We start from the raw sequence: 234,534 nt of genomic DNA, 5'->3' as shown, positions 1-234,534 counted from the left end.
TGTGGGTGGACCTCAATGATGGCTTGGAACCAGCTTTACATATCCAGGGAACTCACCCCTTATCATTTTGAGAGTTTCACCCTCTACCCCAGGCCTAAGGGAACCTTACTGCCCTGAGTCCTTCATGCCAGGTGAGGGCTCCCAATTTGATGCAGGTTTCGACGGGCATCCCAAGCAGCCATGCAGCCATTTGGTGAGAGCTGTTGTGCCCCTTGCATCTCTAGGTACACCTGCTACTCTGAAGGTCCCATGGACCCCAAGAGTCCATGGCAAGGGGAGTGGATTGGATGTCACCTTGGTACGGAGTAAAAGAACTGGTTGAGGACAGGGCTTGAGGGGCAGATGTTCATCCAGACTGGCTGAGTCTTGCTGTGGAACCTGCCTCTTCCTTAGGGGAGGTGGGCAGGGGTCTGTGTGTCTGGTTGTCTGTCAGCCCCTTGGGGACTCCCCCCATCAGGAGACATCCTCTCCTGGGCCCTGACTGACACAGTGGCCAGACTGTTGTCCTCAGCTTGAGTGGCTACAATATCTGCACAAGTGTCAAAGATTTGTCTTTATACCACTTTCACGAACAAATCTTTAATAATCTGTCTCTTCAGAAATAGAATTTCAGCAGCTAGTAATCACACACAGTTACCTGGTATTCTCTAACGGTGAGATCAAACCCTGCAGGCTGTGGCTGGGGTCTTACAACAGGGTTTCTGTCCCATTGGGCTGCCTCCTTTGTTCTTCAAACTCTGAAGTAAAACATGGTTCAATTGTTGGCAAATAGGGGCGTTAAAGAACAGGGTCACTGAGTAGAAAAATGAGGCCTGGGTTTGATAGTTCATTCATTCAGTAAACACTGCCAGAATACCTACCGTGTGCCAGGCACTGTGGCAGAGACCTGCCTTCAAGCACACTCAGAATGCCACTGAGGTGTAAGTGGTGTGGAAGAGAAAGGTGCCAGGGGCTACGGGAGTCCAGAGAAAGGGCATCTAACCCAGTGCTGGAAGAGGTTGAGTGCCCAGGACAGCTTTCTCCGAGAAGTGATGCTTGAGCCAGGGCTCAAAGGACAAAGCCAATCAGCTAGCCTGATAGGGAGAGCGAAAACTTACATGTTGAGGTCTGAGTGAGCTGAAGTCTTTCCAAAAACTCCAGCAGATCTGAAAGGCTGAACAGGTATATTTGGGGTATGGTAGAAGGCCAGATTCCTGACCAAAATCCCAGGCAGGACTCAGGCCCAAGTCTCAGACGCTGAGCTCCAAGGCCAGCCACAGGCCAGGAGCCAGCTCCTGGAACAGGGCAAAGATCAGAGCCACCCGGCTGATGCAGAGTAGAACTTTCCAGCTCAATGACATGAGCAAGTGTGCCTCACCCACCGCGATGTATCTATCCTGTGCTTGTCTCTCTGGCCTGAGGCTTGTTGACTATCATGCCTCAGAACAGACCCAAGCTGGTGCCTGGGGGTTCAGTGGGAAAACCTGGGGAACCGGGGGACTTCAGGGCCAGGAGCTAGCCAGGTCATTGTGGAACAACCTTCCTCTAGAACTCCCTGCCCAAAGTAGTCCCTGAGGGTAAAAGCAGATCTGAGGTCCTGAGAACTCAAGGTGTGTCAGACATGGGCATAGTGATGGGACTGCACACCTCCCCAAACCTGCAAAAGTCTTACCCATCCTGTTTTAGAACTAAGGAGACCCCCACGCCAAACCCCACGCAGCCAGTAGCCTGAGATACAGGGTATTCTGACCACGGAGTCTATACTCTTTTCCCTATGTTTGTTGGCCTCAATGGGCAGCTCAGTGATGTGTGTATGTGTGTGTGTGTGTGTGTGTGTGTGTGTGTTGGGAAAGTAGGGAGAAGGTGAAGAGCACTCATTCCAGTCAGTCTTTTCAGGCCCGTGGATGGAATTAGATCTTTTGCTGACCCTAAAGCACCAATCATGGGTTAGCAGAAGAGCCCGTTTATCCCCTCAGCTAAACTTTCTTCTTGCCAAATACAAGGCCTTTCTTCCCTGGGCTGCCCATTACATGGCATCAAGAACTACATAGTCTTCTCTCAGGGTTTTCATGGCCTTTACCAATCCAGGTTCAGCTATTTCTCATCTTTAGCTCTTTCTGGAACCCCCACTCCACCCCACTCCCCAAACACACACAACTGCATGAGTTCCATTAGGAGCTGGGCCTCCCAAGATTTTCTTCCCTGATTCTTATGGTTCATCCCTCACATCAGCTCCCTCTTGTTCTCTGAAGCCAGAAGAGCAGCTTTCAATCAATCTACTTCCCACTAATGGCCAAACTTCTCCAAAAAGTTGTCCATACTCCACTGTTTGTTTCTGATGATTTGTTTGTTTCCCCCTTGGCTTTTCTTCTGTTTAAAGTCCAGTGACTTTTAAACCCATAGGAACAAATAGATTTTACATTACAAACCAGAATACACACATACACACTCAAGTGAGACAAAACTTTCCTGAAACAATACTTATCTTTACTATGTGTGATGCACTTCTATTCTATTCTATTCTATTCTATTCTATTCTATTCTATTCTATTCTATTCTATTCTATTCCACTATAAAATACTGGCAAGATCTACTAAATTGATATCATGCCTCATTAATGGGTTGTGACATACCGTCTGAAAAATATTGATTCATATTTTGACACTCAGAGCCTCCAAGTAGTGACATTACAGCAGAAATCTGTCAAGAGAGAAAAGTCAACTCTAAGATTTTCAAATAGGCTAGAGACAATAGTTTGCAAAGAAAAGACTTTTGATTTTCAAAAGCCTAGGAAATTTCCCCTCCTAGGCAGGATACAATAGGTTGTGGCAGGCCAGTGCTCCTATTGCAATGAAATGAATGAAGCTCTCCAGCTGTTCCCTCTCCCGCCCCCCCAGGACATTTGCCAATATGGCTAATGCCACTGGCTAATGATCAAGCTTTGCCCAAAGGAAGACCTCTAATGGAGGAAAGAGAAACAGCAAAGCTTTTAGTAGCCACATGGTACTGGAATGCCAAATTAAAACACAGGTGGCCTTAAAAACACAACCAATTTTCTCCACATGACATGACATTTGCTGAGTTTTGGGCCCGAGAATGTATTTAATAAGCAGAGTGAAATCTTCCACAGTCCCACCGTGCTTAAAAACAAAGGCTCCCCAAGAAGAAAGGGCCTGCCTCAAACACAAGGCCAGCTCCCGCCTCGTTACATTTGCCAGAGTTTGAAACTCCATGGGGACAAAGTCTGGAAAGATGGATTGGGGAACCTCTGCAGGGCAAAGCTGAATCTGCAGTTTTTCATGGCTGAAGATACAGAGACCTGCAAGATTCTTAATCAAAATCCACATGTGAGGAATGGGGATAAACCAGAGATAGATTAAGTCTTGCAAAAATTGAAATTCAGCCCAAATCCTCACTTCTTCACTGGATTGAGATGATCACTCCTCATCCCCATCTGCTTAAGAGAAGAAAGAAGGAACGCTTTATCAGAATACATCACCTGAAGTCTCTATACCTCCTATGCACAATATCTGCATATAGTAAAAAAAAAAGAAAGAAAGAAAGAAAGAAAAAGAAAGAAAAGAAAAAAATTAGTCAGGTGAAGAGGCACAAAATACTGGGGGTGCCAAAAAAATGTGTACAAGTGGACACCACTTTGGTCATTGTTGCTCAAGCAGTGTTCGCCGTCATCAGAAGTGTCTGGACACTGATGGCAACCACTTTGAGACCTCTTGCAATTGCAGAAGACAAACGTGACTTGTATTCATCTTTTGTTATCGGTATATATTGAGTATTACAATTTTAATACAGTTTTCTTTTCTTAAAGTGTGTATACATTTTTTTTGGCACCTGCTGTATAATTTATAAGCAAGAGAAAAAGTAGACAGTAGAAGCAGATACACAGATCATTCAGATGTTGGAGTTAGTAAACAAGACTTTGAAACAAACTGATGGTAGAGGAACTGGAACTCTCACACATTGCTGGTAGAAGGGTAAACGGTATATCCACATATCAGCCAAAGTTCACTCAGGATACGGAAACCACACAGTAATTTGGACAAGCAAATTTTAATATAAAGATTTAAGTATAAGAAGGGACCACCTGCCTACTAAGGGGAAAAGCGAACTCTAAAGAATATAGTTAAAGCAAATATAGAGAACAGCCTCTAGGGCTGAGGCAGAGCACCCAAGGAAGGAACAAACTTGTATGAGGTCCTGACCCTCACCTTCTACCAACAGGCTGAGATCCGTACCTTGTTGGAGCCAGTGCAGCCATGACCACTGAATGATGAAGAAGTTCATGCAAGTTCCATGCAGATGGAATTTACTGGAAAGCATTCCTCTTGGGTGCTGAGGGAAGCCATCCATAGAAAGGTGCCATACTGTGAAAGTTGCTGGAAAACCTGCCACAAGAGTGATGCACTGGAAAGTCAACCTCTGGTGTATTGGAGGAAGCTGCTTGTGGAGATGTGCTGTGTGTTTCTAGTCGCCACATTTGCAGGAACCATGTGCTACAGGATCCTGCCAAGTGAGCATATCAGAACCAGGAAGAGAAGCTCCTTTCTCCTGCAGTGGCTGTTAGTGCTCTCTACTGACAAAGCTTAACATTGTGCCAGATGGCAAAGGAGACATGTTTGCAGGGTCCAGACCCATACCAGAGAGCAGGTAATTAAGGCTCGATTTGGAGCTGAGAGGCTATAAATTGATAACTGGCACAACTGGCTTTGAAAACTGTTAGTGGAGCCTACACCTGACTTCTGCTTCAACCTTTCTACTTCTAGGTACATACCTAAGAGAAATTAGTAATATGCTCAACCAAAAAACATGTACAAGAATATTTATAGCAGCTTTAGTCATAAAAGCCAAAAACTGGAGACAACCCAAATGTTTATTAATTGAAGAATGAATAAATAAATTGTGGTTTATTCATATAACAGAACCACTATATGGCAATAAATAACAATGAAGTACTGATACATAAGCACACAAATTAATCTCACAGACATTATATTAAGTGAAAGAAGCCAGATGCAAAGGCAACCTATGTGAAGTCCAGTAAAAAGTAAAACTAACTGATGGTGATAGAAGTCAGAATAGTGGTTATCTCTTGGGCGGGGGAGAGTGGTAACAGAGTGGGAAAGGAGTGCTTGGAAATGTTATGTATCTTGATGTGGGGGTGGGGGGATGGTTACATGGATATATACAGATGTGAATATTCACTAATGCATTAATGATTAGCCCCATTTTACACATTTCACTGCAAAGTCAAATCATCCCCACCTAGATTAGTGTGTTGAATAAAACAAAGGTAGATAAAAGGAGAGAAAATGTCGCTAGATAAGTGGAATCTACAATAAAATAAAATAAACATTCTAGAACTTAAAAAGTATAATAGCTGAAATTAAGAACTAATTGGATAAGTTTAACATCAGATTGAACACAGGATTAAAGAACTAGAAGACAAATCAGAATACACTGAAACTAAAAAAAGATCAAGAGAAAAGGAGATAATAGTATAAAACACAGGCGGATATATTCAAATGCCTAACATTTCTACCACTGGAGTCCCAAAAGGACAGGAGAGAGAGAATACTATAGAAATGGTCTTCGAAGAGAAAATGGCAGAAAATTTTCCAGAACTGGTGAAAAACATAAATCCGCAGATTCAAAGAGCTTGGTGAATTCCCAAAAAGGTAAGCACAAAGAAAACGACACGCAGGCACATCATCTTAAACTGCTAAAAACAGGGTGAAAAATAATTTTAAGAATCAGACATCTTTTTTTCATTGAAAAAAATCCTTTTGATCAACATTGCATGGAGCTGAGAAGCAGCAGAGCTTGGCCAAAAGCCATTCCCTGCCACGTGAACAGTGTGGCCTGGCCTCTCCACAGGAGACACCCTCGATGACATTCTGCAACTTGGAGCCTGAGACCAGCATCCCGGGCATTTCTTCTCAATAATCATCTAGCTCCAGCTTGCAAAACAGTGGAAAGATGATTGCCATTCATAGCCAGATGTTTCATGAGTCTTAGTATTTGAAATACTGTCATAACAAGTCAGAGAAAGAAAAATTGCCTGGATTTTGGACCTGAACTACAGGGTTTGCTGATTTAAATTTAGCCCAGTTTTCTGAAATCCAGGAGCAGCATCCCATTGACAAACAAGACAGGAAACCATTTTTAAATCCCTGATGATTCAAGTTTTCAAACATTATCTTTACATTAAAACAAATATGGGCATGGTACATAATATTCCAAAATGTGCATAAATCTTGTGAGAAATATTAGCAAAGTTTAGAGAATTCAGAAGGCCATTTAGCATTCAGCCCTTAGTCTTTGGGGCAGTCATTCAGGACGCTTCAGGGGACACAGGGAAGGAACAGTTTTCCTTAATGAGGTCCTTGGGAGTTGACGTACTCAAAAGCTTCTGTTGTTGGACCAAATAGATGGGCAAGGAGTTCTGTTCTAACGGGAAGTTACAAGGGAAACAAGTCCTGCTCTGCAATCCCCCAGAGGAGCCTAAACAACCAAGGGGCAAAGCTCATTACATCTCCAAGAGGTATCAGGAGCCATGAAGATCAGAGATTTCATCCTACTTGAAGCTAACAAGGTATCCTCACATACTTGGATGGGTAACGGCAGACGATGTGAAACTCTTGGGTTGGAGATGAAGGATAGGTTTTACTCACAACAACAGTATGAGCCAGGTTATTAGCATTTTTGCACAGATTTCCTGAACCTTCATTCCCATAGGACAATACAGAGGGCCAGGTACACCTGTGCATGCCGTGGGTTGTGTTATAGGAGAAGAACCCTGAGCTTCGGGAAACCAAGCTTTTACACTGAGAGTGAATATGCTTTCTGTAGAGGAAGACATCACCTCTATCTTCCAAGGCTGGAAGCAAATCTGCCCTTTGTTTTTAGAAGAAGATACTATATTATCTTTAGGGTCTGTTCACTGTATAAACATACCTGAAAAGACAGTTAGGAATAAAAGCAGTGAGTGCCTCTGCTTGTAAATGTGCAGAAACACGAGAGACCCATGGAGAAATGTCTGCCATCAGGAGAACCTGTGATCAGACTACTCTACAATGTGCAGAATGTCTCCTTGCCGTCTCCTCACGTCTCAATAAGCCTGCGTGGTGGGTGCACAGGCTTGTTAGTCCCACTCATGATGGGAACCTGAAGCCGCATGATAAAAGAGTCACTAGAATGTAGCTGGGACAACTTGTCCTTCAGGGACTCGCAATACAGATCAGCAGTTTGATGGAAGCCTCAATGGCTTCTACAACATGAGGAAAACGCAACACAACCTGGTTGTGTGGTAGCCTCACAGAAACAGGCTGCTTCCAGTTTGCAGCTCACTAGCTTAGGTTTGCAAAGTCAGCCTCACAATCAACGAAAAACTGCTAGAACTAATAGGTGAGTTTAGCAAGGATCTCAGAATACAAAGTCAACATACAAAAAATCTCTTTTTTATATACTGGCAGCACATAATTGGAAAAAAAGTAAAAAACATAACAGCAATTTCATTAATAATAGCATTAATAAATAAAATACAAATGACTTGCAACAATTATAAAACATTCCTGAACGAAAGAGTGAATAAATGGGAAGATATGCCATATTTGCAAATTGGAACACTAAATATTATTATGCTAATTCTCCCAGAGTTAATCTTTAAATTCAATGCAATCCTAATCAAACTTCCAACAGGAGTAAAGAAGCATTAACAGGTTAATTCTGAAACTTATAGGAAAAGCAAAAGACTTAGAATAGTTAAAGAATTCTGAAAAAAACAAAACACAACAAAGATGACCAAAAGGTGACATACTGTATGACATGATTTATATATCATTTTTAAATGACAAAATTTTAGAAATGAAGGACAGAATAATGGTTGCAATAAGTTAGGGATTGGGGTGGGAGCACCACAAAGATTCCTGTGTTTAGAATCTTGACTATAGTGGTGGATACACAAACCTACACAGGTGATAGGAATTTTATAGACCCTTACACACACACACACACACACACACACACACACACACACACACACACACGAGTACAACTAAAAACTGGGGAAATCTGACTAAGATGGGTAAATTGTATCAATGTCAATATACTGATTGTGACATTATACTACAGTTTTGCAAAATGTTACTATTGGGTGAAACTGAGAATAGTGCACAAAGAATTTCTCTGTTAGTTTTACAACTATATGAATCTACAATTATATGAATAAAAATTTCAATTAAAGAATGAATTTGAGATGAATCATAAGCCTAAATGTAAATTTTAAATAATTCTTTTCATTATCTTTTTTTTTTTTAAATAATTTTTACTGGGGGAATATTGGGGAACAGTGTGTTTCTCCAGGGCCCATCAGCTCCAAGTCGTTGTCCTTCAATCTAGTTGTGGAGGGCGCAGCTCAGCCCCAAGTCTAGTCACGTTTTCGATCTTAGTTGCAGGGGCCACAGCCCACCATCCCATGCGGGAATTGAACCAGCACCCTTGTTGTTGAGAGCCCACGCACTAACCAACTGAGCCATCTGGCCGCCCTCATTATCATTTTTAATAATTCCTAGTATTATAACTTTTTCGTAACTCCTGGAAGAAAATAAGGGAGTATCTTCATGACCAGGGGTGGGCAAAGAATCTTTAGGAAAAGATGTCTTAGGGCAAAGAAAAAAATAAACATAGAGTTTTTAAAATCCATTAAATTTCATCAAAATTTTAAAATTTCTGGTCATGAAAGCCATCCTGGTAACATTAAGCTGGCAGATGGGGACAGAATGTGCAGCATTCCACATCTGATACTTCACCTCTTGGGCCCAGAAGTAAAACTCATCCCTGCCACCCTCCCTGAGGAAAACCAGTCAAATGGTTCCATCTGGCTGTAAAGAAAGTGGTGGCCACGGCGACCCTTGGCTGGGGAAGCTGCCTCCCAGCAGTGATCCTACACTCTGAAAAGAGAGCATGATACCTTAACAAGAACAACAATAGCTTTACTGTCAAGACGCTTTAAAGACATCGTCTCTCTCCACAACATTTCTGAAAGGTAGGTATTACAATAGTCCCCGTTTTAAAGACAAGGAAAGGAAACTAAGGCCGAGGAACCTTTAGTAACTTACCCAAACTCACAGAGATAGGAGATGGTAGGTCCAGCATCCAACCCAAGCCTGTTTGACTCTAAAGTTCCCAGTTCTGCTACTCCCAGCTGCCTTCCTCACAGTAGGGACATGTTGTTAACTCATGGAAAAAGAAAACATAATACGTGGAAACAAAGAGGTATCAGCCTGGACAAAGACGTAGATATACAGTCTTATCGTCTAAGATGAAAAACTGAAAGTTATCTGGGCAAATATGTGGACGGTGTTGGTTTTGCTCTTAAACTGAGGAGGTTCACTCTTGTTTACAGTCACATCACAGTTCTGAGGTGTTTTAGTCAAGAAAATGTTCCCGGTGTCCAATTTGGATCACTGAAGGGTTTCCCTTGAGTAAATCACCACCTTGTGGCAATGAACATGACTTGCAAGAGAAAGAATAAAGGATTTTTTTTTTTTTTGGTTTTTTTTTTTCCGATCTTTCAGACTCCAAAGCACAGTAGTGACCCTTAAGTTCGAAGTTTTTGCATGAAACAAAGCAAAACAAACAAACAGAAGACTTCCCTTAGGGCAGGTCTAATTAAAACAGATGTCTTTAAAAAGACATCTGACTTTTGAGCAAAGAAATCAAATCACTGACCCATATCATAAAATATGTAAAAAGCGGAAATTTCATTAAATCAAGATGTACAAAGCTGGGGTGACCCAAGGTGATCCATTTGGGGAAAATTGAAGAGGCTCCATATTGTCCAACTGTACATTTTTTAAAGTAAAAAGGATTACATTAATAATTGCATGGGACAACCCATGTAAAATTGGGGGTGCCCCAGGCAAATTGGGGACACGTGGTTCCCTTAGTTTCCTTCTGTGGTTTAGCCTGGCAAGATGTGACTACGTTTTGTAGTACAAACCACGTGGTGAGAAATCTAACCCTTTCAAAAAGAATAAAAAGTTTCTTTCAGTGTGCTGGCAGGAGGAATTTAGTGTCTGGTTTGAATTTTATTTTGGGAACTAAGTTCTAAGGGAGATTTCAAACCATTCAAGAGCTTAAGTAACCACCACCCTGTGGCAACAAACACCACTTGCATGTAGTGGACCTACTTTGCAATGCTGTGTTTTACAGACACCATCGTCTGGATGTGCCACAGTTTGATTATTCATTCACCTACTGAAGGACACCTTGACGGCATCCAATTTTGGGTGACTGTGAATAAAGCTGCTATTAACATTTATGTGCAGGTTTATGTGTACACATAAGTTTTCAAATCAACTGGGTAAATATGTAGGAGCCCTACAGCTGGATCGTATGGTAGTGCTGTTTAGCTTTGTAAAACACTGCCAAACTGTCTCCCAAAGTGGCTGTACCACTTTGCATTCCCATCAGCAATGAATGAGAGTGTCCGCTGCTCTGTATCCTCACCAGCATTTAACATTGTCAGTGTTTTGGATATTAGCCATTCAAATAGGTGGGTAGAAGTATCTCCTTATTGTTTTAATTTGTAATTCCTTGACAACAAATGAGGTTGAGCATTTCTATTTGCTTACTTGCCATCCGTGTATCTTCTTCGGTGAAGTATCTGTTCAGATTTTTGCCTATTTTTAAATTGGGTTATTTTCTTATTGTTGAGTTGTGTATATTTTGGATAAAGGTCCTTTATCAAATCAGTGTTTTGCAGATATTTTTTTCCAGTCTATGGCTTGTCTTTTTATTCTTTTTACAGTCTTCTGCAGGGCACAAGTTTTTAATAGAGTACAACTTAAAACCTCCAGAGCTATAAGAAGTAACTTTCTGTCTTTTATAAGCCACCTAGTCTCTGGTATTTTTGTTATCGCAGCCAGAATAGACTAAGGCAATATGATTCATGAAACACTGAACTGTACATTTTTATTTTTATTATTATTACTATTTTTAAAGATTTTATTGGGGAAGAGGAACAGGACTTTTATTGGGGAACAGTGTGTACCTCCAGGCCTTTTTTCCAAGTCAAGTTGTTGTCCTTTCAATCTTAGTTGTGGAGGGTGCCATTCAGCTTCAAGTTATTGACCTTTCAGTCTTAGTTGTGGAGGGCGCAGCTCAGCTCCAGGTTCAGTTGCCATTTTCTAGTTGTAGCGGACACAGCCCACCATCCCTTGCGGGAGTCAAGGAATCTAACTGGCAACCTTGTGGTTGAGAGGACGCACTCCAACCAACTGAGCCATCTGGGAGCTCAGTGGCAGCTCAGCTCAAGGTGCCATGTTCAATCTTGCAGGGGGTGGGGTCCACCATCCCTTGCGGGACTTGAGGAATTGAACTGGCAACCTTGTGGTTGAGCCCACTGGCCCATGTGGGAATCGAACCGGCAGCCTTCGGAGTTAGGAGCATGGAGCTCTAACCGCCTGAGCGACCAGGCTGGCCCCTGAACTGTACATTTTTAAAAGGGCGCAATTTATTGTACATAAGTTGAACTTCAATAAATGTGACTTAGCATACATTTCTAATAGCATCAAAATATAAAATATTGGGAATAAATTTAACCAATTGCATGCAAGAATTCAACACTGAAAACAATATAATACAGCAGATACAAAATAATGAAAACCAGAAAATAGGGAACTATACGATGTTTATGGATTAGAAAACAGTATTATTAAGATGCTAATTCTCATTAAATTGCTAGATCGATGCAAACCATTCCATGTCAAAATCCCTCAGCATTCCCAAAGCAATTCAATAAAGAAAAGGATATCATTTTTAAAAACTGATGCTGGAAACAATGAGATTTGTGCATAAAAATAAACCATATATAAGCAAAAATGAATTCAGAACAAATCATAGGTCTAAATTAAAATGCTAAAGCATTAATGCTTCCAGAAAAAGATATAAAGTATATGTTGCCACCTCTGGGTTGGTGAAGTTCTTAGGAGAGATTCTCAATCATCATTAATTTATTGAAATTAATGTCTTACTAGATAAGGGTTATTCAAGAACTTGCTCTCTTACCTTTGCAATTTTTATTTAAAGATGAAATTATTTGTAAATATGTTTATCAAAAAATAAATCTAAAGTCAGCATGAAAAAAAATCAATGTATTTTACCTAATCAACAGAGATCGTTATAAAAACAAGGTACTGCAGGAGGGGAAAAAAAAAAGTGGTGTGAAGTCTTCAATTTTAAGTTGGTCTATTTTTCCTTGCAGTTCTATCAGTTTTTGCCTCATGTATTTTGATGCTCTGTGAAGTGCATACACATTAAATATTACTATGTCTTCTGAAGAATTGACCCCTTTAACGGGCTGTAATGCCTTCTCTTCATCCCTGATACATTTTCTTGTTCCAAAGTCTCCTTTGCCTGAATTAATATAATGATTCCAGCTTTCTTTTGGTTAGTGTTAGCATGGATAGCTTTCTCTACCCCTTATTTGTGTCTATATATTTAAGGTGGATTTCTTGCAGACAACACATAGTTGGGCCTTGTTTTTTTATCCACTGACACGCTCTCTTTGAATTGGTGTAGACAGTTCACACCATTTTGTAACTGTTTTCTTTTTGTTCCACTTGACTTTCATACCTACTTTTGAGTTTGTAATTTTGTATTCTCTGTCTTACAGCGAACTCCTCCAGATCCCTCAAAAACTGGAGCGACCCTGCCTGGCATGCATTAAGTAACAGTAAAAGGGCTGCACACCAGCTCTGGTGGAGCACGAGGGATGCAGGGATTAGGACGCAACTGTGCAACACCTGAAAGCACGAGGTCTCTTTCTCCTTGGCAGGGTCCAAACTCCCCAGATATTGACAAACACTTCAGCCAATGAGAGCATTCCTTCAGACCAATTCTGAAGACAGTGGGCGGGACTCCCTCCTGCCCTCCTGCTGGGCTCAGAGTAGGCGTGACTTACATGTTTGTTACCCAGCTGACTTGGCATCCGGCTGTGTTGCCACGACGACAGTGGCTGGGTCCGCCACAGACTGGGTTGGAAACTCTCGCTGCGCGTTGAAGACCGTGTACCCGTGCAGGGATCGTTCGCGGTGGTTCAGTTTCCCAGGAATACATTTAACCGTAGGAATAACCGTGTTCTGTAGCCTTTTTACGCCCGAATTCATCCATGTCTCGGTGTGCGCCCCTCCGCAGGCTCCGCGACTAGGAAGGGGTTTCACAAATTCGCAGGAAACTCTGCGGCAAGCCACGAGCTCGCGGGCTGCAGGCTCCGCTTCCCCTGTGGGATGTCCATTGCATCGGTGCATTTATTTGCTGCCACTTATATTTACCTTAAAGGGGCTAGGGGGTGGGGGGCTTTGTTTGAAGGAAGCTTCCTGATCCACGCAGCTGTTTGTCACGAGGCTGTGGCCGGGGCAGGTCCCAGCCAGCCGTAACAGGGCTTTTGTCTTCTTTGCAGAGCTATGGGCAGCAAGAAGAAGGAAATTGCTCTGCAGGTAAGCTTCAACAGGCTCTTGCTTCCAGCACTTGGTTGGGATTGGGAGGCAAGGAAGACGGTGGGGAGCGAAAAGTGCAATAGAAGTGATCTCCAGTTTGCTAGCAGTATCTAGAATATAGACCGGGGACCCCTAGCGATGACAAATTTTTTCGTGCACTTAAATATGAACAAACATAACATCGCGTTAATTAAGTTCTTTATGCTCGTAGTGCTTATGCAGCCTTAAAACCCTAATATGAGTTAAAATAAAACTACAAAAGCAAGAAAATATGGATCAACATAATTCAATGGGATATATGTTTTGTTTAACTATTACTTGCAACTTACTGCAAGAATATGATACAGGTTCTTGAGTTTTGGCACGCATCTGTAACTGTGCTCTCCGGAGACCCAGTTCTCTCATGACTGCTCTCTGCAATCATTCGCTTATTTGACAAGTATGTTTTGATATTTATGTGCTATGCATTCGTTATATAAAGTGCCTTACTTCATTTGTGTCTCAGACAAGTCAATGATTCTAAAGTGATGGTAAAAACATGCAGGCATGGGCCCTGGAATTGGGAGGGAGGGCTTTGTCTTGGAGAGATCATTGGGATGATCTGTAATATGGGTACATTTTAAAGTACACTTTACAATGTCTCATAGTCAGCTCTGCCCTTCAGGATAAATGTTCAGGCTACCAGCACCCCCTGGAGAGTAGAGCAGCAGTGGTCTTGAGACACATGATTTCTCTTTCATTGTCCTCAGTGGTACCAGCACTTTGCATGTGAATTTCGAATGCCTAGTGATTTAAAATGGGAGAAGGCAATGTCAGTCTAAGGATACCACAGGGAGGGTGGGAAGAGCTTTGCACCGGAAGCCCAAAGATTTGATGTAGTTCTTGATTCTTCTCTTAGCCAACTCTGGGACTTTGGATAAATCACATCACCTCCCTCAGCTATGTAAGTTCGCCCACCTATAGAATGAAGATGTTTTGGGTGAATCATCCCTTAGGGCCTTCCAGCCTGATGTTCTGGTAGTCTCGAGTTACAAAACTTTCCATCCGTCTGTATTCTGTCTGTAAATAAATTCTAAGCACCTGGTCCTAGCACTTGTTGCGGCTTGAACGATTTCCTCAACCTCTCTGAGCCTCTATATGTTTTATGTAAACGGGAGCGATAATACGTAATCAGCAGAGTTAAATGAATTATCAGCAGATTCATTTAGACACTTCCAGGCTGGTCTGAATGCTGTCTGTGGCGGCTCTAAGATTTTTGCCTCAAACGATTATCTTGTGTCTATACCCTATATCCCCTTTGAGGCTAATAACATTTTTTAGCATTTTTTTCCATGTGTATTCCCAGAGCTGTGAGTTTAATGTGATACTCAAAATGCTCCCATCTGCTAAGGTAGGTGCAGGCAGGGTGTGCACTGAGGCATCTATGTAAGCGTGTCTCTCTACCAGGTCAACTCCTTGAAAGCAATGCTCTAGGGTCTGCCAACTGAGGAACGCTTTCCTCTCTCTGGGTAAAACTACTGAGGGTCCCTTTGTGACTGAGACACAAATTGCAAGACATACAGAGACAGTGTGGTCGAAAGGTGCCACAAAATGCCCATCCATTCCCTAGCAAAGGTAGGGCTTAGTGGAGTCCAAATGTTCCCCATACTGTTCTGTTCCTGCCCTGCTCCTAGAAGGGAGATTCTTCCTTTGTCCAAAGGGTCTTGGACCCACTGCTGGTATGGCGTGGCTCACTCCCACACAGGCGTGCTTCACAGAGATTTGCCACTGGCTGATGGTTGAGCCTCTGACAGTGATGCCTGTGAGAGAGAGGGTGGTTTCCTCAGGACTATGGTTGTGAACCTGGAATGACATCAGTTCAACTCTCTTACCTCAATTAAGGCATCAAGAAGACTTTTCTGCTTTTTCTTTTTTAAAAAAAAAATCAAAACAAAAAAGTATGGAAGCATGATTTCTTCAGAAAGATGGAGCTTTCACAGAGGATTTGCAGCTGTTACATGTTTTCCAGCCCATTTAAAGGGACAAAGACCTTAGCATATCTGTATTTAGAACAAGTGGTAATTATCATGTTCTTTTAATTTATGGAGTTGCAAAGTAGCTCCCCACAAACACTTACTAATTACAAAGGGAAAGAGAATAATGTCACAGTGGAAGGGCCTGACAGACCACCCTAATCAAGTGATCACAGTGAGCCTCAGCAGTGATGAGGCAGACGGAAATGGTGTGTCACCTGACAGGATGCAATGAGAAGAACACTCTTCTGCTTCTCTGACACTCCAACCAGTTCCACCCAGCTCCAACGGATCCAATTCATTCCAACAAATCCAACCAACTTCAACCAGTTCCCACCAAGCCACCCAGCTCCGACCAATTCCAGCCAGTTCCAACCAATCGAAAGATGCATGGCCTGACTATAATCAGGAGGAAACATCAGACACACCCAAACCGAGGGACATCGTATAAAATAACCAGCATGTAGTCTTCAAAAGTGTCAAGGTCATGAAAATAAAAGAAAGACTGGAGAACTATTCCAGACTGAAGACTAAAAAGAGACTTGACAAATCTAGCCCATGATTCTGATTAGAGCCTTTGCATTCAGGATTTTACTGGGACAATTGGAAAACTTGAATGGGGTCTGAGGATTAGATAGTAATAATGTATCAGTGTTATTTCCTGATTTTTATGGTTGTATTGTGGTTATGTGGGATAATGTATTCAGGAATAGAGATATCAGGTTGGTAATTTACTTTCAAATAATCCAAGGAAAAAATGTTCTTTATACTGTGCTTGCAAATTTTTGTAAATTTGAAATTGTTTCAAAATAAAACCATTATACGAAAAATAAACTACTTATAAAGAGGGATAATATGTATTTCTCCTTGAATTTAATTTTTGATGTAAACCAGAATACTTTGTAGATAAGAGAAGAACGTGAAGAAACGGCAATAAATATTACTTAAGTATTTCTCATGTGGATGTTTGGATATATTTAACAAAAGATGTGCAAAATGTGTGTACAGGGGCGGCCCGGTGGCTCAGTTGGTTAGAGCGCAAGCTCTTATCAACAAGGTTACCGGTTCAATTCCCCGATGGGATGGTGGGCTGCACCTCCTGCAACTAAAGATTGAAAATGGCAACTGGACTTGGAGCTGAGCTGCGCCCTCCACAGCTAGATTGAAGGACAATTACCTGGAGCTGATGGGCCCTGGAGAAACACACTGTTCCCCAATATTCCCCCAATAAAAAATTTTTTTAAAAAAGTATATACGAAACATTGCTGAGAAAATTAAGGAAGATTTAATAAATGATAAGAAACATCACGTTCATGAACTGGAAGACTCAAGCTTGTTAATATTTCAATTTTTTCCTAAATTGACCCATAGAATCAATGCAATCCCAATTTTGCAGCAATTGTCAAGCTGGTTCTAAAATGTATATGGAAATGCAAAGGACCTAGAATAGCCAAACAGTCTTGAAAAAGAACAAATATGGAGGCCTTGCACTGCCTGATTCCAAGACTTATTGTAAAGCTACAGAAATCAAAATTGTGTAGTACCGGCATAAAATAGATAAATAGATCAATGAAACAGAATAGAATCCAAAATAAATCCATACTTACTCAATCGATTGGTTTTAACATAGGTGCCAAAGTAATTTAATGGGGAAATAAATCTTTTCAACAAATTTTGCAGAAACAACTGTACATCTACATGGGAAAAAAAATAACCACAATCCTTCCTTTCCAACATACACAGAAATTAATTTCAGATGGATCAGCGACTTAAATGTGAAAGCTTAAATTATAAAGCTTTTTTAAATATTACTTTCAGGACTACAAAACAGCATAATGATTAGACATTTACACCCCTCACAGTGATAACCCCACCAAGTCTACTACCCCTCTGATACTCTACATAGCTATTACAGTGCCATTGACTGTAAAGCTTTAAAAAGAAAATAGGAGAGTATCTTTGTGACTTTGAGGAAAGATTTTTTAGAAGGACATAGGAAACACTAACCATAAAACTAAACTTTCAATAATTAGACTTCCTCAACATTAAAAATTTCTGTTCAACAAAAGACACTGTTAAAGAAAGGAAGAGGCAAGCCATAGACTTAGAGAGAATATTTACAATACATATACCTGAGAAAGAACCTGTACCCAAAGTATATGAAGAAACCCTCTATAATCTAATACAAAGGCCAACAATCCCATAAAGAAAATGAACAGACCAACGGGCACTTCTCAAAGAAGATATACAAATGGCTAAGAAGCATGTTAAATAGTGTTCCACACTATTAGTCACCAGGGAAATGAACTTAAGCCACAATGAGATACCACTACATTACCATGAGTGTGGCTAAAATTAAAAAGACTGACATCAGCAAATGTTGGTGTGGATGTGGAGCAACCAGAACTCCTGTACTTTGCTGATGGAAGTTTAAAATGGTACAACTGGTTGAGGAAAAATGCTGGCAGTTTTATATTAAATTGAACATACATTTACCCTATGTCCCAGCAATTCCACTCCTAGATATTTACTGACCAAAGAGAAAGGAAAACAGAAACACAATAAAATTTAATCAGAATGTCCATAAGTCTGTATTCATAGTAACCCCCAACTGGAAGTGACCCAACTATCTATCAAGCAAATTATGATATAGTCACACAATATGATATGCTCAGGAATTTTTTAAAAAATGGACTAATGACATTACATGGATGAATCCCAAAGATACGCTGATGAAAGAAGCCAGCACAAAATAATATGTTGTATTATTTCATTTATATGAAGTTTTAGAATAGGCAGAATGAATGTATTGTGACAAAAAGCAGGTCAGTGTTTACCTGGGACAGGGAATGGGGAATGACTGGAAGAATACATGAGGGAACTTTCTGAGGTGATGCAAATGTCCTGTATTGTGACAGGGGTGTGGTTACAGAGGTGTATGCATTTGCCAAAACTCACTGAACTTAGTTCACTCTATAGAATTTATATCTTAATAAAATGTATAAGAAAAGAAAAAAATGAAAAAGTACCTCTCTGAGCATAAATACAAACGTCAAAACTTAATGTTGAGTGAAAACACAAATTATAAAAGGACGTCTACAGTATGTTACGATGTATGTACATTTACAAGCACAAAACAATTTTGCATATTGTTTTTGGACAAGTAACAAGCAAATATTATTTTCTTTAAAATGCTTGCGATTTCCTTAGGATAGTGGTTATTCCTGGGGAAGGAGACAGGAAGAGAGGAAAGGAGAAAAGAAGAGTTGGGAAAAAGGACAGCTTGAGTTGTACTTGTAACTATTTTATTGAGAGAGAGAGAGAGAGAGAGAGAGAGAGAGAGAGAGAGAGAGAGAGAGAGAGAGAGAGAGAGATAGCTGGAGCAAGCAAATATATCTAATTTTCTCCTCATCATGCCCTCAGTTAACACAGTGTTTGTTCCTCTTTGATGTTAGGTCAACATCAGCACCCAGGAGCTTTGGGAGGAAATGCTCACTTCCAAAGGACTAACAGGTAATTTAAGATACGTTTTTAGATCCATTCTTTTCAAAATTGCTAACTGACAGATTGAACGGTGAAGAGAAAAAAGCTGCAGTGACCACCATTTTCCTATAACCTTGAGTTTCATGAATCAAGGACCAGGTGATTTCTTTGTACATATAGATCTGGCTTGAACATCTGTTGGTAAGTTCAGTCCAGGAAGCCAGTCCATACTCGCGGATAACAGGTTCCCTTGTTTTAGAGCCGATTGTCATACTCAGGGGTTGTTTGGTGGTAAGGAACAGAACTCTCTTCTAATGACCTGAGGCACAACAGGGGAAGACATTGGAAGGAATATGGGGAGCTCGTGGAACTCAAGGGCTGGAAAGAGAGCCAGGCGTCCCGAGGCACTGGAACCAGGGACTGCACTGTCCTTTGGGAAACAGCACAGCTATTATCGCTGGGCCTCCTCGTCCTCTGTCCTCCATGTATCAGTTATCTATTGCTGTGCAACAAGTTAGCCCAAACCTTTAAAACAACAAACAGTTATTGTCCCCCAGTTTCTGTGGGCCCAGACTCCAGGTGTTGCTGAGCTGGGTGCATCTGACTTGTAGTCCCTCACCAGGCTGCATTTAAGGAGTAAGACAGGGAATATCAAGGCTCCACTAAGGTCAAATTTCTTTCCAAGCTTGGTCCTGTGGCTTTGGCAGATCTTACAAGGTCATTTCCAAGTTCATTCATGTGACTATTGGCAGGATTCACTCCTTGCTGGCTGTTGGTCAGAAACATCAATTTCTCCATAAGGTTACTCACAATATGGTAACTTGTTTCTTCCCCCAGAGCAGGGCTCAGAGAGAGAGAGATGAAAAGCATAGTGTTTTTGTAACCTAATCTCAAATGACATCCCATTACTTTCGCCATATTCTATTTGTTAGGAGCCAGTCCCCAGGTCCCGCCCGCACTCCAGGGCAGGGCCGTACACAAGGGCATAAATCCCAGGTGACGGGAATCACTGGAAGAATCTTAGAGGCTGCCAACCACACCCCACTCCCCCAGTACTGCTCTCTCTTTTCATTGACTCTAGATATCTCTGGGCTCCATTTCTCTCTGTGTGTCTGCTCGGTTCTCGTCTCTATAAATACGCCAGCTCAGTCAGCTTGTATCTATCTGCTCTTACCTCTGCATTGCCACCACCCCTGTGACTTCAGCATTCAAGCCCCTCGCCTCCCCTCTCTCAGGACTCAAGCCGTCTTTCCAGCCCCAGAACCCACGGTTCCCTGAGCTCCAACCTTTTTCCTGAACATGCCGCAAGTTTTCTCACGTCTTCACTTTTATGCATGTGGTTCCCGCTACCTGGAATATCATGGCCCAGCACAACCTGTAGAAGTCTTTCTCATTCCCAGGCCCAGCTCAAAAGCGGCCTCCCTGCAGGAAAACTTTCCTGAACCTCTGTGTGCTCACTTCCCCCTGGGAGTCTCTAGAGCATTTGACGGTGGGGGACTCTATCTCAAAGCCTCCCAGCACACACCCAGCTTGGTGTTCCCCATCTGGGGGCTCTCTTGGCTTTTCGACAATGAAACCCTGTGGCATTGTCATTTTCTTCTCCACCTGTTGCAGACTTGTCCAGACCTTAGGCTGAGCAGATGCTAAACAAACCCGGGTTGCATTGATCCAGTAGTGTGGGTGGGAGTCTTGTAATTCTTCTACTACTAGAAGAATTACAAAAGCTTTTCTGATGGTGCCAAGTCTTAACTGTTGTGTTCATGTGTCTTGACTGTGCAACTAGAACATGGCTCCAGGGCAAAACAACAATTACTTTTATTTCTTAACAACGGTAAGAAAACTACCACCTCATCAATTTTTGAGAATCTGCCATGTGCCAAGCACCCTGCGTGACCATAGCTAACACCTAATACATGGGGACTCTCTGCCAAGCCCTGCTCTAAGCCGTGCAAGGGCCTATGGTGGCTGAAGGGGATCTTCTGCCCCGTCTCATCAGACGGCCTTGACGAAGTCACGCTCTTCCCTCTTTCTAGAGCCAGCAGAAATTTGCTTCCAAAGTCAAACACCATCTTGGAAGTCTTGCCTTCTGCTGGCTCACTTTCATCGGCCTTCAAACTGCAATAGTTTATTCAGATTTACACACACACTCACACACACACACACACTCACACACACACACACACACACACACACCCCTTTCATTTTCTCTGCCATTCCTTTCCTGCCAGGTGTCTTCTCTGTTTTGCTCCCTGTCTTTCAAACTCTTCATACACTTCCTCTCCAGCCCCTCACCCTCACCCCAGAACCTTGTGAAGTGTGCCTTTGTCCGTCCACACCACTCCTTGGAGAGCCAGGGCGTGCAAGAAGTGATGGGAAGCTGATCCAAATGGCTAGGCTGAACTATCAATGCAAATCTTACAGAGAGATTCCTGGCTAACTGGGTCCCAGTTCTTTTCACTGGGGCTTGAACCTGCTCTCCTTGGTGGGCCTGGGTGCAGGGTCCTCTTAAGTCTTCAAGGACTTTTCCCTGGCTTGACCCAAATGCCTCTCTCACCCATTACTCCGGTATACTGAAACCCCCAAGTCCCTCAACTGTGAAGCTGTTCTCCTCAAAGAAGCGCAGAGCTTCATCCCATCCTGCTCAGGAGCCCAACTCTCTCTCCTGCCTCTGCTGGTGTGTGGTTGCCTTTGAGACCACTTGCTTAGATACTCTAGTTGGTACTGGAAACTCAGCGTGTCTAGAATCAAGCTCACTTTTCTCCCTCAAACACTCTCTCCCTGCCTCCACCCAGTTCTTTTTCTCTGCCAGGCTCAAAGGTGGGGTCCTTTCCACACTCACATGACTCTCACCCCCAGGCCTTTGCCTCCTTTTCAAAGTCTCAGGGATTCTTCCATTCTTTTCCTCTTGTCCGAGCTGCCACCCTGTGTCTGCCTTCCTCATCCCTCCCATACCCAGCTTGGTTGTCACTTTCTTTCTTGCAAAACTAGGCTGCTTGGCTGAACCAACCAATATTCCTGAATTTGTTCATCTTTGCTTCTTTCTTGGAGCAGCTGAAAGAGCGGGGCTGTGGCATCAGGCAAACCTGGGTTCAAAACTTGGTCTTACTGCTTGAGAATTTTTTTTTTAACCTTGAATCAGTTACTTCACCTCTTTGAACTTCAGTTTCCTCATCTCTATAGTGAGATAACAGTACACCTATCATTTGTTTTGTGTTTGTTTTGTTTTAGAGAAAAGCCAAGTGCAGATGCTCTCTTGCAGCTCAATAAATATTAACGCCCTCTGCTTTCTAAAGTTGACTGTGAATCTTCATTGCCTAGGAAATGTGGATGAAACTCCTCAAAGCCTCATTCCACACTCCTCCAGTGATCTCTGTCACCAGTGCCCACAGCCCACCCCAGGCAGTCTGGTCCAGAACGCTGCCCAGGGCCCCTGGAGCCCCCACCTGTGCCTGGCTGCCCATGCTTCCCGCCTTAGTTTCCCACTCTGCCCATCCAAGCCTGGCATTTTCCACAATGCCCAGTGCACGCCACCTCTCCACTGGGAAGCCTTCCTTCCTTCCCTAAGTAGTACAGTACAGTGCTGCCAGAGTCTATGCTAATTTTAATAATGATCATTTATATTGTGTTTCATTAATCACACACGATGTGAAAATTGTGAAGTGAATCTTCGAAAAATAAAATCACAAATGGCCTGCTATGATATTTGGCGGGCCTGATAGTTTCTAAAAAGTGTCTTTATTACCTCCCTGTGACTGCACCATGCTAGCTGCTGAACAGAAATGCCCACCTGTGTGGATTTGGCACAATCTCTTAGTGTGGTGGTTTTTGGAGGACATCCTTCCTCTAACATGTGACCACGTGTGCATCACAATTTAGCACTTGCTGTCTTCATGATCGTGCGGGGCAGGTCCCATATGTATCCAGCACACGTGAGCTGGCCTAGCTTCCTTACAGGCTTCATGGTCAAGTGCAGACGAGAGAGGTTCCTTCACACTCCACACTCCAGCCATGGCACACTCCACAGATTGGGACCAAAGAAGAAAAAGGTATCCCAGTTTCCACCTAGGTGTCTATCAGGTTCACTTTCCAGGAAAATAGTGTGGATTGTATAGTGTAAATACAACTCTCCTTTACCCAAAGCAAGTGGCTTTTCATTCAGCAGGGGGAACGGTCAAAGCTGTGTTTATCCTCAAAGTAGCAAAGAGTGGATTGTATGCTGACAGGTCACCTCCAGTGACTTCGTCCTTTTAGAACAGATGGTTTCAGTCCAACTCAAAGATTTATTGAGGGCCACTTTGGGCTAGGCCTGACCCTGAATGTAGCCTGAAAATTCCTTAGGCTAAAAGAGTCCATTTAAGAAAATGATTTTTCATTGTGTTTAGAATTCAGAACAGTGAGTTGCTAAGAGTGAGGGATACCAGTGTTTCCATGCTTGCTCCTAATCTGATGGGATAATACGTTCCTGGAACCATTAATAGCCCTGCAAACATCCATCCATCCGAGAGGGTCAGAATGTGCAGGGATAAATTTGGCCTGAAGTGGTGGGTGCTGATGCTCACTGATGCTTCCTGGCTCCACGCAGTTGTCGATGTCTATCAACGCTGGTGTGGCCCCTGCAAACCCGTGGTGAGCCTCTTCCAGAAGATGAGGATCGAGATTGGCCTGGACCTTCTGCATTTTGCATTGGTAAGATCCTCTCTTAGCAGTATGTCACCCAACACTGTAAAAGAAAATTAAACATTTAAAAACAGGAACAGGAAGTGTGAAGTGCCTTTTTTCAGCTCAGTGAAAAGGCATCAGCTGTGGAATTTTTTGTTATCAGTCTCGATGCTTCATAATTTCTCTAGAGATGAAGATTCCTCGCTGACAGTCACTCTGGGCTGGGGCAGTCTCTGGAGGCTGAATACAGGGTCAGAATACGTGTCACCCCAGTGCATATGCTCCTTCTTGGGTCAGGAACACTGGGAACTCTGACGTTTCACTTTCCGAACGCAGGGTTTCAAGATTTCTATCCTCTGCTCCTAAAGGGGAACTTCTAGCAAACATTTACTTGGATTAATGTATGGAAATGGGAATACATTCCGGAGTGAGCAAGTGACACTTGATATGCTGCCCAGGTTGGAGGTTCATAGACGGAACACAGGAGAAAACAGACGTTACGCGAATCTCTCAACAAGCTTGACTTAAGGACTTTGCTCTTCCTCCCTTGGGAGTCAGTTTTGATGCTTCTGTGGAGTGTATGGAGGAAATGGCTGGACGGAGGACACGTTATGTCCATGTATGGCGTTTCTCAGACACTGAAAGCAGTCGGAAGACCTTCTGTGGCTGCAGTCATGGCAGCAGTAGGATGTTAGACATTGGAGCTGCCCATACTGGAGGAGTAACTGGGTGGGGAGCAGGAGGAACCACGCGTCCTCCTCATTTTATTCTTCAAAAAGTACACTGCCAACAATTTTTGCCCAAATGTTGACAGGACAGTTGTTATGATTCTGATGAAAACACAATAGAAGGAGAATCATGAGAGCAAGCCAGAGCTTCACCTGGGGAGGGCAGCCATGGTGTATGTGTGTGATCTGTAGTGTAGGGTGTGTGTGTGGTGTGTGGTATGTATGTGGGTCTGTGAGTAAGTGTGTATAGGGTATGTGTGTGCATGTGGTCTGTGTGGTGTGTATGTATGGTGAGTGCTATGTGTGTGTGTGATGTGTAGTGTGTTATCCCGTGCAGTTCTCCTGCCCTCATGCCCCTGTCCCCTCTGTGCCTCAGGGTCCTGCTGACAGCTTGTTTTCTCTAGGCAGAGGCAGACTGTCTTGATGTCCTCGAAAAATACCGCGGGAGGTGTGAGCCAACCTTTCTGTTTTACGCAGTAAGTACATTTTCAGACCGAGAACTATTTGATGGTTGCAAATCATTAGAGTTCAGCTAGATGAGTCTCACTGGCATTTAATTCTCACTGAGAGTCACCAAAGAGCCTCACTGATTCAAAGAAGTGATGTGGTTTTCTCCTTGCTGTCTTTATTTTGGCTAAGGACAGTGCCCTGAAGTCATGGCAATGCAGGCCCCTGCCTGGGATGGTGGCCTGAGGTCACTGCTTGCAGGCGGAGAGCTGGGGGTGACACAGCTCCTGGGTCACTCTGTGCTTGGGCGGCCTTCCTGACTGGCTGTGCAGAACAGGGATGCTCCTTGTGTCTCGCACACACTTCTGACTGAGGTGTCACGCTCAGAGCAGGTTTCAAGCTTTCTATCCCGTGATCCGCAGAAGGGAATTTCCAGCAAACAGGAATTCTCCTTTGTGGGGAGGACAAGCTCTGCGTTCACCTTTATGGATTCATAAAACATGAAGATATGTTTATAGAAAGTCAGAAAAGAGAGGGACTATTGAAGAAGGCCACGTAGTTCAGTGTTTGAAGCTAGTCTGGATGTCTCTGGGTGTGACATCATGCTCTGGCTCCACGAAACCTCAGGGCCGACTGTCACACCTGGCTTCCTAGGTTTCGGTCACCTGCCAGGCCCTGAAGGCAAATGACTGATATGTGCCTCCTGGTCTGGTCCAGCCCCCTCATCATGCATCAGGGAGACGGGGCCCTTCCCCCAACCCCAGCGCCCAGGTCTCCTGATAGCCAGGCCCTGGTTGTTTACTTTGGAAAACTTTGTGCTTCTGCCCTCAGCACTGCAAGTATTATAAATGATATAAGTATTACAAGTATTATAAATGATACAAGTATTATAAAAAATTATAAGTATTATATAAAATTACAAGTATTATAAATGATAAAACATTGTTTGAGCCTTGGGTTTTAGTAGGGGACCGAACAGTTATATGCTGAAACATGGGTGGAGGTGGGAAGGAGAAATGGGAAGGAATTGAGATGGAGATGCCCTACAGCCAAACTGACGTGGGGCACAGTTGTGGAAAAGGGAGCAGTACCACAGTGGCTGGTTGCTTGAGCCCCTAGTGATTAAAGCAGCATCATAATCGGCTGTGTTGGAACGTGTGCCCGGGCGACGGTCTCCATCACACTCTCAGCCTGTGGTGGTCCCCTGAGGCGTGGGAGGGAAACGGAGAACCCACTCTAGGTAAACTTCTCCCTCTCCGGATTGCTCCTTTGTGAGTAATATGCATAGAGACTGCTGGAAAAGTTGAAGCAGGAAATTCAGCATCACCCCAAACACCACCTGCACCTGACCACCCGAGTCGGAGTTGGGACTCGAGTCTTGCCCAGAACCCCAAGCGTCCTGTACACTCCACCTATTAAAGCAATGATCTTGCTCTGTTGTAATTGTTTCTCTGCCTACCGGGCTCCCCATTCACTCGCTCACTCACTATGTCTTTCCACAGTCAGTGTTCCTACTCTTTGCCTCTGACTGGTACTTGGCAGAGTAAGTGCTCAATAGATACTTGTTGAGTGAATGAACCATGGACAGGCCACACTTGGTCACTCACAACATCGTGTGCCCTGTCCCTCCCTTAACTAACTCCCAGTTGCCCTGAAGGAAGTTTTGAAAGGAGGGGCATGGGGCAGCAGGCAGAGAAGGGGACGGAGGCTGTGGGCCTGGGGTTGACCTTGACCTCGGGCACACTGCTACACAAAGCTCTTGGACACTCTCGCTGGCTCTTGAAAGAGACTAATATCTGGCAAGAGGGTTTCATGAGGCTTCAGCAGCACGTTGTATTCCAGGGAGGAGAACTGGTGGCTGTGGTTAGAGGAGCAAATGCCCCATTGCTGCAGAAAACTATCCTAGACCAGCTGGAGGCCGAAAAGAAGGTGCTGTCCGAAGGCAGAGAACGGAAAGTGGTAAGGAGGTCACTTCTGCAAGCAGCAAACTCACAGGTCTGCTCCCAGGGCAAGGCCAGCCTTTCCCGCCCCTGCCCCATTCATTTTCCCAGAGCCGTCAGCTGGAAGCTTCATTCAATGACCACCCAGGTCCTCACTGAGAGTCCAGGGGAGAGCAAGTGCTATGGTCACCATGATGTGTATGCATTTTGAAGCGTTCTTTTCAAAAGTCACCCCCTTCATCCAGAACGGGTTAACTTCTTTTATCCATTTCCCTTGCATCCCCCACTCTAACTGGTAACGGGTTTCTGGATCACTGACAATGAATTCAGAGATGAAAATTAAGTTATGGAATCACATAGCGGGTAGGAGAACTCCAACCTCTGGGTGAAATCCTTCCTGGTGACTCGTCATCCTCCCTTCCCATTCCTGAAAGTTTTACTTGGGATCGCAGAGGGTTCACGTCTTGAATTTAGAAATTAAGCTCTGTCCTGACCATGAGAAGTAGGGTCGGCATAGTTTGTGATTTTGGTAAATAGTTTCCATGATAACATAGGCTGCCTTTGAAAAGTTAGGTAGAGAGAGGTATTTCCTGGTGCTTTGAGCATCTGCCAAACAAACCTTAACATTGCTCAGGGTTCACTGTTCAAGTTTTCATATTCAAATAGCAAAGCCTGTTTTTATAGAATGGATTAGAATCAGACCACATTTGTCCCCCAGAAAACTGGCAATTTCCCCCCCAAAAGACAAACAATCACAAATGCTTGTGCCTCCTCCAGGGGAAAAAGAGCTCTCTCTTTTCTTCCCTGCACTGTGTAGCCAGTCACTCAATAGTTCCTTGCATTTCAACTCGCCCTTTGTCTTCTTGCCAACTCTCTACTTTGTCTCTCTTTTTCCTTAGTTTCTGCTCGATGCTTGTGAAAACAGGCAGAATCTAAACCTTCAGATCAGCATGGATTTCCTTGTCTTTGAACACCTTCCCCCCACCTTCAACCAGCTACAAGAAAGGATTTTGCAGTTTCGAAGACTGATAACCCTGACCTTCTTTTCTTGTTCTGTATTTTGGGCCTTTACTTTTTTGGTTTCTGGAGATTCTGGAAGGTCTCTGTGGTAACTATAATTAGCTAACTACTTTCTGTTCATGACCAATTCGTATTAGATTAAAGATGAGGCTCTTTCTGATGAAGACGAACGTTTTTCCCACCAAAAGGACGAAGGTGAAGAGGAGGACGTGGGTGAGTGTAGAACTAATAAGCAGGGCAAAAAGGCAAAGCAGACTCAGATTTGATATGGTTTGAAAAAAAACTATATGTGAATAATCAATGTATTGAGCAATCTGAACTCTGGGAAGATTCACCGTAAAACATTTTGTCCCCAGTCACCTGACTTCAAACACAGTGTCAGATCTCCCTTCTGTCCTTTATTGGCATTTGGGGCACTTTTCACAGCTTTCTGATCATGTTAAAATATAACAAGTGTGACTTTCATGGCAATTCCCAGGCATCAGGAAAAGCTCCATTTAATAAAATGAAAGGCAGTGACATTAATAATGTAAACTAATGATGCTGGTGTTTCCTTAGTCCTTATCTGAGCTAAGGAGCTCAAGTTTCTTTCTTTCACCTTTTTTTCCCCTGAAGTGTCAGAAAGTCAGCTGTACTGAACACCTTCCCCCCTCACAGCCCTGCACCCTCTTCCTCTTACTCCCCAAGTACCAGCTCGCAGATTCTACACTCTGGGCATCACAGTTCTCCCTGAACCTCCACTGGGAGAAGAACTTGACCTGACAGTGTGAAGAGAAGCCAGAAGTCAGCAAGGTCGTTGCCGGGAAGAAGGGAAGGTCACGAGAAACCAGGGGCACCAAGACTAAGTTCAGGAACCAAGATGGAAAGAGAAGGAAGAGTGTGATTATTGCATGAAGTAGAAAGACCGTTTGTGTGTAGATAACGAGGACTATTTTGAGTTGGATTCTAACGAGGAAAAAGGCCCAGTTTAAGAAAGCAAGAAACTTCAAGTGTGAAAAGAACCATCATCGACTTGGCTGCCACGGGAAACACTGGTCGCCTCCTTTTGGGGTTATCTCCTCTTTCTGCCTCCCCCCCATTATTCCTTCTTAAATCAAATCTCTCCACCTAGAAAACAACAAAGGCCTTGCCCTGAGCCTTACTGTCCCCCACGCTGAGCTTCCGAACTTCAGCCATAACTGCTGGGGCCACGCCACCTGCTGCTCCCGCCCTGCCCTGCTGATCTGGCCTGTGTGCCAGCTTCTCCCTGAATTGGTACTCACCGGGGCCCCAGTGACCTCCTCTGTGCCAAATCCAACAGGCAGTTTCCAGTCATATATCCGACAGCATCTTTCTGCAGATGTGGGTGATGTCAAAATGTCTTCCTTCTCAAAACCCTCTTCTCTCTTGGTTTCGTGACCTTTCTCATTTTTCCTTCTACGTCTCTGACCTCTTCTCAGCCTCCCCTTCACTGGCGTTTTTTCTTTTGCTCCCTTTTCAAGCTGGAGTTCTACGGGCCCTGCTCTGGCCTCTTCTCTTCTCAGCCTACTCCTCTAGCTGATCTCACTCATTGGTGAATTTATAAGGAAATGTACTATAAGAGTCCTTTAAAATCTAAGTGTTCACAGGATGTTAGAAATAGTACTCAAAGAAAAATGGACAGATTTGTTGCTGCAAATGATTTACACGTTTCTAAGATTTTCAGAGGCAGATGCTGTGAAGTTTCATTGCAACACAACTGATGTAAAAGCTGAGAACAGAATATAGTCTATGGGGGTAGAGAATCTGTGGGGAGTGTAGGTAGCTCACCAAGGCCAAGTTCGTACAAACAGGAATATATCACGGACCGGCCACTGGGCTCCCTACAGCTTCCGCGGGCCTGAGCAGCCTACAGTCGTGTGGCACCTTCCTCAATGCCACAGCTGATTGGACCTATGGACACCGACCGAAGGACAGGCGGTCAGTAGACTGGTCAGTGAGCTACGACTGGTGCTTTGGCTCCAAACAACGAGCTGACCCATCTGGTCTTCTCTCAGGAGAATCTGAACTGAGTCAGAGAAGACTGAAGTTGCAGTTTGGTCGTATGTGCTGGTGCTGCAAAGTCATGTAGACTCAGGGCCTAGGACAGCCATTATTGGCCACATGGAAAGTTAAAAAGGAAAGTTAAAAAGAAGCTTTGGCAAAGGAGTCAGTAGAGTGAGAGGAGCACACAGTAGACAGCAGTTAGAGGCCACGGGTCATGAGAGGGTGTGCCCCACATCGCCTGTGCCAGCTCCCCACCTCCTCCCCCTGCGTGCCAACTCTTTCAGTTGTTTATGGGTTTCTGTCCCTGAGTAGTGTTTGATCTCCTTCCCATCCTCCCCCCGCCAAAGCCCCCCTTCCCAGGTTTGTGTCCCTTGCATGTCTCTGTGCCTTCCAGCCAGGTTGAGGTTAAGGTCTGGAGCCTGACCCGTGCCTCCACTAGAGTCCATGTCTGCAGGGACACAATCAGGAGCCCAGGCAGGGGAACCCTGGGAGCTGTGGGCAGAGGGCTGCATGGTCCCTGTGGACGGCCTCCTGAGAGCCTCAAAGATGGGTGCTGCGAGCCCAGCATCTGACAGCACCATTCTCGGCTTATTGCAGTCTCATCAGAGAAGTCCTGCACCTTGGCAATCATTAAACCAGATGCAGTGGCCCATGGAAAGACTGACGAGATTATTATGAAGGTAAGAGACACCACAGTTACCCTATGCAATATCCTCGTGTCTCCTCTGGTGGAAAAACGGGTGGGGCATCGTGCAGCAGTGTCCTAGTGGGAACAGAAGGCTTCTAAGGAGTTTGAACCAAAATTCCAGTTAAGTAAACCAAAAATCTTAAATCTCAGTGGGACAGATATGATGATGATGAGGGTATTCACTGCTTTTAATATTGCCTTTTCCATTGTCTTTTACTTTCCAACACATTTAAATGTGAATTTAGGCTTGATTACATTTTCAGAATATGCATGTGTGTATATATATTCCACAGATCCAGGAAGCTGGGTTTGACATCTTAACAAACGAACAGAGAACCATGACAAAGGCAGAAATGCGACTCTTCTACCAACACAGGGCTGGAGAGGTCAGCTCATCTGTTTCCATACACCCAACACATTCATTCTTTTTTTCTCTCCAATATTAATGTTTATAGGTTGACACTAGTTTGGGAGAAATGAGAGTATTATGAAGAACCAGAATATGAACAGCAAATGAATTGTGAATTTGCTCTCAGAATGAGTATAGGTTGTATCAGGTGAAAGTTCTTTGGTTGCAAGGAAGAGATTTTGACTCTAAAGTAATGAAACAAGTAATTTATCAGAACGATAGTCCAGAACTCCCAGAATTAACTGAAGGAAGAGAATTGAAGGGCGGTGACAGAAGATGTTGGGCAGAAGAACGAAGACAGTTTTAGGGATCTCAAGAGCAAAACCTTAGATGCTGCCATTAGAGAACTGAGGTTCAGCCACTGTCCCTTTGCACTTGCTTATAACTCACCTCCTGGGAGGGAGGGTCTGGTTAGCCTAGCTTGGGTCACAGCCCCACCTCTCAGGTGAGGTGTGTGTATGGGGGTGGTAGTGGGGAGGAATAGGCCTCACGGTTGTCAGTCAGACAAGGACCAAGTGAAATGGGGAAGGGCTGTCCCCCAAAGGGAAACCAGAGTGCTGTTACATGAAGAAAGGGGAAGGGTTACAAGGCTCTGTACTAAAAGTCTTAACTACATCCCACCTCTGTTATCCAGCATCCACATGATTTCCATACATGTTGTCTTTCAAATTTGTTAGCTAATTTGTTATAATCTCATGTTCAACCCAAAATGAGTCAACTCAAAGTCTCATCTTTCTGTCTTTAACTTGTATATGGGTTCTCTGGGGGTGAGGTATCACCCCCTGCCCCTGGTCCTTCCCCAGGCATGCTGGCTGGTGGCAAGGCTGCTCACGGACCTCTCCCATCCTGTGTGTGGGGTGGGCCCACTGACCCTCTGCAGGCCCAGGCCCCTGCCCTGGGTCCATCTCCCCTTCCTGTTCCAGGAGGCATTTGAGAAGCTGGTACATCACATGTGCAGTGGACCAAGCCACCTCCTGATCCTCACCAGGACGGAGGGCACTGAGGACGTTGTCACCGCCTGGCAAACCCTCATGGGACCCTGTGACCCCGATGTGGCAAGGAGGGACCAGCCTGACAGGTGATGTCACCCGCTGTGGTCCTTTCATTTATCTCGAAACCTGATTCCGAGGAAGTGGAGAGCCCTGCTCGATGCTCAGCCTGGAATCCTGGGTAACACAGAGGGCACTCTGACGGCCATGAAGCCCCTTCTTTCTTACATATTTGGGGAGACCTTGACATCCTCACCGTCTGCGCCAGCCCCTTGCCCTTTGCAGCGTGCCTCCTGCGACCTGCCTCCGTGCTGCCTCCTTCCTCCTCTGCCCTCTTCTGACGGCTGCTGCTGGACCCAGTCCTGTTTGCTCTGGAGCCAGGGGCCCATAGTGTGGTCCCAGGACCACTTGTAACACTCACCCAGGAAATACAGACTCCAGGGCCCCACCCAGGCCTGTCAAGGCCGAGATTCTGGGTGAGGCCTAGGAATACGCATGGCAGACTCAACTCCCCCGCCTACGCCCCACCCAGGGTGTCCCGAGCATGAGCGCCCTGGTCTGTGTACAGGCTAGGCTGCTTTGGGCTGCTCCTTGCCCCCGTGCGTTATCTAGCCTAGTACCACCAATGCCAAATCCACTGTGTCTTTCCTTTGAAGATGAGAGAGGCCCAGCCAACAGGAAAGAAATGAGTAAGAAGCCAAGTAACTGAGGTTGAACCATGTAGTTGTAGGGGGCCGGGAACAGTCATATATGAGGCAGCGTAGACTAGTGCAAGAGCCCAGTGCTCAGATCTTAGGTTACTGCCCACTCAGGTAAGTCCATTCTCTGAGCCTCAGTTCTCTCATCTGTAGAATAGGGATATGAGCACCTATCATGGGAGGCCGTACATTGTCATGGTTAAGAGCACAGCTTTCTGAATCCCTTTTCTTCCTCTTACTGTGTGACGTTGGGCCAAGCTTTAATGTCTCTGTGCTTCAATTTCCTCATCTGAAAAAAAATGGAGACTGTAGTAGGACGTGCCCCAGATATTGACATGAGGATTAAATGAGCACATACCTATGAAGCACTTAGGACAGTGCTTGACACACAGGAAGTCCTAGCAATGTTAGTCTAGTATTATATTACGGGGTTACTGGGGGATTAACTACGCAAACTCCTATCAAGTCCTTGGCAGGGGTCCAGCCCCTGGTTGTAACATCAACAAAATGGCAGCTCCTGGGCTTACACTGTGACACCTGTCTTCACATTGGGGCTCATGACAGAGTCTCCCTCCCTGGGCTGTGGAGCAAATGAAATAACAGCACGTATGTGAAGCACCAGCAACGTGCCCAGAACACCGCCAGGATGGGATGAATGTCAGCCACTATCATCCTGGCTGTTTTCTTGGCATTTCCAACAAAGAGAAAGCATTTTACAGAAATGCAGGGTGCTGATTGGTTGTTGATGACCATGTTGCCAGAGAGCAAAACATTTCTTTTGCAAATCAAACAATTGTGTCTTGTACATTTTGCCAATGTTCCCAGTCTCCGCGCTCAGTACGGCACAGAAATGCCCTTTAATGCGGTCCATGGAAGCCGGGATAGAGAAGACGCCAGCCGAGAACTGGCTTTGCTCTTCCCCAGTTTTAAGTTTTCAGACCAAGTTCCAGAAGTCGCTCAGGGTAAGTCGTTGAGGTAGGTTTGGTCTTTAGTGAATCTGGAATGAGTGTGTGGGGGACTGATAATAACTATGTGGTAACGAAGTCTTCAATCAAATAAGGTCCTTTTCAGACAACAGGAGCCATTATATAACTTCAGTAGCAGTCCTAATCTGTTTTGCATGTTCATAGAGTAAGAGAGTTGCTTTTTTAATACCTCATTACATTTTTGCTGCATTCCTACTTTGGAGCCATATTTTTGTTGCAAAGTTACTTTGCATTTTCCTGTGGAAATCACTGGGAAAATTTAATGTTTGGAAGCCTACAGCAAAACCGTTCAGAGGCCAGATGTCACTCCCTCACTTCCTCTGTGCTCTGTACACCGCATGCTAAGCCCTTGGTGGGGTAGCTGAGAAACAAAGGGGCCCTCTGCCTGGAGCCTGCAGCGACCCTCATATCCCTCAGCCTCCACATTTTGGGAAAAGCATGCTGGGTCATCAGCTCTGAATCCGGGTGAAAAAGCTAAGGAGTTCAGAGGGCATGTTACCCCATTCCACAAGTGGGAGACCCAGGCCTGGCCCACGCTGCTCCTGCAGCCCAGGTGCACTCCTCCGGTTTGAGCCTGAGCTGAGGTGGAAGGAGCTAGGGGGGTGAACATCCTAGGAAAAGCAAAGGACGTGACGGGGGATTCTCGGGAGAAGGCTGAATGCAGATCTGAAATGGTTAATAACCTGTCTCCCTACGTTTGGGTTTTAACCAATGTATTTACCTAAGTGTTTGGTATGTTCATGGTCCCCTCAGGTCTGAATCCAGCCAAGTAAGAGTAGGTGGTGCAAAGACAAAGTGAGGCTGGATGGGAGTGTACCCGTCCGTCTGGCCCTTGTGTAATCCTTGCTGCTGCCTACTGCCCGCTGCCCACTGAGGGCCAAGCTGACAGTGCGATGGCGTTTAGGGAAGTGAGAACTCATGGAAAGCACCAAGTTTACACTTCCAAGTGTTTGCTGTGGTTCTTCAAAGCCATTCCCCTGCCTGGAAGAACTTTCTCACTCTCTGGTGACGGTGGCACTGCTAGGGCCAGTTTGCCTGTGGGGATCTGCCCTCAGAGAAGGCCCACAATGCATTTCCTTATGTGCCCAGGTTCATGGGACATCCTTTGAGGGGGTGGGGTGGGGTTTAATTGGAAATAAATAGATGTAACCCAGGACCAAGTTTGGGGAAGAACAAATGGGGTGAGGAATACTCACCAGGGTTATTGGGAAGAGTGTTGGGAGATCATCAGGCTGACTTTTGGGCCTCAGGTAATAATGAGCACGGGATAGTTCCAGAAAGGTTTGAGCCCATTTATTCTCACACCCTGGGAATAAAGGCACAGCCTCCTGCCGGCATGACTCTGAAGCAGCTTCATTGGGGTGCTGAGGTTCTGCCCATTTGTTTGACACGTCCCGCCCAGCAGTTTTTCCTCTGAAGGGCCGGGGCCCGGGGCAGGGGCCAAGGGCACCGGAGACAGAGAATCCTGAGTTTGAATCCTGGCTCCACCAGCTGAAGAGCCTCTGGAAAGGGACTTACCTCTTCTGAGCCTCCTCTGTGAAATGAGGAGGATGCCCCCACTATAGCCCCATAATACCTCTGTAAGAATCATCTTCCTCATAGGCTGTTGTGAGGATGAAAGGAGACAAAGATGTCAAGTTCTTAGCCTGGTGCCTGACACACACTCAGTGCTCAACAAATGTTCCACATGCTCCTTAATCCTTTAATTGCTAGTCTGCAGCACACATATTAGGATCTCTCTTTGCTGTCCCTTCCAGCCTGACCCCTGACTTTATCGTCTGCGATGTAATTAGATCCCCTTTTCCTGTTCCTTTGTGGGTGGTGCACGGGACAGGGCTGTTTCAGAAGTGCTACAGAACAGCTGTCGTTCCACAGGCCATGAGGCAGAAGGAGCCACGGGCCCCACCCAGGTGCTTCGCTCCCCCGAGGACGCGAATTGAGATGGTGGCGCCGCCTTCCAGAGCCTGTGAGGGGGCGAGGTTACGACATGTCTGTGCACTTGTGTCTGTTGCCCACAAGGAAACCTCTAGAAGTCGACCTTACTTTTTTGAGCACCAATACGTTTTTGGTTTAGCTATCTTTTATGGCCAATAAACATATATACTTTGCTGCCTTATTAAGTAATATATAGAACACATACTTTTTTTTTTTTTTTTGCTCTCTCTGGGATTTTACAAAATAAATGGGGATCAGTTATTGTACTCTGCTGTCATATGGTGTCATCTCAGGGGACACTGAGTTACATAGGACAGTGTCTCCCAATAATAAATTTACTTTATGGATTAAACAACTTTTGAGCTTCACTTGGTAACTACGAACTTGAAAATAGTGCACGAACATTGGGTATGACTCTTCCAGGCATATCAGCTTGGAGGCAAGTAGATATAAATAGGCGTTAAATCTTCATGCTGCACCCAAGCCACATGGGCAGTCCTGCCACGCTGCCAGATTTGTCATCTGGTACCTCCTAAAATCAGGGCGTGTGCATGAAGTAGTGCTTGGGGTTACATTTGGAAACAGGGTTCGTCTGATTTTCCTGACGCTCCCTTCCCCCACATTTTTGGGTTTCTGATTCTGACTAAAGCCTAAGTTTGAAACCTGAGAGCTCTTAGTGGAGCCAGGTGGCCTCCAGCTTTAACTAAATCTCCTGGGTTAGCCGTGCCTCCATCGTTGCGCCCTTGAGGGATACAGGTTTCCAGCGAAAAGTAACTATTATTACCCCATGAATATTAACACACACACCCATTCCCTCTGACCAGCTTGCTCTTTGGTTGGTTTGTAAATTTACTAAGCCCAGGCATACTCTTTCCTTTCCGGCTGAGCAAAAGGCCGGGTTCTTCTACATCACAAGGCAAATGTCAGTGATTTCTGCTCATTTGCTGGTTTTCTCCAGAGAACTTCGCTCTTCAACTTGAAGTGCTTTAAATAGGCAGTGAGCTCCCAGAAAACGGCCCTTCCCAGGTGCCTTCCTCTTCCTGCAGCCTAGAGCATAAGACACTCTGTGCTGGCACTGGAGGTCGAAGGATGAGTCAGGCTGCGTGAAGCTGGAGACCACAGCCTAGGACACTGGGTGGTGGCTGCATTTCCCACGCCTGTGTCACCTCTGAATGGACACACCCATGCGCATTCTGCTCATCAGCATCGGTACAGACCCGTGGGAGACAACGGAGCCCTCTCTGCCAGGATAGTCAGCAAAGTGGAATCCACTGTTCCCGATTCCCAGACCACCCCCGGGGTTGTGCTCGATCGACCCTCTATGAGTGGGCTCAATGGCTGTGCCCACCTCAGAGCTGATAAATGCCTTGGAGGAGCACTAGAGCCCTATGCCTGGCCTTCCACACCATGGGTGCCATGTGCCTCTGAATGAGCTACTTGGGGATGTACCCAGCTGACAGCTATCTGATCTCCCCAGAAGCTGGGAAGCCAAGGATCTCCCATTACTGGATAGATCAGATGAGAAATGGAGCGACGAAAGTCTCTGAAAGCAGGGGAAAGAGAGGAAGAGTAGGTAAGGGGACTGAGTAGGTGGGAAGTGATGTGTGTTGATGTCTGTGATGATTTTTAAGCCTTCCCAGGAAGTAGCTGGGAGTGGCAGTGCTGGGAGGGAGAAAGCAGGAGGGGCGCCAGGTGATAGGGGTAGAGTGGGAGCAGTGCTCACACCCCTTCCTTCCACTACAGGTCGGGTTCTTTTCTCAGAATCCAGAAGGTTCCTGGCAGATGGGGAGGGGTGGGGTGGGGGAGAGAGAAGGCTCCTGAGAGTGGCTACAATGTCAGCCCAGTCTCTGAGGACGGAACTCCTTGACAGAGACCCTAGCCTGGCTTCCTCCAACAGAAGGAAACCAGGGGCTGCAGACAGCCACTGTTGGGGGCCTTATGGCCTCTTAGCTCCGGGGTGTGTGCGCCTGACAGGGTGGAGGGCAGGCCCAGCTGCATGAAGTCCAGAAGGGTGGCTTCCTAAGGACTGGCTCTGGCCCTCCGTCAGCGAGAGGGCTGACTGCCTGGTGGACAAGGCCAGGAGCCAGAGGATGCAGAGGTAGAGGGAGGAAAGGCAGGAGTCTCAGGCAGGCTGTGTTGTGGCCCTTGGGGCTGGGGGTTCCCTCAGCTTTCTCTGAAGCCAGGTCACGGACCAAATTTCCCTCATACTGGGAACTGACCTGTGCCTCTTTCAGAAAAAGTCAGTATAAAGGGGCAGGACTGGGGCAGAAGCAGCCATATCTCAGCTGGCAAGGTGTTGGGAGCTCTCTGTCGGCTCTCCATCAGGATCTGGAGTCAGTTTCTTCTCCTCCTTTCTCAGGCCTCACTACCAAGTGTCCTCTGTGGCAGGGGAATTCCCTCCCCTGCCAACCACCTCACCATCCTCCCCCCAGGTTCTGGGGCAGGTGTCCTTGGCTTTCTCTCTGTATCTAGTGAGACCAAGAAATAGGAGGTGCTTCTCTACATTTTAGAACGGGGAAAAGGAGGCAGCACAGTGAGTGAAGAGCGCCTGTGAATCCTTGCAGAGGGACAGCAGCTGCTTGTGCGGAACAGCTGGGCATCTGCCACACTTTGGGCCCGAGTCCAGGGGCTGGTGGCAGCGGAGGTGTGCATACATAAGGGGAAGAGGGGGACGGAGGGGGTGGAAACATTGGGGGGATGCTGGTGGCTGGGAGTGGCCATCCAGAAAGGGTCTGCTAGCCTTCAGGAGGTCAAGAGAGGGGTCCCCAGACTGCTGCAGATGCCCTGGTAGCTGTAGTGACCCTAGGGTACGGGCCACCCCCTCTGAAATGCAAAGTCACGTCCCAGTTTCTCATTCACCAAGAATCACAGGTTGCAGAAGCCAGTACACATTATTTTCTAATGTTTCCTAATGTTCTAGACATTTGGAAAACAGACTCCTTTATAGAAGTTGCCATGATCTTTCTTGGCTTTTATTAGCATGTGTTAAAATCATATTATCCAAACACTACCAGAAGAACATGTATTGTTCTGCATAAAGTGCTTAAGAAAAAAAATGCAACTTATTAAATTGGACATTCTTTTCTAGTTCATAAGTTTTGGGTTACAATCAGGGCACAAAAGGAGAAACAGAATGCAGTATTAGAGAGCGAGAAGCTTAGTTAAGAACGTGGGTGGAGACACAAGATCACGTCCCATTCCTCCCACCTCCTTATGGACTGAACACTGCACCTGTGTAAAGCAGCAAACAGCTTTGTTTTAATAAATACATTTTCCTTCATTCAAATCAGAAAAGTTAATTAAAGCACTTTTTCTTTGATCATCTGTTTAAAGCCACAGGCAAGATTTATCCACAGAGTTTAAGTGTGAAAGTGTTATTTCATTGGCCTTCAGCTTTCTAATGCTATCTGGCTTCAAGATTGTCTCAGCAATTCATTATTGGTTTCTTCATATTTACCTGGTACTTTGAAATACCAACTCTATAGTGTTTTGTGTTACATATGCCAACCAAGGATATTTTCTCGAACTACAAAAGTCAATGGAGTAGGCCTAAATAAGGCTTTATTCCCAATAAACTAGATTTTCTTTAAACTGGCTTTCTCACATTAGCACACTGATAGCTGCACAAAACCCAAATCCCTGTGGTGACAGATTTTTAAATCGGTGATGTGCTGAAAAAATAACAACTTGGAAATCTCTGTGTTTGAATCTTGGGTGGTCATGTTGAGAACAGGAAAAATTGCATTAAATACATTTAAAAACATTCATTTGCAATCAAACATATGTGAATCTCCCAAGGAAGGTACAGGGCGGTGGTGGGGCGGCTGCAGCACGAGCCTCCTCACCAGGGGTGGCTGGTGTGCTTGGGCCTGTCGGTGGCACAACTCATGGCAAGCTTCTGGGCTGCAGACCTCGCTTCCTGCCACAGTGCCTTTGACCTTTTACAAAGGGAAAGGAAGGCTGGTTGTACCTTCAAACAGTCAAGAGCAACCTCTGTTGAGTTCACTTTGAAGCTGACCCAGAAGTTGGAGCAGGCGCCAAGCCAAGGGCTGCCGAAGGGCTAAGCAGTACTCGCTGTGAGAAGAAGTCATCTTCGGTCCTCCTGGGGAAGAGTCCCTTTCCTTCTCTCAAACTTCAGTGCTTTGGGTTTCACGCAGGAAAAGATCTTAGCTGCATCTCTTACTAAAATTTCATTTTACAAAAGGACACTAACTAGCAGTCCTGAGTGACTACTATGGAATTGCTGAGTTAGCTAAGAGAAAAACAGCTTTTAAAACTATCCTGTTCTTTGCCTCTTTCCACAGATGGATCTGTAGAACGTTCTTTAGTTTCACAGTGATAGACGCTGTTTCCAGAAGCACAAGGTGATTGGATTTTGTTTCCAGAAAGTGATGACCTACTTTAATTTGAGCAGAAGGTTCCATGACCGGTACTAACTCCTGCCAGATACTGCGACACCAACGACAGGATTTAGGGCAGTTGGGAGGCTCTTGGTGCCCAGTTCCTGCCAAGGGAAGCCTGCCAGAGTCATGGCTGGGCTTTCACTATCAGTAGTTATATTTCCCTTTGATGTCTCAAAAAACGCCTATGATGAATTTGTCCCCTCACTCTACTCCGCCCTGTCCATCTATCTTGGAAGCCTGAGAGCTTATTGAATTAGGCTGATATTGACGGCAGTAAGATGCTAGCTTACTATTTTGCACAGCACCATATATCGTGCCTGTTATTCAGGCCAACTATAGCCAACCTTTTCTTTTTCTTTTTTCTTTTTTTTTTTTTTTATAAAGAAAATCTATGTAAGTTGAGGTTCAGAAATGCATATATTTTTTACTTACAAATATTCATCTGACCAAAATTCAACATAACCTTTATGGAACACTTAACAATTGTTTTGTTTTTAAAATAACATTTCATTCAAACTGTATATAATTCAGTAAAGTTTTTTTTTTATACAGCAAGCAATGCTTAAACCCTGGAAAATCTGTAGAAAAGAGATTTTCACACAAAATAAGAAAAGAAAATTTGAGGTATCCCCCCACACACATCCATTCATCCTGACTTCACACGTGCACACTTTCACACGTGCACACTTTCACACATGCACACACACCTGTGTGCGCAGACACATTCATTCTCACTCACAAAGTGGCTGCAGCATAGGCAAAACATTGTAGGTCCAAAGGAAAATGATTGATTGTTCTAATAAAGAGTCCAGGTAGCTCAGGAAAAAAAAAACCAAACAAACAAAAAACAAAAGAAAACACAATAGTCCTCTGAGGAAATTACTACCTCAAAAATATGTTCTCAAGATGAATTTGAGATCTAAGCCTACCAAATTGCTTTTGCAAAACAGCTCCCTGCAGTCCAAGGTGACTTGTGCAAATAGAAGGAATCAAATGAGGCTAGTTCCTGTACTTCCTTTAACAAGGATATGGGATGCTCGCAGGTGCCCAGGGTGCTCCCGTCACGCCAGGTACTGCTGCAGTGCCGTCTTGGCCCTGAAATCACAAAGTTCCTGTTAGCCATCATCTCAGAAGTGTAATTAAGGGGAAAAAATACCTGTGGCTCAAAGATGGTAGTAGGATTAGTCTAAAAAGTTAGGTCCCCAAAAGGAAGTGGGGTGAACCCCGCTGGGCACCTACCCGAAGGGGCAGAGATCCGCAGTGGGCACTTACTTCCAGCACATGCTGGCTGCACTCCCCTTCCTGTGGTCCTCTTAGCAAGGGCTGTCCTTGCTCTTACAGGTGCTGCAGCCCAGTGACATTCTATAGTTTTCCTCTGTCACTGGCATACAGTTGTCATGGATTTGGAATTCTTTACATTATCCTATTGCCATGCAGGTTTTATCTAGTGCTACAGGACACTGGGGAGGACACTTAAGGTTCTGAGAAACTAGGAGGAAAAATGACCAAGGAAGAAGATGTTTAGGTGATTAGAAGATCCACGGAGGGGCAAAGACCTCATGGGACGAGGCTGTCCTGGTTCCAATGTCTCTAAACTGAGGAAGAAAAGCTATAATCGCATCTCGTTTTTCTCATTATGCCTGATGACACTGATCAATGTGAGAGGTGGGTTAATTAGGGTGACTGGGAAAGAAGGTGGCTAGTTGGAGAAGAAAAGATGTCACACGGGCAGTGACTTGACCTATCCCGATCCTTGTAAAAGTGTCTTCCTTTGAGCTGGGACTGAGGAGGCCGCCTTTACTACTTTTGTTATGAGCTTCACGTTTCTAAAGATGCTGCAATTGTGGGAATTAGGAAGTCTCTTCTACATTATGGAAGAAAAGGCTGAAGTTTTCAGTTAGTATGAGTGCACTGGGCATGCGACAGCTGGACTCAAGTGCAGTTTCTATATAGCAAAGTAACAGACATAACCTACACTTTTAAAAGTGGCATACTAAGGGGTGTCCTTGCAATTATCTAAGACTCTTAGAAAGATGATAGTTGCAAACAGTCCAATTCATCAGAATAGAAAGCTCTATACAGACTATCTCCAAGTTATGAGTGAGTTGGATTCTAAAGGTCATTTTCCTACAGAAACAAGGTTATTAATGATGCTACATGCTACCCCTTAATGACGATCCACCTCATCTGAGGCCGTCTGAACCTGGGGTGGAGACAGCTAGTTAGCAATAGCTCCTCATCTGAAAGTCAAAGACTCACAAAGCCTTAGAGACAGAAGGAACCTGAGAGATGTCTTCTTCGGGTCCCAGACTTTGCTGTGCCATGGTAGGAATGTCCACCAGAGGGTCTTGACTGAACTTCTGTATTACTCTTTAAAACTGCCAATTCAGACTCCTTCTGGGTCTTTCTCAGGGGTTGGCTATGTTTGATTGTATTCAACCTCCAAGATCATAACCTTATTCCTTCTGCTACTTATTATTCTCTAAGGAGTCTTTCAGATAGATGATTTTGGAGGCAAGATTATCTTTCCTCAGAGAACTTACGGTAGCTCAGACCTTGATTCTTTTAAGGGTGCTCAAGAATATTGAAAACTTGTGTGCCACACAAATTTGGCAAAATAGCACCAGATTGGTCTAAGCAATGTAGGCCAGGGCTCAAACCTGCCCCATTTCAAGCTGGTGAGGCCTCTTGTGGTGTTCCAGGTCATCTCAGAGATAACATGCAGCAGAACTATTTTCATTTCTGAACAAACATGGGAACAACCAGCTCTCAGCCAGAAGAGACGGGGTGACAGAGCCCACCCACCATTTGAGTCAGCAGCTGTTACTACCACTGTGGAGATGCAGGTTCCAGTTCTCAAGGTGCAGCTCAAATCCAGCCTTCAGCACGTGGCTGGCCTTGACTTGCCTTTGAAGTGACAGACATCTGAGCAGCAGCCTGGGGCTGCAGTTGTTCAGGGATTTGTCTTCGTTAAGAGGATGGCAAGCTTCAGGAAGTTATGGGCCAGTTCTCCGTGCTCCAGAGTCTGATACAGACATTCACTCAAGGAGCAGTAACCAAGTGCCTCTTCCTCTCAGTGGGGCAGACAAGCAAGCTGACAGCCACGACACAGTGTAGTATGTTCTGTGGGAGCTACGGAAGCACAGAAGGGGTCCCTGGCATAGCCGGGGGGCGGGGGGTAGGGTGGAGAATGTCATCAGGCAAGACTTTGTGGAGTTCTGGAGGATGAATGGCCACTGTCTAGGCATTCTCTTCCCTTGCTCTCAGGACACCTATGCACCTGGGTCTCTGCCTGCCTCATTGGTTTTTCTTCTGCTTCTTTGCTGGATCTTTCTCATCTTCCCCTAAATGTTGGAGGGCCCTAGAGTGTGGTCCTTAGCCCTCCTCTTTTCTCTCCTTTCTCTGATTATCCCTAGGTGACTCCATGACTTTATACACCACCCAAATTTATATGTTCAGCCCCACTCTCCCAAGTCGCTGGGTATCTAATGGGCATTCCAAACCTGGCACGACCAAATAAGAACTCTTAATTCTCCCTATCCCTACCCACTTCTCTTGTATTCTTCACTGTCTGGGTAAATGTCAACCCCTATCCAGTTGCTCAGGCTAAAACTCCAGGCATTTTCCTTTCCTCTTTCTTTAACATCCTACACTGAATCCCTGAGCAAATCCTGTTGGCTCTACCTTTAGATTAAATCCAGAATCTAACCACTTCTCAATAGTTCTACCATTACTACTCTTACCTCTTACCTACATGACAACAGCCTTTAACGGGTCTCCCTGTTTCCATTCTTGCCCTACTAGATGATTCTGTACACAGCCAGAGTGATCTTCGAAAAATTCAGATCAGATAATGTCTCTTTTGCTAAAAGCTCTCCATGGCTTCCTACTAAACTCTAAATCAAATCCAAAGTCTTTACTATGGCCTACGAGGCTCTTTTCTTCATTTGCCCCGCCTCACCTCCCACTTCCATCACTCTCCCCTTTGGTTTTCTCCAGCCTCACCGGTATTCCTGCTGTTCCTTGAACATGCATGCCAAGCTCATTACTGCCTCAGGTCCTTGAACTCACTATTTCCTCTGCCTGGAATACTCTTCCTCTAAACATCTGCCTGGCAGACATTCTGATTTCATCCAGGTCTTTGATAAAATGTCATCCTCAGAAAGGCCTTTACTAACTAATCTATGTGAAAAGAAACTTTCTTACTCTCCATCCCCTTACCTTGTTCTATTTTTCTTCATAGTACTTCTTGTTACCTGCTATCATATTATACATTCATTTGCTTATTGCCTGTCTTCTGTACTAGAATGTTAAGTTCCATGAGGGTAGAAATGTTATCAATGTTATTCACAATTATATCGCCACTGCCTAAAGCAGCATCCGGTAGAGGTTAGTATTAAAAAACAAACCAACATCTGTTGAATGAATGAGGATGCAGAGGAGAGGGGACTGGAATGGCAAATCAGATGGAACAGAACGTGTATATGCATGAGGCTGTGATCCTGGAGAGGGCAGGTATAAGTGGCTACAGGGTTGAGGGAGAACACGGGGGATGAGAAAGGCAGGGCCAAATCATGAAAGGCTTCTGAGCTATGCTTTAGAGTCTGGAGGATGAAAGAGTTAATGTTCCTTGCTGTTGTAATGTACAGAAGTGAGCTGGAAAGTGAAAGCTGTGTTAGAAGGGAGTGTACACAGCTAGGAAGACCACTTTTGGCTGCTGTGAGGGAAGAGGGGTCTCTGACTACGGCTCTTGCCTCTCCCAGTGAATGAGGAGCTCTTCGAGGACCATGACTCCGCAGTGGTCACTGCTGTACCCCCAATGGCCAGGCCAGGAGGGCGTAAGGCAGGTGCGCAGTGAAGTTTTGAGCCACTGAATGTTTTTATCATCGGCCTGCCTTGCTGCTTTCCAAAAGACCACATGCGTTTCTCTTCTGATGATTAAGGGGATGTAAAGGAGTAGCCTCTGGATCCTCTCGTTACCCCCTAAGATGGCCCAGGCTCATGCTGATTCCGAGTAAGATGAGAGCCTGATTGATTTGCTATTATTAGTAATAATTAATAATTATATATCATTGTTGTAAGTAATAAGTAGTTTGTCTCTTACTCAAATGTCACACAGTTGGCTCACAGAAAATTAGAAAGGGAATCCAAGAATCTAAAAGATTTTGTTTGGTCATGTGAATTACTAGGCAATTCAAACTCTTTTGTAAAAGAATCCAACGAACCCCAAAGTAAGGCCCTTTTAGTTTGATACTCACTTGTCACAAAGGTTTGAATCTGGTGACTGACTCAGTTTGTGTAGAATATCTACGATGCCCATCTCTCGTAATTTATCCTGGCGTTCCTGTGACCCTAAGAGACGAAAGCCAACAGGTTACTGGGCACATGTCCTGGGCCGTCACTCTGCTTGGTACACCATCAAGGACCCAGCGCCTGAGCAGTGTCCTCCACTCTCCCCAGCGTAGTGGCATCCCTCATGCTTGGGTTCTCCGATGGCATTCTAACTGGTCTCTCTGCTTCCTGGCCCGCCTTCCTGTTGTCTATCCCGGTTCTGCTCCTGAATTCATTTCTCCAGGGACCACAGGATCCAGGTCAGATTCTTCAGCCTGGCACAAGGTCCTTGCCATCGGGCCCCAGCTTCATCACTTCTTTCTGGTCCAGCAGGTTTTGTTTCCCCCCTCTGTCCTCTTCCACCCTCCACTGACTGTCCAGCACTGCCTGCGGCCCCTCGTTAGCATGTGGCAGGTTCCAACTTCATACTGCTCTGCTCTTTCCTCCAACAAGAACCTCCTTGAGGGGCAGCCTTGTTTCCCTGGCACCCGGACAGTCCGTGGACTCTAGGGCCTGTATGCTGAATCCAGTTTCTCCTCCTTCTACTTGTTCTGGACAGAGTTGCTGAGCAGAGTAATCCTCCTGGAGTCCTTCCTCCCGCCTGAAGAGCCACAGTGACTCACTCATGCACTGACCTCGTCTGGACCCAATGAACCAGAATCTCTAGGGGTGGAGCCCAGAAATCTGTATTTTAACAAGTTGCCCGAGTGATTTTCATGCAGCCAACCCAGCACCGAGGCCCACTGCACTCCTGCATCTGTTTGCTACCTTAGTTGCACAGCGGAATCATCTGGGGGAGTTTTGAAAAACACGTATGGCTTCATGCATACCTGAGCCCACCCCTACAGATTCTGATTTGTAAGTAATTGGCCTGGTGTGAATATCCCCAGGAGAGCCTAATACACAGCCAAGGTGGAGAACCTCTGATCCAGAGGCCGCCTGACAGCTTCACCCATCACACTGCATTGCTCATTTCTCACCAATGCACCCTCTGCTCCAATAAGCTGACTTGCCTGTAGTCCTTATATGTGCTTTCTCTGCACACAACGAAAGGCCTATCCTCCCACCCACTCTCATCTCTCATCTTCTTCAAGTGCATCTCACAATCCTTCTCACAATCCAATGGCAGGGGCTGCCAGTTCTACCGTGTTTCCCCGAAAATAAGACCTAACTGGAAAATAAGCCCTAGCATGATTTTTCAGGATGACATACCCTGAACATAAGCCCTAATGCATCTTTTGGAGCAAAAATTAATAGAAAACCTGGTCTCATTTTCGGGAAACACGGTACATTGTTGAATCCAAGTTGGGAGCGCAGTGTTAAGTTTCCCAACTGACTCAGCTGGTCCCATGGTTCCCAAGGCAACTCTGGTGGCTGCCTGGGGCCCAGTGAGTGGTGCCTCTGCCCAAGGTCTCAGGGCCCCTGCTGCCTTCCCTGGCAGAGACTTCCTTTCCAGAATTTTCTTCAGAACAAATCTCACCATCTCTTACCTTCCTCTTCATTCCATATGAGGTTTGATATACAAAACATAGCGGCAAGCTGCAGCTTGATATGTGAATGACCCTATTTGATGCAGAAAAGGAAAATAAAAATGGTGGTAATCTCATATTAGATCATTTGTTTTGTGTGACATAGTATAGGCAATCCCAACAGCCTAGGAGTTTGGAGCAGGGGTTTCAAAATCAAATGCCTTGAGGGGCCACAAAGTTAGCAGTAACAGGGGAGTGGGCTGGACTAAAGAAAATACGGAATGGGGGAGAATGTGGTAAACTGGGGAGTGAAACCTTGCCAAGACATTCATATTTAAATTTTAGACACCCTGTGGCCACACAAAACACCTCTAGGGTCATATGTGCAGTCTGTAATTATCGTTCAATCCATGCACACAGGAACACTGGCATAAGATAATTCTATGCTTTTGACTTAAGCTATGCTTCATCTATACTGGGACACTTTCAGGTTACCAGTGGCCAACAAACTGGATGGGTGTCATTTGGTATTTATCTCTTCAGCGACTGACTATTTGATTCAAATTACTCTTATTTTTATAGGAACATCTCCAAAAACTGACTGAGTCTCTACTTGATTAATCTCTACTATTGTTAAGGAGACTCCTATTCATCTGAAACACAATTCTACCTATTTTTCTTCATGTACTGAAAGTCCAACCATTTTTGTTTAAGTTGGACCATTTATCCATATAGAGTGCTTTCTAAATGACAGAGGACCCAGTGGTAAAACAGTCTTTACGGATGGTTTTCCTAGTAATTAAAAAAAAAGTCCCCAGTACATTTAAATAATTACGCTATCTGAGGAAAAACCAGTGGTATATGCTCAATGGCTTCTTAAAGGCTAGGACAAACTTATTTTGCCATGTAGGACTATATGTCAGCTAAGCAGAGACAAAGAAATGGATTTGGCTTCCTCCATTAGAATTCTATGTTGGAGAACAGAACATACAGTGATTCATTTTTCCTTTTACCTGCCAAGACTTTCTAAGAGATGTCCAGCTTGGGCTCCATTAAAACAAAACAAAAAAACCCAAAAAACAAAAAAAAAACTTATCATCTGCTCCTAGTCTCAGGCCATCAGTAAATACTTGTTGAATAAATGATCTTGTATACAGTAGAACAATAATCATTTATTATGCATAAGTTCACTCATCATTCATTCAATGAGTATTTTTTATTTTTTTTTCACTTACAGTTGACATTCCACATCACATTAGTTTCAGGTGGACAGCATAGTGGGCATTTGGATAACTTATGAAGTGACCTCCTTGATAAGTCTAGTACCAACAGTTGTTACAAGATTACTGACTATATTCCCCATGCTGTACTTTACATCCCTGTGACTATTTTATTACTGTCAATTTGTACTTCTTAATTCAATGAATACTTTTTGGGGAAACAAATTGCTGTGATTGAGAAAACTGGAAGGTGGAGGGGTGGGAACATAATTTAGGTGGAATATACAGAAAAGATCTCTTTAAAGGAGGCAACATTTAAGCACAGACTTAAATAGGAAGGTGCCAGCTGGGCAAAGAGGTAGGGGTTAGGGATTCGGAGAAGGAGAAGAAGTTCCTGAAAAGGTCTGAGGTAAGAAAGAGTGTGTATGGCTTGTGCACACTGAGAAAGAAAGTGGAGCAACACTGGTTCAGAGAAGTAGGCATGGCTAAATTGGGGGCCCTTAGAGGCCTCAGCAAGGATTCTGGGTTTCTTTCGTAGTTGACAGGAAGCCCCTGAAGGATTTAAGCAGTGAAGGGACAAGATCTGATTTACATTTTTGGAAGATTACTTGGGCTGCAGGGGTTGGAGCGACAGTGCAGGGGTGTGCAGGAGGCTATTACAGCCAATCAGGCATGCGATGCTGTGGCTTAGACTAGGTGAGGGCAGGGGTCATATAAAGAGAGATTCCAGGTCAGATTTGAAAGGAAGGGCTGACAGGACCTACTGATCAATTGGATTAAGGTGAAAGAGCTGGAGAAATCAAGATTGACTCACAGGTTTGAGCATCGGGGTAGATGGCAGAGGCACTACACTGACCCAGAAAGTCCAAGAGAGGAGAAATTGAGGTTTAGAATTCATTTTTAAGCATCAACATTAAAAGGCGTCAGACAGTCAGATGGACATGCTGAGTAGGCAGGAGGATACACAAGTCTGGAGGTCAGAAGAGAGGTCTAGGCTGGAGGTACACATTTCGAAGTCATCAGCATAGAGATGACAGCAAAAGCCATGGGAGTATATGAAATTCCCCTAAACCAGTGGTTCGCAACTACAGCTGTACATAAGAACCACCTGAGGAACTTTTAAAAACCCTGAGGCCTCGGCTACTCACCAGACCTAGTAAATCAGAATCTCAGGAGCAGGGGGCCAAGGCAACAGACTTGGAAATCTCCCTAGGAGGTTCCACTGTGCAGTGACACTGTGAAGCACTGATCTCAAAAGGAGCGTGTAGGTGAGAACAGGAGGAGGTCCAGGGTTAAGCAGGGAAGTATAGTGTCATGGAAGCCAAGAGAAAAGGATGTTTCCAGGAGGAGGAAATACTCAGCTGTGCTGAAGTTTGCTATAACTGAGGTAAGTTGAGGAGAGAAAACGCTCCTTTGAATCTGGCATCATGGAGGTCATTGGTGACCTTATCCAGAACTGTTTCAACAGAGGGAATGGAGGCCAGATGAAGTGGGTTAAAGAGTGGATTTAGAGGTGAGGAAGAAGATAGCATGTGCAGGAGAGGCTTTTAAGAAGTCTGGCTTTGAGTATCAGCAGAGAAACAGGCATACCTCGATGGGTATGGGAAATCAACAGAAACTTTTAAAACAGACACTATGTGGACCTGGTATTGGAAAAATGAGGGGGTTCCAAGTTGAAGCAGTGAGGTTCTCATTCGGCAAATATTCACTAAGCATACAGTAAGGGCCAGGCACTGTACAGGCGATGGATATGCAATTGTGCTCAACACTGATACGTCCTTGCCCTCAGGGAGCTGCCACTCAGTAGGCACACAAATAAACCAATGTGTATCACTATAATTGAGCTAAGTGCACTGAAAGGAACAGAAATAACCCACACAGATAAGAGCCCACGAGGCAGAGTCAGGTGAGCGGAGGGCTGAGCGGTGAGACGGCATGCCAGGAAGGAGTGGGAAGAAAAGTGTTCTGGGCAGAGCAGCCAGCGTGTGACGGTCCTGAGGAGGGAAAGCACATGAGCTTTTGAAGGATCTGAAAGAGGTCAGTGTAGTGAACAACGGGAAGAGGGGAATGAGAGGAGTTGGGGAAAGAGATGAATCAGGTCATGCAGGACTTCACAGGCCGTCATAAGGGGGGTGTGGATTTCATCCACGGTGCAACAGGGAGCCGCTGCATGATTCTGGCCTCTGTTCTCTTAGGAAAACAAAAAGCGAGGTCACCACTAAGAGTGATGAGAGGGAGAAGAAGTAAGGTTTAAACAATGAGGAGCAGGTAAGAACCTATTCTTGTAGAGAAAGGGGGCGCTCGCTTGCTGGAGAACCACAGGAGGGAACTAGTCCGTGCTGAGTGCCTATCAGGGTTATGTAAATGTTGAGTTTAATATGAAACCAGTCAGCCTGATTCTGGACCATTAGCTACAGCTGTTAGCTCGGGCATGGCAGGCAAAAGAAGACAGGTTCACCCATGGTTAGGGTTTTGCTAGAAGACGTCAGCAGAGTAAAAAGAGGAGGGATGTTTGATATCCAGATTTTGCAATAGGCAGTTTCTGGTGTTAAGATCCAGGGTACTCCCATGACAGCAGGTGGTTGAGATGTTCGGAAGTAGGTGACAGATTATGTTTGAAAGCAAACAGGTCAAAGAACAGGTGCCAAAGGCTAGAGGATCATCTGCATAGGACTGAAGCCTTGAGAGGGAAGACAGGTATTGCAGAGGCTGAGAGAAAGCCAAACGCTCAAGTCTTCACAGAATAACACGCAATCAGATGACACGGGTGGGGAATGCGGTGGCGGGCAGTGATACTGCCAATGGCACAAGCTGCAAGGACTTGCTATTGTTTCTTTTTGGTCAGGATGGAAGAGGGTTCCTTGAATCTATTGCAGAGCAGTCTAGTCTTCTTTTGATAATCTCTGCATGATTTGTTTTGCGCTAACAGTGCTACAGTCACTGCCTTCTAATGTGCAGCTAGTGAAGAACAGTGAAAGGGGACAAAGGCCTACCATGTAATACTTGATTTTCTGCAGGATGTCATCATTGGTCATAATGAGTTCTTTTGCCGTTGTCCCATCTGCTATGTTGGCTAGGATGCACAGTGTCTGGAAAAGAACAAAAGGCCAGCAATCAAGAAAGCTCTTAAGTCTCCAGACTCAAGGTCTCTCAAGAACTTGGGCAATTTCCCTCCTCAAGTATATGGATTCTCACCGGTTCCACTCTGAATGCCTTGATTTCTCACCCCGTGGCATCAATGCTGAAAAGCATAACCATACCTAGGAAAGACTACCCCAAAGAACCCAAACATTTCAGGAGTTTCTTTCTGGGCAAAAGCAGGCATGTTATAGTTCATGCTATCACATAAATCAAAGGGAAAACATAATTTGTTACTATTTTCTCGAAAACTCATTTCTAAGGGAAGCGTCTGTCCCTAACCCACAAGTTTCTTCAGAGAGGTAGTCTCTTTGGTGGAAGCTTCATAGGTGTTGCAGCTCCCCACCTACTCCCGCTCCCGCTCCCTCTCCTTCTCCCTCTCACTCCAAATGCTACTTGTGCCCAAGCGCATGACCTTCTGGGTAGAGGCCTGAACCCTGTCCATTAGCCATGTGCAGTTAGGACCTCTTGACTTTCTGAACCCTAGCAGAGGACCAGAAAGGGAAGTAAAATGTGTGAAGGAGCTTAGTCCAGGTGGGCCTACTGTGGAGACTGGAGGGAGCCTGTGCCAGCTGGCAGGACATACTTCATCACATCGGTACTAGAGGAAGGAACGCTCAGAGGAAGAGGCTGTTCTTGTTAGCTCTTGCGTTCTCACAGCCAGACCAGCAGGAGGCAAGGATTAAAGTAAAGGTGAAAGGACTGGGTAGGGATACCAAGCCAGTGTGCCAGCCTTAGCAATTCAACAAACTTTACTGAGCACCTATAACGTGCACGCACTGCACAGGGGCATTAGGATAAGGCACGGATAAGACACACGCCCTAACTTTGAAGCCATCACACAATTACATCTCACTGCGATGTGACTGAGGTAAAAACAGAGATCCAAGAAACACAAAGTAAGCACACTTGCTTGATACTGCGAGTCAGGGAGGTCTCCTTGGAGAGAGCGACACTGAGTCCAGGAGCAGTCCGTCAGAAATCGCTCAAAGAAAGTGACGAGAGGTAGGGAAGGGGTGTAAATCCAAATAATTGTCTCCAACTTTAATCTTTCTCTTTGTTAGACTTAGCTAATTAAGCTTGTGGGTGATAGGTAATTGAGGAGACTTGTTCTCTTTCTATGACCCAAACGGTAGATATCTTAAAGGGTGTGTGGTCTTATTTTTCCTAGATTAACACACTGCAGTAACTAAACTATTAGGGAGTGAGCCCTGAGGTTTGAACCAAGAAAGGCTGCCTCTGGAATATAGGAGACATGGAAAACGCAATTTATAATCCAAGACCTGAGCAGGCACTGGGGCAAGAACTATTCCAGGGCACTTAAATCACGATTAGGAGACCTTGATATGCCCCAGAACTGGGACACATGATCTGGGGAAGATGTTAGATTTCACAGTGATCTGGTACCTGATGAGTGAGAAATCTTGGTACCTGTCAGAAGTCTTGCAGGTACAACACCCTTGAATTTCTCATCAGGACTGAGGGGCAGCAAGGGCAATAAACAGGTTTGAAATATTTTCTTCCCTAACTTTTTATTATTAAAAGTTACTAAATTCTAAAAAAAGTTAAAAGAACAAATAGTACAATGAACACCTATCCATATACTATCACCTAGATTCAACATCTATAAACATTTGTTCTAGAGAGTGAGGGTCTGTGCAAACATGTATGTGTATGTGTGTAGTATTTATTTTTTCTTTACGTCTCTTTTTCTTGGGGGCTAGCAAGAAGACGGTGGCTGAGCTAGCAAGCGCGGATTGCAGTTAGCAAGTGGGGTTGGTTGGTTGGCAGAGAAGCGGACGGCAGGTTGCCGATCATGTGGCTCCTGCTTCCTGTCTCCAACCCAGCCGCCACCGAGAATATAGTGATATGACTCCCCTATCTGTGGCTCCGTGGGTATTCCATTTTGGCCTCACCATATCCTGTGTTCTTATGTGGGGAGCAGGACTAGAGATCCTGCATGACACCCTGCGTGACAGCTCTGCATCCTTGCTAGCACTTTGTATTGTCTGTATCTAAAATTGTGTAGACATTCTAAGAGATATGTATTGATATTTTGGGAGTAGTATCTGTTCATATCTTTTGCTCAGTTTTTTATTTGGTTGTTTCCTTATTGTTGAGTTTTGAGAGTGGCTGATATATTCGGGCCCCAAGTCATCTGTCAGGTATCTGATCTGCAAATATTTCCTTCCAGTGGATGGCTTGTCGTTTCCTTCTCTCAACAGTGCCTTTGACAGAGCAGAAGCTTTAAATTTTGATGAAGTCCAATTTACCTATACTGGCTGATGCTTTTAATGTCATGTCTAAGAACTCTTTGCCTAATCTAAGATCTCAAAGATTTTCTCCTGCATTTCTTTCTAAAAGTTTATAGTTTTACCTTTTACATTAGGTCTATGATTCATTTTGAGTTAATTTTTGTCTAAGGTGTAAGGTAAGAGTTTAAAGTTAATTTTTTTTTTCAGTTGTTAACAGAACCATTTGTGGAACAGACCATTCTTTCTCCATTGAACTACCTCTGCACCTTTGTCAATAGTCAACTGGCCGTATTTGTGTGGATCTATTTCTGGACTATATTCGGTTCTACCGATCTCTATGTGCTCTCCTTTTGCTAACAGCAAGTACACTGTCTTTTGATTACTGTGCTTTGATAGTAAGTCTTGAAATCAGGTTCTGTGAATCCTCCAGTGTTGTTCTTTTCTTTATTTTTTTTCTCTCAGAACTTTTTTGGCTATTCTAGTTCCTTCATCTTTCCAACAGATTTTGGAATCTATAAAGACAGAGGTTTCAGATATGTACACCTATATTCATACTTACCTAAAATCATGTTGGGATTTTCACTGGGACTGTATTATATCTATAAACTTGGGGAGAACTGAGATTTTTAACATGGTATATTTGGCCATTTACTTAGGTCTTGGGTTTTTTTCATTATCAGTGTTTTGTAGTTTTTCGTATACAGATCTCACATCTCCATATAAAAAACTACAAAACACTGATAATTTTTATGCGATTTCTATATAAGTATTTCATTTTTTCTGAGCTACTATAAATAGTACTGTTTTTTTAAATTTCCACTTCCACTTGTTCACTGCTAATATATAAAAACACAATTGATTTTTCTATCTTGTGATAGAGTTAAGCGGTTAACTCATTGATTAGTTCTAGATTTTTTGATGAGTCCATGGTATTTTTACAGACATTCATTTCATCTAGGAATAGTTTTACTTCTTTCCAATCTGTATGCCTTTTATTTATTTTTCTTGACATATTATACTTGGTAGGAATTCCTGTACGATGTTGAACAGGAGTGGTAAGAATGGACATACTTGTCTTGTTCCCAATCTAAGGCAGTGAAAGATATGTTCACCATCTTGACTGCGGTGATCATTTCACAGATATATACATACGTCACCGTATCATATTCTATACTTTATTTATATGCAGCTTATTATATGTCAATATACCTCAATTAAAAAAACCCCAGAATTTATCAGATGCTTTTGAAAAGAATTAAACTTCCAGCTCACAACCAGACAAAGCCTCCCATAGTTGCCTACTTTTGAACCATCACCAAAACCTGTATGAGAGTATCTTCTGGGTTTTGCCAAAACACATTATTGTTGTTGGTCTTTTCTTTTGCCCTCATCCAAATCTGGCCTCACTTTGCTTCACTTTTCAAGTTAGTGGATTTCTATCTAGGTGAGTTGTCTTTATAGACAAAATTTACTCCTATGCTTTCCAGGTAGAACAGTTTCTTTTGAATAATGTGTCTTCTTCATTGTTCTAGTAATGAAATCTCATTCAACCTAACTTCAGGGATACTTAAGAGATTATACTTTTTCTGTGTTAAATTTTTGTTCGTTAAAACATAGTTGTTTATTATTGAATTTTAAGAGAAATCATCTAAAATATCTATCTTAAAACCATTTTGTCAAATCTATCACCTTTTTTGACTCACATATTCAATCACAGCTCCTAAATCCTACTGCTCTTACTTCCTGGACTATTCTTTTGAAGTCAGCTGCGTTACTCCGACTCAGGAACACAGAGGATGAGGTGCATGAGCCCTGTAATTAGACTCTCTGGGTCCAACTCTTCACTGATGACCTTGGGCAGGTTTCCTCCATACATGTAAGTATACAGCTCAATTTTGAAAGTGAACACACCCATGTAGCCAACATCTATGCCAGAAAGTTGAACCTTACCTTTACCTCAGATCTGGTGTTAAAATTTTAAGTTTGTAGGTGACATTTTTTAAAATAACAAAATAAAATATGTAGTATATTAAAAATCCTATAATAAATCCCAGGAAATAAAGAAAAGTGCTTCCCAAACTGCCCTCTGATGAATGTACAGCTTCTGTATTTTTATGCATACCTTAAACTTGCCTTATTGAAACTCAACAAAAAGTAGGGGTATGGGATAGTAATAAAGAACAGAGATGCATAAAAGTAAAGAAACAAAAACTGTCTCCAGCATAAGAGATTATCTCATCAGGGAGTTGCAGAAATTTGGGGTCAGAGCATGGTGGGAGAGAGGGCTAGAAATGGTGAATCCTAGACAAAGGATTTACTCTAGAATGATCAAAGGTGGCTGACCCCTTTGAGATAGGAATGGTATGTACAATGTATGACACAAAGGATAAAACTAAACTCTTACGTTTCTTCCTATTCCAGGAGGAAGAATTCTTGAAGAGAGTGTCAGGGGTGGTGGCGAATCTTTTTTGGTATTAGGTTGGTGCAAAAGTAATTGCAGTTTAAAAGGTTAAAAATAATTGCAAAAACCACAATTACTTTTGCACCAACCTAATACAATCAGAAGGTATTCCTCAAAAACAGGGAACGCATACCTGTTCTTTGACCTCAATGTTATGCTCCCCTTCCAAAATAAGAGTGACAGCTTGCATAATCTGCTTTCCATGAGTACTCATTATTTTATCTATATGCTGTAAAAGAATGAGAAATCCACAATTATTATCTGGGGAGCAAAGAAAAAAAATCACAGGAAAGAACAGAAGGCCTCTGAACATACAATTGTTTCAAAGTGAACACCACAGTATATAGAACCAGATGCCAAAAAACAGTGTTTATCGTATTTTGAAGCTGCATTTTGCTTTCAACATTTATTTATTTATTTTTTTGGATGACTTAAAGATGAAGAGAGCATAGGCACGGCCAGATAGCATATAGAATTACAATCACTTGGGATCCGCATGCCCAACGATATTAAAGAAAAAGAGGCAGGTAAAAATGGGTGAGGGAGGTGGGGAAAGCCAGACCTGGAAAGCATGGTATTGATGTATTTGCTATCTTTGGGGCACAAATGTACAAAGTCTCAAAAAACAAGTGATATAATATATAAATAATATATAATAAATAGTATATTAAAAATATTGTATATAAATTAAAAAATTAAGCTCATAGATACACAGTTTGGTGGTTGCCAGAGGCAGGAGGGTAGGGAATAGGAGAAATGGGTGAACTGTTCTTTGGGTGTTTTTTTTTTAGTTTAAATAAATCAAATAAAAAATAACAGTGAAGCACAGAGAAGGGACCACCCATGATTCTTCATCTACATGAAGGCACTGACTATGCTGCTCAGGGAACATCACAGAACAATGACAGGGACCCACGAGCAAGGCTCAACCTCTCGCGCTCTGACATACACCCACTGTTCTCCACACTGACCTCTTCAGAGGTCATTCGAGTAAATGGGGGCTGGAAGGGGGTGGGGTGGGGTGTGTGTGTGCGTGTTAGTATGGAATGGCAGTGAAAAAGATTCCCTAAAGTGAAAGAAGCAGAGGCCCCAGAGGTAAGTGATTTAGGCAGACAAGAAAACCCACCCGGGCCAGCAAACCAGGTAAGACTAAAGTAACAAATCCTCCTTCAAGAGGAAGGAGAGAGAGATGGGACAGGCGGTGCAGCAACGGAGGGCCGGGTGGCTATATGGGGAAGCAGCTCCCATATAACCTATGAAGGTGACAGGTCTAGACATCAACTCCGTGCTTCTCTAGGAAGGAGCAGTTTCTGAATCATACTTGTGGGCAGAGGTCGACAGGAGCAGAGAGGCAGGGCAATGTTTTACAATGTATAAGCAGGGGTAGCTAATCTGGAAACCTGGGTGGTTTTACTTACAGGCCGAGTAGAAAGGAGATTTCTAAGAAGTCCCAATGTCTTCATCAGCACATTCAAATCTGAATCTGATAACAACCGGAATAGCTGTTCAGTACTCAAGCTTCGTAAAATATCTGCTTTTATTTTTTGTTCAGCCTGAAATGCCATATTCTGAAAGGATTAAAGAAATTTAAAGAATCATGTCTGTATTTGCTTAATTATATTTTAATAATAACTGATAATTTTCAGAGTACTAACAGAATCTGCAGAAAATCTTTAAATATAAGTGACATTATTTTTGATTCCTGCTAATCATCCATAGTTCTGTCAAGAGAAATATAACTATCACTCCTATATGAGGAACATGACCACTTCTTGACACAGGCATTTGACTGTCTTAAGATTTCTCAAATACTAAATACAAACTCCACTATTACTTTTGAGAATATCCTTGTGGTTATCAAGTTGCCTCCCACGTACTTTAATGGCAAAATAACTATTAACAACTATATTGTGCCATGCATTTTGAGAATTACTTAAAAGTACTCACTTATTATGAGAGAAAATAAGTAGGTTTGTTAACTTTACTGGCATGAAACACCTATTATGCTCACAATACGATACCAGCTGTTGATATGGCTGGGCCATATAATTCAAGAAGCTCTCTAGGGGGTAGAATGTGTTTCCAAGCAAACCCACTATCAACTCCAAATGGCCAGTAGCTATTTTTCTCCTCTTTCTCCTTCATGGACATGTTATGGATTATTGTCACAGACTAACCTGAAATTAGTAACATGTATGGAGAAAAACAAGGGCAAATTCCAAATAACTCATAAATCAACTTTTAGTATAAAAATTTCTTATAAATTAGAGACTTATTAAGATATGTGGTTATTGCCCTCCAGGAACTTTTTTTCTTTTTTCACGTTAAACAAAATTATAATAAACTTTATTGTTAGACCTGTTTTAGGTTCACAGCTACTTGAGCAGAAAGTACAGAGAGTTCCAGTATCGTCTCTGGCCCCAAACATGCAAATCTCCCCACTATGGACATCCCACACCACTTACAACAATTCATGAACCGGTATGGAAACACCACTATCACAAAACACCACCATCACATTAAGCAGGAACTTATTTTTAATCAAGGACCTGAGACATGAAAGATCAGTTTACTTAACGACGCAAGGCGGCGTGGAAGAGCAAAAAGAGTATTGGACTGCATGTCAAGAGACATGATTCCAAGGTTTTATATTTAGTGGAGAGAGAACATGACAGCTGGTCACATGGAGACTGATGAGAATAAGACAGTCAATATGGATTTGAAGAGTGGCTCATATCCTTCAAGGAGGAAGGAGAGAGAGATGGGACAGGCAGGGATGGTAAGTTCAATTCTCAACACTAAAATTGTACACATTAAGGAGTCCTCAAATGAAGTCCCATAGGTTGTTTAAGTGATAGAACTGGGGCAGAGGGGACAGTTACATCTGGATATGTACAGACAGCAGTCTACTTTCATTATTTTGCATGTGGCTTTCCAATTTTCCCAGCACCATTTATTGAAGAGGCTTTCTTTTCTACATTGTATGTTTTTGCAACAACATGGATAGATCTTGAGATTATTATGCTAAGCGAAATAGGTCAGACAGAAAAAGTCAAGAACCATATGACTTTACTCATATGTGGGATATAAAACTGAAAGCAACAAACGAACAAGACAAACAAACAAACAAAAAATCATAGACACAAACAACAGTTTAGTTACCAGAGGGTAAGGGGGAACAGGAGGGGTTAGAAGAGGATAAAGGGGGTCAAATACATGGTGATGGAAGGAGAACTGACTCTAGGTGGTGAACACACAACACAATATATAGATGATGTATGCATATTATAGAATTGTACTCTTGAAACATTTAATTTTACCAACCAATGTCACCCCAATAAATGTAATAAAGATTTTAAAAATAATTAAGTCCTGGGAAAGAGTTTCAAAAAAGGAAAGTATTAAAAGCTAGTGCAAAGTTAAGGAGAAAAAACAACTGTGAAGCTACTGGATTCAGTGCTTTCTTAGAAGATGATTATGTCTATCCCAAAGTCTGTGTGAAAAGACAGCAAATACACCTGGAACAGGAGTAAGAGCATGGGTTTGGGACAGGTTCAAACCCATTTCCATCACTGATTAGCTGTGAGGCCTTGGACAATTCATTTACACTCCCTGAGTCCCAGTTTCCCACTTGTAAGGGGGATATATACTAGTATAACTTAAAATAAGAATTAGAGATAACAAGTATAAAAAACACCTCGCTTAGTGTCCAGTACGTAGTGATAAAATTACTATATTTTTAAAAATCCATGTAGGATTACTCTACTTTCAATTTAAATAATTTTAGTTTTAATAAACCTTAAGGATAAATGGTCCTCTGGCTTCACAGTTATAAAGTTTTAAAATTTAGATTATAAATTATTTACTAGAAACTATGAAGAAACTTCAAGTTTTTATGTACTAATTCTACCATGGGAAAGTTGTTAATCACTCTGGGCCTTACTCATTTGCAAAATATGGCTACTCCCTACTTAGCTTATTTCATCAAGTTGTTAGAAAGAGCAAAGGAGACCAACAGTGCTTTGTAAAGTAGGGAGCTCTGTACAGATATCAATACGTTCGTGATGAGGAAAATTTCTCCTAAAATTAGACAAGTCAAGTTTCAACATCTGTCTACTTTTCTTAATAATAAATAGGAGAAGAGATGCACACAGTAGCCATGCAACTTGCTTATATTCAAATTTGAAAGCTGAATATGGAGTCTTCTAGGTCCTGGGCCATTAGAAAATTGGGCAAAAATGTCAAGATTTTGTAAAAAAGAAAATTCCACACATTTTAACACATTCTTCAGTTTGAATTTTGAAAATAGCTCTATTCTCTTTATAAATGATGACATACATAAAGAGAGAGAAACATACCATTAGAGCCCAAATTCCATTCACTCGTAAAGCAGGATTTTCACTTTGGGTTAATCCACAAAGTAGCTCTACAGCTCCTGATTCTAAAATCGGCTGCCGTTGGAAAAGAAAAACAACAAAAAAACACAGCTTTAAGTCAGGTTTGTAAACTAAATGCATACATACCCTGACACTCTGCCTACGACATTTTTCCCAATTCCAAGCAACTTTCACAAAGCAGGGAGTGAGGTGACCATAAAAATCACCTTGAGAAGGGCAAGGACAATTATTCTCTCTCAAATTAAAAAATATAACTAATCCTTGTGATTTCCTTTTTCTTTGTAGTCCCAAAAGACTCATGAGACATACTAATAGTCTACATTTCGAACATACTCCTTATGATCCCACTATCTAGTTCCACACTCTCATTCTCACCATCCTCTGAGACTCCATCACTCCTGCTTTGTGTATCATGTATCTCATGTGTTGTTTATAAGCTGTGACTATGAAGCTATAGTCTGACTTAGATTGGAACTTAAGACAACCTGACTATCTCCCTTCCAAATTGTCATTCTTATTTCAAACATGCTGCAGAATTCATCTTTTAGAACTACTTTCAGGACTACTTCTCAATCATACAAGCAAAACAGCCTTGTACTTTTATAGTCATACCACATTTTATACCTAAAATAGCACGCTTTCACCTGACCACTTAATTTACTTGTATTTACGCAGCTAAAAATGGGTTTTGATAATTTCTAAAAAATTCAAATGTTAGATACTCTGGTTTCTCTTCAGATTGCATAAATCTTTCGCCTTTTGATAATTGCTAAAAAATTCAAATGTTAGAGAACTGATTTACCATCACCAATGAATGCTTAAAAGGCCATCTGACAAGTGGATCCTTGAAATGCCTTCAGCAATTCATACTTAAATACCCAGGAATAGGACAGTGCCTTTCAAGATGACATTTTTGAAGAAGGGTACACATTCTTCTACTTGTACAAAATGTAGTATTTTACTTTTTATTCTGAAATAATTTCAAACTTATAAAGTAGTTAGATGAATAGAGGGAACTTCCACATTTCTTTTCCCAAATTAATCAATTTTTAACATTTTGTCATATTTACTTTATCATTATCTCTTGTTCTATACACCCATACGCACATTATTTATCTTTTCTGAACTATTTGAAAATAGAGTGCATACGTCATGCCCCTTTACCCTTAACATGTCAATGTGTATTTCCTAAGAACAAGGACATTCATTCTCTTAACCACAGAAGAGTTACTAAATTCAGGCAATTTAACATTAAAACAATATTTTTATTGACTTGATAATTCATATTCTTCCAATTCTGTCAACTGGCCCAATAGTACTCTTATAGCATTTCCTCCCCTTCCAGTTCAAGATCCAGTTTATTTTTTATTTACTTATTTTTACTGAAATATACTTGACATACAACATTATGAGTTTCAGATGTAAAACATTCGATATATGTATGTATTGCAAAATGATCACCACAATAAGTTTAGTTAACATCCATCATCACACAACACATACTTTTCATTTTTGTCCCTTGTGATGAGAACTTTAAAAAGCTCCTCTTAGCAACTTTCAAAAACACAACACAGTTTTGGTCACTACAGGACAGCTTATTTTTACTGTGGAAAACCAACTGCATTAATGATACTATGCCTGAGCTCATCTACCTTACTTCATAACTAGACCCTAAAATTCTGAAGGTAGATCTGAGGCAACATAACAGCTATGCAGGATGATTAATGGTGTTACACTGATTGCAAACAGACTGTCATCAGACCAAGATTCCTACCACCAGGGCAGAGAAGAACAGGTGGAAGCTCTTGCATCTTATCTCACCTTTGTCTTCCCTCAAAATAACTACGTTTCTCTTTCCCCTTTCGTTCCAAGATTTTTGCTTGTTGAACAACTGTCTGTCTCTGAACCTCCACCTTGTTCCTAATGCCTTCCTAATTGCCAATAGTCAAAAGCCTGCAGGTGTTACAATGCAGAAAAGAAATTCAACAAAAATGGGACTACTAAATGTACAATAAAGGACAGTGTCTACACCTCCGTTCGTGATTGGGCAGACCAGAGATATTTTACCACGATGAAACTATTTGTGTAAGGTTTCCTCCTTCCTTTATTAAAGTTTATTTTAATTTTCCCTATAAAAATAATACATCCTCAAATAATGTACAAAATGCATTAAAGAGAAAATATCTCCACATTTAATCCTTCTCCAAACAACTACCATTAACACTAAACATTAAAAAGATTATTTTCTGATGCCAGCAGTTATCTCCTTGAAATGACTTATAATACTGGTTTACAAAACTGAGTCTTAATTTATTCTTTAGTAAATATAGTTTGAAAATAGTCTATTATTTGTGTAATTACTTCTTACAGTTGCAGTTGCAGGCCATTTAGAGTGACTGTAAACTGTAATATCTTTTAAATAATCTGAATATGCCAGGCAGAATAAATGGGCTAATAGGAAATTATGATATCCATATTAAAAAATAATTGATTTTGCTGCCCTCCATCTTTAAACAAACCACAAATAGTTTTTAAAATCAATCTTCAAATTTCAATGTCAACTACTGTGAAAATTATTTGACTAAGTTCTTGGTAGGACCAGGCAACCCAGGAAGAGAAAAATCAATACAAACCTCTTTGCTTGGAGAAAATTCAAGAAGAAGATTACATAGCATGGAAGATGCTACTACTAGGATTTCATCTGGTGCATTTTGTAAAACCTATGGAATTAAAAAAACAAAAGGATACTATTAATGGTTTGTAAACATGGAGTTGAAATCATTTTAAGAATAAATGAGAAAAAAATTTATCTTTCAACCTGATTTCTCATATGGGAGAAATGGTTAGGAAAGACCCACTTGATATCGTGTCAGCCTCTATTTAGTGTTATAATTATGACAAAGGCCCTCCCTTCTATCTTGCTGGAGGAGCTACAGCCCCACTGCCAGCATGGGGTTTCTGCATGGAAAAGGAGATAGACAAGTCGGGGTGTGGGGTTGGGGGCTCTGTGTAAAGTTTGAAGACCATGGGACTGCTTTAGGGCAACTTAGCTTATTCTACTTCATCATATCAGGCCAATTATGAAACCACCCAGGGTCCAAGACTTCCTAATGCGTCCCTAGAAGGACTTGTTTGATGAGGGGCATGGATGGATCGAGCTATTGCACAGGCCGGGTATTGTGGGGCACTGGTTCTTGAGACTGGAGTCACACAGCGCTGGTTCCAAGCCTTACCTCCACTTACTAGATGTGTGCACTTGAGTACATTTCTTAACCTCTCTGAGCCTCCAAATTGAGGAATTAAGGAAAACACTTCCTTCACAGGACTACTTAGGATAAATGTGATATGGTGAATAATAAAGGAAGCAGCATGGCACAAAAGCTAAGAATACAGACTGCGTGAGCGCAAATTTTAGCTCAACCACTAAATAGGTATATGAATTCCCTCGCTGTAAAATGGGGATAATAATAGTACTTGCTTTATAGGGTTGTTGTGAGAATTAACAAATGGAAAGATTTTGGAAGAGTAACTGGCACACAGTAATGACTATATAAGTAAGGTTTTTAAAAAGGCAATTTATTGCCATGTTGTCGTCATTATCAGGCATATGGAAGCTACATGCCATGGACCCTCACTGAACTCAAAAGACAACATAGCATGATGACCAATGTTAGTCTCCATTAGCTATTATCAGAACCAGTTCTTCCTAGATTCTAAGAGAGAAGGCTTCATAAACACTACCACTTGTATGCAATAACCACTTCACTTAAATCCTTTGCATTTGGGCTCAGATCAGGATCAGATCATGATCCCAAAAGGAGTCCTAGCAGCTCTAGCTGTGCAAATCTGAAATGGAGAACCACAAAAAACTTTAAGAGAGTTAAATTTATTATCTGCTTTCTTCAGCTAAAGCAAGTCTGAAGTCCCCAAGTTAAGAATAAGCAAGAATTACTAAATAGCAGCAGTTCTTTTAACACACTGTTTTAATTCTGTGAATTGTTGAAGCTCAAATCTCATATATGATGCATACTGATCTCTGTGTCTGCCACATACCCCTTCAAGCCCCTGTTCCCCTTCCTGCATCTCTGGTGCACCTCAGTACCCACGTTTTAAGACCATCCACTCGAGAAGCCCCCCTGGGCCCTTCCAGTCAGAAGTCATCCTATCCTCCTCTGGGCGTCCACTTCCATTGCTGGGGACCTCCTAGGACCCTTAATACTGCCCACACTATCCAAATTCTATGAGTAGACATGCCCGTCTCTTTTTATTACCAGAGTTAAGCTTCTGAGGGAATAATCTATATATCTATGGTCTAATTTATCCTGATCTGTATCAACCACGTGGCACTGCACAAAATGTTTGTGAAATAAGAGAAATAATCATTTTCCAAAATTATACTACTTAGACTCACTGGTTGAAATAAGTGAGTGCCTACCAAGGCTTTAAAAAGTTGCTTTGCTTAATATGATTCACTGTTTTAAATCTTTATTCTTTTATAGAGATTAATGTGCTTTTATCAAGTTTTATTTTCAAAGTAGATAACATTTAAAGATAAACTAAAACAGAAGAGATTCTATGAAATTTTTAAAAGCACTTACTCAGTACAGTGTAAGATACAACGTGAAATTCGGAAGTTAACATCTAACGCTGACCGAAGAGCATTTCACCAAAATAATAACAAAAAATAATCACAAATGAAATTTGTAATTAAAATCAGATGGCTACTCTGTGGCTTGCTAACCAACAGTTAAAAGCAAAAAGAGGCGGGAAAAGCAAAAGAGGGGGGAAAAAATCAATAGACATGCAAACGTCTTTGAACTAAGAGGAACTGGAATATTTGAAATTACTGATTTACTTCCAAGCTTTTAATACTATACCTTAAATGTGCAACAAAGTAGTAGTTTGACAGTATAATAATTATACCCACATGTACCCAAGCACACAAAATCCTTCTAGGTTGCACACCAAACCTTTTTCCAGGTAAAACTAGCTAGAAACCACATGTTGTTCCATTTCTGATTCACATGATAGAGGGGTACTTAGCTGAGCAATCAGAGAAAATGACTCCACCGGAAATATTTGGAGGTTATTCTGGGAAACAGGGAATGCTTAAAAAAAATCTTGAATGGACAGAATCAATAAATCAAGATTAAGCTGCTTGTCCAGGTACAACCTAAGGACAAGAAAGAATGGCAATAGGAAAATCACTTAACTGGAGAGCACTGGTCCAACTCCTCACAGGGTACTCATATCCCACCGCTCTACTAGTCATGAAGGCACCCTTCATGGTTCCTGCACATACCACACGTAGTGTCTCTGTTAATGCCGTTTCTCTCTCTGGAAAATCCTCCTGCCTTCCGTCTTCAAAGGTTACTCCGTATTCATCCTGCCTGAAGCTTCCCGACTATTTCTACCACACTGATGCCTCTACTGGAACCTCAAGCTTTAAGCTGAGAGTTAGAGCTCTAGAGCAAAAAAAAATTGGGGTAGCCCAGAGGCTTTCATAGTAGGTACAAAACGAAAAACCAAAAATGTCAACAAAACAGGCCACGTTGACCTATGGTTCTATAATATAGCAGGAATACTATTACTGGCAGCAATTGATGCAAGCTCTAAGTCTCAATCAAGATTCAATTAACCAGAACAACTTCCCCCCCACCTTAAGGAAATACCTAAGACCAAAGAAGTTATTCTGGAGTAGCGAAGCAAGAGGTGACAGTTGTGTTAAAAAAAATATCCAGGGAGTATCGAAAGAATAAGAACAGGTTATATCTTAAATGGCTGATTCCTTTTCTTTTATAAGTAAAAACTGCAAAGACAACTCTGGATATGTCTAAAATGTAATGCTAATCACATAGGGAGCTCAGATGAGTAAAGTTTTATTTAATAAAAGAAAACCAGGCAGCATGTACTTCCCTGTCACACATGAGATGTTGGTCTCAGGAACAGGGAACAGCAGATCTACAGATGCTCAGAACATGAGATTTGAGGAGATAACTGTTCAAAATGCCCTCTCTACACAAAAATCACACATACTTCTAGACCAGGGAGTGCTGTCAGCTATGTCAGCTCACTAAAGGCTCTGGGGGAATGGGTGTAACTTGCTCCCCCTTTCTTTTCTTACCTTCATTAAAGGTTTCCACACGGCATGATCTTGGAAACTGGTTCGAAGCTGCTGCACAGATCTAGATAAACTGTGCAAACATCTAGGAAGAATAATCAAAATTAGCTCCTCAAGAAGCTGAAACTTTTACTTTTCAAACACACTGGCATTTCACAATTACTAATATACACTTCAAGCATATCTACAGACATTGTTAATTCAACTACTACTTCAGAACACTTCATGGGCTTTTCGGGCTAGCTTCTCTGTTTAAAAATTCACCTGGGCATACTTTCGAGTTACATCTGGATTCTGCGCTTACTCGGTGAAGGTCCGGAAAGGAAAAGGTTAAACACACAGCAAAGGATTTTTATTCAGACCATTTAAAGCTCATACCTGACAGCAGCTAACCGCACCTTGACACTAGACTCAGACAAGCCAGTCACAATTCGGTCCATCATATTTTCAGTCTCAATGATCTGGAGAAAAAGGTTAATGCTGCATAAATAACAACACGAAGATGACCAACTTCACTGCTTGTAAATGCAAGTATGCTAACGTCATTAAAAGCTTAATGTTGTTTTCAGCAAGAGTTTTTACCTCTGGAATAATCACTTTGTGGTGGAGGCAGGCATCACATCAGAAAGGGAGGGCTAACCCACTACGGACCTGCCAGACTGAATGACAGGCATACAGGGTAGATTACGTGGGTTTTTTTGTTTGTTTATTTTTAAAAACACTTAATAAACACATGGCATAAATATTGCAGAGGTGCTGCATAAACAGTCTTGAGAAAAAGTAAAGGATGTAACTGAACTACCATGGAACAGGTTGCTGCCAGAGCGAGAGTCTAGACATTACGGTCCACACTCAGCCCTCATGAAATGGAATCTGTGGGTTTCTGACATAGTCACCTGTGGCTACTTTATTACTAAGCAAATTGAAACTCAGTTAAAGATTTAGAAAAGTAACCCTTGGCAGTTTTCACTGTAGCACCAAGTCCTGCTAAATGTAATCACCACAATCATGAAGCTTTTTATAAAATTTAAAAACAACAGTCTATAATTTTGTCATTAAGCAACATATAGTAAAAAAATAAATGTGTGTGGAAGAAAGTAAGTTCAACTTGTGTGGGTCTATGGGAAAAATAGCAGATTAGAAAAAAATGTTAATGCAATCTCAACATAAGTATTAACAAAAACAACTAAATGTTTTGAGTACTTCCTATGAGCCAGGTGTTGTGCTAATAATAAGCATGTTACATTATCTAATTTAACACTTTTGTAAATTTCATCATGCTTGTTCCCATCAGATTAGGAACCTGAGGATTTAGAGAACACAGGGCTTGCCTGGGATCACAGAGCTGATCCTGAAACCCGGGCATCTGACCCAAGTCCTTATACTTCACCATCTTGTAACATGGCTCTGGTTAGAGAAGTGGCCTCGTGCTCCTCAGGTAGTTCCCAGTACGACAATGCATTAGTGGGAACCATTGCTCCCATGGGAATATCACCTGGGGAGCTTTAAAAAAAAAAAGATCTCAGGCCCATTAAATCAGATTCTCTGGGATGGGACTCAGGCACCTGTATTTTTTTTTTTTAAGCTCCTTGGGTAGAATCCAATGTGCAGCCAAGGCTGAGGAGCACCAACATAGACTAAAACGAAGAGTTAGAAGGCTGACCTCAGAACAGGAAGGGGTAGGAAATCTCAGGATGTTCAAGCCAAACGGGAAGAGAAAAAACAGAGTTGAAATGAACAGTAGTGGAGAGAAGAATAACAACTGTTAAGAACAGGGAACCACACTGTGGCTATAGGGTAGTAATGGTCATTTTTATACAGTGATTTCCAGCTTCCAAAGTGGCTAGGGTCTACTTTGGAATCTGGAAATCACATACCGATCTACTTCTCAGCGCACACCAACATAATCTCCCTCTTACCTTTATGCACCCCCGCCAGTCCCCTGAACTCCCCCCTTTCTCACTGTCGGCCTCCTCTTTTTGACCCTCATATACCTTTCTCCCTCACCTGGGTGCCCTGCTCCGATACCCACCATGTAGACAGATGCCCCTTTTCACTGTCCTCCCACCACTCATTCCTGCTCCATTCACGTCACAAACTGCCGATATTCCAGTAGAAAAACCACCAAACCTGGCTTTCAGTGTGTGCTACCCCACTGCTGCTCGCCCAGGCTTGCACACACCTGCAGGAGATGCCTGTATTCCCTGGGTGTTTACTTCACATCTCAAAGTACTCCCACCTCCCTCACGCCCTCAGTTCCTTGTATCCACCTCATTTTTGTACGGACATTGCTTTCTTTGTGGGACACAAGTTGCCTCAACTTTCTTCTCATTAAAATGTCTCCATACTTTTTTCTCCACTCTTGTTACACTGAAATTGGGTACTTGAAACTCAAGCCTTAGCGCTTCGATCCAGAAATGACCTCCCCACACCTTTCTTGCATCTTTACTCTGCCCCACCCCCCACTCCCATCCCTACTTAAAAGACACAAATGCCCTAATTTTAGCCTCTTTAAGTTACAGTCCTTTCTCCCCTGCCCTTCCTTTAATGTGGCCCACGGCTCTATTCATCTTTCACCCTACACATATGACAATGCTGTGGCTTGGTATGGTGACTTCCTGGAAGTTTAATCTACAATTCTTTCCTAGAGTTCGTTTCTGACCTCTAGCTCTGTATTCCCAACTGCCTGCTAAACACAATCTGATGTTTGGTGGAACTTCTACTCATGTTCTATACTGAGTTTCTCTTCTCTCTAAACCTGCACTTTCTCTATCTCCTTCCCTCTCTTTCCCTCCCTCCCTCCCTTCCTCTATCCCTCCCAATGGTGTTCTTCTCCCCGTCACCCAGGCACTAACGTTGTGTGAATTCTGACTCCATATCTCTTTCTAAATTCCCAATCATTATGACTTTGCACTATACCTTATATTAATTCCATCATCATTTTCACTCCAACAAACTAGCCAGGACCTGATTACTATTTCCTTGGGGTGATGGTGTTTTCCAAGTTATCTAATCTGCTGTGCCACAGCAGCTGTCAAAGATTGGTCGGATGACAGCTTACTTCACTCAAGCACTAGTCACTGGTCTTGCAACAGTCAAGGTCAAATCAGGACCTTCAGCATGGAAAGGAAACTAAAACCTGGGGCAAAAGTCTCAGGCACTGAATAGCTACACACTGAAGCCAGAAGGCTCCTTCCTAGTGGCTTGGAAAATTGTTTTTACTGAGGAATGAGAAGTGATAACTTAGGAGAAACAGTTGCCTGTACTGAGTGTAATTACATCACCAGAGAATAAAAAGTGGTGTGTGCGGGGGAAGGAGGTGCAGGAGCACATGATTATTCTACAAGAACTGGGCAACACAATTAACACGGGCTCCAGGTGCTTAGGAAACCTGGGCACAGGCAAGACATGAAAGAGGCTTCTGGATAATGTGTGCTGGTCACATTCAACCAAATATGCACATGTGCCCAGGGACAGGGCAGGAGTAGCAATTATGGAGCACATACGATGTGCCCTATAATCTTGAGCAACTCCCTTTCCCTCCCTGGGCCTTCAGTAAAATGGCAGGTTAGAGCAACGATTACTTTACCTCCAATCCTCTGCAATCAGTAGAGAAATAAAAATCGTGATAGGCTGGGCAAGAATATCATGCTGTTCAGAAGCACCATGGGAAGCAAGGTAGGTTAGAAGAGACTGGAGAGAGTGCAGGTCTCCTTAGACAGGGCATCAAAATCAGGGAGAAGGCAAGGAAGGGCAAATAGGGCCCAGCTCCTCCCTGCGTGCCTGTTTATTTATTCAGCTAATATCTAAATAAATAGTACCCACTGAGTGCTATGCATGCTTTCAAAACCTGAAGATACAATGGTGAGGGCAAGAGAGCCTGTGCTCCCACCAAACTTCCAGTTTTGAATAAGCAGGTGCAAGTAGCTGTTTAATGAATGCTATAGCACTTGATTCTTTGTCAGCAAGAGCACTTTAAGAATGACAGGTGCCGTGGGGCTTAAGGCAGAGTGAAATAAGTATCTATAAAACATAGGTAGGAGAAACATCCATTCTCAAGAATGGGAGTTTTACTATCGGTTGGGAAATGGCCACCAATGACCTTACCAAAGAATATTCAGACTCAGGACAGAGGACAGTGGGGAACTATGTTAGTAGCCAGTCACTGTAATATTAGAGCAGAACTTCATGCTTTCAATTTTCTGGGGGGTCTGATGGCTGACACTTTGGGGCTAGAATACAGCTGTAGGGCGGCTGGCAAACATTTCCCCTGAGTAAGGCTGTAAAACAGTAGGACGAGTTGGAAGTGGCTTTAATTCAGGCACACGGTAACCCTTCTCAGGCCATACTATGTCAAAATATCTGTAGCAGATGCCCTGGATTTGTGACCAAACTTGTTAGGGAGGGACTCCAGCAACCCTGCTAGGGTTCCAGAAAGCAACCCTGCTCAAGTTCCAGAAACTTCAGCTTGAACTACTTGAGTGGTCCACCTTCTCCATCAAGATGTCAGTCTGGGAGGAAGAGGAAGAATATAATGGAAAATAAAAATGTGAACCTAGGGTTCCAATCCAAAAGGGCATCCTGGGAGGCCGTGTGAATGGGCAGCAGGATCTCACTGTGGCTTTGTAAGCTTGAGGCCATTGAGACCATCTGAGCAGGGATAAAAGGAACATTATAAAGTGTATACACTGACCAAAATGAGGATAAAAATGTGATTATAAGACAGAAAAACGTCTGGAATTGAATCCAGAGAAAACTTTTTCAGGTCAGCAGGGAAGGAGTTGGCAGTGGTTGCTGCCACAGCCCACTGACCCACATGAAGGTCTAACAGAGAACCAGACAGCTTTTCTGATCTCGGCTTGGAAAGCCCAGAGCAATGAAACCTGGTCTCCACGGTGCCTGTCAATGACCCCAGTGCCCTGCTATATGACCTTGACAATGATGGACAGCAAGTCCTAGTGCCTGCAGATTCTTAGGTCCTTTCAGGATGTAAGAGCAATGTCAAATGCAGCTGGGATTGTTATGCCTCATGGGTCTCGTTGGAGATTTCTCAGCTAGAGCTCAGCAGGTATGCCCTGTGGTAGGGCTTTCTGGGTGGGGGGGGGGGAGAAGGGGAAAAGGGAAGAGGGAAGGAGGGGAGGAGGGAGGGGGAGAAGGAGAGAGGGAGATAGAGAGGGAGAGAGACAAACACTGCCCCTCTGCCTCTGTTACACAGATTCTGTGCCTGGCCAGGAGGAGTATTGAGTGCTGGATTGAACCCTTCAGAGTGGAGGAGGCCATCTCTCTTTCTCTGCTCTTCTAGGGACCTGGACTGTAAATTTAACTCCAGAATTAAATCACATTAAAAAAAAAATGCTGCATCCTAATCTGAGCAAGTTTTAGGTCAATGGACCAGATGTTATCCATTTCTCTGGGAAGTCTTTAGTCTTCACGACTACACACTTTTGCTTTTTGTCTTTGCCAATGCAGCTCTTGCATGGGTACATAGGATCTACTAGAAGATAATATGAAGCCCCTGTCATTGGGACAGGAGATGGCTATGACATATGGGAGAGAAGTGGAGTCAGCCTAGAGGGTAATGCAGAAAACACAAAACCCAGAAAATCCTAAAGCAGACGTTCATTGCTCACAGTGTTAACAAGAAAAAGATGGCTTTGGCTTAGAAGGGAAATCCTCAGGCCTCTACGAGCTCTAGTAGACCTTTAACTTAGTTGTGACCAAGTCATGCACCATCTTTTTGTCAGAACATACAAAGAACCGAAAGAGTCAGAAACATGGTCTTCAAAAAAATAAACCCAACCATTCTTCCAGCATGACCCAGGAGCAAGCATTTTCCAGGTGCTAGAAACTTCCGTTTGGATTTTGAGCTGTGATCAAACCAAGTCAAGCAGAGGATGTGGAAACTGAAATCAGGCAGATTCTTAGTGGTGTCATCAAACTGCTCCTACAATTCAAAGTGGGTGGGCACGGAGCCAAGGGAATTGAATGGCAAAGAGGACCTTCTCTTAACATCCATTACTTATGCCAATGCACACAATGGCCAGGTAAATACAATTTAATTCCAAATGGGCTTTTGTGAAAGGTTCCCAGAAAGAGGATAACAATTAGGTAGAGGGTAACCATTCAGAACTGGGCAGAAAGAGTGAAGACTTGGAATCAAAATTTGTAAGTCAGAAGAGGCAGCCTTTAAGATCTCAGTGAATAAAATCCAAAAAGTCCAGTTAAAGCAGTAGGGACTTATCAGCCAAGGAGGGTGTGGCACGAAGAGGTCTGGAAGGAAAGCAGGTCTGGCAAGTAAAGATCTACAGTACAGACTGAACCTGTGGCGGGTGGGTGGCAATGCTTTAGTCTCGTTAGTGCCAAAGCAGATAGCCCCAGGACACACACTTGCGTCTTCCCTGTGAGGGGCCATGTATTTATGGTCTGGCTCCTCATCTGGCTTTTCTTTTTTAAAGGAGATGAGCTCTAAGAACACAGGTCTGACATCAAAACAGTGAAGAGACTGGTTTTGGAAATGAGGTAGAAATCTGGGGAGGAAGACGAGGGGTTCTGAGGCAACATGGTAGACCCAAGAGTGAGATAAGCATGTACAACCCACTTATGTGGTGGACTGAGTAGATTCAGCAGGGCGTTGAGGAGGCCTCCATTGCTCAAATGGAAAACCAAACCTGCCCGGCTCCCCAGGCAGTGATCGTACTGACTGCCGCAGAATGCTTAACTGAAGGACATGGTGCCACACACATCATGGAAACGCTGCAGCACCTACCATCTACCATTCCTGAGTACATCCTTATGCCACTTCCCTTTTATTAAAACGAACAAACAAACAAAACCCAACAGCATATGGCCTTCCATGAATCAAGCCAGGGCATCGGCAGTGCTTGCTCCTAAACAGGTTCAACTGGGAAACAAGTCTCTTACTGCATCTTCTGCATGGCACTAGTGGCAACAGACATATCGGAAAGAACTACACTACTATGGTTGTTCCTTTGGTTGAACAATGTGAAAATCTGAAGGAGTCTTAGAAATAAACTCATCCAACTTTTTAGCTAATCAATGAGGTCTTGGAAGTTCCGTAAGACTCAATCACTGGTCCAGGTTCTCTAGGCACACTGGGGCACAGCTGGGGCTCCCCTGGGTTTTCTTACTTCCAGTGTGAGGTCCTTTCTACTCGCCGTGTTGTAAGGATGAGACTTTTGCTTAGCCTTAATAACTAAATGGAGATCTGACTTTGAAAACTGGGAAAGAAGAGAAGAACTTTAAAACTTTATCAGAGCTAGGGAACTACAGACTATGTATACTGACATACTAGGCCAATAAAGGTTAGTATACCATAAGCCCCAAGAGAGGTCATCAGTAATAAACTGAACTGACAAGAAAAAGATACTTTTCACAAGGCCTCCAAGAGAGCAAAGGACAAATCAATGATTCAGCTTGGGTTGTGGGTACAAATGATAAGGGTCGGAGAGGATGCAAGCCAATGACAAAAAAGATAAACCAAGAAAACACTGTAAAGAAACCACGACAGTGAGTTCTGCTGACTTTTCAATTTAATTCCCCAATGCTCTCCATTCTAGAATCGGGATCTAGCTTGTGCAGACACTACCTAAACAGAACACACATCCTACTGTTTTCAGGCCACAAACCCCATCTGTTCTGGATGAGAACTGCAGACCTTCCCAATCACAGCCTACTCTACGTAGTATCTTTGCCATTGCTCCAGTGTAAGATTTTCTGACATTTTCCTTATTTATTTTTTAAATAAAGATAGTTTTTACCAAAGGCTCTCCTTATTAAAAGATATACAGCTTCTCTTAGAACAGATCATTGATCAATATATTATATTCTAAAGTTTCAATAAACATTTTACAAAGCATTTCTTCCTTTCTCTCACTCTTCCATTATTATCAACTCCCACATTCATATCACCTTTCTCTAATTCCACAATCTTGGGAGTGAGGGGGTAAGGGAAATAGTGCATCTCCTCTCAACCAGAGAAGTGAAAAAAAAACCCTCATCAGAGTTGATCTGCAGGGCTTCCTTTTGGTCCTTTCTCTTGATGGCACTGCACTAAATTAACATCTAATCTCTTCTGGGCCTAAGCCTGGGAGCAGTGTTTCGTCAGTGCTATTTTGTAATTTCTACATTGGAACCTGTCTGTCTTTTTAATAGCTGGGAAACACTCACGTTAAATGTGTAGAAGAAACACTCAAAGTTCTAAACTTTGCTACACTATGGGGAGCTCTCTCTCAGCCTGACTTTTCCTTCGCCTAAAACCAAACACATAAATACACTGTGTCAGAAATACTTATAATGTCTAAAAATATCTAAAAATATTTCCTCTATCAAAAAATATTTTTCTACATGTAATAGTTCAATTTTTAAAGGTTCAATCATTAGTTTAATGGCAGAATAGAACTTGAACAGCTTAGCACAGAAATAAAACCATCATAAATTACTATTCAGTAACAGAACTAGAAACCTCCCCTCCATTCTTACTGTTTCCCACAGATCTGAATGGCACACTGTGCTAAGAATTGTGATATAACGTCCCTGCTGTCCCCTACTCCTCTCTGTATAGAGCCATACACACAACAGTCTTAATTATCCTACAGGTTGGCTGGCTGAATTTTCACATCCAGACATACACAATTTACTCCATAAATACAAGTTACTATATGCTGGGTATTGCTTGTATGGAGCTTACATTCTAGTTACGAACATTTTAGCTTGACGAGGAAGTGGTAACTATTAAAAGAAGTTCCAAGGATTCAAAAATGTTGCCTCAAGTTGAAATCTATTCCATACGAAAGCTGTCTACAAAACAGAATGCTGAAATAGCACCCCTATGACATCATTAACTCTGGATGCCTTCTTTCTAGAACATTAATTTACAATGTAATCACATCTAGACAGTTCCCGTAGAAATGCATATTCAATTGATACAGAAGGAACACATATTCTGTTGGTCAAAATTTCTGAAACAACTGATTTCAGTCTTTTGGAAGGAGAAAGTGAGAATGCTTTCAAATAAACTTCTTTATAGGAGATGGACTCTTCCAGACTCATTCACAATAGGCTATTTTAATTATAGTCATATCTTAATCATATCTGGGTGTATCAATCATGACAAAACGGGCTTTTAGTGTAGATGAGGCCCTGGAGTTACTACATAGCAATTTAGTGTCTCATCTCCTTAGCTACTTTAAATTGTAAACTCCCACAAGTTACACACCAGTCTTCTGCTTCATTCGTGTGCACATAGGAGGAGGTATATCATAAATGCCAGATGGATAAGTGGATATAATTAAAGCATCTCATTACTCACTTTATACCAAAAACTATGTGAGAGGAGACACAATTTTTCTGAATCTGATGTTTTGCAATCAGCTAGGAAAATAACCTGTACTTCATACTTTAAAAAAAGAACAGGAATTGTAATTCAATGGTTCATGCAACTACAATACCACAATAAACACTGTAATACTCAATTTTATGTCTCCATTTAATGAAACTCTGAAATAGAAATTATTGGATTTCATAAATACCTCTATTATGTACATAGCATTATCACTCCCAGGTTTGCTTCTTTCAGTATGCAGAAGGCCAGGGTCTCAAAACTGTGGGCAAGTGGCAAACCCTGGTCCTGTCACGGTTAACTCTTTAAAAATACTTACCATCATGAATGAATGTTGCAGAGTTCATTTAAAATTCTTTGGTAGATAAGCTTTAAGAAGATAACTAACAATTTTACCACAGATTAAGTCAAGGAATTCTCAATTCTGAATGAATTTGTTGTTATTCAGTAGCAAAGCCAAGTCCTGCGGGGTGCTACTTCTGTGGTATCGTCGAAAAACTTCAAATGTTCGAGGTGTTTGTTTCAACATGCAAGCTAAGGCTTAGAAATAATTCCTTGCATCTGCCTGATTTCATGGCAGAGACCAATACAGAGTTTTGACACTGCGCCTTTTAAACAACCATTTAGAATTATTAAACTTGGCAAAATATTTAAAAATATAAATTCATGGTATAATTATACTGTTACCCAGGAGAACAACTAGTAATGAAATCAACCTATAACAAATGATAAAAATGTTTAAACAGAAATGCTTAGTAAATTTCTGAGACAACAGAAAGATATTAAGAAATACTAACCTAAATTTACAAATACACTTTAAAATCCCATAACTTCAAAAATACAGAAGAATTTACATTTGTTCAAAATTTGAACATACATATTTGGGATTTGGTTTCATATGAATGACAACCCTTTGGAGAAATGACATCTATGGCAACCATGAACAATAATACTTAGAGAACTAAAGTCGGATAGAGTTTGGCTTCCTTACTTTTCCTACCTATGATTTTAACCAATTATTGATTTATACTGTATATCCTACTTAATTTTTTTAAAACCCACATTTTATTTTGGTGCTTTGAAAGGCATGCTATAGCAACAAAAAGTTTTTAAAACCAGAATTTTAAATATATTTAAAAATATTATAAAAGTAAGAATACATCTTGTCATTAATAAGAGATAAACTAAAGAGCTTATGCTTCTGAAGTATAAATATTCTTACTATAAAAAATAAATAACAGAACTGGAAATTTATAAAGTCACTGTCTTCATTGCAAACCTTTTTGATTTATGCCCCAATGTTGTTCAGCTTTTCCGATACACTTAAAAATATATATTTATTTTTAATCTTCCAATGAAGTCATTTAAGAGATTCTAACAAATGCTTCCATTTATTGAGCACCTATAGGCACCATTCTAAATATTTTAAAAACATTGTATCTTATCTCCTCACAATGAACCTGCAGATATAACTTCCTTTGCTAAGAAAAAGAAGGTAGAAGACAAATCCTCATTTTTCTTTATTTTCCTTTCATTTTTCTCTGCCTATACTTCTCAAAATATTTATTCAGTTTAAGAAGAAAACACATCCCACCCTTGACCACCTTCTTTCACGTATGTCATGTAAAACCATTAGGATTGGATGATTTTTTTTCCCCAAGGAACAAAAATTTAACATGTTTTCAATTTTTGAAAATAAAGGCATTTAGAAAAATTAAAAATGACCAAAAAAATAAATTATTAATTTTCAAAATGATCTGAGGATAGCACCATTGATATATCATCATGTCCATTTTAATTGTCTCCAAGCAATTCCTTCAGCCCCTGGCAAATTCTTCCTGGCCATTCCTTACTTTTCTCGGGCTTTCTGAGGCTTCATTATAAATGCTGTGTTTTAAGAGCATGTTTTATTGCTCGTTATCTCATCGCACAGCTTGTCCCACTCCCTTCACCCATCAGACAATGTTTATACAATGTAGGTAGTTCAATCAGTCTATGTAGAATTGAATTAAATTACTGACCTTAAAAATCTGACATTCATTAATTGGGAAGACAATAATGTATATAGATGTATATCACTTTACAGAATAGGTTGATTCCTGAGAGTGAGGATAACTTCTATAAACCAAGTCCTACTTTTATGCCTAGAAAAAAAAATTGGTCCAGATTCACATTTGTAAATGCTGTACAATTTTTTTTTAAATCTCACCTCTAGAAAGGAAAAAAAAACCACTATGAAATAACGGTAAAAATAATTTAAAAATTAAACAAGTACCATACCATAAAACATGTTCTCTTTGATATCAAACTGAGTAGAAGTTTGGAATTATCTGCCTCTTGAAAAATGGGAATTTCCTGCAATTTCTTTATGCTAAGTATAGTGAAACCCCTTGCCTATGATCAGATATGTATTTCCTCTCTTCACATACCTGTTGAATTGCTAGTAAAGTTATGAAAGTTCTTAATGCAGGGAGGCCCATATATAATTCAATTAAGGGTGCTTAATAATGCAATTTTGCAACATGGTTCATTTGTCCATTCATTCATTTTTTTCATTCATTCATTCTTCAAATATTTATTAAGTGCCAACTATGTACAAGGCAGTTGTCAATGCTGGGAAGACAGTGATGAACAAAACATTAAAAAAAAATCTCTGCCCTCATGGAGCTTACATTCTAGTTCCTCAAAAGGGATCTCTAGCTAAAATATAAGTACTCAAAATCCAAGAGGAAAGCTTTCTGAAAGGCTCATTAGTCAGATACCTCAAAGGAGCAAAGGCTACAATAAATACTGCATTTAACATTTCTAATGTTTTATTTTTATCAAAAGTAAAAATAACATCCTGTTAAGTTTATTAATTTCCTGGAATTTTAACTTATATTTACTATTTCTAATTGTCCTCCATTTATACTTTCTATTTCTAATAAATTCTACTAGTTCCTTGAAGAAAGTAAGAGAGAGACAATCCATTTAAATTTCCAACCTAATTTATGATAAACAGGTACCAATCAAGTAATGGTCTTGATAAGAGCAATTCTTTGATATAAAAAAATCAGCCTCACTATTACAGGATTACTTGCCATGGTTGACTCTGCATGACTTAACCACTGACTGGGGTTATAACTGGAAATGCCAGTACCTGAGAGAATTTGTTAGGTATCATAACTTCTTTCTTTTTTACTGTCCCATTAACTGATCTTATGCTTCTTAGTCAGCATTAATATATGGTAAAGGCTATCATTAGAAACTAGACTTTCCCCCTGGAAGAGATTAGAGTTAATTTTTACCTGGCATTGCTGTGAGTGCAGTTACTGCTAATGTGCTCTGGACCCTTCTTCCACTGAGCTCTCAATTCCTGCCTCTACCCTTGCTTTCCCTAACCAGAATTCTTGAATTATTGTAAGTTAAATATGGCCAAGCTACATCTGTTTGTCAAGCTCAGTGGTCCCTTCATCTTTTCTTGGGCTTCTTCTCCCTCTTCATGTCACAGTAATGTTTTCGACTCTCACCTGCAGAACTCTTTCTACCCTCCTTCACTCTCTGACAGAATACCATAGGAAATCAGGAAATTTGTAAGTATGCCACAGAGTGATAAAGGATGCAAAGCTAGGAATTAGGATAAAGAAAGATCCGGGCATACTGAAGGAAATGTCACTTTGTGTATGATTTCTACATTTTCATTTCTATATTTATTCAATATTTATTGTTTCTTAGGTTCCAATGAGTGTTATATAGTTGTTGTTGTGTTTTTTTTATGGGAACACACCCACACTGCTCCAGAGCAGGAGTGATATTATCTCTGACCTATAGGTCCTACTTAGTCTTCAGCTAAATTTTGTCTGGCACAGAGAGAAGGTATCAAGAAATGAAATCACAGTAGGCCTTTAGAAGTCTTTAGAAGCAGTAAGACACAGACAGAATTCGATGAAGGGAGAAGGCCTGTGTCTTTCTCCCTTACAGCTAAGTATACCTCTCACTGGCTCTACCTCTTTGCTCTAGTTTTCTTTTCTTCATTCTGCCTCATTTCCTTAACTGACCATAACAGGGCAATGGGATATACGTTACTTCCTGTATTTATTGAATCACATCCCCATTTTCAACTTAAAAGGCAGACCAACTGAACAGTACATATTTTTATCCTGAAACAAAAGGCTTTTTTTTTGTTTCTTTTGGGGGTCCTTTTTTTGAGGGGTTGGGTAGGTCTACAGTCCTTAAAATTTGTTTCAAAGATTCTCCTTTTGTTAACTCAGTAAATGGAAATTCAATCTTAGCAAGCATAAATATTGCATTAAAAAAAATAAAACAATAATAAACATTGTACTTCAAGAATAGGCACAAAAAAATATAATCAAAGTTCTTAAGGCATAAGTGATAAAGATAAATAAATATTTCATAGAGAATTAAATAAAAATCTATCCAAATAATTATTTCAACAAAAAAATGGAATAGAAATAAATGCATTCAAAGGAAAAGGGTTGGCATTTATCATTTTTTTTATACACTGAAAATAAGGATTCTCCACTCCTAAGAACCATTTCCATGTAGATTTTATCACAAAATTACTTATATTTTCCATTTTACAATTTCTCTCTTCAGTGGTTGCTATGAACTATAAATTATTCAAACACTTAATTTCCCAGAAATTAAATATCTTCCTAAAAACTGTATAATCCCCATTACATAAGAATGTCACAATATCTTTTCTTCACCACACAAAAAAACTATAATAATTATAACTTATTCTTTATTTGTCATCTTTCTACAGAAATTATCAGGATTTAGCCTTACCAGGAAATTATACACATTAATGCACACAAGTTTTAATAGACTACTGATCATCAGACTGTAATGATGCAAGGATGTCTACAACACGATATCACAAATTAAGTCATTGATTCCAAAACACAGTTTATTAACAAAAAAGTACAAAGAAGTACAAATGGACAGCCTACTATCTCCCCCAATTACGGTCCATCTGTCCATCTCCCTTCCAGTTCACGGCACGGCCTTCTTGAGCTAGCAGAGGGGGTAAAATACCTCTCCTCTTTCTAACGGGCCCTAGTAACTAACCAAAAACAAATCATGTATTTAAGTTATACAGTCCATATAAATTTTTAAAAAATGTTTTATCTATATGAATTGCCATAAAAGCCTCTTCCCTTGCGATACACCATGTACCTAAACTGAATGAAACATATCAGAATCAACATCCAAAAATCAAGTTGCGACACAGGGCATACCATATTACTAGTATGTTTGCCTTTTAGTAACAGTTTACATATGAAAGCTTAGGGGTATCAAGAAGGAGTTTCATAGATATTTACTAAAAACACTTCAAGTCAAAAACATCTTGTTAACTAAACTGAGGTACATGGAAAACATTCAGTTTAGTTGTGTATTTTTACACTGATTGTAAATCAAAGCTACTCCCACATCTAATCTTACTATTAATTACAATTTTCTTCAAGAATGGTTCCTTTTCAATTTATTTCAATAAACCTATGTTTATTCCATACTTCTCTCTCTACAAGCCCACAGTACTTCTCTGAATCATGGTAAATTCCCAGTATTTTGTGATTCCTTTCCCAGGGCTCCTTCAAATACCAATATAGATGGAGAGACTTAGTAAATTGCCATGTTCAGTAAACAATGCCCAATTTGTTCTTTCTGCATTGGTTCATCAAGACAGAAAAGGTGGAGTTACTTTACTGATGGTTCCTAAAAGCCTTGTGTAAAATTTATTAGATTATATATTTTTTTGAGTGGTAAGCTCCAGTTTTTCGGTTTGAGGAGGAAGCCAGGTCAGAGCTTACCACTATACTTTGCTTCCTGCTTAAAACTATTCTCATAAAGAATATGAGTTCAGTGTTGGACTAGGCTGTAATAACATAAGGTGCTATACCAGTGATACATTTTTTGGGACCTGGAAATTCAGATGACCACTCACTAAACATAAAAATCATCATTCCACAAAGATTTTATTCACATCAAACTTGCACAGTAGCAAAAAAATCAAACATAACTAAGCCACATATCAAAGAACAATATACAATAGAGATTTAAATTTCTCAATGGCATTGGAAAGTATTTCCATAAATAACATTTACAATTCTAGTGTTAGGTCTTTCAAGGTGTCAGAAGCTTCACAGTGCTAGAATTGATTTTTATCAGAACACATGCAAAAATGTGCAACATAATAATCCATATTAATGACACAAAAAAAAGCACACCAGTTATTTGTTATTCCAGCACGGCCATGCCACTCTATGTTCTAAAAACAAACAAACGACCCCCCAAATCCGGGTCCCATTCATTCTTCAATTATGCCTTTAGTCACTCTGCTTTATTATATTCAAACAGTCACTGTTAGTGCTCTTCACCACGACTTTCAGGTTGACGTCACTCCCTGCCTGCTGGCTGTCAGGACTGGGGGACGCCCCTCTCCCAGACTCACCTTCTTCCGGATGTCTTCATCATTTGCTCCAAGAGAGGCATAGAGCTTGAATGCAGCCTGGCGGAGTTCATGAGCATGTTTTAAGTCATGATCAAGCTATGGGAGGGAAAAAAAGGTATGTTACAACTCAATCCACAAATTAAATTTTCAATAAAACTAATCGAGTAGAGTTTGAGAGAAAAAATGTTTAACAACTACTAACATATTAATGCGCTCTCATTGAATTCCTGATTATTTTGGGGTTCTGATCACATATGACTGAGACCTGGCTGTGTTTGTGTCAGCATGGTCTAGAATACAGGCAGTCGGCTTCTGTCTAAAAGTAAACCCCACAACACTTGACAGTGGTATAAGAAAAACCTTTGTGAACCTTTGACACCTAAAAATTCAGGGTTCCTAGAGAGTGGGCTTAGTGGCACTGATGCCTGCTTGCACCAGCTCTTTGCAATGCTCTCCTCAAAAACAAAGCACACTCAGCCCCAGAATACAGCTGACAACTTGAGCGCTGCTGCAACAATGTCTTTAGCAAGCTTTACCAAACATTAAGAGTAGTGCTAGCCTAATCTCAGCATTTAAAAAGCTTTTAGAAACAGGGAACACTCTATGAAAATCCTTAATGAACAACGTACATGGTAATCATTACTATGTATCTATTACAATTATTTGAGATTTACGTTTGAGGGCTTCTTTTGATAAATCTATTAAAATTACTTACTGGTATGAAATAATTAATGCTATCTTTCCATATGCATAACCAGCTTCCTAAGTTATCAATTTCCCATACACCTGATTTGACCAAACTACCATAACAATAAAATAGAAGCATCTTCTCAGTACACTTTCAAAGAGGGATTACAAACCAGTAAATATACAAGGCATATCAATAATGTAAATAATTTTATAACTAAGAGATATAACTTCCAAAATATCACTACTTTTTCCAAATGAGTTGCCTTGGAAAGGTTCACCATTATGCAATGATGGACGTGTTGTTTAAAACATTCTGAGACCCTCTTTTGAAACTTCCTGAAGAGCTAAGTGGCTTATTAGCTACAAAACCCTGACAATAACATATCTTTATGAACTAAGAGAGTTTTAATTGTCACTGATTGTGGTGTGTAAAGATGGGGAAATCCAGCTGGGTAACATCATTTAGTGTAACAAAAATAACAACAAAAACTGAAACTCATTTGGGGTGGTTCTGAGGGCAATCCTTAAAAGTAGTTCCAAAAATGTTTTGAACAAGAAGGCGATGGTGGACAACAGGAGGAATCTCCCAACATACAATGAGGAACACTCATTTTGACATGTAAGTTCTAAAATACTTATTCTTAAAGTTTTAACTACATTCTAGTCATCAATATATTAGAATACTGAGCTGGACCACAAAAATTACACATTTATTAACATGTAAGAATTTAATATTCAAGTTGGGCATTAGGAGATCATTTAAAAAATTATTACTCTAGTTTAATACTGTGATGAAAATGGAAAAAGTCTTAACAGAAGGGATAATCTACATACTATTAAATGATTTGCAGACGCATAGGAGAGAAGTTCTTCTACGTTCCCTCACTCTCATGTCCATCAAAGTGTTCTGTTTGCCTTGCTGGGATGGTTCACTAAGCGTACTCATGAGGGTATAGATAGGACTTGCTCATGTATCTTTGAACCAGTGACACACTGTGTCAGTGAGAGCAGTGCCAGAGGGAAAATAAACAAGGCAGCTGGTTCAACATAACCCATCACGTCTGCTGGAAAAAAACGATCCTACCTTCAGTAGGAAGAGCAGGCACATAACTTAAATATGCAGAGGGCAGTATACATTATTAATACAAATATCAGTGAAGGTTATTTTAGGCCCTTCCTGAGACAGAGAAAAGACATACCCTTAATAGTTTATTTGATTCTCAACGTTAAATGCCAATTGAACCATTGCCTACCAGATGAAATTTTTTGGAACTCAGGGGCATGGGAGAGGTCAAGAGAACAGTTTTTAAATATTTACCATTGGGACCACTAGTATCAAAAATACAGTCACATTCATGAAGCAGTACTGGTTACTGGTTAATTAGGAGGCAATGCTCTCTCTACCATGACCTCCTTAAATAAACTTTCTCTAACAGAATATTTATTTAGCTCTTATGCTTAAAGAAATGGATATGACAAACAGGCTGACAAAAACAAAGTCAAAGTAATATCCACCTATTCTAAGGAACTTGTATTTTGAGAAAAAGTTAGCACATTTTGGTTCTTAATGGTCTCAATCTAGAGGTTAAATGGGCTTTAGTTGTCACCAGCAGACACAAAGCACAGTATAAACTTCAAAAAGGAAAAAGATGGCAAAAGTTAGAAGAAAAGGTAGCAAAAAAGAAACAGTGGTGGAGAGTGAAATAAAGCCACTCAGTCACTTGTAACAAAAGGTCACCCTTGACCAGAAGAATGAGAATATAGCAACAGAGATGACTCTGAGAACTTGTATAGGATTAGATAACACTGATAAAATGTCAATAACCAGCTTCGAGACCAGACCCCAGTATTTCGGGGTTTTAGTTGGGAATTGGGGATGCAATTTTCTTCTTTCCCGATTATCTCCTTTAATAAAAAAGTTCCTAATAAAAAACATGAAACAAATTGGATTCAAAAACTCATACAGCAACATCATCTATGTTACCAAATGTACAAGATCCCTTTATTTAAAACGGCTTTGAATTATAATCATCAATTGGTTCCAGGTTGTGAACAGTTAAGTAAAGCTTTTAAAAACTCCCTCTCTTGAGCTGCTGAAAAGGAAAAGAGAACATACCCTTTTAATGTCAGTGATGGCACTCACTGAGCTGGGATACTTGAAATAATCAGCAAGCATGGCAATGAGGTGGTCGGTAATGCTAGCGATTCTCTGTAGCTCAACATCTGGTTCAATGAGATAGGCGAGTGTCTCAGCTCCTTCCACTCTCTCCTCTAGCAATCTCTCCTTACTGCACATTCGGACCAAACAAGGCAATGTCTGGAAGGCAGTGAAATGAATTATTTGCTTTTTGGTAAAGGCGAAAGCTTGGTGGAGAGCATAAAGAGACTGAATCAACTCAATGGTTTTTACTGGGAGTCACGTTTGTGATCCAATTCTCAATAAAAACTTTTAAAGAATAAAAGGGTTTTTTGGAATGTAAAAATAAAATTCAGTACCTGTTAATCATTTATGCCAACACACTAAACTAATCATATAATCAAAGCACATTAATACAAACTCTCATTAGGTTTCTGTGATCGTTAAGACTGAAGCATGAGTTATTATGCAACCTTACGAAAGTCATTTAAGAATCCCTAATCATGTCTGTTTCTGTCCCATCTATGTATTTATTTATGTGAAAGATATCCAGCAGTTTAATCAGGAACTATTTTGCCTCAGAAAAAGTATGCTGTTTTTTCCTTAGTGAGTAATATGGCTGGGATGACTTCTATTTTTTTTGTTTTTGTTTGGGGATTAATAAGTATAGTTGCAAAAAATACAGCTTTAAAACTACAGTGACCTTACCATCACTCAAATTCCACCAGTTCTCTTATAATCCAAGTGAAATGCATTAGTCACAGTTCCTACTCTACGTTTTCCAAAGAACTCCCTGGAAAGACTGATACCTACTAGTCCAGTTTTATTTCTGAGGTCCTTCAAAAACCTTGGCACTGGTCTTGGTACTTTTTCTACATCAGATTCTCAGTAAAAATACCCTATCTTTTTACTATATTTAAGGCTGATGAATCCACTTTAAAGGATAATGTGGAAGTAGAAACTGAAATATTACAGTTATAGGAAGACTTCCTTAACTGCCACAGTCAACTGTGCTCTGCTCTTTTCTGAGTTCCTATTATATCTTTATCCCCGAGTTTAGCACTTTATTGTTCACTATTGACTTCTGGCTCATTCGGGCTTTACCATACAAACATCGGCTTCCAAGAGGAAAGCCTCATTCTTATTTTCCCATGAACAGTTACTAACATTTATCAATTCCGTAAGTTCATGGATTATTGAATTTAATGCTCACAACTACTACACGAAGAAGACACTATTAACTCAGGTTACCAATAAGGAAGAAAAGGAGGGGTAGAGCAGTTAAGTAAATGAACTAAGATCACTTGCTTCACAGATGCCCTTAGCACTATCTGCAGTGTTGTTGACTTAGGGGTTCTCAGATCTCATTAAATTAATTGACTTTCTTCACCAAAGACTAAAGTAAACATTGGTCTTCTTTAACCGTGGGTTCATTTTGAACACTGATAATGAGAAACCTCACATTCATAAAATGACACACAATCAATTTATTTACACTGGTTTTGTTCTTTATAGCTAATGAGACGTTTAATGTATTTACTATATAGTTATTCTCACTGTAAACCTGTGGAATAGATGAGCAGGAATTATTACTTCCATTTTCATAATTAGGAGTCTGACACATCAAAAAAATCAGAGGTGTGCCCAAGGTTACCAAGAGGTAGGAGTGCTAAAAGCAGAGTTTAGGTCTTAGGACTTCTAGGGTTAGTCTCTTGTCTGGGTGTTGCTGAGTCCTAGTTGATATGGATATACTACAATGATGAGGATTGCTTTCATGTGTGATTTACTTATTCTTTCTCATTGTGCCGTTTGATTACAAGCCACGAGGGTGATACAAAGTCTTTATCTGCAGAGGTAGTGAACTGCTTGCCTACAGACCTGTGTTACAAACTTAATGAATACCAAGGACTAAAATATATTTTCTATTTCACCTAAGTTTACATATTCCTACAACTGTACATACTCTCAATTACCATAAAAATGAAAAAGGTATAACAAGGAAAGAGTTACTTCACTTTGACTTTCGAAACACATCTAAAATCAATTTTTAAAACATGGCATCCCACTGAAAAGAAAAGCAGTGTTTTATTACTATTTTATGCTATGCACACATACCATAGTGATAAATGTGTAAAAACAAATAGGAATACCAATATTTAGATTCAACACTATGACTGGTTAATTGTCACATGCTTGTAGAGAGAATTAATTAGCTCACCTTTAACACTATACAGTTGTCATCTGTCCGAATTGCTCCAGCTCTACACATGTAAGTTAAACTGGAATAAGATGGCAGAAAGTAAGTTTTCGCTTGTGTTTTAAAGCTTTAAAAGGAAAATTACTTGCCTTTAAGATTTTAAGGAAAAAAAAACAAAAAGACAACTACTCTCATTTACCTTGATGGAGGTTTTGACGTTCCTTTATCTGAGGTTGTTAATTTAATAGTCAAAAGACAACTAATTTATACAGATATTTTTTTTAAAAAAACTACAAATTGTTTTAAAAATAAATGGCGTAATAAGTGGATAAATTTTGAAGCTAGATACTGGACACATTGGAGTTCTTTGTACTTTTCTCTATTCTTCTTTATGTTTAAAATTTTCCATAATAAAAAAAAACCACTAAGAATAAAATATAAAGTTAACAAAGTAGCTAAGTTTAAATGAAGTTAAGTTGGGACATTACAACTTCAATAGCAACAGAATTATCACAGAAGCAGTTAACTCATAATACTTACAAGTATCCATAAAAAATTAACTAACTATTCAGAGGTTACCAGTAGTAACTTTGAGAATTAGGCAATGACTTGGTTCTTCACAATTATATCTGGCTTTGAATGAGAATAAAATTACTTTGTATTCTCAAAGCAGGTAATGAACATTAATCACTTTAGAAACTTGAATTAATGAATTTCCTTTTTGAATTAGATTCCTTTAGTAAGCTGAGGGAAAAAAAGAAACACTAAAACACCACATACTCTGACTTCTAGGAAAAGCTATAAACAAATCAATAAAATTCTTTACTTATATTGTAGAGGGTTGAACTTTTTATAGCTATTATCATTATCTTAAGGCTTGTTACCACACTGGTTTTTAAAAGCAGTCTTATGAGAGGATTACCTTACTAAATAAGAAGCAAATACTCAGTTTTGAAGACAAAAAGCAAACAAATAAAAAAAAATACAAATAATATAAACAAATAAAAAATAAACAATTCATGGTACATGAGTAATTAATTCACTGAAATTCCCCATTCTCGCCAAATATTAGAGAGCCACAGCTTCTTAAATACTGAAACAAAATAATTCATTTAGCATAGAACCCTACACAACCTATCTGTTACTCAACCTGTTAATGTGTTAATAATTACAGAATTAACATGTACTGAAGGCTTGTATGAGCCAGGAATTGTGCTAATAAGAACTTTATACAACTATCTTATAAATTGTCACATCTCTGTAAGGATTCTTTGTTTTGTTTTTCCTAAAGATGAGAAAGCCACATTCTCTGAAATCATGCCTCGATTATCAATTTCAACTAATTCTCACTCCGTATTTCTATATCTTTATATTTTCCTGACTTAATACGCAGCATAATATGTGTTGGTTAAATCTGATCTAATTCTGTATTATTGCAAATGAAATATAAGGAGAAGGGAATAAATGTAATAAAGAATATAATAATTTTCTGTAGATAATCTTAGATGTTATATGAGTTCCTGTTCTACACACTACTGAGTAAAATGAGTAAAAAACTCACATCCATTTAAGAAAATAATGAGACAACTGTCTGACTTTCTAAAAATCCCCACACATAGTGGGGATTGGAAGGAAACTAATTAGGCTGTCCAAAAATACTCTAAGATAGTGATAAAGCACTGTCTTTCTTCCCACATTGTCTTTACTTTTACCATTTTGCTGATGTGAGCTGCATCTCAATAGGCTTATCCCTCTGTAACATCTTCACAAAAATTTGTGGTAATAATTCTCCATCAACCAAAACTAGAAGTAAAACAAACAACAAGAATTAAGGAATTCTTTAAATCTACAAAGTTCATAAATTAAATCTTGTAGGTGCCACTGAAAGTTCCAGCCTACCATTTACCAGGGTCATCGATACCTGGGGGTTTTCAAAGGCTAAAACTGAGAAGCATTTCAGTGCTTGCATTCGAACCTGTAGAAATAAATGAACAAAGTGTTTATTTTAATTTTGCAAATATGAATTTTAATGTTTCAGAATCTAAACTGAAGAAATAACTTTAAATCTGCTTAAAGTACTAAAGGAAGGACTAAGGAATAAAAATAAGTCCTGTCCATCCGAAGAGTGCAGTAAGTTAAAATTATAAAAAGTTAAAATTAATTTTGAAGTAATAGAGAAGAAAAAACAGTGAAGAAGTAAAAGTGAAGTAGATAAATCCCTAATCAAATTTAAAAGAACACTGTACAAAATACAATGTTGGTAAGGCAAAGGGAATTTAATAACAATTAATTACCAACTGCCTTCCAAATGGGACATTTCTTCTTCCCAAACTACAAAACAATGAACTAAAGGGAAAGAAAGAGACAAAACAAAACAACCAAAGAGTACTCTTATAGTTGCATATGGGATAGGGGTGGGGGAAGAAAGGAAAACAAAATTACAATAAAAGTTTGAAAAGGACTAAACCAATTTAACTTTCAAAACCCCAAACGCCTATAAATTTTGCTACCATTCCTTAAAACCAGGTAACTGGTCTGGGATGATACCAAGGGCCCAAACTCTTGACCACAAACAACATGTTTTTAATTTGTAGGAGCACCATGACAGCAGTTATTTTTCATTCTTTCTGTTCAGTTTTTCCCAGCTGATCTAACCCTCACTTCCAAGCCCGCGTACATATTCGATATCCTTTTGTGGAAACTGAGATTGGCAGGCTAAGTAGCTGAGGTGTGAAGAAGCCCCGTGCCTCACTTGGGCACTGCGCCTATCCTTGTGAGCTCTTCACAAGGATGAACTTTGGATGTCTGAGGTAGGGAAAACACACGTATTAGCAGGCTGCAATAAAGCTAAGGACCAAAAAAGCAGACTACGATCGGTGCAAGTGGATAGAAGACAAAACGACAGCCTCTCTGCTCTACAGGAAACTTCTGGCATACCCAGCTCTAATGTGACACAATAAGGACAATGTCGCAATATTTGCTTCCATTTGCTAGTTGAACAATGAAATGTCCAAAATTTTAGCCACATGCCTGACAATGTATCATGATTCTGCTTACCCAAAAGACAGTAAACAAAATTTAATCAACAAATCTGAAAACCCTTGACTTTTAAACTAAAAATACAAAACAGAACACATTTTAAATGTTGATGTATATGTGGGTATGTGCTGTAAGTTTGAGTCACTGTGGCTAAATAAAGGTCTCACAGATGAAACCCCAAGTCTTTCCTGATGTAGCAAGCCACTGTTCTTATATACTGTAAGGCGTCAGCTTTAACACAGACACCTAACTGGAAGAGACTAGTAATGATCACAGGTGAAAATCAACAGCAACTCATGCCACAACCATATCCTGAAAAACAAGGAAAGGCAAGAGTAGATTTTCTTTTTTAAGGAGAATTCTATATGTAAGACAATGCCCCATAACATTTTACTAATAAAATACTACTCTTGATCACAATGTCTATCAAAGAAGCAATAAAATAACGTGGGTCTCTTTCTAGACCAAGATTCTAGAAACCAAAAATAAAGTATAAAAATCTGGCCATAATTTTTAACATCTTACTTTATAAGATACTGAGGTTAGTAGGTGAGCAATATTCTGAACTGCACCATGGTTAAATAAAATTGTTTGATGATCTGGACCCTGTAAGAAAAAAGAATATAGTAATACATTAAGAAGAGTAATAATTCATTACAATAAAACATTTACTCAAATGTAGAAAACCACACACAATACAATGGAGAATTCTTCTCTTGCATACAGCCATCTCAAAAAAAGCAGGGCAGACACTGTTTTTAGGCCTGCAAGGAGCTGCCATACCTTACCTCATCCCAATGCTGCAGTGTTACTGCCTTATTTCCTCTCCAAAACAAGGAAGGGTGCACAGAAGCTATCCTGGCACAGCCCCGTTGTATTTCTTAAACAGATTCTCCTACAGCAACAGAACCACTGTGAATTCTGCATTTCCTGTGCACACCCTCACCCTATGCCCACAGGAGACAGTGGTAGTCATTTTTACAATTAAGATGGTGAACTAGACAGGAGATACCTAAAATAATAATTGTAAGATGAACTGGAGCAGTGACGAATCAATCTCAACACCTCAGGAAGTCTGAGTAATAAATGGTGGGAAACACAGCACTCCATCACTGAGAAGTGAACAGCGTGTTTTGGTATCTTGTGTCTATCTTGTTTCTTTTCCCCAAACCACCACTTCTTAGAGTAGCAAACTAAAGAAATAGAAAAATTCAGGTATTTTAGTTTTCACCAACTCTGTTTTCTACTAATCGATTTACTGAAGATCTTTAAAGTGGCAGAAGCCAAAGGTTTAGCCAAGACTTCCAATTTGCCACAGTTCTTATTCATTCATTTTATGTCCCACTCAAATAATGAAAAGTCAATTAAAGCCAGGACAAAGATGGTAATTAATACTTATCATTATTTAAAAGAGACAAAAACATAGATAGGCTACCTGCCTGGGTTTACCAGAGGAAACCAGTTACTAGTCTAGAAAAAGAGCTCTCAAATTTCTCCAATACACTATTTAGCCAAGTAACCACTATCGTAGGGGTGCTCATTCTTTCTTAGACCAAAATAATCATCATTTGAAGTGGGGAGAGTAGCATTTGTACTTCTGAATAATAAAATAGCCATATTCTATTTTATAGGTAAAAGCCCCCTAAACATTTTACATAAAATTAAACAATTTACATCCTTAAAAAAAACTCCAGCAATTTCTCTTCATTTCTATACATTTTCTAACTTCTGATTTCTTATTTTTAGTCACTATGTAAAATTCCAGTTTACTCCGGCAAAGCCCCATTACATATTTCAGGCAAGTTCTAATGTCTCACTATTATAAACAATGTTTTGTTGAACTTTATTAAAGCTGCATCTCAGTGCAGATCCTTAGGGTATAAAGATAAAATTCCCCGAGTACAACTGCTTGATACATTTATCACTACATATCCATCTAGAGTAGTGCAAGCTTGCTTTTATAATGACTTAAAATGCTGACATTCTCAGGGCACAGGCTGGAAGAATGCTCTCTCCTACCTCATCCTCACCCCTGAATCTGCAATTATAATTATAGGTACTATTTACTGGGTACTTGCTATGTGCTGGGCACTGCTCTAAAAGCTTTACTTGAATTATCTCATTTAAAATAGAGGCGTCTCTGGCTGATTCATTATAAAAACGTGGTAGATGGAGACTGTAACGGGGGAGCCAAAGAAAGAAGGGTCTCCTAAGAATCAGACTATTTTTTTCCTACCTGGTAACAAGTAGGTAACTAAAATAAATTGTGAAGATAAGCCTGAGAGAGCCTCGGCTAATGTGTCAGCATACTAAGATGGTTTGGCCTTCCTTATAAACTTTAGCACCCCAAATTAAATTCCGGCAGTGCTTAGCAGGAGAGCTAAGTAGCACGGTGCTGCCTCCACCCCTTGTACCTCACTGTTCTTCCCCCTCTTCTTCAGCTAATCGCTCCCCTGCTTTGAGGCAACCTAAAACTAATAGATTATTTTATGTTCCTCATGGCATTTATACATATGCAAAAAAACACATAAGTATATTCTTTCCCCCATTTTAACACAAATGGTTGAATACCATATAGAGATGTGTGTGTGTGTGTGTGTGTGTGTGTGTGTATAAAGTATTATGTGTACTATAAATACATATATATTGCCCTAAACCTTTTATTTCCTTTATCATATATCTCAGAGATCATTTATATCAGTACATAAAGAGCTTTCTCATTTCTTTTTGGGCCTTATTCATTGTATGAATGTGCCATACTTTAACTAGTACCCTATAGTTAGACATTTAGATTGTTTTCAGTCTTTTACTATTATACATACTCGTACATCACGTCAATGAATATCCATATGCATACATCTTTTATTTCCTAAGAGCTAAATCACTTGTGGAATATCTTCAGATGGAATTGCTTACGAATAATGGTGAAAAGATCAAGCACAATGCAATTCTCTGAACATAACTGTTCACCACTGCTTACAAGATAATGTATTTTTTAATCCCTCACATTCTTTGCCCCAAAGATTGCAGCAAATATTTGTTACAAAAGAAGCTCTTCCTACTCTCTGCGGTCATACATAGGATTGTGTAAAAACAATTTTAAGGAATTAGTGGCTGAACCAACTAGAGAAGGATGAGCTATCATTTGATTGTTATCAAGTCTCTCTTCAGTCTCTTCAAATCAACTTGCATGAACCTGGGGTTACTGAGGCAGCACCCACAGGGCGGGAGACACATAAGCCCTCATGATCTTAAACTCCAAAAGGTTATTTCTATTGTCATTGGGTTTATAATGCAATCATGTTTCCTGAGGTCTAGTTATATCTCAGAAAACTTAATTTGGTCATTTCAGTGCAGTAGCAAATGCTAATTATCAGGCTAAAAGAAAGCTGAATTAAGATGATTTCCTCTGATAACATCTTCAGTTCTGGTAGTGGCATGAGGGTGCCTGCAAATTCTTGCTCAGCCTAAGCTTCTCTCCAGCAAAAGAACTAGTGATTTAATGGTATTCCTTCATCTATGATTTTAGCTAAAACAGAACTGAGAAGTTCCAGATGAGCAAGCCTGAAAGTGTTGAGAAGTTTCTAACGAATACTTCTAAAAGCGATTTTAGGAATGGGATTATTCCAACGTCTCATAATTGAACATAATTTGACATGTAGGAGTTACATACATCCAGATCCAATTTTCAGTGTCCTTTGGGGATTACAGTGGTTGTAACTAGTCGATGCTGTGGTGTTCTCGAGCACTCAGGTATAGATGCTCAAAGATCTTCAATGATGGACAGAGTTCTGGAGAACCCTATGCTACCTGCCAGAGCTGGCTAGAAGACATCATTTCGTTGTTGGAAGATTCTAGACCTTGTTGGTTCAGCTCATTTTTACCAAATGAAACGCAACAAAACTGTTGTTTTTTCAAAGCTTTTCTTTGTCCTCCTCAAAAGATTAAGGATTGTCTGACATCCCTGGTCTTGTGAGTTAGTTTATCCACTGTCAAAGCAATCTGAGAAGAAAAACTTCAAACATTTTTGACAAAAATCTCAAATTCTGAATGCCTTAAATAGAATTCAGTAGGCTGTGATAATCAGCTAGGATTTGGGAAGGGGTTTAAACATTTAAATTATAAGCAATAGGTAATTTTTTGGGAATCAAATTATTTAATTTTCATTTATTTGGGAAACAGATCTAAAATGGCAAAGGTCTGCGATCTTCCTACTTTAGTATGTAGGTACTCACTTCTCTTTCCCTTCTTCCCTATTGTTCCTCAAACTCTTCACTTTGCATTTGTATTATAAATGATAGTTAGCTGAGTAATGCTGTCCTGAAAAAAATTATGAAAGGTCTCAAATAAATAATCGCCCATAGTTATCAAAAGAGTACACTCAATGTGTAAACTATGAAGCAAATCAAGAACTTCACACCACTTTTCAGTTATGTTCAGGTTTTAATAACACAAATTGCTCTCTGAACAAAGAGCAGAGAAGAATCTCTCATTTCTCCTTGTATGACATCACTTAAAACAACTCCCAAAAATGTGGAAACTGAGGATGTAGGGCAACAGTCATGATAACACCCTGCTTTTAGGGATACAAAATGGTACAACTTCTATACAAGACAGTATATGGTAAAATTACAAATGTATACCTTCTTTGAGTCAGCAATTCCGTTTCTTATACCATATCTTACATATAAGGTATTTATTGCACATTGTTTTGTAATAACATAAGAATGGAAACCAGTTAAATGTCCAACAACAGAGAACTGGTTAAATAAATTACTGTACATCTATACAGTAAAATACTATATGGCTGTTTAAAAAAAGAACGAGGGAGCTCCTTATGTACTGATGTGGAATAGCCTTCAAAATATGTTAAGTGAAAAATGTAAGGTGCAGAAGGTGTATGTATGGTATACAGTCATTTGTGCCACAAAAAGGGGAGGGAGATACATACATAGGTCTGCTTACATGTGTAGATTATCTCTGGGAGGACACACAAAGGAGGCACATCTCCTGCGGGCACATAACATTGTACAGTACAGAGAATACTTATTCTGGTTCTTACTTTACAGCAGTGGGAGAAGATCTGACAGATGTACTCCTGGGTGTAGCGGGACCTGCTAAGCAGCGCCATGAGGTGCGGTATCACCGTGGCATCCTGGAGGTGAAGGGAAGGAGAACACAGCAACCAGGAACTTAGACACTGTGAACACAGCTAACACACTATTTCCATGAGCAGGTACTTTGGCAAGCCTTTTATCTTAACGACAGTAACTCAAGTCTGCTTAAGGAACACAGCAAAACAAAAGCAACATGGCCATCAAAACTGTCTGTGCAAAGGACAAGGAGAGGGGCTTTAACATTCATGCTCGACAATAAAATACAAGAACAGAAAACTCAATTTCTTTCCCATAAACAGCCTACATTCCCACGATAAAACAAAATCATTTCAGTAAGACTTGACAGAAATCTGTTCTGAAACCCAAAGTGAGACAATTAGTAAGATATTAATAAATAGCTTATAAGGAGGAATTATTGTATAAAAATAAAACCTGGCAATTTTGATCTCTGAGATGTTAAGGTAAGTATAAGTAACTAGTAACAATCTCTCATAATGACTGTAGTTAGCTAATTTCCATCTTCACAATAACAACTCTTCACTTACAGCATACTCTCTACTATTGTTGACACTTAGCAACACATGTGACGGTACAGAAGAGAGAAGCATCCACCCAACCTGCTGCAGGGCTTTCCAAGACTCTCCTTTTTATCGGAGTGCAAAAGGAATTAGAAGTCGAAAGGGGATTTGAACTGAACTGCAGAAGGAAAGGAGATTTAGCTCAAGCATCTAGCCAATGCTGTCATGAGTCCTACAGATATGCCTCTCAAGTATGAATGTGCATGCAAATTCCTAGGGAATATTCTTTACGTGCAGATTCTGGCTCTATAGGTTTGGAGTATGTCCTAAGATTCTGCATTCTAACTAGTTCCCAGATGAGGCCACATAGACCACACTGCGACAAAAGACAACAAAGGGCAAGGAAGAAAACTTAAAAGAATACCACCGGTGGGATGAACAAGATTTGGGGTTTCCCTTAGAATGAAAAAAATACCCAAGATATGTAAACACTAAGTTAAAAAAACAACAGAAGGCTGTTGATTCCCTACAAGTAGAAGCCTCTCCTTTTGCTTATTAGTATAACTCTCTGAGTTGTCAAAAACAGTTTAAAAACAAAATGGAAAAATTAGAAAACCTCAAAAAAAAAAGTCAGGTACTAAACGCATAGAAAGAAAGGGAAGAGAGAAGATGATATGTCAAGTATGTGTTTATTTCACTGGGGAGCCAGGAGACAGTGGTCGCATGGGAAGAAGACAGGGAAGGAGGAAGCCACTAAGATACAACAGGCAATCGAGAGGAAGATAAAAAAGGACTCTATTAGGCTCCTAACCCCACTTCCACCTCCTTCCTTTCCCCCAGTGCTCTCTCTTCCTCAGTCTTTCTGTCTCAACAGCCCCATCCCATTTCTTAACACCTACCCCCCTTTCTTCCAACTGTGTTACATCTGTAGTTTATAATTCAGTAAACAGGCAAAGAAGAGTTACATAATTTGTCCAAAGTCACCCATCAGATAAATAGGATTTCAAACTAGACATCTTACCCTCTTCCAATTTGACCACTGTCTTGAGTTTAGTGCCTGAGTTGCCATGGCAGCTGGCCTCTGCACAATCCAACTCACAGACCTCAGTTAATTACACTGAAACACTACTCTCTGTCATTATCCTATCCAATACTTTTTATGAATTCTCCATTGTCTCTGAAGCATAAAGTTGAGATATTTCAAAATTTACATGTTCTTACTGTGAAAGTCACTCAATGTCCCTGGTTCTTAATTTTTCTCATGTAAAAAAGTTAAGTTGATATACACCAGAGTTTTCCCAATTATGCACCATGATTCATTAGTGAATCATGAAACTAATTTAGGGAGTGAGGAGGAAGGAGTTAAAACAGTTGGCCAGAGTCAATTTCTCCCTCTATTCCTGGACTGGGGATTGCAGAGGAACTTCTAGAGTAAAGAAGATAGTGGGTGGTTTAATCTCTTAAACAAAATAATACGACCTAAGGAGAACAGATAGGCATTTATTATGCTCAAGTTTGAGAACTATAGTAAACAATTTCCAGATTGATGAGGCACGGCCCCCTGAGGTATAAAATTGAGGTATGTCATAGTTTACAGCCTCCCTGTTGTGCGAGGTGACCCACAAACCTCCCTTACAGACCTCATGTATCATTACAGGCCAGAGGAGAACGTGCCTCATGTGTGAAGGATGGATTATGGAGCCATAGGACACGTCCCCTCTTCATGCTTGCTTTGCCTATGCCTCTTGATTGCTTATATTCTTGAAATATTTGTAAAGGGTGATTCTGGACAAGATCTCTGACTCGTATGTGTCCCATTTGACATTCTGGTTCTTTGTGTTAGCTCAGAGAATCACAACCAGCATTTTTTTTTAAAATGATAAAGCATAGAATAGAAACCAGAGGAATACTGGAATTATTTTGTAAAGATTGCCTCAGGATATTCTCTCTTTCTCTCTCCACCCCGCTCTCTCACACACACACAAATTCACACATATGCATGGGTGGCAATGGAAAATATATTTCTTACTGTGGATTATGAATAAGTGTATTTGAAAAACACTGACCTGGATAATTTTCATTAAGAAAGCCCCATGTAATCAACATATAAAAATACCCTCTAATAATCCCTGAGGTTTTTTAAAACTACTGAATGACTCAAAAGATATTTGGATTCTTTTGCACGTATTCTCTGATTCTTGCCTGGCAAGTAAGCCTCTTGCAAGCTGATACTGCTTCCTCTCTCCAGCTGGAGCTAACGCTGATGTCCTTCTTGCATTAGACTATTCTGCCCACTGTTCTGCATATTCTCTTCCCCAGACTGGCCTCTTTATTCTCTAAATCTTATCCATTATTCAAGACCCAGGTCAAATTCTGTCTTCTCTATAAACCTTCTCTGCTGGATTTACCCTAGAGTGACTAGAACTCCTTATCATTCATTTAGCATTAAATATACTGCCTTATATTAAAAGATCAAATGGGTCATTTTCCCAAAAAAAAAAAAAAAAAAAAAAAAACAACTTATAAATCCCTCAAGGTCTGAGACTATCTTATACTTCTTTACAAAGCCTAGAACATTTGACACTTGCAAATTAGCAAGAACTCAAGTACTTCTTGAGACTTTTCTGTAACACAACAGGTATGATGAGTTTTGAGATGCTCAGTAAGTTAGAAGTATGCTGCTAGTGAAATGCAACTGATGATTCAAAAACACCTAAAACTCACTGTATACAGTAACTCCTCTGGAGTGACGGGACTGGTGAAGACGGTGCGCAGGCATCGCAGGCAAGCTTCAATGAACTTCAGGTCTGGGGACAGTAGTCCTATTATTAGAAAATAGATTTGAGACTCATCCTTCTTTCAACCTGTATTTTAAAACACTGCAAACCAATTCTAGTTTTTACTTGTACAAAAATGACTTCCCTACATACCTTGCAGTAAGGCAGGGATAATATGGCAATCTAGTAGAGACTTGACATTGTTTTCAGTACCCATAGCAAGACTTCCCAATACCACTGCACATTCAGTTTTCAGCTCTGTGCTTGAGGTTTCTTGCTGAAGCAAGTACAACAATCTAAAAAGAAGAACTTGATAAACAGAAGGGACTAAAAAACTTAAAATTAGCTGAAAGTGATGTGACAGAAAAAGGCTACAAATACACTACACATACTACAAATCAGTTGGTGAGCTTACAGAAGGCTAGGAAACGGTCATTTGTCTCCGTCAGCTGCTAATTTAATAGAGGAATATCTAGAAAAAAGTCTAGAAGAGATTTTCTTCATTATGATCAAAATAGCTATCATATAATCTCAGAGTTTATCAGAACTATAAATCTGAAAGTTGTCCAGAAGGGCTCTTTGTAGAAACAGCAGCACCACAGTACACGTTATCTGCCACTTCAGTATATGAAGACTCTCAATGCCAAGTGCTGCCAGATCTTAAATTCAGACTCAAAATGGACCTTGACTATCCTTAGTTGAGAGATTACAGAAGTCTAGCCTAGAAGGAATATTCAGTGCTTGTGCAGTAATTCAAGCAAGGGAAGCTCTCTTCTTTCTCCAATGCTCCTATTTGAGGGATTAGGGGATCCTCCCATTTCCACTCCAGCCCAGCCTGCCAAACAACTACTCCCCAAATTCTAATCATCCACCACTTATGACCATCTCCCTTATGTTCTAAGGTAGAGCCTCATGTTCCCTAAAGAATATTTATATGTACTGAACACTAATCCCCTAAGAAAGGTTACTGTGTGCTTTATGGTTATCAAAGTATATACTCATACTTGAAGTTAGTTATAATAAAAACAATACAACCATTAATCCCGTATCAAAAGATAGAAAGGAAAGAAAAGAGAAAAAAACCAAAATATTTTAAGATTCTAAGTGAAAAGCAACTGCATATAAACCTTAGTTCTGAGTAGCAAAGCAAACAGGAAGTTATACAACTGTCACTGCCAAAATGGAGCTTATTAGATTAGAAGAAATCAAACTTTCTATGTTAACTTAAAAAACAGCAAATTCTAAAAATTAGCAAGAAAAACAAAAAAGCAGAATTAAAAACCAAGCAGGTCTTTTTTTTTAATTCAAAAAGGGTTTTGAGAATCCTAAGAAATGACTACACAATCACACAAAAACTGCCACAGTTCTAACAAGACAGGGGAGAAAGAATTGGGCTGCTGTATATTGCCTACCTAACTGACACATCCTTTTATTGCAGGTAAGGCCAATGTTCTTCCTGAATTCAAAAAGTACTCATACATTTGCTTCCTATTCCATTCTCTGATGCTTTAATTTGTGGGTGTTTTTTTTTTTTTTAAACAAATGCTTCATAAATTCATGGCATTTAAAAAAATTAAGAGGCTTTTCAAAAATAGGATAGGCAATACAGAAAAAAGATGGATCTCATGGCTGAGAATGAGAAACACATTAGAAACTTAGTATGAATAGCTGAAAAGGGGATGACAGCAAACGTACCTTGGAACAGCTCCTAAGACAATGAGGTTGGCTTTCTGCTTGTTGTTTCCAATTACAGCATTTTTCATGTCTCTGAATTCAGGGGAAGAGAAAAAGGTAAGATATGTTGAGACATCCCAGAAAAATCAAAGATCAGTTCTTTCCACTTTATCTTTATTATGCAACATCTTAGACTGGCAAGTATAGAAGTTAGTGACAAACTCAAAGCACTGACACTTTTCCACTGGAGGGCCATAGAGAAGAGACAGAAACAGGTGCTGAGTGAACCCGGGGGGCTATAAAGCAGGAGAGCACTGGAACGGGGCAAGAGGGAATAGCCTGACTATTGGCAAAGGACTTCCAATACAAAAATAAAACTGAGTTCTTCAATAAAGGCCACCAAACCTTTGAATATACAGAAATACAGACCACCTTCTCACTCGGCTCTGGGAGTGGAGAATAAAAGCAACCAACCCACAGAAAGCATCTGACCTTGTTTCAGGGAGAATGATTTTGTTTACTCTTTTTCAGACTTCTTTTGGACTGAATATTTTTTATGATTCCATTTTATCTCCTTTATTGTTTTATTAACAGTACCTCTTTGGGTTTTGTTCTATTGTTTTTTAGTGGTTGCTTTACAATCTACATGTGTATCTTTTCACGCATCAGTCAATCTTCAAGGGATATTACCCCATTTCTTGTGTACTGTAAGGGCCTTGCAAGTATATACTTCCACTTCCCCATCCATTCTTTGTGCTGCTGTCACACATTTTATTTTTAAATTAATTAGAAACAATATATTATTACTATTTTTGCTTAAGCAGCTAATTATCTCTTAAGGAGATTAAAAATAAGAAAACAATTATTATATTTCTCACATATTCACCAGTATTTTTTATTCTAGCTGCACTCAGATCTTTACTTTACCAGGAATAAAACTTTATTCCACAATAAGACTACCTCTATCAATGACCAACTGGTTCACAAACACGTAGTTGGTCCCAAAAGACAGATGGAGAAAAAATAAATTGATCCAAATAAACCTCGTACTACTAATAAAATGTTTATTAAAAAAATACTTACCCTAATTGGTCAGCAGTGCTATCTTAACCTAGAACACTGGAACACTATGTGACTCTATATAGCAGTGGTTCTCAGTGTGAAGAAGAGGGCATTACAGTCCCCTTAGGGGTTTTTCAGAAGTGTATGGGGGTAGCTGGGAATTTCTGGTCATAATTTTTACAAATAGAAAGAATTTTTGTATCTGCCCTGTAAATAAAAGGGAGATTATCTTTTGCTAAAAGTTATTTCATTTTCGAAAATCAGATCACGAGCACAGTGGCACTCGTGGTATTTGAGTCATCAATACCATACACTACCTTAGTCATATTTGCAGCTCTTGCATTCATACTACTTCATTAAGTTCTCTAACACAGTCATGCCTAAGCATTTACATACGGAAACATCTTCTTTTTAAATCTATCCTTTACATTACATTATAGGCAGGGCAGGCATTTTTGGCCATATTGTTATGGATTTAATTTCAGTATAGTACAGGACATGTTACCAAATGTTTATAAGGGAAAGTCAGGTCTGAAAGCGTAAAGACCATTGCTATTGCTATACAGCCTCCAAGTTCTTAGCTCACCCATTTCTTTTCTATCCCATTCCTATCCCAAAGTAAGCTTCCCAGATCGTCGTCCAGCATCCCTTTTGAATTCCCCTTTTAGGTGGCAGAGCTCTACAATATATAGGAACTTTTTGCCAACCCTGAAGAGTTACAATCCTGAAAAACTTCTATAGCTGGCAAACCAAAATCTTGTAGAAAAAAAGAGTAGAAAACGGGGGGGGGGGGGGGGGGGGGGAGGAAGGAGTTACTTTTAAAACATCAACAACTAAATGTTACAGTCAGCATGTGTTTCCAATACCGAGTAAATTCACTGGCATTAAAAACCCTGGTAATAATTATATCCTTCTCTTCAATTACCTTCTTTGATTACTGCAGAAAAACACTGGTATGTGTAGTAATTTGCTGAAAGCTGATTCTTCCCACAGTTTTTGAAGAGCATTTTCACAAGTCTTGCCCAGTACCTGCCTAGTCTTCCATTAGCTCAGTGCCTGAGGGTAGGTTTCTTTTTAGGGCCTGATCTCTCTCTCTCTATAAACTATCTCTATAAACTATCCCTTGGATCTTCCATATGGTTCACAGGGGATCAGTAAGAGTATTTTTTGTTTATAGGACCAAACTGAGGCTTACTAAGGTTTTTACCACATTCTGATACATGATTATAAAATTATGTGATCTCAAAGCCGCATTTAGCAAAGGACAGTTGGTGAGAGAGAGTAGGCTCCTGCCTCCTTATGGAAGCCTGTGTTTTTCTTAGAGACTTACTTAGCAATCATCAGCTTACAGACCTCACCCTGCAGTTTGTTATGTACTCACATCTCCATCTCTTCTCAGAATGTGTTATACCTAAGTAATGTAGCACATTCATTTGTCTAGCAGCTAACCATTGAGAGTGTATTTTATGCCAGGTGCCATTCTGGATATTTTCTCTATTCTGGAACTCCCAACCATAACATTTTCCGGGATTTCTCCCCATTCTTCCTAAACTAAGCAAAATTAGATACCCCCCCCATTACCATATAAACACATTCCAAATATCTGAAACCATGCCAGAGTAAATTTTTTTATAGACAAAAGCAAATAAAAATCCCTCCAAGACCAATTGTCTAGTTCGCCTAATAGTTGCAAAAAGTACATGATGCGAGACAGCTGGTAATTATAGAGTAAATCCAGACTAAAGAGAACACGATTAATAAAATGGACCAATGTCTAAAGAAAACAATTCTTGCTCTGACTCTAATAAGTAAAATATATCTATGCTACATAAGAACAAATGTTTATGCCCAGCAAATAAATTCTGTTCTGCTATTACTATAAAGGGACACTATAAGATCATTTGAATGAAAAAGTTAAAACCAAGATGAGAATCACCACACATACTCAGCTTTAGCAGATCTAAGTACAGTGTAGGATTCCATTTCAGAGCCAGCCAGATGAAGCTTCTTTCAGTTCCCAGAGTATAGCTCTTCTCTAACTCCTTATCCCCTCCCTCATAACCTTCCCAGGCTAACCACTCGTCTTTCAGGTCTGAACTTAGATGGCAATGTCACCTCCTTGCAGAAGCATGCCCTGACAACTCCCAGGTCTGGGTTGGGTGTCCCTCCTGGGTGCCCTCCATCACAATACACTCATTACTTTGTTAGGAGAGAATTCTGTTTCCTCTGGAGAGGCAAGAAAGCCAGTCTGACCTGGAAATAGCAAAGAAGTTACTATCAATGGATCATATAACATACCATATTGAAATCCATTATTTGTGTAAAATGCACATTCACAACTATCATCCAAGGTGTGAGCACAACAAAACTATGCAAGATTTATATATTGCTTTGAAGTTTACAAAGCATTCCATACCCATTCTTTTATTTAATCTTCATCACAACCTTGAGTAAGATTAACCCCCTTTTACAGATGAGGAAGCTAAGACAGGTTTGGTGCTTTCTTCAGAGCTCCACGTTCAACGACAGAGCCAGTCTCAACCCGCATCTTTTAGGCTATTTTTTTCATTATCTCCGGCATATTAGGCATTCAGAATATTGTGATCAAAAAGAAAAGAATTCACGAAATGTCTCCCTTTTTCCTCCTGTTTCAATTTTACATTTTTATATAAAAGTATTTCTAACTTTCAGTCAAAGACATCCTTTTCCTAGATCAAAGTAATATAATCTCATGTCTACCAACTCTTAATGTTGGGGGGAAAATGCCCTACTTACATACTACTGAAATTCGACAATTAGTTTTGAGCTCAGCATGTGCTAGACTCTAGAAGAACACAAAAGCACCATACAATGGGATGCCTAATCTAAAGAGTTTACAATCTCCTTGGGGAGACAAAAATACCACTAACAATGTAAGGCTGGATTATAAATTGAGAGCTTATAGAGCTGAGAAAAGTAGATGATAAAAGACAAGATTAGCAGGTTTTGTGGCAATGGTGGGAACTAAGATAAACCTTAGAAAATGGCCAGGATTTGGATAGGTAGATGGAGAGGGCAAAAAGAAAGGCCATCCATAGAAGACCATACTGGAAATGAAAATGGAATGTTTCTGGGGCATTACCAGGGGTCTGCATTGAAAAGAATGTTCCCTTTAAGATGGCATGGAACATAAAGTTAGAGAAGTGATGGGGAAAACAGACAAACTAAAGGGAAATAGATGGATTAAGGAGCAACTGTGTTTTTGATCAGAAAACGGACATGAAGGAAGCAATAACTAAGGAAGATAAGCTGAATACGGAATGGACTGGAATGCAGATAATACTAAAGTCAAGAGAGGCAACTAAATGGCCAATGTCCTTCCTCTGTGGTCCGAAGACCCCCTGCGCGTATCATTATCATAGCATTCTCTAACCAAATTACCGAGGAGTTATCTGTCTCCTCCTTTAGATTTTTGGATCTTCCAGAGCAGTGCCTACATTATTTATCCTTATACACTCCCATACTAACGTGATGCCTACCTAGCACCAGCTAGGCACTCAACAAATGTTTGTTGAAGGAATTAATCAATCTACCCAGGTATCTGATTCTGTGAGACTGATTAGGGTGGCAACTATAGGAACCGTTAATACAAAGGACATTTTGAGGAAGCAGTTAACAAGGTGATTTGATCGGTACAGGAAATGTGATACGTGACATATCTTGAGTAACTACTTAAAGTCTGGGCCCCTGGGTGCAGAGAACACCAGGAAGCTTAGAGGACAAATCCCTTAGCAAGACAGGGATCTATCTTAATTTTGGACACACTGCATTAGCTTTGAGGTGAGATAAGCATAACCAGACAGAAAAGCTAAAAGTAAACCTTGGGGATAGCGCACTCTTTGAGAATGGGAAAAGGGAGCCAATATTAAGATGTTACAAACATGCATTTATCAGGGAACATTTTCAGCTAAAATCTAGCTAGAATCTTAAATTTGCCCACTAATAAATGAACTCAAACAGCATCTAATTTTACGTGTAAGCTAACCTTTCTACTTCTATTCTTTGCTTTGAAAGAGTTAACTTTCAGCATGGTAAAGAAAAAGGGCTCAAATATTAAAATAACATATACAGTGTCTACCATAGCATATGTCTTAGAAAATTACAAACACACTCACTGCTGTCTTTGTAATTATAATTATTATGTTCTTTTTGGAGAACGTAATATCCAAACATAGAAGTACAGAAAGTTTTCTATTATACAGCATGGTTAGGGAATGATATATAGACATATTCCAATTAAAGTTACCATTGTCAATTTTCAAAGAATTAAATAATAATCTATTATTCAAACTAAAGTCATTTTTAACATAGGGCTATGATTCAGGAGGCACTTGAAAAATTTATAGTGAACTTCATTTATTGTGCACCTACTATATGTAGAAATTGAACAGAACTAAGAACTGGCAGTAATTTAGTTCATGCTTATAAACAAATTACCTGTGGTGTAGATTTTTGGAATGTATGTAGTTTCAGATACAGTTCCAATTTGTATAAATACCAGCTCAGAAATGAGAAGTTACTGTATTTAACTCTTTATTTTATCAATATATGATTATAAATCACCAGATATTCTCCAATAATGAAGAGTGCAATTTAATAATTGCATTAATAATAAATGCCCAAATATTTTATGGCATGTTAATAACTTTTTATGTATGTAATCATTCCAAAGAACATCGAAAATGTGTTAGAGCATTGTGGAATAATATGGTAACATACAGTTAAGTGGTTTAGAAATACAGAAAGATACATACACATATACAAATACACAGCTCTTGATATCAAAGTTAATACCACATATACAAACAACTTATCTATCTATATGAAAAAACTGTACCAGTTTGATCTAATAATTTCTGAAGAATCTTACCAGACTTTAAACCGTAATTCTCTGACAGAATTATCTCAGGATACATAGCTTTAAACTAGTAAGACTCAGAATTACTCCCATTTCATTTTGTATTAAGGTCATCTTTATGTTTACCTACAACGCTTTTAAAAATTAACTGATTAAAAAGTATTAGAGGATAAATATACATTTACACACACATATGTATATTTCTTATTTCTTTATTAGGATATTTCTTTTGAATTACCCTAAAACCTATCCTTTAATTTAAAATTTCTTAAAAACCAAATGCTTCATTATGGGAGCTCGTATCTTTATGTAAGAAAAGGAACCTGTCTGTATCCTACTGAAACCAGAGGTACACAATTTCTGGGAAAATCGAATAATCACTACCAAATTAAACTTATTTCATCAAATAAATAAGTCTATTAAAATCCTTCAGAAGATACTTTTTAGAAACGGATACTTGGCGAAAACCACACAACAATTCTATAGTATCCACAACTGCCTGCCTGAGTTCACCAGAGAGATCCTGGTCTAGTTTCCTGTTTCTATACAACTTGGAAACTACAAAGCCAGCCATATTTACTTGTACCATCTTTTGCCTTTCAACATGGGGAATATCAGCACAGGGCCACATAGGGTTATCTGCTGATCTTTTCATGGAGAATCACTAATATAGAAAACAGATCAGGTGCTCTAATTTAGATACGTTAAAAAAACAGTTTTTAGGCAGCTTTGACTCACAATCAACAAAAACATCTGAAGAGTTCTTCTTCTTCAACTATGAGATTTAACATGGTTGACCTAAAACCACAGAAAGTTCAAGAAAAAAAATAACCTGTAATTATTTTCTTTTAAGTCATATGCAGATCTCCACACTAAAGGAAGCTCAGAATTTGTAATGCAGTATAGTTTATCTGACATACCTACTCTCTGTTGAGGTTGCAAAGGCTATAGTTTATAACCTACACAACTAACCTCCCTGTTCTGTCTGATCTTATCTTACTCCATATCTAATGATCTTCTATTCACTTATGCATTTGAAATTTTGCTCTTTTGGTACCTGATTCTGTATTTAAACCTTTGATACAATAGGACCATTCAAATTTATGCTAAATATTGTACTGCTAACAAAAAAGCTATCTCTAGATAACTCCTCATTTTTTAACAGTTGAAATTAAGCAGTTCTTATGCTTAATAGCATTTTTCAACAAGGTCATGCTCACTAACTAGGTAAAATGATCCTTGATGATATCTACAAAGAAGGTCCCTATATTTATGGGTAGGACTATGGCTGTAACTCAGCTAAGTAGATTACAGACCATGATGAAAATCATTATTCACATTTAATTTCTTCAATTTTGCATTTCCTGTTATGTTTTATGTATTCACAATCTTTACTGAGAAAAATCAAGCTAATACAGCTAGAAAAATCATAAAACTGGTTGTCTTGTAGCTAAAGCTAATTGTCAATTCTCTTATATCTTTCCAATTGGATATTTTAGATTCGAAGCACATTACTTCAGTCTGTCTTTTCCTTCCCTAAAATTAGTAGGCCACCTTTGGTTGTTTACACTCTGTGGCCACTTCCATTTTACCTACCGATTTTGGTCTAGCAATGATCTCTGGTTGATTCAATAGCGACTGTAACATGTATAAAAAGAATTGGTCAACTCTCTTTTCCTAAACTTCATTTTGGTTCTCTCTTTCCTCTATTAATATGGTATTATTCCAGTATTAGAAAAGGTTACTTAAAAATAAAGGTTAAAAATATAATTCACTTATTCTCTTGACTATGTATAATTAATTTTCAGACCGTTCCACAGGTCAGGAAATAACTGAATCAGAAAGAATAAATATTTCTCTCTGGGGAAAAGGAAGCTTTACCAAAATCACACTACATATACCCCTAGAAGGCCAGCTCTATTCTGACATAAAGTGAAACGATTCCGGGTGATGTGTCCCTTTCAAACTATAAACAGATTTATTTTATTATTGTAAGCAGCAATCACGTTTCTCGGAATGTGTTATCACTCACATTCTCTTGTCTAAATCAAGCATTCTAGCCCCTCTCCCTCTTCTCCTTCAGTTTGAATTGTTTTATCTGTTTGATATTTTTTATTTGAGTTTTCTTTCTCTTCTTTGAAGAAAATCATCTTATTTTTGAAGTTGTTTTAAATTAGAGACAACAATGATTAACCACAAAGTGCCAATTTGTGGGTATCCACATCTTAATTCTTCCAATAACTTGGCAAGATGGCCAGTATTACTCTCACTTTACAGGTGAAGTTGAGGCTCAAGGACATTAAGTAACTTGCCTAAGTACACAGCTGGGAAAGGACTCCACTAAAAATGTCAGAACCAGAAATTGAACCTGCTACTGTGTTTCCCCGAAAATAAGACCTAGCTGGACAATCAGCTCTAATGCATCTTTTGGAGCAAAAATTAATGTAAGACCAGGACTTATATTATATTACAAAAGACTCGGTCTTACATTATATTAAAATAAGACCAGGTATTGTATTAATTTTTGCTCCAAAAGACGCATTAGAGCTGATGATCTGGCTAGGTCTTATTTTCGGGGAAACACGGTATTGTCCAACTCCAAAGCCCATACTCTTTCCATTCCACCATTCTTTCACAGAAACCTTTCTTATCTGTCTTTGCTCACAGCTAAGTGTCTAAGACTTGATTTTTTTTAAGAGGCACTAAGGCTATCAAACTACACCTTAGCTGTTATAATATGCTTTTCCAATTTTTTAATGCTTTATTTGATATTTTATCAACTTTCAAGGAGCTACAGTGTTCTTTGGTAAATTAAAAATTTCTAAAAGTGAAAAGTAACATTCGAATTAGCTACTCATATCAGACACAACTCAAGGTACAAGTACTTTATGCAGAATCCTTGATTGATAAACTTAGCTTTTTTCTTAAACAACCATAGTCACAGTGATAATAAAAAATAATAACATTATTTTCTATGATCATTCACTGAACACTTAATGAGTCTGACATTTCCAGCTAAACTATTTATTGAGGAATCTTACTTTAGTGACTGTGTGTGTGTGTGTATCAGTAGTGAAGGATCACAAGCAATTTTACAAACACTAAAACTAAAGTAAAGAGTTTATGCAATGAAACTGGCTGCATTTCAGAGGGTTAATCATGATTAAAGGCCTGTGAAAACCCTCGGGAATGATTCTCCAGCTTGCTGAGATTCTGAGGGGAGGGTTCTTACCGTGCTATCTGCATCTGAGTTATCACCAGGTTCTTTCTAACACAGACTGGAGATTTTCAATTAAGACTTTGTGATTAAAGATAAAACCCTTTCCTGAAGCAAACGTCTGGAAATAGGTGGCAACCCAATTTTAAACACGCAGCGTTGCCATTAATTGTCTAGGTGCCTGCAGTGGGTGGGAGGGATTAGGAAGAGAGTATGCCAGAACAGAAATTAATCTGGGTGATTAGATTAAGTCACCTAGTGATTACTAAGATTATCAATATACAAAGCTGTGTGTGGAGTGTCTGCCTGTCTAAGCAGGAATATTAAATTAAACCTATCCCCTCAACTAATTTGTGTATGTAGGTACAACCCAAACTGATTTAACAGATGGATTTAATACCACATTTCCTCCCGGTAATAATCAAACTAGTCAAAAGGGGACTGATTAAATCATTATAAAGTCTCCTAGTTAAGGGGACAAAAGCAAAGTTAGCATAAAGAGAACAAGAAATATCATCTCCTGTTTCTGTAAACTGAGAAGATGTGAAGACAGGGTGTCAAGTATCCCCGGTGAGTTTCCATCCAGCTCCACAACTTCCCTTCCAGCTCAATCTGAACAGTCAAGCAAGCTTATTTATTTTTATCTTGCCTCCACTTTACAAATCCACATCCCCAAGACAACCCTTCTACAATCACTGCCTTGGCGGGATGGGGGGTGGGAGGAGGTTGGGGTCTGAATAAGAATTGCAGTTAGTAGAAATTTCTATAAGCAAAGCATCTGACCTAGGCTTGTCTTGGTTGAGCAAGAGTTAAACTGAAGGTATTATTTGGCAGATAACACTAGCAGGGTTAAGAGAATAAGAAAGGAACTGATATCTGCCTTCACTGCCATCCCAAATGGATCTCATCCTGACCCTTTTTGTGTCCTCCTTACCCTGGACAGAGTTCAGGCCTGTCAGTGCTACGTGTTTCCCACCCCTATGAGCGGGTCTTAGGCTAGACCTGATTCCTTAGAACCAATGTGTTAAGAGAATGATAATCTGCTCTTGGAGAATCCATCTTTCAAGCAGTTGCAATCTTATCACACCTGTGCCACTTAATTTTTTAAAGTATAATCACCTCAGATAAGTTGTCTAAAAATGTTTCCCCTTATTAAACACAAGGGAATTTTGAAGAAAAGAAGGGCATTTAGGTTATCAAGAGTTTATTTAAATTTTCTAATGACTGCTTTCTAAATTCTGATATTTAAAACATCACTAGGATATTCAAACCGTAAGAGACAGTCTATGAGTTACCCAAAATCAAAACAACAACAAAAACCTATTCTCCCACCCCTTTCGAAATCATCAAAGATTATCAATTTTATGCTCTTGCTTTTGCTCAGTATTAAAAGTCGCAAAAGCATTCTACAAAGGAAACATTGTTTAAATGTAAAACAAGTATTCTACCAAAAAATGAAAGTAAGCATGTCAGTTAACAACTACATAGCAGACAATTCTTTCACAATATTCAAGTCATGAATGTTAAGGGTCTTTCCAAAATGGAAGAAAAAAAAGTTATAACTCTGCATTTTCAGAATTATAATATTTGGCAGATTCAAACACAAAAACAAATAAGACTTTTGATAGACTCTTAAATACATACTACTTACATGACACCTTGTAGAACTTTCTGGGGATCAGGGTCAAATAGCCTGTCAACATAGTGGCGACTGCTAGCTGTTACTTCCTAGAAAGTGGGGGGAAAAATTATGACATCTGAAGCCATGCAAATAACAAATTCACAGCATCACCCCAACATCAAATAGCTGTATCATGTCACCTAAGGTAGATGCATTCGAAATTCTATAAAATACTTATATTAAATAATTCTGAGGAAAGCTTGTGCCGTAAGATGACATAAATAATAAGATGGGGAAGAAAGAAGACACCTGGTTCTCACTAAAAACATAACTAGACCATAGGACCTTTGTGGTGAGCCCTGCGAGCTTTGCCAGCAGAGGGACTGGGCCTGAGTGTTAGGACTAGAGAAGTTAATTAAGTGTGGCGGTCACCTACACATGAATAAGAGATGGGCACGTTGCTTCTGTTCAGTACCCACTAAAGGCAGAGAACGTCTGGCTGTCAGCAAGTGAAAAGGGTCAGGACTGTATGGACCACCTACGAGGAGCAGCTTATGTGCAAGAGGAAGACCCTCAGACTGGTGCAGAGTAGCTGCACTGCTGTGAGGCAGACTTATGTAAAAAAGAAAAACAAAAAGAATTGTTACACTTTCTGTGAGGGAAAAACAATTAATAATTAGCGTGATTTTTCAGGTCCAAAACAGTTATCTAGTCTGAACTGGCTAAGGCTGGGTAGAAGGGGGAGAATTAGAGCATAATGAGCAAGAGGAGACCCTTACCTCCTTTTATTTGTATACTGGAGCTTGCTCTATTATCTTATTTCTTGTAATACTTATTTTTTTTATATTTAATTTTCAATACTAACATTATTTAAAACAAAGAATATCAGTTTAAGAACCAGAGAAACAGCATTTTTGTCCCTTGCTCTTTCTGATGCCTTCTGGTATACACTCATGGACAGCCACCCATTAGCAATAAATTACTATAGAGAAGAGGAAACACTTTTCCAGTTTACCCAGAACCCCTGGTGAGGAAAGAGTTAATTGCCAAGACACAGAGCCAGCTTAAGCTTCTGAGTCATGAAAAATAACTGAAGAAAAACTGCCTAATTCCTAATTTCTGACAATATAATCCAAAATCTAAGCGTATTTTCATAGCATGAGCTTGCTACCAAAACATCCTCAGAGGCAACTCCAAGACCCACACTTAGTATTTACTCCATGTATAAAGAACAAACAGTGGCAGCAAAAGCAACATGAATGAAAATTCTTGTGCCCATGAGGGTACTATTTAAGTACATGCTAACAGGCTCTGGTTTCCTCAAAGTAACAGAATCACAGAGTTAGGACTCGATAATTATCTGTCCCAATCCTTTGGTTAACAAATGAGGGATGACCTTTACCCAGATTTCAGATTGTCAAATGTTAAGTAGGGATGTAAACTGTACAAATACATCAAGAAATAATATATCAAGAGCAAAACCCAGGGTAAAACTGAGCACAGCATTCCTGTTAATAGAAACAGATGAGTTTTGTCAGTCCACTTGAGCACATGTGCTTTCCGGGCTTTCCAACACGGCAAGTTCTTCTGAGCACCTCACCCTTTGCCTCCCTCCTATTTAGGGACTGATCTTTGATTTTACTGCTCCTCTCCACACACCCTCCGACAGCTTCTACATCTCTTGTCTCTTGATGTGGTTTTAAAAAAGGTATTTGGTTTTAAAACCCGTATCTTAAACAACATAAATTTCACCCATTAGTACCAACTTTCTTAACTGCTCTGTGCCTGGTTCATACAATTTAACAAGCACTGAGAACCTACTATATGTAAGGCACTAGGGAAGTCATTAAAGATTAATGCCAGTCTCTGCCCTCAATAATGCAGATTCTATTGTAATTGTGTTTACATATTTATGTTCTCCACTTGAATACAAAACAGAAGTATACACATACATATAAAGGCAGCACTGAGAAGGGAGTTAATAAACCAGGAGAATCAGTGAAGGCTTCTTAGGAGTTGGTTTTGGAAAATGAGTAAGAATGCACAAGAATAGACAAGGAAAGAAAGAGAGAATCAGTGTCCTAAACACAGCCACAGGACATGTGCAGCCAGCACCCATCAGCGAGTATACCAGTAGCTGGCTTTGAAAAAGAAGGGAAGGTGGAAGGGTAAAATACAAAAGAATAACCAACAGGTGGCCCATAATAGTAGAGGTCAGATCACCTTTTGGTTAAAGTTCTATGCTAGGTGCCAAAAAAGGTAGAAGAGAATGTTAAGTCTGAGCCTTGCATTGAAGGAGCTTACAATCTATAAGAAAGTCAGTCATACACACAAAAAAATAATCCTCTGACCTTCCTAAGTATTAGCAAGCTGAGGAGATACAGCCACTTATTCAATCTTATTTTACTTTGTGCTTTTTCCTAACATATTCATTTGTCCGTATGGGGCAATTCTTATTTCACTGCTTTCCTTTGTAGATCAGCTCACCTCTTTCTCAGCCCTCTTTTCTTTCAAAAAGCATCCTAGAAATGTAAGAACTTGAGAGAGAAGGCAGTTGGTACAAATATTAAATAGGTTGGTCAGGGAAAGCTTCTCTAAGAACATAATATTTGAACAAATACCTGAAGAAGGCGAAGGAGTAAGTCATGCAGCTATCTGGGAGCAAAGCTTTTTAGGCAAAGAGAATAGCCAAAGCAAAGGCTCTGAAATGGGAAGTGTCTGCTGTGATCAAAGAACACGTCTTTGTATAGCTGGAGCAGAATGAGCAAAGGAGAACGCAGAAGGAGACGCATCAGAGAAGAGGGGCCAGATGGTAAAAAGCTCTGTGGGCCAATATGACCGCCACTGGCCTCATATGGCTACTGGGCATTTGAAATGTGGCTAGGAAAGGAATTTAAAAACTTTTTAACTTTAATCAAAATTAAAATTTAAAACCCAACTCTGGATTCAGTTATTAAAAAACTCCTAAGAGTGTTTAGAACTAGTTGGGTGTGTAAATCTACTTTTTCTGCCGTAAATTTTATGAAACCTAAATACCAAACAAGTATTTCCAATCAAAATTCAGTATCCAAATTGTGTAAAAGACACACCAGATTTTGAAGATTTTATATAAAAAAGCAAAATAATTTCATTAATAATTCCTTACATAGATTATATGTTGAAATAACACTTTGATGTATCAGTTTAAATAAGATATTAACATTGATTTCATTTTTTTTTACTTCTATATCATGGCTGCTGGAAAATTTAAAATTACACTGCCCTGAGCTGGTATAGAGCCTTCTTGGTCACTGTAAGGATTTTGATTTTTATGGTGAAGTTTGGAAAAATAGAAATATGATCTGACTTGTTTTAAAAGGATCATTCTAGTTGCAATTTTAGGAACAGGCAAATGTATGGAGAGGGGCTAGAGGCCAAAAGCAGGGATACTCCTGATGGGCTATTCCTATAACCAGAAACGCTGTTATTTCAGAAGGATGATGGTAGCCTGGACTTTGGAGGTAGTAAGATTCTCTCAGATTCCAGATAAATGCTGAACTTGAAATGACTGTCAAATTGGATATGCTGTCAGACTAGATGCAGGCTGTAAAAGAAGAGAGGAGCCAAGGGTAACACTTAAGGTTTTTGCTGAGCATCTAGAAAGACTGAGTTGCCAGTTAATGAGATGAGGAAGACCGTGGGTGATGCAGGTTTTGAGTGAGAAGATCAAAAGTTCAGTTTGAGAACATGTTAAAATCGAGAATTTATAGACATTCAAGTGAGAATGTCAAGTTGGCAATTGGTTATGTAAGTCTAGAGCTTAGGAGAGAGCTGTGGGACAGAGAAACAAATCAGGCAGCTGTTTAAAACAAGGCCTGAAGACCGAACTTGAACAAGAGGTCCATGTAGTGGAAAGAAACTCAAGAGGCCAAATCAGAGAATGTTTCAAGGCGGGAATAATCACACATGCCAAATCCTACTACTGTGTAGCACACTATGATGGCCAAGACCTGACCCTGACTTTAGGAATACGGAGGTCATCGTTGGTGATCGTGACACTAGCAGTACAGGCAGAGTGGTGGGGCCAAAGCCTGCTTGGAGAGGGTTTAAGAGAGAATGGGAAAAGAGGAATTAGAAAATGTAAACATAGCCAGCTCTTTCAAGGACTTTCATTGTAAAGGGGAGTGAGGGAATAGAATTACCATAGTACCATATTTCCCCAAAAATATGACCTAATCCGGAAAATAAGCCCTACCGTGATTTTTCAGGATGACATCCCCTGAACAGAAGCCCTAATGCGACTTTTGGAGCAAAATTTAATATAAAACCTGGTCTCATTTTCGGGGAAACACAGTAGCTAGAAGGAGAAGTGGAGTCAGGAGAGCTTTTTTTTTTGAAAGACTGAATAAATTAGAGCATGCTTATTCACTGATGGAAACTTTTTTAATAGAGGAGAAAAACGGATGCTGCACTGGGGCAGGGGGAGAACTTCCGGAACAACGTTCACGAATAATGGAGGGGGAATGGGATTTACGACCAAATAGAGCATGGAAAGTACAATAACCACAGGGAATTAATTAGGTGGATAAGATACTGAGAGCTTTTTAGACATTCTAATTATTCCTATCTTTTAAGAGTAAAAATGGCAGCGGTGGAGGTGGGGGGTGGTAAAGGTTGGCAGTTTGAAGAATGATGAGAAGGAATAAGACAGCTGAACGGGCCAGGAAAATGTACCCGAACTGCCAGGCAGCACTAACCCTCCTGAGGTTGGTAATTATGAATCTAAAGTGAGACCAAGCAAGCATGGCTTCCCTCCAGGTACATTCAAGTGTACAGAAGTGGGCAAGAAAAAGAGAGTTAGATTTAACCAGGGCTGGTATTTCACCAGACAAAGCTAGAAGAAGGGGGTCAGCTCAGTTGAGGATGTAAGCAAGGCTGTGATTAGGATGGGCCTACTGAAGGCCAATGAAAGTTGCAGAATTAATATACGTACTATAGGGAACATAGGGCTTGAAAGATTGTTGGCACTGGGGTCAAAGAAGGCATGGTTTGAGAGGATGGGAGATGGTAGCCAGGATGTTTGCAATTGCAATTATGGAGGGATTTTAGTTATCAGTAAGGTCAAAGTCTAGGAAATAACTATGAAGAAATGCTTCATGGTAGGACAGAGAATATGATCATTGGCGAGGTCTAGAGAGTTTTAGAAAGATTACCTACGTACGTAACAAAATTTCCGTAAGTGAACACTGAAATAGTGCTAGAAAAATGACCATGAACTAGGAGCTAAAATCTTAAAGAAATAAGGGGGAATGATCCAGGGGTTCCGTAGATGAATACAACCAGGTAGGCTGATGAGATTCAGAGGTGGGGTGTTGCAAGAAGGCGGGGCGGGGGGGGGGGGCAGTCTGAAAAGAGCAAGGAGGAACAAGGCTCTGTCTCCACTGCTACATCAAGTGATATGAGGGAAACGGGAAGGAAAAGAGCTACCAGATGAGAAGACTGCAGGAGAAAGAGTTCAGCAGGCAAAAAAGTCAGTTGAGTATAAAATATATGAAGGTACCGTTGAGAGAAGAGGCTGCGGATAAAAGAAACCTGTGGAAGCAGCAGGAGAAAGGCAATGGATCTGGATACAAAAATCAATGGGCAGAGTCATGTGAGCATGAGGAATGACCCCGAGCCCGGGACTTCTTGTGGCGCTTACTGTAAACAGAGACGAAGGGACTGATCCTGATGACCTCCTCAAGAGGAAGAATGGGAGCGAGGCCGTGATATGGGGAGACATGGGCCTGTGATATGGGGAGACATGGGCCTGGAGAGAATTCGGGGGTCTTCTTCATTCGTGCCAACAACAGTGTGGACGCTGGGGAGGAGCAGTGTGATCCGGCCACTTCTTATTTATTCCAGAAATATGAGAAGCACGGGGGTTCCTTCTTCCCTTCTGCCCACAGCAAGGCAAGGAGGGTTTCTGATGTTCTGACCTTTCAAGATGTGGCTTTACCTTCACTTCAAAACACCAGTGCCCTTTTAAATTACTTTGTGTAGCTTCCAGTCGCTGGAAGCGGTTGGGTACATGGTGATTCCTCCACTTTCCCAACCAACAGAGTGAGTATGTCAAGCAGCCAAGCTAACGCTCAGTGTACAGTGTGTGCCTGTGAAAAAGAGCAAAACTAGCCGGGGTCAGACTATGACCTCCATTCGCCTTTTGGAACAAGGTTTCAAACAAATGACCTAGCAAATCTTCAAAACCTGGCTCGGAACTCATTTTACACATTCAAAGCTGCAGTACAGCCACTGTAAATGTATGTATTAAAAACCTGTGACATTTTATGCTTAATTGTACCCCCCCCGAATTATACTATGTGAAAATGTACATGGATCCCTTCAGCAGAAAGTTTGTAGACACCAAATTTGTGAATTAGAGTTAATTCTAAGAACTGAATTGAATCTCCTGTGTGTACAAATAGGTACTGATGAAAGAAAAAGAAAGAAGGACAGAAAGAGAAAGAAAAGCTTAAGCAAATAATTTCTTGCAGGAAAACAAAAACAGAAACAGGTTATGAGTTGCATTCCATTGTGAAGTACTACACAGAAGCCCTTTTATTAGGGTGACCATCTGTGACAGGCAGCCTCTGGAATGGTCCCCAATAATCCCATCTCCTGTCACTCAAGCCCAGTGTAATGTCTCCCGTGAGTAAAGACTAGAAGTAGCGGCTTGATTCTAGCCAATATGGAGAATGCAGCAGCGGTGATGGGAAGTCATTTCAGTTCCCTCTTCCTCTCTCCCTCTTTCCCTCTCTCTCTGTCCCCTCCCCTGAATGTGTGCACACACACAGTGAAAAGCCAGCTTCTACGCTGTGAGTTGCCCTATGAAGAAGCCCACATGACATGGAACCGAGGCTCCTGGCCAAGAGCCAACAAAGAAATGAGGCCCTCAGTCCAACAGCCCACATGTGACTAAGTCCTGCCAGTAACCACGTGACTGAACTTGGAAACGGATTCTACCTCAATCGAGCCTGCAGGTGAGACGTGGCTCCTGCTGACACCTGACTACAACCTCACAGAGGTACCAGCTAAGCCACACCTGAATTCCTGACCTACAGAAACCAGGAGATAATAAACATTTTAAGCAGCTAAGTAACTGAGGAGAAATAAATGTGTTCAACAGAAGTTTTGGGGTGAAATGATGAGTTTATTAGGCAATGAACAATGACACTTTAAATATTAAGAAAATATTGAACTATTTTTTTATTTCGTGAAAGTCTTGCTCTATGTATATGTCATTAATATATAATGTTCTTTATTTCTAACACTCTCAGGTATTGTGTGGTAGGAAGAACAAATAATTTGGCATTTTTTAAGACTGGGATTTGAGTCCTAGTTCTACCACTTACAAGCTTGTGACTTAGGGCAAAAATAAAACCCTGAGACTGTTTCTTCAATTATAAAATGGTGACGTTACCACAGAGCTCACTCAGAGCGTAGATCAAATGAGATGACAGAAGGAAAACCCTCTGTAAACTGTAGAAGTACCCCACAAATACTGATTCCAGAGAAATTCTACTTTTGTACAAAAAAGAAAATTGCTTTAAGTGCACTGAGGCCCCTCCTGGTTATTCACATTCATCTTCATGATTAAGGCCTAATTATTTAGACAAAAATACCTTTTCTCACCTAATAACAGCTTTTTCTCAGAGCAAGCTAAGTACTTAGCAAGAAATAAATATGCATATGAGTGCTGAACTTAAAAATCTAAACTTTTCATTACTTGAGATTTTTTTAAAAATCACTAAAAACATATAAAGTAATAATTTGTGCAGTTTCTATCACTAACTTTAGGTGTTACACTGTGGACACAGAAAAAGTATAAGATCACAATTAAGAATACCAATGTATATAGTTCAAGGAGTAATTAATCATTTTATAGTGGTCTCTCTCCCATACAACCGACCCAGAAAGAAAAGGTAGACAGATAACAAATATTTTAATAATTCATGACACTTGTTTAGTATGTTTAGTTTACAAGGCAATTTCATATCTATTTTCTCAATTAATTCGTATGTTCTTGAGAAATTAAAATATAATTCTCAAGGGGAAATTATGACCCCTAAAACAATGAATATTTAAACTAGTGATTGGTAATCAAAATGTAACATGTTAATTATTCCGCAAACTACTAGAACTTCAAAAGAAAATTGTTCATAATGTTCATTCAGCGCTGTCAGAGAACATCTTGGTTTGGGGGAGAGATGAAAGAAACACAAGCCAAAAAAATGGATATTTGAACTCATAAAGATTCAGTTTAAAACCTATTTCAGGCTGAAATTCAACATGTGAATATCTTTAATTTACCAGGTATTATGCTAGGTGCTGGTAATAGATAAGATAGATTCCCTTACCCTCAGGGCGTTCACAGCACAGGAATGAAGATATGTAAGCAAGTTACAAGGGTACCTTGTAACACATGATAAGTATAACCAGAAAAGTGTACACAAGATTAATAATGGAAGGTGGTGGCTAAGCAGTGAGGAAAGACTAATATTAATTTGCCAACGGGGAGGGATAAAAAGACAAATACTCTAGGTGGAAAGTACAACACACGCAAAAGACAATTCTGAAGCAATGCAGTATGTTTGAAAAATGCAGTTTAGTATTATGATATAGTGTGCACTTGGAAATACAAAACAAAGCTGAAGTTGTACTCTTATTCAGCCAGTCAATAAATATTCAAACAGCTATGGTGGCACTGTTCTAGGCAATGAACAAGGACACCCCTGCCCCCAAAAAAGCCCACCTTTGCAGAGCTTACATTTCAGCAAGGGGAGAAAGACAAAAAGCAATCAACATAATAAATAAATAATATAGACTAGAAGGCTATACATGCTATGGGGAAAATGTCTAACAGCACATTTTATTTCCACGTCCTTATACCAGACACTGTCACAAGCTAGTGGAAAGGAGAAGTGCAGCAGAGAAAGAGGGAGGTACGCTAAGACACACATACCATTCAGAAAGGCCCATGCTCACAGCAGTCCTAAACAGGCACAGCGCTACTCCATAAGATATGTTCTATAAATTCATGGAAGTGGCTTTGCTGTCAAAATGACAACAGGTGCTGCTGATATCTAGTGGGCAAGGACTAAAGGTGCCAGATGCTCTGCAAGGCACGGGACAACTGGCCCACATCCCAAAACACTTTCCACTAGGCACTCATATAGGCAAGAAACCCATTTTTAATTATCTGAGACTAGAATCTAGCTCTATTTTACATATAAACATAAAGTATGTTTTGTACCTTTACAATACAATTTTCCAAGAATGCAACTCCCATATAAATAAAGAAAAGGTATACTTTGACCTGCTAGGACCTTTACCAAAAGTTGTTCCTTTCAGAAAGTCACATTAAAAAAAAACCCAAAAAACACTTAACTAACCATTACAACATACCTAAGTCAGTACGCAGTGTAAAGGTCACATCCGTAGCCAAACTACATACACCTGCACATATATCACCACGTTATTACTTCTTTTTAGAATAGTCATGTCTGAGTATTTACTTCTTTAAATGATATAAATTCGTTTCCTGCTCTCTCTTAATATAGTTGGGGCACTACACCAACTCTTTAAAAGTTACATGTGACGATAGTTATCTTACCTATGGATTTCACTTCAGGATAGCCAAGCAGGTACTACAAAAGGTGTTAAGTCTGGCAGAATTGAGAACCACTAACTAAAACAGCCAATGTTCCAGTCAACGGGGAGCCCCAGAAACTATTCCCCATCCCCCAAACAATTTGAAACCAAAATTTGATTTTCTGATGTCTGCAAAACTCTCAGTCCAAAAAAATGCTTCCTTTGTCACTTTGACAATTTTCTGAAATGCCAGACAAATGGCTTAGATCAGACACAAATTCAAGTTATTCATTATAAAGCCCAGGAACATTTGATGTGTTTGTATTTGCTTCTCAAGAGATTAGGGATGCCACAACCCAGAATATCAGCTGTCAATACTTTAATATCAGCATTTTATTTAACTGTGCCTTAATTTCAAATTATGTGTCCTCCCCTTTGTTTCTGGTGTGATAAACTCACAAAATCCTAAATACTGATGCCTCACTGTTGGAAGAGTTCTGGTGAAACGCAGTATTTCTCTGCCAGAGCATTTATTTCACATTTATTTTAAACAAAAGTAACTCCTACATAATTCTTTCCTAATTTTGAGGGAAAATATCTGGAACAATACAAAAAGGATAACATCACCAACAAAGACCAACTTTTTCCCCGTAGCCAGAGATTACGACCTTCCAGTGTATTCCAAAATTCCCACTCGCCTCCCAAAGGAAGAAAAATCAGGAGAAAATGCACAAGTATTATTTAAAACCCAAGATTTGGGTGGGCTTTTTTGTTTTGCTTTCTTTTACTTTTTGTATTCTGGTAAACGTCTGGCCAAATTATGACTCAATTAGATGCTCATTAAATTTTTTCAGACCCATCACACAGTATTTTTGCAACTGTTTTTATCCCCCCCTTTTTTTTAAAAATCATGAATTCATTCTTTGGTGTTTCTAGAGGTTCACGGCATCCTCCTTCCCAAAATTAATCAAAGCCCTGTTTTTCTGCAGCCTCTAGCAAGTTTGGAAAGTTTATAAAAACACACTGCACAGTTTAGCTGAGTGCCATCAGTATAGAATGTAACGTACTTATGACAACCAATATTCCCAGAATATAATCTGCTTTAATTTCACAAACACAATTATGAAAATACTTAAATATATAATTTTAAAATTAATCTTCTTGGATAAGAGGCAATCCTGACCTCTCAATAAATAATTAAGACTGAAAATCAGGCTTTACATGATAACATATTTTAAAATAAATAGTAAATAAATCAGTGCTCACAAAATAAGATTCTGGTAAGGTTATGCACACAATTTTTTAAAATTTAGGTGTCTGGAAATCTGACTCTGACACTTTATATAACAGCATATGACAGTGGGCAAGTCAGTCTCTCTGGATCTGTTTTACCCAATTAAAAAAAAATGCCAAGAATGAACTAGAGATTATCTGCAGGTTTCTTCCAGGCAAAGATTCCATAATTTTACACTCACACAAAGGGAGATCTTTTTTTCATAATAGAAAAACCAGGCACCATTAGATTTAAAGGTGTATAAAGAATAGCCTTTTCTTTTTCTGTAATGAGGTTTTTTAAGAAATGAAATATTAATATAGGTCTTGTGTAATATCAACAATTGCTATAAACATGCTTTTGTGGTCATAAGAACTGAACGCAATTTAGTGTTCATGCTTCTTCGTAATCAGGTATTGCAATGTTTATCCTTTTAAAGTATGGTACAAATCACAAAGAGCTCTATGGACCTAGATGACCTTTAAGGTTCCCTCTCACTATGAAATTCTATCCGTTTACTCTTCAGTGTAGATGGAAATGTCTGAAAACTGAGGGCCAAGAAGAGATGCCTCCAGATAGAATAAATTAACTAAGTAAGAATCTATGGTGAAAAACAGTATAATCTGTAAGTCCAAGAGAGCCAGAACCATTTTACAGCAGTGACAAGAGTTGTGAGGAGTTTTACAAAGATGGAGATACTCCCTGGGTTGGCTGAGGTTCATTTAAATGCCTCCCAAGATGATAATATAGCCCAGGAAATCTAATCGAATGCATTCAAATGCCGACTTTCCAATCCTGACATAACAGAGTGAGGCTATTCAGATATGGCTATGGTGTTGTCTTGGACCGTAAGTTTAAATTATTATTCAAGATTTCAATCACGTAGTGACTTAGAGATCCTGAGTACCGTCTTTCATGGTATATATACCTCACTAGTATTGTCCAGACAGACTAGCTGCCTCCTGATGAAAAACAGCCTTATTTGCACCAGATTCTTAGAGGCAGTAAACACCCTTGCCTTGGAGCTATCCATGGTGCTTGACTTAGACTCAGCCCACCACTTCCAGCAATTGGTGTACTAGCTTTCCTGTTAGAGTACCACTCAGGATCTGTCTGATCCATCCTCCACATTGTGGCCTGTGACAATCACGCCAATATTATGAGCCACCTGTGTCTCCATCTACTCCACTCTGCCTGTGCCCAGACCCACAATGCCTTACTTTGCCTGTCTTGCATCTCCAGCTAACCTAGCTCTGCCTCCCAGGCCTGCTACACAGAGCCCAATACACCTTATGGAAGATCACTAACATACTCTGGGCAAAAGACTGTTGTTCTTCAGAGCCAAGTCCCCCTCATGATACCTTACGTAAGTTTTAAAGCTGTACTGTTACAATTTTTACTATTCCAAAATGATTTTAAGTGACTTTAAAATTTTCCTGTATGTGTTTTTGTGACTGACTTTGGGATGAGTAGAGAATAGGAATTACTAACTCAAGATGATGTGTGAGTTTCAGGGAATCCATGAACTCCTTGGAATTATGTGATTCTTTAGGTAAATGCATGTTTTTCTGGGAAATGGGATGTTGAGGCTGTTATCTTTAAAAGGTTAAGAACCAGGGCGGCTGGCTGGCTCAGTTGGTTAGAGCAGGAGCTCTCAACAACAAAGTTGCCAGTTCAATTCCCCCATGGGATGGTGGCCGGCACCCCCTGCAACTAAGATTGAAAACGGCGACTGGACTTGGAGCTGAGCTGTGTCCTCCACAATTAGATGAAGGACGACGACTTGGAGCTGATGGGCCCTGGAGAAACACTGTTCCCAAATGTTCCCCAATAAAATTTAAAAAAAAAAGGTTAAGAACCACTGATAAATATACCAATGACTCCCAAATAATATCATCCCACTTGTAAGCACTAGACCGTTGTGTCTGTGGTGTAATAAATATGTCAGGTCTTTGTCCCAGTTCTTGGCACACAGCTCAAAACCCTTGGAATTCCCTCAGTGATGAGTGTTTTTGGTCATTCATAAGGAGTCCTTTGTGAGCACAGCGGAGTTAATGCTAATGAATGAAGAGGCTGGAGAGCCTCAGGACGGGGCTCACCACCAGAAAAAGACCAAGTGATTAGAGGGCTGGAACTTTCTGTCCCACCTACCAACCCCTGGGAAGGGGACGAGTGGGGGAGGCTGGAGCTTAAAGGTCTTTAAAAAAAACTCTTTAATAAAATTTGATGAGCTTCCAAGTGGGTCAATGCACCCATGTGCCAGGAGGGTGGCACACCCCCGTTTCACAGGGACAGAAGTTCCTGTACTTGTGACCCTCCCAGATCTTGTCACATGTACCTTCATCTGGCTGTTCATCTGTATCCTTTTAATATCCTTTAAAATAAATTGGTAAGTAAATGTTTTCCTGAGCTTTCTGAAGGGTTCCAACAAATGATGGAACTCGAGGAGGGAGCCATGGTTAGTCAGAGGCACAGACTTGCAACTGGGGTCTGAAGCAGAGGCAATACTGCAGGACTGAGTCCTCACCCTGTGGGATCTGACACTACCTCCAAGTAGACAGTGTCCAAATTGAGTTAAATCGTAGGCTATCCAGCTAGTATCCACAGAGAACTGGAGAACTGCTTGGTATGGAAAACAATCCAGAGTATCCAAGTGCCTACTGAACCCCTCTAAGTGGATGTCCAGGAAACACCTCAAACTCCGCATGTCCAAAATAAAACTCGTGTTTCCTCCTTACTCCCCTAAGACAGTCTTCTCCTAATCCTCACCATCTCAGTAGATGATACCACCTAGTTGTAAAGGTAAAACTCTTGTGAATCATGCTTGATCACGATCATGACTCTTTCCTGTTCCTTATTCCCCTTATCCAATCAGTCACTACTTAAAACTTTTTGAAAGCCTAATAAATTCTTAAAACACTCCTAAAGCAAAAGACTCATGTGTTCTGTAATCAGTTTCCAGGTGGTAAAGATCTCCATATAGGAACAGATCCCACAGACTGGAAATTCTTCCCACTGGACCCAAACTTATCATTTGTAATAGAAAGTATGAAGTCTCGTAACTCCCCTTCCCTCAAGAACTGTATCATGAATATGCCAGACAATAAAGGTCATTCTTTATTCTTTTGATTTTATGGAATGAGGTCAAAACAGTTTTCCTTTATCAAAGAGACAAGCGGAGGCTGTTTGTGCAAAACAGCTCTTATTTGGAATACCTTTCATTCCTAGCTAAATGGTCCCAAGGATCATAGCAACACTGCTCAGTGAAGGCAGCTGTTCTCCAATTTCCAAAAAGTAACAGGAAATTTTCCTTTGTTAATAATTCCATATCTTTACCCAGAAACCAACATGACAAATGGCACTACAAAATAATTGCCAAATCAGAAATCAAAAAGATACAAGTCAAAAATCACTGAAATTCCTGGCCCCCGGCTCTGTTTTAAAATTCTCAATGAGAATGAGAGGAGATAGGAAGGCTAGATCTCTCCAAGAGAAATCGAAAGACCCTACACAAAGGCATTTCTAATTCTTGGTAAAGCTTAGAAGATGTCCTGAGCACTCATCGTCTGAACTCAGGTGGCAATCTTTCCCTAGAGAGACAGCAAGACATCCTGAAATGTACAAGGAGCATCTCCTGCTCTTCACACATTGCCAGTGAAGATTAGGAAGTTCATACTGATTAATGTATTTTAGGATCCCCTCCAGACATACCCTCTACTTATTGGTGCCTTGTAAAGTGAACTAATGGCAAACAATCAAGAGATGCTGAATTCATGCTTATAGGATAGCTGGGCTTAACTTCTACCTATTGTCAGTTGTCTATGTAAGAGAACAATCAATTTGCAGCTTGAGGCCAACAAAATAGACTAGTTCTGTATCTTGACTGTGGTGGTGGTTACAAAAATATACACATGTGATAAAATAATATGTACCTATACACATACTTATACCACTATTAATTCCCTGGCTTCCATATTGTACTATAGTTATATAAAATGTAACCAGTGGAGGACACTGGGTGAAGTATACACAGGAATCTCTCTGCAACTTCCTGTGACTCTGTAATTATTTCAAAAAGATTGTTTTTTAAAATGCAATTGATGTAAAAAATCATCCAACAGTTTGGGAAACATGAGAGAATTTATAAATTTGTTGAAAGGGGTGATGTAACGCTAAGTGCACACCAAAGGAGGATAATGGGTGATCATGGTGCAGCCTGGAAAGAGCTGGAGTTTGTCCAACTCCCCAAAATATAGTCCAATCAAACATTTATTGAGTACATAGTACATGAGGACAGTGCTATAAATAGTAGCAGGATTAAGAAAAATTAAATTAATTTACTCTCTAAGCAGATAAAATAGAGTAACTATTAAAGGCCTAAGAGTCTCTGAAAAAGCAGTTCCCTTTGCTTTTAGAAAAATAAAATGCTCTTCTATTTTTCTAGTTAATTCTTACTCATCCTTAACTCTCAGCTCATTGTCACATCTTCGGGGAAACCCTCCCTAACCTCACTGCCCTCCACCGTAGATCATATTCCCCTATTACCTGCTTATAACAGCACCCTATATTTTTCATTCATAACACTAACTGCCATTCATAAACAAAGAACTGTGTGACCATTTGAAATCTACTTCTCCTATTAGGCTAAAATCTCCAAAAGGGCAGACACAGGTCTGTGTAGCTCGCCACTGTATTCCCAAACCCAATGCCATGTAAATGACAGAAGCTCAAAGCATATCACGTGAATAAATCTATACAGAGCTATAATTCATGTGTACAAACAAGCAGGCTGACAATAAGAGTTACTGGGGTTTGGGTGAACCCTAGATCACTTCAACTTGAGAAAGCCAGTTTACAAGGGATGGAAGGTCCACATAGAGGATAAAGAATCTTACATCCGAAGCTGAGAATGAAATGTCAGCCCTTCAGCAATAAAAACCCATTAAAAAACTGAAAAAGGGCATGGCATATCCAATGTATTGTACAGAAAAATTAATGTAGAGAATGAACTTGAACTTGAACTGGGAGGGTAAGACACTCGAGGCAGTAAAAAATACTTGCAAGGACACTGTGGTAATGCAGGCCCAAAATGATAATGTTCTGAATGAGAGGGTGACCATGGGAACAGACAGATGTGAGAGACACCAAGAGTAACGAGCTAACAGAATGTAAGGACTGATTAGATACAGGAGCATGAAAAATGGAAAGAGCCAGAGATAATTCAAGGGGTTTACAGTAAGTTATCAGTTAAAGATACCATGTTTCCCCGAAAATAAGACCTAGCCAGATAATCAGCTCTAATGCGTCTTCTGGAGCAAAAATTAATATAAGACCCAGACTTATATTATAGCTGGTCTTATAATAAAATAAAACCAGGTCTTATATTAATTTTTGCTCCAAAAGACGCATTAGAGCTGATTATCTGGCTAGGTCTTATTTTCGGGGAAACATGGTAGTACCATTAACAGAAATGGGAAGTCATGACTAAGTCTTCTTAGGAGATGCAATGTGTTTTGTTGAAAGTGATGGATAACATCCAAACAACTGAAGACGTGACATTAGATGGACAAAAGTCAAGGCTGGCAATGTACATGTGTGAGTTGATCACAGTTATGGTCACAAGAGTGAATAAGACCACTAGAAGGAAGAACCTATAACAGGCCTTGAATAAAAACCCTTTAGAAACCATTTGATTTGCCCCTCACACGAATTCCGTTGAGCAGCGAGTCATTCAGACTGTGAGCTCCCTGAGAGGCATATCTGATCTCATCCTTGCATTCCCTAAAGTATATGTTACAGGGTGTTGTACATAACTGGTGCACAATAAGTACCCTATTAAAGAAATCAATTATTTTAAAGATAATTTGATTACTATTTCCTGTTCCACTTGCACGTTGAGTTTCAAAAAGTGACGCCCTGGGCAGTACTTTGAAATGAACAGGATTCACTTTAAATTAGTATAATCAGTGAGTTTTAAGTCACTTATTCAAATCTCTGATTTCCTAAGGCTCTAGGACTGAAGAATGGACAGACCAGACTTTTGGACTGTAAAAACTTAAAAAAAAATAAGAATAATAAAGCCCCCAATGAGACTAGGGCTAAAGTAAATCCCCACTAGAAGTAGAGAATACTCTTCAAGAAATTTTTTAATAAACTTAAACAGGAAATATTATTTACTGAAGGCATGAAACAAATCAAAATTTTCAATTGTATGCACTATACAAGTTAACAAAAATTAAAAAATTAAAGAAGCTTCAGGTGAAATAAAAGACAGAGGAAGTAAAAGGGAACTGAGAACAGTCAAGACACGTACTTTCTTAAAAAATGAGGGGAAAGTCGTTGGCCTGCTCTCCCACAAAACATTCCTGGCTATTATAGTCAGAGGTGGAGTAATCGGCTAATCTGATTCAATACTTAGGTGAACAGTATTCCCCTAGTTGCAGTTTAAAAGTAAGAAAAAGGACTGCTAAAGTGGATTAGGAGACAAATTTATTGACAGCTCCCCTCCCCAATTAAATTATCAAGGTTGCAGTATACCAAAATGCTCTAACCCTGAATGACAAGCAAATATCCTAGGTGCTTCAAGATATCTGAGTGTGTTTGTGGGAGAAGTTAGGGAAGAGAAAAGAAACCAGTTGGAGTCACAGACCCTAAGAATCTGACTAGTCGTCTGTAACCCAACTACCCCCTCAATATCAGACTGACTCTTCCAGAAGTCTAAAAGATGGTCAACCAGTGTTTGCCTGCTTGTTTCCAGCAATAGCAAATGGACCGTTGGTAAACGGATCACTCAGAGTTGGATGGATCTAATTTGTTCCAAAACCCTTCCAAGTTATCGCCCAGTAACTTTCACCTCTGGTACTGGTTCTCTCTAGAGTAACATAATGAAAGTCCTGTTTTGTTTTTATTTTTTATGCTAGGGAAAAAACACACACAAAAACTAGGTATTACTTCCTGGCATGTCAATACGTTCTCTTCTTTCAATAATAGGAAAATTTGATCTGTTGTTTCAACGTCTGACTCCCCATGAAGAAAAAAAAAAAGAAATGCTAGGCGAAGGTTCCTTTAGATTCAGAGCTGCGACCTCCAAAGTAAAGAAAAGGGACTTAAATGACTACATACACTGGGAGACGTTGCAACTGATATGAAATCCCCGTTGCCAAGAAGCTAGCTGCTCTAGCCCGTGCCCGGGTGCTGAGACGCGACAGAAGCCACACAGACCTGGCCTGGCATCTCGGAGGCTGTGGAGCCTGCACCTCTTCTTGCCAAAGCCTCGGGGGGCAGAGTGGGCGCTAGTTCTCAGGCCAGCGGCAAGCCCGGCGCCTTACAGGACAGAGCCCTGCGCCCCAGAGAAGCGGCACCACTAAGAGAAAGGCTCAGTGAAGCGCCTGGCAAAGCCAGAGCCGCGTCGCCAAGCCGGCTGCCCGTACGCCCAAGCACCCCACCCGCTGGACGCCGTCCTGAGAACCGGCACGGGTAGGAGCTCCGGGAGTTGGAGACGTCTCGGGCTCGGCCGGGGTTCCGTCTATCACTCCCGCCCACCCTCTCTCACACCCCGGCCCAAAGCTGAGCCGGAGGCGACCCTAAGGGGTGGTGCCCAGGAGACACGCTGCGTTTTGGGTGAATGCTGCGAGCCGGGCCCGAGCTCCCGGGTGGGCGGCTGCGGCGGGTCACTCACCGAGAGGACGCTCATGCGGATTGGGGTCTCCAACAGGCACGCCATCTTGAGCCTTCCCACCCGGCTACAGCCGGCGCCGGCGCGGGGGCCGGCACTTTCGACAGCGAACTCTTGGGCCAATGACAGACACCTCTGCAGAAAGTCGGGCAGGTAGATGAGAACGGAGCACGGTCTACACACCGCTGAAGTACGGCCAGGGCCCGCAGAAGGGAAAGCAAATGGAAACCGCGCCAGAAGCCTCCTTACGAATCGTCCTCTCAGAAACAGCAGCTACTCTCAGCCTGGGTTAGAGGTGGGAGCGGGCAGCAGTTTCCGCATGCGCAAGGAAGATCTGCCGGCCCCACCTGCCGCTCGCGGTGGGCGGAGCCTCAGGGGCGGGGCCTCGCTCTGGCGCTACGAGCCTCGCAGACTGGTTCGTAGCAGTTACGAGTTCGCGTATTCATATTACGCAAAACTGGTCTGTGGTGCCACATACATAATTTGAAATTCACTTTTACATTCATTATCGCTTTCTTTGCACCAAACTCCTAGTGTCATATGTCTACTTTACAGATGGAGAAACCGTGATCTCAGTACTAGGTCGTCTGCCACCAATGAGAGTGTTTCACGATCCAACACTGACGTTTGACCTGCTTTAGCATTGTCTGCCCTATCTGTTTATTCTGGTGGTGTGTTAAGAATAGATACTCTAGAGGCAGAACGCCGGGTTTAATCCTTTCTACTTCATTTATTAGCTGCATTACCTCCAGCAAGTTACTTAACCTCCTTTAAGTCAGTTTTCTGTTTTGAGGATGGAGAATATAAAGCTCTTAAAAGTAGAAAGCGTTATTATGTCAGCGTTTCTCTAGCCTCTGAGTCAAGCAGAAAAAAAAAATAGGGCAAATGTTGGAGTAATTCACACCAAAACGCTCCGATAACTGAAGCCAAATAAAAACATGCTTCTAATATAGTATTGTTGATTGATTAATTCAGCTCTCCACTCCGTGTGTGTGTGTGTGTGTGTGTGTGTGTGTGTGTATACAAAACTGCTCTGGACTTGGCTGGACAGGTTTCACCTCCGTGCTGTTTGCAACCAGTAAGGTTTTCACAGGATGGTTGCAATGAGCCTGTCACATTATTTGTCTTCCTTCCATTTCTATAGCCACTCCGTAATTCAGGCAGTTATTATCTCTCCCCTAGACTAGAGCAATAGCCTTCCAACTGATCCTGTAGACTCTAGCCTCTCCTTCACTTTACTCCTTACTACTTTCCTATCTTCCCCTGTACATGGTTTCTAAATTTATCATAACATTAATTATCCTTGCTTATGGGTTTGTGTGTCCCTAACAAACTGTTGAGTTTCTAGAAGGCAGGAATTTCTTTTTAGATTTTCCTTCTTCTACAGCACTGTTTCCCAAACTTCATTAATCTGCATACCATCCACACAATCTTTGCCAATCTGCATCCAGGTATTATTACTCAGTGTTTTTCTTTAAAGCCAATTTCAACTCATTAAATAAGCCTCATCCTAAACCGTAGTACTCTGTAAAGTCAAGTTTATTGTGTTGCTTATTTTTATTCTAGTACACATTAACATAATAACCACAAAAAAGTTAAAATGTCCATCCATGTATTACCTAAAATCATGTCATGTACTGCATACCACAACAGAGCAGAGCATAACACACAGAGGTATCAATTGAGTATTCAGTTGACATTTGTATGATATGGAGTTCTTCTAGCTGTATTTGATCCGCTTCATCCATTAGCTCAAGCAATGTATACCTCCGAGGTATAGGTTAGGTGACTCCTCCCCCATGTCTTCATGCATCTCTCTATTCTTGCCACTTGAACATAGCATCTCCAACGATATATTGTAACTTTTTTTGTAACCATTTATTTGTTTGTTTCCCAATTATACACTTTGGGGCAGGAACTAGGAATTTTACCTTCTAGATCTTTTATCTCACTACCTAGCATAGAACAGTCACTTAGTAAATGTTTGTTGAATGAAGTTTGGCTTAGTTTGGGCACCCCCAAAGGCAGATCCTGGGACAATGATTTTGGTGCTGATAGTTTGAGAAGTTTCTGTTTCCAGGGAACAGAACTGATGGGTAAAGAAGAATGAGAAAAGAAAGAAAAAAAGTCAATATCAAGGTTCATTGTTGAAGTCACTGCTTATTCCTTGAGGACCTCTGAGAAAACATACAGAATGCTCCCCTGAATATCCCTCTTGAGGTTGGAGCATTTATTCGCTACTCTTGTCTTGTACTGGTTGAGAGTTTTACCAGGGCTGTTAACTCCCTTCCCTCCTGAATTGTACTTGTGCACAGAATAGAGAGGACTTCCTTAACCTGATGTAGAAAAGCAGAATCTGTATGCTTGCTTTTGGGGTGGGATACAGGCAGCATGAATCTGAGCTTACAAAAGAACCATCATTACAGCTGTGGGTGAAATCAGAGTGAGGAAGGGCTAGGGAATGTGACTCAAGGCATCCAACATCTCTGCTACCCAGGCTTTCCTGTTTTATTTCCAGAAGACTGATGTGACTATTTTACAAGAAGGAAGCATTGATTAGCAAGTTCCTAACCTTGAGAATCAGGAATCAAAATTTGCTGCTACATAACCTTAGGTACACTCTTCAAACCTAAGTAATGAATAGAAATTGAGGGGGAGTAAGAGATTTTGATTCAGCCTCCACATACCAAAAACAAGAGTTAACTTTTGCCCTGTGGGGTGGAACGGGAAATATCCACACTGATTCCCCTGCAAATAAGAATGAAATTTCTCCCCATCCTCCCTTGACTCTTATCTGAAAGCAATATTAATTTTTGAAAAAATAATGAAAACAAAGGGTGAGTTTAATTTTTTTTTAAAAAAGTAGAAATGCAAAACATTAAGTAGCCAGAAAGAAATCTGAAAAGTATTTATAAATATCTAAATGGAACTGCCAAGATAAAGAAACAGCACCATATTTTTGAAAGTAGAAACATACCTATGCAAAAGGAGCAAAACTTAAAAGTGTAGAAAGGTAGATGTAAACCAAAAACTGAATGGCCTCAAAGGAATTTAGAAGAACCTTTAAAAAGATTTGAAGACAAAGGAGCTTCTTCAAATAAATAAAAAAGAAAATGGACTAAGATATCTATAGAAGCGATATAGTTCAGTTCAACAGACATGAACTGTGGGTTTACCTGTGCACACATTGTATGAGGGATTCAAAGTGGAGTCGAGATGTGGTTTCTGCCTTCAAGCAGACAGGAATAAAAGTGAGACCCTGAGTGGTCCAATAATTAGCTTAAGGTTGCTCAGGGGGTAAGAGGCTAAAACCATTTGAATCCAGGCTTCTCTGTTTCAAAGTCCTTCCCAGAGCTCTTACAGTCCTCTGGGATCCTACAGGACTCTCCCACATGGGACAACTGAGCACTCACCTGAGTAACCAGCCAGTTAGAAAAGTCTACAAGGGCTTTGCAATGGGAAACAATGCATCCATAATTCATCAGGTGCTTGGAGGATGTAAAATATGTATATGTATAAAGCAGAAGTAGTAAGCTGTTGAAAAGCCTTTTTTATTTTTTAGAAACTACAGTAAAAAAGGAAAATGATTTTAAAAAAATAACTGAATTACTGTTAAGGTAGAATTCCAAATTCCAAAGATAGATGCGATGATGGAATTTGGAAGCCATCACTTGACAACCATATGAGTTATAGTCATATCAGGCAAGGCTCATCAACGGATGCTAAAACTAATTGGTGAAAATATGGTGAGAAACAGGATTATGTGTACAGCCTCAAAGTATCTCCTCACAAGTTACTAATGATAGTAGAGAAACTTGATAGATACCGCTTTATTCAGATGATTATAATGAATATCACGAGTAATGGGATAAATAGACACCATCATATGATGCACTGAGAAGGACACAACATCACTTCTGTGGTATTCCTGTCACAAATGCACGCGTGCAATCATGAGGAAATATCAGCAAACCCCAACGGAGGGACAGTCTACAAAATTACACATCCTTCAGCATTGCTGTGACAGACAAAAACTGAGGAATTCCTCTAGATTAAAGGAGACGAAAGTGGTATGAGTACTAAATACAACTTGTGATCTAGGACTGAATCCTGGGTAAGTGAAAACATTTTTCTTTTTGCTGCAAAGGACATCAATGGCAAAATCTGAACAAAATCTGTAGATGAGGTATCATTGTTAATGTCCTCGTTGTGATAATTATATTATTGTTAGGAAGGTAATGCCCTTGTTCTGAGGAATTACAAGGGGAAGAATTTAAGTGTAAACAATATTGAGTTGCTGTGGATTAAGCAATTATTTTTTCTTTAACAATGAAAAACGGAACACATTTTGAGAATTTAAAAAAGAGAGAGAGGACTAAGGATCCTGGAAATTTATTCATTCGAGAAAATATATATACTGGATACTTACTATGTGCCAGCCACTGTGCTCAGAAGTGGTAATACAATCATGAGCAAGATAGACACCTTCCCTGTTCTCACAGAGCTCCCAGGCAAAAGGTAAAGAGAGACAAGTGAACAAATCATTAAATGTGGTATGATAAGTTAAAGGGTATGAGACGAAGGGAAACCTCAGCAGGAGTGAAGTCACAGGAAGTCCTTCTGGTGCAGGCAGCACCCAAGCTCTGACCTGAAGTATAAACAGGAGCAGACCACGCAAACCCTGTGTGCTACTCTACATAGACTCTGGCTTGTCCATAAACATTAATCGAATTGAACAATTAAGACACCACTTCTCTATACTTAGATGTGGGAACTCTTATAGAGAAAAATCACAGGCCCAAAATGGCATCACTGGTGATAAAAGCCAATGACACCAAACCTAGAGTTAATACCCGATCTAATTGCAGTTTTATCCTCTCCCAGAAATGTAATCTTAATCAAATCATCTGGAATTTTCTGGTCAAACACCAGTAAGGTAATCTTTGGGCCCTCAAAGAAAGGCCCCATTCCCCCAAAGACAGAAGAGGCAATACGCATGATAAAAACTCTTGCTTTTTGTTGTCTTCTCCCCAAAAAAGAAGACGTCTGGTCTAAAAATAATCCTTTCTTTTCTTTTGTCTATAGCGCTCTTGCCCTACCCTTCTTCCAATAAAAACCTTCCTTCTGTACAACGACTTGGAGTAATCTTACAGGTGCTAGATGGCATGCTACTCTTCAAATTTACTCAGTTGAATTTTGTGTTTTAACAAAACACTGGCAATCCTACAAAATTAGTGCAAAGACAAGAGCTCCAATTATTTATAGGAAAAGAGACACTATAAAATCAGCAGGTCTTCACATGGCTATATAATCTGGATTGCCCAGGTAATAAAAAGACACCCCTTCCCACCCCAAAGCAATGGTGACCACGTTACGCTGATGTGTTTCAAAATGGAGAAGCAAAGATAACAAGGTAGGCAAAGTAAATCTGATCTTTTCACGATTTATAATACAGGAATGGAATCTGGAAGTCTTAAAACCTATAAAGGAGAGATATTGTGTGTGTGTGTTTTCTGATGAAATCAGAAAGTCCAGTGAAATATCTAACAAGTTTCCGATTCAGAGGCTAGAGACACCACACAGAATTCTTAGGCCTCTGTGATATTTGCCTCCATTCAGTTTAGTTTCACCACCACAGACGGGATCTCTCCTTCAATGGTTTTACTTAGTGTGCTGCCATCAGGTGGTGGTAGCTGCCATAATCACCTACGTAGTTCTATTATAAAATGCAGATAGTAAGGATGGTGTTTTTCCTGATGTTTGTAACATTTTATAACCTGACTTAAAAATTTATTGCCCAAAATTTCCATTTTTCACTCCCTTAATCATAAAGGTTTCTGCTCAATTATGTCACCTTAAAAGCATGGTCTTCCATAACCACCCTATATTCATTCATTAAGTACTTAATATACTGGGTACCTACTATGTGCCAGGCACTGTGCATTTCTTATCCCCTTATTCTGCTATATTTATTTAATTTTTTTTAATGTTTTTGTTGGGGAATGTTGGGGAACAATGTGTTTTTCCAGGGCCCATCAGCTCCAAGTCAAGTCATTGTCTTTTAATCTAGTTGTGGCTCAGCTCCAAGTCCAGTCGCCGTTTTCAATCTTTAGTTGCAGGGGGCACAGCCCACCATCCCATGTGGGAACTGAACCAGCAACCTTGTTGTTGAGAGCTGGTGCTCTAACCAATTGAGTCATCCGGCCGCCCCTCTGCTTTATTTTTAATCATCCATCTTTTAAACAAAGTTCTTCCTTTCTGTGTCCTTTATTTTTATCCAACTCTTATTTGGCTGAATTTCACTGTCAAGTCACTTTTTTCAAGAAGGGCCCATGAGTATTGTCTTCCTGGAGGTTTTTGTTTTGTGTAGTTTTGTTTTATGGTTGAAAGCATCTGTTTATTGCCTTTTACTTTAACAACACCTTGACTACTACAAGGTACAGTAAACCAGAACCCATTCTAGGTATTTTAATCAAAAAGATTACAAAATTGCTGGAAGGACTAAAGATGCAAACAAGGAGGGAATATTTTACTTGAGATCAGAAAAGCAGGAAGTTCACCACCACAGAAGGAGTTTGGAGTGTGCAGCTGCCATCACCATTGCCAGAGCCAGCAGAGCAAAGAATCCTTTCTTTTACCTATAATTTCTGACAAGAAAACCATTCTCTGAGGCTCTAAATTAAAATATAGTGGCCGGAGAGTGAGAGAAAAGAACAGTTAGCCTATTGCTAGCGATGGACTGGCTCTGACAAGTCCTGTCACCCCAGGAGCCTCCACTTCTTATTTACACACGAATTTTCCAATCTGCTGCCCACAGCTAATTCACAGGAGCAGACACCTCTTCCTCACCTTCTCCCATCCCCTTTGTCTATAGCTAATGTAAATCCTATCCCCGCCCCCTCCCAACCCAAGGAATAAAACCCTCTTGCAAACCTCCCAGACAACAGACATGTTGTCTTTCCTACCTATAGCCATGCTACTGGTGGTTTACATCTCATGTCCCAGGACAGAGCTTCCCCCCCGGCCCCCCCTCCCCAGCAACGGCCTAGTAAACCTTTTCTTTTAAAAATACTTTCAGCCTTGGAAGTTAAATTTTTTTCTGTTTAGCATCTCACAAAACTGTTTCTCATTTGCAAAACCTAACCCAGACCTCAGCTGGCAAAAGGTGTGTAAGAAATGGAGTTCTTTGTAGCTGCAATTCCCCTGCAATACACAGATGGGTAGAGAACTACATATGATATGTATTTATATTTATAATTTCAGTGTGTTTCAAAAAAGAAAAAGAAATTCCTAAAAAAAAACAAAACAAACAAACAAACCAACAAAAAACCGAATTCCCTTACATATCCAGAGTAAAAATATCAAAATCCGGAAATTAACATGGATACAACACTATCTAATTTACTTATTCAGATTTTGCCCTAATGTCTTTTATCATACCACTTTGCATTTAGTTATGAATCTTCAGCCTCTTAATTATTAATATTTCTCAGACTATCCTTATGTTTCATTACCATCATATCATTTTTTTTTAAAAAAAACATCTTTTCAACATCTTTCTCATTTTAATTTGTCTGCTGTTTTTCAAGATTAGATGCAGGTTATGTATTTTTGGCAAAAATACACAGAAGTAACATATGTCATATCAGAAGGCACATGATGTGGTTTGTCCATTCCTAACTTGGATCACTCTGTTAAAGTGTTGTCACTAGAGTGAAATCCCTATGTTTCTCTTTGTTACGATAAATGTCTTTTGGAAAGATACTTTGAGACTATATAAGTAGTCTCAAATAATAGATACATTGAGACTATGTAAGTATCCTATTACTCTTCTGAAGTTTTACCCAGTAGTTTTAGCATTCCTGCAAGATTATCGCTTGAAACAATTACAATGGTGAAGATGATGATTATAGTGGTGGTCAAATGATGGTTTCTAACTCCAACATTCTTTCTATATGTATCAATCAATTGAAGGAAACCAAAATTTTGCCACACTAAAGCTGCTTTTTGGGATACTGACTCTAAACTGATTATTAAGAAACAAGGCTCAGAAAGAACCTTTGCCCCTCCTTCTTTCCTGCCTAAGAGATTAAGAGGGAAAGGCTTGCTTCAGGAAGGAAATTTTAGGATGTTCGTTCGCTTTAGCCTAATTTGAATTGAGTATGATGGATGGGAGGAATCCAGGCCGGGGCCTAGTAACTAGATCACCCCTTGTGAGTTTACCTGCCATGTATGTTCTGCTCTTCATCAACTACCAGTAAATTGCTTATTTCTTTTGAAATCTCAGACCCCTGCGCCCCCTTTCTCCTTTGTCCAGAATGACATGTTATCCAATTTTACCTCACTATCTTTGGAATTTTCGTGCTTATGTGAATTCCCATTGTGCACATATTAAAATTTGATTTTCTTTTGTTAATCTGTCTCCATTAATTTGATAATTAGCCCAACCAGAAGAACTGGAAGGGGGGAGGAAAAGTATTATTTTTTTAGCATCCTCCCCCAGCATTCTTGTGTAATAAGAGCTTTCTCTTTTCCATATTATTTACCTATGTATATCAGTATGGAATAATTGATTCCGACTTTATTCAACAGCTATAATCTGTTATTATGATTATGCATTTTGCTGCTGAAATTGTTTCAGATTTGGCCAGTGGAAAAACCTTGAATCGGTATCCTTTTGACATCCCAAGTTCTTCAGAGACATAGCCTTGCTTTCTTGGTGCAAGATGATCCAGTCTCATTTTGTCCTTTCTCTGCCCTGGAATCAATAACGTCAATAAGCAGACTTGATTTATTTTAGAGGAGAATGGTGTTTGCAAACCGCCGTCCGGTGGTACCTAAGAAGTTTTAAATAACACTTCTGCTCAGCCTCACCCCAGATTATACTCTTTTAAACGTATTTCCATAGTTGACATGTCGTTTCTTTCTTTGTCTTGGATATTGTTAGGTGCCTCTGTCTAGATACAGTCTTTGCTCTGATAGAATCAGGGAGTTTCTTTCACATCTGATCTGAGAACTGTTTCCCCCATGGAACCACATACAGTTTGAGAGTACCTGCCTTTCTAGTGAGTAGCCCTCCACTTTTATAAAAAAGAGTTATCTTCATTGTTCATTCTATCCATTTTTCTCCAACAGCCTTCTAGTTTCTCTTCATTCAGAACAGGAAGGGGGGAGGGAAGGCTTTCTATTTAGTTTGATTGTCTCTGGATTTGAGAAAGTCAGTGAGAATTCTCAAGTTTGTTGATTCACTGTTATTGTCTCTGGAAATGGGGTATGGGGTGGGAAGAGTGGGAGCTGAACCACAATGCATTTCTTCACCCCTATTCATAATCTTCTATTTCCTTCATTGACTACAAGTTTTTGAATGGTATGGCATTAAGTTATTATTTTCTATCCATCTCAAAAGGAGAAAATTCAAATTGACTGATATCTTAAAAATTTGTGGTAAAATCTACATGGAAACCACAAGGAGATACCATTGCACACCTAACAAAATGGCTAAATTTAACAGACAGGTAATACCAAGTGTTGCCGAGCATCTGGAATAATTGAAACACTCCTAAATTACTCAGGAAAGTGTAAATTAGTACAACCACTTGGGAAACTGACACTGTATATTAAAGCTAAACATATACCTACTCTATTACCAGGATTCCATTCCTGGGCATAATCCAAGAGAAATAAGTGCCATATACACAAAAAGATTTTACAAGAATGTGCATGGAGGCTTTATTTATAATAGCTCCAAATTAGAAACAACCCAAATATATGTATAAATAAACTGTGATATGTTCACACAATGGAATACTACACAGCAATAAGAAACAGCATATTACGTCTATATCTATCTATAGCACAGTTTAATGGATGGATCTCGCAGACATTAAGTCAAGTGAAAGAAGGCAGACACAAAAGAAAATGTAATATATACAGTCGGGCACCACATAATGACATTTTGGCTAATGACTAATCTCATATACGACTGTGGTCCCATAAGAGTACAATGGAGCTGAAAAATTCCTATTGCCTAGTGACATTGTAGCTGTCATAACATCTAGAGCAATGCATCACTCACGTGTTTGTGGTGATGTTGGTGTAAAGAAATCTACTGCACTGCCAGTCATATAAAAGTATAGCACATACAATTATGTATAGAACATAATAGTTTATAATGATAATAAATGACTACATTATATATTTACTATCCTATCCTTTTTATCATTGTTTTAGAGTATACTCCTTCTACATATAAAAGTTTATTATCAATCAGTATGCTGTGTTACACTGGCAGCAGTCTCATACATCTTTACGAAGTTTCTTGATTGCATCATTTTATCTTCTGCTTGATTTAATCTTGTGTTGTTTTATACAGTCTTATGCTGCAGGTTTGTAGCCTATGAGCAATAGGCTATACTGTATAGCCTAGGCATGTAGTGGGCTATACCATCTAGGTGTGTGTAAGAACATTCTATAATGTTCACACAAACACAAAATCACCTAACAACACATTTCTCAGAAGTATCCCTGTGTTAAGTGGTATGAGACTATATTGACATTTATATAAAGTTTAAAACAAGCAAAGCTGATCTATAGTGACAGAGGTTAGAATAGTGTTTTTCTTTTGGGAGAAGGGGCTTGGGAGGATGCACAAGGGAATCTTGAGGAATGATGGAAATATATCTTGATATGGGTGGTGGTTATATGAGTGACTACATATGTAAAAATACATCAAAATGTGCACTTAAGATTTGATTTGTTCATGTTACTTGAAGTTAACCCTCAATTAAAAATTTTTACACGGAGGAAAAAAGGATCCAGAAAAAGAATTCCTGTAGGTTAAAAATCAAATGGAAAAAATTAAATTTAGCAATGTTGTAAAAAGCATTGATTCTTCATATTTCAAAAATACAATCCAAAAGGAAAACAAAATATTAAAAAATAATTGGAAATACTAGATTTCCATCTTTTTCTATCTTCTTGAACAATTTAAATATTATGAAAATTATATCTTCCTTGTAAATTTGAAATAAATTGCCCATACATCACTCTGGGTACAATCTCTTTTAATGGATTTATGTCTTGACAACTTTTTCAGTGTCTTTTTATTGCCGTTGTTTTGCCTATATCTTTTGCTTCATTTTGCATTAATTTTGGTGTCGTTTGTAGAATATTGTTTATCTAGTTTTTTAAAAGATGAACAGAGTTAGATTAACTATTCTCTGTATTATCTTGATTAAATTTGCCAGAGGTGTTTTGTTTGCTTGGTTCTGTCTTGGCCACTCTTCTTCAATTGTCATTTTGGTACTTCTCCCTCCTGGGCGTTTTGGAGACATTCATCTGCTTTCGTTGAGCTTGCAGTCTACTTATGCAAACAACTATTTGCTAGGAAAATGAAGAGTACCTGGCCCCTTTAAAGAAAAAAAAAACACAAAAAAAAACTGATAATTTTAGAAACTCTTCGTAGCGATAATTTTAAAAATCCTCAGTTTTTAAGTTTTGTTTTTAAATTAGTTTTATTTTGGGTTTCTTTAAAAAAAATTGTGTTTAACTTCTAATTCACTTTCAGGCAATTACCTTTGCTGTGAGAGGCTGGTCTTAGAGAATTAGCCAATCGCTTCCGTTCACTTGTTTAGCTTCATTGAATTTTATCACACTAAACTATTTCTTCTTTTCTTTTCTTTTTCTTTTTTTTTTTTCCTGGTTGTGATTTTTATTATCTGTCAGGCTGTTAAAACTAAAAATCCGCGAAGGCAGGCAAAGCCGGGGTCCATTTGAAGGCTCTCTCTGGAATCTTAGGGTTAACCGAGCCTTCCCGATCCCTGTCTCGCGAGATTTGGGAACCGGAAGTGAGTTATGTTGCAGGAGTGTCAACGAGGCGGCATCTCTGTTAATGTTGGCGGGAGCTGAGCAATCAGCCCGGTCTTTGCTCTTCGGCCTGGACTTGCCCTGCTCTCGGGGGTTGCGGGCCGCGCTCCCCACCTCTGGCCGGCAGGATGCGGGTGGCTGTGGCCGGCTGCTGCCACGGCGAGCTGGACAAGATCTATGAGACGCTGGCGCTGGCGGAGCGGCGCGGCCCGGGGCCCATAGACCTTCTGCTGTGCTGCGGCGACTTCCAGGCGGTGCGCAACGAGGCGGACCTGCGCTGCATGGCGGTGCCACCCAAGTACCGCCACATGCAGACCTTCTACAGGTGAGGTGCGCGGCCGGGTCCCTGGCCCCGGCGGTGCGAGGTGTGACTAGCAAGAGCAGCCGGACTGGGTTCGAATCCCCTCTGCCACCGACTGGCTGTCTCCCTGTGTTCCCGTCTTTGTTCACTCTGTGTTTCTAGGAACCGGCGTTTAGTGAATGTCACTTTTCTTCTGTTCATTCACCTGTCTTTTTCACCTGTCTGTTGGGGAAGGGGTCGCAGTCTGAGGGCAAACCTGAAGGAAGAAGCTGACAGGTTAATGTACCTTGTACTTGATAGGACTCGGGGACTAGTTCATTGAATGATCCTGGAGTTTTTATGGGACGCCTGCCCTGGGCTCGTTCCCGGTCTCAAAGCTAAGTTTATAACAGGGAACTGACAAAGTTCTTGACCTCACTGGCTTGAAACCCAAGGTGGCAGCCCTTTATTCTTAAGGGTAAGGATAAGGATGGGCAATTCCTTTAGCAAGAACTTTCTAACTTTTTAGGATGAGCTCAGATTTTCCCCTTGGACCTTATTTTGCTTTTTTGTTATGCCTAATTAGGTATATAGGCATGTCTAATGGCTTTTTGCTGTGCCTAATTTCTGCTATGCCAACGGACAACTTTACTCTTATGTTCTAGGTATTACTCTGGAGAGAAAAAGGCCCCAGTTCTCACAATCTTCATTGGAGGAAACCATGAAGCCTCAAATCACTTGCAAGAGTTACCCTACGGTGGCTGGGTAGCACCCAACATTTATTATTTAGGTATGTGCTCCTGGGTAAGTTTTTGGTTCCCTGGGATGGAAAAGTCTGTCAAGATTTATATACTAGATGGGCAGCATCTTGACATGTATCGTGTTTTGGGTATGTCTCTTAATTTGAGTAGTCAGTCATGGAAATTTAATTAAAATAGTTAGTTTAAGTAGGTAATCATGCAAATATATCCATGCTTCATCTAGTGCTTTAAGTAATAGTTAACATAACTTCAAAGATCTTACACATTATTTGCAATCCCTGAATTTTTTCCCACTCTTTTTATGAAATTAAAAACAAATAAACTTTTTATAATGGAAAGTGTTAAACACAAACAAAAATAGAGAATAGTACAGGTGTCCCCCACTATCTGAAAGTAGAGCATTCCTAAGAAACCTTTCATAAGCCGAAATGGTGTAAAAAAAACAATTACCACTAATTTACATGGAAAAGTTTTGAGTGTTCCCAGACCCAGAAAATAAGCTACCAAATCGTACCAATACATTTAATCACATCCATTTTTACGCAAATTATAACTGCCTTATGAGCTCCCATAGGCTTTTCTGATACCTTAGGACACATCTTGCTAACATATGCACAAAATAAATGGAGATAAAGCACAGATGCTCAGACACAGTTCAAAGCTAAGGCAGCTTGATGCTGAGAGGCTGAGTGTAGTTCCTGGGGAAGGAGCTTGACAGGGCCACTCTCGCTGCCTGGGGTGCGTGCTGCCTCTCTAAGGCTCACTGCAAAACAAATGCTGAACGCTATTGTGGCTTTTTGCCTTTTTTCCTGAAAGCAAAAATCCTCTTCACATTTATTTCAGTTAGCAAAAACAGATATTGATGTAGATCTTTCATAAAAGCAAAGTGGTGTAATAAGAGCTTTGGAAAAATGGGGGATACCTGTGTTATGAATATTTGTACTTATTAACCAGCTTGAACAACTATTATTCTGCCATCCTTATTTCAACCCATTCTCCTCCTAAACGTTTTTGTGGGAGAAGGTGACTGGAGTATTTTAAAGCAAATCCCAGTCATGAGATTATGTCACCTGTAAATGCTTCAGTACATATTTTTAAGTAGTAAGGATTTTTAAAAATACAACTATAGTATCATTATTATACCGAACGAAAGTAACTGTAATTCCTTATTATCTGTTGCCTAGTTCATATTTATATTTCCCTGATTATCACAAAAATGTCTGTTTTACAATTATTTGTTCAACTAGGATCCAAACCAGGTCCACACATTTTATTTGTCATGATTCTGAAGTCTCTTAGGCTATAACTGTCCCCTTTCTTTCTCTCTCTTTCCCCCCCTTCCTGTGCCACTTATTTGTTGAAGAAAATGGGAAATTTTCTTGTAGAGTTTCCTGCATTCTGGATTTATGTATTGGAATTCCTTGTGTTGTTTAACATGTTCCTTTTATCCTTTTCATTGCCGATAATCTGCATTTAGATTTATAGACCTGGTTAGATTCAGGTTTAGTCTTAGTCCCTTTAAACTATACAGTCCTTTCATCTGTTTACTTAAATCTTTACAGGTGTTTCTACTGATGATAACATAATTCAGGAATTTAATTTCTGTACTTCATTACTAATTGATCATCTTTTGACAACTGCAATATTATAGAAAGGTGAAATTGTCTGAAGATGATCAATCAGAAATGAAATACAGAAACTCCAGCTTCTTTATACCTTATACCTGTTGACTTTCAGATATATAACATAATCTATCATAAGACACTCCCCTGTTCCCCCACCTCAACCTTCATATTCCATTAGGTACCAATTTATGTCTATTTCCCTCTTAACACATCCTATCTCATTTGTTTTTTTCTTTCTGCTTAGTCTCTTGCCTGATCTGCTTCTAGGCTTCCTCTCCCTGGTCTACCTTATATATTGTTGGCATATTGCTATGTAAAAGAGTAACTTCATCATGATACTTAATTTTCAAATAATTTTAGGACTGCATGGAATTCTAGGCTTCTAAACTGTTCATTCAGTTAGTAAAGAGATTGCTTTTGCCTGTACTGATATTATTTAACTGTGTAATTTTTCAGGTTTAGCAGGTGTAGTAAAATACCGAGGTGTAAGGATTGGTGGAATATCTGGTATCTTCAAATCTCATGACTATCGAAAAGGTATTGTTCTGAGAATCATTTTTAAACTTTATGCCCCAGAGTAATTTAAGCATGCCCCAGAGTAATTTAAGCATAACATATACCGTATTTCCACAAAAATAAGACCTAGCCAGACAATCAGCTCTAGTCTAGCAAAAATTAGCTCTAGTCTAGTCTAGTCTAGCAAAAATTAATGTAAGACCTGGTATCATATATCATATCATATCATACCATACCATACCATACCATACCGGTCTTATAGTAAAATAAGACCGGGTCTTATATTAATTTTTGCTCCAAAAGACACATTAGAGCTGATTGTCTGGATTGGTCTTATTTTCAGGGAAACACGGTAGTTTGACTTTTTCATTGGATTTCTTCTATGAACTAATTTGTTATTAAATTTATATTTTAAAATACTTTATACATATGAAACTATAGAGAACAATAGGATGTATTATGTGTATATCCACCGTCAAGCTTTATCAAGTCTTAGTAGTTTGCCATTTTTAGTTTTGATTTTTAATAAAACAGCACAAATACAATTGTAGTTCATTATCATCTGTCTTTAGTCCCATTCCTCTCCTTTTATCCCTCCCTTTCCTCACCAGGCAGTCAGTATTCTGAATTTAGTTTTTATCATTCACTTGATTATTTTACATTATTACCATATATGTAACAGCTTTAAACAGTTTATCATGTAGCATTTTAAACTTCATATAAATGTATCATTTTTTGTGTCTTTTTCTGTAAACTTGTTTCTTTGTTTAATATGTTTTTGAAATCCAGGATGGATTGTAACTATTCGTGTTAATTTGTAAACTATGTACATGTAACTATTCATGTTAATTTGTAAATAGTTTTCCATTGTATAAGTACAGTTGATCCTTGAATAATGCAGGGGTTGGGTCACCAATCCTTGTACAGTCAAAAATCTGCGTATAACTTTTGACTCCCTCAAAACTTAAGTTGTTTCTTGGTATCCATGGGGAATTGGTTCCGGGACACCCTCCCCCCACCCCCAACCACCGCTGACATGGATACCAAAATCTGTGGATACTCCAGTCCCCTGTATAAAATGGTATAGATCAAAGCATATGGTTGGCCTTCCACATCTGTGGATTCCCAGCTGTGGATCAAAAACAGTACAGATATTTTAGAAAAAAAAAATCATGTACAAGTGGACCCACACTGTTCAAACCATGTTGTTCAAGGGTCAGCTGTGTTCCACGCGGTACTTATTCATCACTGTATCTGAATGAATTATACCTTGATTTTAAAATTAAAGGAATAGCTTGGATTCACATTGATTTCAAAATTTCTTGAATTAAATTGGTCAGCTAAAAATTATATCCTCAATGTAGCTGTTAAATCACAACTCTGTTCGTTGCTGCATTGTTCATAATTCTAAACTACTGGCATGGGCATGCAAAAATAGGCTGTCTTATACGTGCCAGGTATGTGTGCAAATTGGAATCACTCTGTGGAGGGAAAATTGGTAATATCTGTGGAAATCATTATAAAAGTACTCTAACCCAGGAGTTCTATTATCGTGTTTCCCCGAAAATAAGACCTAGCCAGACAAACAGCTCTAATGCGTCTTTTGGAGCAAAAATTAACGTAAGACCCAGTCTTATTTTACTATTATATAAGACCGGGTCTTACATTAATTTTTGCTCCAAAAAACGCATTAGAGCTGCTTGTCTGGATAGGTCTTATTTTCAGGGAAACACAGTATATTTTCAGGTATTTATCTACAGATATATATGGTACCACAAGCACAAAATGATGTATGCAAATTTATTTATTTCAGTTTTGTAATAACAAAAGGTGAGGAACGAGTTAACTATATCATGGTATAACTTCAGTGTAATGCTATGAAGCCATAAAAAAAAAAATAAAGATAAAAGCAGCTCTGTGTAAGTAATACGAAAAGAACTCCAAAATAAGTGAAAAAACAAGGCACAGAACATGTATAAAGTAGACTGCCATTTGTGTAAAAACAGAGAGGATAAAGAAATAGGTGTATTATAAGCATAGATGATATCCCTGGACTAAAATACTAAAACCTGATTAACACTAGCTGCCTCTAGTTAGGGTTACTAATAGTTGGGGGACAGGAATAGGAGGGCCCCTCCCTTTGTTTTGGCAGCTTTATTTAAGGTAAAATTTATATACCATTATAAATACAATTCAATCATTTTAGTAAATTTATAGTTATACATCCAGATTTTACCACCAACCAGATTTAGAACATTTATATCTTTAAAAGTTTTGTGCCTATTTGCGGTTAACTCCTGCTCCCACCCAGCCCTAGGCATCCACTTTTTACTCTATGCCTTTCTGATGATATCTTTTAAACTTTAAACTATGCTAATAAACAATGTGCTCTAAAATTAAATGTAATTTAATTTTTAAAATCACAAGCACCTGATTATTTACATGTATCGTTTGAGACCACTTACTAGCGGAAAATACCAGCATATTAAGAGCAGTATTTTTTATTAAACTTTTAAGAATCAAAAGCGTTGATGACAAAGTTTTGGGGAACTGTGTATACTTGTATGTATTTATATTTGCAGTATTTAAAGGTATTGAATACAGCTTATTTCTCTTCTTCAATTTAAGGTCATTTTGAGTGCCCCCCTTATAATTCAGCTACAGTAAGGAGTATATACCATGTGAGAAGCATTGAAGTGTATAAATTAAAACAGGTATGTCAAAAGTACATTACAGCAGACTTAAAGTAATTCTGTACCAAAACATATTTTGATCATTTTGGTATACTACTTCCAAGAAAAGTAGGATCTCGAGTTGGTTTTGGGAGGTTCATAGATGAACATTTAAATTATTTTATGGTCATAAATTTATTTTAGTAAGTAATAAAACATTTAATCCCTGATTTCAGATATTATTACTTAGGGTAAGGCTAATGAATATGTATTGGAATAAAGTGATACTTTAAAGACAATATTGGGTGGCCAGCTGGCTCAGTTGGTTAGAGCACGAGCTCTTAACAACAAGGTTGCTGGTTCAATTCCCGCATGGGATGGTGGGCTGTGCCCCCCTGCACCTAAAGATTGAAAATGGCAACTGGATGTGGAGCTGAGCTGTGCCCTCCACAGCTAGATTGAAGGAAAACTACTTGCAGCTGATGGGCCCTGGAGAAACACTGTTCCCTAATATTCCCCAGTAAAATTTATAAACAAACAAACAAAAAAGAAAAATATTAAAATATTTTATTTTAAATAATGGTATTAAGGAGAAAATAAATAGCAGTAAAGATGACAGAAGATAATGGGAAAATCATGAAGGTGGTGTTGAAACACTGGCTTAACTGGAAAGTAGATGAAAGTAGGTGTTTTGTTTGAGAACCCATTAAAAGACACCAGGCTAAGCAGTTTTCACACGTTTCATATCACCACCACTCAAATTCTGTGAGGCAGGTGTTACTCTAACTTTGTCACGTTAAGAATGAGAGGCCAAGGCTCAGGTAGGTAAGTAAGGTGCCCAAGACTTGCCAAGTAGTTAAGTGGTAGCGCCTGCCTGAGTGGACTTAGGCCCTTCCCATCAGACCATACAGCCTCCGGGAGCAGGATTCTCGTGGGCATTTCTTTATTGCCTATTCACAACAATTCCTTACTCTGAGAGCTTTTTCCCTTTCACTCGTCTAAATCCTACCAGTCTTCGAAGACCCAACTTTGATACCACTTCCCGGCTAGTGTTCTAGTTTAAGGTCATCAGCCTTCTCTGAATTTTCATTGCACTTCTTACCCATACCACTTATTCAGTGGTTAGTCATCTGTTTCTTATATTTTGTATTTTCTCAGACACTTACATCATTTTAATTTAGTTTTCCAAGTCTTATTTGTTTCATTTCAGATTACTTGAAGATGCTGGGGATGAGTAAAGTATGGAGTATATTTTTTATCCCCCCCATGAAGACACCAGCTACCTTAATACCTCAAATGTAACTTACTCAGTGAATAGTTTTTTTGGTGGGTGCTATGTGAGTCCATTAGGAGAAAAAGGTGGGGTATCATTTACATTAGAGGTCTCATGAAATCTGGTGTCTCTGGATCTTTTAATGGGTTCTCAAACAAAATACCTAGTTTCATCTACTTTCCAGTTAAGCAGTAGTTTCTTTACCGAAAAGGCAAAGGAACAATGGTTATGTATTTCAGAAATCCACTGCTAAAGACCATAGCTGAATGGCAGTCTAATCAAAGTGTGTCTTGTTGACCTGCCCTCCCGGAAAATAAGGGTGACTTGTGAGGCTGAAAGAAAGCTGTTTCTTTTTACCTCCATGAATGAACAGCTCAGTATTTCTGTGACTTCCTTAATAAATAAGAAAGTATCCTCAGGATGAATTACACGGAAATTCAGAGACCTAAGTGGGTACATGTTTGGATGGTGGTGGAGGGAAGGGAGACCAGATTTGCTTGTGGTTAATCTGTTTTTAAGAGTTTTCTTTTTCTGTTAAAGCTGAAGCAGCCTATGGACATATTCTTATCTCATGATTGGCCAAGAAGTATATATCATTATGGAAATAAGAAGCAGCTTCTTAAGACTAAGTCTTTTTTCCGACAAGAAGTGGAAAACAACACCTTAGGAAGTCCTGCCGCCTCGGAGCTTTTAGAGCACTTAAAACCTACGTACTGGTTCTCCGCACACCTCCACGTGAAGTTTGCAGCCTTGATGCAGCATCAGGTAGAGAACACAGTATTTAGTCTTTCACTTGACAAACACTTATCGAACATCTATGGGCTATGCACAGTTTTAAAGTTAGAGAAATAAATGAAAGATAACTTTCCTTTTATGAGTAACTCAGTATCCAGTGAGGGGAAGAGACAAACAAGCAATGGTAAAATAGTGGAACAAATTTGTGACAAAATGTGTGAGGGTACTGTGGGAGCATGGGACCTAGACTATGGTGAAATGGGGATGTGGACAGAGAGATGAAGCGGTAGAGAAGCTTTTCCAAAGGGATTGTTGGTGCCAGGAAGAAGCAGATTATAAGGGTAATCTAGGAAGAGGGACCAGTGTGTGCAAAGGTTAGGGGTCTGGGAACATGGTGCCTTGGGGGAACCGCAGCTATTATATTAGGTTGGTGCAAAAGTAATTGCGGTTTTTGCAATTATTTTTAACCTTTTAAACTGCAGTTACTTTTGCACCAACCTAATAGTTCCAGTGGCTGAGACATGGCGAGAGAGGAAGCTGGATGGAACGAGACCCTAACTGCCTTCTGGGCCGTGCTCTGGAGTTTGGGTTTCTACTAGAAGGTAAAGGGGAAAGTTGGGGCATGATGAAATCAGATTGTCATTTTAGAAAGATTAGTTTGGCAGCAGTATTACATATGGATTGAAGTAACGTAAAATAGGAAGCAGAGGAAGCTCTTTAAGCAACAGATGAGGTTCTAACTTAAGGAGAAGAGGTAACACAGTGAAGCAGGGTCTAGAGAGATTCTAGAATCATCAGGATTTGGTGACAGAGGGAGGAGAGAATCTAGGATGACTCCCAGAGTTTTTCTTGGGTTAACTGTATGGATCATGGTGCTTGATGGGAGGTAGAGAATAATATACTTATAATTAGGCTCTTACGGAAATATGCGGTTCTTTCTTTCACCTCCAATTCTGACAGAACTCTGACTTTTCCCATAAAGAATTTCGAAGGGAAAATGTTTAGAAAATGCTGGGTTAACAGAGTTTGTTTTTTCTCAGAAGCTTCTGTAGAATTTCTGAGTCTTTAATGTACTGATGGGTGTGGCCTTTATCCAAAAGTGGCATTTGGTGTGCAGTGCTTCCCGAACTTACTTGACAGGACACTTTTCTGTGGTAGAGGTACACTTTAACGGTGTTCCTCAAACACTGTTTGTAAGGTTCTCTCTGGAAACATTCCTGTAGGCCCATTCTAGAGTGGACTTATTCTCAGATTCACTGGGAGAAGGAGGCAAGCTTACTCCTTTCATTTTCCTTTGGGCCAGTACCAAAATCCAAGTCATCTATTTATATCGGTCACCTTTTCGACATCCGTGTTATTCTCTTCTGTCTCTTAAGGCTCCTGACGCTCTTGGATTTTTATTGAAGTATCTGATTTGCTACTTTTCCCCCATTCCATCTTCTGTTGTCAACCTCAGAGACTTTTATCTCTGCATTAATGACATATTTGATCCCTTTTTCTTGGTTCTTCAACCTCCTCTGACTTGGCCACTCTTCTCTTTCTACCCCTTTTCCAACACCAAAAATCACCTTTCTTCAGAATTGCGCAGCTGCCAATATCGGCCTGTAATCTCTGTGCCTTCACCTCTCTCAGTCCCTCATCAGCACTGACTTGATACCTGGTCCTTAGCAGGACGTCCCATAGCTTGCTTCCTTGTCTTTACCTCCATTTGCCTCACTGTTTTTAGGGAGTCACTTTTTTACTGACCTTCATGCTTTTGACCCCTCCCGCCCCACCATGTTTCTTTCTGACAATTCACTTGTCTCAAAATAGCTTTATTGGTATATAACTTCCATAAAATTCATTTAAGTGTATAATTCAGTGATTATTTTTTTAGTACAAATATCACATAATCCCATTTTAGAATATTTCCATCACTCCGAAAGATGCTTGTGTCTGTTTGCTGTCAATCCTTGTTCTCACCCTCAGCCCCAGGCAACCACTAATCTGCTTTGTGTCTATGGATTTGCCCTTTCTGAACCTTTCATGTAAATGTAACCATAAAATATATAGTCTTTGGCATCTGGTTTCATTTTTTGCTTGTTTTTGAGTTTCATTTATGTTGTAGCATGTACTAGTATTTCATCCATTTCTTATTGTTGAATAGTATTTCATTCTTTGAATATATCGCATCTACTTTGGATGTTTGAGTCTAAGAAATCTTTGCCTAAGCCAAGGTAATGATGAGTTTTTTTCTATGATTGCTTCAAAAAATTGTATCTGCCAATTTACTTTTAAGCCCTTCTGTTATCTTTAATCCTTGTGTTAGATGTTTTGATTTAACATCATTGTCATCATTAGTTTCTGTTTTGTGTTTTGTAAGGAAACTGAAGCCTAGAGTTTTAAGTGCCCATTGTTGTACAAGTGGATATAGAACGAACTAACTTGCTTTGGAAAAGTAACAGTTGTTCCTTTGACACACAACTTAGGGGTATGTGTAACAAAGATTATTTTCATCCTATCAATGCATGAATTACCTATGATGTTTTAACATTCTTCCTTAAATTATGGTTCATATTGTCTAGGCCACGGATAAAGAACAGACTGCCAAAGCAACCAAATTTTTAGCCTTGGACAAATGCTTACCACACAGAGACTTTCTTCAGGTAAAAAGAAAATGAAATAACTTTACAATATAGTTTTACTTTTCCAATGATTAAAAAAATAAATTAATTTTCCTTTCCTACATTATTAATTTGTGCTTTTTGTAACTTATGTATTCTGAGAATTCTTTGGAAATGTTTATGTTAATATTTTTAGGCTACTAAATTAAATTTTTAAACAATTTTATTGTTTTATTGAAATCCTTAGAATAATAAAAATAGGTATGTATTTCTTAAAATTGCCAATTTCTTCCCATAGGTATTAGAAATAGATCATGATTCCAGTGCTCCTGATTACTTAGAGTATGATAATGAATGGCTCGCCATTCTCAGGGCTACTAACAATCTCATTAATGTGACTGCGCGCCTATGGAATATGCCTGAAAATAATGGCCTGCATACAAGGTAAGTCTGACTTTATTTAGGACTTGCCCTCCCATTGCATGCGTAGTTTTTGTGCCGCCAACCACCCTTTTTTCCCCCCTTTTGATTAAGAGAATTACTGTTAAATGAATGTAAGAACAATTCAAGGTTTATAAGAAAGTGGACGGTTGAGCATCAACCCAAATTAAGTGTGTAAGTGATTAAGTATGCACAAAGCTATAATATGGTAGAGATTTGGTTCACACATTAAAATAATTTATACTCGCTTTAGGGTGTGAGTTAAGGACTCCTTTTTCTAAGAATTGTTTTTATTTCAAAATGCTCTTTTGCTAAATTAACTATAATTTTACTGAATGGCATTTTGAGAAATGGTTTATTTTTTATCCTTGCACCTGAAGTCCTTAGTTAGATTTCATCATTTAGTAGCTGAGGCTGATAAAATATAAAAGGCTATTGTTTTGGACTTTTATAGGTGGGATTATAGTGCAACAGAAGAAGCTATGAATGAAGTATTGGAAAAATTGAATCATGACCTCAAAGTTCCATGTAACTTTAGCGTGACGACGGCTTGTTATGACCCAAGCAAGCCACAGACACAAATGCAGTTGGTTCATAGGATCAATCCTCAGACGACTGAATTTTGTGCCAAACTTGGCATCACAGACATTAATGTCAGTCTTCAGAAGACCAAGGAAGAACATCACTTGTGTGGTGAATATGAAGAACAGGAGGAAGGGGAGAGCAATGACTCTGGAGAAGATCCAAGTGAATGTAACACAGACACATCTGCCCTGTCCTCTGTTAATCCAGATGAAATCATGTTAGATGAAGAAGAGGAAGAGGATGATAGTTTTGTAAGTACACATAGTGACATGAATACACCATCTGTAGAACCTTCTTCTGATCAAGCTTCTGACTTTTCTGCAAGCTTCTCTGATGTCAGGATCCTGCCAGGTTCCATGTTTGTATCTTCTGATGACACTCTGGGTTCGCCAGTTGGCAGAGAGGGGAGCCCTGGTGAGGCTGTGGAGTCGGGAGATGGGAAAGACTTAACCGAAGTGCCACTGAAGAGGCTGAGTGATGAACATGAACCTGAACAAAGAAAGAAAATTAAGCGGAGGAATCAAGCCATTTATGCCGCAGTGGATGATGATGGTGCAGCATAAAACAATTGACTTGTCTTAGTATATATGTAGATACGTGATTTTTAAGACCATATTTTTAAAGTTGGATTTTTTTACTCAAGACTTAACTTTGTAATAATGAACTTACGTAGAGAATTTTAGTTAGGTATTATTGACTTTGCCTTTATGCCTTTGTATGTTTCAGATACAAACATTAAAATTTCATGTATTTACTTGATTGAGAACCCTTTTTTTTGAAGACAGATGTTACTTTAATTTTTGCAGCAAAAATGCATTGAACACCTACTTTGTACCAGGCGCTCTTCTATCAAATGGCACTATAAAGATGAGTAAGAGGGATTTTTGCCTTCCATGAATTACTACCACTATAAATACTTTGGTGAATAAAATACGGCATATTTACATTTTGTTTTACAAAGTTAAGCCATTATTGTATATATAATTATGTATGCTTGCTTTTCATTTGTTACAAATGAAACAAATTTGTAACAGCTCAGCTCTTAATGTCTGTCAAATATAATTGAAATTGAAAATGGTAGATAAGATTTCAGGAAATAAATTGCTTTAAATACTAAAATTGGTAAACAAAATTTTGCACTGAATTGCTGAGATTAATATAACTGTTGACTTTTGCATATTGTATTTTAGCTTTAGGCTTAATTTTAATGTGACCATAGTTACTATGTATAGTTTTCAATATATAGGTCATTTTGGGGATAGTTCAGCTTAGTATTAATTACTAATTATTAATTACTAATTAATTACTAGGGACTGAGTTGCACAAATGTTGCCCTTCATGCTGCGTAATGGATTGCTAGTATTGAAGTATTTTTAAAGAGCCTTGTGGGAAAACACACCTTTGTCCTGTCTCTGGTTTAAATGCCCGGGCCACCTGAGGAGATTGTTGCCCTTCATTTTGAATCAGGAGCCATGGAATCCAAAGACTGTTCCAGGATCTCATCATCCTATAGCAGTGCAAATCCAGAAGGGAATCTAGAATGATGTGACAGTTAGCTTCCATCTCGGCAGCATGTGACTTGAGAAAGGTCTAGGACTTGGGGTTTTCTATATTTATTGCCTTCCATTTTTGGTTCACTTTCTTTTTTTGAGTTGAATACTTAATTCAGTTCTTGTAATTCTCATTATTTACATGAAGTATTTAAAAACTATGAATGTCCCCATTACTGATTTAATTGAATCCCACAAATTCTGACATTTTGTTTTTTCCCCAGAAATTCTTAATAAAGATAAAAAGAGAAAGTAATTAGATATAAGTACTAGTTAATAAATGGTGGTTCTTAAAAAAAAAGACAACCCTCTAGCTTACCCAATCAAAAAAGAAAGCACAAATACCAAAAAATAAATAAATGAGAGAAATAGCCACTGAAACAGGACATTCAAATAAACATAAGATTACTCTGTATAACTTGGTATAATAAATTTGATAAATGGATGTTTAATTTCCTCGGAAAATAGAATTTCCTGAAATTCATCTTAAGTAGAGACGGAAAGTGAAAAAAAGTTTCCACAGAAAGGACAGAAAGTTATGAAAGGCTTATTCCTTTTCCCAAGTGCTAAAAAACCACTTATTCCCTTATTCCCAAGTGCAAAAAAACACTTGGCCCCGATGATTTCAGGAAGACACTAACAAACCTTTTAAAAGTCAGATAATCTTTAATGTTATGTAAACAGTTCCAAAATATAGAAAATGAAGGCAAGTTTACAGTTTTTATGAAGCAAGTATAGCTGATACCTGAATCTGAGAATGATTGCACACAAAAAAACCACAAGCCACTCACATATCAATATTGATGCAAAAGTCTTAAATAAAATATTAGCAAACAATCTATAGCACATTTTTCAGATAATATAGCATGATACAAAGGCAATTCAATATTAGGAACCATATAATTCACGTATTAATAGATCTAAGGACAAACATAATTATCTCCATGGATGATGAAAGGGCAAAATACAAGGGTCATTTTTGATTTTTTTAAAAAAATAGTACAATCTAGTATCTTGTTGAACAGGGAAGCACTATAAGCATTCCTGTCCAAGTCGAGGAACAAGACAAGGTTACCCATTACCTCCATTACATTTTAACCTTGTATTGGTGGAAAGAACAAAACAATTAGACAACACAAGAAAAAAAACCAAGGAGGAGTCAGAAATGCAAAAGGAGTAAAATGCATTTGAGTATTAAAATTTGAACAAAATCCTGAAAGGCAAAAGTTTTGGTCCCTTTTAGAGTCTAAACCTCCAGCAGCAGCATGGCTAAGTAGGAAAGACATGTCTGTCAATCCAGAGTTTTGCAAATGTTTTTATACTCAAGTAAGGGGGAGAAAGATTGCATTAGCTATCGACAAAGGCGATGGGAGAGGTGAAGCGGGGATAGTTCTGGGATAGGAACACCAGGGTCCATAAGGCAGAAGTACCAGCTCCTGTGGATTAGCTGTGAGCAGCAGATTGGAAAATACACATGCAAATGAGAAAGGTTCCAGGGGTTCTATGGTGCTTGGCTATTCTCTTTTGGGTAATCCTGGAAATAGCCACCCGGAGATTAATCCTAAATTCCAACAGATATACATGAATGTGAGCAGTTTTTTGAGAGAGCTGGTCTACAGCTAACTGTTTTTTTACAGGCTAACTGTTCTGTGTCTCTCTCACAGGCAGCTATAATTTTAATGTAGAACATCTCAGAACTTTTTTCTTGTCACATATTCAAATGACCTGACAGTTTAGGTGGAAAACATAAGGAAATTAAAACTGAAATGAATACAGTAAAATAAGTACATAAAGAAAGGTAGTAAATAATAAGGAAAAATTAACATATTCTACAAACCAATAGTTTTCACATGCGTACACAATTACTAGTAAGTGACATGATATAAACAAAAAGAAACACTGCCTTTTTATTTATATGTACTGTTTTCTATGGCACCAGGTAGAAACATTTACTCCTATCTGTTCCAAGAAAATAAAATAGTTCTCAGTCATAATTTTCCTACTTACGATAAAGATTGTTAACACATCTGTAAAAAATAAAAATTCATGATTTATAAATGAAAAAAAAATGGTTGGTGCTCATTAGTTCTAGTAGCAGTGCCTGGACAAAATTATTTTGTAGTTTCTATTATCTATTCTACACCTTCAGAATTGCTTTTTTCTTAGCCTAGTGTTTCAACCTTCCTTTTATCTTCTAATCCCTAAATCCCAATCTCTTTATCTCCTTCCAATAAATTTCCCTCTTGCTTAATTTAGCCAATGTGAGTTTTGGTGTCTGCAACCAAAATACGTGAGTGATACCTATGCTGAGTGTTAATGAGCTTGTAGTTAGAATAGGGGAAGAAAAAGCAAGATAAGAAAAGCCCGCATCTGTTACAATTTTCTTTAATTCTTCATTATCAGTTTAGGCCACTCATTTATTCATTCAAGAAATACTTGAGATGAATAGGTCCTAGGCACTATACCAGGGATACAACGGTGAAAGTACCAGGTATAATTCCTACCTTCATGGAGATTATAGTACAGTGAAGAAAATTAATATTCATTAAACAATCACATCAAAAATTGTGAAATTCCAACTGTAGCAGTTTGACAAATGAGAGGAACATAGTACTTACTATAAGAGCAAATCAAAGGGACATTTGATTCACACATATTGTTTAATACAGTACTGGAGGTCTTGGTCAAAGCTATAAAATAAGAGATACAATGGTTGGAAAGGAAACCTCATTATTTGCAGAACATGTATATGCAGATTATCTATACAGAAAGGAGAAAAGCAAAATAAGAAGGTTCATACGAATAAACAAGGTCAACAAAAGTTTACCAGATACAAAAAGAACTAAAAATCATTTTTCTAGAACAGTAAATAACCAGTGGAAAAAAAATTATAGAGAACAACATAGCAAGAACAAAAATGAAAACATTTCTGGAAATTAACTTATCAAAAAATGCAGAAGACTTCAATAAAGAAAAATTTTAAACTGCTTTAAAGGAAATAATTTAATATTTAAATAAATGGAGAAATAGTTTATGATTCTGGATGTGATAGCTTAACATTGTAAAGGTGTTAATGCTTGCCAAATCAACAACTAGCAATTATCCCAAACCACCTAGGAGAAAGCATTGACTCCTGTCTGGTCATTTAACAAATCTAGAAAGTTAAACTTTAATATAAATTATAGTAGCAAAACTATGAAGAAAATTCAAAATCAATTCTTAAAAGTATATAAAAGTATGGTAACAAGAAAGAACATTGCAAAATGTAATCACTATCTTTATTTTTAATATATAAAATACGGCGAGGAAAGGCTAGAGAAGCATATCAAAAGATTCCAAAGCATTTCAGTTGTTTTGCCTTGTCTATTTTGGACTTCTTTATGTATCGAATTATTGAATTGACAGTGGGAAATTCCTGGTGATTTCCTGAATCCTTCAGTTGTATCAAACTTCTGAACTTTCATTATAAGCCTGGGTTTATCAGTCATTGTTGAGATACTGAATTGTTTTTCTATAAATGTTATCACTCTGAAATGCTTATATATTCCCACAGTACACAATTCCAATGGTACAGGTACATGCAATGAAAAATCTCTTCCATCTCTGTCCCAGTCCTTTAGTTCCTCTCCCTAGAGGCAACCAACATTATCAGTTGAATTTGTGTCCTTTTTGCCTCTCTTTTGAAAAAGATTGGGGCAATGCATACATTCTCTTCTTTACTGTGCTTTTTTTCACTTAAAACATATCTTGGAGATGATTCCATGTGCATATATAAAAGTCTTCCTTGCTTTTTAATGGATACATATTATTCCATTATATGGGTGTATCTTAACTTATTAAACCGGTCCCTTCTGATGGACATTATGTTGTTTCTATTCCTTTGAAAATAAAATCAGTGAAAATAGATTTCATTTTGCTCATGTGCAACTATATCTCTAGGATAAATTCCTGGTAATAGAATTGCTGGACACAGGGTATATTGGTTTATAATTTCGATAAGTATAGCTTAACTGTCCTCTACTGAGGGTGTACAAATTTATGCTCCTAGCAATGTGTGAAGGTCATCATTTCTCCACATTTTTCCTAACACCTTATATTATTAACCTCTACAGGCATTTACTCATTGCAGAGATAAAAAATGGTATACAAGTGCAGCTTTAATGGTCTTACATGTAAGGCTGAATGTCTTCATATATTTAAATCTATTTGTATTTCTTTTACTGGGGACTGCCTGGTCATAGCTTTTGCCTAATTTTTTACTAGATTGGAGTTTTATTTCTTACTGATTTATAGGAGTTTTTATGTAATAGAGAATTTATAACTTTGTTTTTTGAGTAAGTCTCTGACTTACTATTGAGGAGTCCAATCACTGGATCTTTAGGTCTTTTTATAAAATAAAATTGTAAAGTAAAATAAAACACAGAATCAGAACACCCACAAGACAAATGTGTAGTTACGGAATCATTATAAGGTGAACACCCCTATAGCTACCACTCAGATTGCCATTCACCCTAGAGGTCCCGCCATGTGCCGCATCCTGATCTAAACACCCTCCCTTCCTCCAAGAGTATCCATTATCCTGTCTTTTATAGCTTACTTTCTTGTATTTCTTTATAGTTTTTCATCTGTGTGCAATTCTAGACACTAGAGTTTAGTCTTGTCCATTAAAAGGAATTGCTATATCTTTTAAGTGTCTTTTAAACTTCAGGATTCATTTCCATTGTTTTTCTTTTCTTTATACTTTTTCAAATGAAGATACCAGGTCTTTTGATGTATAGTTTCCCACAGTCTGGATTTTACTCTTGGTGCAGTTCAACACATTCCCCACTCTCTGTATCAGACTTAGATGCTTTATCAGACTTAGGTAATATCCAAGAGACCATTGGTGGTGCTGTATCCCTTCATCAGGAGGCACAGACACAGAAACAAACTCATAGATACAGAGATCATTTTGATGGTTGCCAGATGCGGGGGAGGAGGTAGGGGACTGGGTGAAAAGGGAAAGGGATTAAGAAGTACAAATTGCCAGTTACAAAAACAGTCGAGGGATGTAAAATACAGCATAGGGAATATAGTCAATAATATTGTAATAATTATGCATGGTGTCAGATGGGTGCTAGACTTATTGGGGTGATCACTTCACAAGTTATATAAATGGCTAATCACTTTGTTATATACGTGAAACTAATATAACACTGTGTGTCAACTATAACTGAAAAATAAAAAAATTATTTAAAAAAATAAAAAATTATCATTCTGAACCTACAGATTTAAACATATTTGAAGAGTTTCAATCAGTTGCATTTAGTATACCTTTTAAAGCTAAGAGTGTCCTTTTTTTGTTCAGTAGAAAACCCTTCAAGTTGGTTCCCGAATTATTTTGACACAACCCTAGTAGCTTTTTTACTATCTGTTGTGAAAATATATTTCAGATTCATCTTTAGTTTTTCTTTCTCAGGCCTGGAATGAACCATTTCTCCCCAAAAGCCTTTGTTTCTCTTAGTGAGACACAGTACTTTAAGACCACAATCTGGGTATAAAGTTTGCTAATTGCTACTGGATTAGTCATTGTTTCTATGATTCTTCAGTGCACAGAGCTAGGAAAAGTGTACAGACACAACAAAATACCTCAGGAGTTTATAGTGGTACTTCTATTTCAAATTCAGGACTACTGGTGTTTTACTTAACCTCTATGAAATTATAAAGAAAAAATGTAGGGGACTGTTTTTGTGACTTAGGAGTAAAGAAGGTCTTCTTTAAAAAGATCCCCAAAACACAAATCATTTAACAAAATAAGAGGGCACCAAAGACAAATTAATCCAAATGACATATTGGGAAAAGATAGTTGCAGTGTTTAAAACCAACACAAGACTAATATCTAGATTCTATAAAGGGTTTTTAGATTTGTAAGAAAAAGGCAGAGAACCCAACAGAAAAATGAGCAAAGCACATGAAAAGCAATTTACAGATGAGAAAAACAGACAACTAATATGTGAAGAAATGTTCAAATTTATTAGTTACCAGAGAGGTGCAAATTAAAGCAACAGTGAGATACCTCACAGGAACACTGGTGCCCTGCTAACAGTCTAGCAATTGGTCACCAGCCCAGAACTGCCACGATGGGCTATGGTGGTAAAGATAGAGGCCATGAATTGGTCCATCAGCATAGACTCCCACTTCTGAATATGGATCTAGCTATTGCTGCCTCTGAATATCCAACTTGTCAGCAACAGAGATCAACATTGAATCCTTGATATGACTATTTCTTGAGGAGAACAACTGGCTACTTGGTGCCCAGTTGGTTGACTACATCAGGCCCCTTCCATTGGAAGAGCCAATGGTTCATTCCCACAGGAATGAATATTCCAGGTATGAGTTTGCCTTTCCTGCCTGCAAAACCTCAGCAACAGTACCGTTCGGGGTCATGGAATGATTGACCCACAGACATGGACTCACATAGCACAGCATTTGACCAGGGGAATCACTAGAGTGAGAGGGGTACAGAAGTGGGCCCGTGACCATGGGATCTACTAGTTATATGACATATTGCACCATTCACTTTTCTGGAATGGCCTTCTAAAGGCACAGCTAAAGTGCTAGCTTGGAGAAAACATTGAAAGAATGGAATATCATCCTTTATGTAACGATATATCAGTTCAGGGCCAGTATAGGGTGTTCTGTTCTCAACAGGACGAGTACATGGATTCAGGAATCAAGGAGTATAAATAGGAGTGACCCCACTGACCACCACTTATAATGACTTGTTGGAGGATTTTGTGCCTCTGTCCCTACAAATCTGAGCTCTTCAGTGTTGGAGGTTCTGATCCCAAAAAGAGTAGTTTCTCACCAGGTACTATTGCAAGGGATCCAGTGCAAGGCATGTCAGACTTCTTGTGCCCAGGGACCAGCAAGTAATTGACCCCGCTCAGCAGGAGGAGGTCAGGCTGCTTTTACATAATAGCAGCTGAGAGGAATATGAGAACCTAAGAGATCCACCTTGGGGCCTCCTGGAACTCTCTTGCCCCCTTACAACTATGAACAGACCTGTGCAGCAACCCTGACTTGAGAAAGGGTATAACTATCAAGGGTTCAGGCACTGCAGGGAGGTGAGTTGTACAACCAGCTACGCTACCGACACTTGATGAGGTGACTTCTGAGGGTGAAGGGAATTCCAAAAGGATATTGGAGGACGGAGCAGATGAGTTGCAGGCCTGCGGTCAACTACAGTGACAGGTGCTGTATTTCATCCCTCTAACCTCCTTTATTAGTTTTCCCTTTGGAAGAAGGGCCAATGGGAACCATGGGAGAACTTTCCCCCAAAACTATGTGGAGAAGTAGATCTGTTAGCTCCAGGGGTGCACTGTGGCAGCCATAAGAATATGCCTTATGGACCTCCAACTGGAGGGAGCATAACTGACCAAAGGTCCCAGCTGCTGCTGAGTTGTGCCGAGGCTACTCCTCCCACAGTCTTCTCCACACACAGCAATGACTGTGTGTGGCAAGAACACTGAGGTAGACCTGCTCTGGGGAGACACAGGACTCCTCTAGTGGCTGACTTTGGTGTGAGGACTCCCTGATGGCTTTCCCGAACCTGCCTTAGACAAGGATAGCCTTTCGCAAGGCAGCCTGGGACACTTCCGCCCAAGCTTCTCTCTGTGATTTGACAGTTGCCTTGCCTTACACAGCTCCTTTCCAAGTTTCTCTCACACAGGCATTTCCTTGCACAGTCAATCTCGCTTTGGTGTCTGCTTCTTGAAGGACCTGAACTAGCATAGCTTGTACATGAGGGGAAGGAGAGTTAAGAATGACTCCCTGATTTCTGATTGGGTACTGGGTGCATGTGATTGACAGGCATCGAGATAAGGGAGATGGGGGACCTCTTTGGAAGAGAAAAGGCATAACAAGAGGACACACTGCGGGGTGTGTGGAAGGGAAAGCAGAGAGGTCTCAGGCAAGGAGGACACTCCCACCTGTTACACGTTTCTGTTGCAGATGAAGTGGCCCTCTCCCCACTGAAGACCCGGTCTCAATTCTCTAAATTTTAAGAGCAACTTCAACCTCACCCATTGCTCAAAAGCAGGTTCTCGTGAAGACATGTGGAAGGAGATTAAAGAGAAGAAGCTTTCTGTGGAGCTTCTGTCTTAGTTAGAGCTGCTATAACAAAATATTGCAGACTGGTGGCTTCATCAGCAGACATTGATTGCTCACAATTCTGGAGACGGGAAGTTCAAAATCAAGATGAAGATTAGGTTTCTGGAGAAGACCCTCTTCTTGGTTTATAGACAGCCTCCTTCCTACTGTGTTCTCACATGATCTTTCCTTAGTGAATGCTCCTGGAGACGGATCTCTCTGTCTTCCTCTTCTTGTAAGAATCCCACCTTCATGACCTTATTTAAACCTAATTACCTCCAAAAGTCCTCATCTCCAAACACCAGTACATCAGGGGTTAGGACTTTACCATAGGAATTTTGGTGGTGGTGGTGAGGGTGAGGGGACACATTCAGTTCATAACAGTTTTTTTCAGCCATATTGGGTAGTGCTCATTCTCACAGCCACTCAGTCTTCATAAAGGTCCCCTGCCACATGGACACTTGGCACAGGGTGGCTCTAAGATGTTTCCAATTCCTTTTAGAAAGAAGAAACTAAGCTCTGACTTACAGACTTAGAAACAAAGCTCCTTCGAGCAGCCTTCCACTCTCAGACTGGCACTACTGCTTTCTGTAGGTTTCTTGCCGCCCCTGTTCTTCAGCCTGAACGGGGGTTGTCTGGGGTACAATTGCTTCACTGAGAACAATTAGTTTCCCTTATCTCCCTGCCCTTACGCTCCATCCCTTCATTTATCTGCAAGTAAATTTAAAAAGGGGGAAAATGACATGTGTGAACATAGTAATTTCCAGAACAAACTCAGAAACGCATTCTTGACAGCTATGTAAGGTCTTGTAAACAGGAGCATGTTTGACTGGTATGGCTGAGCTATTGCCGGAAACACAAGGCTAGACCATTTTCTTAGAGATGCAGAACAGTTTAAAATTTAGCCATGGGACAAGAGGATCTTATGTGGCAGGAACTCACTGATTTTCAGTAAAAGAAAAAAATTGGTTTTCAGGAATTAATGTCGAAATGTCACTCCTCGATGGGCTTCAGTTATTGTACTACGGGTTCCCAAGTGTTAGGCTATGGATTACCTCTCACTCTGAATGAACTGCCTCTGTCCAGCTATCTCATCTCCATTCATGTAAGCGCAGGTCTCCAGTCTTTGTTCCAGCTTCAGAACAGTGGTGAAAGGAATTGGCGATGTTGATAAGGTATCACTTTGGGTATTGTTTTTGCACTAATAGCTGAATGCTTTAACAAGTTTATCAGTCTCACTTGCTTAACAAATATGTTAAAAACCGGAACTGTGGTTCCAAGGGCTCCAAAGTAAATAAGACAAGTATTGTTGGCTTGAATATTTCCTTCTTGCAATAAATTGGAGTTCAAAGAAGTTACAGAATTAAAAGGTGCGATTTTCACGTATAATTAAGGTCAACAAACATTTATTGTTGAAAATTCCTTTAACTTTTCCTTCTTGATACAGTGGGTCCTTTATAACAGAGGGAGTGTGGGCCCAAACATTGAACTATTTCCAATTGAGGTTATCTGAGGTTAACTGCAGGGCTGGAGACGTGGGGAAATCTCTGCTCTGGTTCCATGGTTTTCTTGCCTCTATTGCCTTTTCTTTACACTAGCTCCAAACATCCAAAGAACAGTATTGTAAAATAAAAAGAACATTGGATTCCGAGTTTTATTTCCCATCCTGTTCATTTGTTTGGGGCTACATCAATGTACATTTCCTAAGGTCTCATCAGCAACAATTACCCATGCTCCGTAGGCTACTGGATTGACCAAGTCTGGCTTACGTTATAATGGAGGAAGCAGGAACTCGCTCACAGAAGGCAGGAACTCCTAGGAAAGTAGACAATATCAGGATGCATATGTGACTGTCATCAGTGTATTCAGACCCACCCATTGCTCTAAGATAAATTGTCTCTTTGTACATCTCTACTCAGATATCTACACTGGGGTTCCTAGGGTTTGCCTGTCTGGTTGGAGAAACCCTGCAACTGTGTGATGAAGACATTTGGAATAATTTTGAACAGAGTTAACGTCACGAGGGCCAAAGAGAAGGGACAGTCTTCAGGGCAGCTGATATGTAGGAGAAGCTGTGAATAAGTGGCCCCCACGATAAAGGGACTGATGCAAGCTGTGGTCCCAGGATACAGGGTTTCCTGACACCCATCCTTGGAGCCTCTAGGGATCTGTGGAGTCCAGGTGAGGAGCTGCTGCTGTGGCACCTGCTCACACAGACAGAAAGTTAGGGTGGTACAGGCCAGATAAGGCAAACAGGGGAGTAGGAGGGAGGGATGGCAGTTCTGCCGTCCACATCAGAGGGAAGGCTGAAGGGATGGATCTGGGGGCCCTGGGACGTTCCTGGAAGTGGCTCAGATGGCAGGAGGCCTCCTCAGGAAGACTCAGAAAGGATATTAGGCTGTGATTCTGAAAAGGTCCCAGGTACCAGTGACTGACTGCTGGCTGCTGCACACATCTTATCAAATCTCATACAGGGCTGAGGCTTTCCTTCTGGAATGTTCACTGAGAAACAGATTTCACTAATTTGAAAATAAAAATAACAATAACAACGACAACATGTTTGTCATCAAGAAGTCCAAACACCATCTATAGTAATAGTATTCTATGTTTCTCCTCTTTTCCTTAGTAAAAAGTGAGGGCTGCTTCTTTGGTTTACAGAGCCCTTCCATCCTCACAATGAACCTGAGGTAAGTTATTTTCCATACGAGCAGTTTAGGGACTTGTCCTGGTATCCTCAGCCTATGGAGGGTGGAGGCATGACTCCAAGCTCAGTGCTCTTTCCATCATTTCCTCTACTTAGTTCTTGGTCATGTCCTATTTTTTGCATCACTAACGCTCACTTTCATCCCTGTGACAAAGACCACCAATTACTTCACCGCTCTCTCCCTTGAACACTTGACCATGGTTTTGGCCATTCCGCAAACAGTTGGAAGGCACTAGAATATATGACCCACCTGAAACACAGGCACTAGGAATGTATCACTCCCATGAATGGAGCCGTCTAGTTCCCCCAGAGAGGGGAGCAGGAGCTCTGCTCTCTTCTCCTCCGTCACTGAATGGAAAAAACAACCCGTCTCTCCAATGCCAGGGAACTTTGGAAGGATACCAAGGCAGGCTGAACCTAGGATTGATGAGGTCCAGAGAAGAAATTCAGCTCCAAAAGGAAAAGGTGTGTGTGCTGACCCAAGGTGCCATTCCTGGGGAGCCTTGGGCACAGGAAAAAAAGGAAGAAGCCATCGACTAGTGGGACAGCTTTACCTCCCTTAATGTAGGACCTGCTATGTCAGGATCTAGCTTGTTAAGGAGGGAACCTCCCTGCTCACACCAGAGTGTCCAGGGGAACTGTAGATATCTGTTTATGGCTGAGAGAAGGTTCTGGACTGAAGATAGGTGACTCCCTGAGTGAGAATGGCTCCAAAGAGTATTACTAAGTACTCATGTCAGGGACACTGGAGAGTAGAACACAGCAGAATGACACTATCTTGGGACATGTGGGGATTGCCACATCAGTGGAGGGCAATAAACTTGACCTTGTGAGACTGGGAGGAAAGTATGACCCACGAGGAGGACCTCAGAGCAAAAGGACTCTTCCTGAAGCTGCTGGGACTGAAATTGGAAAATCAATTCTTGTTCCAAATCTCAGGGCCTTGGACTACTGGGGTTGTCCATTGTTTATTTATGGTGATAGATTTTCTTTTCTTCTAATCAAACCTTTGCAAAGTTTGGACCAAAGAACAGGGTTGTCTGGTGAAGAAATTTTCCCAAGTCTCTGTCCATTATTTTGATTGAAACTCAACTGCTCAGACACACTGTCTTTTGGCTCCAGCCTTAAATACAGTTTTCTCCAGTTGAAATTGTCACCCTATAAGCCCTCCTGATAGATCCACAAATAGGCAGGATGAATGTGTGGGTTACCTGAAAAATCATGTGAGCCCTTTGTTGTCCCCAGGTCTCTGTGTTTGGGGGAACTTAGTAAAGGGAGGAACTTCCTGGGAACTTCTTGTGTTCTTAATCTTCTGCCAATGATTTACTTTCCCCCAGTGTTGCTGAATTGGAAGATTAGATGGTGATTTATCAGAAAGTATAGCAGGAAAGACTTGTCATTGCTAAGACCTCAGATATTGGCTAACTGCAAGTTCCTGGCTAGAAGGTAAGCTGTGATTCACTGGTTTTGCATTTTCTAAAAAAGTTATATGGAATATGAAAAATAGACCACCAGAAGAAATGAGATCTCTGCTCTCCTGAAGTGAGTTAGGGTTAGAACTAACACTTAATGGAGAAGGAGGTATTGCAGGTAACAGTTCTCAGCCTGGGCTTTGGTGGCATGTTAGAGTCATGGCTCTGCTAATGGTGTGATCTTGGCAAATTATTTAACTCTAGCCTGCAGGTTGCTTCCTTGGTGAATTTCCTTCTTAGTTCTATTAGATTTCGCAATTTCTACAACTAGTGATATTTTCTAAGCAATCATATTTTCTACAACTAGTGATATTTTTGCCTCTTTCTTTCTAATATTCATAGTAGAAATTCTTCTCTCTTGTTTCATTGCCTTGGTTAGACTTAGCAGAATGATGTTGAAGAGTAACTGATAATAAACATCTATATCATATTCCTGGTCTTAATGGGGATGTTTCAAATGCTTCATATTAAGTGTGATGATTGCTCTATGTTCTGGTAGACATCGTTGGTCAGTTTAAGAAAGTTTCCTTGTGTTTTTTTAAAAATTATGAGTGAATGTCAAATTTCATCCTGTTCTTGACATCTATGGAAACAAAATGATCATACAGCATTTCTTCTTCAATCTGCTAAGATAATGCATTTTACCAATAGTTTTCCTATTAACGAATTTATTATTTTCCTCTTTCGTACCACCCTTAAATTCCTCAGTTAAACCCTAGTTAATGCATTTTTCTTTTTAATAGTGCGGGACTGGGTCATATTTTATTTAGGATTTTAACAATCTAAGCTTAGAAGTGACATTTTTTGCATTATTTTATTGTGTGCTATCTTCATCTGGTTTTGTGAATCTAATTTTTAATTAATTGTGTTGATTTGAAGGAGCAGCTAGGAGAGAGAAGTAGACATGCTGAAGGAGCTCCAGCTCTCCTTGTCGGTCATCCTGCTGCTTTCCTGTGGCTTCCTCTACCGGCTCACCACGAAGTTCAGCTGCCACTTCTCCTGCCTGCCTCCCTACAAGTCCCAGCAGGGGCCAGAGGGCCTCCTGGGCAAGGGACGCAGCATTGTGTTCATAGAGACCTCTGAGAGAATGGAGCCACCCCCACTGGTCTCCTGTGCTGTGGAGTCTGCTGCCAAGATTTATCCTGAGCAGCCTGTGGCGTTCTTTATGAAGGGTCTCAGCAATTCCATGCAGCCGCCCCCAAACTCCACTTACCCAGCCTTTTCCCTCCTTTCAGCAATAGACAATGTTTTCCTCTTCCCTTTGAATATGACAAAGCTGTTTGAAGACACACCATTGTTTTCATGGTACACTCAGGTAAGTGTTCAGAGAATCTTAGACTGCCAGTGTGGGGAGGGACGACAGAAAACGATTCCAACCTACTCGTTTTATAGCTGGGGGTAAGGACTCAGTGTTGGAGATGGGACTAGAACCCAGTTCCTTTGACTCTTGCCTGGACTTCTTTCTATTGTGTTGAGTCCTGATTCAAGTAAACAGGAGAGACTTAAGCTTATCTATAAGCTTTTGCTTCCAGCCTTCTACCTGAGGATCCCATATACTTTTGAGTCTACTTTTAACCGAATGAGTTGCTGTATCTTTTCTAGGTGTACAAACCCCTTATTTTTCACCGAGAGTTAAACCCATCTATCTTAAACTTTTCTTTCTTTTGTTTTTTTGCACCTGAGGGGGAACATTTAACTTGAAAATTATGTAAACAGAAAGCCCATGAAGATCAGGTGGAATGTGGCTATATGAGATTGGGGTATATTAAGATATGATCAAGACACTCCTGGAGCTCTTAGGAGGTGTGTAATCTTTATCATAGTAACATAGCATAATAAGGAAATAATGTTTCAATTAAATATTTCTCTCACAGAGGACTCATAATCAGGTAATGCATAAGGACATTACAATATAGCCACTCAGTAATTCCATTATGCTGGCTTTATCTCTGGCATCTTATGAAGACTCAAGATGAAATTAAATATTCTTATATTATAATGTAATTATAATCATTTTAGCTGTGCAACCCCCCAACCCCACATCTATATGGAAGCAAAAGACCTGAAGAAAATACACAACTCACAGTAATAGTAGGTGTTTTAGTATGATTGGATGAGGAGTGAATTTAGTGATGAGATGTTAATTGTATAAGTAAAATTATTTTAAAAAGTAATTTAAAAACTGACTTCAAAATAATACCATTTCCTGCCATATGAAGTCCGATCTAAGTTCTAATCAGAGGCTAGGCCAAATGTCAGCAAACTTTTCTCTGTAAAGGGCCAGAAAGTAAATACTTCAGGTTTTGCAGGCCAAGAGGCAAAATTGAAGCCATCATGAGGCACTTGTGTTAGTTTCCTAAAGCTGCTGTAACAACGTACCACAAACTTGGTGACTTAAAACAACGGAAATATATTCCCTCACAGTTTTGGAGGCCAGAAGTCCAGAATCGTTTTCACTGGGTGGATATCAAGGTGAGGGCCTGGCCCCATTTCCCTGGGAAGCTCTAGGGAAGAATCCTTCCTGTAGAGCCTGTCACGCCAGCCTCTGTCTCCATCTTCACATCCATTTGTGTGTGTGTGTGTGTGTGTGTGTGTGTGTGAACTCTACCTCTCCCTCTCCCTCTCTTTAAAGGACATGTGATTGCATTTAGAGCCCATCAGGATAATCCAGGATAATCTTCATCTCAAAATCCTTAATTGAATTCCATCTGCAAAGACCCTTTCCCCACGAGGTAACATTTACAAGTTCCAGGACTTAGGATCTGATTATCTTTGAGTGGCCATTATTCAGCCTACTACAGTATTCATATATAAAAAAGGAAAACTCCTGCCCCTGTGCCCGCCATCTCATTTGCCTGGGGACTGGGTGGCTCTCCTGGGTGGAGGACACACTTGGCTCCTGGTTGCTATCAGCTGGAGACATTTTCTGGATTAAGCGACAGTCCTAAGCGTGTGTGTGTGTGTGTGTGTGTGTGTGTGTGTGTGTGTGTGTAATTGGTCAATTTCACTCTTGGCCCCACGTAACTTCTATATCCCACTGCACCTACCGGTATCTCTTCTCCTGAAGAGCATGAAAGTCTCAAATTTGAGACCTGTCAGGAGGAGGTAGATTGACTCACTGGATTGAGATTTCACCTGTAGTTGCCAGCACAGGGTTCCTAACAAGTAGGTGGCGACTAGTGTGGTCCCAGGCAGCGGCATGGCAGGCTGTAGGTCAGGGAGGCAGGCGTTAGCAGTGGAGAAGGACTGGTGGAAGGGACATGCTGCCTAGGTCCCTGCGACTCTCCGTGCTAGCCTGCTAGAGGGTGCTCCAGGACTGTACAGGAACACGCAGCACGCTGGCTCTGGGCCTGCTGTCCCCACTCTGGTGTTTAACTAACATTTCCTACGTTGTATTTTGCTCATAGGAAAAAGAAATCTTCACTCTAATTGTTTTGGGAGATGCTGAATACTAACTATATCCTTTTCTCACAGACTAACCATGCACATGAGGAGATTAAAGGCTCTTGTGTAGTCCTGAACTAAAGCATTTTAATTTGACTCAATCCAGCATTTTCCAAATATATTTGAGCATGAAACCCTTTCATTATGACGTAAATATTTTCTTGGAGCTAATGTTCCCCAGAACGCAGTTTGGGCTGTTCTAAGCTACACCTCCATTTTGCTATGTTGGATTTTAGGAACAAAGTGGGCCCTGGGACATAGAGCTCTTAAGCATCTGCCCCATGTGAACCTGCACTACGCTCTTTTGGCCATACTGCCTCCCTCCTGTTCCTGCCTCAGGGCCCTTGCTCTAGCTGTTCCTTCAACCTAGAACCTTCTTCTCAAGATATCCGCATGGTTCACTTACCCACTTGATTCAAGTTTCTGCTGGAACCTAAAACAAGATTGTGTTTCACCCTACCCCCTTCATAGCTCCCTCATTCAGCTTTTTTTCCTTCACAGGCCTTATGAACACCCAACATATTATATGTTTATTTGTTTATTGTCTATCTCTTCTCAGTAGAGATTTTTGTCATTGTTCACTGGCATATCTTTAGCAGCTATAACAGAGCTTGGCGTATCGTAAGTAGGACCTCAATGAATATTATTAAAGGAATTAGTGAACAAAGGCATGTATGCATTTTAAGATTCTTTTACCAGTTTCTCAGATACCATACATATTGACTTTTTTCCTATAGTTTCCTACTTTATCTTTTTCTTGTTCAGTTTTTAGCATTTTTTAGGACTTTACAAAAATTATTCCTTCATAGTTTCATATTTGTGGTTAACGGACACCCCACTGAAAATGACTCATACAGTTCATTGTGAGATCCCTTCTGGGTTTTTATTTTACCTTTTCACTGCTTTAATTCTTTTTTTATTTTTTAAAACAATTTAATGAATTCTTTAAAAGCTGTTAAAATCTTTTCAGATTGCTGTAAACTTTTTACTAAAAGGTAACTTTTTTGGGATGGAGGTAAGTTTGGTAAATTTGCAAAATTGGGCTTCTGGCAAATAGATTTTTGGGAAGCTGGTTTGATTCCTCTTTCCCAGCTACCCTCGGGCCAGGTGTCCTGCTGCGACAGCCATCCCTCTTCCCCTGCTGCTGGGGCTGATTTGCACCTGCTCCCGCAGATCAACACCAGTGCAGAGAGAAACTGGCTCCATGTCAGCTCCGATGCATCCCGCCTGGCCATCATCTGGAAGTATGGTGGCATCTACATGGACACCGATGTCATCTCCATCAGGCCCATCCCCGAGGAAAACTTTTTGGCTGCCCAGTCTTCTCAGTACTCTAGTAACGGGGTGTTTGGATTCCTCCCCCGCCACTCCTTCCTATGGGAGTGCATGGAAAACTTTGTTGAACACTACAATTCAGACATTTGGGGCAACCAGGGTCCCAATTTGATGACGAGGATGTTGAGAGTATGGTGCAAACTCAAAGACTTCCAGGAGGTGAGCGACCTCAAGTGTTTGAATTTGTCCTTCCTACACCCCCAAAGATTTTACCCCATCTCCTACCCAGAGTGGAAGCGCTACTACGAAGTCTGGGACACAGACCCGAGCTTCAACGACTCCTATGCCCTGCATCTGTGGAACTACATGAACCAGGAAGGGAGGGCCGTGGTTAGAGGCAGCAACACGCTGGTGGAAAATCTCTACCGTCAGCACTGTCCCAGGACTTACAGGCATCTGATTCAAGGCCCAGAGGGGTTGGTGACTGGGAAGCTGGGTCCTGGTAACAGATAGAGCCAATGCTGGGTTGTTGCTGCTACGTCGTGGAACTAAACACTGCCTGGGGTGCCACACTTTCCCTGGATCTCCACTTTGCCCAGGGGTGTGGGGACTGACCCACATGTCAGTTAGTATTAGCTTTCTCTGTCTATGACACAAAAATCCTAAGGGCCATTAGTGTATAAAATATAGAAGTTTATTGCTCTCTTATGTAAAAGAATCTGAAGGCAAGTCATTCAGGGTGGGTGTAGTCACTGTAGCCATCAGGGACCTCGGCTTCTTGCTTCTCTCTGTTTGTCATCCTTGATGTCCACAGCTCATGTTCCATATGGCTAGCTGATCTCCACGGCTCATCGTGTCTGCATTTAAACAATGTCCCCTGGACTAGCCATCTAGGGCCAGTCTCCTTTGGCCTGTTTCTGTGTCAGGGACTGACATTGGCACCACCAAATCTTGTGTGTGCTCTGGCAGAAGTGACAGCTTCTTAGTGCTAAGTGATGTCGTCTTCTATCAACTCTTGGTATCTTCAGGACCTGGAACGGAGCCTGGCTCACAGTAGGCACTCAATCACTCTTGGCTATATTGAATGTGGAATTGTGGCCCAGTAAGGGAAGGGTACAAGGGTCCCATGCATGGCCGGTCTTGGTCACCTGAGGATGGAGTCTTTAGCTTTTGCATTACAGGCAAGGTGGACTGAGGTGCATGTCAAGTCCACTTTCTCCCAACCGCCCTGCAAAAGAGGGCACCCACTTACACAGGGGGAAATTGAGTCTGGTGGAAATGACAAACACAAACAGATACCCTCAGTGCTACTTTCTGTACATTTAGGGGATACAATGGGAAGAGAGCTGAGAAGCAAATGCTCTAAGCCCCCGCAGATTTCACACTGTACTGAACTCAGAGGACGCATGCTGACTGCTAGGCTCCTGGCTCAGTCGAAAGACGCTTTAGCTAATTTGATTCTCATAATGACCCTGCTAGGTAGAGTTTTTTTTTCTTCTTTTTTATGGAGAGGTTAAGTGACTTTCCCAAGGTTGCACAGCTCGGGAATGTGGGGTGTAAATGAACCTTTGACTCCAAAGCCTGGTCTCTTCTCTCCCCTCCAGTGGGCAGTAGGAACCCCTGGACAGAAAAGTGCACCCTGACCAGGAGAGGAGAGGAGGAACAAGATTCCCCATCAGAGCAGATGACTCACACACATCCCTACTTGGTCCTGGTCCCTAGTCCACCCACTGTTTTTTTTTTTTTTTTTTTTTTTTTTAACATTTTAAAAACTGCGGTGAAGTACACATACCATAAAATTTGTCGTTTTAACCATTTTAATATGTACAATTTCAGTAGCATTAAGTACATTTATATTGTCGTACAACCAACATCACCATCCATCTCTAGAACTTTTCAAAGTGAAACTCTGTACACATTAAACACTAATTCCCCCACCTCCCCCAGCCCTGGTAACCACTATTGTACTTTCTGGGATATATGAACTTGACTATTCTAGGTAACTTGTATAGGTGGAATCATATAATATCTGTCCTTCTGTGTCTGGCTCATTTCTCTTAGCATAGTATTTTCAAGGTTCATTCAAGTTGTGGCATGTATCAGAATTTCATTCCTTTGTATAAGGCTGAATAATATTCCACTGTATGTACGTATTACATTTTGTTTATTCATTCATATGTCAGTGGGTACTTGGGTTGTTTCAAACTTTTGGTTATTGTGAATATGCTGTTATGAACATACATGTGCAAATATCTGAGTCCCTGTTTTCAATTCTTTTTAGTATATACCTGGAAATGGAATTGCTGGATCATATGATAATTCTATATTTGACTTTTTGAGGAATTGCCATTCTCTTTTCCACAGCAGCTGTACCATTTTATATTCCCACCAGCAATGCATGGGGGTTCCAATTTTTGCACATCATTGCCAACATTATTCCCATACATGTTTGTTTTGGTTGCCCCAAGATACAGAGCTTGGCAGATTGAGGCTGGTGGGGGGAGCCTTAAAAATTTTTTTCCAGAAATCTGAGTCTCAGTAAAGCAAGCATTGACTGTGGGAAAGAATCAGAGGCTAATATCAGGAAAGAAAGAATTTTTTGGTCCTAGGTTTCACAGCTGGGTCCACAGGACAAGCAATAAGTTGGGTGGTGGTGGTGGTGGTGGTTAACATTTGACCAGGCCTGGGACTCACTGTAAGGACTAACATGAGGTGGGATCAGAAACCAGGAAGATTCCTTTAATTTAGGGCAGGTGGGCTGGGCTATCTGCCCAGGAGGTTGTAGCTGTCCCTGCTTCCAGCAGCAAAGGGACTGTACTGGAGGGTGTGGTGGTGGTGGTGGTGGTGGTGGTGGTGTGTGTGTGTGTACAGGAGTACATCAGCCTCCCTGAATTCCATGGGGCATGGCCTCTCAGCAAGGCCTGGGAGCCATTCACATGAATCCTGGATTTTCCCAACGGGTTAAATTTGGCATTCCCTCCTTCCCTGCTCTGTAACCGGCCTAAAAATAGCGGGTCTTGGGGGCTGGGAGAAGCTCCACCCCTCCTCTGGGTGGGGTAGGGAGGTTGTTTTAGGAGTAGGAGGCGTCAGACCCCAGGCCTCTAGCTGCTCGCGTGGCGAAGTTCTCTTGTCCCAGGCCCCGCAGGTTGGCAGCTCTGTCCCCGCTCCCGAGAGCGCCCAGGCTTCCCGAGACTGGGGAAGCATCCCAGCCCGCGCGACGGTGAGGATTCCGGGAACCTCTTGGAGCAGTCGGGGACTGTGGAGAGAGCCGGGGGCGGGGACTGGACGAGGCTGAGAAAGGGAGCCAACGACTCTGGGACTTCTGCCCACTCTCCCAGCTTCGGGGACCCCCAGGTGAGCCGGACCGCGTGGGAAAACTATGCTAGGAATTCGGCCCGGGAGGGGCGCGGGTGAGGTCCTGGTAGTCCCAGTGATCGGTGCCACGGGCTGCAGGAGGTTAAACATTAGCTGCTCGGGACGCCCTGCGGGGGTCCCGCCCTGGAGCAGAGGAGCTGCGCCCGCCCGGGCTCGGCCTCTAGACGCGCCACTTCCTGCGTCTGGCTCTGCCCTCCACGCTCAGCTCCTTTGGCCTGCTGTGGACCGAGGTACCCCCAGAGGGGAGCAGGAATGACTGTAGCCCCAGGACTGGGCATCCCTGGGAGGACAGCTTTGGATTTTTACTTTTTGAAAAAAGTAAAATGATTTGGGGGCTAAATGCTTTGAATTCTGTAGGTGTGTGTGTGTGTGTGGGGGGGATCATTTAGTAATAAGATGATTTAAAAACAAAGACTTTGGCATCTTTAGTTCCTCTGCCTTGCACTCCTGGGCTGCAGTTTAGCAGGAGACAGCGATGGTGTTTTCGTTTTGTGGTGGCTACAGATAAAGTCCACTGGAGACTTGCTTAGTACAGGACAAGGCTCCAGAGGCCTGGCAGAGCACAGGCTCTGGAGGGCCTGAGCAGGGGCTCCCACTAACCCAGCGCTCCTCAGGGCTCAGGGCCTGCCTGCCCCTTCGTTGTCTCCTGGAATCTGATTTCTAACAGCACTTGGAAGAGAGGTCTGGTGAGTGTGGGGTGCTGGGACTGTGGGCTCCCACACCCCCATCTGCAGGCAAGGTGAGGGGTCTCTCTCCTTTTTCACGGGGTCCCTAACCCCTCCCCCTGGAGCTGAGGACTGGCGGGTAAGAACAACCCCACTTAGAGAAGGCTGGTCCTTCAGTCAAGTGGCTGATGAGCCGCCTTTTGTCTGTGTCTGTCAGCACCAAGGGTCTGGAGACATTTCCCTCATGTGGAAATACTTTTGGACACCGTCCAACTTGATAAAGTGGTCCCATGAAGTTATATGCTTCAGGTTGGAAACAGAAAACTGAATTCATTTGTGCAGCATAACTGGGTTCTGCTACGGAGCTGGAATTTGGTCAAAAGTCTTGTTGCTCAATTGAAACTGTCAGGCGCAGGAAGGCGACAACTTGCTGGGCTGTTCTGAACCGCCTTGTGGGCCCCTTGCAGGGAGGGCCAGTCTTGGTCTGCAGGGTTAACCACCAGCATGAAATGCCACCTGTCACTAGACCTTGTACCTCTAGGGAGGATTCTGTGGGGTCTGATGACCCAGACACTGAGGGCAGAGAAGCTCTACCAAGAAGCAATAACTCCTCCATAGGAAAGAATACACCAATATTATATTCTAGACTGGTTTTCTTTTAGATGTGAAAGCAGTGCTGGTTTTTGACAATTCTGCACTTGGGAAGCTAGGTCATGGTCACTATGTAGTCTTTTCCTCAAAAATACTCGTGAGAGATGTCAGTCAAATCCCTACCTCCAATTTTTATTTTAAAGAAAATCCTTTTGTGGCAAAAACTTAAAATAGGTTTTGACCAAACTGTGGACACTGTCTTTTAAAAATATCTCCTTAAAGTTTCTGGGAATGGAGGCCAGCTATAAGGGAGAGCTGTGTGCCTAGTGGGGTAGATCTCTCTCTCTCTCTCTGTTCTGGAAGTGGGGGCAGCTCCCACGAAGGGAAAGAAAGAGTGGAAAGGCGGACTCCTCCCTTTAGAAAACAACAGAATCAGAGAAGTCTGAGAAGTAACGGAGAGTCTGAGAAGTCAGAGAATCAGAGAAGTAACGGCAGTGCCCCGGAAGAGCTCCTGGGTCGCGCTCATCTCCGTTGGGGTCTCCCCCGCTCCCTTGCCTGTGGTGTGTGCACAGCCTGTTTGCAAACTGTGTGAAGGTTACCTTGGCAGCCACAACAATTAGCACTAATGACATGCCTGAGCTCCCTGGGGCAGGCACCACTGAAATTAGTTGGGAGCCAGGGCAGGCTTGTAAATGATTGCCTGGCAGAAGCCTTGGAAGCTTGTTTCTCTCTGTGTGCTTCTCTTGGCTTCATTCTTGAAGAAGCAGAAGAGACCGGAAGATGGCAGCGGTAGTAGTGTACTCTAGCTGTCAATTTATATTAAAAAGTCAGCCAGAATTTTGTTTAAAAATCGGCTATTTGGTATATTTTGTGGAAGTTATCTTTGACAGATTATAGGTGGGCAGGTTTCAGAACCATAAAGTCTCCAGGAATTGCTTCACAGTGGGATGACTGCCTTGAGAGGTGGTGGACACCCCATCACTGGGAATATGCAAAGCTAGGATGGTAGATGGGCTTCCTCTCTTGGCTATAGGATTGCCCTAGGTAGAAACGATCTCTTCACCCATGAAGTGATTTTGGAATGCTAGCATAAATATCGTTCTTTTGGCTCCCATTAACTTATGACCTTGGTCTAGGATTGGGAAGTTTCCTGGACCCCATTGAAACATTTAGGGGTGGCTAACACAGCTTCAGATTTCCTAATGACAGTGAGTCATTTCTGCCTGTGTTCCTATTCCCAGATGGGAAAAACAGTCTGCTGCTAATTCATTCTGGAGAAGGCAGGGTGTTCCTGCCCTCCTGGGTGTGTGGTTTCTAGGTAACTTGCAGCATTCTCATCTGGCTTTGTCTTCTGCCCTTCCTAATCTGGTTACAAGCTGCTGAGTTGAGTCTGCTGAGATACAAGGAGAATTGAAGGCCTCCAGCTCTGATCCTGTTGTGATTTGCTCTAAACTCTCTCAGTTCGTGCAGTTTGGTCAAGAAATCTCAGGTACTGTAATTTTTATAATGGGAAATAATTTATGTATTTTCATCATGATCATTGGAAGGTAGTTTGGCATAATTCAAAAGCTTTGGAGTCAGAATTTGATTTGAATCTTGGTTTCATACGTAGTAGCTGAGTGACTTGGGGAAGGTCCCTTAGCTTTTCTGAGCCTCAATTTTTACATTTTTTTCAGATGAGGCAAATCAAAGCTACATACCCTGCTGTATGACAACTAGAAATAGTACTTTTTAAGGCTGGCACCGTGCCTGGCACATAGATACTTAATAAATGATGGCTGCTGTCATTGTCATACTCATCAAATCCCCACAGTTCTGCTCACCTTTTGATGTCAGAATGGTAGGACTCCTGAGAATCAGACCTTTGGGGTTCCAGTGGGAGACAGGAATGATACTTTTGGGGCTCAGTAAAACCTCATGAAATCAGACCCCTAATTCAGAATTCTGTATAGCTGGGACTGGGGCTGTGACCCTCGGTATTAAGAGACTGTGCTCAGTGTCAACGTGAGGGTTTTAGGGCTGCTCAGGCAGCAAGCTAGAACGCTGTGACCACAACTTGACAGCGAGTGTGGGCACCGGGGCTTCTCACTGAAAACCACCCACGAGGGCTCCTGCACTCTAAGCTTTCATTAGTGGCACATGGAATTAAGCTCTGGACATAGATGGTCAACAAATCAACCATTTTACTAAGTCTGAATGTCATTTCTCTCCCAGGAGTCCAAATGAAGGACTCCTAACTCCATTCTTATTCTATAACTTAATTCTTGCTCTTCATAGCCTCATTTCTCCAAGACCCCAAGAATGTAGAAATGTGAGGCAGATATTCTAAGATTTTGGCAATTCTGCTCAGTTCAATAGAAATCTGGGCTGCATGTAATATGCTAGGGGCTGGAGTACAACAGATGTGAATAAGCCAAGGTCTCAGCCCTTGTGGACCTCACAGAGAGAGAGGGGGAGTGGGGAAAAAGGAGACAGAAATGTCCTGTTATGGCCTCTTCTTAGTGCTCCCATAGCACCTCGTCCTTTCTGTGTACTTTTCTGTGTATTTTGTGCACTTTCTGTGTATTTTTCTGTCTTTCTGGAGAACCAACTGTGGAGCCAGACACCATCACTTACTAGTTGTGTAATTTTGGAAAGTAATTTCACCCTCTTTGTTCATCTCTCAGTTTCTTCATCCGTATACAGGGTTGTTGTGAGAATTAACTGAGATAATACATGTAAAGCCTTATAACTGTGTGTGGAGCACACAGTTCCAGAACTGTTAACTCTTTCTGTTAACAATTGCAGGAACTGTTGCCTGAATCACCGTTAATCAGGACTGTCAATCACGGTGCCTGGCACTTAGTACGGGCTTATGAATCATTTGTTGATGGGATAGACGAATGATTGCTGCACAGCTACCCCACATCAGACCAGAATATGGTGAGGGCGACTAAAGGAGTGTATGCTCTGTGCTCTGGGGAAGAGCAAGAATTATGACTGTGGGCCTGGGAGGGATTTGGGTAGCGATCATGTATGAGCAAATCCTTGAAAGCATGCATTCACCTTCAGTAGGAGCAAAAGGACATGGCGGAAGGCCCTCTGCACCAAGAGGCAGCATGGCATAGTGGCTTAGAGTTCAGACTCAGTAACCAGGCTGCATGGGTTGGATCCTGCCTCCTGTACCTGTGGACAAGCTTCTTCACTTCTTTGTGGCTTAGATAATAATAGTATCTCCTCAAGGGGGTGTTCTGAGGATTACACAAATTATTCTTTACAAAACACTTAAAAACAGTGCCTATAAATAAGTAGCCCAGACATAAGAATGGGTGGACAGCAAATAATATGGTAAGTGGAGATGCAGCTAGAAAGGTAGTTTGGAAACAGTTCATAAAGGTCTTTGAATATCTTCTTAATGATTGTGGAATTAGCTCCCGAGGAACACATTCATTCCTGTATGGCTGAAGCTCATCGGTGGCTGTCCTTTTTAAACAGGGCATGCACTCCCCTTTTGCCACCACCCCAACACTGCCTGTCCCAACACTCCCTAAAGCAGTGGTTCTGAATTAGTAAATCTGGAGAGCTGCATTTCTCACGAGGTCCCAGGTGATGCTGGTCTGCTGGTTCAGAGACCACACTTGAGAATCGCTGCCTGATTGTATTTTGGACACTAAGATGGAGAATCAGTTGCCATTTATCATCAAGCTTATACTGTGGTTTCTTTTATACCTGGCACGTTTCCTGCATCGGAATTTGGATATGTAATTCCTGGTATTATCAGTAATGGCAATTTTGGTCTACAGGTCCCAAGAGACAGATGGGCCAGTAAGAAAGATTTGGGAGTGGCTCAGGCCCAGCCTGTGGAAGCTGAAGCTGTGGTTATGTGTGAGTTAACTCCGAGGAGAGTGTGCAGGGAGAGATGCATCATGGGTGAACGGGCCAGTATCATGGGGGCACTGGCACACTCTGCCTTAAAGGAGGAGGGAAACTGTTCGAGGGAGAGGCTGGCAGGAGCATTCAAAGTGCTGGGAGGAGAGCCGAGAGAGCTGCTGATGGAGTGTTCTTAGTCAGATTATTAGAGAGAGGAGTGTGGGCAAACATCTCAGGCCAAAGCTTAAATAGTTAAACAGTGCGTTCTCAGGTGAGCTCCTGGTCTGCAGGAGGACAGGAAGCAGGTGTCCTGTTACCCTTGCCCACAGCATGCCTGGTAACCTGCTGTTGTTCCAAGACACGGCTTGTTGTGGCAATTGTTTCTGAGGCTCTGGTGACACCGTTGCAGCTTGAAGTTGAGCATGGTGAGTATCATCTCACCTGCCACCCTGCCTTTTTTTTTTTTCAATAACACACTATGTTAAGTAGAAATGTGCTGGTCTTCTCCTTATGGCCATGGGTGCTTGTGGCTGGAGAGTTTTGTTTTTGGTGTATGTGTTGGGGAAGAGTATCTAAGAAAGAATAGGAGATGAAATGGAAAAGGTGGGTCAGTGGCATCGTGTGGGCAGCCTTCCAGACCAGGCTTAGGGTTTAGACTCAGTACTGTGGCAACAAGGAGCCACACTGAGCTCCTGGGTGGGCGGGATGGTGTGTGGTTAATACACCTTGGTTGCCCCAGTGCCTGGTACTAGGCCTGGCCCAGGTAGTCATGCTGTAAATGAGAGGGGAGTGAGTGAATGAATGAGTTTGAGGGATAAGTGGTGATGATCTGATCAAAGCAAGTTTTTAGGACTAATAGCCTCAAGGATCATATTGGGGAGTTCACAGTCCACAAGCTTTGGAGCCAGATGGACCTCTAACTGTATTTCAACCCTGGCCTCCCTACCTGGGGCAAGCTACTGAACCTCTGCAGACATCAGTTTAGTTGTTTGTAAAATGGGAATGCTAAGAGCTGTTTGTAGGTTTGTATTTAGAGTTTGTAGCTGGCACAGAGGCTGGTGCTTCCTGCACCACAGCTGGTGTTATTACTGAGTGCCTTTCCCTTGTATCTCCTCCAGTTCTCACTGCACCCGGGGGACAGGTAGGGCAGGCCTATCACCGCCTTTCCCAAATGAAGACAGGGCTCAGGGAGGGCAGGCCCTTTCCTGGAGGCCCTTCCCTTCTTTGCAAACCCAGCCCCATCATTTCTTCGAGGCCTTTCTCCTTTATGAGGTCAATGACCTTTCTCTTCTCTGACTTTCTATTGCATTTAAATATCTGAATGACATGATCTAGAAAGAATTTGATTAAATAGCATCACATGTACTGTCTGTTGCTCCATGTTCTAAGTTTTTCAAGGGCAGAAATTATATCTTTTTCTTTAAAAAAAATTTAAAAGTAATTGATGAGGATACAAAGATCTTCGAATGGTATAGAGAAGTGGAAAGTGGAAGATAAAGGTCCTCCACCTCCATTCCCATTCCCAGAGGTAACTGGTAACAGCTTGTTTATTTTTCTAGACATAGTCTATGCTTATGAGGCTATATATATACATATATATATTATATATTATATATGTATATATATTATATATAATATATATATAAAATCAACTTAGTGTTTGTATTTTATTTAATTATGTATTATACATGAATAACAAATAGAATCATATATATGTGTGTGTGTGTATATATATATATATATATATATATATATATAAAATAATCATTATTGGTCTGTGTAAGGCCTGTCTATCTTTATCTATCTATCTATCTATCTATCTATCTATCTATCTATCTATCTTTCTATCTATCATCTATCTCTTTCTAGCTATCCATTTTCTACTCATGCACCATTCATTTATTCATTTATTTACTCCCATTTTCCTCCTCCCTCATAGGCAACTATTTTAATGTGATATATCTATTTAGATATAGATATCAGATATATACTGTGTTTCCCTGAAAATAAGACCTAGCCGGACAATCAGCTCTAATGCATCTTTTGCTCCAAAAGATGCATTAGAGCTGATTGTCCGGCTAGGTCTTATTTTGGGGGAAACACAACATATATATATATATATACACACACACACACACACATATGAGATATACATAGCTCCTTTATTTTCACAAGTTATCATTAATGTGATTATATTATATCATTTAAACAGAAATGAAAGTATGTTTATGAGTATATGAGTATGTATGATCAGTATTCCATGTAAAGCTGCCTTATTTTCATCAATAGCCACAAAGTATTTCATTGTATAGAGCTAACATTTATATCCCCTGTTGTACTTTGTTCTCTGCTTTCTGGTACTTTTTCTTATACTTTGCTATTACAAACAATGCTACAATGATAATTCTTGCACAAGCAGCTTTGCACACCTGTATGAGTTTATTGGTAGGATAAATTGTGATTGGGTTTGAGAAAAAAGACCATCGTGGATGGAGCCCAATCTGCGTGCAGAGACCTGGCCACTCTCTTTAGCACCACTGCTCCCCTCCCTGCGCCCTCCCCAATAGCAGTATTGGACATCATTTCACTCACATTCCACTAGAGAGAACATAGTCATATGATGACACCTTACTGTGAGGAAAACTGGGAAATGTAGCTTACCCCTGTCCCCTATGATCTTGTAGTTGCAGGAGGAGAGGAGGGAATGTTGTGAACATTAGGTGGCTGTGCCACCCATGGCAAGTTGTTGGACGTTATCCTGAGATCAATGTAGGGTTGCGGAAGGACCTACTTATACATTTGACAGTTTTCCCCTGACAAAGACCTTTGGCCGTGGACTTGGGCAAGGGGACGTTCACTGAGGACCTACAATGTGCCAGGCACTAGACGAGTGCTTCATCTGCCTCCTTGCTAACCACAAACCTGCAAAGTGAGTCCCGTGATCCCCAATGTACCTAGGAGGCTTAAAGATGTGAAGGGACTTGCCCAAGGCTGAAGATCTGAATCCACATCTGTGTTATTGTAAAGCCCACGCCCTTGCTTTCCATGGCTCTGGCCATGTCAGTGCATACCATGCATGCTCCAGCTGTTGTTCAGGTCCCTCACCTCACCCCACTCAGGCTGTTGCTGGCCAGGTGTAGGGTACATGCAGCCCACATGCCTTGCCTAATTTGGAATCTCTTCTCCTTTTCCAGGCCCTCTCTCAGTTCCTTTGCTTGCTGCCGTGGCCTTGGCGGCACCCTCCTGCAGTGGTCAGCCCAGGGCTTCCCTCACCCATGCAGTCCCCTGCTACCACTTTTGAGGGCCTCAGTGGTTCCCTTTTTGGGGCCTACACACTCCCTACCTTCAAGTTCCAGCCTCGCCATGAGAGCATGGACTGGAGGCGCATTAGCGCCCTGGATGTGGACCGTGTGGCCCGGGAGCTGGATGTGGCCACCCTGCAGGAGAACATTGCTGGAGTCACCTTCTGCAACATGGACCGGGAGGCATGCAGCCGCTGTGGGCAGCCTGTGGACCCAGCGCTGCTCAAGGTGCTGCGCCTGGCACAGCTCATCATAGAGTACTTGCTGCACTGCCAGGACTGCCTGAGTGCCAGTGTTGCCCAGCTGGAGGCGCGGCTGCAGGCCAGCCTGGGCCAGCAGGAGCGCGGTCAGCAGGAGCTGGGCCGCCAGGCTGATGAGCTCAAGGGTGTGCGAGAGGAGAGCCGCCGGCGTCGCAAGCTGATCAGTACCTTGCAGCAGCTGCTCCTGCAGACAGGTGCCCACAGCTACCACACGGTGAGGAGTCTTGGCAGGGCAGGGCGAATGGGAGGGCTGTGCACCCAGCCACCGGGCCATCGGGGCAGCACCACCCCCTGGGACCGGAGGCCACTCTGGGCCATTCTCACTGGTTAGGGGCAAGATTTTAGAGACGCTGCTCATGGGCAGAGAGCCCGAGGGTATCTGATCAGGATCTACAGTGTGTGTGTGTGTGTGTGTGTGTGTGTATGGAGAGTGTATTTATGTGGCAGGTGTGTGTATGAAGGATGTGTGTGCATAGAGTATGTCTCGTGTGTGCATGTGTGAATGTATGGAGTGTGTGTATGCTTAAGGAAAGTGTGAATATGTGTGTGTCTAATGTGTGCCTGTGAATATTTGCAGAGTACATCCGTGTATGGTATGTATGCATATACAGAGTGTGTGATGTGTAATGTGTGCTTGTGTGTGTAGGTATGCATATAAAGATATATCGTGTTTCCCGGAAAATAGGACCGGGTCTTATATTAATTTTTGCTCCATTAGGGCTTATTTTCAGGGGATGTTTTATTTTTTTCATGTACAACAATCTATATTTATTCAAATACAGTCATGTCATCTTCTTCTGGAACATCATCATGACATACTAAATGCGTCCATCTGGCTGAGATCTTAACTGGGGCTTATTTTTGGGGTAGGTCTTATTTTCGGGTAAACGCGGTATTTATGGTGTGTGAATGAATAAAGGCTCTATATATGTGTGTCTAAGGATGTGTACGTTTATGGAGGGTGTGACTGTGTATGAATGAGAGGTTTGTGTGTGCATGTAGAGAGTGTGGCGTGTAAGGGTATATGTAAAAGGGGTGTGTGTGTGTGTGTGTGTGTGTGTGTGTGTAAGTAATCAGTGTGTGACAAGGGACTGGTAGAGTGAGGACCATTCTGGAAAAGGGACTCCATTATTCAACCAAGTGACTGTTACCCAGAGTGGCCTTTGAGCATTTGCATATATTTCCATGGAGAGTGTGGATTGGGGACAGTTGCCCTTTAAGGCATTGTCATGGTGGGCAGGCTCTGTGCCACACTCTGGGGACGTAGGCACGGGTCATGTTGGTTCAGGTTTTCAAGAAATGAATGGTTTGGGGTGGATGGGACAGAAGGAATCATTAGGATACAATGTTAATTGGTAGAACGGTAATTGATATAATTTATATAATGTTAATTATGATAAAAAAGGTCAGAACCCTTCAGTAGTAACAAAACAGCCAATTGGTTTAAGCCAATAAGGAATTTATTGGTTGATTTAAATGAAAAATCCACGGTTATGGTGGCACTGAAGTGTGGTTTTGCCCCAAGAATCATATGGCACCAGAATCTAGTTTCTTTCTCTGCAGCTCTTGGTATTTCTTCCTCATTGTGGGTTCCATTCTCAGAAAGATTCTGTCTGTGTGGTAGCAAGTTGGGTCACTGTAATGCCAACTTCTCATTTTCCCAGATTTAAGGCTGACATGACAGAGGGCCCACTTTTGTCCCAGCAGCCCAGCTAGTATTACAGTGTGTCTCTTATGTTTGGGTCTCCTAGCCATTTCTGAACCAGTCACATGACTCTGGGAATGAAGGGCTCTGATTGGCTTTGGTCTAGGTCACATGTTCCACCCCAGAGCTGGGGGTGAACTGAAGCCCATGGCTTGAGAGTAAGGAAGAAAGTAACTCCCAGAAGAAAGCTGGGGCTTTCTGTACTGCCAAAGGCAGTGGCTACTGTACCGCCAAAAATGAACAGGTGGAGAAAGTGTTAAGTCAGAGGAATGCCTGAGGAGCGGTGGGAGCACAGAGGAGGGAGATGAGGAGTCTTCCTGAGGTGGTGTTTAAACTGAGCCTTGAATGTTGAGCACAGTTTTGTAAAGGAGTGTTAGGAGTAGAAGCAGCCAAGGTGCCTCTGTGAGAAGGGTGCCTCAGTGTGATGGCTTTGGGGTTTGGGCGGGGGCCTGTGGTGAGACAGGTGGCAGGAGAGGATAGGAGAGCAAGGTCATGGTAGCCTCGGATCCCATGGTAGAGTGTGGATTTTAGCCTGAAGGCAGTGGTGGTTGTCCGACTTCAGGTGCCTGGCTTGTGAGTGCGCTGCTTGAGGTGGGAATGGGGAAGCAGGGAAGGGTGGGATGAGGGCAAGGGCTTAGAATTTGGACTAAGATGCCTTATAAAATATTCCCCACCCCACCCAACTCATATTCCTTCTGACAACTAGAAACTCATTTGTGTTACTCTGCCAGCCTTGTCACGTGGCTTCTGCCTCATGGGCTGCCTGAATTCCAATCTTGAGTCCACATTCTCTTCAGCAGGAGGAGGGAGGATGAAGAATGTGCTGAGTCTTTCTTTCTTTCTTTTTTTTTTAATTTTTTTTTTTTTTAAATTGGGGAATATTGGGGAACAGTGTGTTTCTCCAGGTCCCGTCAAATCCAAGTCATTGTCCTTCAATCTAGTTGTGGAGGGCACAGCTCAGCTCCAAATCCAGTCGCCATTTTCAATGTTAGTTGTAGGGGTTGCAGCCCACCATCCTATGTGGGAATTGAACTGGCAACAAGAGCTCATGCTCTAACCAACTGAGCCATCCGGCCGCCCCCTGAGTCTTTCTTTAATGATACCTCCCAGAAGTTGCACATAGCACTTCTGCTTCCATGTCACTGGCCAGAATTTAGTTACATGGCCATGCCTGGTTGCAAGGGAGGCTGGGATTTAGTGTTTATTCTCATTAGATTCATGACCAGCTAAAGGTTTCTATTGCTAAGGAAAAAGGGAAAATGGGTATTGGGGGACAACTGGCAATTTCTGTCACATTTGCCCTACTGTAAAGATTGCAAATAATCTGCCCTCTTCCTCTGTTTGACTAGTAATGGCAGCCTTCAAAGCTGTGTTAGAAGAATTTTGAAGTTATACACTGAAAAGATACGATAGATTGGCAGTGTCTGAAATGCTTGAGTCGAGTGCAGTGGGATTAGAGATGCTGTTATTTGCTATCCTCTGCTCTGGTGGTTCTCAACCTGTGGTGGGACCTAGATATTGGTATTTTTTTAAAAACCTTTTCATTTTGGCAAATTTTAAACATATACAAAAATAGAGAGCGTGATGTACCGAAACTTCTTCTGCACACCACCCAGCCAATAGTTATCAACTCATGGCCATTGTTCCTGCATCTGCTCTCCTACCCACTTTCCCCACCCACTTTGGATTATTTTGGAGTGTATTAGACATATAGTTTCATCTGTAAACATCTCAGTATGTATCTCTAAAAGGCAAGGACTCCCGCTTTTAAACATTAGCACAATACCATCATCACACCCTGGAAAACCAACAAAAATTCCTTAGTATCATCCAATACCTAGTCAGTATTCACAGTTCCGTAGGGCACTGGTAGTGTTTTAAAGCTCAGAATATACATATGTTTTTTGGGGGGATGGGGTGGGGAGGACTTGAATGCCATTGCCTTAGTAAATGAAATTCTTCATTTATGAAGCAGCCCAGGGGTTCCAAGGCAATGGGAGTTTTGATAGAGGGAGAATCCCAGGCAGACTCAGGTGATCTAATCCTGCACTTTCCACTACTTTCCCTCCGTGTAGTGCCACCTGTGTGACAAGACGTTCATGAATGCTACCTTTCTCCAGGGCCACATCCAGCGCAGGCATGGTGGTGAGTTCAGGTGTCCCCCTCGGGACTGTGGAAGGAAGGGCCTGGGGTGGTGGTCAGTGGGTGCACATATACCCCCAAAGATGCCCTCAGAACCTCACCATCCAGCTGAGGATGGGGTGATCCCACCGTCTGCCATGGGGCATCCCCACATGGGGATAGGAGGATTTCTGAACATGTGTGTAAAGAAAAGGGGCTGGGAGTCAGATAAGTAGGTTCCAGTCTTAGCTTTGTCCCTTTCTACTTTGAGACCATGGTCAGTGCTTGCCCCTCTGAGTTGCAGTGGCCTTTACTGGGATTGGGCCTTACCTCCCAGGCTTCTGTGCATCCGCTATTCTCTGATGCTAACTATGAATAAGCTTAAATGTGGTTAATGAGTAGTCAGACCAGTTCTTTGACTTTTTTATGTACATGAACTTATTAAGATGTGATCACTTTAATTTTATTGTTTCAAATTTCAAAACGAGTAGCAAGGCTTTGTTTTCCACCTATAGAGATTTGCTTACTTTATATCCATTTTTTGAGGTGCAATAAGAAATAGCTATTCAAACAAAATACATATAGATATCAAAATATAAATATAAAAACCCCATTAAGTAAAACTTTTTCCTTCATTTCCTTTTCAAAGAACAGACTTAGAGTTTTAAAACAGCACCATTTACCTAGTTACTAAGCATTTTTATATATTTAATTCTTGGTTCTGCATTGGAGGCTGCTAAAGAAAAACATATTTTCCATTTCTTAAATAGTTTTTTTCTGGTAAAAGTATATATCTTTAAAGACATATTTGTATACCATGTTTATAGCAGCATTATTCACAGTAGCTAAGATGTGGAAGCAACTCAAATGTCCATTGAAAAATGAATGGATAAACAAAATCTGGTATGTATACGTATATATGTATATACACATATGTAGTATATACATATATAGAGAGTGGAATATTATTCAGCCTTAAAAAGAAAGGAAATTTTGACGTGTGCTTCAACATGAATGAACCTTGAGGGCATTATGCTAATTGAACCAAGTAAGTCACAAAAGACAAATACTGTATGATTTTACTTTTATGATTTTACGTAACATTGTCAAATTCATGGAAACAGAAAGTAGAATGGTGATGGGCAGGAGCTGGGGGGAAGGGAGAATGGGAGCTTTGTTTAATGGGTACGGAGTTTCTGTTTTACAATATGAAAGAGTTATGAGAATGGATGGTGCTGGTTGCACATCATTAGGGATGTATTTAATACCACTGAACTATTCACTTAAAAATGGTTAAGATTGTAAATTTTATGTTATATGTATGTATAAAAAATGCCTGTCATATAGAAAAGTTAAATACAGAAAGGTAGAAAGGAGAAACTAAATACATAGGCAATATCACCTGCAGTTAATATTTTGGTGTATTCTCTATCATTATTTTTCTGTATACATATATAATCATATAGCGTACAATTTTGACTGTTGCTTGTATTCAATTAAGAATATGTCACACATGCACAGAACAGAAAAAAATATATCACATTTTCCAATGTTATGAAATCGTCTTTGCAAACATGATTGTTAATGGCTGAATAGTCTCCCATCATATTGCTATCATAATTTATTTCACAATTGAATTACCATATAATTTGTGATGGGTTACTCAAAAATTTTCCTATTATAAATCATATGATGACCTAAATTCTTGTATGTAAATCTTTGTGCACATTCCTTAATGTAAAGTGCTGTAAGGAGGGGGAAGATATGTTCTTAAGGCAACTTAGCTACACTAAATGTTCACGACCTTTTTATTCTCAGGCAGCCGGCCTCTCGGATACCCCAGCTCTTCTATTCCACACTCACCTCAAATCACTTTATTAACCCAAATTAATTTCTACTGCATCTAAAAGTTGCTTTTAAAAAAGCTGCTTTCCAAAAAGGCCAATCTGAGAAAAGCCCTATCTCTTTTCAAAGAAAGGCTTAGAGTTTTAAGAACAGTAGTGCCACTTATCTAGTAATCACTAAATGTGCTTTCAAAAGCAACAAATGTGCAAGTACAATTGGTATCGTTTTCATTAACCCTTAACTCTTGCTTTATCAGTATGTGGTTTAGTTAGAATGCTCTCCTATAATTCATTCTGAATCTTTTTTTTTTAAATTAAATTTATTGGGGTGACAATAGTTAGTAAAATTACATACGTTCAAGCGTGCATTTCTATAATACCTCATCTATATATCACATTGTGTGCTTACTACCCAGAGTTAGTTCTCCTTCCGTCACCATATATTTGACCCCTTTACCCTCATCTACCATCCCCTCTCTCCCCTTACCCTTTGGTAACCACTAAACTGTTGTCTGTGTCTATGAGTTTTTGTTTCTTTGTTTGTCTTGTTATTTTTCTTTAACTTAAAAAATTTAAATTGTACACTTAAAGCAACCTTGGCTAAATGCACATTGCCTTTCTTCATAATGCACATTGCCTTTCTTCCATTTGAAATTTAAAACCATATGTTTAGGGGCCTGCCCGGTAGCTCAGGCAGTTAGAGCTCCGTGCTCCTAACGCCGAAGGCTGCCAGTTCGATTCCCACATGGGCCAGTGTGCTCTCAGCCACAAGGTTGCTTGTTCAATTCCTCGAGTCCCACAACTAAGGGGGGCTCTGCCCCCTGCAACTAAGATTGAACACTGCACCTTGAGCTGAGCTGCCACTGAGCTCCTGGATGGCTCAGTTGGTTGGAGCACATCCTCTCAACTACAAGGTTGCCGGTTCAACTCCCGCAAGGGATGGTGGGCTGTGCCTGCAACTAGCAATGGCAACTGGACCTGGAGCTGAGCTGCACCCTCCACAACTAAGACTGAAAGGACAACAACTTGACTTGGAAAAAAAAAAGTCCTGGAAGTACACACAGTTCCCCAATAAAAAAAAACAACACACACACACAAAAAAAACAAAAAAAACAAACAAAAAAAAACACACCATATGTTTAAATTATATTATTGAAAAAAGTGAACTTAAAACTACAATTATTTTCATTGTTTTAAAGTCTTCTCTGATTGCTGTCAGGATACATGTAGGTATGATCTTTGTATTAATAATTAGTGTGTACATGCTTTTGGTATCCTTCTTCTGTTGCTCTAGTAATTTTGCATTCACATTTTCATGTGTCAGTACTGTCAAAATAGTTATTTGAAATGACAACAATTGTTCACATTTATTGAGCTGTCATGCCAGGCACTATGCTGAGCAGTATGCATGATCACATTTCATCCTCGCAACAAACCTCTGAGTTAGGCACTATTATTCTCTCCATTTTCCAGTTTGGGGAAACTGAGGGTTAGAGGTTATACCATTTACCCAAGGTCAAGGTACAAGGTAAATGGCAAAGCTGGTCTCAGATTAAGGTGTGTTTGATTGATTACATAGGTGAGGATCAATACTCCACTGACTTTTCTACTTAAACCGGTCACTCTCTTTGAATGGACCCCACAGGAAAACAGAAGCAGGAACAGCCAGTGGAGGAGGTGTTAGAAGAGCTGCGGGCCAAGCTAAAGTGGACCCAAGGGGAGCTGGAAGCCCAGCGGGAGGCTGAGAGGCAGCGGCAGCTCCAGGTGGGCATCAAGAGAAAATATCCGGAGACTCGGTCATGGACAACCCAGGTGTCCTACAGGGCCAAAAGTCTGGCTGGTTTCCTGGACTGGAGAGTCACAGCTAGGATGGCATCTTCCTGAATGTGGCAAATGATTTTAGGTAGTCTGGAAAGGAAAATACAATTATTTGCTAGACTGGTCTGGCCAAAAAGAGAGCAGGGAGTTGCACTTTCCTGCATTATTCAGCAACTTCGGAGGGCATTTGAACCTGAATTTTAACTTCTTACACTACACTTTTAGTTAGGTTTTTGAGGACAAAGACTGGGTCCTATTCCAAAAGCTCCAGAATCCAGCCCAGAGGAGGCACTCAGTAAGTATTTGTAAAATGAAAATACATAAACTTGCCTCCTTCCTTCCTTCCTTCCTTCCTTCCTTCCTTCCTTCCTTCCTTCCTTCCTTCTTTCCTTCCTTCCTTCCTTCCTTCCTTCCTTCCTTCCTTCCTTCCTCCCTCCCTTCCTTCCTTCCTTCTTTCCTTCATCATTCATTCCGTTAGCATGCATTTATTGAGCACCAGTTATGCCAGGCATTGTGAAGAATAGAGAGAAAAGACCTGATCCTTATCCTCAAGTGACATTACACTTCAAATAAGACTTGGCTCACTCCAAGTCCAAACAATGGGGACTGTAGGACAAATGTTCTTTGGGTCTCCATAGCGACTTGCATGGACAAGGGGCCCCAGCAGTTTCTCAGTAAATGTTTGCCATAATGTGGAATTAATGATTCAGTTGTTCTTTTCTTTGTAGGAAGCAGAGATCACTCGTCAGAGGGACATGGAAGCTAAGAAAGAATTTGATGAATGGAAAGAAAAAGAGCGGGCCAAGCTATATGGGGAAATAGACAAGCTAAAAAAATTATTTTGGGATGAATTTAAAAGTGTTGCCAACCATAACTCTACGCTGGAAGAGGTACTCCCCCATAAAAAGATTTTAAAAGTTCTGTTGTTGAAAATCTGCTTCTCAAAATTCATTTCATGGTTTGTACTAGTTTTATTTCCTCTGCCATTGGGGGCTAATACACTGATTGAATTCTTGCTTTATCACATCCTGGCTGTGTGACCTTGGGTGAGTTACTTAACCTTCCCGTGCCTCAGTTTCTTTTCTGTAAGATAGGTTGCTGAAAGGGTTAAATTAGCACATTGATAACACTTAACATTGCCTGGTATATAGTGAGAACTCCCTAGGTAGTATCCTTATTTTTGCAAAGGGCTTTCATCACTGTACAGAAATGAGGCAAAATTGAAATCAATGTATTTTTCTCCCAATAAATATTTGCTGAGTGCTAGCTATGTGGCAGGGGTTTGTGGTGGTCACACATAATCACTAACATTTACTGACTATCTTTACTGTTTTCTAGCCCCTGTGCAGAGCACTTTATATATACTAACTTTTAATCAACGTAACAACCAAATAATCATAACATTCTCAAAGTAGGTACGTCATTAGTTTATTAATTTATTTTTTAAAGTTCTTTTTTTTTTTTTTTTAGAAAAAAGAAAGCTATTAACATTCCTCTTTTACAGGTGAAGGCATTGAGGCCATCTAACTTGCGCAAGGTCACACAGCTATTGAGAGATGGAGCTGGGCTTTGAACCTAGCTCTTTAAACTTCTAAGCCCCTGGTTTTCTACTGGATATACTACTAAGTTGATTCAAAACACCTTATTCAAGTTATCCCTAGACTGTATTTTCCCGTACAAACTTGTATAACTAAAATTGTATCAGAGGAAAAATATTTTCAGAATGTATTTATCTCCTATGGGTCCTCCTAACATCAAGGAAAATCTTTTCTTATTTTTGAAAATGAACTGTCAAATAATGTTTCTCACAGTCATTCCACGTTTTGCCTAAAGAAACACCTAGGCAACTTTTCCAGAAGGGGATTGTTATAGGGTATGCTTGGAGTCTTGGGTGATACATCATCTCAATCTGAGATGGAAAGCTGAGGATGGAAGGCAGAGGGGTTGAAATGAGGTGTGTGTGTGTGTGTGTGTGTGTGTTTCTCTAGACATTTGATAGACAGGTATTGATTTGAATTTAGAGTTGTTCAGAAACCACCTCATCAAGAGTCGAAGGGTTACTTTTGATTAGGAAATTCTGAGTTTTGGTAAATGAGGACATAATTCTTACCATCCATGGTTTCCTGTTAACTTGGATCACATTCTCCTAAATTGGAACATCCATTTTTTTTCTTTTCCCCTATAAGATTGCTTATGTACTTACGTTGTATGTCTAATTCCTGTCTTCTCTCACCTGACATTTTATTATTTTACTTTTATTAAAGGATAGGAACCAAATTGTTAATATATTTTTAAAAATTCTGGGGGGAAAACAGATAAGGTTCCATTTAGAGTGACTGTAAACCACTCTGTGAGACAGTCCATTTTCTGTTCTTTCTTGGGATCTTGCTTCTCCTGTGCAAGCCTGAGCTCTCAGGAGAACCCCGGAGAAGGGGGAGCGCAGACTTGTGTGAATATTCGCAGGCATGCAGATATCTAGTGAGGACAAGTTGGGGGTTTGTGGTTGGGGTAGGTGTGCCTTTCTGACACTGCTCAAGGTATAAACGACAACATCATGATTCGATCTTCACCTTAATAAAACTATGCCCTGGCCTTTTCAGAAACTAAAGGCACTGCAGTCCCATAGTATGATGGGCTCCAACCTTGGGTCTCTGCGGGATGAGGAGTCTGAGGAGCGCCTCAGGCAGGCACAGGAGCTCCGGCACCTGAGGGAGAAGATGGAAATCCAGGTGAGCCGATCCCCGCTGCCTCTCTTTCCAGAGCCAGCCAATAATCATGTTGTCTTCTAACAGAGTTTCTCGTTTTTGCTGTATGGTTTTAGGGAAGTTGAAAGACATCAGAGTTTTGTATTTTTAGACCTTCTGCCAATGTATGAAAGCATAGAATAGGGTTCTCGTGGTTCTCAGGTGAGGCTGGTGGTATGCATATGTGCAATACCAGATATGTCCAGGATCTTTTTCAAAATACACACAGCTGTGTCTCTCATTGGACACCTTTACCCTCATTTTGACTCCAACCTAGTTGAAAACAGCTCTTAGAAAGCACGACAACCTTCTGGATTTGAAGATACATATTTGGGATGGATTTAGTGGTGTGATGGTACATATTTAACAACTGGCTCTCTGGAACCAAAAAAACCTTTGATTTGTTGTATTTGCTATTTTCTGTGATGTGACTATTCCCACCATGGCTGATTCCATGCTACTAATGTGGGGTCACTGAGCATGGAACTGGGAAGACTTGTGCACAATCCACTCTCACAAGCTGGTAGGAGGTAGCTCTGGCCACCACTAGGTGAATCTTAGAATAGTCCAGTTATGAAAACTCCATGGCAAGGAAGGACAATGGACACAATCATTAAATCATGTTGTGCTTCTGTTTCTGCTCTCTAAGACTGTTAAGAAAGAGATTAATGTCTAACTAACACTCAGCAGTAAACTGCTGGATGTTTCACAAGTGTCAGATTTAAAAGGCCATTCTTTTTCTATGAACTCTGTTTATATCCTTTGCCTATTTTTCTATTGATTTCCTCACCAATTCGTGAGTTTGTGCAATACATGGAAATTAACCCTACCAACCATTTGTGTTCTCTTTGTGGCTATTTTCCCCACTTTTCTATTGGTCCTTCAACTTTGTTTATCATGGTTTTGGCCATATAAAATTAATAATGTTTATGTGGTCAAAATGATCAAATTATCAATCTTTTATTTATGGTCACTGAGATTTGAAATATTCCTATATTTTCTTTTAGTAATTTTATGGCTTCATTTATTCATTCATTCATACCACTTTATTGAGAGGTATGATTGACATGTAAAAAAGCTGTACATATTAAATATATACAACCCAATGAGTTTGGGGATAAGTATACACCCATGAAACTATCACTACTATCAGGCTATAGACATATCCATCACCTCCAAAGTTTCCTCCCACCCTCTTTATGATGATGATGATGATGATGGTTATTTTTTTTTTGTATGTGGTAATAACATTTAACATAAGATCTACCTCCTTAGCAAATTTTAAGTATACAATACAGTATATATATCTTGCATAACCAACTTTTGACCATAACTTTTGACCATAACCTCCTGATAGCCTCATCCTCTTAGCCCCTGGCAATTACCATCCTCCTCTCTGTTTCCATGAGTTTGACTATTTTAGATTTCACATATAAATAAATCATACACTATTTGTTTTTCTGTGTCTGGCTTATTTCACTTAGTATAATGTCCTCTAGGGCCATCCATGTTGGTGCAAATGGCAGGACTTTCTTCTTTTTTAAGGCTGAATAATATTCCAGTGTATGTATATACCACATTTTCTTTATCCATTCCTCTGTAGATCAATTATTAGGTTTCCATATTTTGGCTATTGTGAATAATGCTGCAGTGAACATGGGAGTATGAGTATCTCTATGATATCCTGATTTTAATTCCTTTGGATCAATACTAAGAAGTGGGATTGCTGGATTATTTGGTAATTCTATTTTTAATTTTTTTAACAAGAGAAAAACAAACCAAAGTTTATTCACATGTATACCTCATGTATCCATGGGAGCTACCCAGAGAAAATGAATAAGTCTGTTTTTATTTTTTTTGAGAGGCCTCCATACTATTTTCCATAGTGGCTGTACCAATTTACATTCCCACCAACAGTGTACAAGTGTTCCCTTTTTGTCACCTCCTTGCCAACACTTGTTATCTTTTTTTTTTTTAAATAATAGCCATGTCAACAGGTATGAGGTGATATCTCACTATGGTTTAATATGCATTGCTCTGCTAATTAATGATGCTGAGCACGTGTTCATATACCTGTTCATACATGGTTTGCAAATATTTTCTCCCATTCCATTGATTGCCTTTTTATTTATTTTTTTTATTGTTTCCTTTGCTATGCAGAAACTTTCTAGTTTGATGCAGTCTCACTTGTTTATTTTTGCTTTTGTTGCCTGTGCTTTTGGTGTCACATCCAAAACAATCATTGTCAATACCAATGTCAAGGAGCTTTTCCCCTATATTTTCTTCTAGGCGTTTCACAGTTTCAGGTCTTACATTCAAGTTTTTAATCCACTTTGAATTGATTTTTGTATATGGTGGAAGATATTGGTCGAATTTCATTCTGTTGCATGTGGACATTCATTTTTCCCAACACCATTTATTAAAGAGACTATCCTTTTCCTATTTTGTATTCTTGGTTCCTTTGTTGAAGATTAGTTGACTGTCCATGTGTGGGTTTATTTCTTGGTTCTGTATTATGTTCCCTTCTGTTTTATGCCAATAACATATTGTTTTGATTACTATAGCTTTGCAATATATTTTGAAAGCAGGAAATGATGCCTCCAGTTTTATTTTTTTGCTCAACATTGCTTTGGTTATTTGGAGTCTTTTTTTGGCCCATATGAATTTTAGGATTGTTTTTTCTATTTTTGTGAAAAATGCCATTGGAATTTTGATAGGGGTTACATAGATTGTTTTGGGCAGTATGGACATTTTAACAATATTCTTCCAATCCATGGGCACAGAATATCTTCCCATTTATTTGTGACTTTAACAGCTTCTGTAATTGATGTTTTATGTTTTAGTGTACGGATATTTCACCTCTTTGTTTAAATATATTTCTAGGTTTTTAATGTTATTGATGCTATTGTAAATGGGATTGTTTTCTTAATTTCTTTATTAGATAGTTTGCTGTTAGTGTATAGAAACACAACTGAGTTTTGCATGCTGATTTTGTATCCTGCAATGTTGCCGAATTTGTTTATTAGTTCTAACGGTTTTCTTTTCTTTTTTTTTTTTGGTGGAGTCGTTAGGGTTTTCTATATATAAGATTATGTTATCTGTAAACAAAGATACTTTTACGTCTTTTTTTCCAATTTGGATGCTTTTTATTTCTTTTCTTGCCTGATTGCTCTGGGATGGACTTGCACCACTATGTTAAATAGAAATGGTAAGAATGAGCATCCTTGTCTTGTTCCTGATCTTAGAAAAAAAGTGGTCAGCGTTTCACTGTTGAGTATGATGTTAGCTGTAGGCTTGTCATATATAGTCTTTATTATCTTGATGTATGTTTGTTCCTTCTATACCCAATTTGTTGACGGTGTTTTTCCTGAAAGAATGTTGAATTTTATCAAATGCTTTTTCTATATCTATTGGGGTAGTCGTATGATTTATCCTTCATTCTGTTAATGTGGTGTATCACATTTATTGACTTGTGTATGTTGAACCATTCTTGCATCCTGGGGATGAATCCTACTTGATCGTAGTGTATGATCCTTTTAATGTGCCGTTGAATTTGGTTTTCTTGTATTTTATTGAGGATTTTTACATTTATATTCATCAGGGATATTGGCCTGTGATTGTTTTCTCTGGTAGTATTGTTGTCTGGGTGTTGATAAGACTAATGTTGGCCTCATAAAATGAGTTTGGAAGCGTTGTTTTCCCTTCAATTTTTGGTAAGAATTTGAAAAAAAAAATCATTCATTCATTACATGTTTGGTAGAAATCACCAATGAAGCTATATCGTTCTGGACTTTTCTTTGTTGGGAGATTTTTGATTACCTATTCAATCTCCTTACTCATTATTGGTCTGTTTAGATTTTTTTTATTTATTTATGATTCATTCTTGCTAGATTGCATATTTCTAGGAATTTATCCACTTCTAGATTATCCAGTTTGTTGGCGTATAATTGTTTATGGTAGCCTCTTGTGATCCTTTGTATTTTTGTAGTATCAGTTGTAATGTCTCCACTTTAATTTCTAATTTTACTTGTTTGAGATTTCTCTCTCAGTCTAGCAAAGGATATGTCAATTTTGTTTACTTTTCAAAAAACCAACTTTAGTTTTGTTGATCTTCTCTATTTTTTTTTTTAATTCTCTATTTCATTTATTTCTGCTCTAATCTTTATTATTTCCTTCCTTCTGCTAACTTTGGGCTTAGTTTGTTCTTTTTCTAGTGCTTTGAGGTGTAGGGTGAGGTTGTTTATTTGAGACCTGTTTCCAAATATAGAAGTTCATTACTAAACTTTCCTCTTAGAATTTCTTTTACTGTGCTTCTCATAAGTTTTGGTATATTGTGTTGCCATTTTCATTTGACACAAGATATTTATTTTGTCTCACTCTTGTTTTCTTCTTTGACCCATTATTTATTTAGGAGCATGTTGTGTTGTTTACTTTCCACATATTTGTGAATTTTCCTGTTCCCCTCCTGTTATTGATTTCTAGTTTCAATGAATCATAATTGGAAAAGATTAACTTGATATGATTTTAGTCTTAAATTGGTTAGACTTGTTTTATGGGCTAATGTATGATCTATTCTGGAGAATGTTCCTTGTGTGCTTGAGAAGAGTGTGTTTTCTGCTATTTTAAGGTGAAATTGTCCTGTGTATGTCTCTTAGGAATATTTGGAATATAGTGCTGCTGTTCCAGGCTGGTATTTCCTTACTGATTTTCTGCTTGGATGATATACCCATTGTTGAAAGTGGGCTAATAAAGTCCTTTACTATTATTGTATTACTGTCTATTTCTCCCTCAGTTCAGTTAGTATTTACTTTATATATTTATGTGCTCTGATATTAGGTGCCTGTATCTTTATAATTGTTACATCCTCTTGATGAATTGATCCCTTATCATTACATTATAATCTTCTTGGTCTCTTGTGACAGTTTTTGACTTAAAGTCTATTTTGTCTGGATATAAGTATAGCCACTGCTCTTCTCTTTTGGTTACCATTTGCATGAAATATCTTTTCCCGTCCCTCTAGTTTTAGCCTGTGTATATCCTTCAAGGTAAAGTGAGTCTCTTGTAGGTGGCATATAGTTGGATCTTTTAAAAAAAACAAAACCATTCAGCCACTCTACATTTGTTGATTAAAGAAGTTCCTCCATTTAAATTTAAAATAATTATTGATAGGTAAGGACATACTATTGCCATTTTGTTAATTGTTTTCAGACTTTTTTGTAGTTACTTAGTTTCTTTCTCTCTTGCTGTTTTCTTTTGAGATTTGATTTTTTTTTTTTGGTAGGGGTTTGCTTTGATTCCTTTCTCTTTCTCTTTTGCTTATCTGCTACAGGCTTTTTCTTTGTGATTAGTATGAGCCTTACATAAAACATTTTATAGTTGCAGCAGTTTATTTTAAGCTGATAACAACTTAACTTCAATTGAATACAAGTACTTGACACTTTTACCTTTTCTCTTGTCCACACCTTTTGGTATGCATAAGCCAGACAATGGGATTTATGGCCACTTGTTGAGATTTGTGTACCAGTACCCCAAGCTGATTCAGCCATGCTGATTACCTCAGTTCTGGGTTGGGTGAGACAGAAGTGGGCTTCCTGGGCAGCATCCTCAAGGCTGGGGCAGTTGGGTGCTCACTTTCACTTTCCCTTGTTGGAAAAATTGTGAATTGAGGGGGATCTCTCTTGTCACTGAGCTGTGCTGCCTTGGGGGAGGGGTAATGCCGGTAAAGTGAAACTGTTTTTCTTCTCTTCAATGTGTCTATTCTCAGAATTTTTACTCCACTGAGGTACTGGAACCTCTCAGCTGGATTTCAGGGTCCCCATAAAGATGTCCTCACCTGTGGGTGGTTTGAGAGCTGGAACCTCCTATTCTGTCATCTTGCTGACAGTCCTTCCTATGTTTTATGTTAAAAATCTTTGACTCACCTAGAACTTATTTTGGTTTAAGATATGAAATAAGGATTCAAGTTCACAGTTTTCTTTTGTTTTTCAGGCAGCTAGCTATTTGTTTGAACAATATTAATCAATAATCTACCACCCTCCCTGCCCCCCTAAGATTCCTTGTTTTTCCTCCATCTTTGTCTGGGCTTTCCATTCTTTGTACTTCTCTGTCTGCCTAATCATGAGGTAATACTTTTAAATTCCTGTAATTGTAGAATATATTTTACTATCTAGAGGGGCCCATTAAAACTTTTAATCTTTTTCAGAAGACAGAATGGAAGAGAAAAATGAAGGACATGCAGGAAGAGCACGCAGCTCAGAAAAGAGAGGTAGCTCTCATTGGGTCTGGGGAGCTTGCTTCCTGTGACCTCCTCTCACCCTTCAGTACACCGTATTTCCCTGCACCTTGAATTGGTTGGCAGATATTTTGTTGCTGATACTGTTCCTAGGTGCTGACCTTCATCAATACACAGAAGAGTCAGCTCCCCAGACAGCAGCTTCCCTGGCCAGGAACAGTGGTGTCCAGGTCTTCTCTTCTGAATCCAACACATCCTTTACTCTGTGATCCTCTCGGCAGTGACCTCTTCAGGTCCTCCAAGGAGGGTTGTGCTATAAACCTCCGATGACTTGTCTGGTCATTTTGTGCTTGGGTCCTTCTTTAAAATCCTACCCAGGAGAGAACTAGATGGCTGTGAACTTCAGTGATGGTTCAGGGGGAGCCCTCATGGAAGGGTTCAGTTACTGAGCCCAGAGAACAGAGAGCAGTAGACCTCAGGGCAGAGAGAACAGCTTCTATAAAAATGCCCCTGAGGAGGAGGCAAGTTGAAGAGGAAGCCAGTTGTCCAGAGCCCCAGGTTGTGCCTGCAGAGAGCTCAGAAGATGAAAGTGCTTAGATCAGAGTTGAACACCTAGTGGCCACCCCCACTCCAGTAACCCCCTCTGATGGTTTTATTTTAAACATTTCAAAATGGGAAATACATTCAAATTCATTCCAAAAGCAGAAGAAATATCTGAAGGTACACTGAGTAAAGTCTCACTTCCACTTCATCTCCAGCTACCTGTCCCCCCCCCGCCCCCGCACACACAGGTGACCGCTTTTATTGTTTTCTTGCATACTCTTCTAGAGTTTCTTTATGCAAATATAAATAAATAGTCTCATTTTCTCTCTGCTCTTACACCAGAGGTAGCATGTTTCCACATTTTCTTCACCTTTTGTTTTCACCTAAAAACATCCATTTGATGATTTTTGAATGACCTCACCATACCCAACTGGGTGGCCACACCTGACAGAGAGCCCTTTTGCGCTGATCTTAGGGGCCTGCATCCAATTCTCACTTCTCCTCAGGCACAGCTGGAGAGTAGTCAGTCTTGTTAGAAAGCCACCTGCCCAGGTCTGGAAACCCTCTACCCTACTTCAGGTGAAAGCCCGACTAGCATTTGCCTGCAGGTGCAGGCCTCAGAGACACTGGGCTCTCAGAGGTCCTTGCAACATGTGGCTGAACCACCACCCTGTGTGCCCACCAGCTGCAGGAGGAGAACGAAAGGCTCCAGGCTTCCCTGTCTCAGGATCAGAGGACAGCAGCTGCCCAGTCGCAGCGCCAGATCCATGCCCTCCGCACCCAGCTCCAGGAACAAGCCAGGCTCATCGCGTCCCAGGAGGAGATGGTAGGTGGGTTCCCTCTTCCAGCCAGCCTCTGGTGCCTCTTCCCTGTGAGGATCTCCTTAGGTTCTTCGGGACTCAGCAGCATTAGTTTCATTAGTTAAGTTCTTTAAGGAGAGCAAAGAGTCCTCAGGCTTGAGGGGCACAAAGTGGTGAGGGTACAACCTGCCTCCCTCCAGCCTGGAGATGTGCCTGTTCTCCTTACGGCTGCCGGCAGATGGGTTCCCTAATACCGGAGACGATATTAAGTGCCGGCTCCTGGTAGATACTTTGCTTATTGCTTCATTTAAGCCTCATGACTGCCCTTCAAGAGCCCCCGTGACTTTTCACCTATTGCGGATAAGTCTGTACCCAGCCCAGGCTCAGCTCCCCACTTCTGAGCCCCAGATCTGTGGAGAAGTGTCTCTTTCCCCAACTGGGCCCCTTCTGTGGCATCAGGTCCTTGGTTCCAACACCACCCTCCACACGGCTTCCCTGGGCTGAGCACCACTGTCACTATCTAGTCCACTCTTTCTGCACCTGCACCCTTGCTAGTTGTGTTTTTCTGTTCTAGCCATAGGTACTTCACCCGTCAGCTGATCTCACCCACTCCTCTGCTGCTTTTCTTTGCACTGTTTGCCCCCCAAAACACTTAGTTCTTTACTGCTGTGGTCACTCAGGTCCAGTCTGGAGGTTTTTTCCTTATGTTACCCAGAACTCTTGTTTGTAAATGTTTAGTTAGGAACCCATTGGCTAATGTTTGACTCTCATAGTTGTAAGATGGCTGCCATAGCATTAACCATCACAACCATATTTAATGGAAGAAGTTTATGAAAAGACCCCCTTCCAAGACTTCTACTTTTATTTTGTCAAAGCTACATCACATGGGTAGCCATAGCTGCAAGGAAGCCTAGGAAGTAAATAATTTGTTTTATAGTCTCTAGGTTAGAGGTAGGCAGAGGAACAAATAGTTGGATGAGCCATTAGCCAGTAGGTAATAAAAAACAACTCAAGCTTAAGCAGAAGACGGAATTTGTCCTAAGGGTAGATAGGGTGTCTCACAGCGCTCAAGGCAGGAGAGCAGCTGAGTCTGAGAATAAACTGGAATTGGAGACATGAATATGGTCAGGAGATTTCCTGTTGTGAATCTCTGTCTCTTTCTTTATATCTGCTTCCATTTTTTTTTTAAACTCTGAAGATCATCTTCCATTTCTCTGTTCCATGTGGCAAAACAAATAAGCAAACACATACACAAATCAAGGAAACCAAAACCCAAACCAATTGGCTGCTGATAGCTCTTGACTTCACACATTATCAATCCAGAATTCTCTGCCCAGACCTAGAGAGTCAGCTGTGGCTGTGGTATGGGGTCACATTGTCAGATGTGGCTGCCCTGCTTACAGCCATGTGGAAGGAGGAAGAAGCACTTCCTGGAAAAGCGGGGTTGAGCAGATGGTTCAGTGACTGTCCACATCATGCCTCCTTCTTCCTTACAGGGCACTCAGCTCAGATGAGCATATTGCAGGAGGGGCGCCTACCTTGCCCTGGCTGTTTTCCATCAATTGTACCAATAGTACTGACTATGTGCCTGTCTGTTTCCATGGGGCTCCTGCCTTTCAAACCATAGTCCCTCTCTGAAGAGGGGGCATTCTTGTCTCCCCACCGTGGGAAAATGGAGCATGGTGCCATCCTAGTTGTTGCCATTCAACCTGGCATCATCCCTCTCAAATATGGATGGCAGGAGATGTGGTGGGGGATTGGGGTGGTATACTCTGAGCTCCTTCCAATCCCCAATGGATGACATGGAAATCGTGGCTGTCCCTTCTTCACGGTGCTAGGCAGAGCCACTGCTCAGAGCAGAGTATCCTGCTGGCTATAATCTGCTCTTTTCCACATCTTTGCAGATCCAGACCATGTCTCTCAGGAAAGTGGAGGGTAAGTTTGCATGGGGTAGTTTGTAACAGTCTCGGCTATTGTCTTGGGATCTTCTCTTTCCTGTCCCCCACCAGTCAATTTACAGGAAGAGGATGAGGACTTGTGGCGTCAGACTCTCCGACTGGGTGAGGGAGGGGGAGAAGACGTTTGCTTCTGGGTCAGACAGGGTTGCAGCTTGGCATTTGTGCTGAAAGCATTCCTTGCAGCTGGCAGGTTTTCTTGCCTTGCCAGCTCTTCTCTGTAGGGTGGTGGAGACATGGGGAAGGGTGAGGAACTTGGGAGCAGGGTTCATGAAGAGGCTCTTTCTAATCACCTTGCCTGTTCAGGTCATTGACCTTTATCTTGTTCCTAGTGTGTAGCAAGTTGACCCCAAGTATATGTGAATGTGGCCTGTCTGCAGTGTGCACTTTCCTCTCCTTCAGTACTCGTGTGCTGGTGTGTGTGCGTGTGAATGTGTGAGTGTGTAATGGAGTGCAGGTGCTGGTGTCTAAAGGTAGACAGTAACCTACAGGGCCTGTGCCTGCATGGAGGATCTTGGCCAGCCCCTTAGGAAACTGGTCCCTCATACTCCATGCCACCTCCCCTGTCATACTCTGTGTTTGTCCTTCTTACAAACACGCACATCTCCCATTCTCTGCCTTGAGGCTAGAAATTTCTTTCCTGGCCTTGCAACCAGCTCAGAGGAGCACTATTCGTTTGGCCTTGAACTTTCCAGTGCTGGGGCTGGGATGTGTGCCATGTGCTTCCCCAAGCACTTTAGATTCATTATTTCATTATATTGTCCTCATGATTTAATGTGGGGTGGGTATTATTATCCTCATTTTGTAGAAAGGAGACTGAGGCTTAGGGAAGCTCAAGGACTTGCCATGTTGTGCACAGCTAGTGAAGAGCAGAGCTGGACTGTGAACTCTGATTCCATGTGTCCCCGAAAAAAGACCTACCCGAACAATCAGCTCTCATGCGTCTTTTGGAGCAAAAATTAACATAAGACCTGGTATCATATCATATCATAGCATATCATATCATACCCGGTCTTATAGGAAAATAAGACTGGCTCTTATATTACTTTTTGCTCCAAAAGACGCATTAGAGCTGATTATCTGGCTAGGTCTTATTTTGGGGGAAACACGGTCTCTCTGTCTTCAGTGTCTTTGACCACTGCTCCATCCTGCCTCTCTCTGGTAAAGAAATGACTAGGGAGCTTACTCTTCCTGGCCGGCACTCACAGGGTGTCCCACGCTTTTCTCTAAGTCAGGGGTGGGGTCCAGGGCATTGGAGTCGCTAACTGTTCCTGTTCTCAGGGATCCGTGAGGGCCTAAAGGCTATGGACACAGAAGAGCACTCTTCCGAGGAAGGTAAGGCCTCATTGTCTTCTCCAGTGTCCAATGCAAAACACCAGATTTGCTGCCCTCTTCGTTATTCAATTTGTCTCTACTTAACTGTATCTGGCCACTTGAAATGGGTGAAGGGAACTAGGGGCATGAATGCAGAAGAGTGTACGGCAAGAAGTAGGTCTCCTCACTCCCAGTTTGCTGGGCTCCACTTCCAGAAATTTTGATTCGGGAGGGTTGGAGTGCGATCTGGGAGTCTGCATTTCTAATAAGTTACCGACCAGATGGCGCTGGTGTGATGGCTCATGTTTTGAGAACCATTGCTCTAGAACAATGGTTCCGAGGCGTGGCTGCTTGTTAGAAGATCTGGGGAGTTTTAAAAATGAATATTAAGGTGTGGGGCCTACTCTCAGAGATTCTGATGAAATTAGCTTGGGTGGGGACCCAGGTGATTCAGATATGAAGCCAGGATTGAAATTACCACCCTCAACTGTGAGCTCCTTGAGGGTTTTTTCTGTTTTCCAGCACCCAGCACTGAACTGTTCATACTCATATTGTCAGTAAATGTCTATTGGGTGAATCAAAGGACCGGCGCAGGTCTCACCACAGTGGCCCCCACACTGGACCTGAAGAGCACTTTTAGGGGGCTTCCCTGGATCACCCTGGATGGCTCCTTTGTAGCAGTTACCACATTTTATTCTAATTGCTAGTTTTGTTACCTTTTGGGTCGCTATTTCTTAAGGCATGGTCTGTGGCTCACCTCCTTCAGAATCATCTGGGCAAGTTAAAATCCCACAAGCCCTGAGTCATCCTGGGGCAGGGCCGAGCCCTGATCTTGGAGGTCCAGACTGGCAGGGAATGAGAATCCTGAATATGGGAGGTGGGGTGGTCTAAGGCGATGGTGCCCAGAAGCAGAAACAACCCAACTTTTGACCCAGGGATGGGTACTCAGAGTGGCTCCAAGCTCACAGACTGTAGACCAAGTGAAGGCCAGGTGGGAGCAGTGGGGCTTTGGGAGTGGAAGTTTTGGGTGACCTTGATGATTGTCTTCTGCTGCAGAGCTGGAGGAATCACGAGATGGACAGCGTAAGGTGCTGGAAGCTCTGAGGCGAAACCCCACCTTGCTGAAGCAGTTCAGGCCAGTCCTGGAAGACGCCCTGGAAGAGAAACTGGAAAGCATGGGGATAAAGAGAGTAAGTTCCGGGACCACTGTTGTAAGGGCCATACCTACCATTTAGACACAGGGTGTTCTTAAACTGACAAGTGATTGATTGTTTTTTAAATAGCAAGCTTCTTTATCTTATTTGTTCCGACTTGGGCACCTGTGGTGTTTAGGAACAAAAACCCACACAGCTTCTCCTCCCACATCACGATAGTGTGGTTCTTTCTGTTTCCTCCAATGGCTTCTTGAGATGCCACCCTCTGGCCTGACTTCTCTGTGCTGTCCACTCATTGGTTATTTTCTTTGGGTCTCTATTTCTGACAAAGGGAACTTAATTGGCTCAATCTGGCCTCTGGATGAGTCCCTTGGGTGAGATGTCCATGCAGCCACTCCTACTCAGCAGGTGGCTGTGGGCGAGGCAGGCACTGACAGCTCTGTCTGGTACAAATTAGCATTTGATCGCTGTTGCTCCCCCATGCTCATGCCAACCCGAGCATGCAGACGATTAAAGGCACCAGTGAAATCGATTATTACATAAAAACATGCCATGTTATTAAAGGAGCCGAGCATCATGTCATTGAAAGTACTATTTGTGTAGAGTAAGATTCGAACAAAAATAGGGACCTAGGTTTAATTTATAAAGACGCACTAATCTTTGACTGTGTTCAACTTCCGCTGAATCTAACTTTGGCCCTTTATTCAGGCTTGACTGAAACATTCCTTTCTAACCTTAAATGAATCCTCATCTTGCATTCAGATGCCTCCCAAGATCCTCCCATGGACTCTGGGTAGATGTCAAAAGCCCAAGCGACTTCCAGTAGGTCTTGGAAGGGTAGCTGGCATTTGTTTTTTTGTTGTAGTTTTTAGAAACATTGTTAGCCATGAAGGCCAACGTGTCTGACACAACAATAGTGCCTGGGGTACAAAAAGGAGCAAGTCGTGGTCTCCCATCCTAAGATTCAGTAGGTGGTGGAACGGCATGTCCCGTCTAAGCCCCGGACGCTGTGATGTCGATGGAATTGTCGATGGATGTCGATGGAATACCCTTTGTGGTATCTTGCTGTGCACGTTTTGGTAGGGCTCCCAGACCCTAACGCACTGCACTTTCAGCAGCGTGTGAAGCCACTGCTCACTCTGCCCTGATGCTCAGATCTCATCCTCTCCCAGAAAGCACCCGGCTGATTGCAGTGGCTCCCAGGCTCGCAGCAGGCTTAGAGGCTTAGGGGAAGGAGAAGGAGGGGAGGCCCGTTTCCAGAGGAAAACGTCTGTCTCTTCTAGGATGCAAAGGGAATCCCTGTTCAGACTCTCAGACACCTGGAGACGCTCCTGAGAGCCCAGAGGGAGCAGAAGGCAGGGAGGTTTTCTGGCTTTCTGAGCCTGAGGAGAAAGCTCATCAAGGAAACCACCAGCAGAGTGAAGGAGAGACAGAGGAGTGGAGCCCCGATGTCCCAGGCAGACAGCAAAGCTCCAGGTAAGGTGGTAAGAGGGCTTGCTCAGAGGGGCTGTGACCAAGGAGGGTCTGGGTTTGTTTGCACAGGAGGAGGATGTAATCCCTGCTCCCATGGGTCATGACTCTGATGGTAGGTGGCGTTCCTAGGTGACTGAGTCCGAAATCTTCTGTTGGGGAAACAGAGTCCGGGTGAGCTGGGGGTGGAGAGCTGGTAGGGTGGGAGCTGGTAGGGGAGCTGGTAGGGTGGGGAGCTGGTAGGGTGGGAGGACCCCAGGATCTCTCAGAGGAGCAGAGGAGATCCAGAGCTTGCAGCCAGCCTGAACTCTTCCTGCTCGGACTTGCTCCTCACTTAGCAGCTTAACTCTGCACTGCCTTACTTGCTTTTACCAGAAGTTGAACTTTGCTCCCACAGAGAGCAGCACATTCAGTTTCTGGCTCTATAAGCCAGGCATGTCAGTGCTGGGAGAAGGCCCAAGGCCTGGGAGCACTGAAGCTACAGGCAGAGGCAAATATAAAAAGTCTGCTCTGAAGCAGTGGGATCGTGTGAGAGGCTGTGCCAGTTCTGCCTGCGGCCAATTCCTCAGAATTCAGACTTGTTCCTTGCATGGTGTCATGGCTGCTGCTTTGCTTCTGGTGGTCATGACAAGAAAAGGCCCTGTGATTCTTATTAAAATGTATGGGCAAGGACCCTCCAGCCTCTGTCCCCAAGGAGCTTAGGGAGCAGGGGGACTTGTGTTTCTAGGTTTGCACCCCCACCCCTTTCTGGAGGAGTCCCAGATCCACTGGGCTGCTGTAATGGGAAGCTCTGGGTGGGGAGGCTTTCGTGGGTGTAGGTCTCTCATGCAGGGTGATGCCCCAGCTCCTTTCACTTTGTCTTCTCAGTCATGGACATATGCAGCTAGAGGGACGTCACTTCTGTCACCTCCTCATGTCCTGGCAGACCCATCCTGAGCTCTTCATGCACAGGAATTTCTCAGAGTGTGGGCCACATATCTCTGGGGATAGGAGAGATGATTTTAATTGGTATATGGATGACTAACTTAAAAATTTAATCTTTATTTTTCTTCATGTGCATTAGAAAAATATTATTAATGTGACGCCAAGAGCTCATGGAAATTATTACTTGGACAAGTATAAAGTGGGTATTTTATGTTTAAAAGTGGTATCATTTTATATAAAAATGTTAAATAGATAACAGAACAGTTGGTTTGAGACTATTGTGTCAATGATTTGGGAAACTGTTCTCCTTAGTTTAAACTCCTGGACTTAAAAATCTCTAAGGGAAGGGCAATTGTTAGTCTTGCACTGAAATCTCAGAGAGAAGGATATTTGTCCTGGTTGCTAACCTGCCTTTCATACTTCAATTTAAGCTCCTAGTCCTCTGCCTCAAGTATGGATTCATTCACTGATTCATTTAGTACAGTATTCACTGAGGTTCATCTGTGCCATGACCTGCGAAGCCAGTCAGGACTAGGTGACGAGATGGAGCCAAGCACAGGGTGGTGGGAGCTTGGAAAAGAGAGGTGGCAGGCAGTCAGGAAAGACGAATGGAGGGCCCTTCTAGTCCCCCTTCCAAGAGAAGAGAAAGGTGTCTTCTCCAGGTGCCACTCTGCCCTCCAGCCCTTGCTCCTGTAGTCCTAAAGCCAGGAGTGAGGAGCTTTCTGGTTTGGGGTCCTGACTTCTCCAGGTCACGTCACTGTGAGATGACACTGTGTTTTCACAGCACTTTGTAGACTTTCCACTTCTGTGTGAATACTCACCTCCCATTTCCCCCTCAGAAATGGGGCAAAGCTGTAGGATGTAGAAAGGCAGTGGCAAGAACCCTAGTTTTGGGGTGACTGACAGCCTGTGTTTGCATCCACCACTTACTTCCACAAAATTGTGGTCTGTGATCTAGTCCCTGAATCTCTGGAAGCTTCTGTAAAGTAGGGAAAACAACACTCTCTGAAAGTGTCTGTGGCTAAATGGAAGTATGATAAGTGCTCGACTTGGTGTCTGCCCAGTAACTAACTATAGCTGTTATTGGTATTTTCTCTTAGCAAGTTTGCCTTCTCCTTCTCTTCAGTTTATGCTTTCCTAGAAGGTCCACTTCTAAGTAAAAGTATTCTCTGAGATCAGTGTATTTCAAACATTTGACCTTGAACTACAGTAAGAAACTTATTTTATACTGTTGCTTGGTCCACATATATAAGAGTTTCGTGGAACAGTACTTATTCCAACTCCCTGAGATGCACTTTCTCTCCTCTTTCCATAAAAAAGTTGCTGATCCTGGGTTTCTCTCCCCACAAAGGGTCTTGATGATATTTGGAAAATGGAGGGCTGTGTTTAATGTCTCGGCTTTAGCACTCGCCACTGGCCAGGTTCTGGTAGGCGGTTGTGTGTGGATCTTAGAGGCCCATGTGGTCCTCTGGCGACCTCTGGTGGCAGCAGGGCCTTCCTGCAAGGCTGTCCTCACTCTAGTGGCTGCAGCTTGGGTGGGCAGAGAGAGTAGGTGGCTTTGGAGAGGTCCGCTGCTAAGACTGAGCTGGGGGTGGGGTGGGGTGGGGTGTGTGTGTAGGGGCGTGAGCTACAGCCATGCCGGGCTCCTTTTCAGACCTGCTGCCTCCTGTGGGTCTCCTGGAATGACGACATGACCCTGAAATACCAGCTGCTCTCCTGGTCTCTGATAAAACTGTGGGTCCCAGCCATGAGTCTGGCCAGCAGTGGGATACCAGGGATGGGGGAAATTATTCAACCTGCTGTGGTTATTATAGAATATTGCAACAGAGTGACTTGTCCATTTCCAGTGTGTTGGAGCCTTATTCGGTATTTTCTTAGGCTTAAGGGCTCCGATGGGTATACTCTGAAACTCATTCCTCTCTCTGTTTCTAGCCAAAAGCCAGCAGAGTCCTTTGGTCACCAAAGAGGTCCAGGCAAAGGCCAGGACCCTGCATGTGGCATTGCCATCCAAGCTGGCAGCTGTTCAGCACTGCGGCAGCCATGGCCCTGGGCTGGCGCAGGTGCCCACCCCTACACCACGCCTCACAGTGCATGGACCCTCTGGCGCCCCTGCTTCCCCAGGACCGGGGTTAAGGTGAGCCCTTGACTCTGCATTCTCACTGGGTTTGTGATATAGCTCCCAGCCTCAGGCAACCCTACTCTGGGGTCTCCACAGGCTTCTGCAGACATATGAGGGGCAAAGAATAGAAGGGGTCTTAGGTAGGGTCCAACCCAAGCTCCCAGGAGGAGACTGGGGTCCTTTCTCCCAGTTGAGACAAGCCTATGCTCCCCTTACTCATCTCTTCCTCATGCCCCAGATGCCACACTGGAGGACTTGGTCCTCTTCTCCTAAGGGAGGAGCTGGTGTGGCTGCTACACTCCGGGATTACTCCTGGCTGTCTCCTGGGCCCAGGGAATGAGCAGGGCCAGCTCTGGGCAAACCAAACATGCTTGCAAGTGGTGAAGTGTGATTTTTAAAGTTTTCCGTCTGGTCCATACATCCCTCATTTTTTCTCCTCCTCAGCAGTACGCCCCCATTCAGTTCTGAAGAGGACTCGGAGGGAGACTCTGTGCAGCGAGCATCTCTCCAACCCCCACAAGTTCCTTCCAGGATGGGGCCTCAGCCTGAGGACTGGTCTGATACCGAGACCTCGGAGGGGAGCACCCAGCCCTCTGGCAAGGGCTCAGGCATGCTGGCTTCCTCAGGTGAGTGGTCTGGGACCACTGGGATAGCCCTTCTCCAGCCCAGATTTCTCTCGGTCCTGGAAGCATCCTTTGATTTCCTTTGGGTTTTCTGATTTGGGACTGACTTGGAGAGAAAGATCCTCCTTCCCATCAGATATTTTCCTGGGATAGAAGATATATCAGGAGCAAGATAGAATTTGAGTGAGGTTTATTTTACCCCTTGTTTTGTCACTGAATTGTTTAACTGTTGGAGGTTAGAGGAGGAAACAATTGGTGCGGGTAGTTTCCTCCTCTAGGTTGTTACCAGCAGAAAATAAACATGGTGGCCAGATACATTGAGATCAAAGTATTGCTCTATTAATGGCAACAGAGCCCAGTAAGGCCTAAGGTGTCGGCTTCCTGTTAGAGCTGGATTGGCTCCTCAGGCCAAAGTGGGGAGCCCTGCTGCTATTGCCTCCCCAAATCCAGATCCCGACCATATGTGTACATCGGGCTGGGTTAGCAAAGAGGACCCTCCGTGGGTTTAAACAGGCGGATGTGGGGACAGTCCAGCGACTTTTTAAACCCAGTCATTGGTGCGGGTAGAGGGTCTGAAAGAAACATAAAGTCAGCATTCCTGATCCTCTCCCAGCTGAAACATGGCCCGAAGATGTTGCGTTCCCTTTCTTTGGTTAATTCTGTGGGTAGGAGAGGAGAAGGAGGTGGGGAGACACTGATAGCATGCCCCTTCCGTGCTTGGGCCACCTGGGGGTGGAGCAGGAATTCCCTCACACCACCCATGGGGTAAGGCAGCTCTACGACTACATACTTCGTCACAGATGTCAAAACTAAGCCTCTGACTGTGGAGAAAAAGGAATGCTCATACACTGTTGGTGGGAATGCAGACTGGTGCAGCCACTATGGAAGGTACTGTGGAGGTGCCTCAAAAAATTACAAATAGGATTACCATATGACCCCCTCTCCTGGGTTTCTACCCAATAATCTGAAAACATTTATACATAAAGACACGTGTGCTCCAATGTTCATTGCAGCTTTGTTTACGGTGGCCAAGACATGGAAACAACCAAAATCTCCTTCAATAGATGAATAGATAAAGAAGTGGTGGTATATATACACAATGGCATACTATTCGGCGGTAAGAAAAGATAAAATAGGACCATTTTTGACAACATGGATGGATCTTGAGATTATAATGCTAAGCGAAATAAGTCAGACAGAAACAGCAGAGAAACATATGATTTCACTGATATGTGGTATATAAACCAAAAACAACAAAAGAACAAGACAAACAAATGAGAAACAAAAACTCATAGACACAGACAATAGTTTAGTGGTTACCAGAGGGTAAGGGGGGTGGGGGGTGGGAGATGAGGGTAAAGGGGGTCAAATATATGGTGGTGGAAGGAGAACTGACTCCGGGTGGTGAACACACAATGGGATTTATAGATGATGTAATACAGAATTGTATACCTGAAATCTATGTAACTTTACTAACAATTGTCACCCCAATAAACTTTAATTAAAAAAACAAAACAAAACAAAAACGAAAACCAAAACTAAGCTTCTGAGACCTTAAGTTACTTATTCAAGATCACAGAACTAGCATCATGGAAAATTGACTCTGTGTTGTTTTTGACGTTAATGTGTTGGAGTTATTGTGAAATAATTTGTTTCTTTATTTGTGAAATAATTTTTTCCCAGAAAGAACTGCCTTTAGCCATTTTCCTAATATTAAGAATATTTGCCGTCTTTTACGTATGCTGCTCGAGTTCATTAGCGCCAGATCAAGGGGCTGTAGTCTCCCAGTTAACTATCACCATGGTTACTATGAGGTTCAACTACAATGAACATTTCGACAAATACAGTTTCCGTAACATGCAGTCTAACAAACATAAGTTTTTGTAACAAAAGAGTAGTGAAAAGTGTGGCTTCCCAGCTAATCTTGAGATGGAGGGTGGTGACAGCCTTGGAAGGTGACAGTGAACCTTCACAGCAGGCTGCCTCAAGTCTCCCCCAGCAGTCTTTGGGTCACAGGAAAATTCTTTGCCCTTTTCAGCAAAGACACTTAGACAGAAATGCAACTCGTTGATGGAAAGGGCATTACAGACCTTTACGTTAACAGGAAATTATGGTTAACTGGCATGAATACATCCATTAAATTTGTCACTTTCTAAGAGGTTATAACAGTGAGCATTTTTCTTCTCAAAACAATTGAGTCAACTGCCATTCTTTTGAGATTTTCTTACAAAACTATTAGCAGAAAGGCTTGTGGCTTCCGGCTGCAGTTGCATTTTCTAGGCCAGGCTTAGTTAAAGAATATGCAACTTCCAGTTCTGTATTTCCATAGTCAGTATGTGGATGCTTTGTGATGTTAGCCCAGGTCTGTGCAATCTGCAAGTTTACGCTCTTAATGGATTCTGCAAACCTCGTCCTGGACCTGACCCACAAGGCCAATGGAATTCATTCTCTGGGCTTTGCCCTCTGGTTGACTTCCAGGAACATTGGTGCAATCGATGGTCAAAAATCTTGAGAAGCAGCTGGAGGCTCCGGTGAAGAAACCTGCTGGAGGGGTCAATCTGTTTTCAACACCCAACGCTGAGCCACGGAGGGCGGCCGCGCCAGGAAGGAAGCCTCAGGTAGGGTGTAGGACTCTTGGAGGTTGCCTTGCAATTCCCTACAGAGCCCGCTCCAAGTTTCAGGGGCCCGGGGTGGGGCCTGTGGGAGGGTCGTGGGAGTGTCCGCCTTGGCACTAGTGGGACATTGCAAGCGACCTCACTGTGGAGAGAAGGCCACTTTCAAATGCTTGTTGTTTGTGTCCATGTTAACAATAAAAAGCCTTTTGGTTCATTATACAAGCAACTACTTGGTAGGTTGTTTCTCTCATTTCCTGCCTCTGATGGAGCCTGGATCTGGCTAGGTATCTGCCTTCTGGTAGTCGGTAGGCGCTGCTCTCGGGCTCCTCCTGCAGCGGACCCTTCCCCTTCCTTCTCTTTTTGAGGACCCCCACACAAGTCCCTGTGTAGAGCAGATTTCTCCCCAGGGGTGGGGTGTTGGCGGGGCAACATCAGATTACGGGACAACATACAGTGGGAGTCTTTAGATACCTTCGTTCTAGATATTCACGCCATTCCTCATCACTAAGGATGTTGCCTCTCTCAGGCTCTAGCCACCATCAGATTTAGAAGCTGGGATGCTCAGCCTCTCCCACCATTACCAGAGCCCCCTAACTGCCCTCCTCTCCCCCATCAGGGAACAACTCCACACTCCTGTTACTTTCTTAGGCAGAAACCTTGATTGCTCTTGTTACTTCATGCTCCTTTCCTTTTGCAATCCGAAAGCTACATCCTGGGAGGAGCAATACTGTCGCTAAAATTCAGAAGTCAGGGGAAATCACTTTTTTATTCCTACTAGCAAAACCCCTCCCCCCCATTTTTACTACGTAATATATTTGGTTTATTATACAGCTCGTGTGTGTTTATGAGTAATGACTCCAAATGATTAAAACAATGTTTGTTCCCTTTCCCATGTTGTGAAAGAGCATCAATAGCTCAAAGCAGGTTAGGCATTGCTCAGAGCATGCTTACTGCCCTGGGCCCTGTGTGGTTTCCGATTGGTTGGACTTACATTCCAGGAGAAAACACATAGGATGCTTCTATCAAAGCCAGGTGGCCAGGGCCTCATGTCACCAGGGGCACTGAGAGTTTCAGAGGGGTGACTGAGGTCCCAGGGTAGCCTGGGCCCTTGGCCCACTCCAGCTGGCTGCAGCCCAGACCCTTTCCAGGCTGAAGGATTCCTAGCACTCTGTAACTCTCCTCATGCTCCTTCAGTCTGAGTGTTTACTAGGCCCTAAAGGAGCAATCTGAGAGGAGGTGGGGTGGGCACTTTAGCGCCTTCAGGAATTCAAAAAAGTCATGGCTCCAGGCTTCTAGCTCCATTGATATGGGGCATTAAAAAATCTGGACGGGGTGGCCGGTTGGCTCAGTTGGTTTGAGTGCAGTGCTTATAACACCAGGGTCACCAGTTCGATTTCCACACAGGCCAGTGAGCTGCACCCTCCACAACTAGATTGAAAAACAACTACTTGACTTGGAGCTGACGGGTCCTGGAAAAACACACTGTTCCCCAATTAAAAAAAAAAATCTGGACAAAGGTTAAATGACAAAAAAAGCATCCTAATCTGCTATAGTTCTTTCCCAGGAGCTTGCCTTCATTTGGCTAGTGGAATTTTGGGGGTGTTTGAAATCATTCTGATGCCACATCTCTGCAGCAGGTTCTCAAAGACAGGGAACCTTGAGAAAGCAGGAGGAGCAGCATCTTCCTACTTTCTTCCAAATCGGCATTTTGTTCCCATGTCCATCTATATTTCCATTCTCCCTTGTCAGAATACATTTTCTTCTCCCCCTTACCTCCCTGCAGCTTTCTGATGATGAGAGTGACTTGGAGATCTCTTCCTTGGAAGATCTCCCCCAGGACCTGGACCAGAAAGAGAAACCGAAGCCCTTGTCTCGCTTGAAGCTCCCAGAGAAGTTTGGCATCAGTGCTTGGAGCCCTGGCCAAGCCAGGGTCCCTGGCTGGTGATCCCACTGCAGAGCCTGGCTGGCTGGAGGACCAGTCTTATCACTGGCTTGGGCCAGCTGAGGTTCCACCTCAACAGAAGAGGCTGCTGGACCTCTTGTCTTCACCAGTAACCAAGAGGTCTTCTCCCTTGGAGAGAAGTGAAACAGAAGACGAATATGACTTCTCCCCGCCAGCCTGTGAGGGACCCTCCCACACAGTGCTACGGAGGCCTGGCTGGGTGCCCCTGCAGCTTAAGAAGGGTTGTAACAGGACCTCTAAGCAGTTTTCTTCCTCCACCTCCATGTTCTCACCAGACTGGAAGGAGCCACTTGGTCTCTATTGTCAAGCATTTGTAAACCTGCAGGAACACTGTGGAGGTGGGTCTTAGATGGGGTCTTTTTGGGGACATATGTCTCAGTCAGTCATTCGGTGATTGATCCAAAGTCATTTACTGGGTACCTGCTCTGTGCCAGGTCCTCCATTGCTAAATTGGGGTGCAGGCAGAGGTAGGTGAGGCAGAAAGTATGGGGTAGTAATCTAGTGACAGAGATTAGGGTGTTATAGGAGCAGAGCGGAGCCACCCAATGCAGCCTGGGGTGATCTTGGAGACCTTCCCATAGTTTATACCAGGCAGAGCTTGCTCATGGGTGGCAACAAGGAGGGCCCCTTGACTGGGGCCTCATATCCCCAAAGGACCACAAATTTAATTTTTGATATTATTTCCAAATTTAAGTTATATGTAACCACTGTATTTTTTTTAATGTGAAAAGCATTAATTTATTATATGTAAACATTTAAATATAACAAAATGTTTATAACTCTCTCATATTTCTTCATTATTTTTGGAGCTTTAGCAGGGGTGGGGAGGTGAAGCGACCTACACCTCAATTGTGTCAGTCTAGGTCCTTTGGGATGCAGTAGCCAAGATGGAGCTTGGAGTGCAAGAGGTTTGATGGGGCGTCACACCTGTGAAGAGTGAAGGTGGAGAAAGCAGGATTGGGCAGGGAAAGCCTTCAGAGTGCAACGTAGGTCTGACCACTGTGACAGGAGAGGGAGGAGGAAGCAGGAGGCAGGGGGAGCCCCCGAACCTCCATGGAGGGCCGACCTCTTGCCAGCCCAGCAGGAGCTCCAGGGCAGGAGCTGCCCACCAGAGTGTCCCCATTGGGCAGAAATGGCCCAGCCCTAGTGTCCCTATCCTGCTCGTCCATTGGCTGGGGCGGCCCAGACTGAGTGAGACTTTGATTTGAAAGCTGAGATCAGCCAACTTCATAGTTGAACAGCAAATTTTTCCTGCAGAAACATCCAACCATGCACCTCCACACCTCACAAGCAGAGGGAATAACATGATGAGCCCACGTCCCCAGCACCCAGCTTCAACCGTTATTAAGGCAACTCATGGCCAACCTGGCTTCATCTATCTCTCCCCACTACCTCAGTCTTTCCCCTTCCCCAGCTCTCTATCCAGCTTCTTTTGACCTTTCAGTCGTCCTGACATCTGGGATGGAGCCTGATGATCTAGTAGGAAGAACCAGGGGAAGTGAGGGAGGAAAGGCATTGCAGAGGGCAGAGGGGATCTGGGGTGAGAAGGTTTGGGGGTGTCATGGTGTGAGGCTGTTCAGTGAGGCCAGAGCACAACTTATGAAGGGCCTTAGGTGGGACTTGGGGCTAATACAGCCCTGGCGGCTGGAGGGCAATTCTCTTTGTAGATCTCATACCTTTGAGCAGCTAAGACTGTACATGATGGATAATCTCAGTGGCTTTGTGAGGAGGGTCAGTGAGTGCTGAGTGGTGGTAGTGCTGCTGGGGTTCATCCCCCTCTCAGGATTCTGCCAATAAAGCCAATAAAGTCATGTTTTCTTAATCACTAGTTTTGGGGAAGGGAAGTGAAAAAGATACCTGTGGTGGCCCTGGTCACATCCCGGTTTTCCGCAGCTCTAAGCACACTTCCGGTGCCAGCTTCTCACATCATACACGCGCCCTGGAGCCTCTGCCTTTTGTCTTTAGTGGTGTCTCTGATTCTGTGGGAGGCTACACAATCTTCTTGCAGGTCCAGCCTGGAAGAGTAGGAGAGCTGACACTACCAGGGCAGCCCACAATCAAGGTGGGGTGGGAGTAATTGGTGAGTACTTGTTCCAGCTTTCCCGTGCTTTGATGCTTCAATTCTGATTTATTCCGCAGTTTCACAGAGAGTCCCCAGTGGGAGTGAGTCCCAGTTGCGTGCCCCAGTTACACTCATTAATGTACCCTTTATTGGCCTTTCTCCGTCCTGTTTCATTTTTCTTACTTTCTCACTTCTACTTCTTGGGAGCACCTCTGAAATAAATTAACCTGTATCCAGGTCCGTGCCTCAGGCTCTGCTCTCAGGGGGAACCCAAGTGCAATAGATGTGTGTGCACGTGTGTTTGCATGTGTACACACTGGTGATAATTATCAGTGAGAATGACTCTGTTCCTGAATGTTCATTATTAAGTTATATGATTCCAAATGTGTTTTTCTATCTAATTTGGAGACGTATTAGTTTTGGATTTGTATGCTGTTTACCCGTTCCATTTTCAGATACAATTAAACCTTTTTTGGGGAAGATTTTTAGGAACTTTGGAACATGTGTATGAGTCTAGGTTCTCCAGAGAAACAGAACAATGAAATGTACCTATGGATTTATTATAGGAATTGGCTCATGCAGTTATGCAGGCTGAGAAGTTCCAAGATCTAGGCTCTGTAGAACAAGGAAAACCTCTGGTGTGAGTCCTGGAGTCCGTGGGCCTGAGAACTAGGAGTTCTGATGTCCAACGGCAGGAGAAGATGGGTGTCCCAGCTCAAGCAGAGAGAACTAATTGGTTCTTTCTCTGCTTTTTGTTCTATTCGGGCCCTCAGTGGGCTGGATGATGCCCGCCCACACTGGTAAGGGCAGATCTCTTTATTTACTCTGTTTACTGAATCAGTTGCTAATCTCTTCTAGAAACACCGTGAGAGACTCACCCGGGAATAGTGTTTTACCAGCTATCTGGGCATTGCTTAGCCTAGTCAAGTTGACCCATAAAATTAACCATCACAATATGAAACATATTAAATTATTTAAAAAATTACAATAAGATTGATATAGAAAAATTATAAAACACAGAAAATAAAAAAGAAAAATAATCTGAATAACTCCCACATCCAGAGTCAACCACCATTAACATCTAGGTATACATGCATTGATTTAAAAAATACGTATGTCTCCTTCCTAGGGTTCAACTATATTTATCCTTGAGCTTGATTTTGCTTCTCGAAAATAGATTATAAATGTCAATATATATTTATGAAAATAGATTATAAATGTCAGTATATATGTATTATATCAATATATATGTATTAACATAATTACATTTAATGGCCATATAGCATTACAAAGAAAAAAATTACAAAAATGTGTTTAACCAGGAATTTCCACTTTGGGCCTTTGATAAATCATGAAATGATAAACAAATGTGTGTATATATATATATCTTGTACACTTAATTAAGATCTTCTTGGAAGTGAGGTTGCTGGACCAACATAAAGCCAGCACTCTATGCCAGGCTTTGGTCTAAATTTCTTATGACTATTCACTGATTGAACCTAACAGCAACCTTTTGAAGTGGTGCCACTATATCAGTCATTCTATGACTAAGAACTGAGACACAGAGCAGTTGAGAGAGTTGCTTTGAGTTCTGTTACCAGTAAGTAAGTGGTACCTCTGGGATCTAACCTGGGCTGGCTGGCCCTGGAGCCCTGGCTCTTAACCTGTACTTTGGGGATTTTTGTTACGTGTTGCCAAATGCTCTTAGGACACCTGAACCAATTTATGTGGTGTCGGCAGTGCTCTTTTTCACAGTCCCTTGTCATCAGGGGTACTGATCATCTCTAAATAAATGGACAATGTGGCAAGTAAAAAAATGAAACCTCACCTTTTAAAAATTTTACGTTTTTAAAAAAGTTTTCGTCTAATGTAGGATTCTTTTTCATTTTCTTCTCTTAAAAATTGCCTGATCGTATTCTTTTTTTTTTTTTTAAATTTATTGGGGTGACAATTGTTAGTAACCTGATCGTATTCTTAGTCCTTATTTTTTTCAGTTGATGTAATTAACGTTTCCTTGTTGCTGTTTTCTTTGTCTTTTTATTATGGACAATTTCAAGCATATATACCAATAGAGGGAATGTATAACGGCCTTGATGAAGGTCATCGCTTAGCTTTTATCAATTGTCAACACATGGCTTGTTTCCTGTAAACTTCTTGCCAACCTCCTTCTGAATAATCATACTATTATATCTACAAATATTTCCATATGTATCTCTAAAATATACTTCCTTTTAAAAATAACCATTATACCACCACTGCCACACTAAAACAAAAATCAATTATCTTCTAAACATCACCCAATATCTATTCAATGTTCACATCTCCTATTTTCTTATATGTTTCCTTATAACCTACAGGTTCCTATCCCCTTCCCTTCCCTTCTTTACCTCCATTTCTCCCTCCCTCCCCCCTTTCTCCCTCACAATCTTTATTATTTTTGTTGTTGCTGAAGAAATTGGGTTATTTGCCTTTTAGAATTCTCCCTAATCTGGACTTAGCTGATTGCAGTACTGTGGTGCTACTTAATGCATATATTTCTCTTCCTCTGGACTATCTGCACAATTTGTTGTTAGACTTAAATATTTAATCAGGTTCAGCTCTTTTGATTTTTGATTCTTTTTGAGAAGACACTTCCATCAGGAGGCACAATAATGTCTGGTTCCCTCTTCTCGTGGTGTTGATGATGACATTGGTGGTACATTAAAGACCATTGCTTAAATCCATCTGTTGATTTTAAGGATTTCTGCAATCGTGATATTCTAAGTCTATATCATTCCTTTGGCATTTACTAGCTGGAAAACTGTGAGGAGAAATTCCCCATATCAAACTGCCTGGTTGCCTGGAGGTGTAGTTTATATAGGTAAGGAAGCTCAGGGTTGGAGTCTTTCCCCTTTTAACAGAATGAGTTGGTTTCTTAGTGTACTCCATAGGTACCATATGAACGCATATATTTAAATGTATTTGATTTGTTGAAACTGACTGTAGTTGTTATCCTTATTGATGCTGAGATTGTCCCTTCTTTGGCCAATGGGTGCCTCTTCAAGTTGGTTCCTGGATCCTTTTGAATGACCTTAGCATAGCAGTCTGATAGCTTCCTTGCTATGAAAGATGAAAGATGATATGAAAGATGATCTCAGCTCATATCGTACATTTCCTGCCTCAGACCTGAAATTCGTAGTATCTCTGGGGAATCCTTGTTTCTTTTAGAGGAAAATGGTACTTATAGACACAATCTGGGTGCCGAGGGTGCTTTTCGCTGCTGGTCTTGTCATTATTTCTAAGCCCTTTCAGTGGGCAGAGATAGGAAATACAGTAAGGAAAATATATTATGTATTCATACTAGTACTTCCCATTCAAATTCAGGACTATAGGGTTTTTACTTTACTTCATTGATCTACCATCTGTCTGTATCTCTTTTCTTCCATAGCTGAACTTCTGGCTCTTAACATCACAGTCACAGTTTCAGAATCCTAATACTAACTCGATTGCCCACAATATGAATGCTGAAAACAATTTGAAATTTGTTATTGTTATTTTTTGGAGTTTGTTTTGTCCTTAAGGTATATTCCACTAGGGATGCCCCATTAAATTACTGTTTTTAAAATCACCTTAGATAGTTTCTCTCTATGGTTATGCTGCCAAATGAGTACATGATTAGGTTTGTGTCTTTATTTTACTTTGATTTTTAGAGGTTTTATTTTTATTATTTAATTTGCTTCATATTGCTTCTAAGAATTATTTATATATATTGGACATATTAATCTATTGTCATATATGCTATCTTTTTCCTTCTTAGTGGTCATTTGTCTTTTAGTTTTGTTTATGGATTTCTTTCTATAGAGAGGTGTTACATTTTTATATATATAACTAATCATGTTTGACTTTACAATTTCTGCCTTTGGTGTCAGAATTAGGAAGGTTTTCTTCATTCCAATATTAATACACGTTCATCTACATTTTCTTTAACTTCTATTAAATGTTTTAAAATTTGAATACGTAATATAGCTGGACTTCTCTGGGGCATGTTAGCTGTGACGTAGGGATCTGTTTTATTTTTTTCCAAACAGCCAATTGTCTCAACATCACTACTTGAAAATTCATCCTTTCTACACTTTAAAAAAATATCCCCTTTATCAAATATAAATGATTATATGTGTTTGTGTCTGTTTCTGGACTTTCTGTTTATTCCCTCGATCTGACTATTCTGGCACTAGCATTGCAGTGTTTTTAATCATTGAAATTTTATAATCTTGCAAGACACAAACACCCTGATTATTTTTATCTTTCAGAATATTTGATTGGCTATTTTTCAAAGTTGAAATTATATCATCTTCTTATGAAGCTACCCTAATCCCCATGTATGGATGAACAAATAAACATGGATGGCTCTGACATGTATCTTCATAGAATCCTAATTAGAATCTTATTTGAAGTTAGGTCTTGGCAAAGCTCTATGTTGGACCTTAATTGGGGTGTCTTTTGAATACTTCTAGGCAGAATGTCCCACTCCTTACAATTCTTCCTGGTCTGGATTCTAATCAGGCTGGTTCTTTGTAAACTAGCAGTGTAAATTCCTGATGTGTGTGAAGGCAGTGCACTGTAGGCTCCGCAAAAAAGTTTCACAGGTAATCCAAGGTTACTCACTTTTATTTTGCCAAATGAGAAGGTAAAAGAAAATATGCAACAGTCACCCCCTACTAGCACTATGATTTTATAATCATCTAATACCAGAAGAATAAGGGTGAGTTAATCTTAGAATAAAAGATAGAACTTCCTAAGAATAGACACTTGGCCCCTCACAATGACATACCCCTCATTTTTCTCATTTCACTTTGGACAAATGAAAACTTGGTATGGACCAGTTCTGGTCTACCACCTGCCACTTGGGAACCACTGCACTGGTTTGTATCTGTGGACCATACCAGCTCTTACATTCCATGATTGCGTGATTCAATGTGAAGAGAAAATTGAATTAGTTTTATCTTCTGAGGTAACTTCAATAATGAACTCTTATACACATAGGGATGACATTGATTGATTGGAAGTTTGTAATGGGTTTATGGTTAGAACCTGAAAAAGGTTTTTTACCACCTGAAAATCTGATCCCACGATTTAGGGAGTAGAAGATGCTTTGGTCTCGTGGCTGGAGCCTGGTAGTGGTATGTGGCTGAGATAAAGATTAAGACCATTTTCAGCTTTAGAAAATCTAAAGTGAAATACATATTGTAATAAGTTGATTTGCATACGATAACTCTAAGTTGGTAAGGAATCTAAGTAAAGCAAACTCTAAAGTCAAAAGGAACTTTAGTGTGATTCTACACTTTTTTCTCTTCCCTGTATCCCCCCTGCCAGTGTCGGAAGTGAGCTACAAAGATCCATCAAGTTCTCTCTAGTCTTAAGAGGAAAGAATGTGGAAGGAATCATCCAGTACCTGCGTGGCCTGTTCTATATCTGTTTTCATGTCTGTGGCTGTTACAAATTATTACAAGCCTGTCTCCATGCTGGAGGTATGGTGCAGGTTCAATGTTTAGAATAATAGGCAGAAAATGGAGCTGTCAGGCACTCACATTTGCTAAGCTCTGTAGGAAGGAGGATGTGTTGCTGACCCTTGTATCATTTGTATCTGCACAGAGCAGACGCTGCCATCTGATAAGCTGAACGGATCCAATTCCAAGTCAGTTATTGTGCCAGGAGTGTCTTTATACATTATTCTCTGTAATGGCAAGACAATAGAGAAGAACTAACCTCAGCAAGGAGCCAGAAAAAAAAATATTTTCAAGGTGTAGAGAAGACTCAAAGTAAAGCTCAGAGGGTAGTGAATGGAAGGACCTGATCCAGGACGAGATAATGATCTGAATTGTTTGGCCACTGCTATAGCTGGTCATTATTAAGCTCTTGTGGAAGATGAAGCTGCATTTCATACTCAATAGAGCCCATCAGTGGAATGGATCAAATGGATGGTCTGAAGGAGTAGGGAACTGCCCACTGCTCATTGATTTAATGATTCTGACGGTAGTCAGAGATCTTACAGAGGAGATGGGTGAGAACTTGGGCCTGAGAGCTGATCACTAAGGGTCCCTTGCACACTAAGATTCAACAGCCTTTTCTTTGTGCTGGTTCAGCAAAATAGCCATACAGAGAAATTTGAGTTCCCCGACCAGAAGTGATGTGTTGGCTTAAAGGCTGCTTATTGCCTTGTTTTATTTTGTGCAGGATCAGTCAACTGGTTTCTACCACACGGTGGCGCTGTGGGCCACAAGTGGATGGCTACAAAGGACTTAATAACGTGGACTTCTCAGCAAGAGATAACCAGGGTTCTTCCAGGCTGCACCATCACTCCAAGGCAGGTGGGCAGGAATTGATAAATTGTCTTATTCAGCCAGGCAACTCCCCTACGATTAAAAAAACAAGAACCTTTAAAGATAGGATATAGAACAGGGACTTGTCTTGCTTTCCTGCTTACCTTTGTATTGCCAAACCCTCTCTGAGAGCCTTGCATGGAAAAGGCAATCAACAAATATCGAGGGGTTTCCACCATCTGTGCTCTCAATGAGCCACACTGTTAGGTTTTCCCCATCCTGGAAATATCCAACAAGCATGGCTATCCTACACTGAAAAATCCTCATGACCTTGTTGCTTCCTCAGTTGCACTAGTTCTCTCATTTTGTTTATAGATACATATAATTGGTTTGTCTATACCCCCTGCATCCTGTTCTTCATCCCATCAATTTCTTAGATATGCCCTCTCATACCTGAATCTCAGCTTTGTCTGACACACCATTGAGTTGCTCTTGAAGCATCCCTTGGTCTTCAACTTTCCAGTGCATACACACCACCATCACCACCACCTCCTACACCACTATCACCTCTACCTTTACCATCACCACCACCTCCGTCACCACTTCCTCAACCACCACCATCATGTATTTATCCATGCAATTCGGGGGATTGCTGCCCAACTGTGTAAGCACCTTCTATTGTAGAGTGAGAGGGAAGGACCTGAAGAAGGGAGTCAGGAGCTCCGATTCAAATCCTGAAAGCCATAAAAACCTGTTTTGTGACCTTGGGAAAGTCATGTAAACTTTTGTTTTCTCACCTGTGAAATGAGGAGGTTGGCAGAGACTATCTCCGAGACTTACAATATTGTAGAATCCCATGAATGCCTTAGGCTTTAGAAATACACTTTGACCTTTAAAAACGTTAGTCAATTTACTAATTATAACCGGAAAGTCCTTTTGATATTTGAAAAATTCTCTTGCTTTCTCTTTGTTCTTTGAACATTTAGAGCTGCCTCATTTCATAATGCCTAAAGCCTGTGTTTATAATCAGCATCTATTTCATGGTTCTGAGCTGTTTTTCACATTATTGTCTTTTTTTTTTTGCTTTAGAATTAGTTCTTTTGTGGTTAATATATAGCAGAAACAAAACAGCTTTTGAAAAAGGCCTTTAGGAATTATGAGGTTCATAGTTGTATCACTAGGGGCCCACACAGCTCTGTGAGAGAAGTGGGTCTCAGAAGGCAAGGCAGCCCCATTCTAGGGAGAGAAAGGAGCAACTGAAGTCAGAAGCAGACCTGCAATGTTGTAGACAGTAATTTGAGGGGGCCTTGAAGAAGCCAGAAAGTGGTCGTCTAAACTCCAGAGGTGTGTAAGTGACATGGGCAGGTTACAGGGTGGGTGGGCATTCTGGGCTCTCCGGAGAGGAATATGACCTTACCCAGGACCCACAGATGGGTAGATCTAGGCACATTTGGGTTTCACATGTAAATTCAGAGAGATCTGAAAAGTTTGGGGGAGGGTACTGCAGCAAAAAGTGGGACATCCTATTAGTTCAGGGTATAGGGGATTGGAATGTAAATATTTGGAGTGTGGCTATATATAACTGATCACAGAATTTTTATTCATTAGCTGCTGCAGGCTAGGTGGCAAAAATACTTAGGTTTTATACCCCAATAAACTTGTATATTTTTTGTCATTCTAGAGTGTGGATTCTCAATACAGGTTTTAGTCACATAGGTGGTTGCCAGTTTCCCTACAGAAGAGTTTGGGGAGTGACAATCTGATTGGGGTGTAAGGCACTAGAGGACCTGTCTTGAAGTTGTATGAGTTTGGGAATACTCTATGCTTTTACATGGATAGTATGCCATTAGAATAGATGGAAATAGAAAATAAAAAGATTTCACTCTCATTCTTAAATGATAGAATATTTAGGTATAGAATACTAGGATGGTAATTGCTTTCCATCATTACATGAAAGACATGATTCCACTGTGTTCTGGAATAGTCTATTATCACCCCAAATGTTGTTGCTTTGTAGTCAGTCTCTTTTCTTGATTTAAATTTAAGATGCTCTCTTTATCTCTGCAATTCTACAATTTCACCACAGTGTTTCTAAGTATGAATTGATTTGTTTTTGTCTATCAACTGGGATATAGTGTGATTATTAAATCGAAGGAATCATATCTTTTTAAAAACTTTTTAAAAAATTGAAGTATACTAAATAAATGAAATAATTAACTGGATTTTCAGAGCAGATTTAAGATTGTTTTCCTGCATATTTTTGGCCAGTTCCCTCCACAAACAAATAATAGCAGCCTGCACTGATGGAGTACTTTTTGATATACTATTATTCCCCCATTTTACAGGGTGGAATGCTGAGGCTCAGAGAGGTTCAAGGCCACATGACTATAAGAGATAGTGGCAGGAGTTGAACCCAGGGCAATCGGCTTTGGCAGCTACTGTTTTAACTACCTTGCTAGACTTTCTTTTGATATTAGCCTGAAGTTCTCAAACCTTTAGTCTGCTCATTTTTTATGTTTTACAATTTATTTTTATTATATTTGAGGAGGCTCTTGGGGGGGCTAGTGAAAATTATTTGAAGGGAACAAAAGCCTCCACATAACCAGGTTCTCCTGTCCTCAGGTTTGAATGCACTTTGTCAAGCATGCTTCTGCCCAGCTCTTCCCCACAAACCCCACTCCTCTGCTTCAGAAAGATGTACTCCTGTCCCGGGAACCTCTAGGGTATGCAGGGTCATGGGTAAATATTTTTCGTGGGGCTGTATATAAACAATTTAATTAAAACAAAGAATTGTAGAATTCATGGGCTCATGTGTGATATAATGATTTATCAATGGCAACATAGAAAAATGGATGGAGAAGAGGTACTTGTGGATTTGTTTATTGTCCAATCAGTGCATGTGAAGGCTCTTTGTAGTGTCCTGGCACCATCTCATTCTGTTAAGGTCCAGGAACCATCTCTTTGTGTTCTGTATTGTCAAGTGCACCATTCCTAGTTAATTGTATATTCCTCACCATGAGGAAAAGGTAACAGCGCTATTATTACTCCCAATGTTGTGGCTGTTTGTATTGGAACATTATAGATTTCCCTGTCTTTGTAATTCCCTGATACCTGTTATTTAATGCGGGTTACACCATTACTTACGATGCTGCATGTGCATCACGCCACCTGTGAATACTGGCCTCCAGTGATTCTCTCAAATGTTGCTGTGCTTCCCTGTTGATGAGTACTAACACAAATCTGATCCAGAGTGTAAAGGGAAATGAGAATGACAATTTTCTCGTCTTGTTACCATTTGCAGTTTTATCACATAAATGTAGAACGACACATTTTCTTTTTTTTTTTTCTTTTTTTTTTTTTTTTAATTCTTTTTTATTTATTGGGGTGACAATTGTTAGTAGAATTACATAGATTTCAGTTGTGCAATTCTGAATCACATCATCCATAAATCACACTGTGTGTTCACCACCCAGAGTCAGCTCCCCTTCCATCACCGTACATTTGATCCCCCTCACCCTCATCCCCCACCCCCCAACCCCCTTACGCTCTGGTAACCACCAAATTACGTTCCCCAGATTAATTTTCAAACCCCGTGGCCATCCTGTGGTCACCGACTGCCCTCCAATCCCCTCACCTTCCCCCCCACCCCCCACTCCCCCCGCCCATCTAGCAACCCTCAGTTTTTCCTCATTGTCTCCCAAACAGTTTCTGATTAGTTCATTCACTTATTCTTTTCTTTAGAATCCGCAAATAAGTGAGATCATATGGAACTTATCTTTCTCTGTCTGACTTATTTCACTTAACATAATGTTCTCTAGATCCATCCATGTTGTTGCAAATGGTAAGATTTCTTTCTTCCTTATGGCTGCATAATACTCCATTGTATAAATGTACCACAGTTTCTTAATCCAGTCATCTACCGATGGGCATTTTGGTTGTTTCCATGTCTTGGTTATTGTGTATAGTGCTGCAATAAACATAGGAGTGCATAGAGATTTTTGAATTGAAGTTCTGGATTTCTCCGGATAGATACCTAGGAGTGGAATTACTGGATCATAAGGTAGTTCCATTTTCAGAATTTTGAGATACCTCCATACTGTTTTCCATAGCGGCTGCACCAGTCTGCAATCCCACCAACAGTGCACAAGCGTTCCCTTTTCTCCACATCCGCGCCAGCACTTGTTGTTTGTTGATTTATTGATGATAGCCATTCTGACTGGGGTGAGGTGGTATCTCATTGTGGTTTTTATTTGCATTTCTCTGATGGTTAGCGAGGTTGAGCATTTCTTCATATGTCTGTTTGCCATCTGTATATCCTTTTCAGAAAAATGTCTCTTCAAGTCCTCTGCCCATTTTTTAATTGGATCGTTTGTTTTTTTGGAGTTGGGTTGAGTAAGTTTTCCATAGATTTGTGATATTAATCCCTTATCAGATATATCACTGGCAAATATCTTTTCCCATTCAGTAGGATCCCTTCTTGTTTTATTGATGGTTTCCTTTGCTGTGAAAAAACTTTTTAGTTTGATATAATCCCACATGTTTATTCTTTCTCTTAGTTCCCTCGCGCGAGGGTGTATATCAGTAAAAATCTTACTCCGGGTAATGTCTGAGAAGTTTCTTCCTATGTTTTCTTCTAGGTATTTTATGGTTTCAGACCTTACATTTAAGTCTTTAAGCCATTTTGAATTTATTTTTGTATATGGTGTAAGGAGGTGGTCCAACTTCATTTTTTTGCATGTGTCTGTCCAGGTTTCCCAGCACCATTTATTGAATAGACTGTCATTACTCCATCGTACATTCTTGCTTCCATTGTCGTAGATTAAATGGCCATATAGGCGTGGATTTATTTCTGGACTCTCTATTCTGTTCCATTGATCTATGTGTCTGTTTTTATGCCAGTACCATGCTGTTTTGATTACTGTAGCCTTGTAGTATAATCTGAAGTCAGGTATTGTTATACCTCCCACTTTGTTCTTATTTCTCAAGATTGCCTTTGCTATTCGGGGTCTTTTATGGTCCCATATAAATTTTAGGATTATATGTTCTATTTCTGTGAAAAACGACGTTGGCAGTTTGATAGGAATTGCATTGAATATGTATATTGCCTTAGGCAGTATGGACATTTTAACTATATTAATTCTTCCTATCCATGAACATGCTATGTGTTTCCATCTATTTATATCTTCCTTCATTCCTTTCATCAGTGTCTTATAATTTTCTGAGTATAGATCTTTTACTTCTTTGGGTAAATTTATTCCCAGGTATTTTATAGTCTTTGGAGCGATTGTAAATGGGATTGTTTTTTTAATTTCTCCTTCTGATGTTTTATTATTGGTATATACAAATGCAACTGATTTCTCAATATTAATTTTGTATCCTGCCACTTTACTAAATTCATCTATCAGCTCTAATAGCTTCTTGGTGGAGTCTTTAGGGTTCTCTATATATAGTATCATATCATCTGCATACAATGATAACTTTACTTCCTCCTTACCAATCTGGATGCCTTTTATTTCTTTTTCTTGTCTGATTGCTGTGGCAAGAACTTCCAGAACTATGTTGAATAGAAGCGGAGATAATGGGCATCCTTGCCTTGTTCCTGATCTTAGGGGGAATGGTTTTAGCTTTTCCCCATTGAGTATGATGTTAGCTGTGGGTTTGTCATATATGGCCTTTATTATGTTGAGATAAGATCCCTCTATTCCCACTTTCTTAAGGGTTTTTATCATAAATGGCTGTTGGATTTTATCAAATGCTTTTTCTGCATCTATTGATATGATCATGTGATTTTTATTTTTCATTTTGTTAATGTGGTGTATCACATTAATAGATTTGCGGATGTTGAACCACCCCTGCATACCAGGAATGAATCCCACTTGATCGTGGTGAATGATCTTTTTAATGTATTGCTGAATTCTGTTTGCTAATATTTTGTTGAGGATTTTGCATCTATGTTCATTAAAGATATCGGCCTGTAGTTTTCTTTTTTTGTGGTGTCTTTGTCTAATTTTGGGATCAGGGTGATAGTGGCTTCGTAAAAAGTGTTTGGGAGTCTTCCCTCCTTCTGGATTTTTTGGAAGAGCTTGAGGAGAATTGGTGATAATTCTTTTTTGAACGCTTTGTAAAATTCACCTGTAAAGCCATCTGGTCCAGGGCTTTTGTTTGTTGGGAGACTGTTGATTACTGATTCAATTTCCGTGGTGGTAATCAGTCTATTCAGGTTTTCTGTTTCTTCTTGAGTTAGCCTTGGAAGGTTGTACGCCTCTAGAAAATTGTCCATTTCTTCCAAATTGTCAAATTTGTTGGCATATAGTTGCTCATAGTAACTTCTTAAAACTCTTTGTATTTCTGCAGTGTCCGTTGTCACTTCTCCTCTTTCGTTTCTGATTTTATTAATTTGGGTCCTCTCTCTCTTTTTTTTAATGAGTCTGGCTAATGGTTTGTCGATTTTGTTTATCTTCTCTAAGAACCAACTCTTGGATTCATTGATCTTTTGTATTGTTTTTCTGGTTTCTATTTCATTTAATTCTGCTCTGATCTTTATTATCTCCTTCCTTGTGTTCCCTTTGGGCTTATTTTGCTGTTCTTTTTCCAGATCCCTTAAATGTGAAGATAAACTGTTGATTAGTGATGTTTCTTGTTTCTTTAGGTAGGCCTGCAAAGCTATGAATTTCCCTCTTAGGACTGCTTTCGCGGCATCCCAAAGATTTTGGGTCGTCGTGTTTTCATTTTCATTTATCTCGAAATATCTTTCGATTTCTTCCTTGATCTCCTGCTTGACCCATTCATTATTTAGTAATAAGTTATTCAGCCTCCATGAATTGGTGTGTCTTCCCGTTTTTTTCCTGTAGTTCATTTCTAATTTCATAGCATTGTGATCAGAGAAGACAATTGGTATGATTTCAATTTTCTTAAATTTATCAAGACTTGTTTTGTGGCCTAACATATGATCTATCTTGGAAAATGTTCCATGTGCGCTTGAGAAGAAAGTGTATTTTGCAGCATTGGGGTGAAATGTTCTGAAAATATCGATTAAATCCAAGTGGTCCAATGTATCATTTAAGGCTGTTGTTTCCATATTGATTTTCTGTCTGGAAGACCTGTCCCTTGTGGTCAGAGGTGTGTTGAAGTCCCCGACTATAATAGTGTTACTGTTGATCTCTGCCTTTATGTCAGTCAGTACCTGTTTTATATATTTAGGTGCTCCTATGTTGGGTGCATAGATGTTTACTAGGGTTATGTCCTCTTGTCGGATCGATCCCTTTATTATTATATAGTGCCCATCTTTATCTTTTAGTATGTTCTTCATTTTAAAGTCTATTTTGTCAGAAATAAGTGTTGCAACTCCAGCTTTTTTCTCGTTTCCATTTGCATGAAATATCTTACTCCAACCCTTCACTTTCAGCCTGTGTGTGTCTTTTGTTCTGAGGTGAGTCTCTTGTATACAGCATATACAAGGGTCTTGCTGTCTTATCCAGTCAGCCACCCTATGTCTTTTGATTGGAGCATTTAATCCATTTACATTTAAAGTGATTATTGATAGGTACATAGATATTGCCATTTTTAAATTTGTAGTTAGGTTGTTTTGATCTTTCTTCTATTTACAGAAGACCTTTTAGTATTTCTTGCAATGCTGGCTTGGTGGTAATAAATTCCTTTAGCTTATTTTTTTCTGGAAAGCTCTTTATCTCTCCATCAACTTTAAATGATAGCCTTGCTGGATAAAGCAATCTAGGTTGTAGGCCTTTGTTTTCCATCACTTTAAGTATCTCCTGCCACTCCCTCCTGGCCTTCAATGTTTCTGTAGAAAAATCATTTGATAGTCTTATGGGAGTTCCCTTGTATGTAACCCTCCGTCTTTCTCTTGCTGCTTTTAGGATTCTCTCTTTGTCTTTAAGCTTTGCCATTTTAACTATAATGTGTCTTGGTGTGGACCTGTTTGGGTTAATCCTGGTTGGAACTCTCTGCACTTCCTGGACTTGTATGTTGGTTTCCTTCATCAGGTTGGGGAAGTTTTCAGACATTATTACTTCAAATATGTTCTCAATCCCTTGCTTGCTCTCTTCACCTTCTGGTATTCCTATGATGCGCATGTTGTTGCGCTTGATGTTATCCCAGAGGTCTCTTAGGCCATCTTCATTGTTTTTTATTCTTTTTTCTTTTTGTTGTTCCGTTTGGGTGATCTCTGCTACCTTGTCTTCTAAGTCGCTGATTCGATCCTCTGCTTCATCTAGCCTGCTGGTAATTCCTTCAAGTGAGTTCTTAATTTCGGTAATTGTGTTCTTTAGTTCCAACTGGTTTTTCGTTATGATTTCTACATCCTTCTTTATGTTTTCTCTAAGCTCGTTTGTTATGATTTCTACATCCTTCTTTATGTCTTCTCTAAGCTCCTTAAACATTCTTATCACCAGTGTTCTGAACTCTGTCTCTGAGAGGTTGGTTACGTCTGCTTCATTTGGTTCCAGTTGTGGAAGCTTCTTCTGTTCTTTTATTTGGGACGTGTATCTTTGTTTCCCCATTCTGGCTGACTGTGTTTATTTTGATATATTAGGTAGATCCCCTAGAGTTCTTAGTTCTTGCTAGGTTATCTTGTGTAGTATGTGTCCTTTATATTTGACTCGCACCACGTCGTCCTCCTCTGCGTGTGCTCCAAAGGTGAGTCTTGTGTTGTGTACACTGTCCCGTTCAAGAAGATCTTTAATTGCTTCCCGCTAATGAGCAGGTGGGGTCAACTCCTGGGCTGACCTGCCGTGAGACTTGGCTCTGCCCCCCGCAGGGCACTCTGCTGCGTGAGGGTTGACCACCCCAATGTGGTTTGGCCTCTATGGGCTCCAGAGCCTGCCGAGAACCCCCTCTAGGTATGTGACCTGCAGGTCAACCCCGGCTGCACTCAGATTTGGTCTGGAGTTGGCCCCCAGATATGCCGAGTCCCGTGCCACCCAAGCTGGGCCCCGGCAGGGAAGTCCCAGAACAAGGCAAATCACCAAGCACAGCAGCAATGACAACAGCAAAGAAGAAAAGAAAAAAAAAAAAAAAAAAAAAAAAAAAAAACAGCCGATAACCCCCGCTCGACACAGGCAAAGATATCAAAGATACAAGATAAAGCAAAACAAAACCAAGCAAAGCAAAACAAAGCAAAACAAAAAGCAGCGACCGTCTCGGCCTGAGCCCATCAAGCAATGACCAGGTTGTCCTCTGCTGTACCAAAGAGCCCCCTGCTTATTGCGCAGGCAGAGCCGGTCACCTGGTGCCCAGAGAGACTTTGGGACTGCAGACTTAAAAGCGTGGGCCTGAGGGGTCTGGATGATAGTTTTTACAATATCAGTGCAGTTTCTGCCCTTGCCTGCACAAATGCAGACTGAGAGTGGCACCACCAGATATGTGACCAAAACTCTTGAGTCTTAAGGCACCTCTTCAGTGTGTGTGTGTGAGTGCGGGCAGGAGATTTCTGATCTGCTGGAAGCCCAGAGCTGCGCCTGCCTCACTGCTGATCTCCGGGTGTGTCTCGGCCGCTGCACCCACCCCACCCTAGGCAAGCCAGGAAGGGTGGGGGCTGGAGATGGAGGGGTCTTCACTCTCCCAGCCCAGCCGTGCGTCGCCCTCTTCCCGCAGGCCAGAAAAGGTGGTGGCTGGGGGTGGAGGCGTCTCTTCTCTCCTAGCGCAGCCAAAATCACGCACACTGCCCAGACTGCCTGGGTCAGGGCTGCCCGTCAGGCTTCCCAAAGCGTGAGCTTTTGATACCACTTCTCGGTTCAGGGGCCGGTTTAAGTCTCTGGAAGGGCGGGGTAAGATTGGAAGAGCGCGGCGGGGGAGGGGCCTAGGTATGGAGACTGCGCCCCCCGTCCACCGCAGGGCGCGCCGCCTTCCCGGCGGGAGAAATCAGCCGTGGGACGCAGGGAAAGGGCCTACCCCCGGTCTCTGCGCTCTCCGCTCCGCCTGGGATCCCGCGCCTGCCCGGCTCCGTGGTTTTCGGTCCTCGCCTCCGCCAGCTGAGGCTCCGCTGGGGGATGGGCTCTCCCACCGCTGCCGGCCGGGCGCTCCCACGCCGCTTCTCCTCCTCCTCTCCTTGCTCCGTCCAGTTAGCTTACCCCCAAGAATTTCTTAGCTTCAAGCAATCCACGAATCTCTCCACTACATTGTGTGGTGAGCGAAAATTTCCTCGATGGGTTATAGTTCCCGTTTGCAATAAGATCTGGAGGAGAACTCAGAAAGTGCGCCCTGCTGCCGCCATTCCTATGACGTCCTAGAACGACACATTTTCTAACCATGTCTTCTCTTAAATTTTTAAACCTTTCATTGCTGCATTCCTAGAACGTGATCTCTTTCAGTGTTGACCACACCCTTGACTTCAGGGAGGATAGGCAAGGGGCTTGTGGGTAGGGTGAGAAGAGCAAGGCATGTCCATTGTGCTAGGTATGTCCATACGATACGTTCTCCATCATGGCTTAAGACTGACCTGGGAGAGCACGATGTCACCACGATGATTGGAGACAAGAGAGGACATCAATTGAAACGGCCCTTTTGTGTGGCAGAGCAGGAGTCTTGGAAGCCTTGTGAGGATATAGGTGACTGCTGGACATGTGGTATAGAACCTGTGAGGGCGTGGGAGATTGCCCTGGGTGCCAGCAGTGGGGGACAAACAGGATAAATGT

At 41.0% G+C, this 234,534-nt stretch overlaps 5 protein-coding genes across 19 annotated transcripts; 4 read left to right on the top strand and 1 right to left on the bottom strand.

Moving 5' to 3' along the window:
- Positions 1-12,993: 12,993 nt before the first annotated feature.
- NME9 (NME/NM23 family member 9) lies at positions 12,994-46,689 on the top strand. 7 transcript variants are annotated; one of them, XM_033131903.1, is made up of 13 exons: positions 12,994-13,122; positions 13,460-13,496; positions 18,964-19,021; positions 23,574-23,677; positions 24,783-24,854; positions 26,668-26,784; positions 27,923-27,998; positions 30,387-30,469; positions 30,771-30,863; positions 31,810-31,964; positions 33,399-33,535; positions 39,799-39,858; positions 45,788-46,689. In XM_033131903.1, exons 2-12 carry the CDS (start codon positions 13,464-13,466, stop codon positions 39,831-39,833), a joined length of 963 nt encoding a protein of 320 aa, XP_032987794.1. In that variant the 5' UTR covers positions 12,994-13,122; positions 13,460-13,463; the 3' UTR covers positions 39,834-39,858; positions 45,788-46,689. The 7 variants fall into 7 exon arrangements, with proteins under 7 accessions (XP_032987794.1, XP_032987792.1, XP_032987788.1 ...); XM_033131901.1 differs by lacking the exon at positions 45,788-46,689 and adding an exon at positions 41,335-43,829; XM_033131897.1 differs by lacking the exon at positions 45,788-46,689 and having other exon boundaries at positions 33,399-33,548; positions 39,799-39,877.
- ARMC8 (armadillo repeat containing 8) lies at positions 39,193-130,228 on the bottom strand. 3 transcript variants are annotated; one of them, XM_033131894.1, is made up of 22 exons: positions 129,608-130,228; positions 111,078-111,154; positions 100,272-100,343; positions 98,730-98,872; positions 98,524-98,621; positions 95,227-95,319; positions 90,690-90,770; positions 89,025-89,100; positions 88,838-88,928; positions 87,147-87,207; positions 84,908-85,108; positions 82,102-82,197; positions 66,668-66,750; positions 66,293-66,374; positions 62,802-62,888; positions 60,130-60,222; positions 57,190-57,339; positions 55,905-56,000; positions 50,911-51,006; positions 46,719-46,791; positions 45,156-45,249; positions 39,193-40,992 (listed from the first exon to the last, which is right to left on the bottom strand). In XM_033131894.1, the coding sequence occupies exons 1-22, from the start codon at positions 129,650-129,652 to the stop codon at positions 40,959-40,961; spliced, it is 2,022 nt and encodes a 673-aa protein (XP_032987785.1). In that variant the 5' UTR covers positions 129,653-130,228; the 3' UTR covers positions 39,193-40,958. The 3 variants fall into 3 exon arrangements, with proteins under 3 accessions (XP_032987785.1, XP_032987786.1, XP_032987787.1); XM_033131895.1 differs by lacking the exon at positions 111,078-111,154 and having other exon boundaries at positions 40,248-40,992; XM_033131896.1 differs by lacking the exons at positions 111,078-111,154; positions 129,608-130,228 and having other exon boundaries at positions 40,248-40,992; positions 98,730-98,885.
- Positions 130,229-141,460: 11,232 nt separating this feature from the next.
- DBR1 (debranching RNA lariats 1) lies at positions 141,461-153,719 on the top strand. Its single transcript, XM_033133291.1, has 8 exons — positions 141,461-141,794; positions 142,415-142,539; positions 144,592-144,672; positions 147,280-147,365; positions 149,137-149,361; positions 151,896-151,976; positions 152,233-152,378; positions 152,830-153,719. Exons 1-8 carry the CDS (start codon positions 141,598-141,600, stop codon positions 153,521-153,523), a joined length of 1,635 nt encoding a protein of 544 aa, XP_032989182.1. The 5' UTR covers positions 141,461-141,597; the 3' UTR covers positions 153,524-153,719.
- Positions 153,720-167,695: 13,976 nt separating this feature from the next.
- On the top strand, positions 167,696-172,074 carry A4GNT (alpha-1,4-N-acetylglucosaminyltransferase). Its single transcript, XM_033133140.1, has 2 exons — positions 167,696-168,131; positions 171,434-172,074. The coding sequence occupies exons 1-2, from the start codon at positions 167,721-167,723 to the stop codon at positions 172,046-172,048; spliced, it is 1,026 nt and encodes a 341-aa protein (XP_032989031.1). The 5' UTR covers positions 167,696-167,720; the 3' UTR covers positions 172,049-172,074.
- A 2,532-nt stretch (positions 172,075-174,606) lies between these two features.
- DZIP1L (DAZ interacting zinc finger protein 1 like) lies at positions 174,607-216,223 on the top strand. Of its 7 annotated transcripts, none has more exons than XM_033133269.1 (17): positions 174,607-174,889; positions 177,543-177,655; positions 183,210-183,791; positions 187,358-187,427; positions 190,893-191,011; positions 191,794-191,955; positions 193,666-193,794; positions 200,012-200,074; positions 201,270-201,410; positions 203,289-203,319; positions 204,621-204,674; positions 205,710-205,843; positions 207,091-207,283; positions 210,134-210,335; positions 210,765-210,946; positions 213,422-213,561; positions 215,342-216,223. In XM_033133269.1, exons 3-17 carry the CDS (start codon positions 183,291-183,293, stop codon positions 215,501-215,503), a joined length of 2,283 nt encoding a protein of 760 aa, XP_032989160.1. In that variant the 5' UTR covers positions 174,607-174,889; positions 177,543-177,655; positions 183,210-183,290; the 3' UTR covers positions 215,504-216,223. The 7 variants fall into 7 exon arrangements, with proteins under 7 accessions (XP_032989160.1, XP_032989162.1, XP_032989163.1 ...); XM_033133270.1 differs by lacking the exon at positions 174,607-174,889 and adding an exon at positions 175,117-175,140; XM_033133271.1 differs by lacking the exon at positions 177,543-177,655.
- Positions 216,224-234,534: the final 18,311 nt, after the last annotated feature.

This window comes from Rhinolophus ferrumequinum, chromosome 17 (genome assembly GCF_004115265.2).
Source record: "Rhinolophus ferrumequinum isolate MPI-CBG mRhiFer1 chromosome 17, mRhiFer1_v1.p, whole genome shotgun sequence".
Classification (NCBI taxonomy): Eukaryota; Metazoa; Chordata; class Mammalia; order Chiroptera; family Rhinolophidae; genus Rhinolophus; species Rhinolophus ferrumequinum.
This window is presented reverse-complemented; position numbering and strand designations above follow the sequence as displayed.

Excerpts from the sequence above, each read along its gene's own strand:
- NME9 (XM_033131897.1), top strand. The coding sequence starts at position 13,464 with ATGGGCAGCAAGAAGAAGGAAATTGCTCTGCAG. Across the intron at positions 19,022-23,573 it reads CACTTCCAAAGGACTAACAG|TTGTCGATGTCTATCAACGC; the intron begins GTAATTTAAGAT and ends GGCTCCACGCAG. Across the intron at positions 23,678-24,782 it reads ACCTTCTGCATTTTGCATTG|GCAGAGGCAGACTGTCTTGA; the intron begins GTAAGATCCTCT and ends TGTTTTCTCTAG.
- ARMC8 (XM_033131894.1), bottom strand. The coding sequence starts at position 129,652 with ATGGCGTGCCTGTTGGAGACCCCAATCCGCATGAGCGTCCTCTCG. Across the intron at positions 87,208-88,837 it reads CAGCTCACATCAGCAAAATG|TTTAACTTACATGTGTAGAG; the intron begins GTAAAAGTAAAG and ends ATCTTATTCCAG. Across the intron at positions 85,109-87,146 it reads ACAACTGTATAGTGTTAAAG|ACATTGCCTTGTTTGGTCCG; the intron begins GTGAGCTAATTA and ends ACTGCCTTCCAG.
- DBR1 (XM_033133291.1), top strand. The coding sequence starts at position 141,598 with ATGCGGGTGGCTGTGGCCGGCTGCTGCCACGGCGAGCTGGACAAGATC. Across the intron at positions 147,366-149,136 it reads AAGTGTATAAATTAAAACAG|CTGAAGCAGCCTATGGACAT; the intron begins GTATGTCAAAAG and ends TTTCTGTTAAAG. Across the intron at positions 149,362-151,895 it reads CAGCCTTGATGCAGCATCAG|GCCACGGATAAAGAACAGAC; the intron begins GTAGAGAACACA and ends CATATTGTCTAG.
- A4GNT (XM_033133140.1), top strand. The coding sequence starts at position 167,721 with ATGCTGAAGGAGCTCCAGCTCTCCTTGTCGGTCATCCTGCTGCTTTCC. Across the intron at positions 168,132-171,433 it reads TGTTTTCATGGTACACTCAG|ATCAACACCAGTGCAGAGAG; the intron begins GTAAGTGTTCAG and ends CTGCTCCCGCAG.
- DZIP1L (XM_033133265.1), top strand. Across the intron at positions 193,795-200,011 it reads GGGAGAAGATGGAAATCCAG|AAGACAGAATGGAAGAGAAA; the intron begins GTGAGCCGATCC and ends AATCTTTTTCAG. Across the intron at positions 205,844-207,090 it reads AAAGCATGGGGATAAAGAGA|GATGCAAAGGGAATCCCTGT; the intron begins GTAAGTTCCGGG and ends TGTCTCTTCTAG.